General features: G+C 39.5%; 2 protein-coding genes across 3 annotated transcripts; one reads left to right on the top strand and one right to left on the bottom strand.

Annotated features, from left to right (window-relative positions):
- The first annotated feature begins 47,434 nt into the window (after window positions 1-47,434).
- rdgC (retinal degeneration C) lies at window positions 47,435-263,043 on the top strand. Of its 2 annotated transcripts, XM_065233385.1 has the most exons (12): window positions 47,435-48,162; window positions 143,254-144,249; window positions 197,624-197,751; window positions 210,019-210,112; window positions 210,178-210,494; window positions 210,567-210,920; window positions 210,987-211,067; window positions 226,577-226,762; window positions 226,859-227,111; window positions 260,359-260,537; window positions 260,603-260,945; window positions 261,027-263,043. In XM_065233385.1, exons 2-12 carry the CDS (start codon window positions 144,036-144,038, stop codon window positions 261,209-261,211), a joined length of 2,334 nt encoding a protein of 777 aa, XP_065089457.1. In that variant the 5' UTR covers window positions 47,435-48,162; window positions 143,254-144,035; the 3' UTR covers window positions 261,212-263,043. The 2 variants fall into 2 exon arrangements, with proteins under 2 accessions (XP_065089457.1, XP_065089455.1); XM_065233383.1 differs by having other exon boundaries at window positions 260,603-263,043.
- LOC135710680 (uncharacterized) lies at window positions 106,019-135,759 on the bottom strand. The gene is made up of 2 exons (XM_065233329.1): window positions 132,259-135,759; window positions 106,019-106,183 (listed from the first exon to the last, which is right to left on the bottom strand). Exons 1-2 carry the CDS (start codon window positions 135,757-135,759, stop codon window positions 106,019-106,021), a joined length of 3,666 nt encoding a protein of 1,221 aa, XP_065089401.1.
- Window positions 263,044-288,358: the final 25,315 nt, after the last annotated feature.

Genomic DNA, 288,358 nt, shown 5'->3' with positions numbered 1-288,358 from the left:
AGGAAGTTTGGGACGATGGCTATTCTCGATCATCCCTAAGGTTTCGAAGAGTCCTTGGTTCAAGGGGTTGGATGTGGGTCGAGACTTCATTCGTCTGATGTCTAGCCTCATGTCCAATCACTATTCGTTAAACGCTCATTTGTTTCGTGTTGGGCTGGGAGACAGCAATCTCTGTGAATGTGGATAAGGTTACCAAGACGCCGATCACATCCTTTGGTCTTGTGCTGAGAATCGTGGAGTCAGATCTGAGCTGTGCAATTCCCTTCGGGCTCGAGGTAGACAACCTAATGTTCCAGTTCGGGATATTTTGGCTAGACGTGATCTGGAGTTTATGAAACTCATATATGTTTACTTTAAGAATACTAACCTTAGATTGTAAGTTTGATTAACCTTGTGTTTAGTTGGTGTAGTGTGCGTGTAGTTTTTTTTAATGTTTGTTTTCAAGATGAATAGAAATAAGTTCATGTTTAAGGATTAATTAAATATTTGTATAATAAATCATATTTCAAACCTCCTTCTCCCTTTCCCCATCCAAAAAATTGTAAATCTCCACTAACCTCGAGACGACCGCGAGTAATCGGTTCAATTCCTTTAACTCTAGATTTAAGATATTAATCATGTTTAATGAAAATGATAACTCGGCTCTGTAAAGTTTATTCGATTGAGCCTATACAAATAAATTAATATAAAAAAAAAACATTTCTTTCGATGAGTGAGAAAAAAGCACCCCGTCAACGCGAGCGAGAACGCGAGTTGCCAGATCATTGCACACAAAACCAACTTGAATTGATTCAAAATACTAGCGACCCTGGCGGTGAGGGGCGAAAGAAGGACTTCAGATTGACTAGCTAGATGGTTTTCGTCTTCAGCAAAGCTTTTCAGATGGATAAGATCTATTGTATGGTAAACAGTTTAGCTTAGAATTTACTCATCAGTTGCTTCACGTTGTTTCAAGTTTTTTGGTTTCACTTGACAGCTCGCCTAGATAGAAGGTTTCTGTTTTCGGCAAAATGTTTAAGATTGATATATAACAATTAACCGTTTACGAAGTCTTTTTTACGCAGCATTCAATTTACGTCCCTCTTTTTTACGAAGTAAATCCCAAATAACGAGTTTTTTTTTTGCGATTTTGGGAAACTGGGAAATACTGTGAAATAACCCACAATATAGGTATTTTTAGAATCGTATTTTTAAATGACGGGCAGGGACCGAAAATCGATGTCTGACGTCATTTTGAAATCCAAGATGGCAGCTTCCAGATACAGAAAAATGTGAAAATTCTGCCAAATACCCCACAATATGGGAATTTATTAATCGGAGTGATGTGTAGGAACCAGAAATTCATGTCTTTCACCATTTTGATATCCAAGATGGCGGCTTCCGGTTACAGAAAACTTCGAAATTCTATCAAATAACCCACAATATGGGTAATTTTGGAATCGGAGTGACGGGTAGGGACTTGAAATCGATGTCTGGCGCTATTTTGAAATGCATGATGGCGGCAATAAAGTTGATATTTTGAAGTTCAAGATTTCGAAAGATTTCCAAAGTTCCATTAAGACTTAAGACATAAGGTTGTTATGCTGAACGCCATGGGTAAAACGGTTGCATTTTGTAAAGTTCAAGATTGTAGTCAGGGATTTTATTAGAAACCTTGAGCTTTAAGAAAAACTTGGGATCTGTCTTGAACTTGGATGAGTTAAACAGAAAAAAGGCAATGGAACCGCAATTCGAATTGGCTTAATTTAAAGGTTATACCAAAATGAACTCCTAGGGAATCCTGGAACAGAATTCTTAACCCAAGAGCAGTTGTGTCAAAGCACCCTAAAATGAGTAGCTTTTTTGCAAGCAAACGAAATTTCTTTTTAATTGATCCGGGTTTTAATGGTGCCTCAAGAACAACTCTTCCTCTTTCTAGTGATGTATGAACATTTTAAAAATGTCCAAGGAAATTGTTGAGCAAAAATCATGTTTCTATAGTGTGTTTTTTGTGCGTGCACTCAGTGTACTAGCGCGACTGCTGGATGGTTAAGAAATTCCGGGGAGACTAGTAAGGAATTCTGAAAAGAAATTAAAAGGCTTTGTGAGGAAAGCTTCTGTTTTTTTTACGTAGGACTACGTCTTTCATTTCTATACTGGGGCTACATTTTGTAAAAACCGAAAATGAAACATAAAACAATATTATGAAAGATTTTTCTCATTAGTAACTCAGCTGCCCCTGGACCAATTTAAATAATTTTATCACCAATCGATCAGAAATATTTTTACGCATCTCTAGCAATACTTTCGTCTGATGATTTTAAACAAGAAACTATTGGAAAAGTGGAAATGTCAAGCATTGTCCAATGTACAAATAAAAAGTCATAATTGTATCACTGTTTTCATGAAATAAACGTTCTTCCCAAACCCAGTCGTCATAATCGAGCACCACTTGGGTGCGCATCATTCTGTTTTAACCTGAAAAGCGCTGTCTAGCCTCAACTCATTTTCGCTTCGGACAGCGTGGTGAGCAGCAAGCAAGCAGCAAGCAAGCAGCAAGCAAGCAGAAGCAGCAAAAGCAGCAGTAGGAAGGTGGTGGCAGGTTAAGTAGTCCACTCTTGTACCCAACAAGCAACAATTACTAGTCGTGACAAAGGAGGAAAAGGTCTTGGTAAAGGAGGCGCCAAGCGTCATCAGTTCTTCCTGATAACCGCCACCCGTCGAAACATATCTCAGGTCTGATCTACGAGAAAACTCGAGGTGCGTTGAAGGTGTTCCTGGAAAATGTTATCCGTGATGTTGTCACCTACTCTGAACACGCCAAGCGTAAGCGGCCATGGATGTTGTCTACGCATTGAAGCGACAGACGCACTCTGTACGGTTTTGGAGATTAAATCATCACCAACTTTGGCTACAAAACGGCCCTTTTCACGGGCCAACAAGCTTATTACAGTAAAGAGTTGGAATATAATTTATCAGTGCCTCTTTGTCCATATTCAGAACCACACGCCCCCAACGACCGCACAAAATGCTCTTCAGAGTTGTAATCTTGTTACCAAACTTGGAAGCAGGGTGGAAGTGATTTTGATCGATTCTCTTCATCAACTTTCATTTTGGAAAAAAAATAGCTACAAATTTGGTACGCCTGCAATTAAAAAAACGGAAAGAGTTAAGATAGATGATCAATTAAAAGAACTAAATGCTTTTCACATTCGTTTCGTCCACTAGCGGTCCAACGTCAAGCTTCCGTTCGTGCCGCTAGGCACAGACCCTGCTACTTTTTTTTTTTATAATTGAACAAGAATTACATGGTGATTCTGAAGAGAACTCCAGTGGGAGGGTGAGGAAATGCCCAGAAGATTTTCAAATAATCTCTAAGAAGAACTGAAAGAGAATACAGGCAATAATTCCAAATATATTCAAAACTCAACAACTTCAAGTGAATTCTGACAAGTTTTGCAACACTGGCAAGAGCTTCCAAGGAATTCTGACATAATTTTCAAAAAAATCTTATTTAAAATTTGGAAAGAATTTTGAATCTGAAGTTGATTCGATTCCAAAGGAATCCTTGGAAGAGTATAATATGTTTCATAGCTTCAAAAAGAGGTTATTTAGCAGAAGTTTTAAGTTACATTCCATAGAAGTTAAAACTCACAACATCAGAGAATAGTTCTTTTTATAGTTTGTTTATTTGTTAAGACTCATTTGGATGCGAAATTAATTTTTTTACAGCAGGATAGTATCACGGTAGTTTTAAAGAGAATTTAAACGAACTAAAAAAATATTTGTAACGGAATTACGATACAAATTATAACGGCATAATAAGAAAAATTCGAGAAAAATTATTAAAAAATGAGGGTAATCTCAATCTGAAAATAATTCTCAGCGTGAAAAAGGAGAAGATCTGATGAAAATTTCAAGGATATCTCAATCTGATAATTGTTTCAAAGGAATTTTAGGGCGGATTAAAATTTGGAGGATCGAGACATTATGAAGATTCCAAGGAGAATTTCAAAGAACTTCTGTAAACATTCCAGCAAACTTTTGAAACGAAATCCATTGAAAAGGTTAAAAATATCAAAGAAAGTTATAAAAAGCTTTGAATTTAGACAGAATATCTAAGGAATACTAAGGTGAGTTCATAAAAAAAATATCAGGAAGATCTTTGGACAATTCAAAATTAATTCTGGGCATAATGACTATTATGAAATCACAAAACACATGCACCATCTTTGAAGGGTTTAGTCAGTCGGCATACATCCATTGATTGAAAGCATCCCGCGGGCTAAACAAATTCACTCGGTGGGCCACATATGGCCCGCGGGCCGTTGGATGAGCACCACTGTTCTGTCTAATCCATATGTTAAGTTAAGACAGTAATTCAAAATGAATGTCACACTAGCGCTAACTTGTGAGTGAACTCTGAACTGAACTCTTTACCGTAGGATAAGTTTTGTCCATCTGAACAACTTTTCCGAAGAGGAAAATCTTCTATCTAGTCCATATGTTAAGTTAGGGCAAACAATGAAACATGAATTTCACACTAGCGCTACCTGGTGAGTGAATTTTGAACTAAAGTCTTTACCTAAGGATAGATTTTGTCCATTTGAACAACTTAACCGGAGACGGAAATCTCCGGTAGTCCACATGTTAAGTTATGGATATCAATGAAAAATTAATAAAACACTAGTGCATCCTGCTGAACCTAAGGATAAGTCTTGTCCATCTGAACAACTTTGCCAAAGATAGGAACCTTCTATTCAGTCAAGATGTTTAATTAAGGCTAACAATTCAAAGTTAATGCCACACAAGCGCTGCCTGGTGAGTGAAATCTGAATTAAACTATTTTCGTTAGAATAAGTCTTGTCCATCTGAACAACTTTGCTCATAACGGGAGCCATCCATATGACCAGGAACTGTAGATAGCGTTATATAATGTGTTTATAAGATGATGCAACTTGATCATTTTCGTTTTAGCGTCATCTAGTGAGTCAATTCTGTCAATTATCTATAGTTTTTAAGAACTTGTATTCATGAATATCTTTGCAGGAAGAAGCAACATCCTATTTGGTTGGGATCTCGTGATATAAACATCTCTATCATCAAAATATGCCACTTCATGGGTATATTTTTGCAATGTTTTACAATTTAAACTGAAAGTAAATTAAATTTACGTTACAAAACATTTGAAATTTCAAAAATCGTTTGAACCTTCGCTGACCCCAAGGTACGACAACGTAAGCTTTGTTTTGGCACAGACGAAGGGTTAAAGATTTAATGATAGGATGAGGTTAGCCTGGTCAGGGGTACATATGTTGATTTATAGTTTGGGTGGAAATTCGGATTTTGTTCTTTTTATACAGTTTTGAATATTAGATATCTAGAAATGTGTTACTCTTGGAATCTGATAGTCTTTCAGATTCATGATATAGGGTAAATAGCTCGACTGAAAATACACAATGGACTCAACTATACATAGTTTTTTTCCTTGATTGGTTTTCCGTCGATCTTGTTTTCCATGCTGAGCACCAATGCTACCGACGCCAGGGAGGCAGCTCCCACACCCGGACCCTACCTATCGACCCATCATCAACTCATGAACCGGGGACCAACGGATTTACTTCCCTTTCGAAGGAAGGTGTGATCAGAGATGTTATGCCTCAGAACATCCCGGCCGTGCCGACTGGAATTGAACCCAGGCCTGCTGGGGTGAGAGACTTACCACTACACTACCGGCGCCGCTTAACCATACATATGATGCTGCCACCAATATCTTTTGTAAACCTAACAATCCGCCCATGATGAAAATATAAACTTTTGCGACCTACAACGGTCTTGTTCTATCTACGTCACCAACGATTGAACATTTTGCTCGTTATCTAATCTCCTTCATCTTCTAAGCGTATTACGCTTTTGTAGTGAGTTCTAGTTCTAGAAGCACTTCCACAGTTATCAATTGAGAGCTTTCTATGTCATCCAAATGCATGTATATTGCCGAGAAAATTTCGTTACCTAATGGTCTCACTGAAACCACGCCAAAAAAAGTATGAGACAAAGCTGACTATGACTAACGCTTACTAGTATAAACAAATGTGCCCAGGTGCTATCTTTTGGAGGTACATTAGCAGCATTACGAATTGTACATTGTTCGCATTTGTGGGATTTCGCTTGGTTTGCTTTGTTCGTATGCTCATGTCCATTCCAACGTAAAATTAGCTTCAGACTGTAGAAGCACCTTTTCTACTTTTACGCAGCTTGCATAATACCATCCACCTTAACCTAGTCACGGCGTATACCTTCATATTATGAAGCTCCAACTTGACCGGGCAACAGGATTGAACTGGATTAGAGACACGTCCACCTGCTTCGGGGCAAAATTGTTACAGACGACTGCAGCTTCAAGTTCATGGCGAACGTATAATCCAAGGTTATTCGTTTCGCCAAAAATGTGTCGCCCAACTCCTTTATTTTCAGTTCTAAGCGCGTATCCTTTCATCTTACAGTTTCGTCTCCGGCACTGACAAAGAGCACTTCACTCAGTCAAAATGACTGCCAATTAAACTATCTTGACTTTAGTCCCGCTCATGTCATGGTGGAGTCACTTCTGCATAGCCTAGTATGAGCGCTGTCGAAAAATGTCTACCAATTCAACGGCGATTATCATTTATCACTCGGCGTGAGCGGAGTCCTTCGGGGAAAATATGTGCAAACTAGTCGACTATACCTAGTCGAACATCATCATAAACACGAATGATGGAAGGAACGAAGGATGGATAGACAGTTTTCTGGTGGTTTCACGTCTTACGAACAGTCTGCTGGAGAAAGTACAGTAAGCACATGTATGTCATCATTTATCCTGGATGTCTAGCATGACGGAACACTGCTTATATTTTGCACTGCTGCCACATACTGGTGGATGATTTTTTCTCCATGCCCTTGCTAGTTGCATGCCGTGACTATAGAGTAATGGTTCAGAGAAAATTTGTTCATGCAATAATGCAAAAATAATAAAAAGAGTGGCAATGAAACCTGAAAATAAGATGATTTGAAAATCAGATGGTCAGAAAATCACAATTATTAACTGCTACAATTCGAAACAAACTGGTGTAGTTGTTAGAATCACTTTAAACCAAAAATTCGGCATTCTCTAAACCACCTCCATTTGAAAGAGGGACTTTCGCATCATTTAGACACTACTAAGGAAATATTTCGTCGGGCACTTTTCATACAAAATATAGGTCAATTTGGACGTTTATTTCTATTGGTCATTTTGCTCGTAGTTGGAAAATGACGAGAATAGACCATTTGGGGGTAAAACATTTAAGTAATAGTGTCAAAATGAGGAACCTTTCTTAGCTCAGTCGATAAAAAAACAGCAACAAAGCAAGATCATGCTGGAGGAGGTGGCTGGGTTCGACTTCCCTGGCCCAGGACCCTGGGCATAGAGTATGAATGTACTTGCCACACAATTATACTAATGCAAAAATGGTACAGGAATCGAAAGCTCTCAACTAATAACTGTGGAAGTGCATTTAGAACACTAAGTTCAGAACATGTAATTAGCTAATATGCGATAAACAATAAGCTTGAAGTTTCAAGAAGAAAAAGAAGTGTCAAAATAACAGAAAAAAGAAGTGTCAAAATGACGGAAAAAGTTTCCTTTTTTATTGAAGGTTGCGGGAATACCGATTGTTTTGGTTTTAAAGTTATTCCAACAAATGCAGTCAAGATTCCTATAGTGCGGATTCGTTCTTGCCGGATTCCAATAGTACTGATGTCACTAGATTCCTATAGTGCGGCCGATCCGGCATTAACGAATACACGTACCATATGGGATTTGAGCTAATTGGGACCAAACACTGATTGTACGGAAATTTTAAGAGATAACTTCCTGATGTTTATGGAGAAGTCAGGTTCGGGTAGGTCACAAGTCTGGCCTTGTGGAAAATCCGGATCAATCGCAATAGTGGTCAATTCATGAAACTGATTCTAGAGCCCCGCGGTTTTTTCCTAAACCACTCATACACTTCTTATCTGAATGCATTTGGTGTTGTGACCAGAAAATTGACACTGGGGACCACGAGATGGAACACTTAAAGATCCGGAACATCCGTAAAAGTGGTAAATTCACGAAGCACTCATAGGCGTCTTATCTCAATAAATTCGGAGTTGTGACCAAAAATATGCCACTAGGGACCACGGGATGGTTCTCTAATAGATCCGGAACATCCGTAAATGTGGTCAATTAATGAAACTGATCCTATAGCTTCGGGGTTTATTCATAACCACTCGTAGACGTCATATCTCAAGTTCTAACTAGAAAATGGACGCAAAGGACCACGAGACATCTTATCAGAATGAATGCGGAGTTGTTTTCAAAATATATATATGACTCCGGAGGCGACAGGATGGTCCTCCAGAAAATCTGGAACATCTGTAAAAGTGGTGAATTCTTAAAACTGATTTATTTATTTATTTATTTATACGACTGAACATCAACAGGCGTTATTTGCCCCAATGATGTAACTTAAACTAAACATGAAAAGTACTAAAACAAAACATCAATAAGTACATAGATAGTCATCTCGTAAAAAAGGAACATTACTAAACAAACTAAACTGATCTAGAAATAAACCTCCGGCGAAGCAGCTGGCGAGTCAGGTCAAAATCAAACAGTGCGGAGACCCTATTGAACAGTCTCTGTGAACCACCGATTGCGCCGAACATTAGATTGCTATATTAGTTCGCTGTATTGGCAGGCGCAGCATTGAATTATTCCGTAGGGCTCGGGGTTGAACATTGATATCCAGATGGATCAGTTGCAAACGGCTTTCGTAGCTAGGCAATCGGAGGGATCCGTCCACGGCAGTTTACGTAGCGCATATCTCAGGAACCGTCGCTGAACAGACTCAACTCTTTCGACACCGTTGTTGTAGTGAGGAGTCCAGACAACCGAGCAGTATTCTAATATGGAGCGAGACAAGGTATAACAATTTAAGGCAGTAGATATCCGTGAAGTCTTTGGCAATCCTGAAGCTTTGTCGACGGCGTGCGAGATGTGCTGCTTGAAAGAGAGTTTTGTATCCAGAATCACGCCTAGGTCCTTAATTTGGCTGACGCGCTCAATTTCAGTGCCTAACAAAACATACTTGAACATAATAGTCTCTTTCTTGCGCGAAAAAGAGATAACCGAGCATTTGGACGGGTTAACCTCCATAGGATTCAGAATACACCAATCAGCAAAAGCTGACATTGAAGGAAGCAACAGTCTTCAATTGAATGAATTCGGAGGTAGAGTTTAAGGTCAGCTGCGTAAGATAATCGTGGTCCCTCAATTACCAGATTCACGTCGTTGAAATAAATCAGGAAAATCGGCGGTCCCAGGTGACTACCCTGAGGTATGCCGGATGTGGCAGCAAACGTACGGGACTGGTGATCACCAATGACAACAGTAAGATAGCGATCGGTGAGGTATGACTGAAACCATTGCAAAAGGCAGCTGTGGATACCAAGCCTGTCAAGTTTAGCGATTGATATGCGGTGATTAAATTTATCGAAGGCAGCAGATACTGTTAGAGATGTAGGAAGTAAGGCACAGCAAGTTCGTGGCAGTGGAGCGAAGTAATGCCACGGTAGTTGCCAACGTCCTGTTTGTTGCCTTTTTTATGTACTGGAAACATGTGTGCTAGCTTCCAACAGGATGGGAAAACTCCGACGTCCACAGACCGTTGAAAATGTGCAGCAGTGGAGACAACAAACTGTCCAAGTGCGTTTTGAGGAACGCCGATGGAATTCCATCAGGACCTGGATTGTACGACGACTTGAGTTTCGAGGAAGCCCTGGAAAACATCTCGGGATTGATGTCAATTCTGCTCATGGTTTGGCCAGAGAGTGGTACGTAACTGGCAGCCAGTCAGGCATGGTCGTGACTCAGTCTCTCGTCCGTGAAGACACTAACAATTTTTTCAGAGAACAGCTGACAGATATCTTGCGTAGATGAGGCCACGTTACCATTATGTGTCATAGACGACAGCAGACCAGCTTCATGGCGTTGTTCGTTGACAAACTTCCAAAACTGCTTGGGACGTGACTTAAGCTTTCTCTGCAATCCACGTCGATACTGAAGAAAGCACCGTTTCGCAACTCGTGTGTATGCGTGATTGATCCTGACATAGTCACGTTGAAGGGATAGTGTGCGGTGCTTGGTGAACTTCCTAAGAGCGGCTCTCTTTCTGGATTTCAGTCGACGAAATTCGCTCGTATGTCATGGTGGATGGGTCGTATGATGATGAATCTTTTTCGGAACGTGTCTGTCAATGATATATGCCAAGACATTTGAAATAGTTTGAGCGGCGGACTCAATGTCAACGGTGTCCAATAAGTCGTCCCAATCTAAATTGGAGAGTAACTCGGCGATACTACCATGGTCGGCGTTGCGAACATCGTAGGAAACGGTGGCAGGTGAAATATTAAAATCATGCATCAGCTTAGTACTTAACTGATCTTAGAGCTCTGTGTTTTTTTTAGAAACCACTCATAGACATCTTATCAGAATGAATTCGGAGTTGTGTTCGTAATATGGACTCTGAAGACTACGGGATGGTCCAACGGAAGATTCAGAACATCCGCAAAAGTGGTAAATCATGAACACTGGAATATGGAATTTTTAGTAAACCACTTAGTCTAATCTGTTAAGTAACCCAAGTAACATTGAAGGTTTTATCGAGGCTTTAAAGCAATCTTCAAGTCTAAATTATGGTCTCCATGATTTTGGTCTTTTATCTAATGGATATTTTTGGTCGCTATTGAAAATTTAGTCGATTGCTGAATTTATGTGTGTGTGTGTGTGTGTGTGTGTGTGTGTGTGTGTGTGTGTGTGCGTGTGTGTGTGTGTGTATGTGTGTGTATGTGTGTGTGTGTGTGTGTGTGTGTGTGTGTGTGTGTGTGTGTGTGTGTGTGTGTGTGTGTGTGTGTGTGTGTGTGTGTGTGTGTGTGTGTGTGTGTGTGTGTGTGTGTGTGTGTGTGTATGTGTGTGTATGTGTGTGTGTGTGTGTTCGTGAGTGCGTCACCCTCTATCCCTCACCCTGCCGGGGCATTGGACAAGTAGAACTGCGAATAATTTGATCAAATCTCATGCTCCGTAATGGTGCCCTTTATGTTGTGAAGACTAGTACTTCAAAAAGGGTAACTTTTGAGGCAAGACAGGGTGTCCTCAACAAGCTAAGGGAACAGGATGCACTAGATGTCCACAAAAGGTACAGCAAAACATCACATAGACGCCCTTATTAACACTAACTACTCAAGGGGTAGAAGGTCAAGAAGAGCTACCGCCGCCAACTAAAGCTTGAACCGGGTACTTGGGACTCCCACGATATACCTGCGGCAATGGTCAGCAGACGACTTTTAATTTGATTTCATTAATTTGACCACTTTTACGGATGTTCTGGATCTACCGGTGAACCATTCCGTGATTTCCAGGGTTGATATTACGGACGCAACACCGAATGCATTCTGATAAGACGTGTATGAGTGGTTTAAAAAAATCCGTGGAGCTATAGGATCAGTTTAATTAATTTGAGACTTTTACGGATGTTCCGGATCTTTTAGTGGACCATACCGTAGTCCCCAGCGTCCATATTCAGGTCACATCTACGAATCCATTCTAATAAGACGTATATGAGTGGTTTTAAAAAATCCATGGAGCTCTAGGATCAGTCTCATGAATTGACCACTTTTACGGATGTTCCGGGTCTTTCGGAGGACCAGACTTATAACTTTCCGGATGCAAAATTTTCCCAAAAGGTTGTTGTCTATCTTGTTAATAACTTTTCAGAAGATACCAGGAAGTTATCTCTTCAAATTACCCTACAATAAGTGTTTGTCCCCAATTAGCTCTAATCCTATATGCTACGTGTATTCGTTAATGCCGGTTTCCATTGGTGCGGTCCCTATTAACCGTACTATAAGAATCTTGACTGTACACCGTGTGATGCGATTGATTCCGCTGGCGCTGGTGGGTTTTGTACAGTTCTCCTACCTATGTTAATAAAAATGAGAGAAAATAAATATGGCAACCGCTTCAGACAAATGGACTTCGCTTACACGATGAATTGCGTTTAGTGTCTGTCTGGTGGTAGCCCCGTGCAAAGTCGGTTAACAAAATGAAAGCAAATCGATATTAAAGTTTGCAGCTCCTATCATAATGAAAACTCATTTTGATTTCAATTGTCGCGACAGAAGTCTGATATCATATTGTGCTTTCATTATGCAGTCAAGACTTTTTAAATCAAAGCAACTTAACTTGAAGTTCTGCTGTTAATTTCTTGTTTAAAATTTGATTTAAGTTCATCTCTCGTTGAACTAACGATTATTCTTTATTTGTTTTGTTTAACACATTTTAGGCCACATTTATTCGTGACTAGCCCGAGGTGATATTTGAGCTCAAATCTTTCAGCGTGAGAAGCTTGGATGCTAACCATTTACGACAGGCCCGTCAAACATTATGAAAGCGAAATCAGTAATCAAATGAATTTCATTGAAAGCAGAATTAGTTTTCCGTTTCATTCAACAAGATAAAATTTTGCTCTCATTTTTGCTGTGTTAACCGATAAGTCAACCAAAATGAGATCAAATGGAGTATTCAAAATAAGTTGTATCATAACAGCAAATTCTGATTTCAATTTGATCTCTAACTTTGCTCGGGTAGGGTGGTAGTTGGTCGTAATGGTGGTTGGCTCTTTTGGTATTGCTGTTCCTAAGTACAGTAATTCGTCCCTTGATGCGACTACCCATCGCTATTTCTTGGCTATCCTTCAACCAATTGGGCTGATTTTCTGTAGATAACTAGTTTATGGTTGACACTAATCACATACTAAGTATCAGCGTAATTGATTGAAGGACAGCCGAGAAACACTGCTGGGTGGATGGTACCATCCACCGCCTAAATGAAGGGGCTACTGTAGATATGTACATTAGATACTTGCTTACACATTGGTGGTTTTTATGTGTGGGCATGCTCGATTCGAATGGGATTCGCGCTTTTATTGAGCCACAGACTAAGTTTCCAGGAGTAATCAATAAAATGTTTCGCTGGGTAGCTTTTGCTGATTTGATTTGATACATGTGCTGCGGATGAAAATTTCCAGAGGTACCCATCTTTCGCTGTTACTGGTTTTGAGTGCTTTGAGTGTCTATTTTTATGCTACCGTGCAATTTTACCACCCATTTAGTACATTCACTATAGTACCCAGCTAACATTCAGCTTTATAAGCCAACTTTTCCAGCGTTGTGCTGTAAAGTAGCTGAACAAAAGCTGCAGATACAGCTACATGCAGAAGCTAGCTAAATAGTTTCGGAGAACGTTTCCTCAAATTTTTTCACAACCATTATTCAATTTCTCAGTCGCACTGAATAACAGCAGCCAATAACCGCAAACGTCACTTCTATGCACATATTAATCAACTTTGAACTTGTAGCTGCAAAACAAAGCTAATAAAGTGTAAATATTACTCATTTGATGGCAACCAACCACTCTTGCTGAAAAACATAAATATCAAAAGAGTTTTTTCAACAACTAATCAACCTGTACTCAGCTAATAAACTGTATTAGCGCAACTAAGAAAGCATTTTTACAGTCAATTAGGTTTATTTTTATACGTGTGCAGTTTTACAGCTTTACTCTGCTCCTTTACAAAGCTGAAGTAACTAGTCTAGAAAAGTGATTCATGTGCACTATAATAAAGCCTCTAGTCAGCGATATTCTTGCAGAAGGTCATGTAGATTTGTTTACGTTAGTTCAATGTGTTGGCGTAGCGAAGTTGGTAGTATCAAGGTTTGCCAATGCGGTCGTCTTGTGTTCAAGTCCTGGTTCCAGTGCAGGGTAAGAATTTGGCGGTGTGCTTATAACTAATGTCGAGTCATTTGATTAGCAGCTAAAAATCAATAAATTCCTCCATCAAAAATAGTAAACAATATTTAACCTAGCTTCAAGATCAAGCTTGTGTAGTGATTATTGGATGATCGGGAAAAGGTTTAATAAACGATTTTCAAGCTCACACACAACTAAATAGTATGTACAACACTGTAAAGGAAGCCTAAATGGATATGCAATAGGAGCTTGTCCCATCCGTTCCAACAGCCATAAGAAGCTGACTATATTCACCAGATTTGCTGGTATAGAGGTTGAGTAAAGGTTACCTCATACCGTATAGCATTTGAATACAGTTTGAAGCTGTATAAATGAAATAAGCAAACCGTTTACATTATGACAATTGTTAGTTGGGTAGTTCGTCATCGTTCTTCTCATTCATTCAGTTGGGTAGTTCGTCATCGAACTTGGTGAATCGATTAATTTTATTGAAAATAATCGATTCACTGATTTAATTAATCATTTTTAATCGATCTTTTTGAATCGATCTTTTGAATCGATTAATTTTTCAAAATAACACATGTTTCAAATATAACGGATCATAGGAAAGTTGGTGCAGATTAACGCCAAGTTCAGCCTAAAGTTGATATTACATTACATAAGCTATCTTGTTATGACATTTCACTAATAATAGTCATTTAGTGTGATGATTGATATCATTTAGAAATAAATTGTGTAGTACGTACGCAATAATGAAGTTTTTGCTCAGCATACTTGATTAGGTGAGTGATTTAACAGGTTATACTATTCGTTTTATTGGTATTAAATGAACGATTTAAAAAACGAAAGACTAACATAAAGTATAAAACAAAACGATTAGAGTATAAAAGCAGGTAAGTACGGAAAGTACTCAATTCAGATATCCGAAAGGGATCCCAAGAAAGCTAATGGAGCCATGCGTTTTGCATTGAGCCGATATCGATTCTGTGTGGTTTCACCAGTTTTAGAAAATAGCCTCTCTGACCGAGCGAGACGTGGGATATTCTCGTGTGAAAGACAGAAGTGGAAGAGAATGCGAAGTACACTCAAAATAATCGACACGTTGTTGTTACGTGAAAAATTACTTCTTTCCTTTATTTAACGTCGGTCTCTGTTCCGCAATCAAGTGCCAATCACCGACGGACATCGATTGCCATCCATTGACGGCAATCGAATGTGCAGGAAGGCAGCTTCCACACCTGCGTAGGATATCGCACCCATTCAACACGTGAAAAATTACGTAGGGTATCTCTGTTTCCTTTGCTGTCAATTTTACGTGGCCCAAGTAAACTCTACATGTTACCATTTATTTGTGAACCAAAACTCCTTTCGAAATCGTCAGATTTTTTTGTGAAGTTTGCGTGAATTACACATACACAGTGATTTTCACGTCTGAAAAAATAAATGAGTGATTCACTCATAATGCTATACAACATGGCGCTAGTTCCTTGGGCATGTTTAAATGCCATTGAAATCCAGATTGGTTTGGTCTTTACTGATACAATTTCGAGTTGTAAGTATAATTAATATTAAAATTTAATGGAGATTAATTTAGTTTGTTCCTTTTTAGTATGACGACAAGGACCATCATGTATGGACTTCAAGTGGAAGTTGTAAGCCGATGCATTTTTGTTAGTGTTCCTGTTCCCGATCCTTGTCTCTGTCGAATTTTATTTCATTATATGTTTAATGCCAACGTGTTTTTTGTCTATTGATGTCTATTAAGAAATAAAGAATACATTTTATTTAAATCGAATCGGAATTAAATAATCAATTGGAATAACTATGCATTTTATTAGAAGAATCACGTAACTTCTACGTGATAATCCAGTGATATTGAAGCTCACTAAATTGAGCGTCTACATATGAGAATCACGTAAGTCTTACGTGAAAAATGCGATGGAAAAAATCTATGTGTTTTCACGTAGCATTGATGTGAGGATTATTTTGAGTGTACTATACGAGAGCCGTACAAAGAGACAATTATAGAGCTTTCTGGTGTTTAAAAGGCACACACTACTGCACAATTTAAATCGAATGAGCGTGTGCTAGATAGAGAAACACAATTAAACGTCAAAAAGGTCTATAAACGTCTATGGACTCCCAAACTTTCTCTTTCTCCTTCTTGCCAGAGACGTTGATAGAGACGCGCTACGAAAATTTCTGTCGAAACAGCAGCACGGTTTTTGAGGGATATTTTGGCAATGGTACTGGCAACCATGTTTCTTCGAGTGGTTTCAAATAACTTTCATACAGTGCCGCAATGCTGTTAAGAAAATTTAAACGTTCGACCGGAACTGAATTAAAATGAATTGCGGGGCAACATTTTGCAAAAAAATAAAACAAAGAAGAGATATGACAGTCGCTCCATGACAGTATAAATTTTGTCATATTTTACTGTTTTTACTTGCAGCGCAATCATTTGTGTTACCATAAAACTAAATAAAACGTTCCGAAACGATATTGTTTTTTATCAGTAATAAATGTTGTATTTAATTGCATCAACAATAAATAAATAAATAAATAACAGATTTAAAATATTTCGTGAAAATAATTAAACACTTTTATCATCATTGAGAACAATACTCCTTTCTGGTGAATTGAGCGAAGAGTAATGTTTATCTACTTTGCTCGTTTGGTTCACGCTTATTCTGGTCAACTCAAAATTGAGTCGAAGGTACTCATCTCAGCGGCAAGTAGGGCTACTTAAAATTGAGTAGCCTTATGTTGACTCACTTTTGAGTAAACGACGTTCTCACGTAGACTGAGTCAAATCCACTCGCCGGTATTTTCAGTTGCGGGGAGGGTCTTTGTTTTGATTTTTATTGCCTAGTCCTGGATTTTGCTGACTGAGTGGCTTTTACTCAGTGTGACATTTCTCGTTTACTCAATTTTTGACAACTCGATACATCGGACGAAAGTGAGTACGATCGACTCACCTGGTGAGTAAGCAGAAGTTAGTGTGTTCAGCGTTTGACGTATATAGTCGCTTTATTCATAGTCTGGCGGATAGAATTTCTATTTATCAAAAAGCGGAACCAATTCAATATATTGTAGACCAAAAATTGAAAAGGTACTATCAACTTTTAAAAACAAAACGTTGATTATGCTAACCTCACCAATCGAACAAAAATTATCAGCATCATCGGATAGGGCAAACTTTCCCCAACCCAAAGATGGTATTAATTTGCGTAGGAGAGTCTTGAGTCACGAGAAAAGGGGTTCCGAAGTTTTGTTCGCAATAACTGATGTGCTCTTTTCTGTTGTTGTACGTGATTTGCTCGATTGGTTCCGCTATTTGACAGCTCAATTGGTTCCCAAGATTCTATCCGCCAGACTATGAATATAGCGACTATAGTTTGACGGTTCGTTTGGTTCTACAGCCTACACGGTAACCGCAAAATACCCAATAATGATTACAAAATAAGCATTTTCGAGGGAGACTGGGACTACCCATTAAATGAGTAAAAATATCACCCATTTATGAGTATTTGTTATTCAAAAATGAATACTTACTATTTGTTTTTGTACTTGTAATTACTCATAAATGGGTAAAATTTTACTCATTCAATGAGTAGTCCCAGTTTCCATCGAAAATGCTCACTTTGTAGTCATTATTGGATATTTTGCGGTTACCGTGTATGCGCGTCTCTATTTAACGTCTCTGGTTCTTACCTACACGAAACGAAAATCAATTATTTAATTCATGTGTTTCACTTATACATTTTTGCCAAAGCATCAGCCTTATACATTCCATAAGACAAACCACATAGGTCCTATTAGAATGCATAAAAGGTATGTGTGACCGCTTATATATTTCATTTGACACATGATCTTTATTAACTTTTTGCAAGGCGTCTGCTTATTAGTTGACTTATACAATTTATGAATAATCAGCAATGGAAATTTGCCAAAAGGTATAAGGAGATTTCTATCCGTGTAGTTTACAGCATTTTTGAACTCGGTAAGGTGATTTTTTTTTTATCTAGTTCGTTTATTTGGAAGGCTCAATCGCGTTAGCTTTACGGAGCCGATTATTCTTTGTTCACTGTGTGTAACAAAATTCACTTAATTCTATGTCTAGTAGGAGTTGGGCCGATTACTCGCGGCTTACTCGAGGTTAGAAGGGTACATTTTCGAAGGATAGGATCAGGGGAGGAGCTTGGGGTAGGGTAACGTTGTCTCATCAGAGCGTTGTCGCCAGTATGAACGGTAGTGCTGTTCTAGCTTCGTCCGGAGTTCGACCGGCTATGGTGGGTGACCAGTGGGCGACGATGAGATTCATCGAGACGGGGGGACAAGACAAACAAAAACTAATAAAGAGAGACAAAAGACAAAAGGAATTAAATTCTTATACTAGACATTTGAAGAAAAACATAAACGGACTGCATATAGCAGAGATCACGGGTTGCCAACACGTCTCTGATAGGAACATAGGGTTGTCTTCCTTGGGCCTCGAGGGTATTCAAAAGTCGCTCTCTGGCGGCGTCATTATCCGTACATTGCCAAACTGCGTGTTCGATGTCATCGTAACCGTTTCCACACCGACAGATGTTGCTGTCCGCGAGGTTTATTCTATTGAGATGAGCATCTAGCGAGTAGTGGTTGGACATAAGTCTACTCATCACGCGAATGAAGTCACGACTTAAGCCCAAGCCTTTAAACCACGCTCTCGAAGAAACATTAGGAATAATTGAATGTAACCACCGTCCAAGATTTCCAGTGTCCCAATCGGTTTGCCAACTCGAAAGGGTACTCTGACGCACTAAATGGTAAAATTCATCGTGTGAAATTTACCTGTCATAAAATTCGCCTTCCTGAGCACACACCTTTGCGTGAGAGTCCGCCTTCTCATTGCCTGGGATTGAGCAATGTGAGGGGACCCATACAAAGGTAATCATATATGATCTTTCGACCAGCACACACATCTGCTCCCTTACCTTTGAAAGGAAATAAGATGAGTGCCTACCTTGTTTCATCGACCGAATAGCCTCAATCGAACTGAGACTATCCGTGAAGATGAAGTAATGGTCTGCGGGCATGTTGGAAATCATCCCCAATGCGAAGTTGATTGCTGCCAGCTCAGCAACAAAAACGGAACAAGGTTCCTGGAGTTTGCGGAAGGCGCTAGAGTTTTCATTGAAGACACCGAAGCCAGTGGATCCATTGAGACGGGACCCGTCTGTAACATATCTTTTCATGCAATTGACTTGTTGGTACTTTTCAGTAAAAATACGCGGAATAATAATAGGTCGAAGTTGATCGGGAATCCCATGAGTTTCTTGTTTCATGGTCAGATCATATTCAATTGAGGAACTGCGATTGGTGAAGTGAACACGGTCTGGAGTATAACAAGGAAGACACATATCTGATGATATGTAGTGGTGGTAGATTCTCATAAATCGAGATTGTGTGTTCAGCCCAAGAATTTCTTCAAAATTAGCAATTATAAGTGTGTTCGTCACTCCGCATTTGATTAGTATTATGAGAGAGAGCTCCCAGAAACGGTTCTGGAGGGGTGTTACTCCTGCCAGAACCTCGAGACTCATGTTATGCGTTGAGTGCATACAGCCTAGAGCAATACGCAGACAACGATATTGAATTCGTTCCAATTTTATTAGGTGACTTTTTCTTGCCGAGAGAAAGCAGAAAGACCCGTACTCTAGAACAGAGAGAATAGTTGTTTTATAAAGCGTTATGAGGTCTCCCGGATGAGCACCCCACCATGTGCCGCAAATTGAACGGAGAAAGATGATCCTCTGCTGACATTTTTGCTTCAAATACGTAATATGGGTATTCCAAGTGCACTTTGAATCAAACCAGACCCCAAGGTACTTGAAAGGATTGAGTAATGTTTCTGCCCAAAAGATTAAGTTGCATTTGGGCTGGGTACCGCTTTCGAGTAAACACTACCAGTTCAGTTTTCTGCGGCGAGAATTCGATCCCTAGATTCCTAGCCCAAGAAGACAAGTTATCTAAGGAACTTTGCAATGGTCCTTGCAAGTCCACGGCATGTGGACCTCTTACGGAAACCACACCGTCATCAGCAAGTTGTCTAAGCGTGCATTGTTCTGCCAAACAGTTGTCGATATCTTTGACATAAAAGTTATAAAGAAGAGGGCTGAGACATGAGCCTTGGGGCAGGCCCATGTAACTAATTCTGGAAGTTGTCAGTTTTCCAAGAGAAAAGTTCATTTGCTTTTCTGACAACAAATTGTACAAGAAATTATTTAAAATTCCAGAAAGTCCACATCTGTGCAGATTGTCTGACAGAATTTCAATGGAAACTGAATCAAAAGCCCCCTTAATGTCCAAGAATACTGAAGCCAATTGCTCCTTGTGCGCAAAGGCCAGTTGAATATCTGTGGAAAGCAGCGCTAGACAATCGTTTGTTCCTTTGCTCTTGCGGAACCCAAACTGTATATTTGATAGCAAGTTATTTGATTCGACCCAGTGATCGAGTCTCCGAAGGATCATTTTCTCCAACAATTTCTTAATGCACGAAAGCATCGCAATCGGACGGTATGAATTATGGTCAGACGCTGATTTGCCAGGTTTTTTAATGGCTATTACTTTGACCTGTCTCCATTCAGGCGGTACAATGTTGTTTTCTAGCAAGGAATTGAATAAATCTAGCAAGCGTCTTTTAGCGATATCTGGGAGATTTTTCAGAAGATTGAATTTAATCATATCGCTTCCCGGTGAGGAGTTGTTCGATGAAAGAAGAGCCATAGAGAAATCCAGCATTGAGAATGGTCTATCCATCGGTAAGGTGATGATCATTTCCAATGCAAAATCCTACGCTAAATTCAATGCCGTGGTCAGAAAAAAATAAAGTAGAGCTATTTTTGAGATCTACAAAAAATTTGATTTTTTGAATTTTGGACAAAAGTACGATTACTAAAATGTCAATATCTTTGGAACTAGTGCACCAATTTTAAATCTTTTTTTATGAAAATGAAGCTAAATAAATTTGCTATCGTTCACTAGAATATTATGTCTTAATTAAAAATTTAATGTTGAAATCATTTAAAAATTTACAGCATTTTTTTTTTATTTTTCCTGCGAATTTTCCATGAAAATCTTGTTTTAATCAACATTTTTAATGGGATAAAAAGATTCAAAAAATCATTCCATAATTTATTCTTAAAGTCCATTCAAAACTGGAGAAAATGAGCCTTTAATGGATGAAATCGGTTGGAAATTGTCGACGTTATGAGCATTTTTGTTAAACACTTAAGAATGTTGCTGAAATACAACAGCTTTAGAGTTCCTTTTCTAGGTGTCGTTGTAAGCATCCAAATCGCATGTAAAGTTTTCATGGGAGATTATTTTCTCTTCATATCAATTTGATTAAGGCATATCAGGATTTAAAACCGAGTTGATACAAAAGAAATTTATTTAGGTTTTATTAAAAATGATTGAGAATCGAATGACTTTGTCTTCGATGTTTTGAACTTGTTTCTCGAATCAGAAACCAACAATAGTCACCCATCATTGCTTCATCCCAAAACCCTTGGTAACGACGTTCCATCATCTTCATTTGTTGGTGAAAACGTTCGCCGTGCTCATCACTCTCGTCACCAAGATTTTCCGGGAAAAAATCCATGTGAGAATGTAGGAAATGTATCTTCAAAGACATATTCACACCTGTGTTCAGTGAAATAAAAGGATTTGAAATTAATTATATGTAACAAACACAATATTTTTGATTTATACCTATTTTCTCATAATTTTTGAGCAATTCATCGACGGCTTCCTCATAATCTGGGCTTCTGAAATTTCCTAAAAAGGTTGTGACAACACGCTGGAACGATTTCCACGCTTCTTCCTCATCTGGTGTCAAAACTGTATTGAATGCGGAATCATTGAGCAGTTTTTTGATCTGTGGACCAACAAATACACCTTCCTTTATCTTTGCGTCAGATAAATTTGGAAATACTGATTTCAAGTACTGGAATGCCGGCCCTTCTTTTTGCAACGCTTTGACGAAATTTTTGAATAGCCCAAGTTTTATATGTAGTGGTGGAAGTATTATGCGTTCTTTTACCACAAGAGGATCATTTTTAACGTTGTCTTTACCAATTGTGAAATTATCCCGTTTTGGCCAATCTTTTCGGACGTAGTGTTCCTTACGAGCTCGACTGCCCCATTTACACAAAAAACACATATATTTTGTGTATCCCTGTTGCAATCCAGTCAACATGGCAACCACTTTAAGATCGGAACAAATTTTCCAATTGTGTTGATTGTAATTTATCAAATTGAGCAATAGAGCCATTGATTCATACGTTTCCTTCATATTAACGGCATGAGCTAATGGAATAGAAGGTTTCTCATTCCCTTGATGCAGTAAAACGGCTTTCAAGCTCAACTTGCTGCTATTGATGAATAAACGCCATTCAGCTGGATCATATGGCTCACCAAACTCTTCAAACAAGCCGTTTACGTCATGGCAAAAACATGCCTTGTCCTTTGTAGAATAATATTTGTCAAATTTCTTGTGACTATTCCTGTGACAAGAAATTTTGACCTCCTTGCTCAGCATGTTGTGTTCTTTCAAGCGTGATGCCAGCAATTCGGATTTCTCCTTCGATAAGTCGAGATCTCGCACCAAATCATTAAATTCGGATTGTGTAAACAGTTTTGGGTTTCTTTCCAATTCCACCTCGAAGTCTTCCTCGCATTCCTCCTTGAATTCCTCCTCACTTTTTGTAACGGTCGATTCAACAGAGGGCGCTCGTTTCCGCTTTGGATAAACAGGATACGGGACCGAACTTGAATGTGGAACAGGTTTTGTCATAGAAGCCACTTGTGGATACTCAACTGTTTTGTGACGTCCTTGTTGCTTAACTTTTGTCAAGCAGAAATAAGAATCCGTTGCATGACAAAACGGTCGACGCCATATGGTGGGCATGTCAAAGGACAAATAGCGACTGACAGATAACAAATAAGCAACGGCGCCGGTGGTATAGTGGTAAGCGTGATTACCTCTCACCCCAGCCGGCCTGGGTTCAATCCCAGTCGGCGCCGCCGGGATGTTCTGAGGCATAACATCTCTGATCACGCCTTCCTTCGGATGGGAAGTAAAGCCGTTGGTCCCCGGTTCATGAGTTGATGGGTCGATAGGTAGGGTCCAGGTGTGGGAGCTGCCTTCCTGGCACGTCGGTAGCATTGGTGCTCAGCACGGAAAACAAGATCGACGGAAAAAAAAAACAAACCAAAGATAACAAATAAGTGAGTTAGTAAGTAAGACATTAACACTTATCAAAAATAGATGAAGTCAGATAATGTCGATCAGGAAAGAACAAAGCACTACCATGCTGTACATAAATTGTTTATATGAAAGTTATTCAAAAAATCAATTTACCTTGCGCCTGACATCCACCTAGCCAAGCACGTTTTGCACGAACTACATAATACTTTGGGAATCCACGGTTCGTCAAAGTCTCCAGGATCAATTTTAAAATAAAGCCTGTATGCAGTTTGCAACGAAGCAGTGAAATTGACCGATTTGTTAATATATAGTTGCCACACGCGTAACAAAACTTTTGAGGATCATTTTTACACTTGAATTCACGTTTTGTCGTATACATCGTTAAGCAATGTTAAAGAAAGAAAGCTGTCAAATTGAGTTGATTGCGTTAGGTTCTCGCCGAGCGGTCTCACAAACACTAGCGTAAATTATATTGTTGAAAATATCCCATTTAATTTTGCGTGACAGTTGGTAGTGTTAGTGAAATGCACCGTATGCGTACACGTCCGCAGAAAGGCTTACTGGAAGTGGTGCATGAACCTAGGAGCGGGACAACGGCCAATCTTGGAACATTCAATTTCCATGATTTTACAAAAAATTTCATAACTTCGACAATTTCCAACCGATGTCATCCATTAAAGGCTCATTTTCTCCAGTTTTTAATGGACTTTAAGAATAAATTATGGAATGATTTTTTAATATTTTTATCCCATTAAAAATGTTGATTAAAACAAGATTTTTATGGAAAATTCACAGGAAAAATAAAAAAAAATGCTGTAAATTTTTAAATTACTTCAAAATTAAATTTTTAATCAAGACATAGTACTCAAGTGAACGATAGCAAATTTATTTAGCTTCATTTTCATAAAAAAAGATTTAAAATTGGTGCTCAAGTTCCAAAGATATTGACATTTTAGTAATCGTACTTTTGTCCAAAATTCAAAAAATCTAAATTTTTGTATATTTCAAAAATGGCTCTACTTTATTTTTTTCTGACCACGGCATTGAATTCAGCGTAGGATTTTGCATAAGAAACGTTGGTCAACCACTTAAGTTCACACTTTTTATGTTGTTTTGTAAACTAGTGTTATTTAATTCATGTGTTTCACTTATACATTTTTGCCAAAGCATCAGCCTTATACATTCCATAAGACAAACCACATAGGTCCTATTAGAATGCAAAAGAGCTATGTGTGACCGCTTATACATTTCATTAACTTTTTGCAAGGCATCTGCTTATTAGTCGACTTATACAATCTATGAATAATCAGCAATGAAAATTTGCCAAAAGGTATAAGGAGATTTATATCCGTGTACTAAACCGTCACACTGGTTGTTTGCAGAATAAGGCATTTTACGAGATGTTTCGAGTCAGCTGTTTTTTTTTCTGTTTACCTATTTTGACGTTTACCAGCGGGCCGATTTGTTGACATACCACGACCAAAATCAAAACAAAAACATCAGACGTAAACAATAACAATGCCTCGAGCGCGTTCGAGTGGCCCGCCAGGAACTGTCATCAAGACGTCACGTAAAATAGCTTATTCATGTTCAAGGTAAGTGATGTGTTAAGGTGAAGACAAAAAAAAAATCAATATTAAATTGCAAATGCAAATGCACTGAAAATTTTGTTTTGGATTGATACAAAAATCGAATGAAAAGGATCGATCCAATCGATTTTTGTCATGTTTGAAATCGATTAAAAAAATCGATAAATCGAACCAAAAGAATCGATCTTTTGTGTTTCGAACCAAGATCGCCCATTGCTAGTTTGGATACAACATTTGGCACACACAAAAAATTTCACACGTTTGATCGAAGTGTTTAAACACTTGATTTTCTAAATGCACAATCACATTTAGTTTAAGTGTATTTCACCTTGGTTCAATGTGTTATACACGTTAATTTATAGTGTTTCAAACTTTGAAATGTTGAAAATCTTTCACTATCTATTCAAGTGTATTGCACATTGAATCACGCTACTGTTCAAAACAGATGAATTTAAAGTGTTTTGCATTTCAATACGATGTGAATTGCTTGCTCAGAAAGGTTAACATCGATAACAAGAGTTGTGACTTTATCCTATCAACCTGCCTCATATATGAGAACAACCGTGGCACAGTGAGATCGAACGAAGTCTTCGGCAGCAGCATACCCCAACAGTTCATGATCGAATCCCAAATCAGACCCATTAAAAATATATGTGAAAGCTCTGGCCTCTGGCAGTTTTGTTTATATATTTGTCGATTCATTTTTAGAGTCGGTAAAGTAGAATTCGATAAAGTAGAATATTGTAGAATATTGAACTATGGTGTGCAAAGCTATTGATATCACCATATGAGACACATAGAATCCAAGTGTGTCACAATTCAAATCCATAGTGTTCAGGCATGGTTCATAGCATAAGATTCACACATGAAATGGATGTGTTTCACAATATGCGCAAAATTAAGTGTGAGACACATGATGATGACGTGTGGAATTTTTTGAGTGCACATATTCGCACATCCATTACATGCACGGTAACCAGCGTAAACACATAAATGAGTAAAAAAATACACATTTTTTATATATATATGCAGCTGCCAAAAAATGTGTAAATTTGGAGATCCTAAAATGTGTAAAAAATACACATTTTAAGAATGTAGTACCAGTCAAAAAATGTGTATTTTTATACTCATTAATGGGTAAAAAAAAAACTTCATACTTTGCTGCATCCTACTTTGTTGACGCACGCCATTTGCTAAATTTCAGTGAAGAACAGCAGGAAAATTGAGGAACTACGGTCCAAACTACAAATCCAAACAGTGCGCAACGATGGACATGCTAGAGGGTAGGTGATTTATACTTTTTTCATAGCTTTTAGTTTTAGTTTAGTTTATATACTTCATATACTGATTTTTGTTTTTCTTCCCTTGATTTGTTTGCCGTGCTGAGCATCAATGCTACCGACGCCAGGGAGGAATCTCCTATACCTGGACCCTACCTATCGACCCATCAACTCCTGAACCGGAGACCAATGGCTTCACTTCCCTTCCGAAGGAAGGCGTGATCCTCGGCGCGATCAGAGATGTTATGCCTCAGCAGCGTCGACTGGGATTGAGAGGAAATCACGAGGAAATCACGCTTACCAACACCTCTGGCGCCGCTACTTATTTTTGTTGATTACATTTCTGTTTTTAATAAAATATATACAATAATCGAGCAATCTTTATTTTACCATTGACACAAATAAGAAAATTCCGAAGTTAATAAAAAACCATGAGCATTCATTATATTTAAGTTCTAGTAATGATTACTTTTTACACATTTTGCTGTAAAAACCGTTCTTGAAAAATGTGTAAAAAATACACTTCTTTTGACGTTTGCTGGGTTTACACATAAATGTGTAAACGCAGTTTACACATTCTATGAGTAGGCCCCTTTTTTCACGAAATGTGTGAAATTTTACACATTAATGTGTTTACGCTGGTTACCGTGAGAGTATCTATAAGCTGAGTGCCTTGCCCCATAAAGTGGGTACACACCAAAAAATTCTGAATTTTACTGGCGATGTAAACATCCATGCATACAAACATTCATACATGGAAACTTCCTTTTCACGTAAACTAGCAGCTTGCAAGAAATGTTGCAAACAAAAGTGGACAGTTGCATACAATATATAGAATATTGCATGACATGCCTCATAAATTTACACGATCTATAATCTAAACTTGTATGATATATGACGCTCCATTTATGTGCATCATAGTAACGGAAATTTACACTACTATTTTTTAGCTGTGTAGATCACCTTTTCGTGGTACGTTACGGGATGTAAGATCACTACCGATTGCTAGTTCTGACTACTTCAAGCTAAGGGAACAGGATTTTTCAGTAATCCAAGGAGCACATCTTAGTCCTTGTTACTTGTTATGCCTTGTTGACAGTGACAAGACTCGGCGTTGTCCACCGAGGATGATCTTGAAACAATTAAAAATGAGGTAGTTACACGCTACGAAACCGTCAGGGAAATATCGGTGCCCTGACCGACACATGTAAACGGCCCTTTTGACTTAAGAATCAGTTGAAAAAGACGAGAAAGTCAATTCAATCAAACACACTTTTCGTCGTGTTGCTTATGATTCAGTTTTAGGACACTTAATTTTACATGACATTTTTGTTTACGTTCCATGATTTACGGTAAAGATTAATTATGTCACGTGTAAAAATAGTAATTTCTAAGTGTGTAGTCTTCATCTATGTGATTCCTAATCTTCTATTTGTTGTTACATAGTTTTAATGGTTAAGGCTAGGGTTCTGATGCATGGTCATTATCGGTGTCATTCCTTAATTGTGCTGCTAAGGAATCCAATGTTGACTGAAAAAAGGGGCGCGCCTTTGGAGGCTGTTTCAACACTCCGAATGGTATAAATAGTGGGAGCTTTAAATTAGAGTCGGATCCTTGCGATAAATGCAAGAATGATAACTGTAAACCAATCGAATACACAGCAAAAAAATAATTTTGATATCACATCAAAGTGGATGCACTACAATCATGTCGAAAATTTCATGTAATTTTTATGACCACATAAATAAACAAATGCAGTAAAAGCAGCGTAATGTCAGTTCATGCATTGTATTAATGATAATTTTGTCCTTTTTAGCAAGTAATATTACACCATATTTTCGACATGATTGTAGTGCATCCACTTTGACGTGATATCAAAATTATTTTTTTGCTGTGTACTTCATCATTTCTCAATAGTGATGGAGTAATACGACATTCACTAAACTAAGAACACGGGATATACTACAATATATCAAGTTACTGGTCGCAGTGGTGTTAGGTCCCGAACAGAGGAAAAAAAAATTGAGTGCCTTCATCTTGATTGAAGTTACTTTGATCACTATTTCTCCTCAAATAAGTAAGTAAATATCCTCAATCGATTGTAATGGCATTCCAGCGCTCAACAAATCCTACCACCATGTGCCAACATGCGATTTTTCTCTTAACCATGATTGATCTTGATGTAGAATAATCCTTCGAAAATTAATCAATCAATTCTACTGTAACATCTCTATTGAGAACCCAACGCTAACGGGATGCATTCCCATAGCGGAGGAATGCAACAATTCAGACGATCACGTTTGCAATGGCACCAGACATGTCCACATGCTCCGAGCAGCTACAAACGATGAGTTAGGATGACGACGACGAGGACACATACACGACCACACCAGCGCACCGTTACTTACAGCTTCCGCAAATAATCCCTTCCTTGTAGCATGAATGGGTGGGTGTAAACTGCCACTCCAACTATGTATGCAAGCGGATTATAAGCAACTTTCGTACGCCTCTCTCTTTCTCTCTCTCTCTCTCTCTCTGACACAATAATTCATGCTCAACTTCCTGTTCGTCATCGCTTGAGATGGAAATTGCACTACTGGCGCGGAAGTGGGAGCAAGGGGATTCTCTTTGATAAATCTTCTGTAAATACAATGAACGGTACCTACCCTTTCAGGCGTGCAGCAGTTCATCAGGAAAGCTGAGCAACTGATGCTTCAAAAGGTTCCTTGTTTGCGATGAAATATGTGTGTCACTTGTGGTTATTTTGTTTCTTTGCCACTTGAAAGTCGTTTGCCATGCTTAGTGATTTTCCTCAGAAATTGTTATTTGAAGTTCAAGCACTTATTACCAACACCTGATCAATTGCTGCAAGCTAATCACAAATCACACGGATGAACAATCAAGGAAAATGCAAACCAGGATACAACGAACGAGAATGAGGATCCATCCATGGGAAATCCAGATTTTTTTCCGCTCCAATTACGATTGGTCAGAAGCTATTACCTTCAAGTTGAGTGTGTTATTTATCGATTGGTGTGCCTGGCAAGTCCAGCAGCATGGATCAATGGTCTGTAGACGGTACATTTACGACAGATTTCACCCATTGCAACTGCCGAGATTCTGAGGACGAATGTCACTGCTCGATGCAGGGAAATCACTGTGCTGCAGTAAAATTACTGTTTTTGCGTCGTCCTTGTCAACAGCAACGGCGGTCGTCTGTTTGCGAGAGCGATAGAGCAAGGGAAATTTAATTTGCCACATTAGGATAAATGGGATGCAATCCTCTTTATCGGACCGTTGCTGTTTGCAACTGTGCCATGGCAATTATTTTCCAAGCATTCGCATGTATCTTCTGGTAACTGGAGAACAAATGTCACATTCTAGCCTTCTTCGCATTTTTTGAATTTACTACTTTTCTACTTGATCTTAGAGGAATTAAGTGTATAATGAACAGGTTTCGAAATCACGGCCAAATTATTTAAATTCAGTTCCAAATCTACAGCCATCCTATTCGAAGAGTATTTTAAGGCTGTGAACCATTTGCCGAGTTAAATTTAACTCTTGGTTAAAAGTGTCATTTCGAAAGTTATTTCTTATGTTCAAAAATCCCTGTGTTGCCGATCGATCGGATTTCGAGCAGAACTCAGCCACGGTTGTCAAAATTTAACTTCTTGTCTGTCAGAAACGCTCGGATAGAAGGGTTAATCGATAACTTTCCATCTGTCAAATTTTAACCAAAAGTTAAAAAATCCGCCAAATCATTAAGAGCCTAAGCTGCTTGCAACATCTTGGACTACTTAAGAGTTGTTAAATGTGATGAAATGTTAACAAAAACAAATGCACCCGCTTGATTCTGACTGTGATACTTATTTCCACTCGCAATGCATCAGTTTTTTCGAGGTAAAATATCAAAATTCAGTTTTTTTCATAGGATTCATCAAAAATTGTAAGTGTTTTCAATAATTATTTGTTTCAAGAAGCGCTTGAAAACAATTGTTGCTTTGAGGGTAAAATGAACAGTTCATGCAGGGGTTGAAATGAACAGTAAGTACAATGTTCATTTTACCCCTGTAAGGGATTCCGTTGGAATCCGTAATCGTCTCCGGGATCTGGTTCACAATCCGGCCACTCGTTCCACACGTCGTCCTCCCAGGGGTGGAATGTGCAGTCAAATCGGTCTACCCAACAAACATTAAATGTTGAATAAGAGCTTATTCAGGCAAAAACAAGCTTCTTCAACTAGAAAATAGCTTATTAAGCTGTTGATCAACTCAAATTGTTTGTTGGGTACTGAAATGAGATGTTAATGTGTAAGGCTCACTGAGTCTGTCATCTCTTTCGTTCTCCCGCTGTTTAAACGGTTGAAGGAGTGTGACGTCAAACTCTGTCATCCATTTAATCAGTCGGAGAACGAAAGAGACGATAAATTTCCTGGGCCTGAATTTGGTTCCAAATATCAACAAACCATCGTTGCTTATTGCTTTGTTGTCGCTTGGAACCAGTTATGCGAGGTAGGCGATGATTGTTCGTATTTGACAGGCACCTCCCCCCATAATCCTCCAGGCACCTCTGTCCTGTTTCCCACTCATATCTCAGAGAAGAGTACACGGAACCGAACAATTACCCAAAATTAAGTTCTTTTCACTCATCTCCCATGTTCCGTTCAATAAGCTCATTTTCAGTAAACCGTTTATACCGTGCGGGACCGAAATCCGTACACCTAAGCACGAGAGAATCATTAACGGTCAATACTAAATAATGCTATCACATTATGCTCTGTATCACATCTTTTTCCTTTACATTTATCTTTATTTTTCCAATATTTGCAAACACCAGGTCTTAAAATTACCTTTAATTATTAGAAAAAAGGATTTAAATTGCACATATCTTGAATCAAAATCCGTACAGCGTTTTACGATTGAATCAAAATCCGTACAGTTTTGAATCGAAATCCGTACACTGTGTTGAGGATGAATCAAAATCCGTAGTCATGAATCAAAATCCGTACATGAATGTAAATCGATCCAAATCAATGAAATAAAAACGTGTTGCTATCTTGAATAAAGTATTTTTTTGTAGTTGCTTGGCTAAGAGTCCAAAACAGCTATATTCGTTTAAATACACTAGTTTACAGCATATTTGAACTTTGTACGCTGATGGTCATTTCCCATGTAAAATCGTGCGCTGAATCCAAAAATGTAGTCCAAACAAATCTCGGTAGGATAGTTTTGGAGATATAGGGGTAAGAGAGGCATAGTGAACAGGTGGGGCATAGTGAGCATCGCGCGTGCTCCAGCTTGGACTTCCGGCCGTTCAGAACAAATTTGTTGGCTGTAGGATCAATATCTTAATGATATTGATCCTACTACCAGTTGATTTGTTTCATGCAGTTGGAGATCCAGAGCCAAAGTACGGGATGCTCACTATGCCCCGCCTGTTCACTATGCCCCTCCTTCCCCTAGCTAAAAATTGAAATCTCACGTTAAAAAAAACTAAAACACAAATATCTCTGGCTGCAATGAAGTGATATTCATTATTTTAACGCCAAATTAAACGTGATAAAATTTTATTTCGATCGTTAAAACACTATTTTTCCGTGAGAGTAATGGTAGAACCACCATAAACATTTTAATTTACATTGTTTCAAAACTTAGCAGAAATTCAATTTTTCTTAGGAAAACTTAAAAAACAAACTATTAACTAACAACAATACCATCAATCTCACTGACAATTGATGTTCAATTGATCGAACGAAAAAATTTCTTACCTCTAATTTAGCGTTAAAATAATTGATATAATCTCATTACAACCGGAGATATTTGTATTATAGTAATCAAACTTGTTTAAAGTGAATTTTCATTTTTAGCTGTATCTCAAAAACTATCCTACTGACATTTTTTTCGACTACATTGTTGAATTCATTGCACGATTTTACATAAGAATCATTCGTCAAAAGTTCAGGTTCATTTATATTACTTTTACTTTTTTAACTAATGATATCTGCGTTAGATTAATTGATGCTCCAATCGATTCAAAGGAGAGGTAACTGAATTCTTTTTATTTAAGAAGGTAACTGTTCTGGATTTTTATGCTAACTAATATCATGTTTAAGGATTAATTTCTTCCAAATTTTATTCTATACCAGTGCTTTGGGTTAAATATTCTTAATGGAGTTTTCCTCCGATCACAACTTCGAGGTTTTTGAAATTTACATGTGATAACGTGCAAGATGCGCCATACTTTGAAACTCCACCAACCCACTGGCATCAAGCGATAAATTAACCGGTTCCTAAGATGGTAGCCCTATAATGGCGGATAAGTAAAAGAAAAATACAACCATCTTAGAAACCAACAAAAAAAGACAGTGAACTGACATCAAGGATTAGTTTTTCGTTTTGTGCATGAAAATTAAAATTGGTAAAATAACTACTTTAACTTAATTTAATTTAATACGTCAAGAGAGTAATAATCATAAAAATACAGATATTTAATTGCTTCTTTTCCACAGCTTTCTTCTGCTTCTTCTCCATTGTTACCATTGTCTTTTCAAGTTATAATGCTTTCTTGCTTCCAACCCTAATAAAAATAACCATAATAGAGAGTTTAACGACGTGTTCGGGGTATCATCCAAACCATTTGTGGGAAAGTTTACCCATCCGGGATAAAGTTCGTTCATGGTATTTGTTTATTAGGGAACTTTCTTTGCTCTTCTTCCTTTTCTTCCTCCTCTTCCTCTCTCGCTCAACCTTTTTCTTTTGTCGTTCCTCAATCCTTTGTTTCTTTGCGTTCTCTTTATCAATTTTCGCCCGCACTACTTTCATGTGTATTTCCGGTCATTCCTCGCTGGTAGCTACTGCTGGGAATGCTCTCTGTCCCATTTCTGTCTGCTCTCTGTAAGGGAGCATCCAAAAATGACGTAGCATATTTTTGATCAATTTTATACTCCTCCCCCCCCCCTCGTAGCGTATTTGGCTATATTCAATACATGGCCGGTCACAAATTCTGAAACCCTCACCTCCCCCCTCAAATGCTACGTCATTTATGCATGGTCCCTAATTTGTATATGCGTGTTGGTGATATCCTGTAAGAGAGCTGCGTTGTTTTACTTTTTGGCTGGTTCTTGACGCTCTTCATTAAAAGATATTAATAATATAACGTTTACAATACGAATAAAATAAGAGAGTAGCGATTCAATACGGCATCTCTTATGGTGGTGAATTGAACGGCAAAATCCCTGGATGCTTCTTGGTAAGATTTCTCCGCACGCATCATTGCCATAGTCTTCTCCAAATCCTCCGGCGTGTATTTAGTTTCCATGATCTGCTGAAAAACATTGGATAAAGTAGAATCGTCATTAGTGATGCACAAGTGTACGGATTTAGAATCAGCTGTTATATATGGATCGAAATCCGTACAGTACTAATTTTGATAAATAAATACCATATGCACGATCCATTGATTAGAATTGAGATATAAAACGATAAACACTAACCTTTTCGATCGACCTTCAGGAAACTACTTGCAAACATCACTGAAATACGCTTAACAAACTGAAGTAAATCCGAGAGATTTTCTTAGAAAATCGTTAAGAACGCAACCGATTGACATAAATGCCCGACACGTGTTAAGGTTTTTATTTTTCTTATTTTAATTGCATGACATTCTGCTTAATTGTTGACGTAAACATTAAGCTAATGCATGAATGAACATGAATATGTATTCATGTATAATATTTACATTGTTATGATGCATATAAATAAACAAATTCAACAGGGTGTACGGATTTCGGTGCTGTACGGATTTCGGTCCCGCACGGTAGTAGTTTACATTTGACTTCGGCAAAAATAATTACTTATTTTTTAATAATTAAGTTCAATTGACTCAAATGTGAGAATATCTCATATACTCACTAGTAGCTTATTGAACGATAGTCATGAGCAAGTCAAATCTCTCGTTCCGTTTTCGACAACAATAACAAGTGAGAGTGGGATGCAAAACTCAAAATTATCCAATATTTTTGGATTTTTGGCTCCGCAAAGTGTCACACACGACTGAGCCTAGTAAATAAACAAACTAGTAAAGAAAAAACCTTAAATTAGGGTAATTTTTTTTTTTCTGTGTAGACAATACGGGGCAAAAACGAACCACTTTTCTGTCAAACACGAACCAGGTCGTGATTGGCTGTTTTGAAATGCGTAAGATAGAGATAGAGATAGAGATAGATATATGTATAGATAGAGATAGAGATAAAAGAGTAAGAAGCCAGTTCCTCTTAGACTCATATACTCATTCCTGTTGGCTCACCAACGTACACTGCACCAAAACATCATCCTCTGTTCGTATGATTCCTCCGACCCTTCATATTAAAACATCGAAATCCTGTTTCCGAAAGACATCTCCAATCGGATGATGATGCATTCAAAATCGGATGATTTTACTTTTGAATATTGAATAAACCTTGATTCGCAAAGCGAACGGTTTGGCAGTTGAAATATGTAACGCACTGGTTTACATTATTGCTTTCCGGAATGAAAATGCAAATGGTATTGGTGCAGCCCCTTTACGAAAATCATTCAAAATACTAATGCGAACTTTTCAGCCGACTATTAATCGAGGTTGGAAGAAAGTACGCCATTTACAAGTGTAAATGCAGAGGCTGAATTGCTTTACGAGGTGATTTTACTTAGAATTTAACCAACCAAGATTTCATGTATATTTTGAGTGTGGTTGAAAAACTTAACCTCCCAGAAACGAGATCGACGGAAAACAAATCGAGGGAAGAACATTGAGAGGTTGTATTCAAGACACGACCGTAGATTTGACGTAGGATTACGTGCTCGGCAGTGTTTGTTTTTATCTTTAACCATCACACGCAAGGAGTAGCGCTTCAACCCAGTGTAGATTACAGACGGTTTAGTAAACACAGACCGGCGGATAGAAATTCCGTAAAAATGGCAGCACGGTTATTTTTACATTATTTTTCCTATTGTCTAGCAACACTTGCAAATGCTCACACATAGAATGACTCGTATTCAGTGCAGCAAGCTGTTATGTAAACAAGCTTTAATTTTGGTTTGAAAATGAAGTGATTATATAAAGGTTGCATGAATAATTCCCACTATGGCATAAACAATGTTGGGTTTTTTTCCGATTCCCCGCGAAGAATGGCATTCTGAAACAATGAAAACTGTTTTGCGGACTGCCGGTAGATTTTCGAATAGTCGGAAGTAACCGACTTTGTAGCGTAAGTAAACTTATTTTTCACAAGTGAAGACTTAACAACAAAGCTTTTCAAACCGATTTTAGTTGCACTTTGGCGAGGAGCATGTGTATTTAAACTGTGGAGGAAAAATCAGAAAAGTTTCCGGGGCGATTCCCTGCTACTCAGATGTCCAGCAAATTTCTCATCTAAAACGCACTGATCGTAGTATGGAGGATGATGTTGATGATATTGAGAACATACATCCAAGCCCACAAACCTCGACAGTATCAAGTATGCAGTATCAAGATATTGAGTATTTCGACGAAATTTTCCTACACCCGGATGAACATGACGGCGAAAATAGTGCCGATTTTGTTTATTATTCTCAATCCGGTAATGATACAAGTATGCAATCAAATCTTCCGGAGAATCTTGAATGTAACCAATTTGTCTGGAACAAAACCGAGAGCCAACAGTGTCAAAAATAAAATTCTGTGAGATCAAATAGTGATTATTTTGTGTGTTAGATCAATGTGTATCTATTGTGTACTTCACGTCTAACTGGACAAATGATCGCATTTTAAACTTATTAAAAAGTGTGATAAAAGTGCTCGTTTACGTCTCATGTTATTGGTGTCTTCGGTGCGCTTATTTCTTGCATTATAAAGAATAAGTGCACCCAAGACACCAAGAAGATTAAACGTTTTTTTATCATTAAAAACATAATAACGGAAAACCATGTTCGGGATTACAATACTCTCCACACATTATTCGTTTGTCCGTTTGGCTCAACATTTTGACAATTCGTTTGGCTCCGCTAGATTCGTATCCGCCGGTCTGTGTTTACTATACCGTCTGTAGTGTAGATGAATTGCATTTCGACAGTGAGCATGCATAAGGGCCTATACGCGATGATCGATTCTCTTCGTCGATTTTCTCTTTTGTTAATAACTCGCTAGATTTAACGTTTCTCGGTGCGTTTGCTGTTGCTTTTGATAGCCAATACAACCTGTTACTACTCTGCATTGAACAAATTCTAGAAAATTGTTTCGTTTAGCTGTAGCAATGCAAAGAGAAAATCGATGAAGAGAATCGATCATCGCGTATAGGCCCTTATGCATGCTTACTGTCGATTTGTTTTGAACGTCTTCACTGTGAAGTACGAGCAAAACGAACAAATCGACAGTGAGCATGCATAAGGGCGAATACGCGATGATCGATTCTCTTCATTGATTTTCTGTTTGCATTGCTACAGCTAAGCGAAACAATTGTCTAGAATTTGTTCAATTGTATTGGCTATCAAAAGCAACAGCAAACGCACCGAGAAACGTTTAATCTAGCGAGTTATTAACAAAAGAGAAAATAAACGAAGAGAATCGATCATCGCGCATAGCTCACTGTCGAAATGAGTTCATTATAGATCAACGAATACGCGTTTGTTGAAATTCACCACTGCTTGATTATCCAACCCAAAATTGTCAAAATCGGAAGCGATCCTCAATAGCAAAATTAATTTTTGGGCAAAATGATTATTTGGAATATTGTCGACTCCAGAGCCTAAAACCTCGATATTATCATCACTTCAGCATGAGGAAATAATTTTCCATCAATATGTGCATAAAAACCAACACAACACGTTTTACAGCGCTATATACGTGTAATGTAAAAACAATCATTTTGCATTTGATCCTAAAAATCATCCTCACCAAGATGAAGATGAATATTGAGATTGACATCAATTGGCGTTGACGGCGACTCTGTCGCTCGTTACTCCTATGAGATAATCCATAAGCAAACGTCAGACTGTGCGTGAAACATGGCGGACTTTGTACTATCCTTTCACTCCACCGAAAATTCCCATAAGAAACTGTCAATATTTGCTGGAAGAGCACCTTTTTCGACGGTACCGTCAACGCCAATACAGGCGATAATAAACATCCAGTCACGAATGAACAAAAACAAATGTTGACTTCGATACTCAGAGGTTGCCTTGATCCAGAGAATGTGTTTATGTCAAAAATCAAATTCATGCAAGTAGTTGGTCTATCTGTTAAAGTTGTCTTCATTTTCAGCATAGTGTTGAAGAAATGATTTTTATAAGCACTGATGCTCGGTATAAATATTCGGTGATTTTGTTAGGGAAACCACTTTTTACCATCAAGGAAATGCCTCGTTTTCTGATGACAAAACTTGTAACGTTGTTCATCTATTTCGATTAGTTTTCCATATGAATGCGGTTTATTTGTTTAGGACGAGGTTTAGGATAGGCTTCCAATTAAAGGTATATCCATCTCCAATGCAATATATTGAATTTATAGCATGGTTCGTTTATTTAATAAATTGCTATAAAATGGTATAATATTTAAATTTCAATGCCTCTTTTCCAATGCAACTTCAAATGTATATCAACACTAGGTTACCAAATTATAGAATAATGTTGTTTTTCGAACGAAATGTAAGATAGCGTTAGTGCAAAAACGAACATTCTAGAATGTGATAGAAATGTCAAATGTCATTAGCAGTCGACATTGGCCATTTCCTCTAAAAAACGAGGTCTTTAGTAGCATTTAGGATTCTTCTCGTTCAGTTAAAGTTCATAGCGGCTGGTGAGCAGATGTCTTATTGAAAAATTCTTCTCAGTGATCTCCGTTTTAGTTTCAATTAAGGTGTGACTTAAAAATTTAGTAAAGTGGTGAAGTGAAGGTTAATCTTTTATGTTTCTGTTGTAATTTTGTTTAGTTAAAGTTTCGTAGAAACAAAGCCAAGAAGGCACAATTTTCCTGCTCTGTGTGCAGTTTATTGAAAATAACAAAGGTAATTTTAGACATTGAATTCTTTTAAATTATTGGTACTAAAATTAGTGATTCGCGTTGGACAAACAGCGTTCGTCCAACGAGCGCTTTATATACAGGCTTGATTCCTGTCACGACACCACACACTCACGTGTTGACCGCCACCGCTCGTATGCTCGTTTCGGCCCGCCGTGATCGGTAGTTAAACGGAGTGCTGGTTTCCCATCATCTTAAGGTAACGTCCGAGTGCTTGGGAGTCTTGCGGGAAGGTTTCATTTCGTCCCGTAGTGATCGAGTAGTGGTAGTTCGCGAGGGTCACTCGGCGGGGCACGTTGGCCTTCTTGCGGGATTTCTGGGTTGCTCTGGACGGCCTGCTAACCTCGAAATCGAAAGCTTTCGTCCAGCCGCGCCACCTCCGCACCTTTAGCTCGGCCCTCTTTGAATGCATACGAGCCCTCCGAGGTTGGTGAATACCCACCCTACACCACCTTGTCAGCAAAACATCGCCGCGGTTCGATGTACCCCTCGACCGTTCCCGTACCTGCCGAGAAGTCAACGCCAGCATAAACCCTGCGCAGGTACGTCATCAATATGGCCATTACACTAAAACATTTAAACGCCACACACACAAAGTTCAACCCGAATTAGAAAAGATGAATTAAAATGAATTAAAGTTCATTCAAATGAAATTACCTTTTGTTCTGATTTATGCTACGAACCATTCCCTAGGTAAAAGCTTTCCGTTCACTTCGATTCACTTTCGTTTACGTTCACCTCGCTTTTCGTTCTCCTAGTACGTTCACACCTTTAGCGGCGTATGACCGACTGGAAACGTGACTTTTTTGTTAAATTTTAGAAAGCTCTGTCGGCGTAAGAATCAACCGTTCAAAGACTCCCCTGAGAACTCAATATTTGCTCTTTAGAGCATAGTCGGGCAATTCAACACGACCAGTAGCCTCTCGATCTCGAGAGTGGCGCATAAGCTACTGCATTGTAAAAACCTTCTCTTCAAGCGAATTCAACGGACGGTTACAAACTATGCCTTTTCGTGCACAAAACGCACGAAATTTTTGGTTTATTCTTTAGATATTAAGAAAAGCTAAAAATTGATTTGAAGAATTTCTTGCTAAAATTTTCCAATAAAATAAAAATAAAAATATTCGCGATCAATGCTATAAATTCGTGATATTTTTGCTTTTTGATAGCGTCATTTACAAAACCTTACCTGAATTCGAAGTGTTTCGGGTTCGTTGACAAGGTCATGTGGTCCCTAATAAACAAATACCATAAACGAACTGTATCCCGGATGGGTAAACTATCCCACAAATGGTTTGGATGATACCCTGAACACGTCGTTAAGCTCTCGTTTATGGTTATTTTTATTAGGGGTACCACTTCAATACTGTTACACATTTGACCGCAAGTGTTTTACTGCTGGGTACATTATCAAAAGCTTTGAGGGTGATGTGACCTGCAGCTAGGCGAGCGAAGGTTCAATGAAAATTAAAGTTTAAACAACAATAATTTATGGTGGTCCTGAAAAGAACCGTTTATTCGTGATGGTTGAGTAATGCTCAGCTATTAGGGTGTTCAACACGGATGAGGCTGTCGAGCTGTATCCTGTTTGGAACAAGGGTGACGCGCTTGGCATAGATGGCCCACAGTGGCTCACGACGAGCAACTGAATCCGATTTTTCGGTGTATCGAGGACTCTCGAGGGCAGCCTTGATAGCAAGCTGCTTGCAGGGAACCTTTCGTTGTGTACTGGAGAAAAATGTACAACGCCACGCGCCGAAAGCACTGCTGCTGCTTATGATGACCGGACACCAGCACTCACCACACCGTTCGGCGAGACCGGATGGAATTCGATTTTGAAATCTGTGTTAGGGAAAGCGCTTTTCGCAGGCAATTTGTGACCATTTTATAATCATAGCAACACTTGCACATTCGTGCAATTTTCAATAGTGACATTTTGAAAAATGATAAATCATTAATTTTTAAAGATTTGTAGAAACATTTCCTATCGCTTGACCTATTTAGAATTAACATCAATCTTCTTTGGATCAAAATCAGACCACTTGTATGCCGCGACCGACTTTGGGTTTTGAAATTGCACCCCTAATGTTGCCTTAAAAATACATGGTGTGTTAGATTTAAACTTATGGGAACTGACATCCGATTGATGACCTTGACAAATGTCCAGAGAATACTCTTTAACAAATTTATGGTGGTCCTGAAAAGGATCGTTTTGTCGTGATGGTTAAGTAATGCTGAGCTATTAGGGTTTTCAACACAGATGAGGCTGGCGAGCAGTATGTTGTTTGCAATGAGGGTGACGCGCTTGGCATAGATGGCCCGCAGCGACTCACGAAGAACTACTGAATCTGATCAGTAGCGGTGTGGCTTCTTCCTCCTTCTTCGGTGAATGGACGCTCATATGGGCTGCAGCTCGCTGCTTGCGGGTAGCCTTTCCTTGTGTACGGGAGAACAATGTTCAACGCCACGTGCCGAAAGCACTGCTGCTGTTGATGATGACCGACCGGACACCACCACACACGGTGATTAAATAGGCACCGTTCGGCGAGACCGGATGGAATTCAATTTCGAATTCCGTGTTAGAGAAAGCGTTTTTTGCAGGAATTCGATGATATTTTGATCACCATTGCAACAGTTGGACATTTGTGCAATTTTCAATAGTGGCCTATTTAAAATTGATAAATTTTTCCTTCAAGCAGATTTGTAGAAAAATTTCCAATCGATTGGCTTGTTTTTTTTTTAATACGTTTATTTGAAGTTTAGACCATTAACAAATTACACATTTTACACGAGTAAACAGTTTAAAACAAAATCGAATGCTTCTACACATAGTTGGTTATTGGCATCTAAAATGAAATTTACACAACTAATAAACAGCTTAAGAGCCTGATATCTTCTTCTTCTATCAATGTTTGTTAATTCTGGAAAACGAAGATTTGCAAAACTTATTCTCCTACCTAGGATTGTTTCCAACTTAGGTTGAAGATGATTCCAAAGAGCACTGGTGTGTTGGCAATTGGTAAACTTGTGCTCTAGATCCTCTACGATGTTAGGGCAATGTTGACACATAGGACTATCGATTCGGTTCTGTTGATGTAGTAGCGCACCATGTGGAATCTTTCCATTTACTAACAGATAGTATGTAGATTTCTCTTTTGACGAAAGACCTTTAATTCTTATGTTGCTCCACACTCTGGTCCATACGATGGCTGCATTCTCTTCCATGATTTTTTGGTTTCTTCAGCTTCTCACGATTGACATTATGAAGAAATGTAGCAGAAGGATTTTCTCTATGTTGCCCGGGAATATAGGGCAATATTTTGGCAAGGCTCTTCAGGCAGGGGTAAAGAGCTGGAATGGCAGCTAAATTTGGCGGGTTCTGCAAATGTTGGATAAACGAGCTTGCGAATGTCCACCAATGTTCTTTGGCAACGTGAGCTGCTCAATGGGAACAAATGGGTTGGATAGCGTTCCCAAATGAAGCTGCCGATGTATGAAGTCAAACGTGCGATTGCTTGGTTTGGGATACTGATCACCGATGCTAGGAACCAGAGCCCTGATGTAATAAACGTGTTCACTACAATTACCTTCTGATGTTAGGTTTCTCGATTTAATCCACATTAGCCGAGATGTTTTCCTGATAACATCGCACCAGTTGAAGTCAATTGTTTGCTTTTGGGAGTTGAAGAATGTTATCCCCAAAATTTTAATCGACTCTCGAACACTTGGCCAAACAGTATCGTCTCCTGTACGTTGAAACCCAATGTTGACCGCGAACGTTTTGTTGAAATTCAAAAGAGACCCCGAAACACGACCAAAATCCAGGAAAGCTTGCTTGATGATAGGCAGCTTGCGGTCGTCAGTTATGATTATCGAAATGTCATCTGTATATGCCCCCACCAGATCCAGCGGGCTGTTACAGATACTGCGTAGTTTTTCTAGGAGGGGGTGAAGATATAGGACGAATAGGTGCATGCTTAAGGGATCGCCCTGTCCAACAGAGCGTTGTATTGGGAATTTTGGTGTGAGATTTCCATTTATAAGTAAACTAGAACTAGAAGCGGACATAATCTTCCCTAAGAGTTGCACAAAATTAATAGTTTTTACTAACTCGATCGAAAGCGTGATCGAAGTCGAAGGAAATTAATTTTCCTGTCCTACGTTTGCAATTGAATTCTGCAATTCTATCTTTGATTGCATGTACTGCTTCAAAAATAGTTCTATCAGAATTTGAACATTTTTGACTGGAGTTGAGAAGATTATTTTCAATCATAACATTTTTTCAAACGTTGCATGAGTATTCTCGACAGAAGTTTGTAGTCGTAATTAAGGAGACTTATGGGTCTGAATGCTTTGACAGTTTCGTCATTCGTTTTCTTTCTGCCCAAAACAATCACTCCTGCAACAAATTTTTCAGGGATGTTTCCTTGTAACGCTTCGTTAATAATCAAGTTAAGTTGGGGATGAATAATATTGAACGCCTTCATGTAGAATTCCTTAGGAATTCCATCGTTACCTGGAGACTTTCTGGATGCACTGGACCCAATATTAAAAATTATTTCGGATGTTGTAATTTCATCCATCATAGTGTTGTTGGTATTTGAATCAGGTGGAATGCTTCGGTTAGTGGGGAAGCTTTCGTTACTGGATAACTCATCTACAGTATACAAGTTCTTAAAGAATTCATACACATGGTTCTCTATCTCAGATACATCAGTGAGCAAACGCTCTTGGTGACGGTTAGAGTTAATAATAGTTTTCTTACAATAACGATCACCAATCTGAAATGAGGATAATTTTTCTCCACAAACGAATTTGTCGTTTATCCGTTCGTACGCTTTCGCAAAATAACTCTGACGTTGCAGCATTTGGGCTTTTATTTTATTGACTTCAGTCATACCATTTGGGTTTTAATATATCCGGTCATATGCGTCTCTTAGTTGGCGGTATAACAGTTCATTTGCTGAGTGGAATTCACGAAATGAATCGTTAGTCTTCCATCTGAAGAAACTTCGAATTTTTGGCTTTGCGAATTCGATCCACCAAGAAATCCAACTGTTGTAATTTTGTCGTTCACGAAGCCAACGAGGCCACTTTTGTTCAAATTCCTCTAGATTTTCTTCATTTAGAACGTGCGCACGGATAGACCAAAAACCCCGACCATGTGGCTTGCCTAAGCTAGGTAAACAACATCGAATCTTGTACGCTTTGTGGTCTGAAAAGGATGTGACAAGCAGCTCCGAAGTTCGAAGATGCGGAACAAGCGATCTAGAGACATAGATGCGATCTAAACGAGAGGCAGAGTTCGGACGAATAAAACTGTAATCAATCCTATTTTTGTTCAAACAGTCCCATGTATCAGAGAGAATCAGTGTATCCACAAATTGCTTTAGGGATGGACTGAAGTTACCTGTGCCAGTAGTATCTTTGGCTGTGATTACACAATTGAAATCACCACCTAATATAAGGTGTTCAGCAGAACTTTGAAGATAGAAAGACAGTTGTTCTTTGAAAAATTCTTCACGTTTAGAGAAGTTCTGCGTACCAGAATAAGCGTAAAGGTTGCAGATAGTAATATAATCGTTAACTTTAACCGCTAGCCGGCGCCGGTGGTGTAGTGGTAAGCGTGACTGTTTTCTCACCCCAATGGGTCTGGGTTCAATCCCAGCCGAGGTCGGTGGGATTTTTCTGAGGCATAAAAATCTCTGGTCCCGTCTTCCTTCGGAAGGGAAGTAAAGCCGTTGGTCCCGGCCGATGTGTGTTTGAATGGGTGCAATATCCTACGCAGGTGTGGAAGCTGCCTTCCTTGCACATTCGATTGCCGTCAATGGATGACAATCGATGTCCGTTGGTGATTGGCACTAGATTGCGGAACAAAGACCGACGTTAAATAAAGAAAAGAAAAAAAAAAGAACTTTAACCATTAGAATTCTACTATTCAAACTTCGTTGTACTTTTGTGTACGGAATATGCGCTTTAAGAGCGATAGCTGTTGCTCTTTTATCATTATCTACGTTGGTGATAACGTTGTAACCTGGAATACACAAGGTTGCACATTCAACTTCTTGTAAAAGGATGATGTCAAAATCCATCAATCGAATGAACGAGCGGAGAGATGAGATTTTATTCACACTGGAGACAGCATTGGTGTTGATGGAGCCTACATTATAACTAACAGGGTAATGATTCATTTTGATTCGCTACGTGATTGTTAACCGTAATACTCGCGGTATACTCGAGGTTAATATTTGGGATAGGTGTAAGGTAATCATTTTAGTAGAATGGATTAGTAATATCAGGATGATCGGATAGTTTTAAGATTGTCATTAGTAAGGTTAAATCGACTCATTGGCTTTTGAAACAGAGGAATCCATTTTTTGTTTTTTTGAACGTCCTCTTCCACTTTTCACTTTTAGGAACGGGGTACCTTCAGTGGATGACTCGTTACTTTCACTCTCGGAAATCTCTATGGTCAAGGACTTGGAAAGGACTGGGTTAATGGGACTTTTGAATGCTGGCACGTGGCAGGAGCTGATACCATAGTCATCACGTTGGGTCTGCACGACCGAATGGGTGATATGATCACCAGATGGTCCATTCAATATACTAGACGATGCAGTAACAGCAACAGCAGCATCAGCAACAATAGTTACAGCAGCGGCAGCAGCAGCAGCAGAGCCCATGATATTGTCTTCAGTGGAACGTTCTCCAGTCGTCGTCTCTTCTAGTTGTTTTGCTGTTGCAACGTTGGTTGTTGTTTTTCCTATTCCGCTTTATTCCATTTCGTGCTCGATCTAGATTTCGCCCACAGTGCCTACAGTAGTAGCTGTTGCAAGGACTGTGCTACTGGTCGAGAGGGTAGCCGGCGGGCCAGAGATGTTTTTTAGGCTTTGAGTCTGGAACGTATTGTCACGCATAAACGGTGGTGTTGGAACAAGTATAGCTGCAAAACTGATAGCTGCTGAACCAGTCTTTGCTGCTTGAGAGGTTGGACCTGGACCATTGGAAGCTTGTGCTCGCTTCAAACGACTGTCAAGGTCAACCTTCTGTCCAAGTAGTTTTTTATTTTCCACACATGTACTGCCTGGATGCGACAAATTCATACAATGTCAACACGTTTGAGGCTGGTTCCGGTAGGTCACCAGTGATTGCTCGCCTTGGATGTTAATAAATAACTTGATGTGTCGTCGTAAGTTCATTTTGAGGACCCAAACTCCTGAAGGGATCCCTTTGCATGCAAAGCCATCACTCCAGGTTAGCTCCTTTGCACTCACTACACCACCGTACTGCTTCAAGGCAGCAAACATTTCGTCCTTGGTCACATTCTCAGACACGTCATGGATTTTAATTTCCACTCCCCCATCGTCCATCTGAAGTCGCACTTTGTATTTCTTCTTATTCACCTCCAGCTCATGTCGTCCGTCATGTAGAATCACAGTGTCCTGGGCTGTTTTCAGGTCAGGACATTTGACATGCACACAATTTTATGCATGGTTCATCTGGAGTCGCAATATTTGGTCGAGTCGCAACCCGAGAGTGTGATGCACAAACAAGTGCAGGTCTTCGAACGACGGTCGCTTTGGGAAGTTCGAGAGTAGTACCTTGAAGGTATTTTCACGAGGTCGCACAGCGAGATTGTTTGTCGTCAGTACTTGACGCAGAAAATGTATCACACCGAAGTGCGGAAGGGGTGAAACCGAAAACTTTTCACACGCGGAGCCCGATTGTAAAACGTCTGGTCGCTGCGATAGCTTGAACCTAACTGAGTACTGGAGAACAATGTTCAGCGCCACGTGCCAAAAGCACTGCTGCTGTTGATGACGACCGACCGGACACCACCACACACGGTGATTAAATAGGCACCGTTCGGCGAGACCGGATGGAATTCAATTTCGAATTCCGTGTTAGAGAAAGTGTTTTTTGCAGGAATTCGATGATATTTTGATCACCATTGCAACAGTTGGACATTTGTGCAATTTTCAATAGTGGCCTATTGAAAATTGATAAAGTGTTCATTCAAGCAGATTTGTAGTAAAATTTCCAATCGATTGGCTTGTTTAGACATAAAATCCATCTGCTATTGACAGAGTTATATGTGGTCAAAACCTGAACGCGGTCGATTTTGTTTTTTTTAAACCTAAAGACGTAATCCTACGTCAAAAAACTACCACGCGATCACACTGCTGAACGCCGCCTACAAGGTAATCTCCCAGATTCTATGCCGCCGACTGTCACCATTTGCAAGAGAGTTCGTGGGGCAATACCAGGCGGGATACATGGGTGCCCGCGCTACCACGGACCAAATTTTCACGATTCGGCAGATTCTGCAGAAATGCCCACACATCATTTGTTCATCGATTTCAAATCCGCATACGACACAATCTATCGAGATCAGCCTTGGCAGATTATGCACGAGTACGGATTTCCGGATAAACTGACGCGATTGGTCAAGGCGACGATGGATCGAGTGATGTGCGTTGTTCGAGTATCGGGAACACTCTCGAGTCCCTTTGAATCTCGAAGGGGGTTACGGCAAGGTGATGGACTTTCGTGTCTGCTATTCAACATCGCGTTAGAAGGTGTGATCAGAGGAGCTGCACACTTAGAAAAATTCATGTAAATTTAGGTGCTCTAAATTGCTCGTTGCGTTGACGTAAATTTGACAGTTAGACAATAGATTTAGCTGTCACTTTGCCGCAACGCGTCCGATCCGGACATTTTGGAAATATTTTATATCGAAATTGAGTAGTTTATTTTACGTTGGGGGTTTGATAGTTGAAAACACTTATAAGCAGTTACCATACGAAAACAAAGTCTCATTTTTGTTGTGGTAAACACCGTCTATATAAATAATCACTTATCAACGTGTCATGATTTGGATCGCAACGAGCTATCTAGCTGTCGATGACAAGGTGACACGATTTTACGACATTTTGAAACATCCACTGCTAAGATAAGCTTTGCATTCATATGCCAATTAGCAAATCAATACGTTGATTCGACCTCCCGATAGCCGTCAATATCTGTAAACACAACATGCTCAGGCATAGGTAGTTGATGGGCAGTTGAATGAAGAAGGGGAAGTGCTTATTGGACTGTTTAGAACTTGAGACATCCAAAAAACTTTCCGACGTGCGTGGAACGAATCCAACTCGTCTCACAAATGCCAGCAAATCTCTTCGCCCGTCCAAACTGGCTGCATCCATTTCGGGAGAGAACCTGGCTCTTGCTCTTGCTCATTCGAAGCCAGTAGCCAAGTTTGCCGCTTCAGAACGAGCATTTGTTTTGACTGCTCGTCGCCGTCGGCACAGAAGCGGTTTTGAGGGTGGAAAATTCGCTCTCAGCTCTTTTTCTCATTCCACGCTTTTCTTCCCCACGGGGCAGGATTTTCCACGTCAGCTGCTGGCTCAGCCAGTCACTGGACGGAAGCACAGCTGATTGGACGTGCCGATGGGAGCCACATTTCCCCAAGCATATTGATTGAAGAGCGCGCGCGGGAAATTCAAATCGGTCTTGGGTGGTGCTGATAGGCCAAAACGCATCGCTGCCGTAGTCATCTGGAAGCAGTCGCTGTCGAACGGTGGAATCAAACGGACGGAAGTATAGCCCCGAGTGCCGTCTGGTTGTACGGATTATAGTTTCAATAAAGAAACAAAGAAACAGGAAGTGATTGGTTTTCGATAAGTTTGAAATTTGTGGCGGTGGTGGTGGTTGAGAATTGAATTATTTATCTCCGGTGGGAAAACGTTATTTCCCGATTTTTCCACCATTCGATTCGGGAAGTGAATTATTCGTTTCGTACCCGGTACCATACGTTCACGTGGCGAGGAGAACAAAACAATTTCCGGAAATGAAATGAATAAAGTGCTTTTGTGGTGGCGTTTCCCGGGAAATGGAAGCAATTTTTGATGGGTCTTTCGAGGAAAAGCAGCTCATGTGCAAAAAGTGCTAAAGTGCAAAGTTGACGACAAGTGGAATGCCAGATGATAGGAAGTTTAAATTGAATTGAGTGAGAGTGTGCCAAAAAAATAAAGGTTCTGTCGCTGTTGAAGATTTGGGAAAGTGCAAGCGAAATCCAGGACCCAGTTCTCTGTCCCTCATTTGGCATGCAGATGCGGAAATCAGTTCAAACCCAGCCAACCACAGGCGCAGCATAATTGAGTAAGTCAACTTCTGTGGAATTTACTTAAGGATCACGCGTCTCCTTCAATTGGTGAGGAAGCCCATCTCATGATGCGAAAGTTAAAAGTAAGCTAGAAGTAGAATTTTCCTTTCTGATTTTCCCCGTATTTTCGATGCAAGGGTGGGTGGTGGAGCAAATCCTATTACTTCTGCTTTGCTACCTTCACCGGAGTCGAACGAAATTGCGGGTAGGAGAAATACGGGGAATGAAATGGAATGTGAAATGAGCAACGGAGAATGTACGGCGACGACGATGACTGTGGCAAGACAGAAGGAACCGGAAGCGTGTAAGCTTTGTTGTTGTTGCTGTAAATTTGGGTGCGCGGGAGTGGTGGGAGGAGAAACTGTGCGTGGTGTGACGGAGAAAAGATACGGCGAATGGGCGATAAATGTCTTAAATGACATAATTTAAATGCTCTGCTAGGAGGGGGGTGTGAGATTACATTTGGCTAATGGACCGTTACAGGATTGATAAAGTATTTCTCGGAAATGGTAATATTGTACTGAGGATCGTATTAATTATGTGTAAGGCGGAATGCAAAATTGGTGTTGGTGTCTTGTGATGGTGATAATGAGGTTGACATAGATCTCGCACAGCAAAAAATAAATTTGAGTATCACATCCAAGAGGATGCACTTCAATCATGTTGAAAATCTCATGCACAAAAATAGACAAATGTAGCAAAAGCAGCGTAATATCAGTTCTTGCACTGTATTAATGATAATTTTGCTTATTGTCAAGTCATATTACACCTTATTTTTGTCACTTTTGAAGTGCATCCACTTTGATGTGATATTAAAATTAATTTTTGCTGTGCGTGGCTACGAAAATTTGTGATGACAAACTCCTTCCGAACAGAGGTTTTCCACTTAACTGACCTATACAGTGATAAAGGGTTTTTCATTGGATTTTATCCCCAGCCATAGAAAATGCGATACTGAGAATGCGACGAACATTGCCTGAAACATCAAATAGTTGTTGCATAAAACAGCAAAAAGTCTGCTTTATCAGATCATGGAAAAGGTTAATTTTGTTTTTCCTTGATTTGTTTTCCGTCGATCTTGTTTTTCGTGCTAAGCACCAATGCTACCGACGCCAGGGAGCCAGCTCCCACACCTGGACTCTACCTATCGACCCATCAACTCATGAACCGGGAACCAACGGCTTTACTTCCCTTCCGAAGCAAGGCGTGATCAGAGATGTTATACTGGGATTGAACCCAGGCCTGCTGGGGTGAAAGGTAATCACGCTTCCCACTAGACCACCGGGGCCGACAGAAAAGGTTAATTAAAGTGTGTTTTAAAGAAAGATAAAAAAAATGTTAATTATTATTCTACTCCACTGGACTCGGTCACTGAGTCAATCGCTTCCAGTCTGCATGGACGGCCTAATGTCCTCCTCAACTGCGAAAAAGCCAACCTGTATGTATGAAAGAAATTGAAAATGCATATAAAGAGCACAATAGAAGGATTGAAACTAACATTAAGTCAGACCCAAAATCCTTTTTTAACTATATATATTTTTAATCCAAGAGCTTTCCATCAAAAATGCAACTAGACAGTAGGTTGGGCAATACTCCTAGTCAGATTAGTAACTTATTTGCTGACTTCTTTCAGGACGTTTATACAATTCATGATGAGAATGAGCGAGATTTTAAAAAAATTTCGTATCTCGCCGAGCCAATGAAGAACATCGCAGTGGATAATTTAACTCTCAAGGAAATTATACGTGATCTTGAAACCTGGGATGCTTCAAAAGGTGCTGGACCGGATGGTTTACCGCCTTTTTTTAAAGTCACTTTCGAAGGAGCTAGCAAAGCCTTTGCTCTGGCTGTTTAATTTATCCTTGGAGTCGAGTGTACTTCTTACAATTTGGAAAGAAACATTTTTAATTCCAATTTTTAAAAGTGGTAAAAAGTCTGATAAAAAAATGACCGTGGAGTTGCTACATTATCAAGCATTCCTAAATTATTCGAATCCATCATTAATGACAATGTATTCTTACAGATGAGGTCGGTAATTACTAGCAAACAGTACGGATTTGGTAAAGGGCGATCTACAGCTACCAACTTGCTTTTTAAGCTTTCCAAATTAGGCTTCAATCCTAGGCTACTGATATGGATCGAGTCGTACTTATCAAGGCGGACGCAAAAGGTAAGATTTGAAGGAAATCTGTCCACCATAGTTAATGTAACATCTGGTGTGTCACAAGGTTCACATCTTGGTCCATTACTGTTTATTTTATTTGTCAACGATATAGAACATATTTTTAAATTTCTTCATGTTTCTATATATGCTGATGACATGAAACTTTTCATGGAGATATCTAAAGCACCTGGTCTTCAAATATTTCAACATGAAATTGACGTTTTTTACACATGGTGTAAGAAAAATTTGTTAGAACTTAATATTAATAAATGCAATTCTATATCGTTCACAAGAAAGCACGCTGTACACAACACAATTACTCTTGGCCAGAAAACAATCCAAAGATCCTATCAAGTCAGAGACTTAGGTGGACACCAAGTTAACTTTTGCTGATCACTACAATAACATTATCTACAAAGCAAGCAACATGCTTGGGTTCATTAAAAGATTTTGTTTGCACTTCAATGACCCCTACACAATCAAAACACGTTACGTAGCATATGTGAGGCCTCTTCTCGAATATTGTAGCATAGTTTGGGCTCCATATCATGATACACATGTAAACCGCATTGAATCAGTTCAAAAGCAGTTCTTGTTGTTTGCTCTAAGAAAGTTGGGTTCGACGAGTTTTCCACTTCCATCTTATGAATCGCGTTGTATGCTAATTAATTTAGATGAGCTCAAAAAGCGAAGAGAGTACGCAATGATTGCTTTTATAAACGATGTGATTTCGCAAAGAGTTAACAGCCCAGAGATTTTGGAAAATATCAATTTTTATGCTCCCACTCGCTCACTGCGGAATAGAAATTTGTTTAGCATCAACAATTAAAGAACAGACTATACCAAAAACAGAACGGTGTCTTGCTATAATACATAGGGGAATTCGACAGTGAGCATGCATAAGGGCGAATACGCGATGATCGATTCTCTTCATCGATTTTCTCTTTGCATTGCTACAGCTAAGCGAAACAATTATCTAGAATTTGTTCAATGCATAGTAGTAACAGGTTGTATAGGCTATCAAAAACAACAGCAAACGCACCGAGAAACGTTAAATCTAGCAAGTTATTATCAAAAGAGAAAATCGACGAAGAGAATCGATCATTGCGTATAGGCCCTTATGCATGCTCACTGTCGAATTTACGTATTCTCGGCAACCTAAGCAGCGACCATCTTTCTATAGCGTTTTTCTCTCAGGAACGCACACATATGCAGTATTAGTTTGTTTACAATCTTTTGTTGTCAGCTGCTCTAACAATTTCAGTCGAAATAATTGTCAAAAACTGCTTTGAAACGCTTTTACAAAACTCCAAACTTCTCTAGTGAGAGCGACTATTGTGGGCAACCTCTTTTTATTCGGCAACCTTTCTATTTGAGCTGCGTGTTAAACTGCTGTGCTTTCACCGGCAACTTGAAATCAGCAGCATTGTGTAGTGCGTGTGTTTCATTTCAGGAAAACCCTGCTAGATTGCTTTTTCTCAGTGGTAAAAATTTAATCAAATTGAAGCTGAAAGCCTATATAATTGTTTGAATGCATTCAGTGAAGTGTTAACGTGAGAAAATCCAATGAAATTAGCGATTCAATTTGGGTTGCCGAAAATAGTCTGTCATGCCGAAGCCGTCATTTTCCCTACTGTGAATATATCGACATAACAATGAATAAAAGTACGCTTAAAAAAAACTTTCTTCACGAGGTTAGCTAGGCATCAATAATAAAATATAAATTTTATGCAAGTACTTGAAGTAAAATTGTAACAATTAGCGTTTAAGTAAAAATGTAAAACGGTCTACACTGATTGACGACAAATAAATCGGCACTGGAGTGCATGCCCAGCCTACCTAGGTTTGCCATGATTTATAGGTTTCAAAATTCTTCGATATATTATTCGTAAATATTAACGTTATTTGACAAATTCCAGGTAATCATGTCCAGGGGTTGAAACTGTTGACGTTTTTTACTACACTCGCTTTGTTGTCATGCGCGACAGTCTGTTTGTATTCGTATATTCATGCTCTACCGTCGCACTATGGGCAAAAATGGGTCCAAAATTACCCAAAATTCAATATCTCAACAGCACGCTTAATTCCATGAAAAACAACTTTTCCGAAAGGAAATCGTTTGGAGAATCGATTGCACGTGGTCCCATAGACCGGAGCGCCTTGTAGGTATGTGTTTTGGACCATTTAACCCCATTTCCCCCTACTTTTTGGAGGAAATGTTTTTTCACAGCTCTATTTTTCGTAAAACATAAGCACTTTATGCATGGTTTTAGAATACTATGTCTTTAAACAACAGTTCATGAGATATTAGGGGAATACGGGGTACACTTTATAGGGGAGTAAGGGGTAAAAGTGAACCCTCGCTAAATTTATTTTAATTCATAAAAATGTTGAACGATGCGATTGTTTAAATGAACCCAAAGGTTGCCTGCAATAATAAGATTTTTTTTTTAATTTTATGGTTAATTGGGGTTAAATAAGTTTTAATTTACTGCTATCTGTTTTAAAAGAGTTTTCACTTTTTTTTGTCTGTATACAGCAAAACGATATAGTGGTTCTCAGAGTTTTGTAAAAATTGGTAGTTTTGTTCCTAATCGCAACATATTAGACCCTGAGATGATTTAGTTAGTTTGAGTGGGTGTGTTGTCAGTCGTAAGAAACCGACGATCCAAGTCATTGTTTACGTTTTGAGTCAGACCCTTCTGTCATGTTTCGCCTGAATAGCAAAATTACTTATTCGTGCGGACCAGAAATTTGTGGCATCGCGAGTGAAAAATTTTAATTTCAGTTTATTTACGCGGTGATGAGAACGGCGCTTATCTATTGTTAGGGTTTTGCAATGTGCATTGCTTTTGTGCACGGAGTGACTTGAAAAAGAAAAGCGAAGAAAATTGATAGGTTGTTGTGTGGTTGGAGTCGCTGGAGGAGGAATTGTTTAGGGAAGACTAGAGAAAAATATGCGTGGAAGCATCGGGAATGCGCTCCCGGGTGAAGTGATTTGGTGAGTACGTTCCAGTTGAAGATTGTTGACAAGTGTATTTGTGGATATGCAAATTATGGTTTAGATGACGCATGGCTTCAAACATTTTGTGTATCCAATAAAACATATTACATACTAAATACGCACAGGGCATCGTCTGCTGACCATTGCCGCGGGTATATCGTGGGAGTCCCAGGTACCCGGTTCAAGCTTTAGTTGGCGGCGGTGGCTCTTCTTGACCTTCTACCCCCTGAGTAGTTAGTGTGAATAAGGGCGTCTATGTGATGTTTTGCTGTACCTGTTGTGGACATCTAGTGCATCCTGTTCCCTTAACTTGTTGAGGACACCCTGTCTTGCCTCAAAAGTTACCCTTTTTGAAGTAATAGTCTTCACAATATAAAGGGCACCATTACGGAGCATGAGATTTGATCAAATTATTCGCAGTTCTACTAGTCCAACGCCCCCGGCTGGGTGAGAGATTGAAGATGACACACACACACACATAATCGCAACATATTAGACCCTTATTTTTTTATTTTGTCTATTTATATAATAGGGCGGTCAAAAAAAAAAAATTTTTTTTCGATTTTTTTTCGATTTTTTTTTCAAAAAATTTTTACTTTTGAACTGTTTGACCCTATAAAGTGTACCCCGTATTCCCCTAATATCTCATGAACTGTTGTTTAAAGACATAGTATTCTAAAAACATGCATAAAGTGCTTATGTTTTACAAAAAATAGAGCTGTGAAAAAACATTTCCTCCAAAAAGTAGGGGAAAATGGGGTTAAATGGACCAAAACACATACCTACAAGGCTCTCCGGTCTATGGGACTACGTGCAATCGGTTCCCCGGATGATTTCCCTTCGGAAAAGTCATTTTTCAGGGCCGGAATTCAACGTGCTCTTGAGATATTGAATTTTGGGTAATTTTGGACCCATTTTTGCCCATAGTGCGTTGTCTCTCTCACACGACACAAACGGTAGAATAATACACTGGAGTCGCTTTTTACGCGGTTTTTTTTTACGCGGTTTTTTTTTACGCGGTTTTTTTTTACGTGGATTTCGGAATTTACGCGGATTCCGGAATTTACGCGGTTTTTTTTACGCAGATTTTGTTTTTTTTACGCGGATTTCAGAATTGACGCGGTATATCGCTTTTTACGCGGTTTTTTCTTACACGGTCTTTTTTTACGCGGTTTTTTTTACGCGGTTTTTTTTTACGTGGATTTCGGAATTTACGCGGTTTTTTTACGCGGATTCCGGAATTTACGCGGTTTTTTTTACACGGGACGTATCACCCGCGTAAAAAGCGACTCCAGTGTATTGGAGCAAAAAGAAAATTATCAATAACTGTCATGTGACATGTATGATTTCATTTTAATTCCTCAAATTGGTGTGCATTAAACCATATCTGATTGGAAATGTTATTATTAGGACATCATTGCTGGCTATTTTCAGAATTCACGCAAGCACAACGTCAGCAGCTCTTATTATATGAAAAAAAAAAACTAAAATACATACATTCGTGACGGTCTTCGGTGGCAGTGTCGTATGACACAGCCTGTCATATGACATTTTAGTTTGGTACTGTACTATGATAGCCTATTTTGCAAGTGTCGAAATCAAAGGCAGTCCATTATCACAGAAAATGTGTCGACTACCGTGAACGCTTAGTAGACTGATCATGGCATACAATTGACAACAAAACGAATGAAGAAAAGAAAAAGACTGCTGCCGTGATTACTTGGGTTTTGTCGAAAAAACATAAATATTATTGTATTTTCCCATCGTCGCTGAATTTATTCATTTAAGTCGTCAATCATTTTGTAGACCACTTTTACGATACATGGTTTGTCTTAAATTATCCTATATATAACTTACTGTTTGGGCTTTCGTGAATATGTTTTTAAAAAATACAAACTCCTCACTACTATGGTTGACACTAGAATGATTTTATTGGCTCATTTGGGATTTCGATTAACAAAATGCTAAAGAGCTGTACATAATCAAAGGTGCTTACATTCAATTATCAGAATTTCTTATATGCAATGCCTAACACTTGGTACTTGCTCTAAGTGGTATTAAGTTACTGTCGTCGCCAATATTATCGGGTTGGTTCTACTGCTGATTCTGCGTCTTTTGCCAGGTGTTTATGCTATTATGAAACTCGTGCGCAGTGAATGACTTCAGGGTGCTGTTACCTCTGTTGTTGTTGTTGTTGTTGTTGTTGTTGTTGTTGTTGTTGTTGTTGTTGTTGTTGTTGTTGTTGTTGTTGTTGTTGTTGTTGTTGTTGTTGTTGTTGTTGTTGTTGTTGTTGTTGTTGTTGTTGTTGTTGTTGTTGTTGTTGTTGTTGTTGTTGTTGTTGTTGTTGTTGTTGTTGTTGTTGTTGTTGTTGTTGTTGTTGTTGTTGTTGTTGTTGTTGTTGTTGTTGTTGTTGTTGTTGTTGTTGTTGTTGTTGTTGTTGTTGTTGTTGTTGTTGTTGTTGTTGTTGTTGTTGTTGTTGTTGTTGTTGTTGTTGTTGTTGTTGTTGTTGTTGTTGTTGTTGTTGTTGTTGTTGTTGTTGTTGTTGTTGTTGTTGTTGTTGTTGTTGTTGTTGTTGTTGTTGTTGTTGTTGTTGTTGTTGTTGTTGTTGTTGTTGTTGTTGTTGTTGTTGTTGTTGTTGTTGTTGTTGTTGTTGTTGTTGTTGTTGTTGTTGTTGTTGTTGTTGTTGTTGTTGTTGTTGTTGTTGTTGTTGTTGTTGTTGTTGTTGTTGTTGTTGTTGTTGTTGTTGTTGTTGTTGTTGTTGTTGTTGTTGTTGTTGTTGTTGTTGTTGTTGTTGTTGTTGTTGTTGTTGTTGTTGTTGTTGTTGTTGTTGTTGTTGTTGTTGTTGTTGTTGTTGTTGTTGTTGTTGTTGTTGTTGTTGTTGTTGTTGTTGTTGTTGTTGTTGTTGTTGTTGTTGTTGTTGTTGTTGTTGTTGTTGTTGTTGTTGTTGTTGTTGTTGTTGTTGTTGTTGTTGTTGTTGTTGTTGTTGTTGTTGTTGTTGTTGTTGTTGTTGTTGTTGTTGTTGTTGTTGTTGTTGTTGTTGTTGTTGTTGTTGTTGTTGTTGTTGTTGTTGTTGTTGTTGTTGTTGTTGTTGTTGTTGTTGTTGTTGTTGTTGTTGTTGTTGTTGTTGTTGTTGTTGTTGTTGTTGTTGTTGTTGTTGTTGTTGTTGTTGTTGTTGTTGTTGTTGTTGTTGTTGTTGTTGTTGTTGTTGTTGTTGTTGTTGTTGTTGTTGTTGTTGTTGTTGTTGTTGTTGTTGTTGTTGTTGTTGTTGTTGTTGTTGTTGTTGTTGTTGTTGTTGTTGTTGTTGTTGTTGTTGTTGTTGTTGTTGTTGTTGTTGTTGTTGTTGTTGTTGTTGTTGTTGTTGTTGTTGTTGTTGTTGTTGTTGTTGTTGTTGTTGTTGTTGTTGTTGTTGTTGTTGTTGTTGTTGTTGTTGTTGTTGTTGTTGTTGTTGTTGTTGTTGTTGTTGTTGTTGTTGTTGTTGTTGTTGTTGTTGTTGTTGTTGTTGTTGTTGTTGTTGTTGTTGTTGTTGTTGTTGTTGTTGTTGTTGTTGTTGTTGTTGTTGTTGTTGTTGTTGTTGCTGATGTCACTAAGGCTGGTGCTCCACGGCGGCTAATAAGGCTGATAGTTGATTTTGTTGGATATTCTTCACCTGATCCATGAGATTTACTTAGTCGGTAATGGGGGGTGTGTTCAGTCGGTAACTATTCCCCCTAAGCGAGGAACGTCCCGCTCCGGAATCTATGGGCTTGAGATCTGTGCCGAACATTATCTTGTAGAGAAAGACGATGATTCATGCTATGCAGAGAAGTTGCACAAGACTGCATCCTCCTAAAAGGCTCCCAAATGTTATGTCGATATGGTTCTGTTTCAGGTATACATGTTCCAATTTGTTTCTATCGATGATTGTTTCGTTGTTGATTTTCTCCAGGTTGTATATTTTCTGAACCTTCCAGTTGATTTCCAGATTGTGAAAGGTTCGTTAGTTTTGAAGTGTTGTTTTTTTAATGCAATTAATTAGCGAATGAGATTAAGAAATTCCCAACCAGAGTTCGATTATTTGGTCCACAGTTTGATTGAAGAATTTGATTTTTATTAGTACCGTAAAACGGGGTAACATTGTTGCTTAAAGTAGCTATAGTTGCTTAAAGTAGCTATAGTTGCTTAAAGTAGGTATATTCTAATTTTTTTACAACAATGAATGTTTTTCTAATTTCATATTTTTAAAACAAGTACTGAGGATCCAAGAGTTAATTCGTTAGTAATATATTCAACGGAAATAAGCAGTAACACTATTTTTTAAAGTTTTGTGACTAGGATTGGGTGATGTTGGATCGATCTTTGAAAGATCGATCTTTTTCATCCCGATTACCGACTTTTCGGATCGATTCTTTGTTCACGAAAAGATCGAAAAAAATCGAGCTTTTCGATCTTCAAAAAAATATATATATAGGTGTAAAATTTTGTAAGTGTATTTACATCGAAAAAAATGATTTTTTCTCACCCCAGACTGCGTGGTAAATTTAACGAACATAACGTCAACATCAGCATCGCTCCCTATAATGACATCACCTTTCGCGTTTCCGATATTTACGAATACAGCAACATTTGATGATTTGCACTACCTCTCTCCTGTGCTCATTTCTCCTAGCTATCACGACAACATTTAATTATTAAGCAGTCGAGCAGTTTTGAGACGTCGTTCTACAAGCAATTTTAATAAAACAAAGCAATTAAATCCCGAAATATAGTTCCATGGCAAAGTTCGAGTGGTAGGTAACGTCATGTTAAACTGATCGAATGATGTGATCCATTGAATATTACTTACAAAAGAGAGAAAATCTTGGGGTACCAACGTAAACAAGCGTATTAAAATAAAAATAAAAAAGATCGATCTTCCAAAAATCGATGCTTTGGTACCGATTTAATCAGTGGATCGATTCTAGAGTCAAGTCTCTTGATTTACCAGTCTCTGAAGATCGCCCAATCCTATTTGTGACCGAACTTCAGTATTTTGATTTGGGGGTACTTTGATAATGCACGATGAATGTAGAAAAAAATAGTAAAACTCAAACAGTTTAGTTCATTGTAACCGTTTTGTCACAAGTTCATAGGTTTTTGTCATTTATGATATATATTCAGAACATTCACGTTTCTTGTGCAAGAACAGCAGTATACTACATAAGTGATAGGGTTCTGTACCGCTGTGAAAATGTTGTGCCGTTTCGTTATGTCCACCATAGAACAACAAACAACCATACAAAACTAGGATGACGGGATGAAGGAAAATTGGGAGAAAAGAACGGCCATTGTCCAAAATCGGTCTCTTTTCATATCAGGCGTCCGTGTGCTGGTAGCTTAGCCACGCATGCTAACACTACCATCAGATAGAGGAAATTTTCTCCTACCTGATATAGCGGTGTTAGTATGTGGGGCGAGCTATCAGTTATGTCAAACCAACGATAAAATGCGTTGTTTACAAAAGCTGATATGTCCTTTCGAAAAAGTAATCGAGATTTGTAGTTATCATTCAGGCAAGGAGCGCTTGCGCCATCTAGGCGACGCCGCTACCAGCAGCCAGTGATGTCGACGGGAACGACGCGCAAAGTTCGAGGTGCAAAACTCGAACGCTGCGCGCTTGACAGGAACCGCCTTCCTACTGCTGCTGCTGCTATTGCTGCTACCTGCTCACCCACCGTCCGAAGCGAAAACGAGTTGTGGCACATTTGCTGCGATGTTTTATAACTTTTCAGATTCAAGCAGCACGATGTGCAACCAAATGGTACTCGATTAATACAAATGGGCTTGAGAAGAACGTGTATTTCATGAAAACAGCGATAAAATTATCACTTTTTATTTAAACATTTTTAAAACATTTTTTTTTGTGAAAATTGAAAAAGCGTTTATTGTAACAGCTTACACAAGTTATTTTATTTCGACTGGTGTATTTGGATTTCAATTTCATCTATAAATGACCAAGTTATAAGAGTTCAAAATCTTACACATTTTCGTGACGGTCGCAATTTTAGATTTTCGATTTACCCCTAGACGTAGTCTACGTCAAAACTGGCGGGAGAAGATGGAAGAATCATTTGAGCGAAGGCTGAAGAAGCTTCCAAGGGAAGTCGAAATAAGTTTCCGAGAGGAATCGTAAAATAATTTACGATTTAAGGTGAAATAAAATTCCAGGGGAAAGTTGGAAGTAAATTCAGGAAATTAAATAATGTTTAAAAGTATTTCCCGATTCCCGAATTACCAGAAAGAGCCATCGACTGTTTATCGATGGTAGCCAAACACGGTGAGGACATTAATCGAAAGAGTATCCATAAGACATTTTTAGAGATGTTTTTTTTTTAATTTTAAAGGCTCAAACAATTTGAGATATTTAAAAAGATACAAGTCTCTCAAAATTATTTTCTCCGAAATTCGAGCGCGGGCAGGCAATAAACATTTCGATTATTTAAAAAAAAAATCTTAGCGGAATCCTTTTATCAAGAGCTTTGAGTGTGTTGGTTTATTTCCAAGAAAAAAAAGCTACACACTCAAAGCTCTTCATAAGAAAAAATTGGTATAGATCCGTATAAAACCTCAAAAATCGGTATTCTGAGGAACCTTATCTGTATATCGGTATCTAGTTCCGAAATCGGTATAAATACCGATAAATCGGTATATCTGGCAACGCTGGTACACTGGCAACATACTGGAATTGTCAAGTTGCCCCCGAGTTGCAATTTTCAGAACTCATCACGATAGGAAGTTTAACAATTAGAGACCTATTTACTTGATTAAGCAACTAAAAGAATAAACTAATACACTGCGCAAACAATCTTTGAAACCGGAAAACAAACATCAACCACAAACATGGCTTACCAACAAGACTCATCGTGCACCGTCCAGACCCGAAAGCAAGCACATCATATTCCAGCGGAGGAGAACCCGTAAAATTATCACGATTTTTGCAATGGAACGTATCTGATTTTGAACCAATAATTCAAACGTTAATTTGCGAAGCTTTTGGCGCTCCCACGCAAACTAACAGCCTAAGAGTGCTAAGAGTTTTGACAAATTGACGTTTAAATCTTTGCTTACAAAAGTAGATACGTTCGTTTGAAAAAGTAACCGAGAATTGCTTAGCCTACTCTACACTGAACAAACTAGACCAATCACCCGCAATGAATCGCTCCCTACGCAAACATAGCCGTTTTTTGTTGCACTCTGTGTACTCTGCTAACTGGTGGTAGGTACCGGAAAATTCGTTGGCTTCTCGGATGATGTTGTTGTTGTGGTTGTGGAGCAGCATCCCTTTACTACCGCAGGAGCCCTCGAGGGTGCAAAGCGTCCGCAAAATGTACGCTTCCATCATCACCCGCCAACATGTCTCCATCACCATCGGCAGTGACCTTTCTGGTTTAGGGGGAAAAGAATCTCTGCCGGCGTCTGTCGGCGCGGTGCCCGAGGGCGTGGGAATGTTTCACATCGTGCCAAAACAAAGCCAATATAACTCCAAAAATTTCCCATTCCCGAACCCAAAGGGGATTATCCCATTACTGGGCGCGCAGCACTCTGCTTGCCGTATTGCCGCCGATCGACGTGATTGGAATCGGAAATAAGTGTATCAATATTTTTCGGCAATCGCCAGAAAATCAATCCGGTTATCCTCAGCTCTTCGAATGTGACCTTGCCAATAATATATTTGACTTGCCTGTGCTTGGGATGTGACTTTTCTGATAGGGTAGTACGAAAAAGGATTGGTTGCGGGCAGGGAAGGAGCCATACCGATGATAATGCAATCGGGGGTTGATCAATGTGGTGGATTCGTCAGAATAGAAGAGGTTTTGTTTTTGAACTGGAGAAATCAGAGACACGTGGAAGTTGGAGCGGAAAATGTGTTTAGCATAACAAGCAGAGGACCACATGAAAGGGTGAAGTGGTTTAGTTTGAGTTTCTTGTTGGCAGGGATGGATCGCTCTTTTGGGGCATTTTTCATTTATTTTTAGTATAAAATGGTTCCATTGAATCCAATTGAATTTTCAGTTAACCCATCTTAAAAAAGATAGTCCACATGTGTAAAATATTTTGTTTTCTATTCATGCATAGAAAGCTGTCATTTAAATTTATTGATATCCTCATCAAAAGTATATTCTAGACCCACACAGGACCAACACGCAGTGATGGATCGTGGTTTTGGAGATTTAAGATTACTTTTTAGTATAAAATGCTAACGTAAAATCCATTTGACTTTGCAGTTAACTCAGATCGCTCTCAAGTGTGGAAATTCAGCATTTTGATAGGGAGATTAATAGCCTTAAACTATCAATTTTAAGATGCGTAATTGAAAATTTAACTTGGATTATACGTTAGCATTCTATAATAAAAAGTAATGAAAAATCCCCAAACGATCGATCCATTACTGCTTGTTGGTCCGGTGTGGGTCTACGAATGTATTTTTTGATGAGGATATCAAGAAATTTAAATGACAGCCTCCTATGCATGAATAGAAAACAAAAGGTTTTGGACTTCGAGGAATTGTGAAACTTTCCCGGCTGAATGTCAACCACCCGAACTCCTAACCTATATTTGGCATCATAACTGTCAATGGTCTTCTTTGTTCTTCCAGTTTCACCGTTGAAACAAAAATTTATCGCACCGCATAAAACGCCCCACTACTGCTGCTGCTCTACCCATAAAGTGCACCCATTTGTCCAAAGTGAAACGTTTATTATTAATAATTTGCCAGTAACTGTCTGTGATGTACCGCTTCACAGTCTCCCTATGAATCGAGCTATATGTAGATGGAGCTGCTGCATTCATCACAGCGTGGAATTAAATTTAGAAAATTGCCACTAACCGTCGACTATCATTGGAGCAACCGGGGGGCAGAACGGGAGATCCGCACCGTCCAGCACACGAAGGGCGCTAAGAGCACGTGTTTCTGTCACATCGCGTCCAGACGAGGTATCAAATGCAATCCAAAACTGAGATGACGATGTTGGAAACTGGGAGTCGGAAAACATCGGTGCATTATTCATGTGATTTTAATAACTCTGTTGGCCGTCGTTTTGCATTTTTTTTTTTTCAACGACGCCGGTTGGCAGCACAGCACAATCGTAAACCGTGCGAGGATGTGGTGAGTGACACGACGGTGAAAGTCCTTGGCCCTTAGCACATTACTTTCACACAATTTCACTGCACTGCACTCTCCGTCGGGTGTCGTCGGTGTGGTTGATGGGGTGGGTTGTCTGTCAGTTACTCAGTCAGCAGAGCACACAGCACACCGGCCGTGCCGGATGAGTGAAATTACCGAAAGATGGTTGTGAGCGGCAAAGTGCGTGCAGGTGAGGGAAGGGGGGAAATGGTGATTGAAAGCACAAAAAATTGCCTCTGACAAAGGCTGTATATGTGAATATATTTGCTCGGGAGCGAGGGCAACATGCTGACCCGTGTCGCACGCGATTTTACGGAGGATGTGACACGTAAATCGATTTATGTTTTTTTTTCTTATCATGAGGGAAAATTGTCGAAGCTTTTATTTTACTGTTATCGCATTAGTCATGATAAATTGCTACACAGGAAAATTGACGATAATTGCATGACATGCACTAAGATGATCTCGTACATCGTAATGAAAAATGTTAATTTTAAAATTGTATATCCCTTTGATGGTTGGAAACAATGACGATTCATAGAGGTGACGACGAAAGTCATACAGAGGTTTTATAAAATTAAACTAGTTCAAATAGAAAATGAAAACTTAGCTACGCAAATCGTAAAATTAACAGGTAGATTATTATCGCAGTTTAGTCCGACTGAAATACAACACTTTCTTGATGATGATTGAATTCAGTTTTTTTTTAAATGCGTTTATTTTTCCAGGCTCATTTGCCGTAGCTTTACGGAGCCGATATTCATCGTTTGGGTACAAAATTACTTAAAACTAACGTTAGTAAAGCGGGGGCCGATTACTCGCTGCTTTCTCGAGGTTAGGGGTAACAAATTGTAACAAACGGGTGGCAGGGTAGGGATTGAGAACACAAGGTTTTTTAGAGCAATGTGCTCTTGATCTAGAACTAAGCGACATACTGGAGAAAAAGACAAACATGGGGGTACACCGATGGAGACCTAGCGACTTGAGAGAACACAAGATGACACTAACAACTAAATCCTCAGATCGATCCGTTTTAAAAACACATAAATTAAATTAAAATATTCGAGATCTCGGCTCGCCAAGATGTCTCTAACGGGCCGCATAGGTTGTTTTCCTCGGGTCCTGAGGGATACGGATAACTCGGATCTAGGAACACAGTGTAAAGTGCATGACCAAAGCACGTGGTCGATATCGTGATAGCCACTACCACAAGCTCACAAATTGCTGCCTGGGAGCCTGATTCGGAAGAAATGCGAGTCTAACGAGTAGTGATTAGACATGAGCCTTGACATGACACGTATAAAGTCACGGCTCATGTCCAATCCTTTGAACCATGGCTTGTTCGACACCTGTGGGAGAATAGAATGTAACCATCTTCCCAGATCACTCTCATTCCATTTTTGGTGCCAGTTGGTGAGGACGTGCTGACGGGTAATTGAGAAAAATTCCGCAAAGGCGATTTGTCGATCAAAAATATCGCCTTCCATAGCGCCCACTTTAGCTAGCGAGTCCGCTTTCTCATTACCCGGAATTGAGCAATGAGATGGGACCCAAACTAAGGTGATAGTATAGGAGCAGTTAGATAAAGTACTCAATTTAGCTCGGATTTCGGTCAGGAAATACGAGGAGTGCTTCATCGGCCTCATTGATCGAATAGCCTCCAACGAGCTAAGGCTATCAGTAAAAATAAAATAGTGATCAGATGGTAGTGAGCAGTCTTGTAAGCGGTCACGGTAGTCGACACATTTTCTGTGATAATTGACTGCCTTTGCCTCCGACACTTGCAAAACAAGTTATCATAGTACAGTACCAAACTAAAATGTCATATGAAAGGCTCTGTCATACGACACCGTCGCCGAAGACCGTCACGAATGTACATATGTATTTTAGTTTTTCTCATAATAAGAGCTGCTGATGGTGTGCTTGTGTGAATTCTGAAAATAGCAAGCAATGATGTCCTAGTAATAATATTTCTGATCAGAAATGGTTTGATTTACACCAAATTGAGGAATTACAACGAAATCACACATGTCATATGATAGCTATTTTGATAATTTTCTTTTAGCTCGAATGTTATTCTACCGCTCGTGTTGTGTGAGAGAGACGACGGTAGAGCATGAGTGTTCGAATACAAACAGACTGTCGCGCATGACAACGAAGCGAGTGTAGTAAAAAACGTCAACTGTTTCAACCCCTGGTAGTGAGGCAATTTGCTCTACTGCGTAAAATATGGCTGCTAGTTCCGCAACGTATACGGAACAGGGTTTTTGCAGTTGATATGAGGCGCTATGAAATTCGTTGAATACTCCAAATCCAGTGGAAGCGTTTATAGTTGACCCATCTGTGAAAAAACTCTTATTGTTACTGACATGGTGGTACTTGTTTGCATAAATTAAGGGAACAACCATCGACCGATGGTGATATGGTATTCCACGGATTTCTTGCAACATGGTCAGATCAAAATTTACAGAGGAACTATAAAAGTCTTGGAGGCAAACACGAGAGGAATTGAATGAAGAAGGGCCAATATCCAGCGTCATGTACTCGTAATAGAGACGCATGAATCTTGTTTGATGATTTCTGTCGAGCAGCTTCTCAAAGTTTTCTATTACCAATGGGTTCATTACTTCACAACGGATAAGAAACCGGAAGGACAGTTCCGCGAAACGATCTGTCAGTGGAAGAACACCCGCGAGTACTTCGAGGCTCATCGTATGCGTCGAGTGCATACTGCCAAGCGCGATTCGGAGGCACCAGTATTGAACTCGTTGCAGCTTCAAGATATGTGTTTTCGCCGCGGATTGAAAGCAGAAGCTACCGTACTCTAGAACCGACAAGATGGTTGTTCGATACAACCTGATCAAATCTTCTGGGTGTGCTCCCCACCAAGTTCCAGTAATTGTACGAAGAAAATTGATTCTTTGTTGGCATTTTTGTTTCACATACGCAATATGTTTTCCCCACGTGCTTTTGGAATCGAACCAGACACCTAAATACTTGAAAGATATATTTTGAGTGATTGTTCTACCCTTTAGTTGAAGCTGTAACTGTGCAGGATGATGCTTCCTAGAAAAACAACCAACTCAGTTTTCTCCGGAGAGAATTCGATACCCAGCTTCATAGCCCAAGTAGACAAATTGTCTAAGGTATCTTGCAATGGTCCTTGCAGGTCCGGTGCACTTGGCCCTATAACGGACACAACGCCGTCATCTGCAAGCTGCCTTAGCGAGCAATTTTCATCAAGACAACCATCAATGTCTTTTACATAAAAATTATAAAGAAGGGGGCTTAAACATGAACCCTGGGGGAGACCCATGTAACTAATTCGTGAAGTTGTCGAGTTTCCATGAGAAAAAGCTCATATATTTCTCAGACAACAAGTTGCTCAAATAGTTGTTCATAATAGGTGAAAGCCCACTATCGTGGAGTTTATCCGAAAGGACATCGATACAAACAGAATCAAAAGCCCCCTTAATGTCCAAGAAAACTGAACCCATTTGCTGTTTTTGCGCATAGGCCAGTTGAATTTCAGTTGAAAGCAACGCAAGACAGTCGCTCGTTCCTTTGCCTCTCCGAAATCCAAATTGCGTATCTGAAAGTAAACCATTCGACTCGACCCATTTGTCTAGACGAAAAAGAATCATTTTCTCCAACAATTTGGGACGGTACGAGTTATAATCCGAGGCGGGTTTACCGGGTTTTCGAATGGCGATAACTCTTACTTGCCTCCAGTCATCCGGAACAATGTTGCGCTCCAGAAATTGATTGAATAAGTTCAACAAGCGTCTCTTCGCGACGTCTGGGAGATTTTTAAGCAAGTTGAACTTGATTCTATCCATTCCTGGAGCTGAGTTGTTACATGAAAGGAGAGCAAGTGAGAATTCCACCATCGAAAACGGGGAATCTATTTCGTTATTACCCGACGGACGATCACGAACGTTGGTTTGAACCGGTACCGAATCCGGGCAAACTTTCCGCGCGAAGCTAAAAATCCATCTGTCCGAGTACTCCTTGTCTTCATTTATCGGTGATGACGCGTTTCGCATTCTCCTGCCGACATTCCAGAGTGTTCTCATGGAAGTCTCTCGCGACAAACCATCGACGAACCGACGCCAGTAACCGCGTTTTTTGGCTTTAGTCAAGCCCTTAAAGGTTTTCTACCGCTCGAAATCCTCGACCTTACCGTGTTTGCGGAAGCGTTTAAACGCGGCGGACTTCTCGCTGTTCGCGTCGGTGCATTCCTTATCTCACCATGGGGTGAGAGGTCGCTTGCGACCGGAAACACCCGGAACATGTTTCGTTTGTGCTCGCAGCGCACAATCGATGATGAGACGCGCGAGAAAGGAGTACTCGTCCAGCGGAGGAAGTATGTCGACCAATTGACTGGCATCAAGAACCGCGGTCGCGAATTTTCGCCAGTCAATGTTTTTCGTAACGCGATGTCGACCGAGTGAGTAGAAGATGAACCATTGGTAATAGAAATTTTGATTGGCAAATGGTCACTACCGTAGGGATCTTGAATTACTTTCCACAAGCAATCCAACGATAGTGAACTCGAGCAAAGTGAGAGGTCTAATCTGCTTATTTTTGCTGGAGGTTTGGCTACTCGTGTTGCTTCTCCGGTGTTCAGAATTGTCATTTTGAAGAAGTCGCACATGTCGTATATCAAGGTTGAGCGGTTGTCGTCGTACAGATCCCCCCAGCCTGTACCGTGAGAGTTAAAATCTCCCAAGATCAACCGTGGCTCCGGCATAGCCGTGCAGATATCCGCGAAACTTTGACGAGAGATCGCGGTTTTCGGTGGAAGATATACTGAGGCAATACTGAGACATTTACCTCGAATATTAACCTGACATGCAACTACTTCAATGCCTGTCACCGAAGGCAGATCGATTCTATAGAAGAAATGGAGCTTGTTGATCCCCAGAAGCACCCCTCCATACGAATCTGCGCGGTCAAGGCGAATAATGTTGAAATCGTGGAAAGCAAGATCGTTGTCTGAAGAGAGCCATGTTTCACAAAGGGCAAATGCATCAGAAAGTGAGTTGTTAACTAAAAATTTAAATGTGTCAAGTTTTGGCATAAGACTTCTACAGTTCCACTGAAGAACAGAGATCATATCCCCGACCTCATTCGGAAAATTATCCATCAAAGGATATGATCGATGCAAGGAAGGACTAGAAGCTAGTTGCTTCAAAAGTGTTTTCACCATTGGCAGCACTAAATTAATAATGCTCCTCGTTGAGTCAGAGATATTGAATATACTGAAGAAGCTATCCACAATACCAGAAAACGTGAACATGGGAGCATGTTCTTGCTGATTATTCAGCTGATTTTCTGGCCGAAAAACTGGAACATCTGGGGTTTTAGATGATCCTGGAAGTGACGGAAAGTTCTTGTCATAATTACAAGGTTTAAAACCCGGTGGAATGGGTTTCGGTGCATTTCCGTTACCTCTTGATTTTTCCAAGGTGGAAGGGTGGTCCGTACGAGTGGCCTTACGAGGCTTTTCGGTGTTGTGTTGTTTTGCTCGTTTTCTCGTATTGCCTTTAAAGACAAACGGACTACCCTCACCGACCTCTGAGTCAGAGTCTAGATCATCAGCTGGCAAAATGGAGAACGTGTTACTGCTTTTTGGTGAGGTCTGAGAAGATGAAGCGGTATTCTTCAAGAGTTCTGCTAGAGTTCTCTTGGAGCGAGCTTGCAGAGACCGCTTAAGTTTTTCTCCCTGCTGTTTATACCTCGGGCAGTCAGTCAGGGTATGTAGGCTTTCCTTGCAGTACACGCATTTTGGAGGAGCACCGCAAGGGCCCTCTTGATGTTGCTCGCCACACTGATCGCAGCGTGGTTTGTTCGAGCAGTAGTCCGATGTATGACCAAGTTGTTTACATTTCGAGCAGTTCATTACCCGAGGTACAAACAGACGTACAGGCAGCCGAACCTTGCCAATAGCGACGTAGTGAGGTAACGCTGAACCCGAAAAGATCACACGAAACGAGTTCGACAAGGAATAAGTTTTTTTTGGAGCCTACTACGGATACTGACTGCATTTGAAGGCAGTCCAATATCTTCACCTTCGGCAGGGCACGGTTTTTAAAGATTCCGAAGGAATCGGGACCCAAGAAATCATCGCTAGTCAAACTCGCTTCGGTGACCACTACTTCAATTTCTACCTCACTACTGGGTATGTAGACTCGGTATTCCAATGAAAAAAACTCGCACGCAACAATTTGGTTAGCCTGCTTCCGGTCATCAACGGTAACGCGCAGTTTTATTCGTGTTACCTTGAAAATATCGGTAACGGCCGAAAAATGTGTTGTTAGATCCTTAGAGATCCTCGGAATGTTCAAAGGTTTTTGTTTGGGCCGGAAAAAACAACCCATGGGCCTTTCGAGGCTTCTGGGTAAGCCTTTAGGCGGGGGAGCGCAGAGGTTTTCGGAGGCAATGGTGTGGGGGGTGCAGGTGGACGAGGAGGGGATGGTGGGGGAGAGGGTTGTGGGCGATACCTTTTCTTGGGATATGCTCCAGTATTTTTGCTGGAGAGCGAGTCAACTGGAACGTCAAGGGTTTCCATTTCCACAGCTTCCTCGAGACTTTCGTGTGAGGTGGAATTAAGAGTTTCGTCGTCTGAGATGGAAAGCGACCATCCCCCGCCTTTATCATTTTCATCCATTGCGGTTAAATATCGCTGCAATGGTGTTTTTGTTAAATATTTTACAAATAATTACAGTAATTTCAAATAATATCAAAAATAGAAAAAAAGCAAAAAAAAAATTGATATAGTTTTACTCTACTAAAGAGTAATATGAAAGAAACAAAAAAAAAAACCATGAAAAAAAATAGAAAAAAATATATATACAGTATGCAAAAAAAGTTTATCCACCCCCCTATAAATTAATATTTCTTTTTGTTTTTCTGGTGAAAATCAGTTTAATTTTATGAGTGTTCCGCCATGATTTATCAATTTATGTTTATTTATCACATTGCCATTGAAAATACGGTGTTTATATCTTTTCTTGAGATTTCATGGGATAAACTATGAAAAATGGTAAAGAATTACGCAAAAAAAGTTTATCCACCCCCAAACGGATACTATGATTTAAGTGTGTTTTACATAGTTTTAGTGTGTATTCTGCAACTTTATCGAATGTAAACATTGTGTCTATCTGTCATTTAGTGCTCTTGAAGTTTTCGTGCCCAAAATTTCAGTTTTGTGTTCAAAATTGGAAGTTATTTGTTTCAAAATGCCTAAAAAAGATCAAATTTCGATCAGAATCCGAAATTTGATTATTGAACATCACAAAACTGGCAAAAGCTACCGTGATATTGCCGATATTGACCAGATTCACAAAGATACGGTCGCTAGAATTGTGCAGATGTACAAAAAGCGTGGTTCTATCTCACCAGCTAAGCGATCGGGGCGTCCTTCAAAGACAACTGACCGAATTGACAGAGCTATCGTGAAGAAGGCGGAGCTGGACCGGGGACTATGAGCTCCAAAAATTGCGAAACAGATTGAAAGCGAGTTTTCCATTTAACTGACATCACAATCCGTACGAAATCGTCTTCATAAGAAAAGTATTAAGGGCAGAGTAGCTCTTAAGAAGCCATGGTTGTCCGCATAAAATTTTAAAAAAAGATTGAAGTGAGCCCAGGACCACATTTCATGGACTAGTGATGACCGAAATAAGGTGATCTAGTCAGACGAGACGAAATTAATGCTATTTGGGTCACCATTGATACCATCAGACCCAAATAGCATTACTTTCGTCTCGTCATGGTCCATGAAATGTGGTCCTGGGCCCACTTCAATCTTTTTTTAAAATTTTATGCGGACAACCATGGCTTCTTAAGAGCTGTCATAATCGAAAGAGGCGCTGTTTCAGTGATGCGAAGTTTCCTTCGAAATGAGCTCTCTATTATAATTATTTCTCTAAGGTATTACCATAGAGAGTCGGAGTCCCAAGATGGATTTCTTAGATTATTTTAAAGAAATTCTTGAAAAAATCCCATAGAAATCTTGTGAGTGGTTCCAAGATAAATCTGACTTGAAAACATCTTATATGAATAGTAGTTCGGTTTTTCGCGATGCGCGTGCTTAATTTCGATGCTTAGAAGTCTCTTGCTTGGAAGCCATTTTGACAACTGAATAGCATACTTAAGGCATCATTCTGCACACACACAACTACAAAATGAGGAGTGTTTAGGTTTTTTAAATACTGGATTAGTAGACATGCTATAGACAATAGACACGCTACGTGAGACTTCAAAGCTAATCGCTAAGCTCTCGTGAATTCATCACTTTAACGGATGTTTCCGGATCTTGCGATCAGTCATATTAAGTCAAATATTACGATAACAAGTTATTTGAAAATAAATTGCTGAGCTCTAGAATAAGTTTTATGAATTGATCTTCTTCTTCTTTCTTGTATTTCAAGCTTACATGCACTTCCACAGTTATTAATTGAGGGCTTTCGATGACTGTACCATTTTTGTATTAGTATAATTGTGTGACAAGTACAAGCATACTATATGTTCAGGGAAGTCGAAAAATTCCTAGACCGGACCGGGAATCGAACCCAGCCACCTCCAGCATGGTCTTGCTTTGTAGCTGCGCTTTTATTGACTGAGCTAAAGGAGGCCCTACAAATGAATTGATGTCTCTTACGAATGATCGGTATCTTCCGGAGGACCGATCAATGACCTGCAGTGTTTACATTCCGGTCATTCATTTATTTATCATCGCTACATGTGTTTTCAAAAGAAATCGCGGAACATTAGGATTAGTTTCAGCAGTTTTGGCGTGACTTTTTACCAGCGATTTCACAAAACTGGACCAACTAATTTCTATTTTTTTATGAAACGTCATTTTAACTGCCCTTATGAAGTGGTTAATTGACATCTATTGTGGATATTTCTGATCTTCCGAAGCACCGCCTCTTGGGCTTTAGCGTCGATGATTATATCACAGCATCATCAACAAATTGGATTGGTAATACCGTGCTTTTACTGCCTAGGCTATCTCAAGAAACAATTTTGGTCTTATGAAGGTTCTGAAGACCATGATTTAGACTAGTAGCATGCTCTAAAACCTCGATAAAACTTGCAATGTTACTTGGGATCTGAGGGTCCATCAGATTTCCAAGAAACTACAATTGCTCTGACGAACAGATCACCTGGCCTTTAAGGTTTATTTTTCCTTGATTAGTTTTCCGTGCTGAGAACCAATGCTACCGAAGCCAGGGAGGCAACTCCCACACCTGGACCCAGGGATCGGGTGCTACTCAATTTTTTGCGAGTAAAACACACGCTGTTGCGAGACTGCACATTCATTTCCAAAGACACGTGAAAGAGCATTTTAAATCGTGCAGCACATTTCATTCTTCTTGTGTTGGAGAGCTGCCACTCCAACGGTGTTAAGTCTCTTTCTCTCTCTCTTTGTTTCCCAGAAAGTGTACTTTCTCTATAACTGTAGCGTTGTAGGATAGCTAGCATCAGTGCTGTTAATTTTCATATCATTCTATTGAAGATGAACCAATACAATTATTAAATCGATTCTGTGAAAAAAAAAATTCTCTCGTGCCCATCAATTGAAGAGCCCCTTTCTCATTCGAAGCTCATTGTCACTGTAAATTGAGTCACTCACTATCATTTGATATACGACAGTGGAGTGTGGAAGAAACCCAGCAAAATGGTCCCGAACAGACAAGTCAAACCGATGTTGGATCAATGTAAGGCTAATTTAAGGTCGATGTCGACCCAATGTCGGGTTGTTGTCAGGTCAATGGTGTCGGGTTGGATTAGATTTTTCGCCGCAACGCCAGAGCTAACCCCCATTGTGAAGAAAATTACACATCGATCTTAAAAAAATCTCTTTAGGAAAAGCATCAAAATTTACATTTTCCTACGTTTTTGAATACCATACAGTCACTGCAACTTATATTATGTGAATGTCAAAATATTATGCACCCAGCCTAAAATATGCAGCCATTCTTGTAAATCTCTAAGCCACGTCTCTCCCGATTGAAAAGTGCTACTCCCGTCATAACACCTACTCGATTGTGCTATACGCAAGAAGCACCTGAGCTGTCCAACTACTCTCTCCTAAATATGAAATCTCTCTCCTTAGTCTCTTTCTCCTTCCAAATATAAGGGACGCGCTCCCTTATTTTAGAGTAGCACCAGTTTTTTTTTGCACAACTCTGAGTTTTTAGTCGATCCCCACCTGGACCCTACACACATAGAAATTTTCGCCAACTTCGGTAATGTTTACCGTATTCTGAACAGCTGAACTTTTCGGTAAAATTTATGCAATTCAATTCAATTACTTTTCAGTTACTTTGAAACTAAATCTCCACTAAAATGACAAGATTTGATCATTTAAACAAGGTTGAACATGTTTTGATATTATTTTCAAATTCAATAGCCTTTAAAATGAAGGTCAAAGTTTTAGCGAACGTTCAGCTGTTTTGATTTCGGTAAACTTTACCGAACCAACGGCTTTACTTCTCTTCATCAGAGATGTTATGCCTCAGAACATCCCGGCGGCGCCGACTGGAATTGAACCCAGGCCTGCTGGGGTGAGAGGTAGTCACGCTTACAACTACACCACTGGTGCCGCTAACTAGCCTTCAAGATCAACCGGATACTTCTTGCAAACAATCATCCAAGCAGTTTAAGCGCGTCGTTTTGGTTCCACTATCATGGATAAAAGGTGTTTTCAGATCTCCACATTATCCATGAGTGCAGATAATTTGACCTACAGTATTTAACTTTCAAATTCTGGTTCTACGGAACACTCAAATAGCTATTTATTATCAAACTGATACACCCAATGCTACCCCTAGTACCAACGAAATCCAGCCACGCATTCATCGATTAACCTTTCTGCTTCCGAAAAATCAAACGCTTCCCTGCGGATGTCAAATCAAAACCAACGAAACGAGCCGCTCAAACTATTCCCCAGCATCTCGCCGGCTATTAATCTTATCTGCTTTGATTGTGATAAATTTGAAACGTTATGACCTTTGCAAAACTTGGCTTCATAAACTTCTTCCCAAACATGGGGTGATGGAAGAGCCGTTCGTACAATTGGGTCGGATGGGAATCTATCATCCACTTGTCTCCTTCGCTCCTAAAGCCCTACTTCAACCGAACGGGTGTCATCGTTGTTGTCGTCTGTGTTTAGGAACGCGCGTTTTTGTCAACGATGGATCGTTAACGCTCCCCGGACGAGATGAAGAGTTTTATGCATAGAGCTACGCAAGTGGGGCACCATCATCGATTTATGTATTTCGTTTTCGGTTGAGTGACACTTTGGAAGCCCGCATATTCATAAGAACGTGCGTACGTCGGTGCATGTGTGAGCATCAGATTGATGTGCGTGTTTAAAATGTTCGGAACGAGCTGTTAGATATATATTGCTGGTATTAGGGATAGAATTTAGATTGATCGGTGTTGCAAAAAAGGGGCAAGTTATGAATGAGCAATCGATGGAGCAACCAGTTTTTATGGAACAGATGAAAATTCAAATTGAACCATTTAGCTCGGAAGAAGCAAGGCTAATGGGATAATACCCATTCAAATGGATCGATTTTTCCGGAAAATGTAACCTGGATTTGGGTATCATCAATTTTAGCTTTTTCGTCATAGCGATGCCTTCCTTCCACCCTTCATGGGATTAATGCCGAGTATTAAGCTTACCTGCAGGTCTACTTTTTTCTTTGTGCTGATGGAATATATTTCTGGTAACTTTTTCAACGAATTTTCAATTGGTTCGAAAACAAAATCTGTGTGCGATGCGATGTAATCCACTGTTCGGTAAATTGGCTTTTCTCTGAAAACGATCGCTCGGTAGCGCCTGATGAGAGTGGGAAAGTGATTTCTTGCGTTTGATGTCGATGATAGATTTTTTTTTTTGCTTTACTGTCAGAGTATGTCAAGTCAATGAAAAGGTTTACGAAAACGAATTAACTGTGCTCGTGTATGGAGTTTATAGAATTCTCGCACGGAAGTGGACAATTGGGTTGGATGAGGGGATTTAATGAGATACGTTTGGAAATAAGTGAACCCTCAAAATGATCCATGTGCTGCGACATTTCGGAATTTTTTTTCAACCACCTGGTTACTAAGCAAGTTCTAATCCAGGGAAGAACAACCACATACATGTCCGTTTATAGTAAGTCTATTTAAGTATGGAACCAACAGTAGATTTGTGTAGTTACTTCTGTTTCATGTGAACCAGAGATTGGTTCTACCAAAATTTACGTCAAAACCGACATATCTGCAACAAAATTGGTTCGTACTACATATGACATGTGTTTTACGAGTGTATCATAAAATAAATACGAATTATTCGTGACAAGAATTCCAAGCATTGCAAATAGCACGTAGGTCAATAAAACATCATGCAAACATTGTACGAAAATTTCGTAGAAAAATAAAACGGTTTTTCTGGCTTTCGTGTTATAAACGAAACTTGAAACTTGCAACTCCGCGTGGCTCGAGCAAATTGCCTGTCAAAACAATGTTTACAGTAAACACATTCGAAGAACATTTATTCTTGTTAAACACAACAGTTACAATCGAGAATAAGACCGATTTCCTGCTGGACTGATACTGTAAGTGTGCCTCCTTTTTTGACGTAGGACTACGTCTTTGATTTCTATATGGGGGTACACTCTGTGAAAACCGAAAATGGAACATGTAACAAATTAAGAAAGATTTTGATCGTTAATAACTCAGCTGCCCCTGGTCCATTTTCAATAATTTTATCACCAATCGATCAGAAATATGGCTGCGCATCGATAACAATGCTTCCGAATGTTGATTTTCAACAAGAAACTATTGAAAAACTGGTAAATGTCCAGCATTGTCCAAAACCGTCGAATTAACTAACAAATCCACCAATCACCTACATGCATATGCTGCTTCCCCAGCACAGTCGTCAGAGAGTAGTAAGTAGACGAAACAAGTCGAAGTGGCATTCGCCTCCGATCCTCGGGCGCGTGCGAATAGGGAGGATGGAATTGCGTAATATTTTGCACACTCATCGCCATACTCAGAACCACACGCTCTCAATGACCACACCACTGTGTGGTGGTGTTCGGTCGTCGAAATTAGCAGCAGCAGTAGCAGTGCTTTTGGCGTGTGGCGTTGAAAATTGTTCTCCAGTAACAACGAAGCGAGCTGCAGAGCCCACATAAGCAACCATCAAAGCAGCTCTTCGTGAGTCGCTGCGGGTTCATCTATGCCAAGCGTGTCGCCCTCACTCCAAACGACATACAGCTCGACAGCCTCATCCGTGTTGAACACCCATCTCAGAATTACACAACCATCACTACAAAACGGTCCGTTTCAGGGCCACCAAAAATTTGTTAAAGAATATTATTTGGATATTGGTCAAGGTCATCAGTTCCCGCAAGCAGCTAGCTATCAAGGCTCAACCTGTCTATAGAAGGTATGGAATTGTAGGCCTGAATATATTGTTCCTCGGCTTTCATTCCACACGATTCGTTTCTTTCGTTTAATCAATCACCCTTGTAGTGACGTCGAACAGATTGTTTCGATTGGCGCTTACATATGAAATTTAATGTGGATTATAGAATTTTTTGTATGTTACCAAAATTTATGAATTTATTGATTATTGAATTATCACACTGTATACCATGAAAAAGCAGCCTGTTTGTGAGTTTTTGCCTTTTTTCAAGTAAGGAGTTATCATAAAAAACAAATCGCCAGCTGGTATTTCCCGGCGACTTAACAAATAAATAAAATCAAAGAAAATAATCATGCAGAACTAGCTAGGATTTGTTTTACTTCATATTTCACAAAATTGCTTTCGAGTGTTAAGACATCGTCTCCGGCAAAGTTTACATTTTTCCCTCTACCAACACATACATCAGAGCTAGATAGATCTCCACAGGATCTATAGAAGCCACGAAATTTCAAAAAACCAAAATGCACAGCATTACGAAAAGAGGTCAGGTTTCGACCAATAGCAGATAGATTTTAATTCTAAACAAGCCAAACGATTGAACATTTATCTACCAATCTGCTAAAATGAACACTCAGTTAATTTTCAATAGGTCACTATTGAAAAAAACCAAATGGACATTTGTCTAGGTCATCAGTTCCCGCAAGCAGCTAGCTATCAAGGCTCAACCTGGTCTCTATAGAAGGTGTGGAATAGTAGGCCCGAATGTATTGGTGAGATTAATCATCGTCCGACCATTTTCCAGAACACGCTGGTAGGAAGTGTTAAAAATCCATATAGAATTTGAGAGAAGTGGGAATAATTCGCTTTGGGTGCATATTCAGTCCCCAGAAAGCCAATAAAATCAAATTTGTGAGAAAATTAGCTCTCACGAGTTCAATCTCTAGAAGTCCCTCCTCTTTTACAAATTCTGCACAAACGATACTTTTCGCCCCGCCCCATTTATATGATTTGGATTTGGCCCCTAGGCACAGACCCTTCTACTTTTTTCTTTATTTAGGAGTTTTTTAATAATGTTTTTATTTTTCCAGGCTCATTTGCCGTAGCTTTGCGGAGCCGATATTGTTAAGATACAAAATTTCTTAAAACTAATGTTAGTAAAGCGGGGCCCGATTACTCGCAGCTATCTCGAGGTTAGGGGTAACAAATTGTAACAAATCGATGGCAGGGTAGGGATTGTGAACACAAGGTTTGGAGAGCAATGTGCTCTCGATCTCGAACTAAGCGACCAACTGATGAAAAAGACAAACATGGAGGTACACCGATGGGCAGCTAACAACTTGGGGGAACACAAGATGACACAAACTACTTAATCCTCAGATCTATCTGTTAAAAAAAAACATAAATTAAATTGCGGGTCGCATAGGTTGCTAACCTCGGGCCCTGAGGGATGCGGATAACTCGGATCTAGCAACACAATGGAGGGTGCATGACCAATGCACGTGGTCGATATCCTGATAGCCACTACCACAAGCGCACAAATTGTTGCCTGCGAGCCCTATTCGGAAGAAATGCGAGTCAAACGAGTAGTGATTGGACATGAGCCTTGACATGACACGTATAAAGTCCACGGCTTGCTCGATACCTGTTCAGTCACTCACAGCATGGGCTGTACTCCGTTTGGTTTTCGGATGAACCAACATTCATCTCACCGGCGGGCAACCCATCGACGCTAGACCTGTTCATGACAAATATCGGCTTGTCCAAGCCGGTAGCCTTGAACGAACTCAGCTCCGACCACCAACCGGTGGTGGCTGAACTGGGCTGCAACGTGGCTCCTGCTTCAAGTCTGCGCAAGGACTACCATCGCGTTAACTGGGCCCAGTTTGGACGCGTGGTAGACAGGCACATCATCGACAACCCGCCGCTTGACACCGTGGAGGACATCGATCGAGCGTTGGAGGGACTCCATCAAGCCATAACCGTGGCTGACGAGGCGTGCGTCCGACGAGTTCCTGTGAGGGGTAAGTTTATTGCCATTGATTCCCACACCCAACTTTTAATTCGCCTGAGAAATGTTCGTAGACGCCAGTTTCAGAGGACTGGAGATCTGGGCAAAAAACGTGAAACGGCTGATCTGAACAGACAGATTGCTTCCAGAATGGACTCACTCCGAAATGAAAGTTTCGGGCGTGTTGTCCAGAATCTGGACGACCGCTCCAGACCATTCTGGAAGGTAGCCAAGGTCCTGAAAACTCATCCCAAACCCATTCCACCTCTCAGAGTCGAAAATGATGACGATCGGCTTTCAATCACCCCACAGGAGAAAGCAAATGCGATCGGCGAGCATGTCGCTTCATCGCATTTGCTTGGCTCGAATATCCAAAGTCCGCTCGAAGATCAGGTTGCGCAATGCGTTCAAAACCTAGATGCCTCCCCTTGTGTCGTGCCTCCGGCGGATATGATTACAGTACAACAAATTTGCTCAGCGCTGAAATGCACCAAGAACATGAAGGCCCCCGGGTTTGACGGTATATTCAACTTGATCTTGAAGAGACTCAGCATGAAAGTGCAGTCTCTTCTAACCGCTATCTTCAACAGATGTTTGGAACTGCACTACTTTCCAAGTATCTGGAAAGTAGCAAAAATCATACCAATCCGCAAACCCGGTAAGGATCCAACATTGCCTTCAAGCTACAGACCAATCAGCCTCCTTTCAGCGCTGAGCAAATTGTTCGAGAAACTCATTCTCAATCGTTTGCTCAAGTTTGTCGAAGAAAATAACATTCTCCTTCCGGAACAGTTTGGGTTCAGAAAGGGGCACTCCACCAATCATCAGCTAGTACGGGTGATGAATAACATCCGAAGTAACAAAGCTGTATCCAAGTCCACAGCCATGGCCTTGTTAGACGTTGAAAAGGCGTTTGACAATGTTTGGCATGACGGACTTGTGTACAAGCTTTGTAACTTCAACTTCCCATTACATCTGGTTAAAATCACCCGTAACTACCTTCAGCAAAGGTCGTTTAAGGTATCGTTGAATGGTTGTCTTTCCGACACGTTTTCCATCCCAGCAGGAGTGCCGCAAGGCAGTCTACTGGGCCCGTTGCTTTACAGCATTTATACTTCCGACATTCCTCCCCTTGGAGACGGTTGCGTGTTCTTCCTGTTCGCAGATGATACCGCAATAGCCGTCAAAGGAAGGATGCCTCGCGAAATAACGAACAAACTTCAACGATGCCTTAACGCCTTTGCTGATTATGCCACCACGTGGAAAATCAAAATCAATGCCTCCAAAACACAAGCCATCATGTTCCTCCATCGGCAATCGCCCAAACTGAAACCGGCTCCATCTTGTACTGTAATCATGGATGGCAAAAGGGTTGAGTGGTCCGCCGAAGTAACCTATCTCGGGATGTTGATCGATGAAAAGCTCCTCTTCCGTTCGCATGTAGAGAAAACTGTAGTCAAGTGTTCTACCTTGGTTAGGTGTCTTTATCCGCTGATTTGCCGCAGATCCCGCCTCTCAAGGGTGAACAAACTGGCCGTCTACAAACAAATCATAGCACCTGCGATCCTCTACGCAGCTCCGGTGTGGGAATCATGTGCACAGACTCACAGCAACAAAATTCAGGTCGCTCAGAATAGAGTGCTGAGGATGGTTCTTGATCGTCCTTTCGACACTAGAATAACAAATTTACATGAAGAGGCAGGCATTGCCAAAATAGATTCCAAAATTAACGAAATTAAGACTAAATTTGCACAAAAATGTAATTTATCAGAACATGCTTTGATAAGCAATTTGTATATAGTAGGTTAGGTGTATATAGTAGTTGTAGGTTAGTTGTAGTTGTAAATAGTAGTTATAAGTAGACTCCTTTTTCCTATTCAAATCATACCAATCCCACCAAGGTGGTCATTCTCTAAAACAGGCCTGATAGGACTAGGAACTGTAATTAATAATTAAAATCTCACTGTACTAAAGTTGAAAAGACGCATCTGTGTCACTTGAAAAATTCATACATGTAAACCACACAAACACAAGAAATAAAGATCATTTAACCGATACCTGTTCAGCGCTGAAATGCACCAAGAACATGAAGGCTCCCGGGTTTGACGGTATATTTAACTTGATCTTGAAGAGACTCAGCATGAAAGTACAGTCTCTTCTAACCACTATCTTCAACAGATGCTTGGAACTGCACTACTTTCCAAGCATCTGGAAAGTAGCAAAAATCATACCAATCCGCAAGGCCGGGTAGGATCCAACATTGCCTTCAAGCTACAGACCAATCAGCCTCCTTTCAGCGCTGAGCAAATTTTTCGAGAAACTCATTCTCAATCGTTTGTTCAAGTTTGTCAAGGAAAATAACATTCTCCTTCCGGAACAGTTTGGTTTCAGAAAGCGGCACTCCACCAATCACCAGCTAGTGCGGGTGATGAATAACATCCGAAGTAACAAAGCTGTATCCAAGTCCACAGCCATGGCCTTGTTAGACGTTGAGAAAGCGTTTGATAATGTCTGGCACAATGGGCTTGTATACAAGCTTTGTAACTTCAACTTTCCATTACATCTTATTAAAATCACCCGTAACTATCTCCAGCAAAGGTCGTTTAAGGTATCGTTGAATGGTTGTCTTTCAGACACGTTTTCCATCCCAGCAGCAGTCCCGCAAGGCAGTCTGCTGGGCCCTTTGTTTTACAGCATTTATACTTCCGACATTCCTCCCCTCGGTGACGGTTGCGTGTTTTTCCTGTTCGCAGATGATACCGCAATAGCCGTCAAAGGAAGAATGCCTCGCGAAATAACGAACAAACTTCAACGATGCCTTAACGCCTTTGCTGATTATGCCACCACGTGGAAAATCAAAATCAATGCCTCCAAAACACAAGCCATCATGTTCCTCCATCGGCAATCGCCCAAACTGAAACCGGCTCCATCTTGTACTGTAATCATGGATGGCACAAGGGTTGAGTGGTCCGCCGAAGTAACCTATCTCGGGATGTTGTTTGATGAAAAGCTCCTCTTCCGTTCGCATGTAGAGAAAACTGTAGTCAAGTGTTCTGCCTTGGTTAGGTGTCTGTATCCGCTGATTTGCCGCAGATCCCGCCTCTCAAGGGTGAACAAACTGGCTGTCTACAAACCAATCATAGCACCTGCGATCCTCTACGCAGCTCCGGTGTGGGAATCATGTGCACAGACTCACAGGAACAAAATTCAGGTAGCTCAGAATAGAGTGCTGAGGATGGTTCTTGATCGTCCTTTCGACACTAGAATAACAAATTTACATGAAGAGGCACACACTAAGATTTTTTTACAGGAGTCAGTATTTTTTTACTGGGTTTTTGAATTACTGAAAAAGTCGGTAAAAATTCAAATGACCGTTATCCGTAAGCAATCAATGAAACCGACCAATTTTATTTTCAATCATTAAATGGGGTTTACAGAACTAAGTATGTACAAGTTCAGAACAAATTTTCTCATTAATAAATTTTCCACAGATTTTTAAACTTTTACCGAACAGTTCCGCAATTCAAAAACTCGGTAAAACCGTACTGACTCGATTAGTGTGCAAGCATTGCCAAAATAGATTCCAAAATTAACGAAATTAAGACTAAATTTGCACAAAAATGTAATTTATCAGAACATGCTTTGATAGGCAATTTGTATATAGTAAATTAGGTGTATATAGTAGTTGTAGGTTAGTTGTAGTTGTAAATGGTAGTTATAAGTAGTCTCCTTTTTTCATATTTAAAACAAACCAATCCCACCAAGGTGGTCATTCTTAAAACAGGCCTGATAGGACTAGGAACTGTAATTAATAAAAATTGAAATTTCAAAAGAACTTAAGATGAAAAGACGCATCTGTGTCACTTGAAAAGTAATACATGTAACCACACAAATACAAGAAATAAAGATCATTTAAGGTCAAGATACCTGTGGGAGAATAGAATGTAACCATCTTCCCAGATCACTCTCATTCCATTTTTGTTGCCAGTTGGTGAGGACGTGCTGACGGGTAGTTGAAAAAAATTCCGCAAAGGCGATTTGTCGATCAAAAATATCGTCTTTCATAGCGCCCACCTTAGCTAGCGAGTCCGCTTTCTCATTAACCGGAATTGAGCAATGAGATGGGACCCAAACTAAGGTGATAGTATAGGAGCAGTTAGATAAAGTACTCAATTTAGCTCGGATTTCGGTCAGGAAATACGAGGAGTGCTTCATCGGTCTCATTGATCGAATAGCCTCCAACGAGCTAAGGCTATCTGTAAAAATAAAATAGTGATCAGATGGTAGTGCTCTACTGCGTACACAGCAAAAAATAAATTTTAATATTACATCCAAGAGGATGCACTTCAATCATGTCGAAAATCTCATGTAATTTTTATGGCCACAACAATAAACAAATGCAGTGAAAGCAGCGTAATGTCAGTTCATGCTCTGTATTAATGATAGTTTTGTCCTTTTTGGCAAGTAATATTACACCATATTTTTGACACAATTGAAGTGCATTCACTTTGATGTGATATTAAAATTAATTTTTTGCTGTGTAGAATATGGCTGCTAGTACCGCAACGTATACGGAACAGGGTTTTTTACAGTTGATATGAGGCGCTATGAACTTCGTTGAATACTTCAAATCCAGTGGAAGCGTTTATAGTTGACCCATCTGTGAAAAAACTCTTATTGTTACTGACATGGTGGTACTTGTTTGCAAAAATTAAGGGAACAACCATCGACCGATGGTGATCTGGTATTCCACGGATTTCTTGCAACATTGTCAGATCAAAATTTACAGAAGAACTATAAAAGTCTTGGAAGCAAACACGATTCGAAAAAGTGCCAATCTCCAGCGTCATGTACTCGTAATAGAGACTCATGAATCTTGTTTGAGGATTTCTGTCGAGCAGCTTCTCAAAGTTTTCTATTACCAATGGGTTCATTACTTCACAACGGATAAGAAACCGGAAGGACAGTTCCGCGAAACGATCTGTCAGTGGAGGAACACCTGCGAGTACTTCGAGGCTCATCGTATGCATCGAGTGCATACAGCCAAGCGCGATTCGGAGGCAACTGTATTGAACCTTGAACTGAAAGCTTCAGGATGTGTGTTTTTGCCGCGGATTGAAAGCAGAAGCTACCGTACTCTAGAGCCGACAAGATGGTTGTTCGATACAACCTGATTAGATCTTCCGGGTGTGCTCCCAACCAAGTTCGAGTAATTGTACGAAGAAAATTGATTCTTTGTTGGCATTTTTGTTTCACATACGCAATATGTATTCCCCACGTGCTTGAGTGTTCCTCCTTTGAATATACTTTGGTCCGCATAGGGTTCTGAAGGGCCAAACGTCAAGTTTGGTTGCAGTCGATGTGGAATGTTATCAGGCGTTATCCCGTGACCATGTTTGATGGAATAGGTTACCCATCCATTTTTGCCAATGTCCTGATCGAACGCCAATACCTGAGAGAGGAAAGAAGGCAATGAAGTTTGATTAGTGTCAAAGTTGTATGTAGAATATTCGATAAATATCTTGAGAAATTACCGTAATCAGCTTATACGAGTTGATTCCGTTACCAAAGTGTTGGTCTTGAATTCGGGATGTACGCATTACAGTATCCTTGATGTCATCCCACCAGTCGTGGTACATAATTTGAGCCTTCGACATTTCCACTTGGTTGCACTTTTGTGTAACCCGTCAGCCTCAGGACATATTTTGGATTTCCTACTTAGTAAAACTTGGTTAAATTCAGGACCTCATAAAAATGCGAATACATATTCTATTACAATTTGGTTCCTAAATTACAATCAGATATGAGTAAGGCTTTCTTCAGGTGATTCATTGAAGCGTCCAACAATGATCCCTATCACTTCAAGATTTCTAGGACACAAATCTTGGACGGTTGTGACATCACTCATGAAATTGAAACTCCTTGTGTACTGGACTGCAACAAACGTGAAGTTCCAGTTTCTTTGTTATAAGTTTTGTGAGAAATTTTTGAAATTTTTCTATGGTAATGAGATTGATCCTCAGCGATTCAACTTCAAAACGCTAAAAATAAATGCACACACAAAAACGGAGTGCACAATTTTGCATCAATGTTGTGCAACATTTCATAGTTGATCGAGATAATATCAATTAGCCATGAATCCCTCCAATAAGTTCTCGGTACATCTTTTATCTACCGATTGAACAAATAAAAATAATACTAAGGCTGTGTTCCATTTGGAAATTTTTCACTTAGATTTGACACTTCAAAAATAAATTAAGAATATTAATTAAGAGAAATCGGTGATTGACATGTTTGTTTACAAATGCAATTATGCCTAAATCTCAAATCACTCCGGATTTGTGTGGTAGGAGAAATGGCTCTAATGTTGGCCTATGGATCTAAGATTGGGTCCATCGCTAAAAATCAGCTTTTTATGAATGTTATCAAGATGAACGCGTCATTGGGGCGGTACTAATGTATATTTTTGTATTTTTATATTTGATTGCTGAATTTATCTATGGGTCCAAATTAGGGGCATTTAGGCCGAAATTACATCCATTTCTCCTATGTCACACATTATAACTGTTAAATATTTATACAGATAACAAGATATGGAAATATTCAAAAATCCTGGGGTGCTCACCCCTAACACAGCCATCAGAAAAATAATCCCTAACGACACAAGCCGAATTTCAATCCCAGTGAGTTGATGGGTCGATAGGTAGGGTCCAGGTGTGGGAGCTGCCTCCCTGGCGTCGGTAGCATCGGTGGTCAGTATGGAAAACAAGATCGACGAAAAGCAATATCATGGACACACGCCGAAGGTGCACAATCATTCAACGTTGCACGTTGGATGGTTCGACCTCCGACTTGTTCGCTGCAGCGTGGACATCTTAGCATTCCTAGCAGCTCAATACATACACTTCACACCAATGGAAAACAACCAGACACAGACGCAAATCGGTCCAGGGAAGCTGCACTTACTGTCGTGAGGTCCACCACCATGGTCCGTGGGTTATCTTTGCCAAACACGTACCTAAAATTCCGTCGAACATCCGTGATCCGTCGATATCAGAAGAATTTGAACATTGCAATTAGTAGGAATTGTTCAATTTATCAGTCACCCAGTGAAAACAAACGGTGTTTTTTTTAAGGCCAGCAATAAATCTTTACATAAGAGCTCTAGTTTATTGAAAATAAAACTGAACCATCCTCAAAAGTGCCAAACTTGTGCAATAGTGCGTGATTTGCTTGATGTGTTCGGCAAGCAAATATGCTTCGTGCGCCAAAGATACCGATAAACGATTTTGACAGAATTTACACCTACCAGAACGTGCTCCGGTCGGAATCCAATGTGTATCCGTGTGAGCCCACGTCCGGTCTTGTGTGAATGCTCCTCAAAAGCGCAGTTTTACAGTTCACCTCGCTCTGATTTACCATATCATCACACCTAACGGTTCTTCGGAGGAATTTTTTTTGGGTTGTTTGGGATATTTTTTGGGAAGTGTTTTATCCCACAACATTCATGGCGTCTTTTTGGACTAATCTGAACAAATATCAAGTTTTTCTTTTGTCACCGCCCTTCAAAATTTTAGAATATCACCAAGGGGGAAATAAAATAAAACTTTCAGTGTATATTTATTTTTCGCAAATTCATTTGGGCATGGATACTCGCTTTGCTAGATTTTATTATGTTGTTTTATCCCCTTGTTCTTTTAAAGAATTTTCACATAAATTGGTACTTGACCAGTACGGCATGACAGGTCCTTGAAATCGGATCAGCCGGTTTCAGTTGTTGAAAATGGATTTCATCGAACATCATTCCTAATCATGTTTGGAAACTCACTAGGTAAGCCACCTTCAATTAGATCGATCCCTCTTGTTCGTTGCGCACATCTTCGTCTTGTTCCAGTCGGATCACTACCTAGAACCATTTTCATTGGGTCGTGAACGAACCTGGCCGTTTCACCTTCCTTGACCTTCGACAGTAGACGCACTGGAGGCAGTCAGGTCCGACATCGACCAATGGGTTGGAGGAAAATGGGGTCCAATAGGCGACCAATTACCGGTTAAGGATCTCCTTGGTGGAAGCTCGTGGGTTCTGGGACATTATCCAGTAAATGTTCCTTGGAATTCTTCGATTCTTAACACTCGCGAACTATGCACCAGTTACAATAAAAAGCACATTTATTTGCGGAACACAGAAAACTTCATGCAAACTTATACATATATTTCTTCTTAATATTAACAAATTAAAATAGCGTAGGTTCTTGCCGGTTACGACTGTCCTTCGATCTATCGTTTTGTCGCTTCCTAGGGAAGATGATCAGCAGGTTTGGCTCGGCAGGTTAGCCGAGAGATGAAAATTGCTCTCGGCTCCAGAATCCAAGAGAGCGCGGGCGGGCGCTTGTTGCCGTCATCATCCACTATCGACGAAGCACTCACTCTCTTATCGCCGTTATCACTTCGATTGATCGGGTTGATCGGATGCAGGTAGTGATTCTGGTTCATCGTTGCAATCCGGTATAGGCAATATACACATTTTTTTCACCGGGCGAGTTCGAGACGGTTTTATGACAGGTGTGCATAGTGTCTATGTGTTTCATGAAAAGCCGCTTTTATAATATGATAATACGTAGTATAAAGGTCAACTCCGTACGGCAGAAATTTGCATGTGCATGTCAAAGTATTTCTTGAAATCATCAAAGCCCACGGTCAACGATCGTGTAACGTATTGATCTTTTGTCCACAGCATGTCAGCTGCCATAAATCTATGGTCGGGCTCAAAATGATTAAGCACAATCTCCTTTAGTCCTACGTTTATCTTGCTAAGGAGTAGAACAAGATGTTAAGAAGTTTATGTTCTAAATAGTACATTCATCATTAGTTTCTTGAAATGCCCATAACTTTAATGGTTTTATAGAAGTAGCAATGCCAACAAATTTATTGTTGGTATAATTGAATGATGAAAAGCTATACACACTATCCAGGATCTTCCAAAACTTCGTGGAGAATGCAAGCACGGTCATGCAAGCACAAGAGTAAAGACGTCAAACGCAACGTGGCCATCAAAGCAACACTGAAAGTAACAGTTCCTAGTGGGACTAACATGCGTAGAATTTCCTACTTCATTGCAAATTTCTAGGCATAACAGTCCCATTAAATATTATTCGTATAAAAATAGGCTTAACTTATTTCATTGAAGGTAATTTCTGTAGTTTTCACTAAAGCATATTGATTCTGTTGAAATATGAACAATACGGTAACTTATTTTAACGTATATTTCTTCCAATGAGCAGAAATGATTCGAAACATTATTCGCGATTTTCTCAGAAGCAACTTTTGAAACATGGGACTGATATGCGTAGAACGGCAGTGCAGGAACTCACGGTCTCCCAGTGTTGGTGAGTTCTTTGCCGTTAATGTTCACGAAAAGTTCACTATTTTGCTATACAGAAATTTAAAACAAAAATTTTTATATGCGGATTTGAACAGTTTTTGACCTGTTTCATACTACCGGAAGGTGTATGCTGGTCACAAATGCCGTGAAAAACTGATTTCCTACTCAATTAATCAATCTTTGATGTGAAATTCGCTAATAAACACGAGGCGCATTTTTTATAGCAAACATGCCATAACAAAATGGGCATGGTTCAGTTTAGTAAACAAACTAACACTTCTTCCGACTGTGGCACCTATGTATTAGGCGCCGAGGTGGTTGATCATATCCATCTTGGGTCGAGGTATATCTGCTGTAGTTCAGGGATGTAGTCTGGTGTGGGCAAGGCTTGTTGATCACAAACAGGTCGTTATCCGACATTATTACGATGTGCCCAGCCCATCGTAGTCGCCAGATTTTTGCATTCGATCTAAATTTCTTAACTTACACACCTTCTGCAATGATACTTAATGATTCACTTCTTTTCTACAGTGATTCAACAATTTCCGAGCTTCAAAATTGATCATTTTGTCAAGCTTCTGCATTCATGTTCCATCAGATGTCACAGCTGTTGTTTGCGGTGACATCTATCGGAAACTAGACACAATCTGTTTTCCAATAATTGTTCACATAGGACACTGCAGTGCAAAACATGTCTGGTAACTTTATATATGCATTTAGATTATTATTCGAAGCCCCTCCTTTTTTACACATTCTGCACACAAAATAGCTCACCCCTCACAGAATTTCCCGCCGAATTGTATGTATGGGGTGGGGCATAAAGTATCTTTTGCGCAGAATATGTAAAAAAGGAGGGACTTCAAATGTTAAAGCAAATGCATATATAGAGGTACCAGACATGTTTTGTAGTGTCAGGTACTCTATTTTGTAATCTGTGAAAGGGAAATCACAAATCGAGTGTCAACAAAATACATGGCATGTTGAGAGATTGAGCTCGTGACAGCAAATTTCTCTCTCAAATTTGAATTTTTTTGGCTCTCTGGGGACTGGTAGTATAGCAGGTAAAATTGTATGGGGAAATTTTTTTTTAATTAATTGTAGCTTGTTTAACTATAATTTCCGGGAAAAAACTGAACGACAAAGTCCCTAATTAATTTCTTTATGTTGTCGTTCACTTTTTTTCACCTGAATATGCACCGAAAGCGAATTATTCCCACTTCTCTCAATTTCTATATGGGGATTTTTATCGTTTTCTACCAGTGGAACAGCACCATCACTGTGGAAAATGGTCGAATAAAATGATTAATTGGTTTAAAATTTTTAGAAGTGAGACCAAATCAAAGCAGATTCAAACCTGAGTCTGAACTTTTTTGAAGTGAGTTCAAAATTTCGAATAAGTCATCAATATTTTTCTAACTGAGCCTAAACTTTTCTGTTATGTTATGTTATGTATGTTATGTATGTTATGTATGTTATTCAATCCTTTTTTAAGTTGTCAAAGCTTTCCTGAAGAGATTCAACATATACCGAATCCAAGCTTTAAATAATTAGTTTTGCTTTATCTGAAGTGAGGCAACATTAGCTGATTAATCCTTTTCCTAAATGAATCCAAGGTTTCCTGCATTGATTCAACTTTTTCCGAACTGAAACCAAACCTGTCAGAGCGGGTTTGACATTTTCCTAAGTGAGCTCCAGATTTTTGTTAACTGCTTTGGCATTTGGCAATGACACAATCTTGCTTAGTGAAAGTCTAGAAAGTTTTCCGAAGTGAACCGACAATTTTTTTAGCCTAAATTTTCCAAATGGTATCTCACCTTTTCTGAAGTAGTTCAAAACCTTCCTTAGGGAGTCCAAACTTTTCTGTTGAGTGATTGAATTATATTGAATGTTAGTCGGAGCTTTCCTGAAGTGATTTACCTAACTTTTAACGTAGATTCCGTTCCCTTAGATCCCTTCCTCGTTCTTGTGAGATTCACGTCCTTTAAAAATTAGGCTGAGATTTTGAAGAATGGACTTTCGTGTGTTTCGTGTTTCATACCTGATGGTGGAATTTTTTTAAGTAAGCACAATCGTTGAGAAAACTGGGTTTACATCCACAAAAAGCACGTATTTTTATAGAAATTTGGGTTTCTTGATCAGCCAAGTTGGATTTTGGCTCCGGCCTTTGAAAAACAGGCTTGGATGTTATAGAATAGACCTTTGTGAGTTCATACGTGATGGTAGATTTTTTGAAGCCAGGTTGGATTTCGGTTCAATCTTTTGAAATTTGTGCTTGGATTTTATAAAATGGAACTTGCTGAATACTGGAAGAACGCACCTGGTTAATATTCACAAAAGAAGGTTTTTTCATAGAAAATTATTTTTTCTATTTTGTCGAACTGAATTTTGGCTTCTATCTTTGAAAAATAAGCTTGTATTTTAATAGATGTTGCTGAGTTCATACATGAGGGTTGAATTTCTTCAATTTTTTAGAATACCGAGTTTAAATTCACAAAAGTACGTATTTTCACAAAAACTTTAATTTTCTGTTCTGCCAAGTTGAATTTCGGCTCCGATCTTTGAAAATAGACTTGAATTTTATAGAAAAAAAATGCTGAATCAATACGTGATGGTAAATTTTTTGAAGCATGCACTATTTTTTAGAAAACTGAGTTTGAATTCTCAAAAGTACGAATTTTTATAGAAATTTTGGTTTCTTGTTTCGCCAAGTAGAATTTCGGCTCCTTCCTTTGAAAAATAGGAGTGGATTTTACCAAATTGCTGAATCCATACATGTTTTCATAGAAATTTGGTTTTTTGGTTCTGCCAAATTGCATTTTGGCTCATATCTTTGAAAAATAGGCTTGTATTTTTTAGAATGAACCTTGCTGAATCCAAACGTGAAGGTTGAACCGGGTTTGTAATTCGAAAAGGTTTTTTTTTGTTTTCCTTTTCTGCTAAGTTGGATTTTGATACTGTCCTTTGGAAGTTATGCTTAGATTTTATAGAATTGACCTTGCTGAATTCATATGTGATGATTATTTTTTTAAGCACACACAAAGTCAGGTTTAAATTGACAAAACTACGTATTTTTGTTAAAATTTGATTTTTATGTTCAGTTAAGATGGATTTTGGCTCCTTTCTTTGAATATTACGCTTGGATTTTGTTAAATAGACCTTCCGGAATTTATCAATACCTGTTTATCCGGAATTTCTCAATACCCAAAAATCAATTGCTTTGATCCTATTCATCTACATTATTACCAATATTCTTCCTTCAAAGGATACAAAAACTTATACGCGAAATGTCTTGTTGATAACTCGAGTGTTACACATAATAAAGACAACATTTGTGGCATTTGTGTCAAAAATCACGACTTCAAAGAAGTATAAGGCTAAAGCGAAGGCTAAGAAAAAATGTTAACGTTTGAAATATACGGTTTAGATATTTAGATATAATGTAACACGAATTTCAAATGTTTTAATTTTTTTTTGTTTATTTTGTATCCCCCCCCCCCTCCCTCGACTGGTGCGAGCATCAAGTGACAAAAGAAAAAATTGTGATTTGTTTCGGCCTAATGGGGTGCAAATAATTTTATTTTACGAAGTAGTGTCAAGTTTTGAACGCTTATAACATGGTCATTCATTTATGAAATTCAATTTTAATTACACCATTTTATTCAGGTTGAATGTAAGATTTGTTTGGTATAGAGATGCTAGTTAATTATTAATGGTTAATTTTTGAAAATTGATCAATGTGCTTATCCTTAATCAACCAATCACGTACTTGCTTGCTATGATTATCAAGAAAACAAAGAGACGAGCTAGTACCACTCAATACTCAATATCATTTTTCGTCTGCTTTTTCTATTCATTCACCTGCATCGTGTGTTGGGCGATCGATATGAACAAACCCGAAGTTCCAAAGGAAATGCGGCTTCGGATTGTTTCGTTTTGGACCAACTGGGAAAGACACCTTGTGGTCTAAGCATATGTATGGGAAATTTAGATGCTACCAATTTTAGTTAAATTTCTTTGCTGTTTAACTGTTTTAATTATTTGTACTATATGCCACAAAATTTCTGAATGAAACCCCCGTCAAATGGCACATTGCATGACATATTTCACATTAATGCTTTGGAAAAATATGCGCTCAAAACCTGACCACTTTCGTTACATGTTCATTTTTCGTACTCGCAAAGTGTACCCCCATATAGAAAACAAAAACGTAGTCCCTACGTCAAAAATAAATCATCAGCAGAGTGGCAGTAGTTCAGACAGAGGTTTACATGTTACTCTCCGATGAAATATTAAATAGGAGACAAGAAAGTCAACTAGCTCGTTTCTCGATTTTTGTGTAAAATAGGTTGAGAGAGCGAAAACGCTCCTAATTATCTTTCAGAATCGTTTGCTGCGCTGTTTCGCACTTCTCGTTCGGGAACTTTTATTTCCCATTTCGTTAACGATTTTTACACAGTGAAATGATTCTCTGCAGAACAGCGAGAGAACTTTTTTCTGAAACACTGGCATGCTGCCACCAGAGAGTCGTGTTGATCTTTTCCTGTATCCGCTTCAGGAGAACTTTGCACAATACTTAGGGAACAATACACAGCGACATATTACCATGCCCATTGTTACACATAGTCAAATTCATCTTCTTTGTGACCTTTCAATAAGTCGCCCTATTCAGCCATGGGCCAACCACGCCAACATCTATGTACGGTGCTGCTTTCAATGCAACGCCAATATTGTTTATGTCGCATAATGCATTGCATTCGAAATGACAGCCAATCGCTGAACTGCTGAAGTATCAAAAACATATCGCAATGCAAACGTGATGCAAGATCAATTTTGTCACGCACTTGATGCAAATGATGGTTTCACTACTCTCACTACTCTCCCTCGTAGTGCTTGCATTTATACCAATAGCAAAGCATCTACCCTTTCCGCAACTGAAACCGAAGAGAAAATACAACCAATATATTTTCGACAAAATTGCATTTCTTTTTCTCGATCAGAACGTGCATCTGCCAAATCGGATAAAGTAAGAACCTTACAACTGAGACTCATAGTTTATCCGAAAAATTCCATTCTCTATATGGTGTCGTGCCTAGTCAGTTGAGGAACGGGATTACCAAACCGGAGGTGGCGGATTCGATTCCCGGTCTTGATTAGGAAATCTTTCGGGTTGGCCAAAGAGTATCATTGTGCATATTGGCATAGAAGGCTCTCAATTGCTATCTATGGAAATGCTTCAAAGCACGTTTAGTTGAGAACAGGCGAATGCTCGTGTAGGAGCGTCAAAACCAGTAATAAAGAAAGAAGAATATTTGGTCGTAGAAAAACATGTGAAGGAATTTTCTCGCTCACATAGATACAAAGAACGACGTTCCTTTCGAGATGGGGCGGGTTGAGAGGCCGAGTTAGGATTTAGCCGTAAAATCCGTTCTTTACGAGACAATGAATGAGTATTTGAACGGGTTGCCCTGCGTCGAGATGGAATAAGAAAAGCTACGACGGGACAAAGTTTTACGATAATGATGATCGTTTTTCCCCGTTTAGTGTCGTACCACCCTTCGTTGGGCGTACATGTATGTGCAAATCGAGTGAGAGAGTGTTCATACTTGGATACTTGGTATTGGGTGACGAAAACGATTCCAGTTTTAGGAGAATTTTGCCGCAAGATAAGCATTACATTTGGCTTTGGAGGAGGCAAACTATGAGCACGCAGAGGAATGCTTATCTAAATTGTGTGGATAGTGCTTTTGGAGGATCGCTTACAGTTTAGTAATGAATGTCTAGGAGCACTTATACCGACAACCTAACATGTAATCATGTAGTGATTCCTATAAAAAAACATTAACACAACTTTGTTCCATGACAGCAAAACATTATTTCACCAGCGCAATTGCAATATCCTAGAACGCTCCAAAATACAAATCTAATGACGCAACAATCGGAAATCTTGCAGGTATTTGGAGTAAATTTATATCGGTGTGCTCAATTCCATCTAATATCCGTACATTCGCTGCCAGAATGCCAAATTTTTCCTTTCGTTACATTTAAAATTACGCCATCTTTTCGACGCGGTTGTTCATCCTCTTTGACGAAATATTATTTTTATTTTTTGCTGTGTAAATATTACTTTAGGAAATCAGTACCAAGATGTATTTTTAGTTACTTAAATGATGTTAAGTCATTATTTAAGTCGAATCGAGCGTCACGTCTGTCACTGGTCTAGTTCTGTATTACAGAAGTTCAGGTATACCTCGATATAACGTAACTGTCACTTTTGGCTTCCATTATCGATATCTCGAAATTGACAATTCAATCATACAAATCGCTATGATAGACCTGTTTGTCGTTTAATCGTCTGTCTCTATCCAGCACACAGGGAAACATGGATGGTTTGTTTTCCCACTAATCTGTTTCTCTCTTGCTCAAACTCCTTCCGTTCAAATGGTGCATTAGTGTGCGCCGATTAAACGTCAAAAAGCTCTATTGGGCATTGTCCGATGTTGTTTTTCTTTTGCTTGATTGAGTGATCGATTGCGAGAAATCGGCGATGGAAGTAAAAAATGACAGTTACGTTACATCGAGGTATAACCATTGGCGTAGCTAATGGGGGTGCTAATAGGATGAAAGATAGGTGTCTTTCAGGAAGTGCAAAGATGTTCAGAGATCTTCGTAGAATTACGAGAGATGTAAAAAATATGAAATTAGGAATGGATTCAGGGAACTTTGAAGAAGTTGAGGAAGTTTTTTTTTAAATTAAGGGAATTTTGTGGATTTTCAGGAAACGTTGCATAAGTTACAGGATATTCTTCGAGACATCCTTCCTAGACAGCAGGAAATATTCAAAAGATCTCCATATAGACGAAGATATTAGTAAAGTTCTCTGGATATTTTTGCAATACTTCAGGTTGATCAAGCTCTGATGATTTCCAACTTTTTAAACATTCAAATATTCTTTCAAGACTGTAGGATATTCTGGAAAGTTTTCCAGCTAATTGAATCAAATGCTAATGACATCGAAAAATGCTGTAAGTCTAAGTGTAAGTTTCACAAGATCTTGAATTAAGAATGTTGATGACCAGGAGATTCAAAGTTTAAATCAAAACGTTTTCTTAATCCCTAAAATTTATTTTGAAAAAAAAATAGGCGAATTTTGTTTTCAGGCATATTAAGGTTGTGGAGTTTTTATGAAACTTTAAAAAAGGTTAAACATATTATAATAATTGAAATTCTTATGTCATTTGTTTTTAATATTCATGTACTAAAATTTTAATGAAATGAATGCCTCGAAAGGATCTTAATTTTATCTTAGTCTTATAATTCTGACAATAGATCTAATGTCGATGACTTTAATTAACGTTTGTGTTCGAAGAATTTATGCTTACAATCTGTATCAGAGATATCAATTTTTTTAGTTACAAAACCTTGAAAACATATGGGTTTGGGATCTTAAGACTATTTTTATTTTAACATTCAAAATGTTAAGAATTGTGCATGCATATATATAATACAGCTGTGTTCGATAAAATAGCAGCGCATGCCGATTTTCATACAAAATTGGCAACTTTCACATGATGTTGCTTTGTTATCTTATGATCAATTGAGTTGAAACGCTCGCCAAAGAACTACTAATATGTTCAATTTTACGATTACAAACTACCAAATTTTTGGAAGCACCTCCCGGAAAGTGAGACATTAGGTAAAATTGTTCAAAATAATAGCAGTACTAATAACTTTAATTTCAGCTTAATTTTAGATTTTAAATTTCACACTTTTCAAAATTCTAAAAATCCTCACCCAATTAACAAATGTAAATAATGGTTAACCATGTTTAAATATTTGTAGTACATAAAAATTCAAATTCAAATCTGCTCTTATTTTGAACAATTTTAACTGGTGTCTCAATTTCCGGCAGGTGCTTCCAAAAATTTGATATTTTGTAATCGTAAAATTGAACATATTCTTAGTTCTTTGGCGAACGTCTCAGCTCAATTGATCAAAAGTTAACAACGTTACTTGTAAAAGTTGATCGTTTTGTATGAAAATAGGCATGCGCTGCTATTTTATCGAACACAGCTGTATGTACATCTCCCTAAGTCCTTAATGTGTTTAATTTATTCTGTGTGCACTTTGTCATGATATAAAGTCAAAATTATAAAAGATTATAAAATTCAAACTCCTTAAATTTAATTTTGGTTCCTATGTCTGAGATGAACTGTTGATGAAATATTCAAATTCTAAAAAGAAGCTAGTTACAATATTCTTGGAATTACCTTACTCTGAAAATTTTCTAAAGATTAATATGCTTTGTTAAAATTATGAGATCCGGACGCTATGTGATTTCATTTAAAAAACATGAACAGCCGATCATTGCTTGTGCAAAATCAGTAAGCTTTTAAGGCTCCTACAATGGAGGTCCCAATCGTTGTTATTAAATAAACATAATCAAATTTATTGTTTCACTATTAACATAATAGTAAGCCTCAATGTCATATTATAGGTCACAGAAAAAATACCCTTAAACAAGTTAATTTTACCCCCTCCAGATAATTTTACCGGTAATACCAAATTAGACGTCAATGAAGTTATCCAGTACCATACCATCCAGCATGTACTAATTTCTAGTACACGAAGCTATCCAGTACCATGTCATCTAGAATGCACCATAATTCAACTATTGCATACTTCACGGCGTGAATTGAGCAATTGTACTAAATAAACATTCAATACAAAACTTTCAATCATTAATGATAGGGGAATTTACGTATTCTCGTCAATCTAAGCAGCGTCCGCACTTCTATTAGCATTTTCACAGCGTCACGCACATATATGACGTGTCTGTTTGTTTCAATTCATCTGCTGCTTGCTTCTCTATCCATTCCAATCGACAGAATTATTCAAAACTGTTTGAAAGCGTTTTTACAACGCTCTAAACTTCTCAGGTGAGTGTGACTATTGTCGTCAGCCACTTTTTCTTCGGCAACCTTCCCATTAAAACTGCGTGTTAACCAGCTGTTCTATTATCGGCAACTAGAAATCAGCCCCATTTTGTAGTACGTATGCTTCATTTGAATAAAAATCTGGCATAACAGGATTGCTCGGTCCTACAAATATAATCAGATTGAAGCTGAAAGACTAAAGAATCGTTTGGATACATTCAGGGAAGTGGGTTGATGGTAAAACATAGTGAAATTAACGTTTAAATTTTGGTTGCCGAAAACAGTCAATGGGTGCCGAAGCCGACATTTACCCTATTACATATAATTTAACCATATATGACGGGATAACCAAGTGAAATGCCATTCTAGCTCTTTACTAAGAATATTCTTGAATATATAAACATTAAGACATCATAACTTATTGTTTTAAAATTGCCTGATTGATTTTTTTTTACTTCAGAGAGGAGTTCTTTAAATATTTTTTTGCTATTCTTTTACAAATACTTGCTGGATGGGAATACTTGATTGATGATCCAGAGTATTCAGTTTTATCTTTAGAAAACATATGCATATTTAATCATCATGGCTAATTATTTAGGCATCAAGTTTTTTTTAAAAGAATACTAAAAATTTCTTTGAAGAACTCCTCTCTGAAGATAAAAAAAAATATAAGGGTTGTGTCCAAAGCACGACCGCATTATTGACGTAGAACTACGAGATTATTTTTGCTGCTCCATTCACTAATATATTAAAAACCAAATAAATGGTTAAAAAACTTAACTCCAAATGAACAATTCATTATTAAAAAAGGAGCGGTTATTGAATAAATCGTAAGAGTAAGATTCAATTTTTGAAATTAGAAAATCAGTTTCGTTATTATTTATAATTATTTTCCACACATGTTTACCGAACCTTCGGAAACATAATAATGTTTAGATAGTATGCTCAACTACAAAAATCAGTCTTAAAGTGTCAATTTTATACGATAGATGAGGAGATGGAAGTATAGAGTTGATAGTTCCGTTAAAGTACGGCAGTGTGTTCTACATATAGAGAGTAGAAAGCCAGCAAAGGTCAATATTGAGAAAGGCACCAATCGGGTTAATCATCTTCTTTACCAAACTCCCCTGTTGGGAAGGGTTGGTGAGGGTATCGGGGAGAGGAGGGGGGGGGGTTGGTTGTAAACAAATAATTTTTCGCGTTTCGTGATATTTGAAGGAGGAATAATATGTCTCACTTGGTCAATACCGCCGATGATTTATCCCAGGAATATAACTCTTTCTGTAAAAATTTGTGGTTCTGAGAAGGCTGGTTGTTTGATCTTCAACACGTTGACCGATGCAAAAATGCACACTTGACCGGTATCATCCGGTCGCAGTGCCTGCGAGAATGTTCAGCACGACGGCAGAGAAAGAGAGAGGGAGAAAATCTACCTTTTGATCCTGCTTGGTGCTTGCCCCACGAAGTCCGAAGCGGAAATGAACAGAAGCATTACGGCAGCGCTGTTTTATAACTTTTAAGATTCTAGCAGAACCATGTGCAACCAAGTTGTACTCGATTATGACGACTGGGTTTGGAAAAATACGTTTATTTCAGGAGAACAGCGATAAAATTAACAATTGTACATTTTTCAATAGTATTTTTACGGAAAATTGGAAAAGTATTTATTTCAGCAGATTCGTATAGCTATTTCCTATCGATTGGAGTATTTGAATTTCAAATTCTATTATAAATGACAAAGTTACAAGCGTTCAAAACCTAACACTATTTTGCCATCATTTTTTGACGTAGGACTACGTCTTTGATTTCTATATGGGGGTACACTTTGTGAAAACCGAAAATGGAACATGTAACAAATTAAGAAAGATTTTGAACGTTAATAACTCAGCTGCCCCTGGTCCAATTTCAATAATTTTATCACCAATCGATCAGAAACATGGTTACGCATCGATAACAATGCTTCCAAATGTAGATTTTCAACAAGAAACTATTGAAAAACTGGTAAATGTCCAGCATTGTCCAAAAACATCGAATTAACTAACAAATCCACCAATTACCTACATGCATATGCTGCTTCCCCAGCACAGTCGTCAGAGAGTAGTAAGTAGACGAAACAAGTCGAAGTGGCATTCGCCTCCGATCCTCGGGCGCGTGCGAATAGTGAGGATGGAAATGCGTAATATTTTGCACACTCATCGCCATATTCAGAACCAAACGCAAATTCTTCGAGATAACTACCATCCGTCGTCTGGCTTGCCGTGGCGGTGTCTGACGTATCCCCAGTCTGATTTACGAGGTGTGCTGAAGGTGTTCCTGAAAAATGAGATCCGTGATGCTGTCACCTACACTAAACACGCCAAGCGTAAGCGGCCATGGATGTCATCTACGTTTTGAAGTGACAGAGACGCACTCTGTTTGGTTTCGGAGGTTAAATCATCACCAACTTTGGCAACAAAACGGCTCTTTTCAGAGCCACCAAGCTTATAACAGTAAAGAGTAGGAATAGAATTCATCTGCCTGTTTGTCCATATTCAGAACCAACGACCACACAAAATGCTCATGTAATCAAACTGGAAGTAGGGGTACAAATTCTTTGATCAACCTTGATCAACTTTGAATCGCGACGGCCGGATATTTTCGATGGAAGAAGCAACAACCTAGCATCTAATCCGACGAAGACGGCAGGAAACATTTGTGAAGCCGAGTTATTTACGAAAGATAGTGTCGATGAAGAGAATCGATCAATGTAGATAGGACCTATTGAGTTATTGAGTTATTTACGAAAGAGAGTGTCGATGAAGAGAATCGATCAATGTAGATAGGACCTATTGAAAAGTGACGCGAGATTTGTTTTCCGTACTGAGCTCCAATGCTACCGACGCCAGGGAGGCAGCTCCCAGAGATGTTATGCCTTAGAACATGCCGGTGGCGCCGACTGAGATTGGATTGGACCCAGCCCTGCTGGGGTGAGAGGTAATCACGCTAACCACCGGCGCCGATATCTATCACGGCGAATGAGAACGACCCAAATTTGAGTTAAGTTATCTCAGAAATAAGAAATAAAGTGCAGGAACTCAGCGATGAGTAAATTTGCCTCATGTTTTCCCAGGTTTTTCCAGGATTTTCCAGGGACAAATTCCCGAATTTGAGAAAAGTAAAGATTGGATTCACTCAGTCTATTGGTACTTCTCGGAGACTGAATTTAAATTTTCGTCAATTTCCTCATTTTCTGGCTGATTTTTTAGGTTTTCCACAGGAAACCTTGAGACAAATTTACTCATCGCTGAGTTCCTGCACTTTATTTCTTATTTCTGAGATAACTAAACTCAAATTTGGGTCGTTCTTATTCGCCGTGTACGCAAAAAGAAAAGAGCCAGTGTCGCTACTTGATAGCAAACTACTCATAATGGGAGGAGTCTTTGTAGCTTTTCTACCACTTGGTTGCACATCATTCTGCTTTAACCTAAAAAGGTATAAAGCAGCGCTGCTGTCTGGTATCAGCTCATTTTCGCTTCGGACGGCGTGGTCAGCAATAACAGCAGTAGGAAGGTGGTTAGTCCACTTTTCTATAACCCAACAAGCAACAATTGACTGGTCGTGGCAAAGGAGGTACCAATCGTCATCGCAAATTCTTCGAGATAACCACCATCCGTCGTCTGGCTCGCCGTGGCGGTGTCTGACGTATCTCCGGTCTGATCTACGAGGTGTGCTGAAGGTGTTCCTGGAAAATGAGGTCCGTGATGCTGTCACCTACACTAAACATGTAAGTAAGCGTAAGTGGCCATGGATGTCCTCTTCAATAAAACGGTCCTTTTCAGGGCCATCAAGCTTACATCAGTAAAGAATTTATCTGTGCTTGTTCATATTCAGAACCACAAGCCCCCAACGACCACACAAACTTAGAAGCAGGGGTGCAAGTTATTTTGATTGATTCTCGTAATCAACCTTCTCTTTGAAAAAGATTACTACAAATTTGTACGCCTACAATTCAAAAACGGAAAGAAATGAGATAATAGATAATTGATCAATTGAAAGAACTTAATGAAATTCACATTTATTCCGTCCACTAGCGGTCCTACGTCAAGCTTCCGTTCGTGCCCCTAGACACAGACCCTTCTACTTTTTTTTTTTATTTGCACCCCAATATAGTCCACAAAGACGTAGTTCTACGTCAAAAATCTATCAGACAATTTTAATACAATTAGCCATGATGCTTAAGTATACCTTAACCTTCCTAAGATCCTACTGAATACTTTGGATAACTCACTTTAATGATATTTGGATCAGTACTCGCATCCAGCAAGAATTCGTAAAACAATATTAAAATTTATTTGAAGAACTCCTCTCTGAATTAAAAAAAAAACCACAATTTTAAAACAATAAGCCATGATGTCTAAATGTTTAAGTGTCTTGTTTTCATATTCTAAAATATTCTTAGTGAAGAACTCGAATGGTATTTCACTTGGTTATCCCCATATATGGTTAAATTATATGTAATATCATTAATGGTTGAAAGTTTTGATTTGAATGTTTATTTAGCACAATTGCTAGATTTACGCCATGAAGTATGCAAAAGTTGATTTATAATGCATGCTGGATGGTATGGTACTGGATGGCTTCCTGTACTAGAAATTAGTACATGCTGGATGGTATGGTACTGGATAACTTCATTGACAACCAAATGACCAGTGATGTTCGATTCGACTGACATGATACAGGTTCTTAAAGAAGGAATTCATTATTTTTGTTTAGAACTGATTAGAAAGTTTTACAGTCTCTCACATTTCAGAATCTGAATAAGCGGTGCTTTATTTCTCATGCTGCATATCTTTTGTACACATCTGTATTAGAATCAGTGCTGATAAAAATCATTTCTTCTACACTCAACCTAAATAGCTGAAAATGAAAACAACCTTAACAGATAGACCAACTACCTGCACGAATTTGAATTTTAACATAACAGCATTCTCTTGAACAAGGCAACCTCCAAGTATCGAAGTCAACATTTCTCGATTAATTTTTCAAAGGGACGTATCAGCTTTTGTAAAAAAAGGAATTGGATCGTCGATTTGGCGTAACTGGTAGCTCGCACACGCTTACTAACACCACTAGCAGGTAGGGGAAATTTCCCCTATCTGATGGTAGTGTTAGTATGCGTGTGCGAGCTACCAGTAAAAAGTAATCGAGCTTTGTTTTTCTTCATTCGTGGCTGGATCAGCGTAGCCAGTTTTTTTTTTCAAGTTTATCGGTATCAAATAAATTTTATATTTTTTTTTGTTAAGCATGGAGGGACCAGTTGAGAAAGTAAAGGTCTGATAATCGCAACGTTCGTGGTTCGGTACTTTTGAAATCATCATTGAACGCCAAATGTCTGCACATTTTTGAACATGTGGTGGAACATTACTGTAATTCATATATATTAAAACATTATATATTATACTGGGTCTCTGGTCGTTTTGTCTTCCAAAGGTCTTCAATGAAGCTGATGCACCCTGCTGCAACAAACCATCAGGCAGAATTTTACAACCGGTAAAGTATCTGCAGACATTGGTAATCCTTACACTGACGGTGTGTTCCATTCACATCACATCACATCACATCACATCATCAAATAAATTTTATATTTTTGCCGATGGCGAAAATTTATACGTTTGGACTAAGAAGTTAGGGGTATGACTTTAAGATTTTCGGGGGTAAAAAATCCAGTGCTAACCAATCCAAGACGAAATACATATCCATTTTCTAAGCATACGAATCCCTCACAATCGCTCATAAATCTTTGCAAGATCTTGCAAAAGCTTGTGGCGCTTGTGAAGGATACATACACTTTGTAAAGGGATATTTCGTATTGGAGTGGCTTAGACTGTTTTTTTTGCTTGTAAAATCTTAGAGTCATACAACTATTTACGACCGATTTTTCCAGGAAATTTGAAATAATCTACCGGGAGGAATTGGAAAATAGCTTACGGACTAAGATGGAAGAAAATTCCAGGGGATAGTTTAAAGAAACTTCTAAGGATAGATTAAATAAACTCCAGAAAGTTTATAATATAGCATTCTGATGGGCTTTTTTTTTTACATAAAAGACAAAAGTATTTCCCGACTCCCAGCAATTATCGAGATGAGCTAATAGCTGTTTCGCGAATTATGGGTAGCCAAACACGGCAAGGAAATGGAACCATACTCGAAGGAGTATCAAACATAAGCTAGCATGCATTAAGAACGTCACGTCATTTTAGAGAAACTCAACCCCTCCCCCTCCCCCCTTTAATCACGTTTTTCCTATACCTAATTCCCAACTAACAATTTGAGCTAATTAAAAGCTGAATTAGATATTTCTTAGCTGAAGCCGCATATATTTGCCTGAAGAAGTCCCTATTCAGCTTTCAATGTTAGTTGGGTTGCTTGTCACTCCTCGCCCCTTAGAGCGGACGGACTTAATAAATGCTCTTTAAGACATTTTTTTGTAGATGAATTATTTTTGAGCATATTCAGAACGATAAAAGTCTCTCACACTAGTTTTCTCCCACATTTGAGCGTAGGCAGGCATTATTAAAAATCAGTATAAATCGGTATAAAATCTAAAAAATCGGTATTCTGATGAGCCTTATCTGTACATCGGTATCAAGTTTGAAAATCGGTACAAATACCGATAAATCTGGCAACGCTGGGCTGGATGTTCATTATCGCCTCTGTTGTTGTCAATATCAATATTCGTCTTCATCTTGGTGGGGATGATTTAGAAACTATCTATTTTAAATTGGCTTACTACTTGACTAGCCTATTGGTCCCAAGCAAATCGACTAACGTACCCCATTCTTTTCGAGATTCTAGTACTGCACTATGTTTGTTTTGATTCGCTATGAAAGTTCGACAGATAAAATGAGGGGTTCATCGATTTTCCTGTGTTTCGAGGGGTGCATTGATTAGCTTGGGACCGAAGATAGTGCTAGAGCTGTCCCAAAAAGTCGAGCACGTTTCTTCGGGACTTTCTGGTCTTAGAGTTACCTCTATGGGTGAAGCGCTACACCTTGCTTGTGATGGTAAATAATAAAAACAGACATAATCATAAATTTCCCAGGAGAGTATAGTTTTGAAGACACTTACATATGATCTACGTTTTCTCCAACCCACTGTGTTTAGAAAACACTGTTTTTATTTAGCCTAATGTCACTCAATTTCGACACAGATCTATGTCTATCATTTAGAAAAATATTACATTTAAAATTTATTCCAAACAGACGGAACGGCATACCGTTCTGATCTATGCCATTTTCGTTCATAACCTCCCATCAGGAGAGTAATCGCTCTCGCCTGCCTCTGCCGAGGGAAAATATGTGGAAAATCATCTGTGAATGAGTGCGAGACGCTTGTCGGTAGTTTAAAATTCCTCATCCATCCGTGTTGACGCGTGAAGAGACGAGTTGGGGGGCTGGATGGGAGGTGAGCGAACAGCTGTTCGATGGAAATGTTTATGTTTGCTCTGCCGGTGGGATTTTCTGCTGCAGTTAGCGTGCGTCATGAGATCGAGGAATCGCAGTTTGATGGTAGCGAGCTTAAGCGAAAATAAACAGGTTGTCATGTGTAGTAAATTTGGAACGCAAGTATGTCCAAACAGCTCATTAGTCACGGGAAGCTGCAGTGTGGAAGTGAGATGTGGTGATAGCTGTGGGATTTTGAAAAAAGTGCGTTGGGGAATGATTTACGCTAGTAGCACATGCAAAGGTTTTTCTCACTTTAGGAGATTTTATAGGTTGGCGAGAGGTGATTCTATTTTAAGGCAATAACCCCATCAAGCTTCTTATTATATACAACAGAGAATTGGTTGCATGATCTTACATAAAAATCTAATTATAAACCGACTAATATCGCAGATCATACATTGTGGTGGAAAAATCTGTAAGTTTAGGGAACTTTTGCCCTCTCCACAGCAAACAACTGGTTAATATTCCCACTGGGTAGGAACATTCTGGCCTTTGGAGAGATTCTGAGATGTCTTTCTTCTTCTTCTTCTTCTTCTTCTTCTTCTTCTTCTTCTTCTTCTTCTTCTTCTTCTTCGCATTTCAAACTTATTGCATACGCATATTAGCTTATTGCGTGCTCTCAACTTAGTGTTCTAGATACACATCCACAGTTATTAATTGAGAGCTTTCGATGCCTGTACCGTTTTTGCATTAGTATAATTGTGTGGCAAGTACAATTATGCCCTATGCTCAGGGAAGTTGAGAAATTTTCCAACCCGAAAAATTCCTACACCAGACCAGGAATCGAACCCAGCCACCTCCAGCATGGTCTTGCTTTGTAGCTGCGCCTTTATCGACTGAGCTAAGGGAGGTCTCACTGGGTAGGCTCATTCTAGCTTTTGAAGATTTCTGAAATGTCTTTACTGCCCTGAAATTTCTGAAACTTTTTTAAGTTCCTTAAATGTTGCTGGAATCAAAATGAAATAATTAATATAGATCTAAAATTTTCAAGCGATTACCATGTTCCACTCGCCTTCTGCAATGTGCCCTGTGTACTTGAGACTTGAACTTCATTAAACCCCCCTCTGGCTTGCAAAATAAAATAATATCAAAGAGTTTCACTGAAGTTCTCGAGATATTACTGAAGCAGAAGGAACTGCCCTTAAATTATCGACATTAATTCATAACTTATCCAATGACCTAGACTTTCCTGATGTTATTAAGGCTGTCCAAAAGATTTCTGAATTTCCTTTAATTTCTCCAGACTGCCCTAAATTTGTCAGTAGAATTTTCTCATTAAAACAACCATAATGTTAATTCTAGCAGTATATGTTCCGTTGATATTGCTAAAAGAAAGTAGTGCTTCTAGAAAAAAACGAAAAACAGAAAATGCTGGACGGAGAGGTGCCTTGATCGACTAAAACATTTGGATTCTTAAAAGTTAGACTATAATGAACATCTCCTCTAAATTTGGTCCAAATCAGCAGAGGTCAATTTCAATTTTGTATTGTTTCTCGGTCACTTGGTGTGGAATGACCCATACACAAATATCGGTATCAAAATATTGAGCAACATCTGTTTGAAAATGTGTGGCATCACTGCCTGTGGGTTTGAAGAAATACTTCAAGTCTCCTCACCCATTCATGTATGAGTTAGGTAAAGAAGTGTGCGTTTGACTAGTACCAACCAGTGGAAACTAATGATTTTAAATTGGCTCACTACTTGACTTGCCTATTGGTCTCAAGCACATCTATAAGCGTACCCCATTATAGTCTAAATTCTAGTACTACACTATGTTTGTTTTTATTCACTATGAAAGTTTGACAGATAAAATAAGGGGTCCGTGATTTTTTCTATGTTTCGTGGGGTGCATCGATTAGCTTGGGACCGAAGATAGTACCAGAGCTGAGCCAAAAAGTTGAGCACGTTTCATCGGGACCGTCTGGTCTTAGATTTACCTCTATGCTAGTACTGTCGCATTAATGGCCCTTCGCTCATTTTCAACTTCTATTAAATTTTCCCACTGCTGTACTCTAGCGAACTATCAACCTACCCTCTTCAGACCTTTCTCTAGCTAATAAATTATAACACTAAAGCTTCAAGTTAAATACCATTTCCAACCAACTCTTAAAATCGTAAACTTCACGTATGAAGTAACAAAAACACTTTAATGTAACAATGGAGTAGTTTGATGGCGACAAGTTATGGGATCAGGCGGGGGCTTACTGACAGTTTATAAACTGTATTTCTTCTGATTTCGTGCTCCTCCTTCAGCATAACAGTTTCTACTCGCTCTTTCGAGTTGTTCGCTATGTTAGTTTCTATACTGTTCGCTGTCCTTTTTTGGTGGTGTTTGGTGAAGCATCGCCCGACTCCAGCATGGGGAAACCGAGGCGTGTTGCTGGGAAATGATCCCGATCGTACACCGCATGCTCGATGCTCAAATGGCATCGAAGAAGCTGTTGGATAACAATCGTTAGGCCATCCTGGAAAACAGAAGGTGGAAAACAAGGAGAAGTTCCACCGTTCTTTGTAAAAGGATTCCCGGAAGGCTTGCGGTAGAAAGTTGACTTTCACATTGGTAAAGGTCTCATGCGCATGTGTACCGAAGGCATCAAGCTGATGGTTCTAGAGATGAATAACTACAAGGCCGTCGTAGCTGAAACAGTAAAAGGTGGAGTATTTCTCCCACGATAATGAAGCGACCAAGTCGCTGAAGGTGGTCTTGCACGGCCTTCCCGACATGGAAACAGACACACTGTCGGATAAATAGAAGCAACATGGACTCAAGCCGATCCAAATCTTCAAGATGAATCGTCATGACGCTTCACGTAAGTACCGTAACCAGTTGTATTTATATCTTGAAGGACCTTCAGAGCATTTGGGCCCTTTTCCACATCGTGCTGATTTGGAAACAGTACAAGCCAAATCACCGTGATGTCACCCAATGCGCAAACTGCATGCTGTTCGGGCATGGAACGAAAAACTGACACATGGCTTTCCGCTGTATCAATTGTGGCAAGCAACACGCACCTGATGCCTGCGAACTATTAGAGGAAGCAGACCCTAAATCAAAATACATACATGAAATACCTTTACATGGCCGTGGGGATACAAAGAGAAAGTCGACGAAGAGAATCTTTCAATGTGAAGAGCTTTGAGTGGGTTGTTGAGTACTTGACACTGATGAAGTCTGCAAGTAGTAGACGAAATACGCGTATCTGTCAAAAGATAAGCAATTACAACGGAATTTAAAGGAAATAAACCAACCCACTCAAAGCTCTTCATAAAGGGATTCCGTTAAGAGGTTCGACAAATTTAAAGGATTAATCTGTCAATTTTACTGAGGACCTAATGCAATGTTCAGCTTGAAATGTGCCAATTGTACACACTTAGAACAATTTATGTAAATTTGAGTGCTCTGAGACTGACATATACGAGCGTCAATTTTGACATAAAATTGATTCATAACAGACGTGAAATTTAGCTCAATCAAACGTACTTTCGAACTTTTCAGTCTCGGAGCACTTAATTTTACATGAAATGTTTGTTTACGTCTCATCCTTTATGTTAAAGATGGATTCCGTCACGTGTAAGATTAGGTATTTATAAGTGTGTAGTGTAGCACATCGGGCAACGAGCAAGACATGCCCGAAGCGAGCGGAATTTATTGCTATCCACATTACCTATGAAGAATCAACCTGGCCGCAGAAGAGTGTCAGAAAATAACGGGCAGAAATTTCCAGCCATCCTGCAACGGCGCTAAATTCTGGTGCATCCACAACTTCCACTCAACAACCGTTTCACGGGTGCTGCATTGGTCCCACCAACAGCTGGGGTGGATAATACTCCAGTAAACTCAAGTCGTCAGCTATATGCGGCAACCGCTGCATCCCAAAGCACCTCTCCCCCTCCGAGGCTATCGTGGCAGTATGAAGGTACTCTCACTTCACCAGCGATCGCGAATGCAGACACACATCGGCGGAACTTGTTACACTCGTGACAAAAGTAATCATGATTCAGAACAGCTTTATGCTGCGATATTCTTCATCAATAAGTATGGACCTTGAAGCCATCAAAATTGCCGCTCAGGAGCAAGAGTTCGTTGAATTCTTCGATATCGCCATCATCACCGAAACACACTCGAAGCCAGAGATTAACATCTTCCTTCCCAATTTTGGGCTCGTGAGGCTGGATCGAACCAGCTCCAGGGGAGGAAGAGTGTCCACCGCTCTAAGGAGGAACATCATCTGTCGGTTGCCGCCGAGCTGCCAGCTGAAGATAATCGAACCCGAGGGGATGGAAGTCTCTACTCATGTCAGTCGATTCACCATCGTTGCGGCATACAGCCCCAAACAAGTCAACATCTGAGATGGGTCGGTAGCAGACCTGCGAAGAGATATTGTCAAGTGAACACGACGGCGGGAAAACTTCATCATTGCTGGGGACCTGAACGCCAAACGTCAAGCTTGGGCCAACAATCGTCACCATCCTGAACAACGGCCTACAGGATGCGCAGGTTCCTGTCGGTTGAGTCGGTCCGGTGTTCACGCTACCATCGATATCTTCATCAGCAACATGGGTAAAAACATCGCTCAACCTATCACCTAGCAAGAACTCAGCTCGGACCACTATCCGGTGGTGGCCGAAGTTGGTTCCTCGTTGAACCGATTCGAAGCTTCACGGTGCAACTACCATCGTGTCAACTAGGATCAATGACAACACTGCGTCGACACAACCATCGCCTATGATGTCCCACCGAAGTCGTCCGAAAACGTTGACCGGTGTCTGTAATCCATCGAGGAGGCAATATCCCGGGCCAGGGAACTGTGGTGGATGCACCCCTAGCTACGCCTATGTGTTGCAACAAGCGAACGAATCGAGCTCAGACGATAGTTGTTTATGCTTAGTAGGCATAAGCATACTGTGCGGTTGGAGTGCGATAAACTGCAAGTTGCATACTCAGCGTAAAGTGTGTATCGGCCACCACAGTAGATCCATAAGAAAGAACAAATAAAATTCATTCCACATTGTATCCTAACCGAGTTAAGTCATTGTTTTGAGAGATCTGTTACCTCACGGGGCTGGGACTGAATCCGTACTACTCTAAAACAGTTCAGAACAACACGTTCCAGTATCCAGACAGGTGATCAATACTCTGAACCTTGACAGATCTACCAAAGATCTTAAAAGACTCCGTAACACCATCCGAAGGCAATACCAACGTTCTGGTCTGCCCGTCCATAAGATCAATTGCAATTGCCTTACTAAAATTATCCAAGCCAGGATGGTGGATCTCAGAAATAAAGACTTTGCTAGTAAGATCCGCTCTCTCCCAGATTGTGCTAAGCCGTTCTGGAAACAAATTTTTAGGATCAAGCCTAGGCCCATTCCACCACTGATACCGCTGAATCGTTCCGAGGATTCAGTGGTTCATCTGATAACCCCTGTAAAGAAGGCTGTAGTAATAGGTCAACACTTGATCAGCTCCCACAATATCGGACAGAACAGCATTTCTTTCACGTTTTCAGTAACCGAAGCCAACCTCCATCAGATTCCCAAAAAATTTCCTGAGGAATTCAAGATCACAGCTGACGAACTGTTGGCCTATATCAAGTCATCCAAAAATATGAAGGCGCTTCCCCTCGGGATGGAAGTCAGCTAAAGTCATACCCATACGGCAACTTGGGAAGGATCCTTCCTCTCCTTCGAGTTACCGACCCATCAGCCTTCTCTCAGGGTTATCCAAGCTGTTCGAAAGGGCAGTTTACAGCCGGCTTCTGACATCTGCCGAAGGAAACAACATCTTACTCGAGGAGCAGTTTGGTTTTCGAAAAGGTCAATCGACCGTCCACCAACTGACCCGAGTATCAATTACAATTCTTACATTGAAAAAACGTTCGACAATGTCTGGCATGATGGCCTGGTGTACAAGTTGCAACGATATGGTCTTCAGATCTTCCTCGTGAATATCAAACAAAATTATCGATCGGACAGGTCTCTCTGAACCGCATCACATCGGATGCCTTCAACTTCGGTGGAGGTGTGCCCCAAGAAAATATCCTTGGGCCCATCCTGTTCAATCTATTAACCTACGATAATCCGGATGTCCCTGGTGGTTGATCGTTTTCTCTGTTCGCAGACGTCACATCCATCGTCTACCAGGATAGGGTTATCGGAACTCTGACTACCAAACTCCAGAGAGGCTTGGATGTCCTGTCTGAGAATTTCAACAGCTGGAAGATCCTTATCAACGTGGCGAAGGCCTAGGTCATATTTTTCCACACTTAAAATCCCCCAGATTTGTTCCATCTGAGAATAACAAAATCAGTCTAAACGGCACAGTGGTAGAATGGTCCAAAGACTGACTCTGACAGTGGGCTGCTTTTAAGGGAGCACGTTGACAAAACACAAACCAAGTGCAACAGCTTGATAAGAGCATTGTATCCACTTATCAACAGGGAGTCCATCCTGTCCCAGAAAAATAAGCTTGCTGTCTATAAGCAAATCATCCTTTCCGTAATCGAGTACGGTATGCCAATCTGGGGGAGCTGCATCAAATGCCATTATTTTAAGCTCCAAAGGATCCAGAACAAAATCCTTAGGATGATCCTAAACAGTCCTCCACAAACGCAAAATTGTGAGGTCCACCGCCTGGCTGGTCTTCAGTCTCTAAAAGAGCGACGAATGGTCTTCTTCGAAAGGTTGAGACTGTCTGAGATCAGATCATCAAATCTAGCACGTTACGCTAAGATATACTCGTAGTTAAATAGGTTATCACATTTTTCTATTAAAACGAAACACACCCCCAAGGGGTATTCTGTAAACTGGATGAAAATCGCAAATATTAAATTATAATATCCAATCAAACCAGATGAAGAGCCAGGTAGGCTAATCAATTGAAATGTTAAATCACTACTGAGTATGAGCATGAGCATGAGCATGATTGACCGCCAACGGTTGCTACTCTGTTATTGCCAGATCAGCTGTAATTACACAGAGAATCAAAAGACGATGCTTGGGACTAGCAATCATCCTCAATGTGTAAAAACTGGTGATCTCAAACTAGGCAATACTAGCGCAGGCCACGCCCAAACACAGGTCAAGAAAGGGAGGGGTAGGAGTGTGTTGACGTGACACTCGCTTTGATGGAAGCCGATAACACCTCTGCACTTCCACGAGGAATCACTGGGATTATTGGGTAATAGGGTTGAGTTTGCAGCAGGGTTCGTTTTGGTAAAAGATAAGCTGAATTGATGTCTTAACGATTATATAACGCGGATGAGCTTGGGATTGAACCCACGGTCTTCTGCTCAGTAAGCAAAAACGTTTACCACTAGGCAGGTGAAGTGTGTTAATGTAGTCATGTTAACAAATAAAACGATTGACGAATCTTGAGTGTGGATGGGTTTGAGATTAGACTCATTATGTTCTGCTCAGTAAGCAAAAAAGGTTGCTCTAAGGCCAGCGAGCCCCTCATATCACATTATACCGTTACTCAAGTTGTTATAACTATTCAAACTCGGCACCGACGAAAACGAAAAGTTTTCCAAAATATACGATAAATAAGCGATCATACCATACATTTTCAATATGCAAGGACCTGGGACCGCAATTTTTCTGTTCAGTTAGCAAGCCACTGCAACCAACAATTTTTCAAATCCTAAAACTAAAAGCTACGAAAGAGTAGTTAGGCCATCATTAAGTTTCAATTTCACGCGAAGTTCAATGTTTCGATTTGCTCTTTACGCGTGGTTCAGGCAATCATAACAAGCTATAAACGACGTGACGATTGTTTAAGCCCTGGTTAAACAAGCTATTCAAATTAAATTAAATGTAATGAACTACAGAAATAAGCGATAATTCCTATAATTTTTGCGGTTGATGGTTCATTTTAAATATACTAACGGTACTGCCTACGGCGACTACGACGGTGAATACGACAGTGCTTACGACAACGAAAATATCGAATTTGTAACTTACCATTTGTCTAAGATATAACACCTTTGGCCGGCACCTCCAATTGAGCTTCATAGATGCTATCTGTAACTGTTTGCAAGCATATCTTATAGAAAATACCTTTGTTGTAATACTTCCTGCATTGCCATGGTAGTCTGGAAGGAGGTTCGCGTCTAGTGCTTTCCCCAGGAACCGTTCACGGATACCAGCTACCACCCGTCCAGTCTTGGGCGTATCCAGCGAGACTTCGGTCAGCTTGCTCACAATCTCCGACACTGGCGATATACCAGCAAACGAGCACTTTTTCAAGCCGTAAACTCGCAGATTTACGACAACGTCGGCCACCGAATCCCCACCAAAACTTGCGGCGGACACATAATCAGCACTTTCCCCAGCTAATTTACCAACTGGACCGTGTTCAAACTCGTACACGGTGACGAGCCTCTCGATAGAACTACTCGCCAAAAGCGTAATATCCGAACAAGGTGAACTGGCCTCCCGAGAGGCAATGAAAATCATAAGCACACTTACACACCGCTGGTTTAAAAAAAACACACTCTTGAATGAAAAAGATCCAATAAACGTCACTCTCGCAAAAGCAAAACCGTCGTCTTCGAACGGCAAGAAAAAAGGAGCTCAGTGAGCAATTTTGTGATACGGAATTTCCACTGAAAATCAACCCGGAATGCACGAATTTCACCACACTCAACTGCGAAATACGTTCAGAAACATTTTTGATACACTTTCGGTCAAAAACACTTCAAAATAAACGTAATTTTATTACAAAAAAAAACTCTTTCAGTGGCTGACCTAAACGGACTAAGGTATCTTCTGGACGAACATCATAGGAGAGATACTCTGGAGACACTCTGATCTAGCTTTGGACTAATTTCAATCAGTGTTTTCAGTGACATCTGGGCCATTGAAGCCTACTGGATTTTCACACAAGCACTCACAGTGGCGTCTATTCTACTTCAATTTCGCTTCCCCGTTCGATTTTCCGAATTACTTTAATATCGTCTTGAATATTCCGCAGCAGAATCATTAGCAAATTGATCGCATGTCTTACCTCCCGTACAAATTTATCGCCATCATTGTCGGTTTTTGTGGTACACCAAACGGAGTTCATCTCCGACCCACTCGTTCGAGAAATTAATCTATCGCATTCTGCTCAAGTAGGAAAAAGAGCATCACCAACCATACCTTACACGTGTGCGGTAGTCTTCGTCTGTCGTAAAAGCCACACGTGGGTGTATGGCGTGAATACTTATCGGGAAGCTGCTGATCCACAAAGCGGATTTCTCCGCTCTCATCTCATCTCTAGGGTTGTGAATAATTGAAATCATTCCCGGAAGACGGAGCGACATTTTTGCGGAAAGGCTAACCGAGCTCTTCTTCGTGGTCTGATGGTGCGTAACTTCTTCTTCGGAAGAATTTACCAGTTATGGAATGCGTTTATTGTTATTACCATGAAATGATATGCTATTGAGGAACCGGTGAAAAGCTTTTTCTTCGAATTAGGATTGCTTTCTTAAGATGTGACCCACAAGACAATGACACGCTTTTATTGCGTTACTCGGGCAAACGGAGAGCATTTCATTGGATTCAACGAAACGTTATGCCAACACATTGTGACAACAACGCAATCGCTGTTACGTGAGACGGCTGTTTCATCGAAATCCTGTCCTCGCCACTACATTCTTTTCCATTTTTTGTTAGTGTGAGCGCGTAAATATCCAACTGTGAAAATGTCGTCAGCAGCAGCCAGCAGCGCCTGCGGGTACGACCAAATCCCCTTGGGGCTTCCCTCAACCCAATTGACATTGTAGCGGCAGCGTTATCGGAGCAGAACGACTACGACGACGACGACCGAGTGGAATTTGGCACCAGGGACTGGGAGTGAAATATGTTTGCTACTTTGGATTCCGGCTCGAGGCTTCCCTCCTCCACACTCGTTGTGTTTTGCTAGTGTGGAACTTTTCATTTGGTCAAACCAAGCACAATCTGATGGAATCAACCAAATCTGTTGAGGACTCCCTTAGCTCAGTCGGTAAAGGCGCAGTTATTATGCAAGACCGTGCTGGAGGTGGCTGGGTTCGATTCCCGGTCCGGTCTAGGGCATAGAATATGGAACTACTAATGGAAAGAATTGTATAGGCTTAGAGAGCTCTCAATTAACAACTGTGGAAGTTTTAAGGTTGAGGGCCGACGTCAAATTCCAGTAGGGTCGTAAAAAAGCCAAAGAAGATGAAATCTGTTGAGGCAGGCAAGTGGCAACAATCGTCATCAGATCTTTCTGTAAGCAAATCGGAGCTGATTTTTCCTCATTCTTCTGTTTTGGGTGGCACACAAACTACCGACTTCCCACAGTTGATGGCAGGATTCTCTTCGTCATCGGTTTTTTTTCTGACTAAATGTGATGACGATGCTGCGGTGTAGAGAAGAAAGAAGCCGGAGAAATGGCGCTTTCATCTTGCCAGAGCCAGAGCCGGAAGGCAAGATTTTTCCCACGGGGATTCCAGGGATGCTCGATAACTTAGCTTTGTACGCGTGTGTGTGTGTGAGATAAGTGGAATGAGGAAAATTGAAAAAGTCAACAGAGGAAGCGTTCCATCGATTGGATGGTTTTATTGATCATTTCATTATCGTTTTGTTTCCTTTGGAATGCTGATGAAAGCGTGAAAGGTTTGTGGATGGTCGATTCGCAGAGCTCCTTTTGCGATTGGATTCAGTGGCGGCGTTGTGAAGGTTTCACACATAAGAAAAATTTCATTGCAAGTATTTATATTTTTTTTTTGCATTTCTGAGATGAATTCAATTGCAATCCACCGATATAGTTGTGGGAAGATACTTAGATGATACTGAGAACTAGGCCTAAATTCAGATTTAAAGAGTGTATTGATTAGAGAGGGTCTAGTATAAGAGAGGAGCAGATTCAAAACAAACTGCTTTGGCAACCTAGGCCTAGATGTTTTCTAGCAACACTGCCAATGCAATCAAGATAAGCGCTGCTCGATTGGCTTTGGCGTTGACAGTTAGTTTGGCTGAAAACCAGCTAGTCCGACCCTCTCTTATACTAGACCCTCACTAGTATTATTCAAAAGCTTTAAATGAATTGATCTCCGCAAATTAGACCTGACCGGTAAAGCACTTCTCGTGTTTTCTCATGAAAATACGAGTGCTTCTAAGTGCTTTATCTTTAAGATCTTTTGTCATCACCTTTGCATGGGTCTCATCTCATTGTTCGATTCCGGGCAATGAGAAGGCGAACTCACTTGCAAAGGTGGGCGTTATTGAAGGCGATATTTACGATCGACAAATCGCCTACAACGAATTCCCTGCGCTTTGATCGAGAACGTATACCAAGGGCATCGTTGTGCCAGATTGGTCGAGGCACATTTCGAGTATGAGAAGGTGGTTACAGTTTGCTCAAAAGTGCCTGAGCAAGATGCAAGTACCGTAAAACGGGGTATCTTTGAGAATGCGGGTAACTTTGATAGTATAATATAAAGATTAAATTTTCTCGCTGTGCTTTTCCCAAATTAGAATCATTGGTTCCATATTGAAGCTTGGGGTATTTCCGTTGATATCGTACATAGTTTTTATATAGTAACTCCCGGAAATGGCGGAATCATGTTAGAACCAACCAAGGACGATCTACGGAAGGAAATTGCCGGTGAAGAACGGAATGAAATACGATGCGTTAGAGAATAAAGTGCAAGGGATTCTAAAGGAAGCAATTAACGGCGGTGGAATATGGTGAGAGCTGTCCAAATTATTGTTTACAAATTAAATGTCAAAATTAAACTAAATACAAGCCAGGCTTGAAAAAAAAATTTCGATCCTCGGAATGGGCGTGACTCTCCAGACATTCTGAAATGGGTTATTGGATCTGAAATAGAGCTATCACCTTCTAACTCTCGGACTAAAGCTGTCTACAATGACCATTAATGCGACATTGTAGAGAGAGTTTCATTTATCGTCAACAGTCACTCGCCAGCTGGCAAAATAAATGGAGTGAAGGGTGTTTGGGACGATGGCTATATTCGATCATCCCTAAGGTGTCACGATCTGGAGTTTATGCAACTCATATATGGGTCATTCCATCTCAAGTGACCGAGTCAGTTGCATCAACCCTCTCCGATTTGAACCAATCTTGGTGGAACGACTTATTTTAGGCCAACAATCACCCCCCGGCCCGTCGACTCACCCCTCGGTTCTAGAGACAACCCTCACTTTTTTTCCGATCTTCAAGAAACACCATTTTTCTTTAGAACATATCTCTGGACCAAATTATGCTACAGACAGCACTTATGCACTTATTTTGAAGGATTTTTAACGTACAATCAAATGGCGTATTTGTTGTTAACTTGATTAAAACTTAAAATGCAAATATCTCAAAATGCCCCCACTTTTTTTTTCTAATTTTGATAGCACCAAAATGTTTGGCAGACATTTTTACATAAGAATCACCTAAACACCAAAAACATCTCTTTTCGTTTGGGAGATATGGATTTTTAAAGATTTAATGTTTTAAAAAGTTCCATCACTGTACTCAGCAAATATTATCAAATATATCATATTAACAATATGATCCATTCGTGCCTTTTCCAAATATCGCAATGGAGGCATTCAACGAAGGTTCGCAAATCGATCCTGACCGATCATTTCCAATTACGCTGAAACTTTGCACAGTTATTCCTTTTTAGTAAAGGCGCCATTTTGTGCTCTCAGTTTTTCATATTGAATCACGACTACTATTTGAAAAGGGCCTGTGTAATAATAGTACTAATGAGTTTAAAAATATATATTGTCGAAACGCTTTGTTCTATTGATTTGGTGTCTTAAGCAAAGTTGTAGATATTATTTTGGCAATTGTGTAAAAAATATACACTGTAAAAAATTTCGTTTGTAGCAATGAAAAAAATTATATTTATTATTAAAAAAGTTAATTTCTCAAAAAGTACATTTTTGAAAATTTTCGTTTTAAGCCTCATTGAAGCTCATAATGTTTGCTACTAACTGGCAAAGTTTGGTGATAGTAAACTCAAAAACAAAAAAGTTATGGTTTTTTTTTTCACGATTTTTACATTTTCATTAAAAACACATGTTTTTTAACCATGTATATTTTTTTAAGAATCGCATTTTAATTTTGCACAACTTTCCCCAATACACTATAGCAATCAAGCAAGCCGTTTTTGCAATGTATTAAAATGTTTATTTTATAAGCGCTTTTCTACACAGGCCCTATTGGAAAAGTAGTCAGGGTTCGCTATTACAATTTGTAATAGCGAATCCCTACTACTTTTTTATTTTCAAATTTCAACTTAAATCCACAAAATACATTTTTCTACTCTTTTTTACTTTTTTTTTATTCGGAAACCTTATGGACAGATGATACATAATTTATTTTCATTGTAATACACTTACTTTTTATTTTTATTTACATCACTTCTTAAATACATCCAATATTTTGGCATCATTATCATTACAGTTTGAGTAACGTTTGGCTTTAATTTTATTTTCTGAAACAGGAATGAAAGAATGAAACTTTTGAGTTCCTTGAATTATTTTTACATTATTATATTGCTCGTTGAGGTGTGAAGCCATACTTTCGTATTCCTCTGTTGTGGCAAAACTAAATGATAATTTTGTTAATTCTTCTTCTTTTCGATTATTTGCCCAATTATAAAGCTCTCTTGCATTTTTTATTGGATGTTCACGTTCTTTGGCCAAACTTGCTCTAGTATCCATGCGTTTTATTGTACCTCCAATAGCGTCACAAGGACCTTTCCCATGTGATGTTGCAAAGAAATGCCATGCGGCTTCAATTCCATACTTTGATTTAAATTTACAAAGGCTAGCAAAATTTTTCCGGTTCTTGTACTGTGACGCGGCTCTATCGGACATAAAATAAATCTTGTTGATATTTTTACTTTGGTTAATGCGTAAAAAACTTATCATTTTAGAAATAAATAAGTTAACAGCCACTGAGTCATGCCTTAACTCTTCAGAAATTATAATAAAACTTAAATGTTTAACTTGCATATTTTCTCTAAAATATATAACAAATGGATGAATGGTAGCCTGATAAAACATGCTCGTTCACTCATGTTGCTTCCTGTATTAAAAAAAAATTAAAAATAATAATCTTTAAAAATGATTTCATTGAAATACAGCTGAAGGTTATGCTTACCTGTTAACTAAATGGTGTTACACTTATTTCCTATGATAACTTTTTAACTTACTGCTTGTTTTCACCATTCAAACTCATTTAAGTATCAGATCGATGGGTACAATTTCTACATTAGGTACAGACAGATGTTTTTGGTGTTCACTACTACAGTGTTGAGTATTTGACTTATTACCGTTAAGATCACTGATACAACTATGCAAAATTGAAGACAATGAATAAAAAAGAAAATTAAAAAATCGTTAATTTGAATGGAATTGCTCCTTCAGTAAGGGTCGCTAGTTTGAACATCATATCACTTTTATTTAGTTCTAGCTCAATATTCATCAAATGAATTTTTTAGTTTTGTTAGTAACGATACCTTTTCATGGTATCAGATGCAGGACGTCACAATATCAGCTTCAATCGACCAAATCGATGCGACGAAGAAACTGCTGGCTTTCTTTTTCTGTTAAAGTCGAACAGCTTCGCAGCATTCTAGAACCTCAGTCGGCGTGCACAAACAAATGTTCAAGCGCTTGGCTCTCTTTCTCCCGTCGCTCTATTGGTCTTCCTTTCAAGCTTCGGTGAAACGGATGAGCGAAAGAGCGCTCGACTTTGATAGTTTTCTCTTTCATGAAACACATCAACAGAGGTTTCATGACGTATATGACGAAAAATGAAATAACACGTTTAAAGCATTTCTCACGTGAAAACACGTGAAGAGTACACGTAATATTTTTAATTTATCTTCCATCCATATATTTATCTAAAAAAAATTATCAAAAACGGGACATAACGCATTTTAAACAAATTGAAAGATCGGTGATAGAGTATTCGTGAAAGGGGATTGAAAGCCATAATGAGGTTCGTTTAACTAAAAAATCGACGTTAGTTACATTGAAAGCGATGAGCAAAGCAACGACGAGAAGTTCCACAGCCAGCGTTTCCTTCTAAGCGTGCTTCTTTTTCACTATCATTTCTTGCTGATAGTCTAGCTAGGCGTTATAGAAATGAAGCGTCGAACACGTATGTATGAGAAAAAAAAACACGAGTTTATTTTAGAGCTTCGAAAATGTAGAGCCCTGATCAGATGTAATGAATCCTAACTTTTCAATATGGCCTGTGTAGAAAACACTAATGAAATAAACATGCCTATATTGCAAAGAACGGCTTGCTTGATTGCTATGGTGTCTTCGGGAAAGTTGTGCAAAATTAAAATGCGATTCTTGAAAAAATATACACGCTTGAAAATCATGTGTTTTTAATGAAAATGTAAAAATCGTGAAATTTTCAAAAAATCATAACTTTTTCACCAAACTTTGCCAGTTTGTAGCAAACATTATGAGCTTCAATGAGGCTTAAAACGAACATTTTCAAAAATGCACTTTTTGAGAAATTAACTTTTTTAATAACAAATATAATTTTTTCATTGAAACAAACGAATTTTTTTACAGTGTATATTTTTAGCATTATTGCCAAAATAATATCTACAACTTTGCTGAAGACACCAAATCAATCCAACAGGCCGTTTCAGCAATATATATTTTTAACTCATTAGTACTATTTTTACACAGGCCCTGTTAGAAAAGTAGTCGTGATTCAATTTGAAGAGCTGATAACACAAATTGGCATCTTTACTAAAAAAGAACAACTGTGCAAATTTTCATCAAAATCGGAGCCGACAAATTAAAAAAAAAATTAAAAAATCGTCAATCTGTAGAGAATTGCTCAATGGCGACCCGCAAAATATCGCTTCACGCACCATCTAGCGTTGAAAAAGGTCAGCAACAATCATCCAATTACAGTCGAGGGGTGCGAATATAGCACTTATTACAAACAGTAAGAGTCACATTATTTTCATTAATTACATTGTGTATACAGTGGTGACCCGATTTTGTCAGCCCCCGATTTTGTTAGCTTTTTGACCCGATTTTGTCAGCCTATATGATTCAATTAGTTTTGGTTGAGGTGAACTGTTTTTTACAGTCGTATTCGTATTTTATTGATTGTCTAGCTCAATAATGACATTTTTCGAGAATTAAATGTGCAGTGGTGGCAAAATCAAAGCAGGGGAAGCAGGGGTTGAGGGGCTAGTTGAAAATGATGTACGTTATGCATGTGTTTTTTTTTCTTTTTTTTTTATAGTAAGGTTTAGGAAAGCTTCAAGAAGCCTAGCCTGTAGTGAAGTTGGCACGGTGTGGTATCCACTAGTTGCCTAGTACAGCTTCACTAAAATCCATTCCTTACTCTCTCCTCTGCCTGGATCCCCACGGGAACACTGTAAAGCGACTACTTCGAGGGGTGGCTGTGCTCATGCACTTGTCGTACTCTCAGCGCTAGCTGACGTTGCTAGATCGCTGCTCTTCTCTCCATTTAGGCTGCAGCTCCGACATAATCTGCGTGACTGCCCTGCTGACCGTTCTCCGTCGTGTTCCACTCCTGTTGCCACTTAGCCAATGACTCCACTCTCACAACTTTCCGTACTCTTCCGGCTTCTCTCCGCCTGTAGCACTCGCTGTCCTCCGCCAGGGTGATGCCGATTGGGATCATACCGGCGATAACGCATACTGCTTCCGACGAGATGGTTCTGTACGCACTCACGACTCGCATGGCCATGAGCCGGAACGTACTGCTCAATTTCCTTTGGTTCTGCTTCGTTTCCAGCGCTGGAACCCAGGCTGGACCTCCATATCTCAGTATCGATGATGACACGCTGGCCAGAAGACGCCTCTTGCTGCTGCTGGGACCAGCGTTGTTTGGCATGATTCTAGCTATCGCGTTGATGGCCTTTGAAGCCTTCTCACTGGCATATCCGACGTGGCTGTTGAAGTTTAGCCGGTCATCGATCATCACTCCCAGGTATTTTAACACACGCTTCGAGGCTATGGTGTGCTCCCCGACGGTGATTTCTGCCCCCTGTACCGCTTTACAGTTACTGACCAATAACACTTCCGTTTTGTGGTGGGCTATCTGCAGCTTCGCTCCTTGCATCCAGTTACCAATCATGTCGATTGCCTCGGTTGACAACACTTCCACCTCTTCCAGCGTCTCGCCTGTTACCGTCAAGACGACGTCGTCCGCAAAGCCAACGATCTCAACTCGTTTGGGCAGTTTCAGCGTTAGCACGCCGTTGTACATCCCATTCCAGAGCGTTGGACCAAGGATGGAGCCTTGTGGAACTCCCGCTGTGATCCTAATCGATCTCAGTCCCATGTCTGTCTCGTAGACCAGATCCCGGTTCTGGAAATAACTCCTCAGGATCCTGCACAGGTAGTCAGGGACCCTCATTCTATGCAGTGCTTCGGCGATGGTCTCCCAGCTGGCGCTGTTGAACGCATTCTTGACGTCGATCGTTATCATGGCGCAATATCGATCTCCTCTCCGCTTATGTTTAGACGCCTTCTCAGCTCTCTCGACCACTATCCGAATTGCATCCACCGTCGATCTCCCTTTCCGGAATCCGAACTGCCTCTCCGACAATCCGTGCTCACTGTCCGTGTATTTCGTCAGCCTGTTTAGGATGATCCTCTCCAAGAGTTTTCCGAGTGTATCCAGCAGGCATATAGGCCTGAAATTCTGAGCACTTGTGTTTTTGTATGGGACGGATTTTGAAAAATTTTCTTTTAGGATGTCCATATTACGATAAGTCGTGAGTTTAAATACATTCTGAGCGGATCAGCAATATTTTAGGTAAAAAAGGTGTTTTTCAAAGGATGATTTTAACGCACTGTTCGGAATTTGAATCAATACGGTAAATCGCGCGATGATCGAGACGTTTCCGTCGGATAAGATTATTTTGCGGCCGAGTGTCTAGGAAGCTATGGAAACCGAAATGGCTCTTGATTTTGTTTTATGCCCTTATAGTATAAACCACCATCGCACTTCGTGAGTTGCCCCAATAGAACCCTTGCTTTTGGTTTGAATCAGTACAAATTCGTTCTATTATATAAAAAAAAAAGAAGTATACATATTCATTTTCTTCCGAACTAAATAAACCACCATCACACTTTGTGAGTGGCCCCAACAGTATCCTTGCTGTTGGTCTAAATCGGGTCAAATCGGTTCTAATAATTATTTTATATTCAATCAAGTAAACCACCATCACACTTTGTGAGTGGCCCCAACAGCATCCTTGCTGTTGGTTTAAATCGGTTCAAACCGCTTATAATTAATTATTTTGGTCATTGATAAAATAAAATAAACCATCATCACACTTTGTGAGTGGCCCCAACAGTATCCTTATTGTTGGTTTAAATCGGTATACACACATCTAATAATGATCTACATCTCTAGACAGCCGGCTGTTTAGAGCATAAATCGAAAACACTTATAAATAACTACACAAAACAAAAGATCGCATCACTTATCAAGGTGAATCCTGATCCAACGAACCTAACCCACTAACAAAACCTCCTTCCTGTGACTTTTGTGGGATGCAGAGGTAAACACGGTCCCAAAACAACAAAAGTCACACACTAACATTCCTTCCCTCTCCCACCTGATTGCAAGGACGTGGCCGGTGACGTTATTGATCTTTAAAGGTAGGAGTCACTGGAACATGTACACTGAGAATGGCAGGTTACTCCCAAGCCCCATTCAGTTGATTCTTTGTACAATTTCACTGGTTCAGATCAATCACGGAGTGCAACTATCGATACGTGCAGTCAGACTAAGCTAAGCTAAGCTAAGCTTAAAAAGTTCCATCACTGTACAACCCTTCAATATGAAACGTTGGACAATCCTGAAAGTTGATAGAAACGATGAAACCTGTAAGTTTGATGAGGATCTAATCCTTTTTTTCATTTTATACAATCAAATGCTCAGATAATATTAAACCAGATTTGTTTCGACAGTGTTGCCATCTAGAAAATAGCACAGTGTAGTATCACTTTTTTCAAATGTGCATCAGCGGCTGCACAGATTTATACGCATCTGGCAGACAAACGCCGCTTTAATTTTCAAATTTCAACAAGTTTGTCAAGGCCTACTTGATACTAAAAACAAACTGTATTTACGGACTGGGACGGGACCCGACAATCGGGTGGCTATTTGGAGCCAATTTGCTGTCAAACTGGAGCCAGTTGCTGATTGGTCGATTAGGCAGTATCAACCGTAGCAGCCAGTGAATAAAATGGAACCCACCAATATGATTACCAGTGATGCCGAAATCAACGAAGTGTCAAATGTATTGATGTTGATCCCGGATATTGGTTGCTGTAAAGTTGTTATCTGGTTTTAATATTTAAAAAAAATATTAATGAACATTGCATTTTGTGTTTTAAAATTTAGTGGAATTGTTACAATCAAATAAGAACTGGTTTCGGCTGCATGTATTAATTTGTTGATCCAAATCATAAATCTTCATAACAATTTAAATAACTTTCTGCAATCTTGGCAACACGAAACGACACCGTCAATCCTCATGAAAAATTTGCAATGAGGTATGCATAACAAATATCAATAACAACAATATTCTCGATTGTCGTGTCCCGTCCCAGTTTACGGATAGTGTCTGAGAAGTGTCACTTGCAGTCGTTACTATCTGGTTAAAAATGGCGTGTTCGATTGGATTGTACTTAAAAAGAAAATGTACTATCGCAAAACAGCATTGGTCCTCCCGTCAGTTCTCATCTCGGGAATGGAATCTTTTCAAACTTCGATCCGGTGTTCTCAGTTTGAAAACTGTGTATGAAAGCCACGCGAATCAGTTCGGACGGTTTTATGCAGCTAAGCAGAAGCAATGCTGTAACCCGTTAAAACTGCATTCAAATATTCGCCGAAGAAATTTGAAAACAATTTCCGAACAATTTTACGACGATTTTAATCATCACGTAAAGGATGTGATTGAGGGTCGCAAAATCTGCGTTCAATGCGATAAGGCAGTAAGGGAAAATGCTTTGCAAGAGGAATCGTATAAGGGACCTCATGCTGAAAATGGTACGTTTGCGAATGGTAGTAAAATAATACGTTTCCTGTGCAAAAAATTACATTAAGCTTGAGCTTGCTTGCTTGAGCTTGATTGACCGCCCACGGTTGCTACTCTGTTATTGCCAGATCAGCTGTAATTACACAGAGAACCAATAGACGATGCTTGGGACTAGCAATCATCCTCAATGTGTAAAAACTGGTGATCTTAAATTAGGCAATACCAGCGCCGGCCGCGCCCGAATACAGGTCAAGAAAGGAATGGGAAGGATTGTGTTGACATGACACTCGTTTTGATGGAAGCCGAGAACACCTCTGCACTTCCACGAGGAATCACTGGGATGTTGGATAAGAGGGTTGGGTTTGCAGCAGGGTTCATTTTGGTAAACGATAAGCTGAATTGATGACCTAACGATCATATAACGCGAAGGAGCTTGGGACTAAACCCACGGTCTTCTGCTCAGTAAGCAAAAACGTTTGCCACTAGGCAGACGAGCACCTTTTTAATCACCGAGTTGCTGTTATTACCATGTAGTCATATTAACAAATAAAACGATTGACGAATCTTGAATGTGGATGGGCCTGAGATTAGACTCATGATGTTCTGCTCAGTAAGCAAAAACGGTTGCTCTAAGGCCACCGAGCCCCTCATATCACATAATACCGTTGCTCAAATTTTTGTATCCATTCAAACCCGGAACCAACGGCAACAACGAGTTTCGCAAAATACACGATACACAAGCGATTTTACCATAATCTCTTTGATATGTAAGGACCTGGGACCGCGTTTTTCTGCTCAGTAAGCAGGACACTGTAACCGACGATCTTTCAAATCCGAAAACTAAAAACTACGAAAAAGTACTTAGGCCTTCATTAAGTTCCACTTTCACGCGACGTTCAATGTTTCAATTTGCTCTTTACGTATTGTTCAGGCTATAAATAGGCTCTTTTCAAAAGTTACGCGAAAAATACGCACAATCGTCGCCTACCTCGCAAAACTGGTTCTAAACGACAACAAAGGCATAAGCAACGATGGATTGTTGAACTTTGCTGGCTGGTGTAGTGCTGCTGAAAAAAGATAAGTCTATTATTTTGGTTAGTGATCGTTTGGATTTGGGTCACCCCACGTTGTGTTCAGGTTAGTATAAATAAATATTACTATTTAGTCATATAAATCACCACAGCTCATTACCTTCAGCGTTATCGGTTTTCGTTTCTGGATCTTTAGTTGCCTCTGTGATATACTTACTTGCGGAATACTATTTTGGGAGTGTATATGAGCGTGTACCATGTACGGTAGCTCATCTCTCATCTTGATGGTGGGACATAGTAGACAAATTAGAGAGAAAACAAGGAGGTATTAGTATTAGTTATATGTAAACAAACAAAACAAAAGAAAAGAAGAGGAAAGAAGAGCAGACAAATTAAAAAGGGATGAAGTAGATAACAAATAAAAGAAACGTAGGCAGATTATTAGAAAAGGCATTATCCGAGACTCGGCAATCAAATGTCACTCCCGCCGAGATCTCAGCGAAACCACCTCCCCGCCGAGACCCACACAGCCGAGCTCGGTAGAAAAAACTAAGTGTGTAGATAGATAAGTAGGAAAATAAATAAAACTACTTAATGACTCAAAGTGCAATGAATGAGCGTTAGTTTCGGGATCATTTCAGTGTTAGAGTTATGTTAGTTTTGATCCGTAATTAGCCCTGCTGACCCCTCCAACATTAGTTGCAGGCAGTGGTAGTTAGATAATGCGGCACTGTAACTACTACTATTTTAGAAGTTGAGGTTACTAGTGTATTAAATAATCTAGGTCCTATTTAGGATTATATCTGAAAAATCCAAATCTGGCCAACGCCCACCCTAAACCTAAACCTGTTCTAATCCACCTGAAATGACTAACGTATGGAAGACTTTGACTACCCTGCCATGCAATAGTCTCATTCCGTGCCTTATGGCAACTTGATGATTCTATTGCGCTCATCTTCTTGCACCACCCAGGGGAGACCTGATCCTGTACCCAATGCTTAACTTATCTCCTTTCCACTCAGCTACTCGCAATTTCTTGTGATATAGTGGGCGGAATATTATTATATGAGACAATTCAATGCAGACGTCTTTCCAAATTTGGCAGATCGACAGGTAATCGGTGAGTTACCACGATAGTTGCTATTCAACAACTCGACAACGTCCCATCGTCAACGCCTGCTATGAGAATTTCCCATTGCAGACGCCAACGAAATGACGTCATCGAGCTATCGATCAACTACCCTGGTTATCGCCTGGTACCTTATAGCACGATGCTAGGAGGCGAACCGGAAGAATCGATGAGCTACCTCCCCCCCTGTGCAAAAAATTACATTAAATTACAAAAGACTATTTTTCGGCAGATCAGCCGATGCGTGGGTCTTAAATTGTATAATTTGTTTTTCAAGCTGTTACTTATTTAACACAGAGGTTAAAGATGACAGCGATGATGTCGAAGATCCCGCTAGAAATGAATTGACATTTTCAAGTTTGGACACCACGCTGGAGTCGCTTGGTCAATCACCGATTCGTAGACATAAGGTGAACCGATCGATGAAATATCTCACAGGAAAGTACTCCATTGCTTCAAAAGCGTTGGAAACTGCATTTGCCGCAGCTCTCGGCGAAGATTGCTTTATGGAAGAAGACAAAAATCACAGACTGGACAATATGAGGCAGATGGAGAGGAGATAATCAAGCAGCTGAAAGAAAAGTTTCGGATTTGTACGAAAGATAGCGATAAAATCCAAGTCTTGTCAGTTTTGCCCAAATCCTGGACTGTGCGCAAAATTCAGAAAAAGCTTAATTAATTTAGAACAGAGTTTAGAATTAATTGATTGTATTTGGTGATCTACAGGCGAGTTCGAGTGTTCCGAAAGATTAGTTCGAAATATGAAGAGTGCGTTGAACAGAAAGGTGTTCTCTGTTCACCTAATCCAAGAAAAGGTCACCCTATTTCAGAAGACGTCGTGCATACGGTTTTATCATTTTACCGTGAAGCTGATGTAAGCAAAGAGTTAGCCGGAAAGAAGGAATTCAAGAGTGTTCGAGAAGGAAACTCTCGTGTTCTGAAGCAAAAGCGGTTTGTGCTGACAAATCTCAGGGAAACTTTCTCTTTCTTTAAAGAGAAGTTTCCCAAAATCGACATTGGGTTTTCAAAATTTGCTGAGCTACGGCCACCAGAGTGTGTGCTGGCTGGAGCTGCAGGAACACACACAGTTTGCGTATGCGTGGTTCACGAAAATTTTAAACTCAAATTTTTGAGTGCTAAGTTCAACGAAATTCAAGGGCAAGTAGAAGGTACGAAAGCATTCTCTTCGTACAGAGACGTACTGAAGCAGAACCTCTGTGATCCACCATCGGAGCCATGCTTTTTGAATAAGTGTGCCAATACAGTTTGTGGCGATTTGGATTCGATTAGAAAAACGATTTGGTCATATTTGGACGATAAATCTATCGAGGAAATAACGTGCAAGCAATGGACTCAGCAAGATCGGTGCAGTTTGTCAGCGTTTGGTGCAGCGTTCAAATTCACTTCCCAAATCTAAGGCAAAACGGAAGAAGTAATTACTCATGCTACTCAATGTATTAGATGATATTTGTTCAATAATTGATAGCAATAAGTAGGATAGAAACACGGCTGCTTTAATTTAGAATCAAATTAGTTTTTGAATATTTCAAAAGTTTATTTAAAATAATCAATAAATAAAGAAACGCAAAACGAGTGGATCTGCCTAAAATACCATGTAATATGAAATACATTTCCGAACGCAAAAAAATAAAGTGTTGGAAATAAGAAAAATTATCAATCTAAATTTAAGTTTGCAACGCTGGCAACACTGTCGAAACAAATCTGGTTTAATATTATCTGAGCATTTGCTTGTATAAAATGAAAGAAGGATTCGATCCTCATCAAACTTACAGGTTTCATCGTTTCTATCAACTTTCAGGATTGTCCAACGTTTCATATTGAAGGGTTGTACAGTAATGGAACTTTTTAAAAACGTTAAATCTTTAAAAATCCATATCTCCCAAAAAAAAAAGATTTTTTTTTTTGGTTAGGTAATTCTTATGTAAAAATGTCTGCCGAACATTTTGGTGCTATCAAAATTAGAAAAAAAAGTGGGGGCATTTTGAGATATTTGCATTTTAAGTTTTAAATTGCAAAAATCGACAAGTTGACATCATTGCATAAAAATTACGTACGTTAAAAATCCTTCAAAATGAGTGCCCAATCCTGTATGTAGCATAATTTGGTCCAGAGATATGTTCAAAAGAAAAATGGTGTTTCTTGAAGATCGGAAAAAGTGGGGGCAGTCTCCAGAACCGGGGGGTGAGTCGATGGGTACAAAACGTTGGATTTTTGATTGTTGGCCTAAAATAAGTCGTTCCACCAAGTTTGGTTCAAATCGGAGAGGGTCGATGCAACTGACTCGGTCACGTTTTATTTAACAGCTACAAAATGGTGAGTCGACAACCTGGAAGGAGAGTGATTCCTAGCTCCGGTTCTCACGCCTCCACGAGTCATATGATTACAAACGACTACCAGCTGAACTATGGACATAGCTGGGTGGCGTAGCCTGGGCAATGTTGTCAATCCGAAAATAGCAAAGTGAGGAGGTGCGAAGCGAACACTGGCGCAGTAACCATAACACGGCGGTAGAGGAAATGATTCGTCTCCGAGCGTCTGTCCACCACGGAGATGCGGCTCAAAAAGAGTCTGACTGGCATCCAGCGGCTGAATAAGAAATGCTCTTCCCTGGAAGCTACACCTAAGCTGACAGTCCCATCAGAGAATAGGAGACCTTAGGTCAACCACCTACAAGAAGGCCAACAAAAGACAAGAAGGCCAACAAAAGACAAGAAGGAAGATGGTTATCAGTTAGGTAAGTTACTTCAGCATCAAAGGTAAGTCATCTTATATACTTTCACAAAAAGATAGCATATGCATATAATGCACATTATATTATTATATGAACCGATAAATGATGGGAAAGACCACCAGGGCACCCAATTGAAGCGATTTGGATGGGGAGAGTGAAATTGTCAACTCCAACTCCCTGTTGTTAACATCTCGTGGAAAAAGGAAGGGCTCTTCTCCACACTCATTGGGATATCCTTCTGTCGGACAGCTTGTTTTTTACCAATTGTATGATCATGTGGCTGGAAGGAGATTCTCTATCATCCCGTGGAAGCGTATAGGTGAATTACCTATAGATCCATCAAAACCGTTTTTGGCCCTTCATATAGTGACATGTTGAGGACAATCCGAGGTTATTAAGCTTGATCAAATCAAACAGTGAGGAGCGCCCACTGCTATCGGACTTAGGTCCCGTGCTACAATGAGTGGTAGGCAATTATCATACATCATCAAATATGTTTGCTTCGAGAATATTAACTTTAGATTGTAAGTTTGATTAACCTTGTGTTTAGTTTGTATTGTTTATATTTGTTTCTAAAATAATTGTATAATTAAAGAGTTGATAGGATTAAGTACATGTTTTAGAAATCTCCTTCTCCCTCTCCTGATCCATACAATTGCCATCCTCTAACCTCGAGAAGACCGCGAGTAATCGGTTCAAAGTCTGTAATTTTAGATTTAAGACATTCATTGTATAACCAAAATGATAACTTGGCTCTGTAAAGTTTACTTGATTGAGCGAGTACAAATAAAGTAATAAAACAAATAAAAAATTAAAAATAAATAAATGGGCACGAATCGCAACATGGTTGGAGATGAACTATCCTTGAGCACAGAGCAGAAATGGAACTTCGCATCCATAAGTGGCTCCTTTTATTTCTGTGAACACTAGCGCATCTAGCGGTAGCAGGCAAGCTTTACCTGCACTGCCGCAAGATGACAATGTGACGTAAATCAATTTAGTGTATTGTTCAGAAAACAAATATTTTTGAATATCCTCGAAATGATTACGAAAATTTGCAAATAATATTACTGGATCTGTTCAATTTCATCTAAACGAAGATAATAATATGATCCTTGATGTTTAATAAAAGCCTTTAAAAAGTCAGTATGGCGGACGTCACTTATGTGTAGAAACAGAGAAAAAATTGCACTGTTTCACCGAAAATGTATGGTTGACGTCACTTTATGTATCTGCATGCTTCAAAATCAAATTTTGTACAAATTTGAAGTGTCTTTTAGGATGCAGAATTCGAATATGGTGAAAAGTGAAAATTTACCTTGGTGGCGCTTAAGTCTATTTGTCATCTCACGGCAATGCAGTTTACATAGGCATGTGAACCACATCCACAAGCATCGCTTCTACACTTTTTGATACACTGATTCGTTCACACTTCCACTTCTGTTGTTAGGTTTAACACTACCGGAATCCTCAAAATGAGTCAACATGTCTGATATTATAGTACAATCGTAAAGCTGAACGGCACTATCGAAGGGAACATCAAACTGGAACACTAACCTCCAATCAAGTTGACGTGGGACCAGATTCAAAGAAACCACACCGACACGACATCTGTAATTGATATCCGACCTGTACATGACAAAATCAACCTACCTCCTATTGCTTTAAGTTCTCAACATTCAGTGAAAATGTGAATATTTATCTGTTGGTGACTTGTGCTGTAGCAGGCCCAGTACAACATCAACAACAGCACTTCAATTGCTACAATTCCGCCCATCATCGCCCTCCATCCCAGTCAGGACCTATCTAATACAATTAACGACAAATTGACAAATGTCACTCAACGTGAGCTGGCACTTCAATGTTACCGTCATCATCCCTCGCAATCCTTTTGCTAGTAGGAAGGAAGAGCTCAACTACTACAGCACAATCAAATTGCGACCCGTCCTCTGTTGATCGATGGGGTCATTGCTGAAAGTTGTAAATTGTTCGGAATTTATGGTGAACTTGGTCGTTGACGAGCGATGTAATCACGAGTCGTGGTGACAAATTTCAACTCCTGTCAAGAAAGTCTTAAGAACCACCCTAGCAGGGAGTCATTCGGAACAACACATGTTGTGAAGGTAAAGGTCACTGCCACCGCTCGAAGACGGACAGGAAAACAATTATTGTGAAAGGTAAAAGTTCAATCCGATACGGGGACGATTGCAGAAGATATCCTGTGCCATTTTCGTTCACAGTCTACATCTGGCCATATATCCTGTTAAAACAGTTCAGCATGAGCACAATGAGCATGAGCTCCTTTTTTTAGTATGTACTGATGGCTTTAAGGATTACCCAAGTTGGAAAGTGTGGGATACGTGTTTAAAAACTAATCAAGAAGATTGCTGCACAGATGGTTGGGAAAAACTTTTCCCGCTTGAATTTTGCGGATTTATAACTTACTCGGTGAAGATTTCTCCATCTCTCCCTTGCGCTTTGAGGTGGAAGATGTTTGGAGAAAAGCTGTGTCTTAGCATGAAAAGTGAGGCAACGCTCGGACTCGAGTCAATATGCAAGTATTCAAACTTTAGCTACTCGGTTGAGATTTGGAATGCTGACAGCAAAGTTATGTTTATTCATAAATATACTTTTACAGCATATCCATCATGTAAATTTACGTGGAGCGTTGCTGTTCAAAGTTTTTCACTTATCATTACAATGCTTTTTATTAAGGTAGGGTAGATGTAAAAGTATTGGCTGCTCATTGGCTGTTGACGCCACTTATGCGAGCTTATTGTCGGTGTTGCTGACGGCAATGTAAACTTCGGTGAATTTTCGGATCTTCCGTTAGCAAACTCAAGTTTTGAATGAGAATGCTTTTAGCTGTAGGTTTTATTTAATGATTAGATTAATTTTAGAAAACTAAATATATAAACTTACAAATTTTAATCCACTTCACCTGTTGAAGTTCACTGTGTCAACAAACTGTTTTTAATGTGTTGTGCTATCTGTATGTAAATTTTAATTTAATAATTGCTAGTATTTTAATTCATGTAAACTTACGAAAAAAAAAAGAATTCACTATATATTATACCACTAGCAAACACTTTTAAAATGCGAAAGAAAGTAAGTACTTAATAGTTTTTAATCTGTCTTCCTTTTTCTATTTATTTGTTCTCTTATAACTCTCCTTATCTGTCCTGTCACCTGTTCTGTCATCCATGATGTCAATTGTCCTGTCAAGCGTAGCGTTACGCCCAGTCAGCTGCCCTGCTGCAATTTGGCTCGCTTCAAGACCGGTATGCAACTGGCTGTCTCCAACATTCCCCGGCCCGTATTGCTGGAACTTCCTTCCAGCTGTACCGCTGCTTTGAACCTCAAGTACAGCCAGACTTGTTACTGGCCTCTGAAGCACTCTGCTACTAGTTTGGACGTCAGCGATGCGGATTCTGCCATCCTTTCCGGGGTAAATTCTGACGACCTTTCCGCGAATCCAGCTGTTCCGTATTCCACCATCCGCCAACATCACCAAATCTCCTGGTTGAATTGGTATAGAGTCATCGAACCACTTGGTGCGTGTTCTGATAGTCGGGAGGTATTCCCTTACCCATCTGGCCCAGCAGAGGTCTAAAAGACTCTGCGCGTGGCCCCAGTTGGTTTTGAGAACAGCGCCAGTATCAACAGGCGACTTGGTTGGCTGCACAACACCACTGGAGCTCAACATCAAAAAATGATTGGGGGTAAGCGCTTCGTCATCTTCCAAATCAAGTGGCACGTGCGTTAGCGGCCTAGAGTTCACGATGGCTTCAACCTCGACCAGAACGGTTCCAAAGGTCTCTTCGTCCGGATTCCTGCTGGTAGAGAGCGTGTTTAAACCTATTTTGACCGAACGGACCAGTCGTTCCCACGAGCCACCCATGTGTGGGGCAGCTGGTGGATTCAAAATCCACTGAGTGTTGCAGTTGGTAAAGGTGTCAGCCAGTTTCTGGTTGATGCCTGCAATCTCCTGTTTCAACTCCTTCCTAGCGCCATGAAAATTGGTTCCTTGATCACTGAAGATCTGCTGCGGAGCACCTCTTCTTGCGATGAACCGTCGCACAGCCATTTTGCAGGATTCACTTGACAGACTGCTTGCGACCTCTAAATGGATGGCTCTCACGGTTTGGCACACAAAGAGCGCTACCCATCTCTTCACACTACTACGACCGATCCGGATGTAGAAAGGTCCGCAATAGTCCACTCCGGTAAAGGAGAAAGGACGTACGTATGAAGACATCCTGGCCTCTGGAAGGGGCGCCATTCTCGGAGCCCGTGGGGTAGCCTTGTAGACGATACACCAGTTGCACTTTCGTATCTGTTTGCGCACTGCCGTGCGCAAGTTAGAAATGTGGAATTTTTGCCGAACCTCATTAACAATAGTCTCCACGTTGCAGTGTGCGTATTTACGGTGATACCAATCCAAAACGAGTCCAGTCACGTAATGGTTCCGTGGAAGCACTATTGGGAACCTAGCGTCATAGGAAGCGTAGTTGGCAGCACCAATTCGCCCTTCCTGTTTAATTACTCCCGTCTCATCGACGAAAGGTGATAATTTGTGAAGCGGGCTTGTTTTTTCCAACCTTGCTGCACTCGATTGTTGCTGCTGTCTTCCGAGCACGATGATTTCATCAGGATATGCCTCCATCTGCACGGCACGCCAAAGAAACTCCTCGGCATTCTTCAGCTCCCGTTGAGACAAAATGGGGTTGAGTTCGACAGGATCTCCGTTGATTTTGCTTCTGCAGTTATTCACACACCGCAGAAGGAATGCTGTGGCTCTCAATAATCTTTCCCACTTGGAATACCTGCTGTAGTTTATCAGAGGTTCAGGAATTTTCCGATGATGGGCATGTATCGGGCGCATCTCCTCAGCAGTGTCCTTCGTTGGCAGAATCCTTTTTGGCCACGCCGACTCCTCCTGGTACAAAAACTCAGGTCCGACAAACCACCTACAATCCGCATGGAAGCTGGGTTCTTTCACCCACTTCGTTGCTTCATCCGCTACGTTAAGGCGCGTTGGCACCCAACGCCATTCCTCTATATTGGTCACATCTAGGATTTCGCTGATTCTAACCGCCACAAACTGACGGTATTTGCGCTGGTCCGACTGTATCCACGATAACACCGTGCTTGAATCGCTCCAGATTACTCTACGACGAATCGGCAGCGTGTGGTTTTCCTCAATTGACTTCACCAATCTGCTTCCTATGACCGCTGCCTGCAGTTCCAACCGCGGAATTGACAGTGGTTTTAGTGGAGCGACCTTCGATTTTGCAGATACAAGTGCACAGCGGACCTGACCACGATCGATGATGCGAAAGTAAGCAACGCAGGCGTACGCTTCCTCACTTGCATCAACAAACACATGCAATTCAAGTGTGTCCAAGCTGTTTGGTGAATAGTTTGGGAAGTAGCAGCGAGGGATAGTGACTTGATCCAGCTCTTTCAGTACTTCCACCCAGCGACGCCATCGGTTGAAGATCTCTTCCGGAATTTGCTCGTCCCAGCTCACATTGGACCTCCAGATGTCCTGGATGATACACTTTCCGTGTACTACGAAAGCGGCCACTAAGCCAAGAGGATCAAAAAGACTCATTACAAGCCTCAAGACTTCGCGCTTCGTTGGAACAACCCTGTCGTTCAATATCTGGGATATCCCATCACGGAAGCGTATGGAAAACGTGAAAACGTCACTGGAAGGCTGCCACAACATTCCCAGAACTCTTTCCGTGCCATTGTTTTTGTCTACTGCAAAGCTCTTGGCAAGATCTGCAACGCTGTCGTGCCCGACCCGTCGCACAACCTCATCCGAGTTCGATAGCCAATTACGGATTTCAAATCCGTCTTTCGCATGGACCTCTTTTACTGCTGTTGCAATACTCGTCGCTTCCTCCACAGAATCCCTGCTGTCGAGATAATCGTCCACGTAGTGGTTATGTACGATAGCATCTACAGCTTCCGGGAACTCGCACCTCCATTCTTCTGCATTCAGATTCTTGACGTATTGGGAAGAGCACGGTGAGCATGTCGACCCAAACGTCGCTACGTCCATGACATAGACGTGTATTTCGCCAGACGGACTGTCGTACCACAGGAAAAGCTGACTTTGACGATCTTCGGAGCGAATCAGGAGCTGGTGAAACATTTCTCTGATATCACCCGTTACTGCTATCTGCCGTTGACGAAAACGCTGTAGAACCGCAGGAAGAGACGCGAGCAGGTCCGGTCCCTTCAGAAGCATAGAGTTATACGAGACTCCATCCACCTTCGCCGCAGCATCCCAAACCACTCGAATTTTTCCCGGCTTGTTTGGATTAATAACCACTCCGAGGGGAAGATACCAAGTTCTTCGAGGGTCAAATTTGGCCAACTCTTCCGCCGATGCTCGATGAGCGTATCCTTTGGACTCGTAAGAAGCAATCTGCTGCCTGACGTTTTCGTAGAGTTCAGGTGTTTTCTCTAGTCTTCGCACTAGGCACTTAAGACGCCGCTCTGCCATCGGTCTACTGTTCGGAAATTCGATATAATCATAGCACCACAGCAAGCCCGTCTCAAACCTTCCGGAAGCTGTGCGAACCGTGGTCCGTTGCATGATCTCCCGTGCCCGCCGGACATCTTCTGCTTCTACCGCTGGCGCAGCCACTACACCAGTGTTTTCGATCGAGAAAAACACCTTGACAACGTCATGTAGTTCCCGATCATTGGAACCAGAACAGATGTGCAGAAGACGGTGTTCAAATGGTTCGTTCAGGCCTTCCACCGTTCCGTATACTGTCCAACCAAGTTTAGTTTTCGTTGCGACTGGTTCAGAAGGTCTACCTGCTCGTTTCTTCAACGTTACTAGTAGCTCCGTGTCCTCTAAACCAATTAGGATGCGAGGGGTGGCTCCGTTATAACTTTTCACCGGAAGACCCCGAAGGTAAGGAAACTGTTGAACCAGTTGATTGAATTGCAAGGACTGCGGAGGAAGATCCAAACGATCAACCGTACGTACGCACTCGAGAGTATGACGCTTGCTACTATCCGTCCCAGATATGCCGAGTTGGATGACCCTTGATTCCGACTCCATTCTCGTTACGTTTCCTGTCCATTGTAGACAAAGTGGCTCCAGTTCCCCTTCCATACCAAGCTGGTCCGCAACTTCCTTCTCTATCAAAGTGAGCGACGACCCGTCATCTAGAAAGGCTAATACTTCGACTGATGAATCCTTGCCGTATAAAGTCTAACAATTCGTATAGAATACAAATAAATGGCTTTGTCGGAGACGAACCAGCCCAGGGCTGAAAGTCTTCTTAATAAAGATATAAAAAAAAAATAAATAAAATAAATGGCTTGTACGTACAAAAGTGGAGACCATATACGTGCATAGTTTAATTTAATTTTAAACAAGTTGATTTATCATCATATACGATTTAATCTGTAATAACAAATTCATTTGGAAAAGTCTTACGATGTAATCCTATTTAATTTGTTATACAGTACGACGGAAAAATGAGTCATCGCATATAGGGCGGAAATTTGCATTCTATACGATTTAACTTAAACAAGGTATGCCATTCTTATATGCGATTTTGACTTAAACTGTTGAAATTTACGATACTGTCTGGTTATTATTATACGACATCTGGTTGTCTGGGTGTTGGCTAAAATCAAGATCTGAAAATCAAAATCAGCAGTCTTTCAAGATTTCGGGGCCTCCCTTAGTTCAGTCGGTAAAGGCGCAGCTACAAAGCAAGACCATACTGGAGGTGGCTGGGTTCGATTCCCGGTCTGGTCTAGGAATTTTTCGGGTTGGTAAATTTCTCGACTTCCCTGGGCATAGAAGAATTATTGGAAATATTATTGCCACACAATTATACTAATGCAAAAATGGTACAGGCATCGAAAGCTCTTAATTAATAACTGTGAAAGTGCATCTAGAACACTAAGTTGAGAGCACGCAATAAGCTAATATGCGATATGCAATAAGCTTGAAATGCGAATAAGAAGAAAGAATCTTTCAAGATCAATATCAATCAAAATCACAGGCACCAATATCACAAGCCATCATCGCCACGAAAATCACACGTGATTTTCGACCAATGTCAGCCGTGATTTTCGATTCCCAAAATCAACCAGCATCAATATCAACCAAGATAAAAATCATCGAAAATTATAGGATTAGAAGATATGTTAAATTCTTGAGTTTGGGGCATTCCGAAATTCAAGTCAACATTCCAGATGAAATTAAAATGGTGGATTTCAACCCAAGATGGCTTCCACAAATCCAAAACGGCAGACCAAAATCCAATATGGCGTAAACCTATGCAATATGGGTATTAGACTAATGCAAAATTAGAAATTTTCGCTCCACAGTGCTTAAACGGTTCCAAATTGGGTCCTGCTTAGCCTTCCAAAATTTGAACTACTTTAGTAAGAAACTGACGTGGCACAAACCTTTTCAAGTTTTTATCGGAATTACTATGGGAAAACATTTTTTTTTGTTCATATCTATCTAACAATTCACCACATCACTATTCTTTTAAAAATAATAGCAGTGATTGTAGCAAATTTTCTCAGCTACAACTTTGTTGAAAACTATTTTTCAATCAAATGTAAAAAACAAAAGTTATTAATGATTCAAGTCACTGATGTCTTATGATTATGCTCATTCAACTATTCAGTAGGCAACATTGGTGTTTCTGGTGCGAAAAATAGAGCTCAAATATCATGGCTACTATGTCACTGCAGAATACAGTGTTGCCCTCAGAACAGCTGCTTGATCATGCCATAAGATTATCATTCTCTTAAACAATTAATAACAATTCAATTTGACATTTGGCTGAAAAACAATATTCCGCAAAGTTGTAGCTTAGAAAATTTCCCGTAAGAATAATTATAATTTTTTTTTCAAAAAAGCAATATGGAAGATGGGTAAACGACAATGAACAAAAAGTTTGGTTTTTCCATAGTAATTTCCATACAAACTTCGAATAGTTTGTGCCAAGTCAGTTTCTTACCAAATGAGTTTAAATTTTGGGAAACTAATCAGGACCTGATTTGAAACCATTTGAGCACTGTGGAGCGAAAATTTCAAATTTTGCATCAGTCTAATGGGTATCTGCGGAATAGGCTCGATGAGTGTAAGTGGAAAATTGACATCCGCTGCCATTTTGGAATTCAAGATGGTGGATCAAAATCCAATACGGCGGCCTCTGGACGGGGAATATGCATCTAAACCCATGCAATATGGGTATCTACGGAATGGGCTCGAGTCAGTGTAAGTGGAAAATTGACATCCACCGCCATTTTGGAACCCAAGATGGTGGACCAAAATCCAATATGGTGACCCCTGGATAGGAAATATGCATCTAAGCTAATTTTGGGTTTAGATGCACATTCCCTGTCCGGGGGCCACCATATTGGATTTTGGTCCGCATCTTGGATTCCAAAATGGTGGTGGATGTCGGTTTTTTACTTTGACTGTAATACCAAGCTATTGATTTTCCTTTTTGTTTTTTTTTGTTACTTCAAAATCAGCTAAGGTTAAAATCTGCCATGATTTTCTGTTTGTGATTTTGCTGATCTCAAGATCAGCAGTTATTTTCGGTCGTTCCTGATTTGGGATTTTTTTTGATTTTTTCCATCTCTGCACTATGGTCCGAATCGACAATTTAGCAGGAAACAATTGTTTTTTTTTTCGTTCTTGTTCATTTTAGATGCTAAGTGTCGTGAGAGAAGTTGTTTGTTATCATACCATGCTTCTATTGAGCAAAAAGCCGGTTAGGGTGGTCCTCGTTTAAATCCAAAATCAAATTCTAACTTTTTCGTTTCATGTTATAGGTAGTTACATTGCTGAGCAAAGTTGTAGAAAATATCATTTTAGACTACTTTACTCAGTACACCATTTATCTATCTCTTCAGTTGACTGTTTTAAAGCATTTATTAAGTATTTAGTTAGGGTGTCCCTAAACAGTTCTTTTATTCTATCTTTTTTGAACCATTTTCTTTTAGAAAATGGTCTTGGATAAACTTGTAGAACAAAATTTGGTTAACGTTTTTGTTGAACAAAGCATGTTGATAAGTCTTAACGATTAAAAGTTATAGACTATTTTGCCCAAAAAACCAAGTGGTGTTAAAATGCTTATATCACATGGAGTTGGATTGCTAAAACTTTTCTTGTGGTATCATCTGAAAAGCCATACTTAAAGAAATATTTGAGGAAAAAACGAGGACAACTTTAATTAAATTTGAATAAATTAGTTAAAAAAACTTATTTTTCCCTAAAAAAAACTTGAAATTTAACTGTAACTCAAAAATTTCTAAACATAACAACATACTGTCTTCATCAAAATTTAAGGTTTTGAATATATCTAAAAGTCTTCTTCGCACAAATTTTTTGTAGCATGTAAAATGAAAAAAGATAGAATTAATTGTATGTGTTTTTTTTTGTGAGGCACCCTATATCAATTATAAATTATCATGTGGAACAACCTTTTAGTAAACTGTCATTGTACGCATTGACGGAAAACTTTAAATGGAACGAAGCATATATATTTACGAAACAAACATTATATTCTTCGGGCATATTTCACCAAACTTAAGAAACTTGTTCTTTTGTTAGTCAAGAATACCACCGAGTTGAAGGTGATCAACAGTCTTTTAAAAACGTCCTCGATGTTAGATACTCTGTTAAATTTTCGGGCATGATGTTCTCGGAGCTTACGGATACTCTTGTTCCGTGTGTCTTGCGCATCTTCGCTTGCGCCTCTTGCCTATCGGTAAAATTACATGTCTGCTTATGGTCGTTCCGTGTACCAGTAATTTATGGGTGGTTGGCGAAAATGGGTTCCACCTATACAGTTCGACATAAAGAGCCCGTGTTTCTTAGGCATAGCTTTGAAATGCCTCAATGTTGATGTCAGATCTACTGTTAATATTGTGAGAAGCACATACAATCGCTCCAGCAACCTTTCGTAAAGGCCAGTGATTTCTGGCGATTTTCCATTCCTTAAAAATTTTTCGGGCAGTGTTGCCGTCATTAGAGTTTTCTCCAGACGGCATTGGTTCACTCATGCGCAAACACAACTGTTCCCTGAATGCAATTTTATGATCAAAAAACATAATTTTATCAACTTTTGTGAGAAGTGGCCTGCGGAAGGTATTTGGGATTAAATCCATGATTTCCTGCTCAGTAAGTAAAATCGGTCACCACAAGGCAACCGAGCTCCTTATTTCAGAAAACAATTACAAACACATTCCTTTTCAACTTGCTATTACTACGATAACAGCTACTCTTGAGAAGGATTTGTAAAAGATTTCCAATCACCACGTCTTTCCTTAGACTCAAATATTATTATTTTTTCACGTCCTTCTACAGATTTTATATATAATGTATTATAAAGAGTTTTATATAAATAAGTATTAGACCTGTTCATTTTAAACGAAATGTTCGGAATGTAACGGGTCAACCGTGATTACTGTTCGTCATGTTAATTTGAACTTCTGTGCAAATTTTCAGCAAAATCGGTGATGATTTAGAGGTGCTTCAAGTTAATTTTATGTTTTTAAGGTAATTTACGGCTTACAATATTTGTATCTCGAGACTGAAACAACGAATGCTGCTGTAACAACTTTCATAGCAAAGTTTAATGTGTTATGTATCAACTTTGTAACCAAAGGTTGACTATTCGAAGTGATTTTATTGAAGTTTGACTTAGTTTCATGCTCGAAGATATCTTAAAAAGTGAAGAATTTTAAAGTATTTGTTCTACGAATTTTCCACCCATATGATATAAAAATGTGTAGTGTACGGCATAATGTTCCTCATATTGTTCTAGAAGTTTTGTTCCAACATAGTTTTCGTGTATATTTCATAGATTGAGAGATAAAAATCAGAAAAGAGGCCGTTTTAGCTAAAATTCACAAGACAACAGAACCAATAAAAGTCAATTAGATTGACAGAACATGGTTGCATTGCTTTTCAACGACGACCGATGACTGTTTCATTGATATATGATTTTTTCATAAATATGAATCCTCAGTAGACGTGTTTTTTATCAAAGGCAAGTGTCACTCGAACCATAACAGCAATTTATAAAATAACGAACATTTGAATGGTTCGAGTGACACTTGCATTTGATAAAAAAAACACGTCTACTGAGGATTCATATTTATGAAAAAATCATATATCAATGAAACAGTCATCGGTCGTCATTGAAAAGCAATGCAACTATGTTCTGTCAATCTAATTGACTTTTATTGGTTCTGTTGTCTTGTGAATTTTAGCTAAAACGGCCTCTTTTCTGATTTTTATCTCTCAATCTATGAAATATACACGAAAACTATGTTGGAACGAAACTTCTAGAACAATATGAGAAACATTATGCCGTACACTACACATTTTTATATCATATGGGTGGAAAATTCGTAGAACAAATACTTTAAAATTCTTCACTTTTTAAGATATCTTCGAGCATGAAACTAAGTCAAACTTCAATAAAATCACTTCGAATAGTCAACCTTTGGTTACAAAGTTGATACATAACACATTAAACTTTGCTATGAAAGTTGTTACAGCAGCTTTCGTTGTTTCAGTCTCGAGATACAAATATTGTAAGCCGTAAATTACCTTAAAAACATAAAATTAACTTGAAGCACCTCTAAATCATCACCGATTTTGCTGAAAATTTGCACAGAAGTTCAAATTAACATGACGAACAGTAATCACGGTTGACCCGTTACATTCCGAACATTTCGTTTAAAATGAACAGGTCTAATAAGTATGGTAAATTTTGAGGTATGTACGTTAAAAATGAACCTCAGATTAGGAAGGTACGCTATTGGTACACTATATTGGTGAATGTTTTGAAAGGTTTAATGAAGATTTTCGAAATATCACCCGTCTATTCAGCAGGACACTCTAAAACAAGGAATTTGCGAAGTAAGTTCAAAATTCTTGAAGGTACGCTATGGTACGCTGTTGGTACACAACGGAAAACATAATTTTATCAACTTTTGTGAAAAGTGGCCTGCTGGATAGATTGCCATTAGTTGAGCCAAACGAACTGTCAAATCAAGAACAAATCGAGAAGGGCCTATCTCGATTGAATTGGCAGTGTTGCAAGAAATCACCTAGGCATAGGTTGCTAAGGTAGTTTGTTTTGAATCCGCTCCTCTCTTATACTAGACCCTCTCTAGTATGGATGAGCCTGAAATAAGAGGTAAAATACCAAAAAAGAATACCAAAAAAATAAAATGTTCCTACAATACTATTCCAATACTTAATTATGGTAATGCAATACCAAAATAATACCACACAGGTATTATATTGGTATCCAAATATCATTTTTTGTTATTTACAAAGTATTTGCGAGTATTTTTTGTCGGTATTATTCTTTGGTATTTTATCTCTTATGTCGTGCTGGTCAGTACTAAATTTTGTTATCAGGTCTGAATTAACTGATGAATACAGTTATTTTCTCCTGCTCGGAAAAGGTTACTTAGGTTGAAACCATGACCTCCAAATTTCAGGAATAGCTTTGAACCTTGCTACGATTTTTTTTTCTAAATATCTGAGCGAAACAAAGTTTCCAAGCCTCTATGAAATTCCTTGCAATCATCAGCATTTCCTGGAGTTTCTTTGTAATTCGCTAAAATTCTACGAAGTTCTCAAGATTATTATGCAGTTATCTGAATTTCTTCAAAGTGTCTTGAACTTCTCTAACATTTCTAGATTTTCTACGGAATTTACAAATTATATCTTAAGTTCATTAAATTTTTCATAACCCAGAAGCTAAATGAATTTAACGAAATTTCCCAAACTTTTAGAAGGTTCCCAGTTTTCAGAAAACTTTTCCGAATTTCATCACAACCCCCCAATTGCTTCGATTATCTCTGCATTTGTGCTCTACTAAGGTCTCCGATTTAAGCATAAATTTCCTGAATTCTGAAGATAAACTCTGATCATCTCTAATGACATTAAAGAAATGTCACCAAACATCAGCATGGTTCCTTTATTTTTACAAAATTCGCTAATTTCGCTAATTTTTCACAATATTTGTTCGCTTATTTTTCACAATATTTGATGAAGATCTAAAAAAATTCTGAACTTCTTCAAAAATTGCTGAGTTCTACAAAATTATCCGAAGTTCCATGTTCAACTGAATTTCACTGAACTTCAACAAATTTTGCTTGGACTTGAAAACTTAACAGAATTTTCTGAATTGCTGTACATCTAGAATATTTTCAGAACTTGAACGCAGTTCAACGAATGTCTACGAAGTTTTCATAAGTTCTACGATGCTTTTTGAAGGTCTCTGAAGAATTTGAAACAAAGATTTCATGCATGGATTCCTCGGCATTATAATGGATTACCATATATATTTAAGTTACAGAACTCGTTCGCACAAAATTGTAAGCATAGTGTCCTGCCTCACTAAATTCGCTTCCGATCCGATCAAGTCTCTGGAAACGCATGGTTTGCAACCTTCGAATCTGAATAATTTACCTCATTTCACTATCGTACTTCCAACCATTAACTAATTGAAACCACATCCACCCCTTTCTTTCTGTTCTATTTCAGAGAACCCGTCACATGTTTATCCTCATCGCCGTAGAAGACAACATCCTTGACAAGCATCCTACCGACCCCGTATTAACTAAGGATTAGAAGAGAAAGCACAGACGCCACGACACCCGTATCCAGGTGGATCATCCTCCAGTCACTGTCAGGCTGTATCATCCCGCGTACTCATCAGCAGAGCAGACCACCAGCAGGGTGGAAGAATGTGGAAAGTTAATTAAAAGATTGCCGCCTAGCCTGGAAACTTTCCTCCAACGACGAGCACCCAGACGACACCAGCGGAGCGGATCGATTTCTCCCGCCTTACCTGTCGTTGTCATTCTTGCAGTACCCATAGGTGATGGCCGATGGGCGACCACGTAATGAAGTAACAAGGGTGACAAATTAAAAAGCTTCCCACGAGCAAAAAATAAACCGAAGAGTGAAACAAAGCCCTTCAGAAGGGTGGAAAATTCCAATTTATTGAAAAGCAAGAGCCCCATGGAAGTGAGCTACTGAATGTGCCGAAGGATGTGTGGCTTTGTGGTGTAGCACGTTGGAAATGTGAGTGCCGGTAGAAGAATTCATAGCATCAAGTAAGGGTGATTAAATCAAGGGAAATATCCTAGAAGAGGTTTGAAGTTCGGGTGTTTTCTACCACAGGAAGAGTGCCCCCTAGCTGTAGTGTAGTGCGTAGTTGTAACAACGGCAGTAGTAGGATAGGACGAGTGTGGAAAAAGTGTGTGTGTTCGTGCGGTTAGCCTCATCGTTCTGTGGCAGGCGGGCAATTGTCAAACGAAACGATGACTGACATACTGCGGAGCTGTGGCTGTTTCCAGCGAACTCGACGTGGTTCGAGTTTTGAGGATTCCTCGTCCTGCCGGTCGTCGGAGATCGAACGGGGCGGGGAAATCACACCGCACAGTGGCAGCCTGCTCAAGTTGTTCACCTCTAAGGGATGGTGCCGGCAGTGGAGGAAAACCGGCCGCGGCATGAGCATGACAAAGATTGAACGGAGTAAGTACCTACCGAGATTTGTGTAGCGGTTCCCGACAAATTTATTCGAAATTGATGGGCAGCTGCTTTTGGCAGACTCAGTGCTGTGCGGTTTTTCGGTTTCGGTCTGTCTGGTCGGCTGGGACTGGGAAGACATGTGATTTATTGCAGTGCACAGTGGATGGTGGTCTGGTAACAAGCTTGATTGGGCTTCAACCGTAATGATCTCGTTTTCAAGTGGGGTGTCAATTATGGCGGATGCACTGCACGAGTTATCAGTTGAAAGGTCAGCAATTAGCCTAACGATGTTTGTGAAGCACAGTGGTTAAATCAATTTATAGTCCAATTTGTTACTGTTTCTACCTAGTCTAGGACTCCTCATAAATCGTGCCTAGCAGAGATGTGATTTGGATGCTGCAAAAACTTCCCTGCCTTATTTTGTTTAACCTTATATTCATAAAATTATCGATTTCTATTTTCCAACTAAAATTTCACAACCCCCCGAACGAATGATATCGAGCATTTGTAAAAACGGCGTTGTCAAAATTCCCACCGTCAGCTGATGTCTTATGGCATCTACTTTTGGTCTTCTTCTGGATTAGCACGAAAATGAAGACCTTAAAAAACAAAACAACTGCAAACATTACGCAGAAATGGACGCACAACCGGAGATGGGGAGACTCACGTAAATGTCGAGTCGTAAAAATAGCCATCACACGGGGATAAATTTAGACCATCCGCAGCTGGTTGGCTGACCTCTGCCTGCGAAAGCCAGTTCGGGAGAGGAGGAGAGGGAATTTTCTTCGGACTTGTGTGTTTTGCAAACATCATCAGGTTGAACGTTGAAGGCGAGGGTAGTAAACACAGACCCACCCGGAGGGAGGGAGTATCGATTGTCGAGTGGAATTTCACGGTTCCATTCATTTACATTTACTCGCTCATTCATAATTTTTTTTTTGCTCGTTCCACAGCATGAAGTTTCACTTTCACTTTCAATCAACGGTGACTGAGGGGTAAATCAGGGTAAGGCACGAGGATGAATTGGAAAAGGGCAGTATCTGTGCGTGACCGTTCTCTTCTTTGCTCCCTACTAGACAAACGACGAAGACGAACCAATGGTGCTTATAATATATCAGAGCGGTCGCAAAGTTGTGCCAAATCGGGCATCTTTATTGCTGAGTTGTGGGGTGAGAGAGAATTTTGCTGCCAACCAGCAGTATTTGCGATGGTGGTGGTCTTCTTTCTGGAAAATGGCTTTCTTCTGTCGTTTTCCAGAAATGGTAATTTTAAAAGGCTGCCCTCGAATACTGCAGCAAAACAAATAGAGACAGACATGCTGGCGGAAACTCGAATCATGGGACTTCTGTTTGGTGAGGATGGCTTAATTTCCTTTCGCATTTTGTTGGGTTGCTGGTTGAGAAATATCTATATACGCGTTTCGTATTCATGGACGTGGAATTGGGGCAGAGTACAGGTGATTTGAAAATGTAAGTAGAAATAAAAAATGCAAGACGAAGTAATAAAAACCAAGAAACAAGAAACAAGAAACAAGGAACAAGAAACAAGAAACAAGAATAAAGAAACAATACAATAAACAATAAGCAAGAAACAATTAACAATAAACAATAAACAATAAACAATAAACAATAAACAATAAACAATAAACAATAAACAATAAACAATAAACAATAAACAATAAACAATAAACAATAAACAATAAACAATAAACAATAAACAATAAACAATAAACAATAAACAATAAACAATAAACAATAAACAATAAACAATAAACAATAAACAATAAACAATAAACAATAAACAATAAACAATAAACAATAAACAATAAACAATAAACAATAAACAATAAACAATAAACAATTAACAATAAACAATAAACAATAAACAATTAACAATAAACAATAAACAATAAACAATAAACAATAAACAATAAACAATGAACAATAAACAATAAACAATAAACAATAAACAATAAACAATAAACAATAAACAATAAACAATAAACAATAAACAATAAACAATAAACAATAAACAATAAACAATAAACAATAAACAATAAACAATAAACAATAAACAATTAACAATTAACAATTAACAATTAACAATTAACAATTAACAATTAACAATTAACAATTAACAATTAACAATTAACAATAAACAATAAACAATTAACAATTAACAATTAACAATTAACAATTAACAATTAACAATTAACAATAAACAATAAACAATAAACAATAAACAATAAACAATAAACAATAAACAATAAACAATAAACAATAAACAATAAACAATAAACAATTAACAATTAACAATTAACAATTAACAATAAACAATAAACAATAAACAATAAACAATAAACAATAAACAATAAACAATAAACAATAAACAATAAACAATAAACAATAAACAATAAACAATAAACAATAAACAATAAACAATAAACAATAAACAATAAACAATAAACAATAAATAATAAACAATAAACAATAAACAATTAACAATAAACAATAAACAATAAACAATAAACAATAAACAATAAACAATAAACAATAAACAATAAACAATAAACAATAAACAATAAACAATTAACAATTAACAATTAACAATTAACAATTTACAATTAGCAATTAACAATTAACAATTATTAATTAACAATTAACAATTAACAATTAACAATTAACAATTAACAATTAACAATTAACAATTAACAATTAACAATTAACAATTAACAATTAACAATTAACAATTAACAATTAACAATTAACAATTAACAATTAACAATTAACAATTAACAATTAACAATTAACAATTAACAATTAACAATTACCAATAACCAATTAACAATTAACAATTAACAATTAACAATTAACAATTAATAATTAACAATTAACAATTAATAATTAACAATTAACAATTAACAATTAACAATTAACAATTAACAATTAACAATTAACAATTAACAATTAACAATTAACAATTAACAATTAACAATTAACAATTAACAATTAACAATTAACAATTAACAATTAACAATTAACCATTAACAATTAACAATTAACAATTAACAATTAACAATTAACAATTAACAATTAACAATTAACAATTAAAAATAAACAATTTACAATTTACAATTAACAATTAACAATAAACAATTAACAATTAACAATAAACAATTAACAAATAACAATTAACAATTAACAATTAACAATCAACAATTAACAATTTTAAATTAACAATTAAAAATTAACAATTAACAATTAAAAATAACAATTAACAATTAACAATTAACAATTATCAATTAACAATTAAAAATTAACAATTAACAATTAACAATTAACAATTATCAATTAACAATTAACAATGAACAAAGAATCATGAACCAAGCAACAAACAAGAAACAAATATGTAACAAACAAGAAACCTGAAACGAGAAGCAAGAATCAAGAAACATGAAACAAGAAACAATAAACGAAAGGTTGAAATGGACAAATGGTCGAAAGGGATAAAAGGTCTAATGGACATAAATTCATATGGGACAAAAGGTCGAATGGACAAAAGTTTGAATGGACAAATGGCGGTAAAATAACGTATGGACACAAGCTCAAATTTACTTTCGAGCGTTTAAAGATGGGTTGTCAGTAGCTTTTATCTTTCAAAAAACTGCTCATGTTACAAAAAGGAAATTCTTTCATAGCTTGCGAGCATTTTAAGCATGAGTGTTAAATAGTTTTTTTTGGGGCCTCCATTAGCTCAGTCAGTAAAGGCGCAGCTACAAAGCAAGACCATGCTGGAGGCGGCTGGGTTTGATTCCCGGTCTGGTCTAGGTATTTAGCTTGAAATGCGTTAAAGAAGAAGAAGAAGCATAATTTAAATAGCTTTTATTTGACAAAGAACTGCTAATGTAACAAAGAAGGACTCAACATTAAGATTATTATTATTATGTATCTTTATTAGGGAGGCTTTCAGCCTGGGGCTGGTTCGCCTCCAAGACTCAACATTAAGATTGAGAAATATGTTTCGATGTTGGATTGTTTTAAAACTTTTATTTATAAAAGAACTGCTCATATTTTAGAGAAAGTGTTATCACCAAGCGAGAGTTATAACGAGTATTTCAGTTACGTAGCTTAAAGCCTAAGCTTGATTTACGTGCTTTACATGTCATATTGCCTTGATGATGTTTTTAAGTATATTTTTTGTGATTAACTTGAAGTAATTCTACTTCTTATTTATTTTCAAAACATTTTCCATAATTTCCATTCGACTTTTTGTCCCATGCAAATTTTTGTCCCATTCGATCGTTTGTCCCATTCGGCCATTTGTCCATTCAACCTTTTGCATATTCGATCTTTTTTTCCATTCAAAATTTTGTCCCATTCGACCATTTGTCTATTCAGCATTTTGTCCCATTCGGCCTTATGTCCCATTTGACCTTTTGTCTCATTTGACCTTTTGTGCAATTCGACAGGTTGTCCCATTCGGCTGTTTGTTTGAACTAGCCTATGGCTAAAAATCTCTTAAATAAAGAAAAAAAATGTTTTGTCCATTTTAGACTTTTGTCGGCTTCGATCTTTTATCCATTCGACCTTTTGTCTTTTTAACTCTTTTTCGGCCTTATGTACATTCAACCTTTTGTCAATTTGATTTTTTGTAAATTCTACCTTTCATCCAGATTAAAAGGGATGTGGTACAAATGGTCTAAAGAAAAAACTTCGAATGACAAAAGGTTGGAAGGACAAAAAGTCGAAGATATTAAAGGTCTAATGGACAAAAGGTTGAATAATGAGAAGGGTGTCAAAAGGTCAAATGATGCAAAAGGGTACACAAGGTCGAATGGACAAATGTACAAATGGTTCAAAGATGGACAAAAGATCGAATGGACACAAGTTCGAATGGCTGAAAGAGATACAAAAGGTTGAATGGCCCAAAAGAAACAAATAGTCGAATGCACTAATCGTAAAATGTTCCAAAGAGCTACAGAAGGTCGATGAAAAGAAGGAACAATAATGATAGTGTGATCTTAGTACCCAGTGTCATAAACTACAAAAATAATATTATTCGGAAGAACTGTGCTTTTTTGTAAGATATATGTTTTTTCTTTCTTTCTTCGGTGCTTCTCTTCTATTTTATTACTTTCTTTATTTTTATTCTTCTTCCTTTTCTTCTATTTTTTTGTTTTTCTTCTTTTTTCTTCTCTTTATTTCCCTAACATAGCTGTGTGCATTATTATATTGTTTTCCCTTTTTCTACCATTCGACTTTTTGTGCCAAGTAACTTCGATTTTACCATAATTTTACGTTATTATTACAAGCACTCTTTCTTTTTGATCTTTGGCATCACCTTTGGCATCACAAGAACTTTTTCTATTTGATCTTTGGCATCACCATCAGTCATATCTGATTTTTGAAAAAACTTGGATGAAAAAAAAACTTTTTTCGTGTCGCGATCTGAAGTTATCACTTGAATAACATTTTTGCTCTTTAGTGTTAGCTAGCGAGTAGGGTAGAAAACTACTTCAGCCTAATCGCCCATTTTGGGCCTATCGAGCAGAAAACTTCAAATAAATCCATGATTTCGACGTTAACAAGTAAATTATGCCTTTGATACGATACTTTAGTTAATAAGCTACCGAACAAAATCGATGAGAACGCGTGACATGAAGGTTTGCACCCATTATTCCCAAAAACAAAAGCAGCGCTCCGACCTAATCAATTTATCTTCATCCGATTGGCCGAAGTGAATTCATTGGCGTTTCAATGCGTTAGGCCGAATTTAGAATCCGTAGGCCGAGTTTGGCGTCAAGAAGCAGTGTTAGACTTTTGACAATATCTCAACGAGTGGTTTCTGATAATCAAAAGCATAGTTTTTTTTTTTAATCTAGGCAAACATGGTTTAACCAGGATAGATCAGACACGAATCAGCTCATAATTTCGCACACGTGTCCGTGGCTTAGCTAAACGTTTTCCATGAAAATGAAGACAGTTGTCAGAAGTGTGCTCTGAGCACCAATGTCATGGTAACTTCTAAAGTCGGTGAGGAAGCTTCTATCTTGTCCAGAGCATACAATTATTGACTGCATAGGCTGTCTTGCCTTCGCTCACACAGCATGTAATTGAGGCATTTTACCATAGAAAATATACGCTTAGTCATTCGAAACAAGGATGAGTGCTCTGCTGTCAGTAACTCGTTTGCTTCCCAATCATTCAGACTCTCACGAGGCAGTGAATGATGAGGCTGTTCATATTCATATGAAAATGACTCATTGAACCTGATTTTGTCTGATCAAATGTATGACGAAGTCTAAAATTGCATTGTTATTAATTTCTCATCCAAAATGCTCACTATTTAACGGGTCCCGTTTATTTTAACAACTTTGCTGAAGACAGGAAACTTTTATGTGGCCTAGATCCTGAGTTATCGCTAAAAAAAAACTTGATTTGCACTCTGGAGCCACTCGGTCTTGTCCATTTGAACAACTTGATGTGACTGCTGGTAGGTAATCTTCACTAAATGAAAGTCACCCACAGCTACAGTGTGTTGTTTGTTTGTAAATAGCAACATAATAATATGTTCAAACATATTGGATTTTGGCTGGTCGTGTTGCCGGTTTATCCAAAAGAGAAAATATTGAAATTTTGTTATAAGTGTTGCTTCTTTCACTGTTCGAATTCATGTTACTGAATTTTATTTAATATTTTCTTGAAACTATTTTGGCAACACTGGATTGCTGCTAGGATACAAAATATGATACATAGCTTTACACATACTTCCATACAGTGACCGTCCTTTGATCATCGGCAAACGGCGAATAAATAAGCAGATTTTCAGTTATATTCGGGATAAACTACGAGTTAAACTAATTTCATTGTTAAAGAAAATTTATGTGCTGATGTAGTGAGAACAGTTAAGGTGATTTCTTGTAGAGTCCACAAATGGCCGCTACATAGGCTTCCACTTCCACTTCGAATTTTTAAATACACAAATTTTAAATACACAATGCCTCATTTCATTTGAAATTGCTACTTCATGTATGCTGCAGTGCAGCAAACGTGGAGTAACAATTTGAATGTTGCACGTTTCATAGAAGCTGATATTTGTGCACTTAAAGTTTCGAAGTGGTTACGAGAATAAGGATGTCACAACCAGTCACCTTAAATGATTTTTGACGTAGGGCTACGTCTTTCGAGAAGGGTGCCAAGCCAGGGAAATGCAACCAAAATTTGTCAGATTTTAAATGATAATAACTTGGCCAATAATCAATGGATTTTGATTATTTGTAGGTCGTTCGATTCGGCAGTTTTATTAGATTTGTGTTGTATGTCGCACATTATAAATGTTAAATATTTAAATAGCTAAAAATTCAGCAGTTTTGAAACTTTCAAATTTCTCATACATTTTTGTCGATCGCAAGGTGGTCACCCTTAACACAGCCATCAGAAAGTTGGTCCCTAACAACACAAGCCGAAGCCGCATAATCGTTCAGCGTTGAACGTTGGACGGACAACTTGTTCACTGCAGCGTAGACATCGTAGGATTTTTTTCTATTCATTCACCTACATCAGCTAAATACAGAAAAAGGAGGGGCATAGAATGATAATCCAAATGCTTAAGTAAGCGAAACGTAGAAAGTTTGACTGCGGTTACGTTTGGCTGCCAAGTGATAAACAGAAGTGTTCGTTGCGTTGCACTCTGAAAACGAAACTAACTCACGAGAGTGAATAACTTTTACACAGTTGTGAGTCACTTTTACTCATTCGTGTGGATTTTTTTTTAAGCATAGATTATTCAACGCATGAGTAACCTACGATTTAATTAAAATTTGCCTTACGAATCAGTAAAAGAGACTCATTCTCTGAGTAATATTCGTTTAATTCTCGGCTAGAAATTGGATATTGTATAGTAAAGCTCAGTGTGCAATTTGCATCAACTTTCATGTCTTAACTTGACAGCACGGCCAGAAAGCAGGCTTCTGTATTCAGTGAAGTTATTCGGATGGACAATACCTATCGCATGACTGGGTTCATTCAGCGCTGCTAACATTTGATTCAAAAGGCTTGTTTAGCAGTCTACATTCACTGAAAATTAATCTTATTCAGACAGTGAGTCACTTTTACGTAGGTTATTTATGCGCTGAGTGATGAACGCTTTTAGAAATGAACCCTTACGAATGAGCAATAGTTACTCACTTTCTGCGTTAGTTTCGTTTTCTGTGTTTCGACTAGATAGGAGATATTGCTATCTCTAGTAATGTTAATCAGATGGATAAGATCTATTGTTAACTGGCCACTGGGTGAACCGGGAAATCGGGAAAAAGCCGGATATTTTAAATCACCGGGAGAATTCCGTGAATTTCGATTATGAACCGGAAAAATAATATACATACTTCGTCCTCTCTTTGGTAAATAATAATTTCTTAACAACTAGATTTTCCGCCTACAATCACTTTGAAGAACTTACAAGAGTTTTGACTACAACGCCAAGTCAATTGTTTAAGTTCAAAGTAGAATAAGTAGGTGGTTCTGTGTGAAATTACATGACAGGTTAATTTCAAATGAATGTTCTAAATAAATTCCAATGAGAATGTAGAGAGAGTTCTTATGACAACTTCAAAGAAATTCCGGGAGTATTGAATTCTGAGGGACTAAGAAAGATAATTTCAAGTGAATTCGAATGAAAGTTCCAAGGGACAGCCGTGAAAAATATAAAGGGTTTCGATTTTTTTATAAAATTAATCAACCATTTCTTTTGTCATTTATATATTATTGAATGGAACAGCAAAATAATCTCGTAATTCCACGTCAACAATGCGGTCGTGCTTTGGGCACAACCCTCAACTTTTTATGTATCTTAGTGCTAAGCCGAAATAAAATACTATGTTTTTTTTTTAAAATAGTTTTGTGTACAATCCATCGCCCACTAACCGGCAGTGTTTTTATGGAAGAAACCTGTCTGCATCTATCCTGTATCATAGGTGCAAACATTTTTAGCCCTGGAGCTGGAAGGTGACAGCTCTATTGTACATCCAGTGACCCATTTCAAGAATGCCTGTTCCTACACGTACATTCTGAGGTCTCCTTCATATACAATAAGCCCCGCATAAACACATCGATGTATCAATTGGATACATGTAATGCATTCACACTTTCAGAATAAAAAAAAACTTTTTTTTATTCTGACGCGTATTTAGTTGTAACAATTTGAAAGTGGTGAGTTCATAAAGATAGTTTATGGGAAAATGAAATACTCATTTTTTATGTATTTCTTGTGTCAATGCTGGAAAAAGCATCGAAACTGTCTGGTGGATATTTTCACTATCACAATCCCACTTTTTTGATGATCATCATTAATGACACCTTCTGAAGCTAATGATAAAAGGGTAAAGGGTGATACGGTCAAAATTTGGTCAATATCAACTTGACGTTTTTCTTTCAATTTTGCATTTAAAAAACCTGAACACCCCTCATTTTGAAGGTGTGTGTGTGTAGAATGTTGCTCCTATTTTGATTTTGGAATTCACTCTTCAGTTGTCAAAATGCCGTCCAAGCAAGAAGAGCAGCATATCAAAATTTTGCTCGCGCATCGCGAAAATCCGAGCTACTCGCACGCAAAGTTGGCAAAATCGCTAAAAGTTGCCAAATCAACCGTTACAAATGTAATTAAAGTGTTTGGGGAACGTTTGTCGACAGCCAGGAAGTCTGGATCGGGGGAAATCGAAAACCGGAAGCCGCTGAGACGACAAAGAGAGTTGCCGGTAGTTTCAAGCGAAACCCTAACCTCTCTCTCCGAGATGCCGCAAATGAGCTGGGTGTATCGTCTACAACCGTGCATCGAGCCAAAAAACGAGCCGGACTATCGACTTACAAGAAGGTAGTGACTCCAAATCGCGATGATAAACAAAATACGACGGCCAAAGCGCGATCCCGGAGGCTGTACACGACGATGCTGACGAAGTTTGACTGCGTGGTAATGGACGACGAAACCTACGTCAAAGCCGACTACAAGCAGCTTCCGGGACAGGAGTTTTATACGGCAAAAGGAAGGGGAAAGGTAGTAGATGTTTTCAAGCACATGAAACTGTCAAAGTTCGCAAAGAAATATCTGGTTTGGCAAGCCATCTGTACCTGTGGCTTGAAAAGCAGCATTTTCATAGCTTCCGGGACTGTCAACCAAGAAATTTACGTGAAAGAGTGTTTGAATAAACGTCTGCTGCCTTTCCTGAAGAAACACGGTTGTTCCGTACTGTTTTGGCCGGATTTGGCATCTTGCCATTACGGTAAAAAGGCCATGGAGTGGTACGCCCCAACAACGTGCAGGTGGTTCCCAAGGACAAGAACCCTCCCAACACGCCAGAGCTCCGCCCAATTGAGAAATACTGGGCTATTGTCAAGCGGAACCTAAAGAAGACCAAAAAAACTGCTAAGGGCGAGCAGCAGTTCAAGGCAAACTGGCTTTCTGCGGCGAAGAAGGTGGACAAGTTGGCTGTACAAAATCTGATGGCAGGGGTCAAGCGTAAGGCCCGGCAATTCGGATTTGGAAAAGCGGAAGCCTAACTGAATATTTTTCCTGAATTTTATACTAATTGAACTTGAAAAAGAAATTTAATTTGATTTTTTAAATAAACGATTTCACCGATTTACACGCGTTTTCCCTTGACCAAATTTTGACCGTATCACCCTTTAAGTTGCCTCTTATATGAGATTATTTACTGCGTATTTTGCAAGAAGTCTTCTGCTGTCAAAATAAACCCTAAGATTTGTTTTTGTTCAGTTTAGCAAAAATAAAAATTCACGATTTGAATGCAACAAAGTGCTACATTTTACAATATAATACCATATGGGCATAGGGTTTTTGATCTAATTTTCGTCCTATAAAGCACAACCCGCACTTAACCTCTCTTTTTCGAACGGATATGAACCCAAAAATGGATTGATTCTACAAAAGATGACTTCCAAATTTATTTACCTTTCTATACGTACCGTTGGATTTGATAAAGAGTCACATATTGTTGAAATATTGTTAGGAATCTAACACTCCTTCTTGATTTCAAATTCGTTCTACGAGTTTCAATTCCGTCCTAACGTATTAAAACGCTATTGGTTTTTTCTAGGTTTTTCTTCGTTCTACGAATGAAGACATATAAAATGGATTCTCTAGGAGTTCTTTTGTTTTGAGAACAATGAGTGTAAATGTTCATACAACGCGCTAGCTTATGAGCTAACGCATCGAAACAAACGTATTATTGATTTGTTCACGGTGAAATCATTGATAATATTGATGTTCCTTGCTCGATAGAACGGAAATGGGCGATTACGACGAAGTAGCGTTCTACCCTACTAGTGGTGATAGAACTTTGATTTTTTTAAACTTTTGTTTGCATGAGCAAAAATTTTATAGACGGACTATTTTTAGCGCAACTTTGGTAAAAAAGGAAAATATTCAATCTGGACAATAAAAGGGAAGCCGAGTGAGTTAACGTTACGTTATTTTAGGGGGCGGAGTCTTGTCAAACGTTACTTATTGGTAAAAAGAGGGGAGGGGGGTTCACAATCTAGATTTTTTGCATTATGTAATTTGTGTACCACGTCAAATGAACAACATATAGTTTTATTGCGTGTACGTGGCGACAAGATCGAAGGAAAACAAATCAAGAAAAAAAAAAGTTTTATTGCGTATTCCTCCAATCATAGATGCACTTTTCATATGCCTGTAATTTTGGCAATACACCAAAATTTCTGTTAACATAAAATTTCAAAACAATAATTTTCTGCGTGCCTGTACAAATTTCATGCAAAAATATTGCCATTCTCCCTCTCTTCTACATCCAATCTTTTTTTCCGAGCATCGTCCTCTGCATCTCACCGGATGACTCCATTTTCGCAATGAATGAAACCGCTCTCAATGTTTGCCTATTTATTTTTATGGCCCTACCTACCACCCAGCTTCCATCCCTACACCAAGACTCGCCACCGTAATGATGAAAATCGATTCCCATAAATCACATGAACCTACGCTACGCACCAACAACAAAATCGCAAAGGATGGAGGAGAAGAGCAACCAAAGGAGACGTTCTTTAATTCCATGCGATGGATGGTGGCAGTAATGAGTCGTTCAGCTAGAATCGAATTCATTGTGATCGAGAAACGACTGGTTTCCTTTGTAGCTATCTGGAGGAGCCATTCTGACGCGGCGGTAAATGGCAGTAAATCTGACTGGAAATCGCAGCAATTCGGGTTTATTAAATGGTAATTAAATTAACACTTGTACTACAGTGTAGTGAGGTGGTGTATTAGACAAAATAAGATTGTTGGAGGATAAGTATCAGCGCTAATAGGATGGTCCTGGAATTCTGGATAGAATTTTTGGGGAATTCTTGAGCGGGTCAGAATCATTGACGAAAATCTCTCAGAAAAATGCACAAGGTTCATGCTCTCTGAATGAAATACAGTGAGTGAAATTCCTATCGGTAAGCGCATGGATGTTATTCAAAATAATTTCTTCACTAAGGTTCATATCAATGTTGATGTTTCACATGATTTTTGTCTACGTCGTTTTGTCTTTTTAAATTTGTATTTGATTCTTGGTTTTATATTTGTCACGAAATTTCTGTACTTTTGGAGCAAACTTTAGTGAAGCTCAGAGAGCATCAGGACCAGTGTTGTAAGCGGTCACGGTAGTCGACACATTTTCTGTGACAATCGACTGCCTTTTCCTCCGATACTTGCAAAACAAGCTATCATAGTACAGTACTAAATTAAAATGTCATATGACAGGCTCTGTTATACAACACTGTCGCCGAAGACCGTCACGAATGTATGTATTTTAGTTTTTCGCATAATAAGAGCTGCTGATGTTGTGCTTGCCTGAATTCTGAAAATAGCAAGCAATGATGCCCTAGTAATATCATTGCTGTTCAGAAATGGTTCAGTTTACACCAAATTATGGAAATACAACGAAATCACATGTCATATGATAGTTATTTGATAATTTTCTTTTAGCTCGAATGTTATTCTTCCGTTCTTGTTGTGCGAGAGAGACGACGGTAGAACATGTGTATACGAATACAAACAAACTGTCGCGCACGACAAAGAAGTAAAAAACGTCAACTGTTTCAACCCCTGATCAGGACAGATCAATTAATTTCAATGAAATTGCTGAAATTTTAAAGGAGTTCCACGAAACTCATGCCATTTCCGAAAACTTCAGTAATGTCCATTCAAATTTAAGAAACGTAAGGGAAGTTACATGAACATAAGATCATTTTGAGGACATTTTATGGGAAATACTATGCTTTATAATGGTAGTGTCGATAACTTTTAAAAAATAAAAAATAAATCGGGAAGATCAGAGAACTTCAACACAGCAAAACATTAATTTTAATATCACATCAAAGTGGATGCACTTCAATCGTGTCGAAAATATGGTGTAATATTACTTGCCAAAATAGGAAAAAATATCATTAGTACAGGGCATAGACTGACATTACGTTGCTTTAACTGCATTTATTTATTTGTGTGGCCATAACAATTACATGAGATTTTCGACATGATTGAAGTGCATCCTCTTGGATGTAATATTAAAATTAATTTTTTGCTGTGAATGATGATGTTACAATAAGTTCAAGAAATTTGTGAGAGATTTCGTAATCTTCAAAAAAGTCCAGAGACTTTCTAAGATGTTTAGAGATATTCCGGTAGTCTTATTATAATCAGGGAAGTTCCGAGCGCTTTGAGGATGACCAGGGAACTCCTAAACAACCCCTAAGTTCAGGAGAATTACAAGAACTTTTAAGGAATTTCGAGGAATTACGGAATATTCCTAAGTGCATTTCAGGAATGTTCCGAAAACGTCAGGCAAGTTTCGGAGTCTTCAGGGATGTTTTTTTGAATATCAGGGAAAATTTCTGGATTATTTGAACATCCCTCAGGAATTTTCTTTCTTCCGGAATTATGTCCTTGTTTCTGTCGACTGTTCCGTAAGCGCTCTGGCTTCCGACTTTGTTCAAATGTTTCTTCCAATCTAACATAGGAAGTTTCTGCCAGCGTCTCCAGGAAGTTTATTTCGTCTTCTCAAGGAAGTTCAATCAATTTTCCCAGAAATTTCTTTCGTCTTCTTCTGGAAGTTTGACCATAAGCCAAAGGTTTTTTTGTTCGACTTCTATTGGTAGGTTTTTCCGAGCTTCTTCTGGTTTTCCCTGGAAATGGCTCCTTCTGGAAATTTACTTCCGGTTTTCGAAACTTTTCTAGCTTCCTTTGCATGTAACATCCGATTTTTTATCCGATAGTTCATTTATATTTTCGCCACAAGTTTCTCAATTCGTGTCTTAGAAATTTCCGGAGGTTTTTCCAGCTTTTCTCGAACTTCATCCAGGAGAGCTTCTTTCGTCTTTCTCTGGATGTTTTTCCAGCTCCATTCAGAAGCTAATTCAAACATTCCCCGGATTTTTCTCCCGGAATTTTGCGATCATAGTTCAAAAGCTAAAATTTTGCTTTGATTAATGGCTTTCTCAGTCTTAAAACAATGCAACGACTACGATGTAATCTGCCCGAAATTTCGACCATAGATTGTGGCATTTTTCAATTTCATAGTAAATACCGATAAAAACCGATCTACCTATCCTCTTCTAAAGATCATTCTCTAGCTAATAAATTATCACACTAAAGCTTCATGTTAGCATTTCCAACCGACTCTGAAAATCGCTAACTTCGCGTATGAAGTAACATAAAAACACTTTGAATGTAACAACTCAAGGCGGGAGTAGCCGTCAACAATGCTGATGATGGTACAGCACGCAACAACCACCCTGATGCTTTCTCTCTGAGATGACCACGTTGGTCATGACGAGAGGAGCAACACAATAGTAGAGTAAAGAAGAATTACATTATAACACACCATCGACTGGAAATGCTTTCGGCAACTTGGGGCTTTAGGTAGTGATGAAAACGTCGCTAGAACTATTCCACAGCCGCAGACAGTATTTGAGCAGACTCAAGCGCACACTTCTTGCATGCAGATTTGAAGACATACTTCAAATCTCCGCGTACATCGTATGAGTTAGGCAAAAGGTGTGCGTTTGACTTTGTACTGTCGCATTAATGGCCCTTAGCTCATTTTCAACTTCTATTCAATTTTCATACTGCCGTACTCTAACGGAACTATCCACCTACTCTCTTCTAAAGATCATTCTCCAGCTAATACATTATCACACTAAAGCTTCATGTTAGCATTCCAAACCAACTCTGAAAATCGCTAACTTCGCGTATGAAGTAACATAAAAACACTTTGAATGTACCCGATTTTTTAATACCTTTGATACCGATAAGCTTTAATACAATCTGGCAACGCTGGTTATGGCTCAGAACAGCCCAGCGGTGCCGACTGGGATTAAACCCAGGCCTGCAGGGGTGAGAGGTAACCACGCTTACCACTACACCACCGGCGCCTCGGATACACTTGCATGGCAATCTATGAACATGAGCATTATTTGTACAATAAATTATGAGCAAATCCAAAAACTATGCAAGTGTGACCATGGATGGCTCATAATTTATTATACAAATAATACTCATACTCATTGTTGGTCATAAAAGTTTATCCGCGGGAATAGCAACATGCATTTACACAACTACTACAATCAATGCTCATGCTTTTAAGGGCTGATACTGTAGCCGTAGAAACTAGTACTGGATTCTAATAGAGTCCTAGACAGGCTTCTCGCAGATTCATAAAATAACCTTGTCATAATGATCCTTGCTTTCTTCAGAACGCTTGACTCTCCCAAAAGTAATCCACCGATCCAAGTGCGTCATGGACTTCCGATTTGCGAATGTAATTGTACCCATTCAATACACACAAACAGTGTCAGTGACGTGTTTTCCGCATCTTCCAATTAATTGCACCATCAATGTCCGGTTCATCCGGCAAGTGCTGGTTGCCCTCTCTCGATCGAAACTAACCAACCAAACCTCGATGGGAAACCACAGCTCGATAGAGACCAGTGACAGACCATCGCCACGCATTCGCTTACGCCGCCAGTCCCGAAATGTTCTGAACGGTAAGTACCCCGTACCGTTCCAAACCAACCGTCATCGGTCGTCGGTCGTAATTTAATTTGGGCGATTGTATATATTGTAGTCCATTCCGATTCAAACTTTGGGTAAACGAATTCATGGGAGGCTAATTTTCGGTGTCCATGGGCGAAAACATCACGCCATGTCCATTAGCATTAGCAAACTGCCGACCGGAAAGTGTCCTGCGGTAGTGCGGGACCGATTTGGAATTTTGACACCCTCCAGAATGATATTAGCGGGGCAGATAACCGTGGATGAAGGGCAACCGGCGAAAATTTCGTCACGTCATCCAAATGGCGTTCCGCAGCACCCGGTGGCAGTCTGTGACAGCGCATGCAATTCCTCCGAGGTTCGTTTCGGCAATGTAAATAGCAAAACTTTTCCCATCAGGGAGAGTCGTCGTCGTCGTCGTCGGTATATTCATTTGCGTATCATTTTGTCTGCCTATCACCTCTCTCTACCTCTAGTAGTACCTTACCAACGGTCATTACACGCTGCCGGGTACTGTTCATTTTTCCCTGCTACTAGTACTACTATTATTTCAAAATGCTAGTGGCCAGTGGGCACGCGATGAGAAGTTTATTTATTCATGGCCGGCTTTCCGTGGTCCTATGTTCCACTTGTTTACCTATGGGAGTAGATCGCCTTTGTGTATGGATCTTTGCCACAGGCGAAACTTTGAGGGGCTATTGTCCTTTTCTAAAATTTGAAATGATTTCAGCTTTTCAAATTTTCACAAATTATCAAAATATATAATGTTTTTCGTTTATTCATTAACCACGTCGATCTTCTTCGCAAAAAAACACAACAAATGTTTCATTTAGCATCACAACGAAAACATTATTTCACCTATAGACGACTGTACGGATGGATTTGTGTTCACTCACTCGAGAAAAATTGGCACAAGTTGCGATTTTTATTTACATGATTTTTACTAATCATGTTCATGAATAATGAATAACAAACATTTAGGGTTCATGATTAGTAAACATTGCCCGCAGCTTGTGTACCTTTTTCTCAAGTGAGTGAACTCAAACCCATCCGTGCACTTGTCTATAATGATTTCATTTTTGTTCGATTTAACTATCGTCACGATTTAAATACGTCCACCTCCTTAGTCGATAAATAAGAGAGTAATGCTCGATTGGCTTCCGCAAATAACAGTTCAAATTGTTTTCCATCATTGTCTTCGCCAGGCTATATATAAAGTGACTATAGTTTACACGGGCGACAATTATCGCCGATAAATCTATCCTACAATAAACAAATCGCTTGTGCCGCTCGTAAAATATTCACGATGAATATTTTGAAGAGATTTTTTTATATGTGTGGTGTGTCAACAGTGCAATGAATCAGCAAAGACGATGTTTTAAGAGACGCACGGATAGAACAGAAGTAAATCTGGTTGCCAACTAAGCTATTTTGTCGGCAAGGTTTGGCAACCCGCAATTTTGTGTTTACCTCGATTGACGTTTAATTTGAGCGACAGTTGTCTACTTCAGCGTCACGGCAAAACGAATACTTATTTGACCGTATCGGTCAAGGGGTAATAAACTCTGTACAGTGTGCCGAAACACAGCATAGCACACTGTTTGGCACGCTGGGGCACACGTTGACATGCAGGACACAAACAATATATGTTATAAAACGGCATCACTGTCGAGTGTTGATGTTTTGCCACTCGTTGCTACGGTTGACTACTTTAAATACTCCATTGGGCTCACAATTAGCTCGAAAAATTCCAAGGAAAAATCTGTAAGAAATTTTCTTGTTTTTCCTCAGATATTCTTGCTTTGGTACACACTTAATCACGGCTTCCCTGTTCGGTAATCTTTTTTACAGCTTTCGAACTTTAAATCACAAAAAATACCGAACATTCAGCTATTTTCAATAAAACTAGCTTTTGTAACAAACCACTGAATACGGTTATAGCAAGTACTGAATTTTCCGTAAAATAACAACTTCACGGTGAATGACTAAAATTTAGTAAAATAGAGTTTTCAGTTTTCGTCATATTTTACTGAGCAGTGATCAATCAAAAATCCAAAATTGCTTATCTCATCAGTATTTCATCTTACTTGCGTCATTATCCTTCGTTCTACCTCGCACACTTGCCCTCGAAAATCTCTGTGTGATAATAGAAAACCTTTGTGAAAATAAATTAAACTACTGGAAGCCAACGCAGAAGTGCCGAAACTACCACGAAATTGGGCAGTTTAAGCACTCCTGCATCGATTTGAAGATGCCTGTTGTAGATCTCCAGACATCACGCAATCCACACACCAAGAGAGCCTCCGGCCGAACTACCAGGAAGCGATAAACATGTCCCCAACATGTCCTCAGTCCCCAAATAAAAATTGTAAAAATAGAATCATTTTAAACATATAGCCATCGTATCGAAACCGAAAAAAAAAAAATCATGAACTACCGGAAATCAACTCTTCTGATTAATTTTTTGATTTATTTATTTAGCAAAATGCTGAAATAACAATAATGAAAACTCAGTAATGTAAACATATAAATAACTGATATTTAAGCAATCTCTTTACTGACTTAAACGGTATTTTTTACAGTTCCGAGATTCTGCGATTTACGGAGTTTTCAGTAAAAATAAAAAAACTACTGATTTGATAACTGAAAACTCAGCTTACCGACTTTGGTAATCTAAACTCTGTGTCTACACACTAATCCAGCATTTAGTTGTTCGGTAATGTTTAACTGGGCTTGAACCGTAAAACAAATCTTTTACTGAATATTCAGTTCAAATTAGCGGAATTACTGACATTCAGCAAATACAAACCGAACTTCGGTAACGTTTATTGTAAAATACTGACCACAGATTTGCATTTACTGAGAAAGCAGCGGCGCCGGTGGTGTAGTTGGAAGCGTGATTAACTCTCACCCCAGCAGGCACCGCCCGGATGTTCTGAGGCTTAACATCTCTGATCACGCCTTCCTTCGGAAGGGAAGTAAAGCCGTTGGTCTCCGGTTCATGGTTGATGGGTCGATAGGTAGGGTCCGGGTGTGGAAGCTGGTGCTCAGCACGGAAAACAAGATCGACGGAAAACAAGATCGACGGAAAACAAATCAAGGAAAAAAAATACTGCTGAGAACGCCAGAAAATTCTAAATGCTCTGTATTGTCGAAAAGTCAGTAATTATTACCACTGTACACAAAGTAATCATAGATTTTTTTCTGGACGTTTGTCAAAATACTCAACGTATTTTACTGCGTATTTTACTAACCATGAATTGTAAAATTCTTAGCTGTCATTTTTTGCAATCGTCATTTTAGCTCTAGTGAAAATCCAGATGCAAGTATTTTTTTTTTCCACGGCAGTGGACTTGAGTCTGAGTCAGAGGCATTTACGAGGTATCTGATTTTGATTTAGACCAAAGGTATTCTTTATATTATACCGATAAAACACCATTGATAGTGACTCCGAGCCCGGAACCTACCAACAATGTTCCGACCCAACCCCGCAGCCCAGGTTTTTTTCTCGTATTTTTTTTTCAGTAAATATTGGAGGAAGGTGCTTTTTATCATCACGGATTGAAGTAAGCTCAACGTTGATATTGAATAACTTTCTATAATTACTTATAATCCTTTTTCATGGTTACGATCCCAACAGTAAACATTGAAACCCCAGCCCTTTTCGTGCGTGGGAAATTATACGAAGACAATACTGATGGTGATTATTTCCTGGAAGAATATCACTATCCATCAGGGCAAATCCTTAACTGCTGAAAAATATAATTCAACAAACGTGTTTTCTTCTGTGAAATTAATAAATATTGAACTGAAATGAGTATTTCTATCCCAACACTACACGCAAACCAAAAATCTATTACAATGAATGTTAGTTCCGTTTCCTATCATCCTCTGTTCATGAACATCGCAACGAATGTTAGAAATTGACCATGTAGGCGATGTAATGGTTTTTTTTCTTTTTTATTTCGTGTTCCATCTACGCTTTCGACTATACCAGTAAGCTTGTAGAACGACGCACATTGTAGAACATTGTAGAACGACGCACACACTTGTCTCGAATCTCTCCAGCAGAAAAAGCATACGAAGTCGAGCATGCGAGAAAATGAGCGCTTCATGTTTGCTTTTAGGCTATCCATATTTAGAAGCATGGAGAGAGCAGTGGAGAAAGCATAGGTCTGATAGTCGCAACGTCCGTGGTTCGATTCCAGTCGGCAAACTTTTTTCTATTTTTTTCGACATAATTAATTTCACTCACTAATACACTCTACATTTTCCGGTCTCCAATTTTCTTACATCGGACCGCAGCTAGGTATATCGCATCCTCGGTTCATGCGGTATCCACTAACATCCTCTGATGATGAATCACATGATGGCACTGATGAAGTCTGCATGCAGTAAAAGAAATACCCGTATCCGCTTAAAGATAAGCAATTTTTACGAAATTAAAATGCTCATCACACCTAAAGTGTTTGAGAGAATACGAGAATATCTTAAAGACGTGACTTTAATTCTGACTTCAAAACTATCCAAAGAACTTAATGGAGATCTTTGATTAACTGAAGATCTTATGAATAATTCCCGATGAAGCTGATATCTTGAGAGATATCCGGGAGACATGATTTAAAATGTTGGACAGTTTGAGATCTTCAGAATAATACCTGATCATCATCATATCTTGTAAAAATACCCAAAGATCTTTATGAAGATCTTTGATCAACTAATAATCTTTGGATTAATTTTTGATCAACCTGCTATCTTGAGAGAAACTTTGTGACATATGATATGAATTATGGGACACATTGAGATCTTCAGAATTATACGTGATCAACTGGAAGTCCTGAAAAAATATCCAGAAGATCTTTGATCAACTGAAAGTTTTTGGAATAACTCTTGATCACCCTGATATCTTCTGATTTGAATTGTTGAACATTTGGAGGTCTTCAGAGCAATACCTGATCAATCTGAAGTCTTAAAAAATATCCATAGGATATGATGAAAACCTTTGATGAACTGAAGATATTTGGAATAGCTTGTGATGAACTTAATATTTGGAGAGAAAATCTGGGAGACATGATTTGAATTGTTGGACAGCTGGAGAAATCTAGCATAATTACTGATCAACCTGTAGTCTTGAAAACAAATACCCAAAGGACTTTAAGGAAATCTTTGATCATCTAAATGTCTACGAAATAATTTTTGATGAGCCTGAAATCTTGAGATAAACGGGAAACATAATTTGTAGTGATAGATTGTTAGAGATTTTCCAGAATACATGAGCAACCTGAAGTCTTGAAAACATAGTTCTTTGATCAACTCAAGGTCTTTCGAATCATCCCTGGTTAACATAATATCGTTAGCGGTTCCAGTAGGATAGTGGTAAGCGTGGCTGCCTCTCACTCCAAACGGGCTGGATTCAATTTCAGTCGGCGCCGTCGGGATTTTCTGAGGCATAACATCTCTGATCATGGGAAGTAAAGCCGTTGGTTCCCGGTCCATGAGTTGATGGGTTGATAGGTAGGGTCCAGATGTAGGAGCTGCATCCCTGCCGTCGATACCCGAGCAGGAATCGATAGCTAATCGATAACAAATGAATATATTAATGTGGTATGATACCAGATTTTTGTATGCCTCACTCAGTACCAGAACAACGGTCCCAAGCAGTCCCAAGCTATTTCACTCACCCCTGCATGTTCTGCATGAATCCACACACCCCTGATGTTATCTATCAAACTTTCATAGCGAATCAAAACAAACATAGTGTAGTAATAGAATTTCAACTAGAATAGGGTACGTTAATCGTTTGCTTGGGACCAATAGGCTACTAAAGTGGTGAGCCAATTTAAAATCGTTAGTTTCGTATTGATTGTTGATAAAACCTTGTTTTGATATTATTCAGTTATAGAAAGATTTTGAAAAATATCAAATGAATACCAAAATAACAAAATGGGATTTTTCAGTTTTTAAACAATAACACCTAAAAGAGTTATTGAATTGGTATTAGAAGACCTTCAAAATAACAAACTATGGTGTTCTGGCATCTTGAAAAGCGTATGTTATCGGTTTGTTATTGTAGAAACTAAATTATATATTAGTTCGTTATTCGTAGAATATTTTTGGTATTTTACCTCTTATGTCAGCCTCACTGATACCATATATAGGTTGCCAGTTATGCTATTTTCATACCTGAATTTGGTATTAATAAGTTATTTTTTTATGCTCGGGTAGCAATGGTACTCAATACGGGAATCAAGATCGACGGAAAATAAATCAAGGAAAAAAAAACATATCTTGGAAACGTGACTTGAATGGTTAAACTTTTCAAGATCTTCAGAACATTTCTGACCATCCTCAAGTTTTGAAAAATATCCAAAGGATTTAATGCAGTTTTTTGATCAACTGAAGATCTTTGGTATTATTTCTTATCAACCTCATTTCTTTAAAAAATATCTGATAGTCGTGACATGAATAGTTGGACTATTGAAGATATTCAAAACAATACCTGATTAACCTCAAGACTTGAAAACTATCCAAAGGACTTCATGGATATACTTGATCAATTGTAGGCCATTGGAATAACTCATGAGCAACTTGAGATCTTTAAAACAAATATCTAAGAATCGTGACTTGATTTTTTGGTCAGATGAAGAACTTCAGAACAATACTTGCTCAACCTGAAGTCTTGAACAAATATGCAAAGGAATTTATGTAGTTCTTTGATCAACTCAAGGTCTTTGGAATAGTCCCTGATCAACCCAATATCTTTAAAAACATATCTCGCAGACGTAACTTGAATTGTTGTACTGTTGACGATCTTCAGAACAATATGTGTCCAGAGAAATTCACGCAACAGCCACTTATGCGAGCGTATTGACGGTCCTCAACTTAGTGTTATTGGGCCTCCCTTAGCTCAGTCGGTAAAGGTGCAGCTACAAAGCAAGACCATGCTGGAGAAGGCTGAGTTCGATTCCCGGTCCTGCCTAGGAATTTGTCGGGTTGGAAAATTTCTCGACTTCCCTGGGCTTAGCGTAAGATTGTACTTGCTACACAATTATACTAATTCAAATATAGTACAGGCATTGAAATCGCTCAATTAATAACTGTGGAAGTGCATCTAGAACACTAAGTTGAGAGCACGCAATAACTAAATTACGATAAGCAATATGCTTGAAATGCGAAATTAAAATAATAATAATAATAATAATAATAATAATAATAATAAGAAAAAGTTCACGGAAGTTCAGAAAATTAACTACAATTCATCAGAACCTCCAACAATGTTCACAGAAGTCCATCGCAGCCAAATCAGCTTAAATTTAATGAGAATGATAAGAATCTGATTTGGAATCGATTGAGCAGGGTGGAGCAGACTAGATATTTTGAACCACCCTTCCTTTTGCAATAGTCCTGTAGCCGCCTGTGAAAAGAGGTGCTGGTTCACAACAACGGCAGCATGAGGGAGTGATAAACTCTCCGTCCCTTCCTGGCCCTTCTCGCATCCTGGCCTGATGGCGAGCACGAGTGGTGATGCAAAAGCGGAGAATATTGACATAAGCCAAATGACCAAATTGGTGTGACATTTTCCGGAAGATGACTGCCAATCTAAATTGGCGGGAAATTGCTACTGCGGAAGTGAAGGTTCGTTTGTACACGGCAATGGGTTTATCGGTACAGTTCATCGTTAAATATTTATCAAAGCTGATAAGAATCGCAATATGGTCACGTTGTGCTTTTTACAGCCAGCATAAGTACTCTTAATTGCCTTGAATTTTAATCATCTCTTTCTATCTGCCTTTTGTTGTTTTGCTCTCTGTAGAATCGAACGACAAAAGCTTCTTGAAGACAATCCTTCCTCTTGGATAATCTTCGCCAAGAGCAATTGAAAATTTAATTCAACGGCAGCTAATTAAAAATTACTTTCCCCTTGCTGAAAAAGAAAAAAAAACTGCGCTGTCTTATTGAATTTCTCACGAAGGTTTACCGGTGGCGCTCAGGGTTCAGTTCAATCATTTTCATCGATCTATTCGTTCAGCCCCACACCTACTTGTTTCCTGTATATATATTTCTTAACGTTGTGAATGGGGCCTCAGATAGCCTAGTCAGGTAAGGCAGCGAGTTCGATTCCTGGTCCGGTCAAGAAAATCTGTAATGCTATAGTTGAGAGCAGGCACATGCTCGTATAAGCGCGTGGAAAGTCAGAAAGAAGATGAACAACCTTGTGTTGTTTGCTCTACTATACTGCCAACAGGAGACTCATCGGTCTTATCGGGCTTACCCGAGTGCTGCTATCTAGATTGGGTGGGGAAACTAAAATTGTTATCTACTAACGGAGATCGAAGGCGACGAGTGCTGCAATTAATTTAATTAAAATTGAGTGCTTCCACTAGCGCTGACAATGAATCGAATTCAGTTGGATCAGACAGAGGACATTCTGTGAAATGCAACTTTCGTGTTTACCAGCGAGCAGAAACAACAGCTGACAGTCGAATGAAGTGTTAATTAGGAGAGTTTTATTGCACTATATTGCAGTCGTGATTGGCAGAAAATCGAATCAGACAATGAACAGAGGGTTTGGTGAGATTGATTGTCGATTCAAACAGTTTTCGCACAGTACACTGCTTGATTTTCTTCATTTTAGTTGTTAATATTGATGGTTTTTGGAGAACTTCCATAGCATGCTTGTGAAGGTTCTAGGAGAAGATTTGAAAACTTCCAGGGAACGTTTGAAGATGCTCCAAGGGAAGCTTGAGAGTTTGGAAATCATTTAGGGACGTAAATATATCTTCCTGCGGACGTATTGAGAAGCTTCCACGAAAGTTTGTAGAGCTTTCAGGGAATATTTGGACAACTTCCGGGGGAAGTTTGGAAAATTTCCGATGAATCTTGTAGAACTTTCATGGGAATTGTCACGTGAAGTGTGGATAACTTTTTGGGAAAGCGTAGTAAACATTCTATGGAAGTTTGTATAACTTCCGAAAAAAGTTAAGAAAACTTAAAAAAATGTTTGTAAAACTTACTTTGAAATTTGAAGAACTTACAGAAGAAGTTCGGAGAACTTCCAGAGGAAATTTGGAGAATTGTCAGGGGAAGTGTTGGTATCTTTCTGGGATATTGTGGATAACGTCCTTGAAATATATAAAGACCTTCCAGGGGAACATTGGAGACTTTCAAAATATGAATGTTTGAGAGCTTGTGACAGGTGTGTTGCAGGGATTGATTAAAGTGTTTTACGGCTCTTTTAGTCTTTTTAGTGCAGTAAAAACGTTATATTGCTTCTAAGAGTTGAAGCAATATAACGTTTTTGCTGCACTAAAAAGTCTAAAAGAGCCGTGAAACCCTTTAATCAATCCTCTCAAAATATGTTTAAGGTCCTTCCAGGAAATTAATGGAGTTTTTTCATAAGAAGATTGGAATTTTGAAAAATATCCAGGATAAGTTTGGAGAACTTTTAAAAAAAGTTTGAAGAGCTTCACGGAAATGTCTGCAGTACTTCCAGGGGAATATTGACGACCTTACAGGGATGATTTGAAAAATGTCCAATGGAAGTGTGATTAATTTTCATTGGAGTTTGGAGGCCTTCCAGGTTGGAAAGCCTGTTTTCCAGAAACATTCTGGGAAAATATATTATATCTTCTGCGGAAGTATCGCGAAATTCCATGAAAAGATTTAAAATCTACCAGGAGAAGTTTGTAGAACTTCGAGGGGATGATTGAAGAACTTCTGGAAGAAAATTAAAAATTCCTAGAAAGATGGGAGAAATTCCTTGGGAAAGCTGTTAAGCTTTATGAGGAAGTTTGGAGACTTCCAGAAAAAAGTTTGCAGAGCTTCCAGGGAAAATTAACGTAACTTTCTGAGGAAGATTTAAGAACTTTCATGGGAGCGAAAGAGAGAAGGATTAATAATTTGTATTTAACCTTATTCAATACAATGTACAGGCATCCTCAGTATCTTATAATTATACCCTTCGAAGTATCTGCAATTGATAAGCTATTATGGTAGTTGAATTATATGGAAATTACTAATCATTCTCTTCTTCTTCATACATTCCTCTATAGATGCCATCATTCTTCCTGGGATAGTTTGAAGTAATTTCTAGTTAAGTTTGTAGAAGTTCCAGGGGAACTTTGGAGATATTCCTAGTAAACTTTGGAGATCACCCTATTCTTATTCTTCTTCGCATTTCAAGCTTATTGATTATCTCATATTACCCTAGTAGCACGCTTGTCACAAATCAATTGTAGATACTTATATACGACTTATTTCAGTCATAAACAAGTTGCTGTAACTTATTGTGATGAAAGTGTGCTACTCGGGTAGCTTATTGCGTGCTCTCAACTTAGTGTTCTAAGATGCACTTATTAATTATTATTGAGAGCTTTCGATGCCTGTACCATTTTTGCATTAGTATAACTCTGTGGCAAGTACAAGCATATTCCCTATGCCCAGAGAAGTCGAGAAATTTTCCAACCCGAAAAATTCCAAGACCGGGCCGGTAATTGAACCCAGCTCAGAGTTGAGGGAGGCCCCATATTATGTTTGATTATCATATAGGTGATATTTGCAAAACTTGTTACGATAACTTAACGAACCTCCTGAGGTAGTTTGGAGTCTTCCATGAGATGTTGACAGAACTTCCAGGAAAGCTTGCTTAATTTTCTGGAGATGCTTGGAAAACTTTCAGGAGATCATCCAGGAGATGGTTGAAGATCTTTCAGAGGAAACTTGGAGATCGCAGGGAAGTATGAACAATTTTCTGAGGAAGATTTCAAAACTTCCTGGAGTATTGCCAAACATCCGGTAAAAGTTTGGAGATCTTCCTGGAAAATTTTGGAGAACTTCCAAGGGAAGTATACAGTTCTTCTAGGGGTCGTTTACAGAACGTTCTGGGAAAGTTGTTTGTACTTCCTAGGTAAGTTTATCAAACTACCAATGGAAGCTTAATGAACTTCCTGCAGAAGAATGTGTTTTTCCATGGGACGTTTGGAAAATTTCCAGTGAGTTAGCAGAGCATCTAGAGAAAAGATCAAAATTTTCAGAACTTAATAAAAAAAGTTTGCAGAACATCGTGGGGTAGTAGTAGTAGTTTGCTGAACTTCTTGGAGACTTTAGGAGAACTTTCAATATACAATTGCTGAACTTCCTCAAGTAGATTGAAGAATTTCCTTGAGGAGTTTGGAGCACTTGCTGGGATTTTTTTCACTTACTGGGAGTGCTTGAGAAAGTTCCTGGGGGAGTTTGGAGAACTTCTTAACATAACTTCTTGAGGATGTTTGGAGATCATTCTTGTAAAGTGTTTTTGATCATCCTGGGGATTTTAAAGAGTCTCGTAGGGATGTTTAAAGACCTCTGGAAAAGATTGGAGAACTTCCAGGGGAATATCGATAAACTGTTGGGAGAAGTTTGGACAAGTTTCAAAGGAAGTTACCCTAGTAGCATGCTTGTCACAAATCGGTTATGGCAACTTCTATGCAACTAATATCAGTCATAAACAAGTTGCTGCAACTTATTTTGACGGAAATGTGCTACTCGGGAGGACAACTTCCTGGAGAATTTATGATAATTTCTTGGGGAAGAATTCTCATGGATCGTTTAGAGAAGTACCAAAGATGTCCTTCGGGAACTTCCTTTTGAAGTTTGTGGAATCTCAAAACGAAATTTAGTTAACTACCATTGGAAGTTTGAAAAGCTACCCAGAGAAGCCGTAGTTAGGAAAACATACTGTGGAAGAAAGGTGAACTTCCAGGAGAAGTTTGAAGAACTTCCAGATGAAGTTTGGAGAACTTCCAGGGGAAGTTTGGAGAATTCCAGGGGAAGTTTTGATAACTTCCAGGGGAAGTTTGGACAAATTCCAGGGGAACTTCGGGAAACTTTCAAGAGCAACTTCTTGGGGAAGTTAGGAAAACTTACTGGATAAGTTAGGACAATTTCTTGGGGAAGTTAGGACAACTTCCTGGGAAGTTAGAACAACTTCTTTGGGAAGTTAGTACAACTTTTTGGGAAAGTTAGGAAAACTTCCTGGGGAAGTTAGGACAACTTCCTGGGCAAGTTAGGAGAACTTCCTGGGGAAGCTACGAGAGCTTCCTGGGGAAGTTAAAAGAACTTCCTGAGGAAGTTAGAAGAACTTTCTTGGGAAGATAGGAGAACTTCCTGATTATTTTAGGAGAAGTTCCTGAGGAAGTTAAGAGAATTTTCAGAGGAAGTTTGTAGAACTTCCAGGGAAAATAAGGAGGAGATTTTCAAGAAGCAGTTTGAAAATCTTCCTGAGGAACTATGGAGATCTTTAATGCAAAGCATGAACAACTTTCTGAAGAAGTTTGCAGTACTTCCTGGGGTGCTGCCAAATATCCTGTAAAAATTTGGATATCTTCCTGGAAAAGTTTGAACAACTTCCAAGGGAATTATACAGTTCTTCTAGGGGTCGTTTACAGAACTTTTTGGGAAAGTGTAAGTTTAGGAGAACTTCCAAGGAAAGTTTGGAGAACTACCATGGGAAGTTTTGACAACTTCCAAGGGAAGTTAGGATAACTTCCTGGGGAAGTTAGGATAACTTCCAGGAGAAGTTTGGATAACTTCCTGGAGAAGTTGGACAATTTCCAGGGGAAGTCACGAGAGCTTCCTGTGAAAGTTAGAAGAACTTCCTAGGTAAGTTAGAAGAATTTCATATGGAAGTAAGGAGAACTTTCTGGGGAAGTTAGGAGAACCAATAACGCTTGTTCTTCAACAAAATTAAAAACAAACAAATCACATAAATTTACATTCAATTCGTCTAAAACTATGCATATTTGTTTCTCGTGACACGTTGAAATTGTGTACATATTTACACCGGTTGAATAACCGGGACATGCTTTGCAATTGTTCGGGTAAGCCATAGTTAGTTCTTACAAAAGGGATGTTGAGAAGTGAATGCAACCGAAGACCGAAAAAGTTAGGAGAACTTCCAGGAGAAGTTTGAAAAACTTCCTGGGGAAGTTTGGAGAACTTCCAGGGGGATATTGGAGAACTTTCTGGGGAAGATTGGAGAACTTATAGGGGAAGTTTGGTGAACTTCCAGGGGAAGTTAGGAGAACTTCCCGGGGAAGTTAAAACAATTTCCTGGGGAAGTTAAGACAACTTCCTGGAGAAGTTAAGACAACTTCCAGGGGACGTTTGGATAACTTCCAGTGGAAGTTAAGACAACTTCCAAGGGAAGTTCGTATAACTTCCAGGGGAAGTTTGGATAACTTCCAGGGGAAGTTTAGAAAACTTCCAGGGGAAGTTTGGATAACTTCCAGGGGAAGTTTGAATAACTTCCAAGGGAAGTTTGGAGAACTTCCAGTTGAAGTGTGAATAACTTCCAGGGGAAGTTTGAATAACTTCCAGGGGAATGAAGTAATGAAATTGGGTTGTTAGCGGAATGCTAAATAAAACAGCAAAAAAGGTTATCTTCCATTTAATTCCACTTAATTAATTTTGGTATCCATGACAGATACGTATTTCGACTACAATGTGCAGTCTTTATCAGTGTCATTCCCACTAAAGAACTTATCAAAATCTAACCCCCTTAAGTACTCATCCCCTAGGTAAATTTTTTTTCCTTTTTAGAGAGTTTTATAGATTTTTCTCCTTTAGCTTACTTAAATCTTTGGTTTTTATTAGTTAGGTAGGTTCCGATGGGGATGAGTACTTAAGGGGGTTAGATTTTGATAAGTTCTTTAGTGGGAATGACACTGATAAAGACTGCACATTGTAGTCGAAATACGTATCTGTCATGGATACCAAAATTAATTAAGTGGAATTAAATGGAAGATATCCTTTTTTGCTGTTTTATTCCAGGGGAAGTTTGGAAAACTTCCAGGGGAAGTATGAATAACTTCCTGAGAAAATTAGAAGCACTTTCGGGGGATGTTTTGAGAATTTCCAGGGGAAGTTTGGAGATTTTCCAAGGGAAATGTGGAGAACTTCCAGGGGAAGTTGGATAACATCCAGGAGATGCTTGGAGAACTTCCCGGGGATGTTTGGAGAACTTCCCGGGGATGTTTGGAGAACTTCCAGGAGATGCTTGGAAAACTTCCAGGAGAAGTTTGGAGAACTTCCAGGGGATGTTTGGAGAACTTGCAGGGGATGCTTGGATAAGTTCTAGGGGAAGTTTGGAGAACTTCCAGAGGAATTTCGGATAATTTCCAGAATAAGTGTGGAGAACTTCTAGAGCATGTTTGGAGAACTTCCAAAGGAAGTTTGGAGAACTTCCAAAGGAAGTTTGGAGAACTTCTAGGGGATGTTTCCAGAACTTCCAGGAAAATGTTTGGAAAACATCCCGAAGAAGTTTGTAGAACTTTCAGATGATGTTTGGAAAACTTCCAGGGGATGTTTGGAAAACTTTAAGGAGATTTTTCGAAAACTTCCAGGGAAAGTTTGAGGGACTTCCAAGGGAAGTTTGGGGCACTTCCAGGAGAAGTTTAGAGAATTTTCAGGGGAAGTTTGGATAACTTCCAGGTAAAGTTTGGATAACTTCCAGAACAAGTGTGGAGAACTTCCAGGGAATGTTTGGAGAACTTCCAATGGATGTTTGGAGACCTTCCAAGGGAAGTTTGTAAAACTACCAGGAGATGTTTGGAAAAAATTTAAGGGGAAGTTGGTTAAACTTCCAGGGTTATGTTTGGAAAACTTTAAGGGGATGTTTGGAAAACTTTAAGGGGATGTTTGGAAAACTTTAAGGGGATGTTTGGGAAACTTTAAGGGGATGTTTGAAAAACTTTCAGGGGACGTTTGGAAAACTTCCAGGGGATGTTTGGAAAACTTTAAGGGAAAGTTTCAGGGGATGTTTGGAAAACATCCAGGGGAATTTTGGTGAACTTCTAGGGGAAGTTTGGATAACTTCCAGGAGAAGTATGAAGAACTTTCAGGGAAAGTTTGGAGAAATTCCAGGGGAAGTTTGGAGAACTTACAAGAGAACCTTTTAAAACTTCCAGGGGCAGTTTGGAAAACACCTAGGGGATGTTTGGAGAACTTCCAAGAGAATTTTGGAGAACTTCCAGTTGAAGTGTGGATAACTTCCTGGGGAAGTTTGAAAAACTTCCAGGGGAAGTTTGGAAAACTTCCAGGGGAAGTTTGGAAAACTTCCAGAGGAAGTATGAATAACTTCCTGAGGAAATTAGAAGCACTTCCGGGGGATGTTTTGAGAACTTCCAGGGGAAGTTTGGAGATCTTCCAGGGGAAATTTGGAGAACTTCTAGGGGAAGCTTGGATAACATCCAGGAGATGTTTGGAGAACTTCCCGGGGATGTTTGGAGAACTTCCCGGGGATGTTTGGAGAACTTCCCGGGGATGTTTGGAGAACTTCCAGGGGATGCTTGGAGAACTTCCAGAAAAGTTTGGAGAACTTCCAGGGGAAGTTTGGAGAACTTCCACGTAACGTTTGGATAACTTTCAGAATAAGTTTGGAGAACTTCCAGGGAATTAATGTTTTGAGAACTTCCAGTGGATGTTTGGAGACCTTCCAAGGGATGTATTTAAAACTACCAGGAGATGTTTGGAGAAAGTCAGGGGAAGTTTGTAAAACTTCCAGGGGATGTTTGGAAAACTTTAAGGGGATGTTTGGAAAACTTTCAGGGGATGTTTGGAAAACTTCCAGGGAAAGTTTGTGGACTTCCAGGGGAAGTTTGGGGCACTTCCTGGAGAAGTTTGGGGCACTTCCAGGAGAAGTTTGAATTACTTTCAGAGGAAGTTTGCAGTACTTCCAGGGGAAGTTTGGAGAACTTCCAGGGGAAGTTTGGATAACTTCCAGGTAAAGTTTGGATAACTTCCAGAGAATGTTTGGAGAACTTCCAGTGGATGTTTAGAGACCTTCCAAGCGAAGTTTGTAAAACTACCAGGATATGTTTGGAAAAAATCCAGGGGATGTTTGGAAAACTTTAAGGGGATGTTTGGAAAACTTTCAGGGGTTGTTTGGAAAATTGTCAGGGGATGTTTGGAAAACTTTCAGGGGATGTTTGGAAAACTTTCAGGGGATGTTTGGAAAACTTTCAGGGGATGTTTGGAAAACTTCCAGGGGAAGTTTGAGGGACTTTCAGGGGAAGTTTGAGGGACTTCTTGGGGAAGTTTAGATAAATTTCAGGGGAAGTTTTCAGTATTTTCAGGGGAAGTTTGGTGAATTTCTAGGGGAAGTATGGATTACTTCCAGGAGAAGATTTGAGAACTTTCAGGAAAAGTTTGGAGAACTTCCAGGGGAAGTTTGGAGAACTTACAAGGGAAGTTTGTAAAACTTCCAGGGGAAGTTTGAAAAAAAAAACACCTAGGGGATGTTTGGAAAACTTTCAAGGGAAGTTTGAGGAACTTCTTGGAGAAGTTTGTAGAACTTCTAGGGGAAGTTTAAGGGACTTCTTGGGTAAGTTAGGATAACTTTCTGTGGAAGTTTGAAGAACTTGCAGAGGATGTTTGCTGAATTTCTTTGGGGCGTTAAGTAAAATTCCAAAGAACGTTTAAAGAACTTCCTAGGGAATTTTAGGAATTTCAAAATGAAATTTAGTAAACCACCCTTTGAAGTTTGAAACCCTATTCAAAAAATCCATGGTGTGGTGATATGTTAGTTTTTTGAGTAGTTCAGCTGTGCTGTCTTGCCAGTTAAAGCAGTAGTATTTTAACTTCCAACACAAGTTAATTCAAAATCTAAATAAGACAACTGAGCATTGCAAATCAATGTGCTAACGTAACCGGTAGAAATAAGTAGGTGATAATGGTATGTGGTATAATGAAAACAATGTTAGTTGATAAGAAACCCATTAATTTTTTCCTGAAGAAAGCTGCCTAAAACAGTTGGGTAGTTACCAAAATATGTTATAGCCAATCTGCAAAGCCGAAACATCACTGAGGAGTTTGAAGAATATTCTGGAAATGTTTTAAAAACTTACTGTGAATGTGTGAAGATCTTCTTAGGTATGCTTGCAAAGCTTTTAGAGAGGAGAACTTCCTTTGGGAAATTTGGAGAACAACTTGAGAATTTTATAGAACTTTCAACCGATGATTGCAAAACTAATTGGTGAAGTTTGCAGATCTTACGAGGATTTGATTAGATGTAAATAGACAGTTGAGATGACTGTGTCCATTATCCAATCCTAAATAACATTTTAAAAACAACCGGGAGGGGAATGATGTGTAGATATAACTTAATTGAAGTTGATGGATTTCATTGGCAAACAAATCAGATTTGCGTTCTCACTGTATCTTTCTCTCTCTCTCTCTTTTAAAAATTAATTCAACGATGAACGATTTTTAATCATTTCATAATAAGCTGGGAAAACTTTTCTCCCAAAAAGCAAGCACAGAGTTCCACTTCGATGCTTGATTAACACCGATATCCCTCCCGATACCGAACCGGTGAAGGTCTTTTGTTGAACATCCCTAATTGAATTACTCCGAACCGTGATGGAAAGTTTCATCATTACGGCGGCCAACTTTTCCCATCATTTGGTTGTCCCTTTCCAACAACTGGCCCTGTTTAGAGAGATAAAATTGGCAAATTCGATCATCACCGACCGAGCGGCATCTTCATTAGCATCAGCTGCTGCCGGTTTCTCACAAATGAACCTTGAATTTATTATCTACTGATGAAAACGTGCAACCGCCAGCTAAGCAAAGAAATCGAAACAAGATGTTGAAAGAACACTTTTTCTACGGACTTTTCGTGGGAATTTTCCAAGCCGAAAATGATCTGCTTCCAGCAGCGGAAAAATGTTCATTCAACACCACAGTCACGTTTCACAGGGAAAGAAAGAGCAGAATGTGTAATCTTTGATCTGACGATGCTTTGTTTCCGCCATCGTTCGTTGTTACGATCGGTGCCATAATTTTACGAACAGAAAAATGGACTTTAATTAAAGAATTATGCAAATCTCGTTAAACTCTGCCAAAATTGTCTAATTTATGATTTTTTGTGACAATTCAATAAATTATTCAAATGCCTAGCAAATGCAAATTGTTTCGTTGAATAAGTTTGTTCTGAGTGCAAATTTTTATGTTTATTCAGGAGAAAATTGGAAATCGACCCCCCCCGCTGACGATGGAGACCCTTTTTGCCGCTCTGTAGCTGAAAGGAAACAGCAATAAGTGCGGTCCTTTTGTAAATGTGTGACCTTTCTTTCTCATTTTTTTTAAAGGCTGGGCATCGAATCAACGGATTTGAAAGGACTGAAAAATGAGCACGATCAAAATGAAAGATTGTTATCGGCTTATTATACATTTATGCCCATATTTGCCGGGGGGGCTTAAAACAAACACACAAAATCCGGGTGTGAAGTAACGGAAATAACCGGGTGGAAAATGGTTACCGTTTACATGATGACGGAAGCGGAAAATCAGAGGAAACCGTGCTGCACACCTGCTTTTTATTTGATTTTCTCTTAAGCACGTGCTAAATCACTTCACGTTCGTTGTTTTGCTGTGGGGAAAAGTTGTGTAAGTGTAATACGAGACATTTGAAGAATGAGCGTTACACAGTATTGTTGAAATCTTTTCGGGATGAGCACATTTTTATTCAAAGCACAGAGTGATAATATGTGCTTCTTAAGAAAGTGACGTGAAATATGCGAGAATAGTTTGCTTGCTTAGGTCGTTTTAAATTTCTAGTTGAATTTAGAATATACTAAATAGTTGATTCCTGTGGTTTTATTGCTTTTAAATATGAAATGATCCACATTTAGAAGATATAAGCTGAATTATGTTGAACTATCACAAGTGATGACTGAAAAGCGATTTCAAATATATTTTTGTGCATTAAATTTGAATGCAAACTTTTCCTCTGGTATTTGGTTTTGTATTACAGTAACTTTAACAAATTTTAGGCATTCGTGACTTTTCCACACTCAACCGGGAAATGTAAGATTTTTTTAAAGATTTGCATGAATAGTATGCAGAATTTTCAATGTTGCGCCGGAAGGTTTTTTAAATAATTTTGTAATTTTTATGTAAGCTTATTTTTCGAACAAAGTGTGTTTTCTCAAATGCATTGTGTTTTTTTTTTCCTTTGGTTTGTTTTTTCCGTCGATCTTGTTTTCCGTGCTGAGCACCAATGCTACCGACGTGCCAGGAAGGCAGCTCCTACACCTGGACCCTACCTATCGACCCATCAACTCATGAACCGGGGACCAACGGCTTTACTTCCCATTCGAAGGAAGGCGTGATCAGAGATGTTATGCCTCAGAACATCCCGGCGGCGCCGACTGGGATTGAACCCAGGCCTGCTGGGGTGAGAGGTAATCACGCTTACCACTACACCACCGGCGCCGTTAAATGCATTGTGTTCGCGTCCGTCTAACACGCAACGCTCGAACTGGAAGATGCTTTGCATGCGTTGGTCAGGCTCTCCCAACAAGAAAGCTTCTCACTGGAGTTAGCTGCTTTGACAAACGGTAGAGTAGTTCGAGAGTCGTCGAAGATTTGGTCACTACACCAGGAGCTCAAAGACGGAATACTCTGCGTTGGCGGCCGACTTCACCACGCATCGATTGCAACCCGTCGCAAGCATCCGTATATTCTGGATCACCGTCATCCATCGTTCACTACCATCGAAAGATGTTGCATGGTGGACAACAGCTCATGGTTTTGTCCGTTAGAGAGCGGTTCTGGCCAACGCATGCAAAGCATCTTCCAGTTCGAGCGTTGTGAGAGGACCACACTGTCGATTGTCACTGAGACTGAACATATCGTTTGGAGTTACCACTGGAAGTGCTGTCGCCATGCTCTTGGCTACGAGATCCATGGGATCGAAGTCTTCTTCGTGTATCTGATGAGTAGATGGCCAGTTGTGCTCGTCTAACATTAGCCATTGAACCAGAGCGATTCATATTGTTGTTGCGCTAAGATCATTCCACGGGAAATTATGTCGGCTGGATTCTCTAGTTCAGCTCGGTGGTTCCAAAAGCCTTGCTTCGTGATGTGCTGAATCTCCGAGACCCTATTTGCTACGAACTGCTTCCATCTTGACGGCGACGAAGAAATCCAACATTTGACAATCGTGGAGTCCGTCCAGAAAAAGCCTTTCGCTTCGATGACGAGCCTGCTTGTGACCTTCTCGTAAAGGTGTGCTAACAACAAGGCTGACAACAGTTCTAGGCGTGGAGTGGAGAGCCGCTTGTTTCCTTTCTTCAAGTTGTCAAGCGGTGCAACGCGTGACTTCGCTGTTAAAATCCTCACACATACCTCCCCCGTTTCGGAGATTGTTCGTACGTAGAAACAGGCGCTGTATGCCTTATTCGATGCGTCGCAGAAACCGTGAAACTCCGTGGTGACGATGTGACTTCCGGTTCCTACCCATTGAGGAACGGTTAGGTTTTCTAGTGCTGCTAGATTCCGCCGATATTTCTTCCACTGTGCATGAAGTTCTTGGCTAAGTGGTTCATCCCAACCGCAGTTTTGCTTCCACAGTTTCTGGATGAAGATCTATGCCTGGATGGTAACTGGGCTAACCAGGCCATGCGGGTCAAACAACCGCGAAACATCGGAGACGACCAATCGTTTCGTAATCGTTGCCGACCAGTTAAACGATGGGAACGTGAAACGGAAAACGTCTGAACTAGGTTCCCACACTAAACCCAATGTCTTGATGGAAGTTTCAGATGAATCGAGATCCAGGATGGAGTGTTCATCCCTCAAGTTTTTCGGAACGAATTCGAGAAGCTCCTTGTTGTTTGAGTTCCATTTTCGAAGCGTGAAACCCGCTGAATCCAACAGCTCGATGGCTTCGTGAACTAACTGTTTACCTTCTTCTACGGTGTCTACTCCTGAGAGCATACCGTCAACGCAGAAGTCCTTCTTAACTACCTTGGACGCTACAGGATGCACTAGCGGTCCGTCATCTGCTAATCGCAAAACGCTGCAGGTATTTAATAGCAAGATATGGTGCGGATGAAGTACCGTACGTGACAGTGGTCAATTCGTGCTTACAGTATGGATCAGAAGGGGCAAATCTCCACTTGATGCTCAGCAACGGATGATCACGACGTTGAACTTTAACCATGCGGTAAATTTTGGCGATATCAGCGTTGATTGCGATACGGTACATGCTGAAACGTAGCGAGATACTAGGCAGATCATCCAGTGTTACTGGACCAACCATGAAGGCAATATTCAGCGAAACTCCGGTAGACGTTTGACAGGAAGCGTCGAAAACTACGCGGAGCTTCGTAGTCGTGCTGTGCTCAAGCGCAAAATATTCGCGAATGAATTCGTCGTACATCGTCTTCAGCTCTGGATTTGCAGCCAAACGGCGTTCCATGCCCATTAACCGTTTTATCGCTGCGGTATCCGAATGACCTAACCGATTAATTACGGATTCCTTCTTCGGCATCGGCACAATAAATCTGCCGTTCTCGTCTCTGATCGTTGTTCGGGCGAAATGTTCTTCACACGCTGACTCCTCTAAAGAATGCGTACTAAGGTTTCGGCATGTCTCTAGGTTCCAGAACCTTGCGAGTTGATCCTGGAGCTCGGTGGTAGAACACACGAAAGTCAGAGAATGACATCCACTGGGTGAATGCTAACTATCCAGCCGAAATGTGTGTTATGCAGTATGGGTCCGTCTTCAGCCGCTTTTTGCTGTTCGCTCCTCAGGTGGTCCATGTAGTATTCCGCCCCGACGATGACGTCTACTGGACCAGGTTCAGGCAATGCTGGGAACACGAGCCTAGCAGCGCTCGTGCCAGCATGGAATTGCCGTGACGGTCCTCAACTTTGACTAGAGCTGTTGATAACAGGATGTTCTGTGTAGGTGTGATTGGGAGTGCGATGTGTGTCTGACTTGTGGAGGGTGTGGCTGTGTTTGTGGCTAGTGGTAGAGTGGCTGTTGATTGAGTGCTTTGTCTTTGCAATGTGGTGGATGTATTGGTACTAGCATTGTCTGTCTGTTGGTTCGAGTTTGTTGGCTTGGATTGTGGCTGCCGTCTGGTTTGTGTCGGAGGATTTCGCTGCGACTGTGGAACGGAGGATCTAGCTGATGCACCATGCAGCAGGGAGTGGTACTTCTGTTGGCAGTGACGACAGACACCCTTCTCGCAGTTTCGTGCGATGTGGCCAGGACTCAAACAATTCAGGCACAACCTTGCTTTGAACGCAGCTTCACTGCGCTCGGGAACTTGAATATGTTGGGATTTGCCGCAGACGAATGCAGAATGCCACGATCCACTGCATAATGAGCACTTGCTTGAAGATCTCACGGTAGTGTAACACACGGAATGCATCAGCTTCTCAATGGAGTTCGTTGGGGCGATGGATTACAGCACTGCACAATGATTTCGAAGGAAACCGATTAGGTTGTCGTACGCCGGTACACCCTTTGAGTTGTGATGTGTTTCCCACTTTCGTACACACTTAGATTATTTTACCAAAATCTGTGAAATTTTACCGAAATCTCAACAGCTGAACGTTCGGTAAACAGTTCGGTGATTTTTCACAGATTTCGAACGTTCAGCTGTTGAGATTTCGGTAAAATTTCACAGATTTCGGTGAAATAATCTTAGTGTGTAGAGTGCCAGGATCCAGCCGAGAATCATACTCCATGCAGCAGTTTCTTCGCCGCATTTACAGGTTCTTCTCGAAAGCGCTGATGAGATTGCTCAGTCTGTCGTAGTTTTCTCGCTTCAAGCCTTCCACGGCAAAAAGGAAATCCAGATGTGCCTTCACAATCAGCTTCTTGTTCTCGTAGCGGGACTCAAGCGCCTTCCACGCTACGCTGTAATTCACTGCTCCACCGACTCGATCTCCTGCAGGGCCTCTCCTGACAGGGCTGACTTCAGATAGCTGAACCTGTCCATATCGGTTAGCTGCTTGTTTTCGTGGATCAGGCTGCGGAAACTATCCCGGAACGTAACTCACAGAACGAAGAAAGGCGAATTTCTGGAAGTTTCACCTTCGAGAATGATGCTTCGGATCGGTCACCAAGTTGACCATTTCCGACAGACATCGATGTAGATGATAGTGGTGTCTGCTTTCACAACAAACTGGCCTTCACGGAGTAATATCGCTCCTCGAAACTACTCAAAGCTAGCAGATTTTCCTTCTCCTGCGTTTCCTCGTCAGCATCAGCATCATCAACATCCGTCCATCAACAGTTCAATTCGTTCCGGAACCTCGAAGAACTCCTTGCTGACTGACGCTAGCGTTTCAAGTCGTACGCTGTCCAGTCCAGTCCAGCCAACGTATTCAGAACGCGCCACTCACGCTTACTAAGGGTCCTCAAATCAGCCATTGATAGTAATTTACAGCACTACACTGCACTTTGACTAACTACGAAAGGCGTAGTTAATCAGTATAGTGTACACTACACAGCTTTTTCACCAAAACACTCCCGATCGACTCGGCGTTCCACATAATCGCGACCTCAAGAGACAAATTGACTTCTCAAATGACAGTAGCGAGGGGAAATCGACCAGAGAGGACAAACAAGCCGACAAATCCAGCAGACCAAAACAAACTAGCGAACACCACAGGGCTATGTACCAAAAGCAAAAAAGGGACTCGCATGCACTATCAACCAATTAATTATTTATTAATTGCCACGGGTAGTCGCATGCAACAAGCCACCGTACAACGTGCACTTCTTCCCAAATAATGCTGCAACAGGTATGTATGTCCGCCGTTGCTCCTGGCTGTTTTCGTCTCGTTCCTGGCGCGTCGAGATTCTCCAAATGGCCGCAGCTTCCCGCCGTACGTGATCGCGATCTCTATCGCGATGGTGCCGGGAAACGCACTTTTTAGATCGCCAAACAAAGAATTTCACAAGTCGTTTTGCTTTGGTGCCGAGAGTTTCACTTCACACTGTGACGTATTGTCCACATAATATTGCGTTTTAGTGGGGAAATTTCACAATTTTCCGAGCCGATTTCGTGCAATTAAATTGCCGTCGGCTTTCGCGCACTAATATTTCTTTTGACGTAGGACTACGTCTGTAATTTCTATATGGTGGTACACTTTGTGAAAACCGAAAATGGAACATGTAACAAAATTATGAAATGTGTTCAACGTTAATAACTCAGCTGCCCCTGCACCAATTTCAGTAATTTTATCACCAATCGATCCGAAATATGTCTACGCATCTGTTAATTTTAAGATTTTATCATTTTTCAAAATGTCACTATTGAAAATTGCACGAATGTGCAACTGTTGCTATGATAACTAAAATGATCACCGATTGCCTACGAAAAGCGATTTCCCTAACACAGGTTTCAAAGTTGAATTCCATCCGGTCTCACCAAACAGTGTTTATTCAATCACCACGTGGTGAGTGGTGCTGTTCTCCAGTACACAACGAAAGGCTTCCCGCTAGCAGCTAGCTACCAAGGCTGGCCTCAACCGCTGATCGGATTCAGCTCCAATCACCGTGTGTGGTGGTGTCCGGTCGTTGGCATCACCTGTGCTTTCGGCGCGTGGCGTTCAATATTGTTCTTCAGTACACAACGAAAGGCTGCCTGCAAGCAGCGAGCTGCAGCTCACTTACATATAAGGAGAAAGACCCTCACGCTCATGCCAAACAACACACAGCTCACCAGCCTTATATGTGGTTAACACCCTACTAGCTCAGAATTACTCAACCATCACGACAAAACGGTCCTTAACTGCAGCAGGAGCTTGTGTTTTGTGTAGGGATAGGAATTAGAGCGTATTGTATGATGCGCTTGACATAGATGGCCAACAGCGGTTCACGAAGAGCTACTGATTCCGATCAATACCGGTGCGGCTTCTTCCTCCTTCAATGGATGCTCATGTGGGCTGTAGCTCGCTGCTTGCAGGCAGCCTTTCGTTGCGTACTGGAGAACAATGTTCAACGCCTCGCGCCGAAGACACTGCTGCTACTACTGATGATGCCGACGACCGAACACCATGGTGATTGGAACTGAATCCGATCAGTGGTTGTGGGCAGCCTTGATAGCTAGCTGCTTGCGGGGAGCCTTTCGTTGTGTACTGGAGAACACCACCACTCACCACGCGGTGATTGAATAAACACCGTATGGTGAGACCGGATGAAATTGAACTTTGAAATCTGTGCTAGGGAAATCCTGTTTCGCAGGCCATCGGTGATAATTTTAACTATCATAGCAACAGTTGCTGATTCGTTCAATTTTAAATAGTGACATTTTGAAAAATTATAAAGTCTTGATTTTAACGATTTAACGTAGAAATATTTCTAATCGATTCATGATAAAATTATTGAAATTGGTTCAGGGGCAGCTGAGTTATTAACGTTCAAAATCTTTCATAATTTTGTTACATGTTCCATTTTCAGTTTTTACAAAGTGTACCCCCATATAGAAATCACAGACGTATTCCTACGTCAAAATCCAAGCCAAATAGATACATTTTGTAACTTCGATCATTGCATGTGTTGAATTAATCCACCTATGGTGAGCTCTGACCCTTCTGATTTATTCAAATCCTGACAAAATGGTGTAATTTTATTGCTCTTCGGGGGCATCTGGTACAATTGCGTTGTGACCAATGCAATGTGATCCAGACACTCAGAATGACAGCCCTGTGTTAGAATTCTTATATTCATGGATGTCCCGAATGGTGGATTGAGGATTATTTTTGATTCTGGTTCCTTCCTTGGGGGCATCTGGATTGTATCCAGAAGTAGCCGTTTTGGTCTTAAGCACTCAATAATATCACCAGTATTTTTTAATCTCTTGTGATTTGATGTGCCAAATGGGTATTGATCCAAGATGATTTTAGGGTATCCGGAACAGCTGTGGTCAATGTTGCCTGTAACGCTCACAATGACTCCTATTGGTCTTATTTTAGAACTCTCATGTAATTTGACGTGCTGCATGATGAGTATAACACAACTTAATGGTACCATTGTCTTACAAATCACTGCTGAATATTTATGGAAACGGTCAAGTGATTCCGAAGATATGGCCGGAGCATGTTCCGGTGAGTATGCGTTACGAGAGTTGAGGTTACCTAACACCTGGGACACCTCAAACCACATGAAAATGCAACGACAAATTAATTTGTAGTCATACCAAGTACAGCACCCGGTCATGAGTTGGCAGGGCAGGTAGCGAGTCACTTTTTAGTGACTTTGTCACTTTTTTTAAGCCAGTCACTAAAAAGTATCTTTTTTTTAAGGCCAAGTCACTTAAGCACTTTTTCTTGTAATCACTCACTATTTTAAACTTTTATAGCGTGAATTTATTTCAAGACTGATCATTCTTTGCTTTGTGGCGTTTAATCGTCTTTCTCTGTCTGCAGGGTGTCCACTAATTTTTTTAAATAAAATTACCTGAGTTTTCCAGGTTTTTTTTTCAGTACTTTAACGGATAAATTCCAGGTTTATATATTTTTTTTTTAAATGCGTTAGAAATATGTTTTTTTGTGGATCAAAAACAACAGAAATTTACCGAAACGTTTTAAAGATATGGCAATCAGTTTTAAAGAAACAGCTTTACAATAAAATCGCTTGAATGTTGAAGTTTTACACTTACTTAATTTCTCACTTAATACAGTTAAAAAAAACTTACGGATTTTTGAGTAAGTCCAGGATCAAAAATTATTTTTTATCTTGTAGTTTTATTTTCCATGTACAAGTTCGTATTCCATGTACAAGTCAAAATCAAGGAAAAAATAAATGATTTATTTCAAGTTTGTAATAGAAGGAACTTTGAAGAAGTTCTGAGTAGTGAAACAAAATGCTGATAATTTAAGTGAAGCTCCATAAACAAACTGTGGGAACATAAGGGCAGTTAATACGCTGAAAATATGGGGAACTCTCTGGAAGCTTTAAGAATCTCAAAACGGTTCTTTTAGCATCTAAAAATTTTCGGAAACTTTTATGAAGTTCCTAGAATTTCACAGAACTTCACAGGTGTCAAGCGAACTTGAGAAATATAGAAAACATGAGAGGTATTGTGCAAATTTTTATGAAGTTCTAAGTACTTCAGAAAAGCTAGATCTAAAGATTTTTGGGAAATTTCAGCTCTTAAGAACAGTTTCCGTAGCTTTAGTCCAGACTTTTGGAGCAGTTTAAAGATCTATTATGGGTAAATTTAGAGAAAATCAGGATCAGTGAAGTACAGAGTCCTTCAGAGAATTTATGAAATCTTTAGAAATATTTCAGAAACTTCACAGAAGTCCAGAGAATTTCAACGAAATTTATAGGTGTTTACGGGAATTCCATTTATTTCTGAGCAGCAGAACCGAGATCTTCAATAGAATTGAGAGTTTTAGGGAAGCTTTGAGAACATCAAGCTAGAGCATAGAATCAAAGGGCAGTTAAAATAATTTCAAGGAAATCGTAGAAACCTTAAGGAAGTTGCGAGAAACTCAGAGAATTTCCGGAAACTTCAGCAAAGCTCCTAGAGAATTTATGGAACGTGATAAAAATTATATGAACATCCGGAAAACGTGAGAGTATTTTAATTGTGTAATATCATGGAGATTTCAAGAACTAAAAAAAAAACGCGAAAATTCAACTTAATTGATTAGAGAAAATCAAAAAAGTTCCATTAATTAAAAAAAAAATACGACAACTTTTAGCAAGCAGTGAAATCAGATAACTTCTAATACATTTTGATACTTTTAGATAGTGTCATGATAATCAGCGAAGTTCCGAGTACTTCAAGGACGATCAGATAGCTTCAGAATAATCCCTTTAACTTAAGCAAATTTTCAGATACTTACAAGGAGTTCCGTGGAATGATGAGGTATTCCATGAATTCTATGATTGATCCGAAAACGTCAGAAGCGTCAGATTATTAAACAAGTTTAGAGAACTTCAGGTAACCATAGATAAGTTCAGGAAAAATTAGTGAGCGTTTATAATGGTTATAATACTGAAGGGAAATTGTCGAAACTTCAAGGCAGATCATTTAATTGCAGAAAAGTTGCGCATTCTTAAAAAATACTGAAAACTCAGAGCAGTCTAGAGAACTTTAAAGAAATTCAATAATCGTTAAGGCAGGAAAGTCTAGACTATTGAAGAAGTTTTAAATTAGTGTCGATGACTTAAGGGACGTTTCATGAACTTCAAAACAATCTTGAGAACTTCAGTGAAAATCATTGAATTATATTAATTATTTCGTTCTAATTCCATAAACATTGCGGGAGCAAAAAGTTTCAAAAATTTAGAAAAACTTCGAAAACCTCACAGAAGGACAGTGGTCTTCAGAAACATTTCGAGAACTTCAAATAAATCTATGGAGCTTAAGGAGAGACCCGCAAACTTCAGGAATTTTTATGAACATTAGCAAAATTCGGGAGTTTTGAAATAAGTTTAGTAATCTTCAAAAATTGGGGAGGCCAGTTCCATTAGTTTCAGAAAATTAGTGGAAAATTTAAAGCACTTTCCAGATTTTCAGATAACTTCAGAGACGTTAAACAGTTAATTGAGGTCTTCGTTTACGTTTAAAAGCACAGTGAAGCTTAAACATTTTTAGGGTGGTTCAATTGAATTCAGCGCAGTACAACAAGGTTCACAATACTTTGAGCGGTATACGGAGCTAGAGGAAAAGTTTAAAAGCTTGGTCAGGGCCAAAAAACGCGGTTACTGGCGTCGGTTCGTCGATGAACTATCGCGAGAGACTTCCATGCAAACGCTCTGGAATGTCGGCAGAAGTATGCGTAACGCGGCATCGTCGGTCAATGAGGACAAGGAGTACTTTAACAAGCGTTTTCGATGGTAGAATTCTCAATTACTCTTCTTTCATGCAATAACTCGGCTCCGGGAATTGATCGAATCAAGTTCAACCTGCTCAAGAACCTCCCAGACGTCACAAAGAGGCGATTGTTGAACTTGTTCAATCGATTCCTTGAGCTCAACGTTGTTCCGGATGATTGGAGACAAGTGAGAGCTATCGCCATCCAGAAGCCCGGTAAACCCGCGTCGGATCATAATTCGTACCGTCCCATCGCGATGCTGTCTGGACAAGAGGGTCGAGGCGAATGGCTTACTCTCAGATACGCAATTTGGATTCCGTAGGGGCAAAGGGACGAACGACTGCCTTGCGTTGCTTTGAACTGAAATCCAATTAGCCTATGCTGAAAAACAGCAGATGGGTTCAGTTTTCTTGGACATTAAAGGGGCGTTTGATTCTGTTTGCATCGACATCCTTTCGGACAAACTCCATGCGAGTGGGCTTTCTCCGATTATCAACAATTTCTTGTTTAATTTGTTGTCCGAGAAACGGCAACTTGGGAAATTGCAAGAATCAGCTACATGGGTCTTCCACAAGGCTCATGTTTAAGTCCCTTCCTGTACAATTTCTATGTCAAAGACATTGATGAATGTCTGGCCGAAAATTGCACGCTAAGGCAGCTTGCAGATGACGGCGTGGTTTCCATGGTTGGACCAACAGCACCGGACCTGCAAGAACCATTGCAAGATACCTTGGATAATTTGTCTACTTGGGCAATGAATCTGGGTGTCGAATTCTCTCCGGAGAAAACAGAGATGGTTGTTTTTTCTAGGAAGCTTTATCCAGCACAGTTTCAGCTTCAACTTATGGGTAGAACAATCACTCACAGCATGTCGTTTAAGTATTTAGGTGTCTGGTTCGATTCCAAGTGCACTTGAGGAAAACACATAGCGTATCTGAGGCAGAGATGCCAACAGCGAATCAATTTCCTTCGTTCCATTACCGGCACTTCATGGGGAGCCCATCCGGAAGATCTGATAAGACTCTACAAGACCACCATTCTCTCGATTTTGGAGTACGGTAGCTTTTGCTTTCAATCGGCGGCGGGGACGCACATATTGAAGCTCGAAAGGATTCAATATCGTTGCATTCGAATCGCGCTAGGTTGTATGCAATCGACGCATACCATGAGTCTTGAAGTTCTTGCGGGCGTCCTCCCCTTAACAAATCGTTTTGCGGATTTATCGTTCCGGTTCCTCATCCGCTGTGAAATCATGAACCCGCTGGTGATCGAAAACTTTGAGAAACTGCTAGAGTGGAATCCTCAAACACGATTCATGAGCTTGTACTACGAGTACATGACTCTGGACATCGGCCCCTCCTCGTTCAACCCCAATCGCGCTGTCTCCCATCATTTCAGTGGTTCTTCCGTGAGATTCGATCTCACAATGAGGCAGGAGATTCAAGGAATTCCAGAGCCTCACCGTGCCCTGATTGTCCCAACTATTTTTGCAAACAAATACCGCCACGTCCCCACCGAGAAGAGATTTTTCACAGATGGGTCGGTGATAAATGCGTCCACTGGTTTTGGAGTATTCCACGATCTTCATAGCGCCTCATACAAGCTTCAAAAGCCGTGTTCGGTATACGTTGCTGAACTAGCAGCTATATCGTACACGTTAGAGCGTATTGCCTCACTTCCACCTGACCATTATTTTATTTTTACGGATAGCCTAAGCTCCCTGGAGGCTATGCGTTCAATGAGGCCGATGAAGCACTCGGCGTATTTCCTCCATCCGGCGATCGTCATTGAGTGCTTTATCAAACAGCTCGCATATCATCACCTTGGTATGGGTCCCTTCTCATTGCTCTATCCCGGGCAATGAGAAAGCGGACTCACTGGCCAAGGTGGGCGCTATGGAAGGCGATATTTACGAGCGACAAATCGCCTACCACGAATTTTTCACGATTTCTCGTCAGCAAGGCCTCGCCAACTGGCAACAAAAGTGGAATGATGGTGATCTGGGAAGATGGCTACATTCTATTGTCCCACAGGTGTCGATCAAACCTTGGTTGAAAGGGTTGGATATGAGTCGTGATTTTATTCGTGCAATGTCCAGGCTCATGTCCAATCACTGTTCATTAAACGCCCACCTCTTCCGTATTACGCTTGCCGACAGCAACTTGTATACCTGTGGAAACGGTTATCACGACATCGAGCATGTTGTTTGGTCCTGCTCCTTGCATCATGAGGCGAGATCCGTTCTGTGTGATTCCCTTAGGGTCCGAGGAAAACAACCCTTTAAGCCAATTAGAGACGTCTTGGCTTGCCGTGATATCGTCTTTATGAAGCTTATTTATGACTTTCTTAAAGCTGTTGATGTATGTGTTTAATGTTTTGTGTTTTAGTCATCCTTTACGTTTAAGTTTCAAATTAGTTCAAACACTGTGGTGAATGTAAAAGCAAGGTCTATTATGTTTTCTGGTGCATAATTTGCATCGTTCTGATGAATGCAAGCTTCATTGAAAATTTATGGTGGAAAATTTGCACCATTCTGCATGAAGAGGCAAAGCCTGAAAATTGCACCACAAAGGTGCATGGTGAAACAAAATTCACCGACAATTTTTGGTGCACCGTTCTGGTGAATGGAGGAGCATGTTCTATTAATAAAATGTATGGAAATTTCTGGTGCAAAACTTGCACTAGTCTGGAAAATGAAGGCACAAGCTTTATTTAAAATTAAACTAAATTTAAAATTTCTGGTGGAAAATCTGTGCACCATTCTGATGATTGGAGGGAAGCTGCTTTACTGAAAATTTATGATGAAAAATATGGAAATAGGGGCAAGCTTTATTTGAAAATGTCTGGTGGAAAATAGAAGAAGAAAATCGGCACCAATCAGAAGATTTAATTGAACATTAACGGTGGGAAATTTGCATCGTTCTGGTGAATTGAAATTTTCTGATGGCAAGTTTGTATTGAAAATTTCTGGTGTATGATTTGCAACATTCTGCTGCATGGAGGGGCAAGCTGAATTCAAAATTCCTGAGCTAAAAATTGCACACTTCTGGTGAATGGAGGAGCAAGCTTTATTGAACATTTCTGGTAGAAGAACTACAACGTTTTGGTGACACGGACGGACAAATTAAACTTGATTTCCGAGAACAACCTAAAGGGTATTGAATTCTGAGGACTGTTCCAAAAGAAAAAAAATCCGGGGATGATTTCATGAAAATTCTGCGAATAATTTCTAGTGAATCCTGCAGATAGTTCCAAGAATACCGAGAGAATCAAATTTTGAATGAAATTCCAGAGGGATGTTGAGGAAAATTTCAAGGGAAATCCGAGGATAATTTCAAGCTTATTGTGGGAAGAATTTATGGAGAATACAGAGAAAAGAATACCGAGAAAATCAAATTTTGAGTGAAATTCCAAAGGGATTTAAAAAAAAATTCAAGCTAATTCCGAGGATAATTTCTAGCTCATTCCGGGAAAACATTCTGAAACTCTAAAGGAATTTGAGTTACAAGGTGTTTTGAAAAAAATCATGAAGAGTTCTAAGCATAATTCCAGTGTACTTCTGAGAAGAATATCAAAAGATTTCTAAGGAGAGTTCTAAAAAAATCCGCGAAGAACCTCACGGATATTGAATTCTGAGGACAGTTCCAAAGGATTTCTGGGGATTATTCCAAGAAAACTCTGCGAATAATTTCTAGTGCCACTTAACGTGAGTTTGCTGTCCGTCCTGTTGAAGAAATTAAAGTGAGTGAACTACCTGTGCATCTCCTGTGCTGCTTCCTGCCAGTTTCGTCTGCTGTAAGTGGCGGCTATCCACTGTCGCTGCCCACCACCAAGTGAAAGTATAAAAACACAACGTAGGATAACTATTTTCGTGGTAAGCGCCTACATAAATTTGGTTCCAACATAATTCCGAAAAGAATACCGAGAAAATTAAATTTTGAGTGAAATTCTAAAGGGATTTTGAGGAAAATTTCAAGAGAGTACCGATAATTTCTAGTTCATTCCGAGAATAATCTCTGGATAATACTGAAGAAATTCTTCTGAAACTCCAATGGAATTTTAGTTCCAAGGTGTTTTGAGTAAAAGAAGAGTTCTAAAAATAATTCCAGAGGACTTCTGAGAAGAATTTCAAAAAAGCTCATAGAGTTTTAAAAATTTCGAAAAGAACCTCAAGGAATTATGAGAATGGACTTTTTCAAAACTGTACAAAGTTTAAAGACAGCTTTTGGATTCCCTAATTGAAAAGTGGGTATTAGCATAGAGGTAACTCTAAGACTAGCAGGTCGCGAAGAAACGTGCTCAACTTTTTGGCTCAGCTCTGGTACTCTCTTCGGTCCCAAGCTAATCGATTCACCCCTCGAAACATACGAAAATCCACTAACCCCTCATTGTAGCTGTCAAACTTTCATAGCTAATCAAAACAAACATGGTGTAGTACTAGAATTTCGACTATAATGGGGTACTTTAATCGTTTGCTTGGGACCAATAGGCTAGTCAAGTAGTGAGCCAATTTAAAATCGTTAGTTTCGTATTGACGAAGAACTGGACCACCAAAAAAAGAGGTATGATTGCTGCTAGTAAGGCAAAGCGGCTACAAAATCGCTATATAATGGAACGTTTCATCGGTATTATGCGCATACTTTGCAAAGGTTGCCGACCACTTCGTGAACATTCGGAAAGTGTGCCACCCAATTGGTGGCTAACTACGATCCTGTGCTGGAAAAACACTTGGCGGAAGGTGCCAAAAATTGCCAGTACACAAGCAACCGTATTCAAAATGACATATGTAATGTTGCGGAATATTGCGAAATCCTTGCGAGGAGAGCCAGTGGTAATCATTGCAGATGAGACGAGCGATTGTGGGCACCACGAGCAGTTGGCGATTGTCATCAGGTATATTGATAATGATCGACCGACGGAAACATTCGTGGGTGTGAGACGGGTGTTGAAAACAGACGCGACGACCATCTTCAATGCTATTGCTGAGGTCCTGACAGCGATGCAGATTTCTTAGGAGCAGGTGTTGGCAGTATATTTAGACGGTGCCAGCCCAATGGCTGGCAGCACTGCTGGAGTAAAAGCCAAGTGCAAGGACGAAAACAGCAATATACTTTTATGAAGAGCTTTGAGTGTGTTGGTTTATTTTCTTTTGACAGATACGCGTATTTCGTCTACTACTTGCAGACTTCATCAGTGCCAAGTACTGATCAAGATTGTATTGATCAAGAGCAATATACTGTTTGTCCACTGCTATGCGGACTGTTTGAACCATGTACTTGTCGACGCAGTGTGCATACGAAAGAAGAATGCGATTCTTATTGGTCATTCATGTCGGTTTGTCGGTGCTATCACCACCATCTGACGTGACTTCAGCTGAATCCAACCACCAAGGCAACAACATTGCAGCAAATGTATCATTTCGGTTAAAGCCCTACTATTGCAACCATTTGACGAACTGATCATCATCGACATTGTCGATGGGATTAAATTGCCAATTCCATTGGCTGTCTGAAAGCAGTTTCCATTGAAGAAGATGAACCACCACCGGAGTAAAAAATAAATAAAATTAGCTAAATTGAACAGTAGAGAAACAGTGGTGGGTGGACATCACCATCTCCCACGCACTTTGGAGTACTCCCCATCCCCAGATTAAATGCACCATAGAAAAACAATTGCCCCTCCTTCACAAGATTCCTGTGCACGCTAGTGAAAGAACTTCAAGGCAGTTTCATTAACTTCAGGAAAAGTTTGAAACTTTCAAGTAGTTCTGAAGACTTCAGAATAGTCCATTCTGATTTCCTTTGAAATATTCCTCAACATTTTAATAAAGCTATCCTCCGAATTCAATTTTCTTTTAGTTTTTCTCGGAATTACCTTGAAATTCTCTCCATTGAGAAACCCTTTGGAAAAATTCTCTGAATATTCATTGAATTCATTTCAGATTTTCTTATGACTCTCACTCTTTCCATTGGAATTCTACTCACATTGTAAGTCTCCTTCGAATTTATTGATATTTCTCCTCACAAATTCCTTAGATTTCTTCTCATAATTCGTTTGGCGATTCCGTCTGAATTTATTTTCCGAATCCCTTTGAAGATGTTTTGGAGTTATTCTCAGATTTAATTGTAATCCTCCGTATAGCATTTTTAAAAAGATTCCAATGACTTATGCTCCAGATTTTTTTTCTCCCACAAACACAAAATTATTCTCAGAAGGCCCTTGGATTTTTTCCCTGAAGGAGTTGTGCTCCTCAGAAATTTTCAGAGTTTTCATTAAATTTTGCTTTTAATTCAATTCAGGGTTTCTTGAAGTTCTACTCAGAACTATCAGGCTTCACAAGAAATCTCAAATTCCTCAGGACTACCTTAAAAGCAGATTGCATTTGATGTTTTTTCTGAAAGATTTTTTTCCCAGAACTTCCTTGAAATGAGGTCTTTAGAAATTATATTAAAATTCCATGTGCTTTTAAAACTGTGCATGGATATTATAGCTTTTAAGTCCAAAACTAGTTCAAATCTAAAATTTATAGAAAATATGCATGTTAAAAAAAACAGTTCGAGTCTCTGTTTTTTTTTAATTTATTTGTTACTGAAGATTACTCTACTGTGGATCTTTAAAGTTCAAAGTGTGAATGAAAATAACGAGAAAAATTAAATGCTTGTATTTTAAAATTCATTCATTTCTTTAAAATATTTAGTAAAAAAAATATTAAATTCTCTGAGCCTTACAGGTAGTTTGAGGAAATATTAAACTTCATGAGGATTCCCGGTTTTCCAGGTTTCTGCAGTTAGTAGACACTCTGACTATTACCGTGTTTTTTTTTATTTAACTAGTTCGTTTATTAGGAAGGCTCAATCGCATTAGCTTTACGGAGCCGATAGTTCATTGTTCTTTGTTTGTAACAAAATTCACTTAATTCTATGTCTAGTAGGAGTTGGGCCGAATACTCGCGGCTTACTCGAGGTTAGAGAGGTACATTGTCGAAGGATAGGATCAGAGGAGGTGCTAGAGGGTAAGGTTTCGCTATCTCATCAGAGCGTGGTCGCCAGTATGAACGGTAGGTTCTAGTTTCGTCTGGAGTTTGACAGGCTATGGTGACCAGTGGGCGACGATGAGACTCATCGAGATGGGAGGACAAGACAAACAAAAACTAATAAAGAGAGACAAAAGACAAAGGAGTTAAATTCTTAAACTAGACATTTTAAGAAACACATAAACCGACTGCATATAGTAGATATCGCGAGTTCCCAACATGTCTCTGATAGGAACATAGGGTTGTCTTCCTTGGGCCTCAAGCCTCAAGGGTATTCAACAGTCGCTCTCTGGTGGCGTAATTATCCGTACATTGCCAAACTGCGTGATCGATGTCATCGTAACCTTTTCCACACCGACAGATGTTGCTGTCCACGAGGTTTATTCTTTTGAGATGAGCATGTTGCGAGTAGTGGTTGGAAGTCTACTCATCACGCGAATGAAGTCACGACTCAAGTCCATGCCTTTAAACCACGCTTTCGAAGAAACATTAGGAATAATTGAATGTAACCACCGTGGGTTTGGCCATAAACTTTCTATTGAATCCTTCGCTTTAAAGGTTCATATCATATATAACTGTTTATGAGTCTAAAACATCAAACATTTATTTTCTCTTAGGTCACTTTTTAGTCACTTTTTAGTCACTATTTTTACAACTAAAAGTCACTATTTAGTTACTTATTTCTCTTACATGGTCACTAAAATCACTATTTTTGTCAGCAGTGATCGCTACCAGCCCTGTGAGTTGGGGACCCAAAATTCATTACGCGACATATCAAATTATATCAGAATTCAAAAACAAGATTTTTATCTATGCATACCATGACTAGTTCCCCTGATTCAAAATAATTCCTCGGGATATTTTCCAAACATCCCGGAACACCTTCAATATATTATCGCTCGATGCCTTAAGCTTAATGAACAGTGGCAATCCACGTAAGTTTTACGGCATCACTCACATCGCCAAACAACTCTATTTCCTAACAAATAAATTGTTCTGAATTGCACCACTTGAACCTTGTTCGGAAATGTGTTGTTCAAATATTCAGCAAGACATAAACCCACGTCATACCTTCAATATTCCAATGTTCGCTCCTGCGAAGCGTGGCCAAACGAGATACATCTTTAATCAAATTGGAAATATTTTATGCGATCATCATCTTCCCCCTCATCTAGATTATATAGCAGAAAACTTATTCCATCTTGAATCGAACAACTCGTCCAAATGGTGAACACAGTTGTTTAGTGTAGGCCAGTTCAAAATGTACCCCTGGGGTAAAATGACCCAGCGTGGTTTCTCGTTGCTTTTCCATTATCATTTCGTGAATTTAAGATGCAACGTTGCTAGTTCAGTACTTGAACTAGCATTTCGGCACATAACATCCCAGAACTGCACGGGGCCATTTTTCCCCATTGGTGCACGATGGACCGTTCTCCCCTGCATCTGTTCAGCCCCAGTCACGCTCTGCTGATGGCCACCTACCTACGAGGTACCGAACCGCTATAATTCCAGCATCGAATTCGTGTTGTCCAATAAACTTCATCCTTACTTTTCCGCTCATCCTTCCAGCCTTCGTCTCAGCGAGATGCAAAGACACTCGGAAAAACTTTTCATCCGACCCTCGAAGTTGGTCTTGAATATTCACGGTGTCTTTTTTTTTTCTTGCAGCGATGAAGGCCGCTATCCTGATCCAGCGCTGGTACCGGCGGTTTCTGGCGCGAATTGAAATCCGCCGCCGCTACACGTGGACCATCTTCCAGAGCATCGAGTACGCCGGAGAGCAGGACCAAGTTCGGGTAAGTTTGTTTGCAGTTGTTATTTTTTTTTTCGTGTCTGTGTGGATGATTTAGCACTGGGTTGGGTTCACTTTGGGATCATAAATTTTTGGTTAGGTAGGGTTGGACGGCTCAAAAATGCTCCCTGGGGTAAAATGGTTTCAAATGATTTTTCAAAGCTTTCCCATTCTAAATTTGGGTATTTCTAGCTTTTCTGCACATTTGATCCCAGAAACAGAAATGGGAAAGCAACGAAAAAATCGCCTCGGGTTAGAATTACCCCATGGGTGCATTTTGTACCTTTTGGTCTTATATATCAGCTTCTGCTGGAGTTTCTATTGGTCATAACCATATCAGATCGGACGGAGAAATGGTGATTAGTTGGTGGTTGAATTAGTTGGAATTGGTTGTGTTGTCCAATGTTTGTTTAATAAGACCGTACATTGCGTAGTTGCTCCTCCGTGATTGATCCGAACTAATGCACTTGCACAGATAACCAAGTAGATGGTGCATGGGATTAGCTTTCCATTTTCAATGTACAAGCACACCAATTCCATCTATTTATAGATCAATCACAGCGCCGGCCACGTCCTCACGGTCTTTGGGGAAGGATGATTAGTTCGACGTCCGTTATTACTATAGACCAAATACACATCTGAATTTCCACGGCTTAAAGCAGAATTTGTTTTTCATTTAAATCTAGTGAGGATAGAATAAGGCAAAGTGAGAAATTGCAAAAGGAAGGGGATGGGCCTGGTAATAAACTATCGACCTTCTGCTCAGTAAGAAGAAACAGTAACCACTGAGTTACCAAGCCTCGTCTTTGGTTGTGTTGTCCGATGGTAAGGAGCTATTTCTGTTTGTTTATTTATTTATTGTTTTGATAATGCTCAATCGAATTACCTTTACAGAGCCAAGGATTCTTGTTCACAATACAAAACATCTTTAAACTATAGTCAAAAGGTACAACACAATACACACTTTATCTTCCGCTATCCAATAAGCCTCCTTCATCAGAACGGGATCCGCTTCCAGTGGTTTCATTGTATGGCAGTATCGCCAACGGAGGGCAGCGCACTTCCATTGCAGCAATGAACGCAAAACGTGGTAAGCACACACACTCATCACGAAACGGTCGCGAAACAACTGCTGATGAAGAACAATGGATGAGGACCACACAATGGTTACTGTAGAGTAAACAGACGATCGTGTGACACACATCAAGAGTAGTCTGCTTCAGTCAACAGCCGAGTGAACTCTCAATAAGCAGCTATGTTGCATACCTAGGGCTTAGATCTAATTTTGGGCCTACTATTTAAGCACAACCCGCCCGTTGCCGCTGTTTTTCGAGAGGATTTTTTCTTTACAAAATTGAATGTTTTTACTGCAGATGACTTCTAAATTTATTTACCTCTCCGTAGGTACTAAAGATTTGCTAAAGAGAAACAGATTGTTGAGATATTGTTAAAAATCTAACACTGCATCATGACCCCAAACTCGGCCTACGGATTCTAAATTCGGCCTAATGCATTGAAACGCCTTTCAAACGCCATTCAAACGCCATTGAATTCACATCGGCCTATCGTATAAAGATTGTTTAAGATAAAGATAAAAAATGATTCGGTTGCAGCCAGGGGTTGAAACAGTTGACGTTTTTTACTACACTCGCTTCGTTGTCATGCGCGACAGTCTTTTTGTATTCGTACACTCATGCTCTACCGTCATCTCTCTCACACAACACAACCGGTAGAATAACATTCGAGCAAAAAGAAAATTATCAAATAACTATCATATGACATTGAGTGACTTTCTTTTAATTCCTCAATTTGGTGTAAATTAAGCCATTTCTTATTAGAAATGTTATTCCTAGGACATCATTACTTGCTATTTTCAGAATTTACACCAGCACAACATCAGCAGCTCTTATTATGAGAAAAAAACTAAAATACATACATTTGTGACGGTCTTCGGCGACAGTGTCGTATGACAGAGTCTGTGATATGACATTTCAGTTTGGTACTGTACTATGATAGCTTGTTTTGTAAGTGCCGGAGACAAAGGCAGTCGATTATCATAGAACATGTGTCGACTACCGGGATCGCTTACAAGACTGGTTGCAGCACTTCTTTTGATTTTGGAGAATAATGGGTGCAAACATTCATTTCACTCATTCGGTAGCATTTGAACTAAAGTATCGTACCAAATACATAATTGACTTGTTAACTCTGAAACAATGGATTTATTTGATGTTTTCTGCTCGATACGCCCAAAATAGGCGATTAGGCCGAAGTAGTGCTCTAACCTTTTAAACCGATGCAAAAAATTGAAATTTTCGCTACAAAGTGGTCAAATGGTTCCAAATCGGGTCCTTATTATGCTCCAAATATTTGAACTTATTTAGTAAGAAACTGAGTTGGCACAAACCATTTGTAGTTTATATGGAAATTACTATGGGAACCAATTTTTTTTTGTGCATACCTTTATAAAAATTCACCATATCACTCTACTTTAAAAACTGATAGCTGTGCTTGTAGGAAACTTTCTCAGCTACGAATTTTTAAAAGACCACTTTTCGATAAAATGTAATAAACGAAAACGATTAATGATTCAAGTCACTGGTGTCGTATGATTATGCTCAATCAATTAATTAATTAATTTATCTTTATTAGGGAGGCTTTCAGCCTGTGGCTGGTTCGCCTCCATGCTCAATCAACTGTTCAGCAGCGTACAATAGAGCACAACAATCATGACCACTGTGTCACACTGCAGTGTTGCGAACAAAACAGCTGCAAGATCATGGCATAAGATTTGTCTAAAACAAAGGTTTGGCTGAAAAATGATCTTCTGAAAAGGTAGCTGAGAAATTTTCCCATAATAATAGCTATAGAACTTTTCAACGGGGTAATATGGAAAAAGGCTAGACGACTATGAAAAATAAAGGAAGGATTTCCCATACAAATTTCTATATAAACTTCAAATGGTTTGTGCCAAGTTTCTTACCAAATGAGTTCAAATTTTGTGAGGCTAACAAGGACCTAAGGTGATCATACATTTTATGCCTCAGAAAATCCCGATGGTGCCGACTGGGATTGAAGTCAACATAACATGAAACTTACGAAGAGAAAATTTCAAATTTCGCATTAGTCTAGTACTTATCCAGAAGCTTCCCAAATAAGTGCTTATGTTAACAATAACATGCATATTATGGTTCAGATCTTTCTAGAATAATCTAAGATAGATCCCGGTATTGATATTTGTATACCTTACACACTTAGAAAAAATTACCGACTTCGGTAATTCATTTACCGAATTCTCAATAGCTGACCGGTCGGTAATGTGTTCGGTAATCGAGAACATTACCGAAAAATCTGTAAACTGAATCAGCAAAATAAGCTGTCAAATTTACCGAACAATCGGTAACGTTTACCGAAAAAACAAACTTGATTTGTAATTTATTTCACCGGAGAACTGTAATTTTGGAGTCGATATGGAAAATGAAAATTACCAAAAGATCTGTAATTTATTAAAAAGTCTACCGACTTAAATTTAATGCGCTGGGTGTTTTTCGGATTTTATCAATTATAAAAATTAAATACAAATATTCAGATGAATATTTTTTTTGAGCTCATTCAATGATGTCTCTGATTCACGGGTAGAACTTGCTTCATCGCATTGAGTAGGCATTTCATAACCGATGAAAAGGGTTTCCCCGAGTGGATCGTTTCCCTTCGTGGTACTTCCGGCTGGAACAAAGCTCTCAAGTGGATGCTTTTCAATGATATGGCGTTTAGAAGAATAGAAATTTCTATATCTTGCATCACATTTCTGATATGTACAATCAAAAATTGTGTTTGCCGGTATAAAATCTTTCTTTTTTATGTGGTCATTGATGAAAAAACAAGCAACAGCATCGGCCATCTGTAACAATGGGTATTTATTTAGATAACGAAATATCATTACTTACGGAAAATATCTACGATTCGCTCATCTTGGTGTTGCAGCTGGTCCATAACAGCCTCCATAATTGAACTTTTTATTTTTTCACAGGTTTCCACTTACAATTTTTTTTAAGAAGGTCGAAAATCACAATATGGTGAATTTGACGTTTCTCACTGTGAAAACTACCGAACTCGGTAATGGAACGGTTTGTTTACCGAAACTTCAGTAAAATATTTCACCGAAGTCAGTGATGAAGCTGATTTACAGATCTGCCGGTATTTTTTTTTACCGTTTTCGTTGAATTGAAATCAAATCACCGAAATTCGGTCATTTTATTTACAGTTTTCAGCAATAGAGCGAGAAAATACCGAAACATCTGTAATTTTTAGGATTACCGATCTAAGAAGGTGATTTTTTTTACCGAACTCAGGGTCTCTGTTTAAGTGTGTATGAAATTTCCAACAATATGTTTAAACATTTTTGGAGAACCAAGGTTCGATATTGGCGTCACGTCTCGAATGTTTTCATTTACGAAGACAGTAGGCTCTGCCGCGGTCGGTTAGCATTTTAAGGAGCTGTCACGATGTTTCGGGTTTTTTTTTCCGCGTAAAGGATTTTTCGGTATTTAAAAGCCTTATTAGAAGTGGTTTTGGTACGTTTATTCGGATGATGTAGTGTTTTGGTGTTCTTTGACTATATGTTTAGTATTACTTCTGAGTGAAGTCAACGATTTACATAGTTGAAGATGCTCATTTAAAATAACAGACTAAAGTGGTAATGTTTATACGAAAGATGAGGAGAAAGTATAGAATTGATAGTTCCGTTTAGAGTACGACAGTGTGAAAATTGCAAATAGAAGTAGAAAGCGAGCTAGACAACTTTTAGGAAGATACAAATCAGTTTTATCATCTCTCTTTACCAAACTCCCTCTTTGGAGAGGGATGGTGAAGGGTGTCCCCCCCCCCCCCCGCCACCACTGTCGGTATTGTTGGTGTTGTTGATTCGGTCGTTTGTTTGTTTAATAGGAAATTGATTTTTTTTCCCCGTCGATCTTGTTTTCAGTACTGAGTACCAATGGTACCGGCGCCAGAGAGGCAGCTCCCACACCTGGATCCTACCTATCGACCCATCAACTCATGAACCGGTTTTACTTCCCTGGCGGCGCCGACTGGGATTGAACCATACTTCTTACCTTACCTTACCAATCAGGCTAAGGCCTTGTTGTCCTCTGCTGTTCAAAGAAGTCGTTTCCGCTCTACTCGATCCATGGCCACAGTTCACCAGCCTCGTAGTCTGCGAAGGGTCCGCAGGTCACCTTCTACTTAGTCGATCCACCTTGCCCGCTGCGCGCCTCTTCTTCTTGTTCCTGTTGGGTCGCTTTCCAGAACCATTTTCACTGGGTCGTCGTGCGCCATTCTTACGACGTGCCCAGCCTACCGTAGTCGCCCAATTTTTGCAATGTGGACGATGGATTGTTCTCCCAGAAGCTGGTGCAATTCGTGGTTCATTCGCCTCCTCCACGTTCCGTCATCCATCTGCACTCCACCGTAGGTGGTACGCAACACCTTCCGTTCGAAAACACCAAGGGTGCTTTGGTCCTCCATGAGCATAGTCTAGGTCTCGTGGCCGTAGAGGACCACTGGTCTAATCAGCGTCTTGTAGACAGTGAACTTCGTGCGGTGGCGAATTTTATTCGAGCGGAGCGTCCTCCGGAGTCCAAAGTAGGCACGATTCCCTGCCATAATGCGTCTTTGAATATCTCTGCTGGTATCATTTTCGGCGGTCACCAGTGAGCCCAAATACATGAGCTCATCGACCACCTCGATTTCGTTACCGTCAATCTGAACTCGGGGTGAGAGGCTAACATTGTCTTCCCTAGAACCTCTTCCTTTCATGTGTTTTGTCTTTGATGCGTTGATGGCAAGTCCAATCCTCCTAGCTTCAGCCTTCAGTCTGATGTACGTTTCTGCCATCATCTCAAAGTTCCGTGCCATAATTTCAATGTCATCGGCGAAGCCAAGAAGCTGGATGGACTTCCTGAATATCGTGCCACTCGTGTCTATCCCAGCTCTTCTGATCACACCTTCTAACGCGATGTTGAACAGCAGACACGAAAGTCCATCACCCTGCCGTAACCCCCTTCGAGATTCAAAGGGACTCGAGAGTGTCCCCGATAGTCGAACAACGCACGTCACTCGATCCATCGTCGCCTTGACCAATCGCGTCAGTTTATCCGGAAATCCGTACTCGTGCATAATCTGCCATAGCTGATCTCGATCGATTGTGTCGTATGCGGATTTGAAATCGATGAACAAATGATGTGTGGGCACGTTGTATTCGCGGCATTTCTGCAGAACCTGCCGAATCGCGAAAATTTGGTCCGTGGTAGCGCGGGCACCCATGAATCCCGCCTGGTATTGCCCCGCGAACTCTCTTGCAAATGGTGACAGGCGGCGGAATAGAATTTGGGAGAGTACCTTGTAGGCATAGTTGCAGCAATCCAACTTGTCGCCCTTTTTGTAGATTGGGCATACGACACCTTCCATCCACTCCTCCGGTAATATCTCCTCCTCCCAAATCTTGGCAAGTACCCAGTGAAGCGCTCTAGTCAGTGTTTTACCACCGTATTTTAATAGTTCACTTGGTAGTTGATCTTCACCAGTTGCTTTAATGTTCTTCAGCCAACCGATCTCCTTTTCTTGAAGATCAGGAGCCGGTAGCCTGTCGTCTTCTGCTTGTCCTCCAAGGTCTGTTGCCGTGCCACCTTCGTTTTCTGCTGCTGTTGAGGTGCTCGTCATAGTACTGCTTCCACCTCTCAATCGCCTCACACTCGTTCGTGAGAAGGTTACCGTCCAAGTCCTTGCACATATCGGCTTGCGGCACGTAGTCTTTGCACGAACTATTTAGTTTATTGTAGAACTTCCGTGTATCGTTTACGCGGTACAGATTATCCATCGCCTCGCTATCTCGGTCTTCCTGCTGACGTTTCTTCCTTCGGAAAACCGAGTTTTGTCTGTTCCGCGCTTGTCTGTATCGCTCCACATTTAATCTCGTGCGGTATTGTAGCATTCTCGCCCGTGCTGCATTCTTCTTCTCTACTAACAGTTTGCATTCGCCGTCAAACCAATCATTTCTTCGGTCCGGGATTGCAGTACCTAGTGCCACTGCAGCAGTACTACCTATGGCGGAACGGATGTCCCTCCAGCCATCTTCAAGAGAAGCTGCGCCAAGCTACTCTTCCGTGGGTAGTGCAATTTCCAGCTGCTGCGCGTAGTCCTGGGCAACTCCGGCGTCCCATTGGGTCGCGGCGTTCGACTTCGACGGTTGTTATACACCGTCGAGAGTTTTGAGCGCATGCATACTGCAAGTAGGTAGTGGTTCGAATCTATGTTCGCACTGCGGTACGTGCGGACGTTGATAATGTCGGAGAAGAATTTCCCGTCGATTAGAACGTGATCGATTTGGTTATCTGTGTGTTGGTGAGGTGATCTCCAGGTGGCTTTGTGGATATCCTTGCGGGGGAAAAAGGTACTTCGAACTAACATACCCCGAGAGGGCAAAGTTCACGCATCGTTAGCCGTTGTCGTTCGATGCGGCATGCAGGCTGTTTGGGCCCGATCGCCGGTCTATACATTGCCTCCCGTCCTACCTGTGCGTTCATGTCGTCGATGACGATTTTGACGTCCCGTTGCGAACAGCCGTCGTACACCTGCTCCAGCTGCGCATAGAATGCTTCTTTCTCGTCGTCGGGTCTCCCTTCGTGTGGGCAGTGCACGTTGATGATGCTGTAGTTGAAGAAACGGCCCTTAATCCTCAACTTGCACATCCTCGCGTTGATCGGCTGCCAACCAATCACGCGTTGGCGCATCTTACCCAGCACTACAAAGCCGGTTCCAAGCTCGTTGGTGGTGCCACAGCTCTGGTAGAAAGTAGCCGCTCGATGCCTGCTTTTCCATACCTTTTGTCCCGTCCAGCAAAGTTCCTGCAGTGTTACGACTTCGAAGTTGCGTGGTTGAAGTTCGTCATAGATTAACCTATCGCAGCCCGGAAAGCCAAGCGATTTGCATTTCCATGTTCCGAGTTTCCAATCGTAGTCCTTATTTCGTCGCGTAGGTCTGTGCCGATTGTTCCGATCCGTATTTCTTTCTTCGGTATTTGCAACTTTGTTTTTTTCCAGGGCGGCTTGTTGGGCCTGCCCCAACCCCCTGTCTCGCCGGGGGACCATCGTGCACAGCTCTGTTTAGAGTCCCACGCTGGCACTAGGACGGTGATCAGCCGCTCCTAACATGGAGAACAGACGCCGTTTCGAGCCGCACCTCCATGGTGAGCAGACGCTCAGGTTTGTTGAAGCATTTCCTCTATCGCCGTACTATGGTTAGTTCGCGTCGCACCTCTTCACTTTGCTATTGCCAGACTGGCAACATTGCCCAGGCTACGTCACCCAGCTGTGTCCATTAGACTGATGCAAAATTTGAAATTTTCGCTCCACAGTGCTCAAACGGTTCCAAATCGGGCCCTGATTAGCCTCCCGAAATTTGAACTCATTTAGTGAGAAATTTACTTCGCACAAACCATCTTAAGTTTATATGGGAATTACTATGGAGAAACGGTAATTTCGGTTCATATCTATCTCAAAATTAGCTGAACTTGTTGAAAATTTTGTCAGAGCTGAGCAGAGCTCTACAACTTTATTCAAGACCACTTTTTGATCAAATGTAAGGAACAAAAATTATTATTGATTCAAGTCACTGATGTCTTATGATTATGCTCAATCAACTGTTCAGCAGGCAACATTGGTGTTTATGGCGAGTAGAATAGAGGACAAAAGTCATGGCTACTATGTCACACTGCAGAATACAATGTTGCTCACAGTACAGTTGCTTAATCTTGCCATAAGATTATCAATCTCTTAAACAATTAATAACTATTTAATTTGACGTTTGGCTGAAAAACGATTTTCTGCAAAGTTGTAGCTGATAAAAATTCCCAAAGAATAGCAATATAATTTATTAACAGAACAATATGTAAAAAGGCTAGAAGACAATGAACAAACAGTTTTGTTTTCCCATAGTAATTTTCATATAAACTTCAAATGGTGTGTGCCAAGTCAGTTTCTTATCAAATGAGTTTAAACTTTCTGAGGCTTATCAGGACCCGATTTGAAACCGTTTGAGCACTGTGGAGCAAAAATTTCAAATTTTGCATCAGTCTAGTGTTCATGTTTCAGCTGGTAGTCTTTTGTTATCATGTGACTCGAGGAGGCGTGAAGTAGGAACTTGTGAGGACCAGGACTAGGTATTCCACTCCTTTCAGGTTGACAACTCACCATCACCATTTTGTAGCCCATGGGATTGAACCAAGGCCTTTTGAAGTGAGAGGCAATCACACTTACCACTACACCACCGGCGCCGCTTTGTGGACAATTAAGTAGCGTTTTTTTTTGTTTAGGAGAGGCATAGTGTTGCCGTTCTGTCGACGACAGTAAGAGGAAGAGGAAGAAGGGGTCAAGGAAAGGTTTGATAGTTGTGAAGGGTTTATGAAGTACGGTATCGCAGTTGAAGAATAACAGTGGGAGCAAGAGAAACGCTATACACGCTTTTTCAAAATAACCCAAATTTGAGTAACATCCACCCAGATTCGTCAAAACTGAACCTGGTAGTGACAAGTTGTGAATCCGATCGATGTTGTTCTTTTGCCAACTTGTCCCTCCCAACTTAACAGTCGAGTATTAGTACAAGACACTGAAGATGTTTGCACATTGTAGACGAAATACGTGTATCTGTCAAGGATAAGCAAATAAGGTAGTGGAATTAAATGGAAATTACTAATCCTTCTCTCTCTCTTTATACTCCCAACTTATTTTACCCATTTTTGGGTAGGTTCAGTTTTTACCTACCTGTGTGGTTTCTACTCAAATTTGGGTAGTTTTGAAGTAGCGTGTACTGTTGGGACGAGGGAAGTTGAAAGATGAAGGATGGCGTCAGAAGTCAAGAGTTCAAAAAGGGAGAAAAAAGCAAAGATCAGGATGGTGGTGGATTTTGGATATGGAATCGGTATTGGAAATGGAATAAGTGCATATAAAGAGGTGTGGTGAAAGTGGGCGGTCAGTATAACATTACATTTTTAAATTACAAGTTCTCGCTGTTTTATTGATTAAACTTGATGTAACTTTATTGTGAAAAAATGGAATAGTTACAAATAAATGATTTAAAGTATTGCCCATTGCTAGCAACAACTTTTTCCCATCTTTCTGGCAGAACTCGAATACCGTGACGGTAGAAGTGTTCGTCTTTTGAGGCTATCCGCGAATCAAGCCATTTTGTGATATGAGCGGAACTGGATCAGCCAGACCATGTGCCATCAAACGGAACAAATAATACTCCAACGGCACAATATCTGGGGAATATTACGGGTGGGGTAGGACAGATCTGTCAATCGCAACGTTCGTGGTTCGAGTCCAGTCGGCAACCTTTTTTTCGTCATAGGTATATGGCCAAAGAGAATAACTCAGAGGGAGAGTCACTTCTACTCAGAGGCATGGAGAAATTTTCTAAAAACTGCAGGAACTTAGTGTTGAGTACCTGTAGTTTTTTTTTATAAATTTCTCATACAACTGTGTAGAATATTCTCATTGGCCATGTAATAATTTACACTTCCCATTTTCCGGTCTCCAATTTTGTTGCATTGGACCGCATCTCGGTATATCTCATGCGGTCTCCGCTAACATCCTGCGATCATTGATAATTTTAAGCAAATCTCCCGGTTAGGTGAACTAATACTTGACTCTTTATCGCATACTTTATTTTGTTAACAACCGATTTATCCGTCGATAAATCACAAATTAAAACTCACCCCTCCAAATGAACAATGCTTAATGGTGGAAGAAACATTTATCTGCTTACTGGTGGCATACATTTTCATGAATGAGCTTTTATTGTTTACGAATGAAATTACGCCCCTTTTAAATGTTGACATTGAATGGATCTTACTTCGTTGCTATGTGGCTAATCATATTTTCCCTTTATTCATACTAAAATTCAGAGTAAACTAACAATAGCGACAAACCATACTATGGGATGACTCCAATCTTTTGATTTATGACTTGAATAACTATTTTTAAACAATATTCTAAATGTGTCAACTTGACTTTCGCAAACGTATCTCGGTAGGTATATAATAATAATATATAATACTTCCACTTTCATTTCAAAATTTGGTCGACCTAATTCTGAGAAAATCAGTCATGAATGTTCAGTGTGAGTTTTGTAAAATGTAATTTTAAGGGAAGTTTTGGTATATTTTTTTTAAATATACTAAGCCAGTTTCTTACAAACTAAATGTATGCCAATACTATTCAAATGACCTATGAGATATGAACAAAACACATTTAACTTAATCTTTTAATTTTTGTCGAAGCTCTTAACGGAATCCCTTTAAGAACCGGAACACCACTTGTGACAAGTACTTGGCACTAATGAAGTCTGCAAGTAGTAGACGAAATACGCGTATCTGTAACAGCAATTATAACGGAATTAAATGGAAATAAATCAACACACTCTCAAAAGCTCTTCATTAACATTTTTGTTAAAGGGTGACGCCAAATTTATGATTGGTAGTGAACAATAATGTAAAAATGGCACAGGCTTAGAAAGCTCTCAATTAACAACTGTGGAAATGCTCAAAGACACTAAGTTAAGAGCCAGCGTGATGTCCCACGTAATAAAGTCAAATAAGAAGCACTCTGACCAGCACACAAGTCCGAAGATCATCGAATCTAATGTCTTAGATAAGCATCCATCTCATCCTGAAATTTTAAATCTGATTTGATGCTGATGCCTCTAGAGATGAACCAGCCTAAGGCTGAAAGTCTCGTTAATAAAGGAAAAAAAAAAAAAAAAAAGATGCTGATGCATCAGCTTTGTGACAGAATTTCTCTTATTTCATCACGCTTGTCTTTTGCATGCAATTGAAAACCGATAAAGGCATTGCCACTTTATTCCTGCGATCATTGTATCAAATGTAAACATAAAATTTTCACATCTCGTGTTGACAATCAAACATTTCAAATCGATACAAAAACGTGTTGATTTAATCGATTCATGGGAAATCTATTAACTACACTCAACTCCTCACAATTTCCGTACACAGCAAGCATTTCCAATTAACCGTTCTACCATGTTCAATTAGCATTGAATGTACGCCTACCCGCGTCCCATTTTGAGACAATTTTTTCCCGACGCATGTTTAATTAACACCAGGTGCACGGAATAATTGGAAAACGACAGACATTAAATCGAATTCACCGTATTGTCACGAGTGATTAAATATTTACCGCTTGTTTCGTTTCAGTTATACAACTTTTTCAACGCACTGCTAACGCACATTCCCGACACTGCCGGACGTCCCACCGGTTCGCAGGAAACCTCCCGGTCGTCATCGATTGGTAACTGTTTGAATATATGCCTAAATATGCCATCCATAACTCTCAAATCCTCTCCCAACGCACAGAGGCCCTTGACATGAAGTTCTCCGACGAATCGGACGACTTGGCAGACGAGGGAATCTGTGGCCCGGAGCGAAGCTATCAGGGACCGCACATCAAGTTCCCGCTGGACAAGAAGGAGCTGGATGTGATCATCGATCTGTTCCGGAAGAAGAAGAACCGACTGCACGCCAAGTATGTGGCCGGAATCCTGCGGGAAGCCACGTCGAAGCTTAAACGACTGCCAAACCTGAACCAAGCATCGACGGCCATTTCGAAACAGGTGACCATCTGTGGAGATCTGCACGGAAAGCTGGACGATCTGCTGGTGGTGTTCCATAAGGTTCGATTATAATCGCAGGTTTTTTTTATCTTGAATGCTTATAAAATAAAAAATACGTTTTCTCAATTACAGAATGGTCTCCCATCGCCGGAGAACCCGTACGTTTTCAACGGTGACTTCGTGGACCGAGGCAAGAAGGGTTTGGAGGTGTTCTTGTTGCTGCTCTGTACGTTCCTAGTGTTTCCCGGCGGTGTCTTTCTGAACCGCGGAAACCACGAGGACACCGTCATGAACGTTCGATACGGTTTCGTGCGAGAGGTTCACCAAAAGTACAAACACAACGCCGAAAGACTGCTTAAGCTCATCGACGAAGTCTACCGATGGCTTCCGCTGGGTACGATAGTTAACAACCGTGTGCTGGTGGTGCACGGCGGTATATCCGACTCCACCGATCTCGATCTCATCCGTAGTCTAGACCGCGGAAAGGTGGGTGATGTTCTGTTTTTGTTAAATGATTGGGGATTATATTGATTAGATTTTCTTCGGTAACAGTACATTTCACTTCTGCGACCACCGATCACCGAAAGTTCTGCCCCGGGAGCGGAAATCATCGACAAAGTAGAATGGAAGCAGGTGAGAAATTGTCATATTAATAAGGTAGATATTGAAGCGGTTTGCTGGGATGATTGAACTCAGTGTGTACTAACGGTGGAATTTACATATGCGGACGATGAGATCGACTCAAAATTGATTCGAATTCGACTCAATTTTGCATAAAGTAGGTTTGCTCATAAAATGTGAAATTTTCCGCGCTTTTCCTGTAAAAACATCTCACTCTGAGTGAACGCTCGTGAATCATAAAATCGCTGATTGTGACTTTTTGAAAGCGTAATTGACAGGTTTGATATGCCAAATACATACTTTTCAACCTCTTCTTGTAGCTTATAAGTACAAAACATCATTATAGCAGCCAATGATTCCATAATTTCGAGAAACAATTTTTATAGCGAAGTGAGAGGATGCAACCCTGCCAGTCAGTATCTAAAATTGTTACACCTTTTATAAGTACATCCATGACTTGTCGATAATCATTTGCACACTGGAACATATCACCAACGCAAGTCACGTAAATATTCATCGAAACTGCAATCCCATTACTTGCTACTGAATAAAATCGTTTAATCATTCATCTATGTGACTCACCTGGGAGCTAAGTGACATCGAAACGTAGAACGTGCTTGGAATTATCTTCCACCTCGCCAAGAATGTTTTCCATACCTCATACGACGGTAGAAGGGAGCTAAAAATGCTACAAAATTGCAAAATCCACACACATCCGGTGTGACTGGATGCTATGTAAACAACGCTGGAATCAAGCGAGCAGAACGGGTCCTTACCCGGACTGCTAGAGAGACAAACTGGAGGAAAATGGCACGTTCCTGTTTGGACGCAGGAAATCGCTTTTATCCTTCCTGCTGCTGTTGCTTCTCTTCAACACAGCAAAGCAACATAATGGAAGGATGATGACATGCGGGACATTTTGTGTTGCTTTGCAACTGCACTAGGTGAAACTCGAACGATGATGATAATCATGATGGCGGTGGGAAAATTGCTTCCCGTATTGTAAGGAAACTTACTATGGTGCACTGCACAGAAGAAGCAACCATATTGTGTGTACATGTGTGCGTGATCTAAGCCGGATGGAAAACAAAACATGCTTCGTTACTGAAACTCGTTTCGCCCGGTCGTAGGTGGATGACAAAGTGACATGTTTACGGGGAAAGAGGGGATCAACCGGTACTCAGACGCACAGTATCTAAGGGAAAGTTTTCACCCTGCAACGGTTGGCAAAAAGTTGAATTAATTTGGATTGGAGCAATAGGTACCTATGTGCACGTTGAGCCAGACAGAGACGGGCTTACGTCATTGAAAAGTTTGGACTCTTTTGGCTCGTGCGACCTACTTACAGTGTTCTCAGGAATGAGTGAAATTTATAAATTGCAACATTCAAAGTGATTTTTGTTACTTCATAGGTGAAGCTTACGATTTTCAGAGTTCGTTGGAAATGCTATACTAATATCAACGTGAAGCTTTAGTGTGTTAATTTATTACCTGGGGAAAGTTCTGAAGAGGATAGGTTGATAGTTCCGTGGAGTGCGGTAGGGTGGACATTGAATAGAAGTTGAAATTGAGTGAACGGCCATTAATGCGACAGTACTACCAAACAAACAATTCAAAGTCACAAATAAGCATACACATTGAATAAATGCTGTATAACAGTGTACAATGCTGAATAAAACAGGATGTCGAATTATGTGCTGAAAAAAGCCGTTTACTCAGATATGATTAATTTACTTATTAAAAACTTTATAGACGTTGACTATCTTCCTGATTCAGAACCAGAGGTTTGATCTAATAACAAACTGAATAAGTGTAATTTGCACATACATTGTCGCTTTAATTCGACTGTTTTCAATTGATTTAATAAAATGCTTTATTAGACGTCTTATAAATGTTTTCTTGTTCCATTATTAGTTTCCATTGCATTGCTTTACAATATTGCTGTATAAAGGTGAATACAGTCAGCAAAATAGCTCTTATACCACTATGCGTGCATGTTTTAAATTCATGCTTTGTAAATGCTTTACAAACGGCGTATTCATTTATTATTCCACAACACTGCTTAAAGTTAACAACAAAACGAAATTGGTAGCATAGTGGTTACCGTTTCCGCTTTCAAAGTAGAAGGTCACGAGTTCAATCCCAACCTCAACACTTTTTTTTTTAATTTATTTTCTACGCCTTATTAATTTAAATCGTAATCACCCAACAAACATTGAATGTTTAATAAGAGCTTATTCAGGAAAAAATAAGCTTCTTCAGCTTAAAAATGGCTTATTCAGCTGTTAATCAACTCAAATTGTTTGTTGGGCATAGATCGTATCACTCACGACAACCAATTCATAGATCTATTGAAAAGAATAGCATCCTTTCCATCGAAATAAGAGAGATGGAGAGGTAACGTTAGTCTCATGCTAAACAACTATGAATGAATTGATCATTCTCACATCTCCTTGAATTAGCTAGAGTTACGGCTGGGAGTGCAGATAGGTTTTCAGATTCAAGCTTTTATTACTTATTTAGCTACCCATTTGATGTATTCTAGGATAGCTCAGATGGCAAGGCAAGAGGCTGGTGATCGGAAGGTGATGGTTTGAAACCCATTCAATGACATGTGTGTATGTAGTAAATTTTCTAGGATCTATGTGCGTGCTTGGACAGAAATAAATGACACATCAATCACTAACGAGAGAGAACAACCCTGCTTTGTCCCGTCTTATTTTTGGATTAATTACACTAGTTTACAAAACAACATAAAAAGTGTGAACTTTAGTGGTTGACCAACGTTTCTAATTCAAAATCATACGCTGAATTCAATGCCGTGGTCAGAAAAAATTAAAGTAGAGCCATTTTTGAGATATACAAAATTTTTGATTTTTTGAATTTTGGACAAAAGTACGATTACTAAAATGTCAATATCTTTGGAACTAGTGCACCAATTTCAAATCTTTTTTTATGAAAGTGAATAAATTTGCTATCGTTCACTTGAATATTATGTCTTAATTAAAAATTTAATTTTGAAGTCATTTAAAAATTTACAGCATTTTTTTTATTTTTCCTGCGGATTTTCCATAAAAATCTTGTTTTAATCAATATTTTTAATGGGATTAAAAGATTCAAAAAATCATTCCATAATTTATTCTTAAAGTCCATTAAAAACTGGAGAAAATGAGCCTTTAATGGATGAAATCGGTTGGAAATTGTCGAAGTTATGAGCATTTTTGTAAAACACTTAAACATGTTGCTGAAATACAACAGCTTTAGAGTTCCTTTTCTAGGTGTCGTTGTAAGCATCCAAATCGCATGTAAAGTTTTCATGGGAGATTCTTTTCTCTACATATCAATTTGATTAAGGCATATCAGGATTTAAAACCGAGTTGATACAAAAGAAATTTATTTAGGTATTATTAAAAATGATTGAGAATCGAATGACTTTGTTTTCGATGTTTTGAACTTGTTTCTCGAATCAGAAACCAACAATAGTCACCCATCATTGCTTCATCCCAAAACCCTTGGTAACGACGTTCCATCATCTTTATTTGTTGGTGAAAACGTTCGCCGTGCTCATCACTCTCGTCAACAAGATTTTCCGGGAAAAAATCCATGTGAGAATGTAGGAAATGTATCTTCAAATTAGTGCAAAATTCAAAAAATCAAAATTTTTGTATATCTCAAAAATGGATCTACTTTAATTTTTTCTGACCACGGCATTGAATTCAGCGTAGGATTTTGCATTGGAAATGATCATCACCTTACCGAGTTCAAAAATGCTGTAAACTAGTGTTATCCCATAGTTGAATAATCGTTTAATAAATGTATAATAATGTATAACTAAACATTATTTCACATGAGAATCAAGCGTCTATATACACCTTTATACCATCGCTGTTTAAGGAAGTCATGATGTCTAATAAACGCCGAATAATCATATATTTGATCGAATAAGCTCTGTTACAACTTTTGTAGTCGAATAAAAGCTTCTCGACATACCTGATTCAACACCAAATAGTTCGATGTTGAGGTTGAATAAATTCTCCAGATTTGTGTGAACAAAGCCTGAACAGAAGCTGTTATTAAAAATTGTAAACGCAAACCAAAAATCTATTACAATGAATGTTAGTTCCATTTCCTATCATCCTCTGTTCATGATCATCGCAGCGAATGTTAGAAGTTGACCTTGCAGGCGATGTAATGGTTTTTTGCCTTTTTTTTATTTCGTGTTCTGTCTGTGCTTTCACCTACACAAGCAAGCATTTGCCTTGATTTTTATGTATAACATGGTAGAACGACGCACACCCTTGCCTCGAATCTCTCCAGCAGAAAAAGCATACGAAGTCGAGTGTGAGAGGAAATGAGCGCTTCTTATTTGCTTTTAGGCTTCCCTTATTCAGAAGCATGGAGAGAGCAGTGGAGAAAGCACAGGTCTGATAATCGCAACGTTCGTTGTTCGAGTCCAGTCGGCAACCTTTTTACTAATTTTTTTTCGACATTATTAATTTACCTCACTAATACATGTAGTAGATAGAGTTAGTGTTGAATAAATAATGAGTAGAATCAAGTGAGCGTGAAGCGTGATCGTTCGTATGTAAACAGAATCTCATTGGTTAGAGAATTTTGATAGGTTAGCAGGTATAAATATGAAGTACCTAAGCTCGTTGAAGTCATTCTTGTAACGAATTTTGGAGGTGACGGACCACCAGCAGCAGCAGAAACAGCAGCAACAGAAACCTCAGCAGCAGAAACAGCAGCAGCAGCAATAGAAGCGGCCGCACTCGTGGGAGCTGCATCGCTAATTCGTGTTGCCGTGGCCGAGGCTGGAAACCTCGGTCCGGTCACGACAATGGCGCAGTTGGTACGATAGTGTAAGTATAGTGGAATGACTAAAGAACTGATGGTAGAAAGAATTACCATGAACTGATGGATGGTAGATAGAATTACCATGACCTGATGGATGGTAGAAAGAATTACCATGAACTGATGGATGGTAGGTAGAATTACCATGACCTGATGGATGGTAGATAGAATTACTATGACCTGATGGATGGTAGATAGAATTACCATGACCTGATGGATGGTAGAAAGAATTACCATGAACTTATAGATGGTAGATAGAATTACCATGACCTGATGGATGGTAGATAGAATTACTATGACCTGATGGATGGTAGATAGAATTACCATGACCTGATGGATGGTAGATTGAATTACCATGACCTGATGGATGGTAAATAGAATTACTATGACCTGGTAATTCCGGAACGGATGGTAGATAAGAATTTCTATTACCTGATGGATGGACTGAAGAAATTTAGAAATAGTTAAAATTGCCATGACTTGATGGATGCACTGAGGAAATTTTTTAAATAGTTGGAATTGCCATGACCTCATGGATGAAATATCTCTGAGATGGTAGATGAAAGTCCTCCGAGAGGGTAGATAAAATTCCCCCAAATGGGTGGACATAATGTCACCCTTCCTCAATTAAGGAGAGTAGAAGAGGGGAAGAATGTAGTAGATAAAGTTAGTGTTGAATAAATAATGAGTAGAATCAAGTGAGCGTGAAGCGTGATAGTTCGTATGTAAACAGAATCTCATTGGTTAGAGAATTTTGATAGGTTAGCAGGAATAAATATGAAGTACCTAAGCTCGTTGAAGTCATTCTTGTAACGAATTTTGGAGGTGACGGACCACCAGCAGCAGCAGAAACAGCAGCAACAGAAACCTCAGCAGCAGAAACCTCAGCAGCAGAAACCTCAGCAGCAGAAACCTCAGCAGCAGAAACAGCAGCAGCAGCAGCAATAGAAGCAGCCGCACCCGTGGGAGCTGCATCGCTATTTCGTGTTGCCGTGGCCGAGGCTGGAAACCTCGGTCCGGTCACGACAATACACTCTACATTTTTCGGTCTCCAATTTTCTTGCATTGGACCGCAGCTAGGTATATCGCATCCTCGGTTCATGCGGTCTCCACTTACATCCTCTGATGATGAATCCCACATAATTGTAAGCGAATCTTACATCCACCCGTTGGGTGTACAAGTATTATTAAGCATGAAGTGGAATAAAATCGTCAAGATGTCGTTTCTTCAATAGGCAATTGTTTGTTTGGTAGTCAAACGCACACTCCTTTACCCATACGGTAATTAATAAAGAGACTTGAAAAATAAATCAATGATATATATTCCTCTAAAGTTGGATCCCGAGATGAGAGATTGTTTGATGTTAAATTCTCCCAACAAGTTCTGCGGTGTGGTGCAGTGCGATAAGTCCGATCTGTGGGCCCATTATTCTTGTGCTGGAGTTACGGACGATGCAGGACTGAGCTGCATCAAATGCAACAATGCTCTGCAGGTTCCGAAAACCCGAAAAACCAACAAGGCTGAAGTCAAAAAGACGACTGGGTAAAAATCAAGAGCGATGGTGGATCTTCCATCGGATCCGTTTCAGAAAGCGAAAAAAACCTAGAAGGGAATCCTGAAAAAGTAGGAAGACGACAAACACGCTCCAGGAAAGGCCTTGGAAGACGAAATAATGTTGCGTGAGACACGGCGTCAAATGGAGAAAGCATTTCACGAAAAACAACTGCAACAAGACAGGGAGCTGAAGGAGAGCCAGTTGCAGGAAGAGTACCAAATGCTTGAGGAAGAGTTGACCGAGGAAGCATCTTTTCAAGACAGGCGCAAGAAGATGTACGAAGACTTTTTCCAAGCGAAATGGGCTGTCGCTGAGCCGGTTGCTGGTAGCATTGCGAAGGAGTAAAATGAACCGTCCTTTAAGCAGCACCGGTGTTGTAGTGGTAAACGTGATTGCCTCTCACCCCAGCAGGCCTGAGTTCAATCCCAGTCGGCGCCGCAGGGAATGTTCTAAGGCATATAACATCTCTGATACACGCCTTCCTTCGGAAGGGAAGTTAAAGCCGTTGATCCCCGGTTCATGAGTTTGATGATGGGTCGATAGGTGGTAGGGTCCAGGTGTGGGAGCTGCCACCCTGGTGTCAGTAACATTGGTGCTCAGCACGGAAAAACAAGATCAACGGAAAACAAATCAAGGAAAAAAAAACGTCCTTTGCAAAAAAGGTGACGTTCTGACTGAAAAAGCAAACAGGTAGGTGGAAAGAACTCTCCGTTGTCCACAGCGAAGCAGGTTGAGCCAGTTGCAGGTTCATCGAAACAGCAGCAGATGGTGAAAATAAACCAGTTACGCTGGAAGCAGAAGAAGGATCGGACGAAGATGAGGGTGAAGGATGGGAAGAAAGCCAGGTTTGACGGGCCGGGGGAAGTGCGAAGATGACGCTAAGAAAGGTGATGAAGAAACAAAGGATACAGATGAGGAGTTCTAGTAATCCCGACAGGAATGCGCATCAACGGGTAAAAAGTGCCAGCCGTCTACAAAAAAGCAGTCGCAACAGGCAGCTGCCAACGAGGAAGAAGCAGATGATTTATCCGCAAAATAGTTTGCAGCATTCAGGCCAACGTGAAGTTGTCTAAAGAACAGATAGCTGCTCGACAAGCCCTCTCCAAAATCCTGCCAACGTTCAAGGGTGAACCGGAGTTCTGGCCTACATTTATAAGCAGCTACGAGTATACCACGTTGGCGTGTGGTTACTCAAATTTGGAAAACCTGAAGCGGTTGCAGTACAGTCTGCAAGGGAGCGCACTCGAAGGCAGTGAGGAGCCGACTTATTCTTCCGAAATCCATCTAGGATGTTATCGATGACCTCCAACGTCTCTTTAGGAAACCTGAAAATCTTGAAATCATTCATCCAGTTCGGTATCACGGTGAAACATCTTTGTGACCACCTCGAGGCGGCCCACTTGTCAGATCATCTCAACAATCCGATGTTGGCTTAACGAGTTGGTCGATAAACTTCCGGAAAACTACAAGTTGGACTGGTTCCGATTTAAAAGGGAGAAAAAAAATATTCACCGACTTCACGAACGATATTGTTTTCGATGTGTCGGAAGTAGCCGAGTTTTCTGCTCTCGGTCTGAACGAAGCCACTCGTCCCGGAAAAGGAAAACCAAAGAAAAAAGAGTCAATTCATGTCCACGGTTCTGCTCCGAACAAGCTTGAAATCCAGAAGGAGGCAAAAGGAATCAATCCGTGCTGGTTTTGCAAGCGCACAGACCACAAGCGGTAAAGACCTACATTTACAATGTTGTGATGATTTCAAGAAGCTCAGCATCACGGATCGACTGAAGACGGTGGAGCAAAACAAACTCTGCTCGCTATGCCTTAATAACCACGGCAAAAGTCGATGCTTCTTTAAAATCCGCTGCAACGTTGTTGGATGTCATCTGCTGCATCGGGCGGAAGTAGCTATACAGCTGCTAAATGTCGAGTGCCTCGCTCTCGGACGGTTGAGGCGCGCCATCATATGCCGTATGGTACCGATTACTCTATATTTCCGGAATAACGCAATGTTCTGGCCTTTTTGGACGAAGGGTTATCCACTACGTTGGTGGAGGAATTCGTTATTAACGAGCTGAACGTGGAGAGTACTACGAGAATGAATAGAAAAAGGTAACTCTCAAACTGTCGGCTAGAGGATCTCACGAGATACTACGGATGAAGAACGCACGTACGTTAGCTGAGTTGAAGCTGCCGTGTCTAGCCATGCAGTTCAAGGAGATCGCGGATCGCTACTCTCACCTGAAGGATTTGCCAGTAGTAAGTTACGCTGCAGAGGAACCTTGCATCTTAATTGGTTTGGACAACCTGCACCTGTATTCGCACCAGTAGAAACTCGAGTGGGTGAGGTTGATGGTCAAAACTTTGGTGGACTATCTACGGACCAAGACATCCTGCTGCTGTTGATACTGCAGAATGTTACGTGAACGTTCATTCTGTCGAACCAATCCGGAATGAGGATCTACGGGTGGCTGATAAGCAAGCTCTGAGGTTCCTGTTCCGATCGAATCCGACTGATGTACCGACAATGTACGTCATGGACGTAGCTACGTTCAGGGCCACCTACCGAGTTGCGAACGAGTTTCCACGAGTTTGTCAGCAGTGATTGAAAAACATTACGAGACGATTATTACGATAGCGTGGATTTCGTCGATGAAGCGGTAGAGTTGGCGAACCAGGTGAAATTCATTCATTCCCGAGGAGGTTTCCATATCATTAACTGGGTTTACAACTCCATGCAGCTTCTGGAGGCAATGGGCGAACAGAAGTCGAATCCTGCTGACCATTTCAGCCAGGACAAAACCACGAATACCGAGCGAGTTCTGGGAATCATATGGGACCCAAAAAGAGGACTTTTCCCTGACGGACGAGAAGAGTACCAACCAGTTCTACAAGGGGTTTAACGACCAATAAAAAGGATTGTGTTGTGTTGTGTCATGGCTATGTTTGATTATCAAGGCTTGTTTTCTCCGTTTACCGTTTTCGGTCGCCTGTTGGTACAAGATTTGTGGAGGACTGGCTGCGGCTGGGATGAAGAAATCGACAATGAATCATTCTGAGAGTGGCCTCGTTTGACGAAAGTTTTACCGATGATCAAGGCAATCAGGATTCCCCGGAGTTACTTCGGAGACGCTATAATGGACCAGATTGAGGATCTACAACTGCACGATGCTAGCAAAGGTGCTTATGAGTGTGTGACCTATTTTCAAGCTTTGGTGGGCGGAACGAGTCGGGTGAAGGTGGCTCCATTGAAGCCACTATCAGTTACAAGGCTTGAGTTGCATGTGGCAGTGCTGGGGGCCAGGCTGGGGCAGTGCGAGATGGCCTTTCGTTGGAGAACAAGCAACAATTCTTTTGAACGAACTCTACCACTGTTGTAACGATCAGGAATTTTGTATAAATTTGTATATAATTTGATAATTTTAAATTGTTTGAATTAAATTCCTTAGGTTAGGCAGTAAGAAGACACAAGCATTTTGCTGAAATCTTTCCTAAGACGGGTCCATTCATTTTATGGATAAGGTAGGAAAGGGACAGTCGCGCAATTAAACGAGCCAAGTTATCTTTCGTGTTTTTAGATTCACGATAGGACACGAAGCGTTTCGGGAAATGATGGACTTCCGGTTCGTCCGAGTTTTACTTTCTTTTATCTGAGGATTCACGGTCTCGATCATTTCGTCCGTGACTTCCCAACGTTCTTGAAGTGTGCGCGTTTGTTCGTGGTCGTTTTCCCTAGTTAAAGTATGTAATTTAAAGTGATGTCTAGTGTTTAAAATTAATTAAAGATTTTTGTTCGTTCCTTTAGCTAGTAGAATAAGTGTGCGTTTAGAGAATTGTGTGCGATCAGGAGAAAGACTAGATACATCTACAGGTAATTTTTGATGTGCTCAATATGTGCTGTCCATGTCCGTGCTCGTGCTTGTGCTCACTGTTCTGGTGTAGTCGTGTTAAATCGTTCGCAGCAATTCACCGTGCCCAAACGCAGCAACTTCTCCCCAACGGACGGAATTTCCCGGCAATCGCCAACCGGCCGGAAGCGGACGGATCCGTCACGTAATCGGTCCGAGGAGACTCAGGGGATCTCCACGTGGACACGGTCCACCCGCCGGTTCGTCAACCTACCGGCACGGCAGAGTAACCGCCATCGACATCGGCGTGTGAAACGCCATTGTCAGCGAAGCACCTCCATTCATCGGATCACCATCGACGATCCCTAAAGAGTGCGTCGAACCCGTCGATAGGTCATCGACTGTGACCATCACGTAAACCAACATCATCTGGTGAGTCAAGCCTTTTTTTATTTTTGGAGTGTGGCGTCCGGCGAGAGCGCCACGGAGTGATTTTTTGCCAGTCTAAGACTGATGAGCGAGTAGCGCCGAGTTTCCGTGACACGCTTTTCCGGAACTCGTGATGTGGCATTCCCACCTTTGAAAAGTAACGTTTTTCAACGCCAACGTCGTTGTCACCAGGAGCGCAGACTCGTTTGGAGCTGAGTGCCGATAAAATGATGTCACACACATGATTAAGTAGAGCACATGAGCACATTAGTTAGGGAGAGAGAAATCGCACACACATAGGAGATAGGAGCGAACACACACAAGTAAACCAAAATCGATTGGAACATGTAAAGAAATATACGTAGGATAAATAATGTTATGCACTAAATATACCGCCTGAATAGTTCCGTGATAATAAATGTTTTCGTAAAATGTCCATCTCCCTAGCTTTAATTAATTGAATGTATTCGACATGACTTCGCGTTCTCCGTTGTAGTTTTCGTGTCCCGTCCTCATGTTGAGAGTTTGAATGTTCGGGAGAGTAGTCCACTTCCAGATCGGGGCGACGTCTAGTGGCAAGTGACGAGACTGCCGATGATGATAAATTCTCTTTTGTAGAGGTTTTTAGGTATGGGTGAACTCTCACCGACTCTCTGAGTGACTATCATGTTTGTGGTTTCATGGAGATAATAGGGTTTTCCCGTTTTGGACGTTTAGTTGAAAGCCGGCTTGACTGATCCGTAAATCCTTTCTAGGAAATTTAATGGACTCGCCCTTAGGAGAGTCTCAACCGGGCAAATTTACATTGGGCGTGTGGTCTCCCTTGTGGAGTGGCGCTTAAGCCACACGTTTTTAGAGACGGATCGCCCGGGCTGGCTACACTGTGCTATCGTGGATCAGGTCGGATCAGCGTAAGTACAAAGTGTTCGTAGGTCTTCGTATTGGTGAAATACTAACTCGTACGAACCTGTCAGAGTGGCGATGGGTTCCAACTAGGATAAACGTATCGGACCAGCTGACTAATAGCGAATTTGTTTTTGATTGAGTTCCAACCTGGATTGGGTATGAAGATTGAGTCTGTTTGTTTTCTGTTCAACATCAGTGAGAACGTTTGTGTTAGTAACCTGGCTCGGGTTGAAGTTCGCTCCTAAGCTGTCTAAGAAAGCTGAAGGGATCGCCGCTCGAAACGCTGAAACCAACGGAAATGTAAGCGCAAATCATTTTCCCGATCGCTTATCCGGTGTTGCGAACGCCACTGAATCAGAAGGAGTATGAGCAAAGAAGAATACTAAGATGAAACAGTCGGAAGAAAAACTTTCTATTTTAGTGTCCTGTGCTGTCATTTTTCCACCAAAGAGAGTGCAGCATATGTTTGAAACGATGGGTGATGATCCTTTGGAGAAGTTTATGCTTATATCAGCATGATAATAACCGATTACAAATATTTTACTTTTCGGTTCGTTAATCGATTAATCGATTATTCGAATGAAAATCGGCCATCACTAGATGAATGTAAAACGTCATTCCAAATTTAAGGCCGTACATAAATAATGATACAATTTGAAAGGGACCGGGGCTAATCACAAATTACGTCCCCATTGTAACTGAAATAAACACGAGTGCGGACCGGACACAGACTCTTTAACCCACATCAGTTCTTACGAGAGAAGTGAAGGTGACGTCAACAATGAGTTTACGTATGAATTATAAGGGGTGAAAAAGAAGCGTGATTTCACACGCTGAACACACATTTATAGACCCAATTTGAGTACAGAAGACCGACATTACATCCACGTACCTAGAAAGTATTCATGTTAAAATGGTGAGGTTAAACAATGTTTAGTCATGCCTAATCAATATCCAAATAATAATAATATCTAAGCATACATGTTGACAGTGAAATATCGACTGCAGCTAAATTATTACATAAGATACGGTATAGAGATTAGTGACGTTTAACGCACGCACACTAGTGGGAGCAACGCCGTGTAATGTTGTTTATTATTTTCCACTGGCTAGCCTAAAAAATGTATGAAAGTAGATCTGTCAAAATGAGTTTGACATCGATTTGTTATGTATTTTCCTCGGATATTCACTAACACGCACTCATATATCGCACCAATACAACCGGACGTGAAAATCTCTATAGAGATCTTCAAGCGTAATCTCACGAACTCTAAAATCCACCATCCATATATATAAATGAATAAGAAAAAGAAGAAGAACCAAAAAGGTATCGCGATATCACATCTACTTAAAAAGGTAGCGCGCGGTTTCACGCACACTTTTGTGCATCTGGAGAGCTCTATAAAATGTAATTGAAGGTGTCATATTAGACCGAGTTTAGGGACATATACCCTACTTTCGTTTCTTGATGAATATGAAAAACCGGAAATGGTTTCCGGTTTTCACCGGGATTTTCTAAATGAAATATTACCGGCCACCCTAAGCCTAAATATTAGAGCATTTCCAATCTGAATGCAACTTTCAACATGTTTTCAGCATTGGAGATTATGATTTTTCCACAGATTGCGAGACCATTTTTACTCAATACTAATTTCTGAAAGGGCGTATGAGTTTTCCCATATGAATTTTTCAAAAAATTCTAACCCTAAAACCGTTTATTGTTTAAAATTTATGACTGAGAAAAAATTGTAGAACATTTATTGGACTTTAAAAGAAAGAAATACACACTGAAAAAAATGGTTAAATTTAAGAAAAAAATAAATATATAAAATGTGAATTTATTTTCATTGTAAGGTACGATTTTTTTTTGTTGTGACCTTATGTCATAAAACAGTTTATAAAGGTTAATCCAAGATGGAGCAATTTAAAAAAAAAAGTTCCTGGTAGAAAAACGTTTCATGATTTTTTTTAACTTGATGAATTATAATGCATCATAATGTAACAATTATTGAATATGATTCTTAAGCTCATAACAAATCAAAATGATAACATCTTAAACGTAGCCGTTTTTGTTTTGCTGTTTTGAAAATTTGTATTTTCTCGAAAATAAGCCCTTTTCATAAGTTTCTCGTGATTTTCCGTCTACAGCGGTACAATGTCGAATATGTGCATAAAATTACCTGCAGGTCACTTTTTGACACCAAAAAGATGGACGAACTGTTCTTATGCAAAGGATGAGAAAATATTTTTTTTTTTCAGTTTATATTTTTTCCTTTAAAGTCCAATGGACAGTTAGTCTCAGACACAGTTATTTTTTTTTAATTCGTATGTGGAAACACGTACGCCCTTTTCAAAAATTAGTCTTGAGTCAAAATGGTCTTGTGACCTGTGGAATAATCATTATCTCCCAAATTGAAGGCATGTTGAAAGTGTTATCAAAATCGGAGAGGCTTGTGCCAAGTCGCTTGCTCATTTGACAAAGAATTGAGCCGTAAGTATTCTATTCCATCCCCACTACGTCTCTAAAGACGAAGATTTAAATAAATAAAAAATAAATAGATTAAAATTTAAACAAAAAAAAACGTTAAGTAGATCTCCCGTAAGTCCATAAATTAATAATATTGTTGATAATGAGCCTTTACGGTGAAAGGACAAGCACTACGCTGTCCATAGAAGCATATCAGTCCCATCTGAAAAAAGAGCAAGCCGAGCGGTCGTTTATTTCTCCGTAGACTCTCATGGATGGGACAACCTAGCATTGGTATTTTTCACGATATTTTCTGAACAGAACATGTAACTTTTAGTGCATAGTGTAAAATGCTGATAATTTACTATCGATTTGAATGGATAACTCATCTTTGATCCACATGGGACTATAATGCTTTTATAGGTAGTACGGGTTTCTGAAAATAAATAGATTTCTGTGAGTAATATTCCGCAGCAATAATTATTTCAATTCATTTCCCTTCATTCCCCGTCAATAAAGGGAAAGCTTACTATGCCTTCAATAATAGAAAACGAAACCCCCGGTCAATTACACTTTACATCACTTCGATCGACACAATGCACTAGATTTCGATTAACTCTCAGGCTCTCAATTACTTCCTCACTGACACAACGGATACCCTACTTACGATGAGAGGCCCGTCTAGAACCCCGATCCGTATACTGAATGGGCTAGGGGGGACGGACTTCGAGAACCTAACTGTATCCTGCCACGTATAAGCGGCGCAATTTACTACAGTATATGCTCAACTCGAAGCGCAAAACCAGTTCCTGCTGCCTTCAAATTCGCAATTGGCCGCCGTTGTCGGCCGAGAGCCGTCGATTGCAATTTCCAGTTCCGGTGTTGTTTTTCCCTCCTCTGCACTTATCCTTTATTGTGTTCATGCAGCTGTCCGAAGCTGAGAGCTGCTTGGGAAAATTGTAGGACGCTGTTTGCGAATGCTCTTTGTTACCCATTTTGCACGAGTGCATTTGCAAACATAAGTGAATAAACAGTCCGGTGCAGCTGGCTGGTCTACAACTTGTTTGAAGAGTGTAACACGGCTATGTATGGTCTATTGAACTACATACGTAGCTACCTGGATGCAAGTATGATTATACGTCCCATTGAATATGTATAGCTAATTCCATTTTCTCCTCGTCGTCTATTTGCATACACATTCTATGCGGGTCAACTTTTAGCATCAACAACATGCCGGTTTGACACCGATTGGTGAATTTTCCGCCTGTTCATTGAGTTCGTCCCTGGATCAAAACTACCGCGCGTCGTGAGCCATCAATCAAGCATGTAACAGTAGGATTATGATGCCCCATTAGGTTCTGAACTTTAAAGTAACCTTCCAATTTACATGCATCTAGATTTAAACAGAGCCCATTTCCCCCTACCTGGCAACACTGACACCACGTCTTGCTTTCCCGTTCCCAGGTATTCGACATCCTCTGGAGCGACCCGCAACACAATGAAGGCTGCCGGCCCAACTCGCTGCGAGGTGCCGGCACCTATTTCGGTCCGGATGTGACCAACAAGTTCCTACAACGATACAAGCTGCAGTATCTGGTTCGGTCGCACGAGTGCAAACCCGATGGGCACGAAATCATGCACGGTGGCAAGGTACAGCTTTAAAACTCGTGCTGCAAGGCTGCGTCCTCAACGTAAACCGGCGGTGGAATTATGCAACGCTAATAAACCTTTCTGTTTTACATTTAGGTCATCACGATATTTTCCGCCTCAAACTATTACGAAATTGGCTCAAACAAGGGAGCGTACCTCAAGCTGGACCCGCAGCTGGATACTCACTTTGTGATGTACACGGCGGCGGCATCGAAGACACGCAAACTGACCTTCCGGCAGCGCGTTGGACTGGTGGAAAGCTCGGCACTGCGGGAGCTGGCAGCACGGTTGCGTGAGCGGCGCATGGAACTGGAGCGGGAGTTCACCTCCCGGGATCCTCAGAAAACGGGTGAGTCACGTTATGAATGGATGGTGGGTGCATGTGGGCGCCGCCCATGGCACAGTATTAGAAAGTCGAAGGCGGTGCGTTCTATTCCCGGGGTGGTTTAGGAAATCTTTCGGGTAGGAAATGGTTTCCACTTTCCTGGGCAATAGAGTATCATTATGTAAACGATATAGTGGTTATCTCCGTAAAAGTTGGTTTTTTTGATCCTTAAGGACTGTGCATTGATGAAAGTAACGGGTGTTCAATAAAAAATAAGATTTTTTTCAGTCATAGCTAGTAAAAAAATTTTTTTTTTTTCAATGAATTCAGTATTTTTTATTAAAAACATAATGTTTATTCTTCAAAAAAACGTCAATGAATATTGGAGAAGGGACCCTGGTGAGCCGTACGACGCAACTTAGTCGCGATGCTCTCACAAGAGCGTTGGACGGTATTGAATTCATTCTCATTTTTTATTGAACACCCGTTAGACACTCTTTTCTCCAAGGAAAATATGTATTATCGAAAAAAAATCATAAGTTAACTTTATATAAATGAAAATCAACATACATATGACCGATTTCACGTGAGTTTGAATGTTTACTTCTCATTTCTGAAGAACGCTCGGACTTTTCTCTTCATATCGCCTATTAGATTCTGCACAACTTTCTTCTTAACTTTTCGTTGTGCTGCAGACCAACTTTTCTTGAAGCATCCAACAGAGCTTGCTTCTCTTCCATCTTTCTTAGGATGCAGTTCAGGGCAGTTTGGGGGATTTTGGAATTTTTCGACAAAATCGACTTTTTTCTTCTTGAGTTTCTACAACATAGCAGTAATTTTCGACTTTGATTGTGCCCGTTGTGAAATACGAAGAACTCTTCAATCCACAGAAGCAAATGGCTTGCCACACCAAAACCTTTTGGAGACGACGTGTAGCAGCTGAAAATCAATATTAATTTGTAGGGTATTTGACGATACTTCTGAAATCAGAAGCCACCATCTTGAATTTCAAGATGGCGTTGAATATCGATTAGATGTCACCCCGATTCCAAAAACATCCACATTGATGAAATTTGACAGTATTTCACACTTTTTTTCTGAACCAAACCCGTCATGTTAGATTTTTAAATGGCATCAAACATTGGTGTCTGGCCTCTAGACGGTACTGGGATATCGAAAATATCCTCATTGATGGTTTTTTTTTACAGAATTTCCCACTTTTTCTGAAACCAGAAGTCTCGATCTACGATTCCAAAATAGCGTCGTCTTTCGATCATCCTTCTCTAGACATCATCCCGATTCCAAAAATACCTATATTGATGGGTATTTGATAGTATTTCCCACTTTTTTTAAGCAGGAAGCCGCCATCTTGGATTTCAAAATGACTTAGGATAACGACTTTCAGCCTCCAGAAGTCACCCATATTTTAATAAAGTACCCCTATTGATGTGTCGGCATCAGAATTTTCCATTTTTTCTTAAACCGGCTTAAACGACGTAGGATATCAATTTTTAGCCTCCAGACGTCACCCGACTAAAAAAATTTATTATATATATGGGTATTTGACCCACTTTTTTTTCTGAAATTGGAAGCCACCATCTTGGATTTCAAAATGCTGACGGATACTGATTTTTATTCTCTAGACGTCATCCCGATTTCAAAAATACCCATATCGATGGGTATTTGACAGTGTTTTCCTTATTTTCTTGAACCGGAAGCCACCATCTTGGATTATTTTTTTAACTCTTTATTTATTCCAAATTCAAAATAAATTACATTTCAATTTCACCTAGTTGCTCCAGCTACTACAGTAACTTACCAGCCTTAATTGTTATGATATATATCTAAGTTTTTTACATTGTTCCTGCCTTGGCAATTCAGTATTTTAAACAGGTTTTGTTTTTAAACCAGCATGTCTGTATAAGAATTGCCATCATCTTGGATTTAAAAATGGTTTCGCATATATAATTCCAATCTCTAGACGACATGCCGATTCCAAAAATACAAAGTAAAAAATCGGTTCCAAAAATACATTTACTTAGGATTACGTCTTTTGGCAACATATTGGGGGTGCGATTTCAAAAAAAAAAAACCAAAACCGACCACGTTACGAAAAGTGATCAGGTTTTCACCACTTATAACTCTGTCAATAAAGGATAGATTTTTATTCTAAATGAGTCAATCGATTGGCAATTTTTCTACAAATCCGCAAAAATGAACACTTTGTCAATTTTCAATGAGTCACTATTGAAAATTATACAAATGTCCAACAGTTTCAAAGATGATCAGAATTATCACCGATTGCCTGCTTAAAGCGCTTTCTCTTACAAAGATTTCAAAATCAAATTCCATCCGGTCTCGCCGAACGGTGCTTATTCAATGACCGTGTATGGTGGTGTGGGGTCGGTCGTCATCAGCAGCATTGTTCTCCAGTACACAACGAAAGACTGCCCGCAAGCAGCGAGCTGCAACGCACATGAGCGTCCATTCATCGAAGAAGGAGGAAGAAGCCGCATCGCTACTGATCGGATTCAGTAGCTTTCCGTGAGTCGTTGTGGGTCATCTATGCCAAGCGCGTCACCCTCGTTTCAAACAACATATAGCTCGCCAGCCTCATCCGTATTGAACACCCTAATAGCTCATCATTGCTCAACCATCACGACAAAACGGTCCTTTTCAGAACCACCATAAGTTTGTTAGTTTTAATCTAACATACGATGTATTTTTAAGGCAACATTGGGGGTGCACTTTCAAAAACCAAAGTCGGTTGTGGCATGAAAGTGGACTGATGTTGATCCATAGATGATGGATTTTAATTCTTAATACGCCAATCGCCCCCAAAGCTCTTGTAACTAGCAACCAATGACCGAATACCACATGACTTTGTCAATTAATCAGAAACACTTTGAATTAAGGTAAAGTTTTCTCCAGGATGCTAGAAAAACGCATAAAAATCTCGAATTTATATGATTTATCACTTTGAAGTATTGTTTTGTTAAACCATCATTTAAAAATATTCCGTTTCTTCATTTCGGAAATGAATCGTTTTCTTAATCCAAATGTCTATGTACAGGCTAGTATCGGTCACAATCGTTATTGACACAAACGACTTAGACAGTTTTTGATTGATTTTTGACACTGTGAGGCCAAGCATCCACTTTTTTTTTTAATAAAGTGGCCCTAATCTTTCTACGTGGCATATGGGCAGTCACTTAATTTTTTACGTTAAGAAATCTGAATGAAAGATTTCAATTTCATCAATTTTAAATTAATTGGGGTAGCACCGTTTAAGCAAAGTCGTCATTTGCTGGCATATGGAAGCTAAAATCATGGAGAAAGTACTACGACTCTTCTTAGAGGAAAAATATAAATGAGAATAGTGATTGAATGTGGGTCACACCTGTTACATGTTCCGAGAAACAGTATCATATAGATAATGTCACAGCGTAGGTACCTACATCAAACATGTTTGAGTGCGTACAGTGGATACAAAACGAAAGGGAATACACATCAACAACAACGACATCATCAACAGCAGCTACAATTTGATTGCTCCGTCAATCGGTTTACTGCTCTGACTGGGTTCCGACCTTCAACTGTACAAGCGCATGAGAATATGGGATATTGCCAACAAATAGAGTAATCGATTCCTTGCACGAAGAAGGGAAGGGATCCGTCGTATACGAGCGATAGCTTGATTTTCTGTGATTCGTGGTTTCCGGTTGATGGTACATATTTCACTATCATCCAGACACCCAGCAATTTCTTCACGTATTTATTCCACGATTACCATCCTACTGGATTTTACCTTTTTAAAGTGTGCGACTATCACGGATACGAGCGTTTGCCTGCTCTCAACTTGTTCTTGAAGAACATCCACTGTTATGGATTGAGAGTAAGGGGAAACGGCCTAAATACCCCTAATTTGGGCCCATACATAAATTCAGCAATCGACTAAATTTTCAATAGCGACCAAAAATATCCATTGAAAACGTCCAAATGACGCGTTCATCTAGATAAAATTGATTAATAGCAGTCTTATAGCAAATAGCAATCTAAGATTCATAGGCCAACATAAGAGCCATTTCCTCTATCTATGTCAACCAAAAATTAGCCAAACTGCGCCCATTGGATATCTCAGCCTGGTAGCGGTTTCAGAAAACATGTTATAGGTAAGTGCCAGTAAGTAGGGTGACGACATGTAGAAATTGGAACAGTTACATCTGTGCTCAGCTTAGAAAATGTCATTACAGTCGACCATCAGACCTATAAAATGGCTGAGATGTCGTCACTCTTCTTTTTTTTTATTGGTTATAAGGACGAAAGGTTGGTTTATTAATTTATTTCTTCATCTCGATTTTCAATACAAATTGAAAGAACGGTGGAAACATGGGGTTTATATCCATCATACAATTGATTTGACACTCATCAATAAATAGGATTTGCGTGTGTTGTTTGTAAGAACGACCATCATTCACTTAGCATAAGACGATTTTTCAAAAAATGATGCTATCAGCTATCAAAACCGATGATCCAAAACAGTACAACATGCGTCCATTAATTGTGATTAAAAAATAACGACGGCAGTTAACAAAACTAATGCTCTAAACCAATGAGAGTTTCCACCAAAAAGCAAAAGTCCAATGATGTCCAGAAATAATTCAAAATGACGCCAACAATCAAAAGGATCGATCCTCCCAACCTGACGAAAACTTCTTATGAGTCCAATGCTCCAAAAATCCAAAATTTACTTCGGCGCTAATAGTTCATTTGACCAATTAAAAAAATATATAGGCACCAACAGCTATCAAGACCGGTGTTCGAGAGACGCCAGTGCTCAAAAGGACTTGACCTAAAGTAATATCATAACCGTTTTTCTGAAACTATTCGAGTATATTTCGAGAAGTTATATTTCTCAATATATTGATTTCATCCTAACGTTACCTCAATGTTATATCACAGACAAGCAGACACAACACATTGAACATTTATCATTGTAAGCCCTACCACCATCTGTCGTATATACTTTGATGGGCAATACACTCAACAGACGGTTGTAGTGTGTAATCATCAAACGCTAAGGATTGATTATGTGCACCACAAGTGGCGGTACTACCAACTAAGAAACATTTAAATAGACTATTAAAACAATTCAATGAACGTTTTAAGAGTGTTCTGTCTGCTTGTCTGTGAGAAGACCTTCACTATCGCAACTTCGAGTAATCTGCGAAAGTACTTGCACTTTTCTCAGGCACTTTTGATCTAACTGCAATTACTCTCTCATACTCGAAATGTGCCACGACCAAATTGGCACAACGACGCCCTATACGCTCTCTGACCGAAGCGCAGGGTTCTACATATTCGAGAAGTTTTTCCGGAAAAATTTACTCATTTTGTGAACGCAAAAAAAACCGTTCTGATATTCGTGAACAAAAAATCACGATAGGCTGAACTACTAGTTCTTTTGAATTCATAACTTAGTTGATCGATTAAACCAATTTTTCATTAACTTGCTTCGTTCACGCCTGTTCAGCGCGACTAGCGTTTTCGTAACGCTAAGTGGAATAAAAAATATTGCATTGGGGAAATGCAGGTAATGTCAGCCTAAGAATCCCTAGTTTGGGCCCATACATAAATTCAGCAATCGACTAAATTTTCAATAGCAACCATAAATATCCATTAGTAACGTCCCAATAACGCATTCATCTAGATAAAATTGATAAATAGCAGATTTTTAACGATGGTCCCAATCTTAGATCCATAGGCCAACATTAGAAACATTTCCCCTATTTTGCCTCCAATTAGATTCCCAGCACACAAAATATTCACACCGTTTTCAGCAAACATTGGTTCATTTCGATGCTACAGTTTCATGTAGCGAGGGCGCATTCTAGGGTGGTGTATCGAATAATCGGTTTGTTTACCTGCTATTCCCTTTTATTCCCTTTGGACTTTGATGTGTGAACATATGTTTTCAACTATCAAATATTTTCACATTAGTCTAAAAACCAAAGCAATCCGCAATGTAATCATGATTTCATGATACCATAAACCCATTATTGTGATTTTCGTTCCTGTAATCAGGGTTCTGCATTTTCTAAACGAAGAAAAGATAATTAAATCTCCGCAGAATCGTTTAATTTCGGGCAAAATATTGATAGGTATTTGACATTTTTTCCACCATTTTTTCTGAAATTGGAAGCCAACACATTGGATTTCAAATGCCGACGGATATCGATTTTTATTCTCTAGACGTCATACCGATTTCAAAAATATCCATATTGTTGGGTATTCGACAGTGTTTTCCGCATTTTCTCGAACCAGAAGCCAACATCTTGGATAATACCAATATTGATGGGTATTTGCCAGTATTTCCCACTTTTCTTTAACTGCAAGCCGCCATCTTGAATTTCAAAACGGCGCATATCAACTTTCGATCTCTTGACTTCACCCCGATTCCACAAATACCCATATTGATTGGTCGGCATCAGTATTTCTCACTTTTTCTGAAATCGGAAGCCGTCATCTTGAATTTCAAAATGACCTTCGGATGTCGATTTTCAACCTCCAGACTTTCCTTTGGTTTGTTTTTTTCCGTCGATCTTGTTTTCCGTGCTGAGCACCAATGCTACCGACGTGCCAGGAAGGCAGCTCCCACACCTGGACCCTACCTATCGACCCATCAACTCATGAACCGGGGACCAACGGCTTTACTTCCCATCCGAAGGAAGGCGTGATCAGAGATGTTATGCCTCAGAACATCCCGGCGGCGCCGACTGGGATTGAACCCAGGCCTGCTGGGGTGAGAGGTAATCACGCTTACCACTACACCACCGGCGCCGTTAACCTCCAGATTTCATCGCTGATTAAAACATACTTATATTAATGGGTATTTGACAGCATTTTCCACTTTTTTTTCCGAAATTGGAAGCTGCTTCTTTGGATTTCAAAATGACGACGGAAATCGATTTTATTCTCTAGACGTCATCCCGATTCCAAAAATACCCATATTCATGGGTATTTGACTGTGTCTTCCGCATTTTCTCGAACCGGAAGCCACCATCTTAGATTTCAAAATGATGTGGCATATCTAATTCCAATCTCTAGACGACATGCAAATTCCAAAAATACCTATATTGATACGTATCTGAAATTGGAAGCCACACACTTAGTTTTTTTTTTTCTACCGAGCTCGGCTGTGCAAATCTCGGTAGCAATAAGTTTCACTGAGATCTCAGCAAAAGTGACATTTAATTGCTGAGTCTCGGATAATGCTTAGCTGAATGTCAGCAAACAAATGAAATGTTTGCTTAGATCTCAGTAAAACTTTTTTTGCCGAGATTTGTACATCCGAGCTCGGTAGAAAAAATTTAGTGTGCACCATTTTGGATTTCAAATTGGCGGCGGAATTAAATTTTCATTCAGCATTTCCCACTTTGTTTTAACTGGAAGCCGCCATATTTAACTTTAAAATGGCATCACATATCGTTTTCCAAACTCTAGACGTCACCCCAATTCCAAAAATACCCAAATTGATGGGTAATCAAACCACCCGTCAATGATAAATTTGACATCCACGTGCACAGATCTATGCGCATGCGCTTAAATGAACCGAGTGAACAAAACAGAAGTCAGAAAACCAGCGCGAATTTGATTCGAACAGCTTCGCTTCAATGCGAAAGTAAGCTCATTTGACCATGGAAGACGAAATGAACAAAAGTCAAGCCAAAACAAACAGCATGAAAACTGATCGAAAGTGGTTCTGTTGATGTTGAAGGGGATATGCTCGAAGAGAAGACAGAATGACTTTCAATTGAAAAAGATGGTTGACAGTAACGTCGTCGCTTGACGATTCTCAAATGTAAGTGACTTGCAGTCGTGAACTTGGATTTAATGCAAAGCTGCAGCTGCAGCTGTCATTTACAGGTTGTTGTCAAACTTTTCTCTACTGAATGCACGGATTCGCCGAGAATAGCGTATTGCTTAGTAATGCATTCAGCTGAGCTGTATCGTCAGAATGGTGGTGGAGTTCATCATGCTGGCCGAAGTCCTCGAAAGAAAGGGTGAGCATTGAACGTCCTATTCCAAAGCGGCACCAGTTGTAGAGAAAACTTTAAGAACCCAGAGGCGGTGGGTATGTTTTCTGCTAGGACCCTACAAATAGCATGGGTGGGAATGTGACCAAACACCGGTGTGGCGAGCATCGGTACACCCAACCGAGGGATGTAAGATTCGCTTACAATTATGTGGGATTCATCATCAGAGGATGTTAGTGGAGACCGCATGAACCGAGGATGCGATATACCTAGCTGCGGTCCAATGCAAGAAAAGTGGATACCGAAAAATGTAGAGTGTATTAAAAATTTAAAATTAAAGGTAAATTAGTTATGTACTTTGACTATATGTTTTTAGTATTACTTCTACGTGAAGTCAACGATTTACATAGTTGAAGATGCTAATTTCAAATAACAGACTGTAGTGGTAATTTTTATACGATAGATGGAGTAGATGAAAGCATACACACTTAGATTTTTTCGCCGAGATGGGCACCACCGAGCAGCTCGGCATTTTATTTTGCTGGATCTCAGTGAAAAACTTGCCGAGATTCAGCTAACAAACGGGAATTTTGCCGAGATCTCAGCTAACAAACATATTTTTTGCTGAATTTCCAGCAAAATAAAATGCCTAGCTGCTCGGTGGTGCCCATCTCGGCGAAAAAATCTAATGGCGGTAAGCTCCAACTCGGATTAACTTTTAATACCGTCCCTGTTTGGATGATCTGCGAATTGTTTGCATAGCATCGTGTTGAATAACTCTGATGTCGACATCAAAGCAGCCGGACATTCTTGATTGGGATTTAATCCGAGGATAATACCGATTGGAGCTTACCGCCATAAGTGTGTAGAGTTGATAGTTCCGTTAGAGTACGGCAGTGTGAAGATTGTATATAGATATTAGAAAAGCGAGCTAGGACAACTTTTAAGGAAGGTACGTCGAGATTTGGTGTTATCTCGAAAAAAAATTTTTTTTTCCAAAAATCGACTTTCTGGGACTGAATTTTTTCATGAGTTCTATATGGAATATAGAAGATTGATGAGTCGGCTTCTAAAACTGTTCACAATTGTCTCCAACCTGCTTGTATATCGAATTAAACCACCAATTAGGATCTAATACGAAATAATTCACTAGGGTGGTCCAATTATTCTTCATTAGGGTGGTCCAAAAATATATGAAAAACCACAACTTACCATCAGAAATTTCTAAGATATCTTGAATTGCGTTAATCTGTTTTTTTTTGGAATCATGAGTTTTACACAAGAGGATCATTTGCCTGAAAAAATGAAAAAAATACTTGTTTTATACTTTGCCATATATTTCCTTATTAGCTACACCAAATCAGATTTCCTGGTACTCTTATAACCATTTTTTACAAACTGTCGTACTATTCTCTACCAGTTCTCTGCTTGTTGTCTTCTTCAAACGCACTACTGATTGATCATACATCCTCAGATCGCATCCTTTTTTATACTAAAGCATAGGTAGAAAAAGCCAAGGTAGAAAAGTTTACGTAGAAATAAGTACTTGAGACCGTTGCTTGCCTGTAGGAGAACACTCTTAGTGTGTGTTTTTTTTTAATTAATACCCAAAAGGAAGCCAGATAAACAATATGCTTTATGCGGGTACTTTTTTGGCACCTCTATAGGGTAGGAATTTAAAAGAAACGCATATAAGGGTTGTCCCGTATTAGGTGGATATGTTAAAAAGTCATTGTACTTTCGTCAGATTGTACTGTTAACTAAACAGCACTAACGGTTGTCCTGTACAATTTTCGGAATTATTCTACGATTTATGTCTGTCTATGCTTCTATTTTACGTGGTCTCAGATACTAAAAAGTAATATCATCAAACGTTTTGAAGTTTGGATTCTTAAAAATTCCAAAACACAACATGATGATATTTTCAGATACATGCGTTTGGTAAAAAGTAATGGTTTTTACATACCTATTTTGATTTTTGGACCACCCTAATGAAGAATAATTGGACCACCCTAGTGAATTATTTCGTATAAGATCCTAAATGGTGGTTTAATTTGATATATAAGCAGGTTGGAGACAATTGTGAACAATTTTAGAAGCCGACTCATCAATCTTCTATATTCCATATAGAACTCATGAAAAAAATTCAGTCCCTGAAAGTCGACTTTTGAAAAAAAAAAAAAAATCAAGATAACACCAAATCTCGACGTTTCATGCATTTTTAAGACATTTGGCATCAAAAAAAAATTCGATTTCCGAAATTTCATGTACCCCCCCCCCCCCCCCTTGGGAGATTTTTGAGAGTGAAAAAAGTCAAACTTTGACGCGTTTGCGTCACTTCTAAATCATGTCCGATTTAGCTCAAATTTTTTTTTTTATAATTCGTTTATTTTGCCAGGCTCATTTGCTGTAGCTTTGCGGAACCGATGAGCTCAAATTTTGCATAGGGTCATTTTTTGAGGCAATAAACATTTTGTATATGGTTTGTTAGCGAAATTTGATGGTCAATTTTTTCCCATAAATTCATTGGCAGTCTAATAGGCATGATACCGGCGGCACCGACTGGGATTGAACCCAGGCCTGCTGGGGTGAGAGGTAATCACGCTTACCACTACACCACCGCACAGTGGTTGAAAAGTCCATTTTGACGCTCTTAATTAATAGCACCATGGAGAGTGGATTTAGAGTAATGACGTCTTAAGCAAAGTTGATGAGTATGACATACTACATCTTTTGAAGGCATGGGTTTTGTAATTAATCCCCGTGCTGGTTGACGTATGCTGGCGGTCGGACGTACGTTGGTGTCTCTGTTAGAGTGTCGTGTATTTAACCGTATAGTGCTTAATTGTTTGGAAATTATTTTGGTCAGCGTATGTTCCTGGCAAGCATGAAAACCGTGGAAAGTGATTGGAATCCAAAATCCGGGATTGTTGATAGCATTAGAGGTCAATTTAGTTGCGATTTTGAGTGCTTATCGGCGTGGCTCGAACATGGAAGCTTTCCGCCTGATGATAGTGTTAGTGTGTTTATTTAAAAGTTTTAACCTGATGTACTACGATACAATCGGTTTTCTCCTCCTTGCTGTGTGCGTTTGTGTTGCAAAACAAAGCAACGGTCTTCGGTGTGATTGTGTTCGTATAAGAAAAAGTTATTAGTGAGTGTGTAATGCTGCCGTACAAATCTTGAAGAGCGGCCGATAGTTAGCTGGCGAGATTATCATCTCATGCGTGTTGTGACATATGCTGACAGCAACGTTCAACTTCATGTGCGATATTATAAAGCATCACGATGGCGATAAGTGGCATGCTGTGTTTACCATGATGGAGAACTTGGTGAGAATGTTCCATTACAACCATTTTGATTTGCTGTTTTTTTTTAATATTAGGTATTGACGTTTCCCTTCTAGTTCCCGATTTTTTTGTTCAACCTCTTGTTTGATCGCTTTACATACCATGCTACTTTATTGTTCCCAGCATCCATAAATTACGTCATGAGTTGCTTATTATAAATAAATTATCCCTTCTTATTTTCACTACGCTTTGCCTATAACATGGGCTGTTTGCCACAGATTTCTAATATCTCCATCGACTCTTCTTAAAGCATGACGTACTGAATGGATGGCCCCTTTTGATGCTGCTCGGCCTACTATTTTTTTCTGTTTGTGTATGTTTTTCCCCAAGACGATGTAAATGTAGTTGTTTCGTGTTGCTTTTGACTCATGACTAGTAGAGGAGAACGAGCGGTGTGAAACTGGTCGTCCCTTTCTTTTGCTCGTGTTTGTAAGGCAGAACGTGGTGGACGAACTACTCAGTTTTGAAACGAATTAGATTCTTCCTCTTAAGCTGGGTTTAAACAGGGCAAGTGAATTGATCAAGTCAGTTGAATTCAACTGACTTGAACGCGAATTGAACGTGTAAACCATGCCATTCAACTGACTTGATCAACTCACTTGAATTGAAAAAAGTTGAACCAGGCTCCACTTTGCAAGCCAATTGAATTCAACTGAGTTGATCATTTGACTTGCCTAGTCTAAACCCAGCATTATTGACCTGAGTTTCGCATAGCATAAACTTTTATGTGCGTGGTGCTCCAGAGCTGCAGTGTACGGGAGCTTTTTAACAAGTGTTAGCAGAATGACCGACGGTGATTGTAAGAGCTAGATTAATGATTTTCCATTTCCCTAATAATTATTTCACATCACTTCTGACCAGATATTATTTTCATAGGGTGTCGATAAGGTTTTTGTTTTAGTACTTGATATTGTAATTAAATGGAATACATGATTATTTAACATTAATAATTCTCATTATGTTCCAGTCAAATTAGAAATCCGTTAGCCAACGATGCCAATTTATTGAATTATTATTTTACAACATACTGAACAATACTACACAAAAAGCATTATTTTCTATTGGCCTGGCTTAGCTGTAAATATTTTGATTTCTTGAATACAATTTTTCAGTTCAACAAACCTGCATATATTTGTCAAATTAAGTTTATTTGTCATTTCCTTGATTTTTCGTTCAAATATTAATTTGAATTTTAATAGGTAGTCGCCAGGGACGTCAAGTGATCTAATGCCCGCCTTAATTGAAGACACTAACGTGTACGAGGTATACCCCGGATTCCATGGCCGCTACAAGGTTGTCTGTTGAAAATTATACTTATGCATCAAATTGTTCAAAATCAATGTTTCTCTAAAGTTGCAGGCAACAAATTATTGTTACGAAAATTAATTCTTTAACAACAAATGTTATTTTTTTTTTTGGTTGAAATGTTTATTTTTTTAATTTTTTATTTTTTACATAATTTTTAAGTCAACAAACCTGGATGCGGTTGAAGAATAGATTTTTTATTTTGATGTTTTATTTTTCTCATTTTTAGAGTAAAGGTAATGATTCGGTATTTTAAAACATTAATACTTTGCTTTCAATATGAAAACATTTCAAACAAATACTAATCAAAACGCTATTGTGTCATAATTATATTAATAAATCTTCTCACGGTAGTAGCACATTGGACCCCTAGTGGCTTTAGATGGGATTGATTACAATACTTCAGAAGTAAGTGCCGATCTTGATCCCATATTGAAATGTGGGTAAATAGAGAATATTTTTAATTATTTCATTCTTCTTTTTCAATCGTTGCTATAATGTCATCTTTTATTTTTTTTTTATTTCTAATTATATGATATTAGCTTTTTATATTCAATTCATGGTAAAGCATTTTAGATCATCCAGGGCAGCTGTAGGAGGGATTCCGTTTCCTAGTTATCGGATTCCAATAATTAAAATATTGATAATCAATGACAGCGGAATGATTTTATTTTTTTTTTTTATTTTCAGAATTATGTTTATATGTTAATGTTTATACATTAAATAGTATCCTTAGTAAATATAATGTCCCATATACAAATAACCTCATTTTGCGATCTATTGATACATTACTTTAGTATTATCATCATGAAATCATATTGAATGTTTCTTTATCGTATCCCATTCTGTTGTTTATTATCATTATATATATTGCACATGAACATACAGATTAATGAGTCCCCTTATATGTGGATCTTGAATATTATTACATACGTTATATTGTTTTACAACCTGTAATATTTCTGGAGCGCGCTAGGCGTTGATTTATCTAAATATAGCTTGATAACAATGCATTTACAGGATGAGATAAGGAAGGCATCATTTTATTGTTCACTTTATTGTATTTTATTGTATTGTATTACTCATAGAAATTAAAACTAAGCAGATGAAGCAGAGGAAGCAACAACAATACTTAATATTATATGCATATAATTATTATACAGTTACCCTTTTTAGACAAGATGCTACCAACGACCAATGATTTATAAATAACAAAACTTGTTTATTTTTTTTATATTTTGCATTTCACTGCATATATTATATAAATTATACATTGCATGATATACTATTAGTATTAGTTTAATATTTCAGTTTACCCAAGCAAGTCATCGAAATGAATATGAAGTTGAAGAAGCAGAGGAAATAAAAACATTAGATAATATTATATGTTTATAATTATTAAACATGTTATTTCTCGTCATGTTAGTTATTCATCACAATTTTGAGCATTATTGTTAGTATCATTCGAGCAAAATATATTTAATTGGTTAATATATCCTATACATTTCAGTGTTGCATCCACCTGCCATTGTGAGCTGAGGAGGTATAGAGCTGCATCTTATTATATGTAAAATACTTCTTCATTGCAGTAGCAACTATATTATCCATATAAATGTATTTGATTATGTCATATATTAATGCTCTGATATATTTCATTTCTCCATTGCATATAATTTCATTATATAAATAAATACTGGGTTGGGAGGGAGCATCAGGGTATCATTCAAACTGAAACTGGACGATGGTATGATTGACAGCCGGAGTCTAGGAGGGAATAAACACTATCATTTTCTTTATCCTACCGATTTGATTGTGGTGGTGTGAATTCTACTCCAACAGATTCAGGGCGATTGACGCGCCCTTCTCAACAAACCATCCAGTAGGAAGCTTAATAAGTATTGCGAATTGTGTTATTCGATTTGTTGGAGCGTATCGTTGGAAGGAGATTCTTAAATTCCCGTGGATTTCGCGTAAGTGTCTCTGCTTACGGGTCCGCCCTTCCGTTTTTGGCCCTTCATACAGCGATATAGTGAATTCAGATCGGTAGCTCAGATTGATCTTGCTATTAAGTGGAGCTGCATACAAGACAAGTCTTGAAAGGATGGTGGCTACCTTACATACATACATACATGGGTTTTGTAATTAATCCCCCTAAAAGTGAAATGGAAAATTTTTGTTTTCACAATGTCGAGATAAATGGTTGATGTCTTCAGCAAAGTTGTAGAAAAAATGGTTACAAACAACTTTGCTGAAGACTTAAATGTCGTAATTCCACTCAAATTGAGATAGAGAGCGTTGTTTGATGACGGACCCCCAAAAACACGTTTTTCATAAAAACATATATTTTCTTTAATTTTAGGTCTTCACTATGTTCAACAAAGTTGATTGATATACTAAAATAAACATCGAGCATCTCAAAACCATAATGCTTCGCGACAATACAGGACTACTTTTTCGCATAATATGGAAATAGTTTCCGAGGTTAATGTTCAATATCAAATATACAAATGATGGTGGCGATTTATTGTGCTGTGGAAGAGCTTGGGGTAAATCCATGATTTATTAGTAGTACCGCCATCTGTGGCGCACATAGTTAATTCTCTTGCGTTTGACGTTTTCACACTACCGCCATCTGTTTAGCGTACTACCCGAGCAAAGTCTGAAGCGAACCCCACACAGTAAGAAATATTGTCAATACTTACAAGTATTGACAATAATATTGATGATGTGAATACAGAAATATTGTCAATACCGATGTATTGACGTCAATATAAAATGTATTGACAATACGATTATTGTCAATAAAAGCCATCGTGTACGGTCCACATTTGATTTTGCGTCAATATGCCCATCAATATTTGCATCGATATGATTGTCAATATTTTTGTCCGTGTGGTGCTTGCTTGAGATCAAATGGAAATCTAAATTTCTTTTGTGATTTCGCTGATAATGACTACTCACGTTGCTGTCGTTTTGGTCATTTTACCGGTTAAATCAAAACTGAGAGCAAAAATCTTCCTGTTCATCAAATTGAAACCTATTTCTGCTATCAGTGAGAGCAAACTGAAAACTAAATTTGATAAAAAAAATTTCCTGTTGATAACAAAACAAGTATTCAATTTGATGTTATGCTAAGGCAATGAAAACAAACCCGCAACAACATTTTTTTGAAGAGCAAATGTTCAGCAAAATGAAAACAAAATTTGGTATCAAATTTGTGAATTGCGAAACTGAAATCAAATTATGATTTCAGTTTGACGTTGATATCAAAATTTGATTTTAATTTGCTGTCATTTTGATGCTGGACTGTGCTCGGGTACCCACCACAGTGTACTCAACAGATGGCGGTTATGATTTATCGACTGTAAAACAGAGAAGTATTCAATAAGTTATGTCTGTTTGTCTGTGCTATATCGCTAAACACCAACCCTAGGATAGAGCTGGAGGTACACATCTCTGGGGTATAAATTTGGATCAAGTTGCTAATTGGTTGATGTTCAATGTTTGTATGGATTTAGCACAGAGACTGCACGAGCGAATGATGAACTTGCGAAAAATAAAAAAATAAACAGATGTCCTATCTTGTCTTAGAGGAATAGCTGCAGTATTGCGTGGGCCACCAAAAGCATTCAAAATCCTATAGTAGAGCAAAAGAGAGTGGCTTAATTCTACCCACTATCAAATCTACAAATCTCGATTACCCCCTCAAAGGGACGCAGCAACCCCTGCAAACAATGAATCCGACCGCCTATCTGGCACAACCGGTAGCCCACCCTCGCACGCCAACACCACCATCAGATAGGGGAAATTTCTCCCTACCCGATAGCGGCACTAGCATGCGTGGGCGAGCCACCAGCCACGCCAAACCGAAGATCCAACAGCCTCGTTCCCTCGAAAAATCAATCAAGAATTGACCCTAGCTGGACACAAAAACATATATTTTCGTCAATTCAAATAAATTAACTAAAGATCGGAAATTAAAAAAAAATTCAAGCATAACTATTCAAATCGACGCATCCGCCCCCCTAAAACATCACCTCAATCGACGATTAAATCTTAAATATCCCCTACTAGCTGGTGCCGTCAGCTACCGTAAGTGAGCCAGTAGTTGCCACAATTCGTCGATTGAAGCAACCGAACACAAGATCAGACACGTCGACTGAAACAGTCACGATGGAGTGATGGAAAAATGCGGGAAAATTCAGCTTTACCATGGAGAAGAGAGGATGTGGGGGTGCAAAACATGGGGATCCATTAATCGTTTCGACTGCCCTCCGACACAACAAGCATACACGCGTGAATCATTTTATTTTTTTTTATTTTAATGTTGATGTTTTACAGTCCATGAACCATGTTTCCATTTTCGAGAACAGGTTCACGATATGAAGCACAACACTCATGAACTTTAATCACGTTTACCAGAACAAGATCATGATTTTCAGAACAGTGTTCACGTTTCTATAACATTTGTTGCCTTTGCTGGTGCCCGGTGCAACAATGTTCACGATTTCATGATTTTTATTAATGGTGTACTTTCCTAAACGAAACATTGACTTGTTCCGAAAACCGTGACTTAAGGATGATTTTTTTTCCCGTGCGAGCATATCCACCTTCACTAAATTGATTCGAATTTAACTCACATTTGAGTCGGTTTCATCGTCCGTGTATCGGTTGGGAAACATTTGCATTAAAGCACTTACGATCATTACCACGTTTAATAAGGTGCTGCTAACAGGTGCCATAAATTAGAATTTCGCCTGTAAAAACCTGTTCTCCCAGAAATGGAAAAACTTAGTACATATATTTCATCCCACTCAATGTTGCCGACGGGAATCAGTTACAAGTTCCCAAGATAGACCAAAGGAAATAATGTGAAACCAATAAAAACGGTGTAAAGTCGTTAGGACCAGATGGAACAGAGTAATTAAAACTAAAACTCTCAACAACAACAAAGTCATGCAAAGCTAAGTTGTTAAGCACCGCTGCGAGAAGGACAAAGCGAAAATTATGATTCAATTTTTTTGATTTTGGGGCTTAAAAAGGAGATTTCACCGGTTCGTCCTGAACTTTGAAGCAAATGTCACGTTCCATCAGCACATTTTCCACCGTGAAAATTTCCAAAACGGTGTGGCATTACGTTTCATGACTGCTGAATTTTAAAATAGCTTTTTTTTTTTTCCTTTACGAAGCACAACCGCACACAATACCTACCTAGCAACTCACACAAAGAACCCGCACATTTACGAGTGCAGTGGAGCTTAACCGAGTTTCCGCCTTCTGACGTTGTTTTTCGGTCCCTTAGGTCGTCTTCATCGTCCTTTTTAATGGCGAGCAAGACGATGCTGCTGGTTGCTATATTTTGTCGCTACTTTAGTGAGCTCACGACTTCCTCAAAATCCGCTCTTTTTTGCAGCTCCTTTCCGAAGCGAGCGTCAGAAAATTATGAAATAGGAAGCTATAAAACCGGAATGCTGTCGACACAGTCCTAGTGGCGTTCATTAAAATCCTCATAAAACAAAAACCGGAATAAGTCACTCCGCAGATTGATGTGTTGTTCATACAACAGTTTTCACGCTACACAACCCTTTTGGGCAAGGCGTACATATTGAGGAAGTAGCTTTGTTTCAACCATCCGGAAAGGACAGTCCAATTTTTACGCCGCATGGTCGACGGTCGTAAATTTTGCAGGACCCGGATACATGAGACGAACGAGAAGAGCAAGAATAAGATGTGATGATTTCTGATCCAAGCTTACTCCGGTCTTATAAACAAGGCACTCTTTGAAAAGCCCTCTTGGGATGATAACAAATGGTTCCAGAATGGATGGGTATGTTTCGTACTTCCCAGGGCTGCCGCCGATGTTGGAGTCAGTGGGGAAAGGGGAAAGGGGAAAGGGGAAAGGCATTTATTTTCTGCTAGTCTGTGACAATTTAATTCCGCACGCCCCTGGAGTAAAATAGTTTTATCACTCCTTTGACTGCTGATTTGGGAGGACAAAAGTGTAGCTGGGTTAATCGTTAGATTGCAAAGTTGAACCATGGGAACAGTTCAAATGAGTTCGTCTTATAATATTAAATATTTGCAGCATGTGACGAAATCTACACCCAACCGGGAAATGTAAGATTCTGTTACGGATTTGCATAAAAAGTATGCAGATTTGCAATGTTTCGTGACATTATCAGATTCTGAAATGTGGTCTCCGGAAGATTTTTAAAATATTTTTTTTTAATTTTAATGCTAGCGTAATTTTTTTCGAAAGTTTATTTCCATTGGCGTAGCTAGAAAATTTATCGGCAGGGGCTTAGGGGAGCCTGTTGATTTTTTTTTAATTTTGCTAAACTACGGTTAAATAAAAACTTGCGAAGATGCTTATTTTTGGGCAATTCTTTTCTGTGAAAAATAATATGAAATTGAGGCTTACTTTTACTTTAATGGTGAAGCAATAAATTTGATTATATTTATTTCATAGAAATGATTTGGACCTCGATTGAGGAGCCTTACAAACTTATTGAATTTGAACAAGCAATGATCCTTGCTTCAAGCTTTTTGTAATGAAATCACATAGCTTCCGGATGTCATAAATGTAATCATCTCAAACTTAAGAAAATGCTCAGAGTTAGGTAATTCCATGAGTTTTGTAACTAGCTTTTTTTTAGATTCCTAAATCATCATCAGTTATCTCAGACATAGGAACTAAAATTAAATTTTAGGAGTTTGAATTTTAAACATGGTAAAGTTCACACAGAATAAATTTCATACATTTAGGACGTAAACATGACAAGATTAAGATTTAAAAATTTCGAAAAATATTGAAAAGTATGATTATAATGTCATGACTCTGATATTTGAAGAGAATAGAAAGTAATAGAGCATTTATTCAGAACAATTTTTTATTCGATACATCGGACTAACTAACATTCGGAGTCAATCAAGATTAAACTTTAATTCTAATCGAAAGGAATGAACTTGAAACTTGAATGATTATGTCCCGGTTTGTAACTTCTTCTTCTTCTTCTTCTTCTTCGCATTTCAAGCTTATTGCGTATCGCATAGCTTATAGCGTGCTCTCAACTTAGTGTTCTAGATGCACTTCCACAGTTATTAATTGAGAGCTTTCGATGCCTGTACCATTTTTGCATTGATATGATTGTGTGGTAAGTCCAATCATACTTCTATGCCCAGGGAAGTCGAGAAATTTTCCAACCCGAAAAATTCCTAGACCGATCCGGGAATCGAACCCAGCCACCTCCAGCATGGTCTTGCTTTGTAGCGGCGCCTTTACCGACTGAACTAAGGGAGGCCCCCGGTTTGTAACTAGATAATAATTGATATTATTTTTACAAAAGCATTATGACTTTTTAATTTTAAATGAATTTAGTTTTGGTTATTTTCGTTAAGTGTTGGCCATTTGGAACCAATTAATTTTTTACACGAGATTTTTCAGTGTTCGAGATTTATTTAATAAAAAATATAAACACGGATTTTTTTATGTGCTAAGGCATTAAAAGTATCCTGTAGCTGATTTCCGGGCATACATTTCATCGAAAAGAAATAAATTTATACATATAAGATACATGTTTAAATTTCCATCTCATCGTTAAAATTGATGCTGGGAATTCAGCTGCTGGAGTGCTAGTTTTTCACAATATAGCTAAATCACCAAGACACGGGTCTTCCCTATGGAGAATCTACAAACATGTCCATAAAATCTAGATTCATGGTTCAAGATTCCATTAGATACAATTAGCTGGAAAACTTTTGAATACCGTAATCCGTAAATAAACTAATTTCTACAATAAACTAAATTGAAAAAAAAAACTAAGGTATTTAAATCAGAAGCTATGAGGGCTGCATTGTCCTGCATAATTTCTTAAAGGGTGTCCACGATGAAATTGCCACACACAAAATTGATTCGCAAAATTCGAGTTTTCATCCGATTGCCATCAAATTTTCAGGGATTGAGAAATAACTATTAAACTTCATTTTACCATTTTACTCGTATTTTATGTACAGTCCATACGCAAATGCCCGCACCTTGGCCTTAACCCCGGCCATAAGATTCTGCACAACCTGTGAATCAACCGATTTTTGCATGTAAACCCATACTTTCTTCAGTTCCTCGACTGTCTTCACTACCTTAGGTCGTTTAAGAAGGTGCTGCTTCATAATCGCCCAGTACTTCTCGATGGGGCGGAGCTCCGGAGTGTTGGGAGGGTTGAACATTTTCGGCACGAAATTGACCTTATTGTCCGCATACCACTTCAGCACGTCCTTGGAGTAGTGGCATGAGGCCAAATCCGGCCAGAAGATTGTTGGGACGTTGTGGGCCTTCAGGAGAGGAAGCAGCCGCTTCTGGAGGCACTCTTTTATGTACACCTGTCCGTTCATCGTGTCCTGGGTCACAAAAGGTGCACTCTGCTTCCCGCACGTTGCCGGGGATCTGTTTGAAGTCGGCCTTCACATATGTTTCGTCGTCCATGATGCAGCATTCAACTTTCGTCAGCATGTTGAGGTACAACTTCCTGGCACGGGTTTTGGTGGACTTGTTCTGCTTCTCGTCGCGATTAGGGGCCTTTTGTACCTTGAACGTTCGAAGCCCAGCCTTAGTTTTGGCCTTCTGGACAAAACTTCGGCTTAGGTGCAGCTTCTTAGCCACATCCCTAACGGAGGCGTTCGGATTTCGGTTGAAGGCCCCAACTACGCGGTTGTGATTTTTGGTGTTGTACGGAATACTTTTTCCTTCACTTCTGGGCTTCCGATCGGTGGTCAACCGTTCCTCGAACCGCTTAATCACTCGCGACACCGTGGAATTCGCGATTCCCAACGTTTTAGCGATGGAACGATGCGAGAGATCCTTGTTCTCGTGATGAATGCGCAAGATTTTATCACGCACGAGCTGTTCTTTCGACTCCATTTCCGCGAGTTTTGATCACAGGACTTTAAAACTTGCAGGATGTAAATAATGCACTATGAACTAAATCCACCCAAATTTTCATTAAATTCTACCCAACGGTTAAAAAGTTAGGGCAATTTCATAGTGTGGCAATTTCATCGTGGACACCCTTTATAGTATTGGATGTTTTGTAAATTTTTGGGAATTCTTTTTTTTTCAAATCTTAAATTTGAATACATCGATATGGTGAAATTGATCAACCCCTCAAATGGTTTCCCAGTGCATTTTCAGTAATTGTTCTTATTAAATGTGGGTTCCCTGAATCCGATTCAGATGCTAAAACTCTTATGTGAATTTTTTTTTAGTGATGTCTGTTTTCAACAGGATGGTCATGCTTATATACAAACGTAGGTACCATTTGGATATTCAGGTATAAATATTGTTTTGGTATTGAAGCTACTCTAACAGAGAAGCTCTTTTTTTTTCATGAAAAATACCATGGAAGACATTATAATGTACCTAAAATAATAAGGTGGATAGGTACATCAATATTAACAACTTAAATAGGATGAAACTACGCTTGATAATGAAAATAAGTGCAACTTAACTTGTGTTGGTTTCTATATTTAAAATAATAGTGTTTTCATTTCCCCTGTAAATTCTAAACGGGTTGTCTGATCGTTCAATCGTCAAAAGGCAAATTGAAGGTAAATATATGTGTATCTTGCTAAACTTATCAATGTTGATGGAGAATCACGAATAACTTATGAAAATGGCTTATTTTCTACAAAAAATTGATTTTTATGAAAGTAAATTTGAAATATCTCGAAAACGGTTATATTTAGGAAGTTTATCGATATGGGCACTATCGTTTGAAATGATTTTTATAATCATATTCTAACATCAAACTGAACATTTTGCCGTAAATAATGAAATTTTCAAAAATGCCTCAAAAGTTGCTCTTAGAAAAACTTTTTTATTGAAAGTTTGTCCATCCTAGAGTTGTTTTCAAAACTTCTGCTTTATGTTCAAGTTTTTATAAAAAAAAAATATAAAAAAAAAATCAAATTTACGTTATTTTTGCTATTTGATTTTTTTTTTATAAAGCCTTATTAGTTTCCTACAACTCCTTCTTAGTAAATTTTTTTCTACAACCAACTGTTTTCGAACTACATTTTTTTTAAAGTATGTGTGCAAAAACACATAGGCCCTTTTCAAAAATTACCCTTGAGTCAAAAGGGTCTCCTCTCCTGCGGAAAATACTTGGTCTATCATACTGAAAATATGTGCCAAGTATCACCCAAATCGAAGATGGTCGAGCACGATTTCAGGTTTTTTCAGCTCATTCTGGATGGAATACCTCAAAAGTGTTTTCAGCAGAAACGCCATAAAAGATGTAAATGCACAGTTGCACCTAAATGTAGGCAACTTGATTCAAAATAACTGGTAAATTTGCGAAAAACTCTGGATTTCTTGATATTTGAAACATTCTAGCGCAATTTATTAAATAACTCGGATTCATTGACAATTAGTTTAGTAAAACATGATACTTGAATGGAGTAACATCAATCGTTGGAGTCCTATGATCGTTTGGATGTTGATATTGAATACTACTTAACGTCAGATCTATAAAATTTACATTCATGCAATTTTTTTTTGCTGGCAAAAACACATCAAGGCATTCATTGGAGTCTCATGATGATATACTTTTAAGATTTCTCCAGATATCTCTCACTGAGCATGTTATACGTGACAATTAAAAGTGCAACGCATTATGATTAATTTAACCCTGGTGATTAATTTTCCCCCGGATTACGGTAATTCCTGAACAACCGACAGTTTTCAAAGAACATTGTATTTTTAAACAGTTGGAGATCCTCAGAAGTCATGGAAAAATATCCAGAGAACTTTACTAATATCATTGTCTTTATGGAGATCTTTTGAATATTTCCTGCTCTCTAGGAAGGATATCTGAAAGAATATCCTGTAACTTATGCAAAGTTTCCTGAACATCTACAAAACTCCCTTAAGTTTAACTACATTTCCTCAACTTCTCCGAAGTTCGCTGAATTCGCATATTTTGTCAATCTTTTTTAATTCCACAAAGATCTCTGAATATCTTTGCACTTTTAGAAAGGCACCTATCATCTACAAATATTCTTAAACATCCGGAAAGTTCCTTGAATTTAACGAAGTTCTCAAAACCCCCAAGAAGTTCATATAGTTTTTTTTGAATTAGGATCTCTGATAAACTGCAACGAAGTTCCCTATAGACGCATTTCGCGCCAATTAATAATAAAAATACCTAATTTTAGCTAAGAATGCTAAGTTTGCTATAGAAATATCGGATTTTGACTTTGTAGTAGACAATATAATCAATTATATTATTTTCTAATTATATAAGCCCTTTTCATATGGAAGTCTTGATTAATCCAAGTGATTAGTTGCTGATTAGACTAAATTGAATCACAAATTGAGCTTCATTGGATTCTGAGATGATTTTGAGCTTCACTGGTTTTGTTTTGAGTGAAAGTGCCAAATTAAAAAAAAAATCAGTTCAGACACGAAAAAGTTTTTGTTAGAAATTTTTTTTTCCTTAAAAGTGCCCATCTCGCGATGTATGAACGGATGGTAGTAAACATAATTACCTATCTTGAGGCAAAGTTTCATCCAAATCAATCATGGCCATTTTTTTAAATCGACTTCAAATTTTAAAAATCGATTTTTTTTTTTCAATACTGTATGAATTTTTTTTTGAGTATTTTTTTTTCGATAATTTGGACAATTTCCTAAAAGTCATCTATACAACATATTTTTGTAGGAGTTGTCATTTTTCCATTATTTTTTTTGAAAAAAATCAGCAGAAAAAGTTTGGCCCTTCTCAAATGTTAGTCTAGATAAATTTCGGAAAAACTAAGTATGGAAAAGTGCTTATTTAGTCAAAGTCTACACATCCAGAAAATTTCATTGAAATCTGAGAGGGTGTTGCCAGCTTCGATTCGATTTGGCGTGAAATGCGTCTATACTGAAGCAAGGATCCCTGAAGTTCCTAGAAGTTTATTGAACTATCTTTAGATCTTCTACAAAATTCCCTTAACTTTTTCAACATTCCTAACACTGATGTGAAGGTTTACGCAGCTCTTCAAAATGTTACGAAATTCGCAAAACTTCTACAAAGTTTGCTGTACTTTTACGTTTCTCAATGATTTTCCGTGAAGTTCCACGAACGAAATTTCTTGCATTTGTACGTAATTTCCACAACTATTCCAAGAACATGAGGCTTTAAAAAAGTGCCCTGAAATTATATTGAGGTCCCCGATCAACAATGAGCTTCTCTGGAATAAAATAATGTTCCCTTAGCTTCTACGAAGCTTCTCAAACTCAAATAAAGTTTACACTTGTACGCAGTTTTCAAAACTTTTCCAAGTTCTTTGTTTCTACGAATTTGTCTGTAGATCTATGAAGTCCCAAAAATTTCTAATAAATTTCCTCAATTCATACGATGTTCCCTGAACTTCTTAGAAGTCCTTGAAGTTTTACGAAGTTCCCTGAAGTTAAAGAAAAAATCCTGAGCTCATTACCAATTTGTAGAGCCTGTGGACGTCTTATCATGTCATCGATTAAATATCAATATTTTATAATTGATCAAAATTGCTTCTTCTAGTCCAGAACGTAAGAAAAGTAATCAACAAAAAGGACTTTAAAAAAAGATTAGTAACATCGAACTTGACAACCTTGACAAAATACCGGTGAAAGAAACCAAAAGTTCTGGGAGGGGGGGGGGGGGGGCTAAGTAATTCTTGAGGGAGCCTGGTCCCCTTGGCACCCCCAGTAGCTACACCAATGTTTGTTTCCCAGCAATACATGTCTAGAAAGTCATCTCCTGCAGTTTTCTACAAAAACATGCATTCTGGAAATACTTTCCTGTACGGTGTTAGTCCATTGCAAGAACTTCCATTACATTTGTTATATGAAGCATATGTAGAGGCTGTAAGAAATCTGTTCTCTGTTCAGATTCCAAAGAAAATTAACGTGTAAAACATTTTTTTCACAGGCATCTATTGAAAACAGGATTTTCAATACGTCACAAGGCAAGCTTCACTGATTAACATGAGTTGCCTCCGTAATGGTCCTACCTGAAGCTGATTAATATTTTCCGGAGAGGCCACAAAAATTCGTTCGGAAACCAATCCACGTCTATTATTAAGATTGAAAACTTGCTTCGTCGCTCGGCATATTTTGGTGATAAAATGGAAGATCTCAAAACAATTGCAGACGTTGCCGACTGACAAATCAGTTCACACGGAAACCAATTTGCCACCATTGTCTTCGACTTTTCTTATCACGGCATGTTTTGGAATTATTCATTTTACCATGCTTCTGCGTAATTTTCCTTCAGATGTCACTGTTGTTCTTAATGGTGACATCTATCTGAAATTACGCATATACGTAGTTCCGTTAATTGTTAACAGAGGGCATTTCAGTCAAAACATGTATGGTACATCTATATATTCAATAAGATTTAAATCCGAAGTCCCTCATTTTTTAAATATTCTGCACAAAACATGTTTTCTAAGCCCCGTCCCTGACAGGATTTCCCGCCGTTTTCTATTAATAGGGTGGAGCAGAAAGTATATTTTGTGCAGAATATGTAAAAAAGGAGGGACTTTGGATGTTAATCGAAATGCATACCTAGAGGTACCAGACATGTTTTGCAGAGGCAGGTACTTATTTTGTAGTCTTTGAGAGGGAAATCACAGATAGAGCGTCTTAAAAATACATGGCATGTTGAGAGAATGAGCTCGTGAGAGCGAATTTTCTCTCTCAAATTTGTTTTTTTTTTGCTATCTGGGGCTGATAGTAAAGCCGGTAAAACCATAGAGGTAACTCTAAGACTAGTAGGTCCCGAAGAAACGAGCTCAACTTTTTGGCTCAGCTCTGGTACTATCTTCGATCCCAAGCTAATCGATGCATCCCTCGAAACAGAAAAATCCACGAACCCATCATTTTATCTGTCAAACTTTCATAGCGAATCAAAACAAACGTAGTGTAGTACTAGAATATTGACTAGGATGGGGTACGTTAATCTATTTGCTTGGGACCAATAGGCTAGTCAAGTAGTGAGCCAATTTTAAATCGTTAGTTTCGACCGGTTGGTAAAACTGTATCGGGAAAAATCATTTTGAATGATTTCTTTAGGCTGTCGTCTATATGGAGATTTTTAATACTTTTTACCTGTGGAACAGTGCCATCTCTATGGAAAATGCTCTGACTATATGATTAATTAAAAATTTAAGTTTCACCATAATGGCTCTGCCGGAATTTACTCCAGATGATCAATATGTCCTGGAGTCGCTTCATTATTTGATACGGAAATCAATCTATCCAAATGAGAAAATGGTTTTTGTAATATTAAAGCGATGAAATACTTCTCAATGTGGTGTGTACATTATACTGGTTCAGCACTGCCGACTAGCTCAACCAGTTCACCCAACTAGCACGAATTTCAGTTGCTCTTGAATTTTCATACTGGTAGATGCTGACCCGCTCTTTTTCAATATGATGACTACTTTTTAGTACAGTTTTGGTACAGTAGCGCTAGCACATCAGGACTGCTGATGTGCTAGCGCTAGTGTACTAGAACTGTTAGCATTAGTATATAGCCTTTAATTACTAGCATTAGTAGTTGGGGCGGACAAGGGTGGAAGCACCTATTCCCCTATGGATATGGAAAACAAAGTATTACCAACAATCAATACGAAACTAACGATTTTAAATTGGCTCACTACTTGACTAGCCTATTGGTCCCAAGCAAACGATTAACGTATCCCATTCTAGTCGAAATTCTAGTACTACGCACTGTTTGTTTTGATTTGCTATGAAAGTTTGACAGATAAAATGAGGGGTTATTGGTTTTTCCTATGTTTCGAGGGGTGAATCGATTAGCTTGGGACCGAAGAGAGTACCAGAGCTGAGCCAAAAAGTAGAGAACGTTATTTCGGGAGCTCCTAGTCTTAGAGTTACCTCTATGGTATTACCATAGAGGTAACTCTAAGACTAGAAGGTCCCGAAATAACGTGCTCAACTTTTTGGCTCAGCTCTGGTACTCTATTCGGTCCCAAGCTAATCGATTCACCCCTCGAAACATAAGGAAAACCAATAACCCCTCATTTTATCTGTCAAACTTTCATAGCGAATCAAAACAAACATTGCGTAGTACTAGAATTTCGACTAGAATAGGGTACGTTAATCGTTTGCTTGGGACAAATAGGCTACTAAAGTGGTGAGCCAATTTAAAATCGTTAGTTTCGTATTGATTGTTGGTATTACACTTGCGCAACCTATTTGCATTTCTTCCTCCGTTGCTGGGTCATCCCTGCCTTGGATGGGTGGAACACCTCCACCTGTCCATGGTGGGGCTCCGTCTCATCCAACACCGAATTCGTACACCTTACCGAGGCCAAGCAGCATCGCCCACACGCAAAACACCATCTTTGATCACACCGCCGTTGGGACATCCCTGCCCTGGGTGGGCGGAACCCCTCAGCCTGCTCCTGGTGGGGCCCTCTCTTTTTCTGGACACAGCGAACTGTCAAGCAGCAACTCTAGTCAGACGCAAGCCTCCCACTTGTTTTATATCAGCGAGTTGGAAAACTTAAGCTGTCCCTCCGAGGACTTTACCACCAGCAGACACCCCGTTCCTGCTCTTCCAGCACCCATCAACTTTATCTTCCAGTGGAACGTGAACAGTTTCCTGAACCACCTCGGTGACTTTGAGATGCCACCCTGGGTGATAGCTCTCCAAGAAGTTAACAAGGTGACGGTAGACCAGATGGATCGTTCGCTTACCGGAAAATACACCTGGACCCTCATAAAAGGTAGCAATTTTTGCCACTCCGTAGCCATCGGTGTTCTAAGGAGCATACCTTTTAACGAGATTGACCTGGGAACTGATCTTTCCATAGTTGCCCGTTGAATTGTCAAATAAAATCACCGGCGTTTTCAGCAAGCTACCCAAGTCACGGATGTTTGTCGGAGGCCTCAATGGGCATCATCCAACTTGGGGCTGTCCTCGTCCGGATCCTAGAGGAAGCATCCTAATGGACTTACTCGATCAGGAAGACATGGCGGCGCTCAACTATGGAAACCCAACGTTCTTCAACGGAAGTCACGCCACGGCTATCGGCGTCTCTTCAATCAGCCGTTCCATAGCAGGAAAAGTCACGTGGTGTAAATTTGTACGGAATGGATCACTACTCCATAAAAATGCAGTTTTCGTCAGCCACGGCCCCAGAAGTCACTAAAAAACCTCGCTGGCGGTACGACGAGGCTGACTGGGATGGGTATCAGGGGACAATTGTGTCCCTGATCCTCGAACGCAATCCGTTAACCATCCTGGATTTTTCTAGGTTGGTGTTAGATGCTGCATCCGCTACCATACCAAAGACCAGTAGCCTACCTGGACGAAAAGCCCTCCGTTGGTGGAGCGAAGACACCAACAAAAGCCGTTAAAGCCCGCCGGAAAGCTCTACGGAAACTCAGGCGAACCAAGAGAGATGACCCAAACAGTGAAGAGCTACTAACCCGGTACCGTGCACTGCATATTCAATGCAGAAAATAAGTGAGAAGTGCGAAGCTAAGCAGTTGGTCTGGTTTCCTTGAATGCAGCAACGGTTCCCAGTTCTCTACCGACCACTGGAGCAGGGTTAATGCTCTCAGCGGTAAACGGCTTTCGTCGCCATTACATGTACAAGCTAACGGAGTTACCATCTCCGAACCGGCAGCCGTCGCTGAAGAATTCGGAGGGTATTTCGCCAAAATTTCGGCCATCTCCGGTTACCATAGCCACTTTCCTCGAGATTAACGAGCCTTTCTCCTGGGAGGAACTTCAGCGCGCACTAAGCCGCAGCAACGGCAAATCTGCGGGACCCGACGATCTCGGGTATCCACTTTTAAAAAAGCTGCCTCTTGAGGGCAAGTGCTGCATGCTTGAAATGTTCAACCAACTCTCGGTCTTGGATACCTACCCGACGCTGTGGAAGGAGAGTCTCGTCGTGCCCATCCCGAAGGCAAACGAAAAAGACAGGGGCACATCTAAGTTCCAGCCAATCGCTCTCACATCCTGCATGGCCAAGGTATTCGAACGGATGGTGAATCGTCGATTCAAGATGTTCCTTGAGACCAACAGCTTGCTCGACCACCGACAACATGCCTTTGGAAGAGGGTTCGGTACGTCCACGTACTTTGCCACTTTGGGAGACGTCCTCAAGGAAGCTTACAACCAGGAACACCACTCATTGGACATCTCCAAGGCCTTCAACCGGACGTCGACGCCAGCCGTCCTGGAAAAACTTACAAATTGGGGCTTGAAGGGGCATATGATGTATTTCATACGAAACTTCCTAACCGACCGGTCATTCCGTGTATTGGTGGGGAACACGCGGTCGAAAAGTTTCAAGCGTGGAAACCGGAGTCCCTCAAGGCTCCGTTATCGCAGTCACGTTGTTTCTGGTGGCAATGAACGGGACTGCCGCAGTAGAATCAACCTCGTTAAAACGATTTCTCAGCCTCACTGATCCAACAACCGTGGTCTACAACAGCTACATCCGCATCATATCTGGTCTCCTGATATGATCCACTCCAGCAGACGCCACATGCATCGAAGCGGGTCTTCTTCCTTTCCGGTTCTGCTTAAACGCAAATATTGCCACAAAACCCGCCGCCTTTTCCGCCAAGACCTCCGGAAACAATAGGATCTTTCTCCTCGACGAGGGGAACAGAGTCCTCTGCACGGCCACCGACATCGACCTCCCCCCAGTGGCCAAAGTCCATTGGCATGGAGAGAAAAGTTGGCACTCTTCACGAATCCAATTGGACAATCGGATCAAGAACCGCTTCAAAGCAGGGGATGCATCCGTGATTCTGCACAGATCGGTCGCCGAGCTACTTGTGTCCAACTATGCCGACCACGTACACCGGTACACCGACGGCTCTCGATCGAAAACCGAGTAGGTATTGGGATTTTTGGAGACGGTACTGCTGAAAGCAGCAATCTTCCTCCACAGTGCTCGGTTTTCTAGGCCAAGGCTGCAGTGATCTTCCGTGCCGCTATGACGCCAGCCAACAAACCGATACTTATCTTAACCGACTCACACAGCGTCGTTCAAGCGATCACCTCGGAAGCACCAAAACACCCATGGCGATTATCAAGCACGCCCCACCGAACACCGTATATACATGGATTCCCGGACACTGCGGAGAGCCTGCCAAAGAGTCTGCTGATCACCTTGCCTCTACCAGGACATCGGGTCCCAGACTCACCGACAAGGTACCCCTACAGGACGTCAGACGGTGGATCATGCGGACCATTCGAGCGTCATGGGAGGCCTAGTGATTCCGCAACAGAACTGCCTTCCTCCACAAAGTCAAAGGGTCATCTGAAGCATGGAGCGAACAGGGCAACCTGAGGGATCAACGCGTGATTTTGCGGCTTCGGACCGGGCACACCAAACTCTACTGTAACAATGGTGGCCTGCCGTTCCGCAGAAGCTGCATCATCTGCGGGGTACCCTACACCGTCGAACACATCCTGTGCAACTGGTATAGTGTGCACTTGGTATAGTAGGAATTTCTTTCGGCCGTCGGGACATCTCAGTTGGATGGATTTCCCCTATAGCACCCATGCCAGCTGAGCACTGTTTTGTTTGGATAATTCGTTTGTAGATTGTTTTAAATCATTTTGTTTTCTGTTGTTCCTCTGTTTCACTATTTTATATATTTTTTTTTCCATATAAGTTCAAGAGCCAACAACCCAAGTTATTTACAAAATGTTAATATACCATGTATTTAGAGGTTACTCACTCTGAGGCCTCTCCTTTGTCTGGAGATGAACTAGCCTTAGACTAAAAATCTCCTTAATAAAGAATTAAAAAAAACGGCATTACTACACAGCAAAAAAAAATGTAATATCAATCAACGTAATTCAAGCTGATGTATGAAATAATGATGTAATAGCAAAAAGCAGATACAATATTACATCAATTGATGTAATTTTGTTCGCAAAGTCGATGTACATCGTATAACGTAATATTACACAACCGGCGGAATGACCTCTGTGCAGCTGTTTGGATGTAATATTCAACAACTTTTTTTTCTGTGTAGTGATAAAAATAGCTTGGACACCACTGCTAATGCTGACAAGCCTTTAATCAGCATTTCTAATGCTATATGCCATCAATCAGCACTTCTAATGCTTCATGCACATAATCCACATTATATGAGCACTAGCAGTGCTTCATAATATTTTGACAGGAAAACCACGTAGTCAGCATTTGTGAGTTGTAGTGTATTGTATCTATCGAACATTTTCACAAACACCAACATAGAACATTTACAAAAATGATAGAGTAAACGTTTGATGCATGCCTTTTGTAGAGATTTGTTTAGCCACTTCGTATATTTTCATGCTTAAATCTCTCGATCTACATAACCCAACAAACATTGAAAGAATAATAAGAGCTTGTTCAGGCAAATATATGCTTCTTCAGCTAAAAATGGCTTGTTCAGCCTTTAATCAGCACAAATTGTTTGTTGGGAATGTATGAATTTGAAAATAAAACTCATTGCAGCAGGAAAGTGCGCATAGAATTAAATATTTGTGATGATTCTTGAGGGACTGATTTGGACAAAGTGAGATCTATAACTAAAAAGTTCCAAAATATGAAAGCTCCAGGTGTTGATGGAATTTGATATGAGGATGTTGAAAAAAGGAGTACTTTTCTATGTAAAATTATTTATCAGATGTTTCCATTAGGTTTTTTTTCCATATATATGGAAAAAATGCTAATGTTATTCCAATTTTAAAGTCGAATAAAAATCCAACTGAAACTTCTACCTACAGTCCAATAAGTTTGCTGTCTTCAATAAGTAAACTTTTTGAAAAGATAATTTTGAATAGAATGGTGCTCCACATTAATACGAACTCCATTTTTGCAGATAAGCAGTTTGGATTTCTCCATGGGCATTCAACTACTCATCAACTCTTAAGAGCTCCAATTTAATTCGTCCAAACAAATCTGAATGCTTCTCAACTGGAGTTGTTCATCTAGACATAGAAAACAGCGTATTCTACAGCGTTTTGCATCCACTCTACATTATGAAACTTTTTTTTTTTCGATTTCCACTATTTCATGGGAAATTTTCGATACTGAAAAAGGTCAACATTTGACCACTTTGCGTAACCCCTAAATCAAGTCCGATTGAGCTCAAATTTCGAGGCAAAAATCATTTTGTAGAGCATATCTTTTTTTAAATTTGAGATGACCATTTCTATTGGCACCCTAAGGCACATGTTCTAGTTGAAACGTCAACTGACTACATGGCAAGACAATAAACTAACGAACTACCACTTGTATGTGCAGCACTTCCTGGGATCCACTCGACCAAAATACTTCTATTCCGCCATCCATCGTTATGGAATGGAATGTCTGCTTTGCAATTGTAATGCAGTTCATACCAGCAATTTTCCATATCAAAGGAGGAAATGAAATAAGAGCACAGAAGTCGCAGCGCGTCGCTTCCTTCTGCTACGAAGGATTCCATATTTTTCCACCACCTTTTGACTCCCATTTACACGCAGCAGCAATTTCCATTCGGCGTCAATCTAACGTTCTCCTCCCATTTTCCAGGTATGCTCACCATAACCAAGTGGTGCGAAGCATTGGAAGCTGCCACCAACTTGGGTCTGCCGTGGCGAATGCTGCGCGACAAGCTGGCCCCGGTAGATAACCCAACCGCTTCCAGCACCACTGCCGTGTCGGAAGTCAGCTACCGCAAGACGCTGCACCTGCTGGATACGGATTCATTTGTAAGTGTACCTGTGGTGATTTTTCCTCGACGGGATTGATTGACTTTTTAAATCGTGTTTCGTAGAAATGCGCCCAGAATGGAACGATGTCGGTGGCGGAATCGCTTTACAAGAACAAAAGCAGCCTGGAAGCGATTTTCCGAATTTTGGACAAGGACAACAGCGGGCAGATTTCGCTGGAAGAGTTTGGCGAAGCGTGTGATCTGCTGGAGAAGCACTTTCCACACAACACGCACGAACAGCTGCTGGATATGTGTCGGATGATGGACATCAACAAGGACGGGTTGGTTGACTTGAATGAGTTCTTGGAAACGTTCCGGTTGTGCGAGAATGCCAAGGAACAACTGCTGGAGCATCTGCAGGAGACGGCGCTGGCCAAGGAGGCAAATGGCGAACAGACCGATAAGGGTAAGAAGAATGGGGATGCCAAGCGTAAGGGGAATAAGAAGAGAAGTAGTGGTAAAAAGATTCTTGATTCTTCTAAAATAGCTGAAGATTCGGAAGATTATGAAGATTATGAGGCGAATGAGGAGAATAAGGAGCAGAAGAAGTGTAGGGCAGCTGCGGCAGCGGCAGCAGCTTCAGCGAGTTCAGCGGCATCGGCGGCCAGTGCCAATGGTATGGTAACTAGTGTTAGTGCCAATAGCAATGGGAACGTGGCAGAGGGAACCTAGGGAAGCTTGATGGCAGTAGCGGTGGCCGATCCGAGGGGCTTGGTGGTGGAGTAAGGGGAGCGAAGCTGAATATTATGTGCTCACTGGTATCAATTTTGAAGTTCACAGATGCGTGAAATCGAATCTCCCAAATTATCACCAAAGTTCCACCCCCATCGTCCAACTTTCCCACCCCACATTGCCCACATTTTCAGCTAATGTAATTTATTATTTAGAAATCACTTTCCCGCCCTCGCGTTTTTTCCACCAACTGGGACAATATTGCGCTGAGCTGCCGCCATCAAACTTCCCGTTCACTGCGACAACCATTATCTACCCATTCGCAAGATAAGAATCGCAAGGAAATTCCATTTTCCTTCCACTCTAGAGCTTCCTTCTTTCAAGCGATCTCCCAAAGCATAATAGTGAAAATATTATTACACGCTGCCTTGTGACGCACGATGACTATAATTGGCTTTTCGACAATTCCAGCGATGGCCACTCGTCGGTTCTAATTTTGCTAATTAATTGAATCTAGCGTTTATTCGTTTGATATTGTTTCACTTCTTATGTTCTCGAGCCGTAAGAACTAGACCTTATTGAAGTTTATTGCCAGATTCTGAGCAACTTGCTCGCTTGGTTTCTTTTCAATATCAAATTACAAATTTAATTTCATTTAGAAGGAAAATGTGATGAAACGTTACCCTCTCCATTCGATTAGGTCGAAGTCACAGATTCAAGATGAGATGACTCGTAAGAGGGCGGAACATTTTGAAACGAAGAAAATACCGGGATCAATGACTGTTTCAGATTGTTCAAATATCTTCTTCCCAGTTTGATAACACAACTAATCACAAAGAACAGAAGCAGAGCAATATCATATTACGAATCATAAGAAAATTTATATAACCTTACAAAATGTTGATAGCATCCATTTTAAACGCAAATTACCTAATACGAATCAATGAAACCAAAGAAATTTGTTCGCCAGGCGACAAGCAAAATATAATCGAAATTCAGCTTTAACTTATAAAAACAAATGTAGTCTTGAAAAGATCACCAAACAAATCCCATACAGAGACGTTTTAAACATGTTAAAAAATTATGAAAACCGATAAACAAATTCAAACATCATCTACGTGTACCAAGCAAACCGATGGTTTCCCGAAGCAAACCTACAAAGAAGAAGAAAAAAAAACTGTTTTTGATGTAAAATTTAACTGAGATCCACTTATTGCTAAGCAAATCAAGGCCAATTTCTATACCACTATTTGTATATCAAAAAAAAATCACCCCTTTCCTTCCTCTCGTGCACCCTCGTTTTCAATCTCTTTGTCAAATCCTGCTATCGTAAAAATTAAGAAACCCATTAAAATGAATGTTTGTTATTCGACAACAAAACAAATAAAGTCACATAAATTGCCAAAGTAATCGTAAACATTTAGCTAAATCGTGAAACTATGTCAAAAGAACCAAAAGTATGAAATACTCACCGTTTGATGTTTGCCGTTGAACGAAACGAAAATCATTAAAAAAAAACACATTTAAAGATATTGTTTCTCTCTTGAGTTACGTCACACACACACCCATAAATTAAATCGTTAAGTATTGTTGTTAAGCCTGATTGAATAAAAGACTTTAAAGCGATCGCTGCTAGGGATGCTGAGACTAGTGAAAAATTAAAATTATCAATCTGTTGTACATAACCTATATAGTTTAATGCTTCTTCGAAAGAGTTTTTGTTGAATGGGTGAGCGAGCGTTTGTTTTTGCTGGATATTTTTCCATTGCCGATATTGTGAGATTACATAAAGACAAGATTCGTTAACCATGCGCTTTAAATGCAGAAAATAAGGAACGATGCTGCGAAGGCAGATCAACCAAGAAGCATGATTTTTACGTAGGATGGCGAACGTTTTCTATTGATATAATGATAATGAATAAAAAATTTCCTATTTAGTGTTTTTCGATCTTTGAATATATTATACATACTAGAAAAGTAAACATACAAGAACATAAACAACCTAAAAGCAACTGTCATCGTTTTGTGAAAGATGTTAAGAAATAAATAAAAAAGACATAAAAATTTAACAAAAAATTGTCATTATGTGAAATTTATGCATACGTCTTCAATCATTCGAAAGCCTCTCAGTTTTCATGTTTCAAATCTTCGAAATATGTGTCATATACACGCTAAGATGCACATTAGAGTGTTTCAAAATAGGTCAAATCTGGGATTTCAAACGCTACCCTCTGTAATGGTAGTTTGGGGGGTCAGAAACACCCTGCCAAAATTTGAAGTCATTTGGTTCACGGGAACCCCTCACTCAAACGGCTTGAAATTTGTATGGGGAAAATCGACAAAATGTATGGGGGAGCTAGCCACTTTCACATTCGCGACTCTAGGTGGTGCTGTAGTGGGTCGATTTTCTTCGTGTACAAAATGTAGCACCTTTGGAGTATTGGGAACATCTTGGCTGAAGACCGGATGTGAATCCGAGTTACCCCCGAAAAGTTATTAGCGTTTCAAACGAACACCACCTGCTTTACTTCTGGCGAGGGCCTAACGCGCTTGTGCAGTTTTTATTTTTACGAACAGGTATACGAATAGCAATGTTTGCATAGGTATAACTTTTTTGTTTAACCATGAAATTGGTTGAAATTTACACAGTGAGTAGAAAAATGTTCGAAATTATGGTCTACTAAAAATTGGAACAGATTGGCCAAGTGGTTCGGTTTTATTCCGGGTTTCCGAGAGGCCATCGGGGGGAGAAAAGGTACCAGTCGTCTACAACAAGGTGGTGCTGAAAATCCACAGCAACAGGCATCTATGGGTAGTGCTGATTAATATTTTAACAAAATCAACCCATAACCTGGTTCTAAATACTGAGCGTCCACCGGAAGGCCTTCCGATGACCCGGATCAACCTTAATCTGGATTATTATGTATTTTTTTTTTATTAAAGCAGGCCTTGATTATTCTCTGCAACTATATGAAATGTAGTAGATTAATGTTTTAGATATATAAGCGTTTCAATGGCTTCAAGTGGTCACCAGATGACCTACCGGAAGATCCAGAACATCCGTAAAATTGATTGCTGTGTAAATTTGATCAAAGTAGGCCTTGTAAAATGTAGTAAAACGATGCTGTACCCACGATTCAGACTACGAAATATCCATCATCTTAGAGCAACCGTAACGGTCGTTGTCATTTGCGCGACTATTTTAACAGCGCACAGTGCTCTTATTTTAGTTTAGTCACTCTTCTCCACACCGGTCGCTGCTATCGCGGTTATCAATTTACTCGCCGTAGTCCGTACCGGTAGTGAGCATTTTGACATTTCTACGAATAGCAACCTTTCTCTCGCGCAGTCAAACTTTCATAGCGAATCAAAACAAACATTGTGTAGTACTAGAAGTTTGACTAGAATGGGGTACGTTAATCGATTTGCTTGGGGCTAATAGCAAATATTATAAATTAACAATATGGTTCACTTCCAGAATTCCCATATACAGGGTGTTTGGTTCCGGGTTTTACATATTTTCAGCGTAGATAGGGCTCCTAAAGTTATGAAAAAATTCCCATGAAACATAGGGTCGGAAATGACGGCTAAGTGAGTTATTCAACATTTATGTTTTTTTTTTGTATTGCCAACTTCGGTTAGCTATATTTTTTTAATCTTAATGTGGTTTTCTGATTTCAACATACCAAATGAAAGATTGAAGTCTAAGCTATCAGTGCTCTTTGAAAAAGAACTTGATTAAAGTTAATTATCATACATTAAAATTGAAAAGTATGTTGAAAGTACCAAAAAAACTGGTAAAATTTCATACATTTTGGTGTTTTTAAGTTGAAAATTTTCATTTCTGTTTATTTAGTTGTTCTACAAAACATTTTCCATGCAGTTCCCTAGATTTGTGCCTTTGGTAGTAACCTTGTAGGCTTTATGGTTTCTTCGTAATTATTGATTTAAAACAGCCATAAAAACTTGTGACGTTTTCTTAAAGTGTGCTATAGTCACCCTATTCATTCGTACGTTCGGCTGTTGCAGTGGACTACGCACATGAAAATTTGGTAGAATTTTATTTTAAATGTTTAGCTACATTCTTAACTTTTGAATACCGCACATCTCCTGCGCCGAAAGAAAACATAACTGCGGAGATGTTTCGCGGTATCGAATATTGCTCAGTCTCAGCAGAAAACACAACGAGAGACACCGAATCGGCGAATTCTGAGAGCGGAAGGGAGAAAAGTAGGTACACACAAAATCACGGCCTCCCTGTTCGGTAATTTTGACGTAGGACTACGTCTTTGATTTCTATATGGGGGTACACTTTGTGAAAACTGAAAATGGAACATGTAACAAATTAAGAAAGATTTTGAACGTTAATAACTTAGCTGCCCCTGGTTCAATTTAAATAATTTTATCACCAATCGATCAGAAATATGGCTACGTATCGATAACAATGCTTTCGAATGTTGATTTTCAACAAGAAACTATTGAAAAATTGGTAAATGTCTAGCATTGTCCAAAAGCGTCGAATTAACTAACAAATCCACCAATTACCTACATGCATATGCTGCTTCCCCAGCACAGTCGTCAGAGAGTAGTAAGTAGACGAAACAAGCCGAAGTGGCATTCGCCTTCGATCCTCGGGGGCGTGCGAATAGGGAGGATGGAATCGCGTAATATTTTGCACACTCGCCGTGTACGCAAAAGGAAAAGAGCCAGTGTCGCTACTTGATAGCAAACTACTCATAATGGGAGGAGTCTTTGTAGCTTTTATATCACTTGGTTGCACATAATTCTGTTTTAACCTGAAAAGATATAAAAGAGCGCTGCTGTATGGCATTAGCTCCACCAGATTAGCCAAGCCGGTTGCCGTCAACGACCTGAGTTCGGACCACCAACCGGTGCTGACCGAGCTGGGCTACAACGTGGCCCCTGCACCGTGCCAGCGGAAGGACTACCATCGAGTCAACTGGGTCCAGTTTCGACGCGTGGTCGACCGCCACATCGACGACAACCCACCGCTCGACACAGTGGAGGACATCGACCGGGCCCTGGAGGGTCTCCATCAAGCCATATCCGTGGCTGACGAAGAGTGCGTTCGACGAGTTCCTGTGAGGGGTAAGTTTCAAGCAATTGATTCCCACACCAAACTCTTGATTCGGCTCAGAAATGTTCGTAGACGCCAGTTTCAGCGGACTGGGGATCTGCAGCGTAAATACGAAATGGTCGATCTGAATCGGCAGATCGCTTCCAGAATGGTCTCAATCCGGAACGAGAGTTTCGGGCGGCTCGTTCAGAACCTGGACGACCGTTCCAGACCATTCTGGAAGGTTGCCAAGGTGCTGAAGTCTCACCCCAAGCCCATTCCACCACTTAGAGTCAATGACGAACGGCTTATCACCAACGAAGAGAAGGCCAATGCGATTGGGGAGCACATTGCCCAGTCGCATTTGCTTGGCTCTAAAATCCCAAGTCCACTCGAGAACCAGGTTGCGCAGTGCGTCCTGACGTTAGATGCCTCCCCTTGTGCCGTCCCTCCAGAAGAACGGATTACAGAGGAACAAATTTGCTCAGCGCTGAAATACAGTAAGAACATGAAGGCTCCCGGGTTTGACGGAATATTCAACCTAGCGTTGAAAAATCTCAGCCCGAGGGTGCACTCGCTGCTAGCTGCCACCTTCAACAGATGCTTGGAGCTGCACTACTTTCCAAGCATCTGGAAGGTGGCAAAAATCATCCCGATCCGCAAACCTGGGAAAGACCCTTCACTACCGTCAAGCTACAGACCGATTAGCCTGCTCTCAGCGCTGAGCAAGCTGTTCGAAAAATTGATCCTCAGCCGACTAAACAAGTTTGTGGAGGAACATGACATTCTTCTTCCGGAACAGTTCGGGTTCCGTAAGGGGCATTCCACCAATCATCAGCTAGTGCGGGTGATGAATAACATCCGGAGTAACAAAGCTGTATCCAAGTCCACAGCCATGGCCTTGTTAGACGTCGAAAAGGCGTTTGACAATGTCTGGCACGACGGACTTATATACAAGCTTTGTAACTCCAACTTTCCACCATACCTTGTGAAAATCACCCGTAACTATCTCCAGCAAAGGTCGTTCAGGGTGTCGTTGAATAGTTCCCTTTCGGGACAATTTCCGATCCCAGCAGGTGTTCCGCAAGGGAGTCTGCTGGGACCACTGCTTTACAGCATCTACACGTCGGACATCCCTCCTCTAGGAGACGGTTGCGTGTTCTTTCTGTTTGCAGATGACACCGCGATAGCCGTCAAGGGTAGGATGCCTCGTGAAATTACGAACAAGCTCCAACGATGCCTTGACACCTTTACTGATTATGCCACCACGTGGAAAATCAAAATCAACGCCTCGAAAACCCAAGCGATCATGTTCCTTCACAGACAATCATTAAAACTTAAACCGTCTCCCTCCTGTACCGTAATAATGGATGGTACAAGGGTCGAGTGGTCCACTGATGTTACTTATCTCGGGATGTTGTTCGATGAGAAGCTCCTGTTCCGCTCGCACATAGAGAAAACCCTAGTTAAGTGCTCCGCCTTGGTTAGGTGTTTGTATCCGCTCATTTGCCGCAGATCCCGCCTCTCAAGGCAAAACAAACTGGCTGTTTACAAACAGATCATAGCCCCCGCGATCTTATATGCCGCCCCGGTGTGGGAATCGTGCGCTCAGACCCACAGGAACAAAATCCAGGTTGCACAGAATAGAGTGTTGAGGATGATCCTAGATCGTCCATTCGACACAAGAATAGCAGACCTCCATCAAGAGGCAGAAATTCCCAAAGTAGATTCCAAAATTGATGATATGACAACTAAATTTATTCAAAAATGCAATCTTTCTGAACATGCTTTAATAAGCAATTTGTACATAGTAGGTTAAGTGTATATAGTAGAGTAGGTTTTAAGCTGTAAATAGTAGTATTAAGTAGTTTCTCTTCAAATTCTAAAAACAAAACAAACCAATCCCACCAAGGTGGTCGACCGTGTACTAAGTCTAGGACTAATTCTGTAAAACAAATTTTGAATTTTGCCCATACCTAAAGATGAAGAAAGCAATTGAATCACTTAGTAAAAAATTTATATGGTAATCGTCCAAGTTAAACTAAAATAAAGATCATTTAAACTAAAATGGCATTAGCTCATTTTCGCTTCAGACGGCGTGGTGAACAGCAACAGCAGTAGTGGTGGCTAGTCCACTCCTTCACACCTAACAAGCAACAATTGACTGGTCGTGGCAAAGGAGGAAAAGGTCTAGTAAAGGAGGCGCCAAGCGTCATCGCAAAGTTCTTCGAGATAACCGCCATCGGTCGTCTGGCTCGCCGTGGTGGTATCAAACGTATCTCCGGTCTGATCTACGAGGTGTGCTCAAGGTGTTCCTGGAAAATGAGGTCCGTGATACACTAAACACGCCAAGCGTAAGTGGCTATGGATGTCCTCTTCAATAAAACGGTCCTTTTCAGGGCCATCAAACTTACATCAGTAAAGAGTTGGAATAGAATTTATCTGTGCTTGTTTGTCCATATTCAGAACCACAAGCCCCCAACGACCACACAATGCTCTCCAGAGTTGTAATCTTGTAACCAAACTTGGAAGCAGGGGTGCAAGTGATTTTGATTGATTCTCTTAATCAACTTTCCCTTTGAAAAAAAAAATACTACAAATTTGGTACGACTACAATTCAAAAACGGAAAGAGTTGAGATAATAGATAATTGATCAATAAAAGAACTAAATGCTCTTCACATTTGTTCCGTCCACTAGCGGTCCTACGTCAAGCTTCCGTTCGTGCCCCTAGGCACAGACCCTTCTACTTTTTTACTGGGTTTTTGAACAGCTGAAAAAGTCAGTAAACTTAAAAAATTGTAAAAAATTGTATAAAAGTGATTTTTTCTTGAAATTTATACAGACTGTGTTCTTATTACATTTATTTGATGATAAAAATAAAATATGTTAAAATTGTTCGTTGCATTACGTGTGACCGTTATTTTCAGTTTACTGACTTTTTCAGCTGTTTGAAAACCCAGTAAAAAATTACTGACCCCAGTAAAATAATCTCTGTGAGTAGTGGTAATTGGCAAATCAAAGTTGCGACTCGTGCAGAATAGACGAACTATGAAAGTGATGATGGTTTCAAAATTTTCCACGAAGAGGTATACGAGTGCAATCTTAAAATGGTTTTATTTTGAAAATGGAGCATTGTATTTAAATCTGGTTGTTGCTACAGTTGTAGAAAAGCAAAAATCTATGCATACACCTAAAAATCTGTAAAGAAATTATTTTTTCTATATTATATATTAGACCTGTTCATTTTAAACGAAATGTTCGGATTGTAACGGGTCAACCGTGATTACTGTTCGTCATGTTAATTTGTACTTCTGTGTAAATTTTCAGCAAAATCAGTGTTGATTTAGAGGTGCTTCTAGTTAATTTTATGTTTTCAAGGTAATTTACGGCTTATAATATTTGTATCTCGAGACTGAAACAACGAAAGCTGCTGTAACAACTTTCATAGCAAAGTTTAATGTGTCATGTATCAACTTTGTAACCAAAGGTTGACTATTCGAAGTGATTTTATTGAAGTTTGACTTAGTTTCATGCTCGAAGATATCTTAAAATGTGAAGAATTTTAAAGTATTTGTTCTACGAATTTTCCACCCATATGATATATAAAAATATCCAGCGGCGCCGGTGGTGTAGTGGTAAGCGTGATTACCTCTCACCCCAGCAGGCCTGGGTTCAATCCCAGTCGGCGCGCCGGGATGTTCTGAGGCATAACATCTCTGATCACGCCTTCCTTCGGATGGGAAGTAAAGCCGTTGGTCCCCGGTTCATGAGTTGATGGGTCGATAGGTAGGGTCCAGGTGTGGGAGCTGCCTTCCTGGCGTCGGTAGCATTGGTGCTCAGCACGGAAAACAAGATCGACGGAAAACAAACCAAAGGAAAAAAAAAAAGATATAAAAATGTGTAGTGTACGGCATAATGTTCCTCATATTGTTCTAAAAGTTTCGTTCCAACATAGTTTTCGTGTATATTTCATAGATTGAGAGATAAAAATCAGAAAAGAGGCCGTTTAGCTTAAATTCACAAGACAACAGAACCAATAAAAGTCAATTAGATTGACAGAACATAGTTGCATTGCTTTTCAATGACGACCGATGACTGTTTCATTGATATATGATTTTTTCATAAATATGAATCCTCAGTAGACGTGTTTTTTTTTTATCAAAGACAAGTGTCACTCGAGCCATTCAAAATTTTCGTTATTTTATAAATTGCTGTTATGGTTCGAGTGACACTTGCCTTTGATAAAAAAAACACGTCTACTGAGGATTCATATTTATGAAAAAATCATATATCAATGAAACAGTCATCGGTCGTCATTGAAAAGCAATGCAACTATGTTCTGTCAATCTAATTGACTTTTATTGGTTCTGTTGTCTTGTGAATTTAAGCTAAACGGCCTCTTTTCTGATTTTTATCTCTCAATCTATGAAATATACACGAAAACTATGTTGGAACGAAACTTCTAGAACAATATGAGGAACATTATGCCGTACACTACACATTTTTATATCATATGGGTGGAAAATTCGTAGAACAAATACTTTAAAATTCTTCACATTTTAAGATATCTTCGAGCATGAAACTAAGTGAAAATTCAATAAAATCACTTCGAATAGTCAACCTTTGACCACAAAGTTGGTAGATAACACATTAAGCTTTGCTATGAAAGTTGTTACAGCAGCTTTCGTTGTTTCAGTCTCGAGATATAAATATTATAAGCCGTAAATTACCTTGAAAACATAAAATTAACTAGAAGCACCTCTAAATCAACACCGATTTTGCTGAAAATTTGCACAAAAATTCAAATTAACATGACGAACAGTAATCACGGTTGACCCGTTACATTCCGAACATTTCGTTTAAAATGAACAGGTCTATTATATATCTATTGAGTAGTCCTTAAGTTTTCTACTAACGTAGCATTAACCAGATTTAAATAAAATACTCCATTTGCAAAATAAAGGCATTTTAAGATTGAACTCGTATACCTCACCGTGTAAAATTTTGAAACCATCACTTTCATAGTTCATCTATTCTCCACGAGTGCCAGCTTTGATTTGCCAATAAGTCGATGTCCTTTTTATTTCATAGCACTCGCAGCCCAGCTGCGGTGCTGTTTTGATGAAGGAGTGTGGAGCTCCGCTGCTTCTGAATGCACACTTAGATTTTTTTTACAGGAGTTAGTATTTTTACTGGATTTTTGGATTACTGACTCGGTTAAAATTCAAATAACTGTTATTCGTAAAGATTGGATAAAATCGAATTTTATCCATTCTTTACGAATTTTTTTTATTTTTCATCATTACACGGGGTTAACAGAAGTTAGTATGTAAATTTTCGTAGCACATTTTCTCAACTTTGAATTTTTCACAGATTTTTTAAATTTTACCGAAGAGTTCCGCAATTCAAAAACTCGGTAAAAATTACTGACTCGATAAGTGTGTACGGTTGGTGAAGAGGCTAGCATGTGGAGGGTATTCTCAGGCTAGTGAATGCCACCCTTCTTTCTTTCTTTGTTCTTCTTCGCATTTCAAGCTTATTGCATATCGCATAGCGTTGTAGATGCACTCCCACAGTTATTAATTGAGAGCTTTCGATGCCTGTACCATTTTTGTATTGGTATAATTGTGTGGCAAGTCCGGCGAGAAAGGTGACTAAAAACATTCGTGGCCTTATTATTTAAGCGTGTAATCAATTCATACGCTTAGTCAAATAAAAGGTGTGGCAAACAGTATTAGCTTTCTCATGCATTTTACACGCCTACCCTGACGTCATGACATTGTGCTGCGTTCAGACTATAGTTGATATTAATAACGTAATATAATATGATATCAAAAGTGCCTCAATAACGTGATATCTGCTTTAGTTTGAATGTACAATAAGCTTAGAGGTAATCCAAACAAATAAAAGAAAATGCAGATTATATCTGCCATCCCTCTTTACATACCACGTTGGCAACTGATAGGAGGAAAACTTTCAACACGCTTATAATCGTTAACCCAATTTTGGGCAATACACTCACAAAATTTCACACGTTTGATCGAAGTGTTTAAACACTTGAATTTCTAAATGCACAATCACATTTACTTTAAGTGTATTTCACCTTGGTTCAATGTGTTATACACGTTAATTTATAGTGTTTCAAACTTTGAAATGTTGAAAATCTTTCACTATCTATTCAAGTGTATTGCACATTGAATCACGCTACTGTTCAAAACAGATGGATTTAAAGTGTTTTGCATTTCAATACGATGTGAATTGCTTGCTCAGAAAGGTAAACATCGATAACAAGAGTTGTGACTTTATGCTATCAACCTGCCTCATATATGAGAACAACCGTGGCACAGTGGGATCGAACGAAGATTCCGGCAGCAGCACACCCCAACAGTCCATGATCGAATCCCAAATCAGACCCATTAAAAATACATGTGAAAGCTCTGGCCTCTGGCAGTTTTGTTTATATATTTGTCGATTCATTTTTAGAGTCGGTAAAGTAGAATTCGATAAAGGAGAATATTGTAGAATATTGAACTATGGTGTGCAAAGCTATTGATATCACCATATGAGGCACATAGAATCCAAGTGTGTAACAATTCAAATCCATAGTGTTCAGGCATGGTTCATGGCATAAGATTCACACATGAAATGGATGTGTTTCACAATATGCGTAAAATTAAGTGTGAGACACATGATGATGACGTGTGGAATTTTTTGAGTGTAGATTTACAAACACGGTAAGAAAAAAAACACTCAAAAACACTTGAGTTTAAAAAACTCAAAAACAAAAAAAAAAACAAAAATGAATTCGATTTTAAGCTAAAAGTACTCAACCGTCATGTTTTCACCATTGTGAAATTTTAACTTATTTTTGCATGAAAATCATAGCAACCTGCGCTGCCTTCGATACTATAATTTTTGTGTGCTTCATCGCCTTCGTTCGTGCTCCATTATTGGCGTTGACGGCACCGTCGAAAAATGGTCTCTTCTACGAATGATTGACAGTTTCTTATGGGATTTTTCGGTGAAGTGAAAGGATAGTACCATAGATCACACATGATTTTTTGCAATGTGATAAACAAATGATATATATGTGTCGTGACATGTATGACGTGTATGTGACATACTATTCATTTGACTCATTAATTTCATGTGTACTTCTGAGTGGATTTTGTTTATGTGTGGACACATGAAAATCATGTGGAATTTTAAATGGATATTCGCCAATAAAAATGTGTCGAATTTTATGAGTGTAGGTCCCGAAGAAATGTGCTCAACTTTTTGGCTAAGCTCTGGTACTATCTTCGGTCCCAAGCTCATCGATGCACCCCTCGAAACATGGAAAATCCACGAACCCCTCATTTTATCTGTCAAACTTTCATAGCGAATCAAAACCAACATAGTGTAGTACTAGAATTTCAACTAGAATGGGGTAAGTTAGTCGATTTGCTTGGGACCAATAGACTAGTCAAGTAGTGAGCCAATTTCAAATCGATAGTTTCGTATTGATTTTGATAGTACCATAGAGGTAACTCTAAGACCAGTAGATCCCGAAAAAATGTGCTCAAGTTTTTGGCTCAGTTCTGGTACTATCTTTGATCCCAAGCTAATCGAAGCACCCCTCGAAACATAGGAAAATCCACGAACCCCTCATTTTATCTGTCAAACTTCCATACAGAATCAAAACAAACATAGTGTAGCACTAGAATTTCGACTAGAATAGGGTACGTTAATCGATTTGCTTGGGACCAATAGGCTATTCAAGTAGTGAATCAATTAAAAATCACTATGGCCTAAACGCAATGTGGGCGGAAGCGGAACGGAAATGGAAAGTTTGACAATTGTCACAAATGACATCAAGATACCTAACCGAAGTCGATTTGGTTCTAACTAGTTTTCAACCCGACAAGTAGGCTTACTCAGATCGGGCTTTTCCGCTGCCGCTGTCATTGCACTTGGGCCTTTAGCTTCCACAGGTTGATAGTACGAAGTCCCCCATGTTTCACGCACAGTCTGAAGTTTACTTATGGATTTTAACATAGAAGTAAATAGCTACAGAGTCGCTGTTAACGCCAATTGCATTCAATTGATGGTTAGGTAGTTTTCACTCAGTGGATTATTGATGAGGATTTCTCAAAATTTGGTTTACATAATTTATTTAATTTTACCTACTGTGTTACCTGACTTATAACGAATATACGTTGTATACGAGTACCCCGAATACAACGTATAGTTTGTCTAATTTTACATTGCAAATGCTATGCAAAATTAGACGAGTCATACGTTGTATTCGGGGTACTCGTATATAGCGTATATTCGTTATAAGTTAGGTAACACTGTAGCCTCATGGAAGCCACATGATGAGTGAAAGTGAACTCAATTTTTAACTAACTTTAAAGTGCCCATTATTGGGTAAAAAAACGAGATAGAGTTTCCACCGCGCAGATGGAGTCAATTCCAGCGTGGATTAGTGGAGCGTCAACGTAAATGAAGTAATTGTTGCCGTTGAAAATCAGATGGGGCGCCACATCAACGTTAGCATCGACATTCCAGGCAACATACTTCATCAATTCAGTGCCAACATTTCAAAGGGGCGTAATTGCTTTTGTAAACAATGACTTTAGCCGTCAATTTCCCGCGAATGAAATCTTACCTCTCCAAAATTACAATGCTAGCTGGTAGAGGAAACATTCTTCTACCTGCTGGTGTCATTATTTTTTATGAGTAAGCTTTTATTCGCAAGAAATCGACGGCTAAAGCCATTGTTTACAAATGCAATTACGCCCCTTTGAAAAGTTGGCACTGAATTGTTCTTGTGAAGCTGTTTCAGCATACTGCAAAAAAATGAACGTCTTTTTAACAACAGCAAAATCTAGCGTAATGGATTACCGTGATACATCGAATTATCGGAGCCGCTACCCTAATAAAAAATTACCATAAACGAACGATAACCCAAATGTGTGAACTATACCACAAATGGTTTGGATGATACCCAGAACACGTCGTTAAGCAAATTAACCATAACATTTTTATTAGGGTAGTTCTGCTTCGATGTCTGTAGACTCCTCCAAGAAAGATTTTCACAAGGGGGCAACCCCGGCGTAGTGGTTAACATCTTTACCTCTCACGCCAAAGTCACGAGTTCAAATCTCACCCCCGGACAAGTCACGAATGACCCAAGAGTGTTAAAGTGAGTATAATAAAAAAAAAAAAAAAGATTTTCTCATATTTATCACTTTTTGTACTTTTAAAAACAAAGGCACTCGGCAAGGCACACCAAGTATGCCAGCAACGTTACGGTACAAGAAAGATATTTTTAACCCAATAATGGGTAAAAATGTATCCATTTTTGATCCCTGAACAGGCATCGGGAATGCGTGAAAAAGTACCCACTATTTGAAATTTTCATTTTTTGACAGCTCCATACACTACCACAAAATGGGTACTTTTTCACCGATTAATGGGTACTCACCAGTTACAGTGTATGCCAATGAGTAAAAGCTAATCACTGTCTGAGTGAGTTTCGTTTTCAGTGCATGCTATCCAAAGTGAAGATGCAAACCATAACGCCACTTCCAACACAGCCGTTGGAAATTAACCATTATTGGTTTACATTTAATCATTTCCTTAAGAGAAAGGGCTAGTCACCATCCAGTCAAAGTTTTAAGCTGTGTTCCATTTCAGTGTCAACATTTCAAAGGGGCGTAATTGCTTTTGTAAACAATGACTTTAGCCGTCAATTTCTCGCGAATGATATCTTACCTCTCCAAAATTACAATGCTAGCTGGTAGAGGAAACATTCCTCTACCTGGTGGTGTTATTCTTTTTCATGAGTGAGCTTTTATTTGCGAGAAATCTATGGCTAAAGCCATTGTTTACAAATGCAATTACGCCCCTTTGAAATGTTGGCACTGATTTAGTGATTTTTTCCTTAAATTTGACATTTCGAAAATAAATTAATATGTTTGAAAATCCCTCTGTTGTTGATCGGCTGATTTTCGAGAACGTGTCTGTCAATATTGATTTCTTGTATGTCAGAAATAAGTTTGTTATTTTGGCAGGTTGATTTGAAAATTATCCATCTGACAAATTCAAGTGAAAATTCACCAAATGGAACACAGCCTTCATTAATTTACATTTTTTCAATCATTATTGGTTGAAAACCAATGCAATAATGATTAACAGATGAATAATGCCTCTTTCCCTACAATAATTATCAACACTTAACCATTAATAGATAGTTTTCAATAGCCGTGCTACTGACGTGAACACTGAAAACGAATCTACCTCAGAGAGGGAGTCAGTTTTACTCATTCGTATTGTGAAATTTCTTAAAGCATAGCGTCAAAAATATTACTCAGTCTAGAGGCAGTATCAATTGGGTTCTTTAAGGGTATTGAGGTAAATGCATATTCGTAATCTGCATTAAAAATGGAACCCAAACCCAAAATTTCATCAATGTTGGTACAGTGGAACTATTTTAAATAAGTACGATTACATTTGCAAAAATCACCTTATTAGCACCCCTCGGTGTCACTTTATATGAGAGCGAGCTGTCAGTTTGTTAGTTTAGTGTCAAACAGTGAAGTTATTATTTTGCTTTAAATCTTGATTTAAAAATCGAGATGTAAGTGTGTGAGTTCGAAAAAAATATCGCTGTGCTCCGAAAACGAAGCTCTTTCAGATGATGTATAAAAAACGATACATTTTTCAAAATTAAAGAACCCAATTGACTCAGAAAATCCAATCTTTACTTTTCTCATTTTCGGGAATTTTTTCCTGGAAAAAACATGAGACAAATTTACTCATCGCTGAGTTCCTGCAGTTTTTCGATTTATGAGTAAGCTGAACTCAAATTACGGTTTATCTCATTGGCATATTAGAGAAGTTTCTCTTGGAAAAGCTTAGAAAATTTTACTCAAAGACCCACGTTTTTGCGAATTTGAGTAGAATTATTTTACAGTGTAAGGCGTTTGGTTAGTGAAGATACAAACCAGTGAGTTGTTTGAAATGTTTCAACGCAAGGTAAGGTGCACGGTCGAGGAGAGTAACTCAAAATTAGGTTTTTTTTTCTAACTATTTCGTTTATTACTAGGCTCAGTCGTGTGTGATACATTGCGGAACCAAACATCCGTTATTGTTTAATCAACGTTTTAAACAGCAGTAAATCTAGGTTAGTATTGGGTACCAATTACTCCTGGCAAACTCGAAGTTGATAACAATTTCGATTTAAAGGAGGTAGGTAGGAAACAGGTTTCTGAAACCGCCTGGGGAGGGGAAAGTAGCACAGAAACAGGTAGATATGCTCAAAATTATGTTGTTTTTCACTCAAAATTTTCCACGCTTTTCCTCAAAGATCTGCTTGAATATGAGCAAAATCAACGAAAATTTTACACAGTCTAGAAGCAGCCTAAATGGACTAATATGCATCCTCGGGGCAAAACGACTTTTTGGCGTTTAAAATTCCCTTTGTACCTCTTTTTCGAGGAACTGTTAAGGAACATTGTTTATTCAATACCTGCACTAGCAATGCACAGTGGTCCAGAATGCAGATTTAGATGGAAGGACATGTTTTGAGCCTGAAATTTGAACTGAGCTTTTTTTTTGTTGGAATATCGAGTTCCAAGTTTTACGGTATAGCCACGAAAATAATACTGGTCACCGGATACCGGAGATATTCCGGAGGGCTTCCGCACAAAACTTGGTCATAATCTTTAGCAGTGATCTTTCCTTTCATGGCAATGTTTGGTCCAACTGAGTGCCACGATATGGCACTCCATACTATAACTGAGCCATACAATCGCTAGCGAGTGCTGGCGAACATCTCCAGAGCTGACGTCGACAGTCATTTTATTCATTAAAGAGTTGTTGTTGTGCTCTTGCTACACCTTGCATTAATTCAAGAGAGAGACTTTTATTGGTCTACAACCAGAGTCTAAAGACCTAACCTCCCCATCCACTGCTAGTAGTTAATGGTCCATTTCAAGACTTCAGATAATTCGAGCTGATGAACGACATTGTGAAGTGAAAATACAATTTTTCTTTTACATGTTATCCTAGGGCATCTGCTGGTTCCAGAATGAGCTCCACAATGACATTGTTTTGTGCAAAAATTTGATTGCAGCCTACTACAAGAAACCCCCGGGGGATGCCAATGACTCCGGAAATGTTTCCCTTTAAGTCTATAGAAAGGATATTCATTAGGGTGTCCCAAAATTTCTGGGGGCTCAACCTCCAAATGATAGCTAAGGGTGTTGTGTTACAAACAAACTTTTGTATGGCGGCAACTCTGGGAAATGTTGTCTAGAGGTCACCCCGAAGAGATTTTTTTAAAAAGTTCATTTTTCATAGCTATTATCCAATAAATATTTTTATTTCTTTAAATTTCAATGACATCTCACCCTTTTATATTTTTCACAGATTTTCAAGGGTCAAAACTATAAGAGAAAAAATGTTACGGCATGTTCTGTGTCCAATGTTAGTTACAATTTTTCAAATTCTCTAAAATTATGTTTTTTGATTAATTTTTTTTCATCAAAAGTGGGTATCAAACATTGCGCTATTATCATTCAAATGCAGCAAATCAAACTATCATTGAAATCGGTAAATACAAATCACCTACTTTGTTGCAAATCAATTGATAACATTTTTTTCGAAGTTTCTAGAATTCAACTGGAGGATATATAAGCAGAGAGGGGTCACACAAATCATTAGTTTCCATTTGATTGCCGTAGCAAGCAGAACCAAAAAAGAAAATCATGTCACCAAAAACCAAGCTCAAGTCGGATCTCATCACCGGTATTGCGAGGAAGCATTTGCCCAGAAACCGTTTGTCGTCGGAGTTGCACATCATCAGGTACTTTCGATTCAAGCATGAAACCCAACAACTTTCAATCGGACAAAGCATTCAAGTTGTGGCTACCGAAGCTGTGGAGATTTGGAATCAAGCCTGAATTTCACACCAGCTCAAGCGGAACGTTGTTAGGAGGGTTGTCAAACTCGTTGTGACATGGCAACGCCAAAGTAAGGCCTTCAAGAAGAAAATCAGAGCTATTGCCAGCTTTGAAGAGGTGTAGGATGCGGTTGAGTTACTTCTTCAACATAAGCGTGAACCACCTCGGTGAAGAGCTACGAAACGATACTGTCCGTGCAGAATTCTGGAGCCAGCAGGTGACTAACAAATTTTCGGTTGAGTTTCCGAAAAGCTTCTCAAGCAGTGTACCGGTAGCCAAAACTTGAATGCTTTTTCCGATTGAAAGTTGTTGGGTTTCATGCTTGAATTGAAAGTACCTGATGACGGCCAACTCCGACGGCAAACGGTTAACTGGGCAAATGCTTACTCGCAATACCGGTGATGAGATCCGACTTAAGCTTGGTTTTTAGTGACATGATTTTCTTTTTTGGTTCAGCTTGCTACGGCAATCAAATGAAACTAATGAATTGTGTGATCCCTCTCCGCTCATATAGCCTCCTATTGAATTCTAGAAACTTCGAAACAAATGTTATCAAGTGATTTCCAACAAAGTAGGTGATTTGTATTTATCGATTTCAATGATAGTTTGATTTGCTGGTGGACATACTGCAAGTATTGAAATTCTGAACTTTTATTTCCACAGTAAATCACGAATAAGTTTTTAACGGTTAAAAATGAAGTTAAAGTGTCTTGGGCAAAGTTGTTGCTTATAAAATTTACCATATTTCTGTTGCATTTGAATGATAATATCGCAATGTTTGATACCCACTTTTGATGATTGAATGCAATGATGTACAACAAAAAACATCATTTTAGAGAATTTGAAAAATTGTAACTAACAAATTGGACACAGAACATGCCGTAGCAATTTTTTCTCTTATAGTTTTGACCCTTGGAAATCTGTGAAAAATATAAAAGGGTGAGATTTCACTGAAATTTAAAGAAATAAAAATATTTATTGGATAATAGCTATGAAAAAAGGGAATTTTTTTCAAAAATCTCGTCGGGCGACCTCCAAACAACATTTCCTAGAGTTGCCGCCATACAAAAGTTTGTTTGTAACACAACACCCTTAGCTATCATTTGGAGGTTGAGCCCCCAGATTTCCAGACATATTCCAATTTTGGGACACCCTAAGATTCATGAAAATCCATGAAGAAAGAGCTGCCGCACGGCATGTGTTTGAGTAAAAACGCAATTTTGCTCTGCTACAGGTTCCCCCGGGGGTATCCAGTGGTTGCGACAGCGGCCAATGCGGTCAATGATTCACTTAAAGTCTATGGAAAGCATATTGATGAAAATCCATGAAGAAAAAGCTGTCGCACGGCATGTTTTTGAGTAAAAATGCAATTGACCCCTGCTACAAGTTCCCTCGGGGGTATCCCGTGATTCCAAGGCTAATGTGGTCACTGATCCATTTGAAGTTTAATGAATGCCATTCATGAAAAACTATGAAGAATGAGCTGTCGCACGGCATGTTTTGGTGTAAAAATGCAATTGTCCCCTGCTCCAGGTTCCCCCGGGGGCATACCGGAAGTTCCGAGAGTAGTCAATGTGATCAATGATGCATTTAAAGTTTATCGAAAGTCTATTGACGAGAAACCATGCAGAAAGAGCTGTCGCACGGTATGTTTTGAGTGATTAAATGATCTTCCCGCATTCAGAACCCTCCACCAGAACCGATTCCAGGGAAATGGCCATATCTCGGTTGAGTATCAGCCGATTTAAGTTCTTGGCACATGATTCGCTTTAGAAATGGTTCCTTTTTTGTATTTACTAAAAGTGTATATTTTTAACCAGCATCATATATAAAATCTCATCAATTAGCAACTTAGACAAGACTTCCGAAAACCCAGAATATCTCCGGTATCCGGTGACCAGTATTATTTTCGTGGCTACAACGTAAAACGATATTAGTTTTCCAGTCAAATGCTTTTAAAATCGGAAAATATTTGACGAAGTTACAACACTCCAAAATTGACCAAAAATTTGCCTATCCTAGTTATTTTGAGTAACCCCTGTATGTATGTTACACTCACAACTTTTACTGCGTACGTAACTAAACAATTTATTTCTAAATGATATCAATCATCACACTAAATAACTATTATAAGTAAAATGTCATAACAATATAGCTTATGTTACATAATATCACAGACAAACAGACATTACACATTGAATATTTCTCACTGTAAAGGGTGATACGGTCAAAATTTGGTCAAGGGAAAACGCGTGTAAATCGGTGAAATCGTTTATTTAAAAAATCAAATTAAATTTCTTTTTCAAGTTCAATTAGTATAAAATTCAGGAAAAATATTCAGTTAGGCTTCCGCTTTTCCAAATCCGAATTGCCGGGCCTTACGCTTGACCCCTGCCATCAGAAAGCCAGTTTGCCTTGAACTGCTGCTCGCCCTTAGCAGTTTTTTTGGTCTTCTTTAGGTTCCGCTTGACAATAGCCCAGTATTTCTCAATTGGGCGGAGCTCTGGCGTGTTGGGAGGGTTCTTGTCCTTGGGAACCACCTGCACGTTGTTGGCGGCGTACCACTCCATGGCCTTTTTACCGTAATGGCAAGATGCCAAATCCGGCCAAAACAGTACGGAACAACCGTGTTTCTTCAGGAAAGGCAGCAGACGTTTATTCAAACACTCTTTCACGTAAAATTCTTGGTTGACAGTCCCGGAAGCTATGAAAATGCTGCTTTTCAAGCCACAGGTACAGATGGCTTGCCAAACCAGATATTTCTTTGCGAACTTTGACAGTTTCATGTGCTTGAAAACATCTGCTACCTTTCCCCTTCCTTTTGTCGTATAAAACTCCTGTCCCGGAAGCTGCTTGTAGTCGGCTTTGACGTAGGTTTCGTCGTCCATTACCACGCAGTCAAACTTCGTCAGCATCGTCGTGTACAGCCTCCGGGATCGCGCTTTGGCCGTCGTATTTTGTTTATCATCGCAATTTGGAGTCACTACCTTCTTGTAAGTCGATAGTCCGGCTCGTTTTTTGGCTCGATGCACGGTTGTAGACGATACACCCAGCTTATTTGCGGCATCTCGGAGAGAGAGGTTAGGGTTTCGCTTGAAACTACCGGCAACTCTCTTTGTCGTCTCAGCGGCTTCCGGTTTTCGATTTCCCCCCGATCCAGACTTCCTGACTGTCGACAAACGTTCCCCAAACACTTTAATTACATTTGTAACGGTTGATTTGGCAACTTTTAGCGATTTTGCCAACTTTGCGTGCGAGTAGCTCGGATTTTCGCGATGCGCGAGCAAAATTTTGATACGCTGCTCTTCTTGCTTGGACGGCATTTTGACAACTGAAGAGTGAATTCCAAAATCAAAATAAGAGCAACATTCTACACACACATACCTTCAAAATGAGGGGTGTTCAGGTTTTTTAAATGCAAAATTGAAAGAAATACGTCAAGTTGATATTGACCAAATTTTGACCGTATCACCCTTTAAAACATCTTCGCTAAAACATTACCGCCATCTGTTGAGTACACTGTGGTCCACAGTACGCTGAACAGATGGCGGTAGTGTGTAAATGTCAAACGCAAGAGACTTTACTATGCGCGCCACAGGTGGCGGTACTACACACTTAGTTTTTTCTACCGAGCTTGCCTGTGCAAATCTCGGCTAAAATTAGTTTCACTGAGATCTCAGCAAAATTGACATTTGATTACTGAGTCTCGGATAATGCTTAGCTGAATCTCAGCAAACAAATGAAATGCTTGCTGAGATCTCAGTAAAACTTTTTTTGCCGAGATTTGCACAGTCGAACTCGATAGAAAAAACTTAGTGTGTACCAACTACGATACTAATATTAAATTTAGACTGAACTTGGCGTTAACATGCACCTACTTTCCTATGATCCGATATATTTGAAACATTTTTGTGCCATTTTGAAAAATGAATCGATTCAAAAGATCGATTCAAAAAGATCGATTCAACATGATTGATTAAATCGGTGAATCGATTATTTAAAAAAAAATGAATCAATTCACTAAGATCGATTATTGCTTCAAGATCGCCAAATGATAGACAGTACTACCAGATTGCAGATTACGGGATGATCCGAATACCTGTTCGCTTGTTTTTACCAAAGGTAATGAACTGCACACAATGTAAGCGACTAGGCCACACTGCGGCTTTCGTTGGTAACAAGCCACGCTGTGATCAATGTGAGGAGAAACATACGGAGGGCTCTTGTCGGGCCTCCCCAAAATGTCCGTATTGTTTGGAAATTCCGCATGCTCTCGCTGATTGTCTAAAGTACAAACAGCAGCGAGAAAAAAATCCAGCGGTCTTTGAAGGCTCGCGCGCAGCTCAATCTTCCCGAGTTCCCCCGCGTAGTAATTCCTTCCGACTAGGAAGTAACGGTAATGTTCCGAAAGCCCCTCCACCGGGTTTCAAGCTATTTGATAGGGACTTTCCGTGGCGTCCAGCTTCTTCAAAGTCTCCGGATATTCCAGTTCCACAGCCAGCGCAACATGCAGCCATGTGCACGTTTTCTGGAATTGTAGATGGCATTCTCGAAATATTGAATATGTCTGACTCCATGAGGAACATTTTTGTATTGATAATTCCAATGTTGAATACTCTTTTGAAGCAGCTAGCTTCTAAATGACCATTGCTTTCGTCGATCATCAACTTTGACGTTTACATTTACTAACGTTTGAGAGTGTGGCAGAGCTTTGTGTGTTCGTGTTTAAATTTTAGACTCTGTTCTGCCATCGTTGTCCCTTCCCAAGCCTCTCTTTTTATGTTTTGTTACAGTTTTAAACAACCACCAGTCATCACGAGAGAGATCAAGAGCACTTTCCCATCACCGCACTGCATCTCCCATGGTAAAATCGTCGAAAAACAGCCATTAAACGGCGGTGGAGATAAATATATCTATCACATCCTTGTGTACCTTTTCCTCGATCCATTCCCTACCTGTTAATAGATTGTAGCCCGTAGCCTCGATGTAACGGTTAAAGGGTTACGAGGCCAGAACTATACACAACTCAGTCCACTTATGCGCCAAGCAAGCCAATTAATCTGCTTGCATGTGGACCAGCAAGTTCCTTCCCGGCGAGACTCCTCAAGGCGAGTCTTCTTAGTATATTAGTCGAATCCCGACCCACTCGCTTCGCAATTCACCGTTCAAATCGCACCAACGAAAAATAACCAATGAGGGGAAAATATCAACGAAACCGAACAAAGCTAGTGATCCACCTCTATCTTTCCCTTTCGGTGTGTTTATGGTGGTGCTACCTGCACTAATTAGTTAAGTTCTGCGTATGTAGGTTTGCAAATTTATTCCGGTAAAAAAAAATTAATCTTAATCGAAGGTTAAAAAAAACACAATTCTTCCTTTTTTCTCTCTCGAGGTCTCGCTCTCTACCACTATCTCTTTCTCTAACCCGTGGTCGACCACTTCAATCTTTGCGAACTATTTTTGCTAGTTTTTTTTTAATTTTGTTTGTTGAGATCCCTTGCGAACGTTCTTTGCATATATGTATCGATATAAAGGAAGGATCTGACCTGTATGCAAATGGTGATGGGTCCTTTCACACAAGAAGACTCCTTGCGCCACCGACGGTGAAAGGTACTGTCGTCCTAAGCGGCGAGTCCACAGAACAGGCGACCGTGCGTGGCTGCAGTATCGACACTTGCTTGCAGCGGCGGGATAGCAGAGGCACCAATGCTGTCGGTCTGTGAAGAAGGTTTGTGTCTGTGGTAACCGACCGTTGAACTTCACACCGATTTTTCTTCGGGGTGCGTAATTGTAGTACCGATGGCACCACCTCACTCCGCTTCCCTTCGAGACCGAAAGAGAATCAGTTCGGCAGTTGGCTTCCGAAACGTCCTCGTAAGGTAGGGATGACCTTCGGATGGCCCTAAGGTACGTGCGGTTCGAATACTGGCGCGACGACGAGGGCAAGCCTACAAGCCGCCGGGCTTCGGATTCGTCCCTAGGAATAGCGTGGCTGTCGCTACTCCCTACGCCCTATGGTGACACCTTCACTTGAAGGAAGGTTATGTCCTTCAAGGATAAACGGAGAAATAAACGTTCGCATTACAATTTTTGGCTTGACCTGCTGAATTGACCATCCTCTACCATTTGTGAGGAATATATATTTACCTTAGTCTCGAGGGAATATTGCACGTGCTGTATATCCGTACGGCACAGTTTATTTTAGTGTAGATCAATTGTGGCGGTTTTACTATAATTTAATTTGGTTTAGACTAACTAATAGAATTAAACTTTCGGGTTTACTCACAATTGCCGATTAACACTAACGCGCAGGGCCTATTTTTTTTAATTATTATTTCCACTTAATCTTCTCACTAAAAGAATGAAAAAAACTAGTAATAAGGTATAATAGTTCTACTAGGGCTATAAACTCACATTAACTTTTTTTAATCTACTATCTATGCACTATCGTTTTATATTTTTTTTAACTTTTGTTCTTTAGCGTCTGAACAGTACACCGATCGAACGAGAAGAGGCAGATCAACGTCCCGAGGTATCGCATTACCCTCCAAGCTAACCCGACGCGTTTTCCCATTTCTTTTGTTCCATGTAGAACAATATAGAAGTTCATATCAGTTGGTCCTCGAACTGATATGGCTATAGGTTCATTTTTAGGTGATGAGAAGAAAACAAACAAATATACTGAGCGAGCGAGTGATCTGTTTTCAAATTTTGGTGATTTAATCTCCCACCACCAGGGGCGCTCAGATAACTAGAAAAGTGCACGAATAACCCTTGCTGATCCCATGCTCAAATTTTATATTTTGCCTGAATTGAGGCAAGTGAAGTAACTTATATATACTTATGGCCTAGTATTTCTTGTAACATCGTTACATCGAGTAAGACACCTCTTGTACTAAATCTTTCGCATTTGAGCCTTGTTAAATAAATGAATTTACAAAAAAAAAAAAAACGGTTGAAACTCTCCGACATAGGAAACTTTCCTAGATTTCTGACTAAGAAAATTCCAGCTACAAAATTCCGACCTCAGGGGAATTTAGAATCCCAAAATTGAAGAAATATTCAAGATTCTGTGACCACATCTGTTACGTATTTTGGGATCTCCGAAGTAGAGACGACAACCACGAATACCTTTTAAAAACTTTTATTGTCTGGTTTAATAGTCGAACCGACTAAAATGAATAAAACGATTACCGACAAAAAGGCGATACTATCTTTTAGTTTTTACATTTGATAACGGAACGGCAGTGTTGTCAGAATGAATATAGTTCGATCGTAACTAATTTTACATGCACAACATTTCTTCCCTCCTTTCGAATTGAAACGTCTACGGTGAGTACATATTTGCGGGGAGGGCGACGTTCTCTTGTCGAACGACGCACTATGAAGGGAGAAGAATTTGCATCTTGATGAACTGGGCTACCAGATGGCGTATGAAACTCTGGGGTAACTGGTTTGGCAGGAGCACCTCGAAGATTCCTTGGATTCAGCGGAGTTGATGGTGCTCTCGGAACTGTAACACCATTATCGGAGAACTGAACAGTTACACGTCGTGGCACATCCTGCTGGCTTGACTTCTTTTCTGCTTCGGGTGCTTCAACCATGAGATGACCGTTTGCACCGAGCCTCGAACGAATTTGATCGATGTGACGCTTGAACCGTTTTCCAGCGTAGTCGATTTCGTAGTGGAGATCTCCTAGTCGATCTGCAATTACACCAGGAATCCACGTGTCCATACGGGAATTACCGGAAAGAAAATAGATAGGTTGACCCGAGCTGAATTCACGAAAAGTTCGGTCAAAATTGGTTTGCTGCTTTGTCGTGACCCTCAGGTGAACATCTTCAGGCTTGAGGAGATCTAAACGCGTTCTGAGGTTTCGCCCAAGGAACAATTTGGACGGTGATTCTCCGGTGGTTGCATGTGGAGCTAAACGATACTTCTGTAAGAAAACGTTCAGGTTTGAATGCAACGTCGACGCTGTGGTTCCCATTGCCTTCAGTGCATCCTTCGTCGTCTGAACGTAACGTTCGGCCTGACCATTCGTTGCGGGGTGGTAGGGGGCCGACAACTTGTGGTACTTGACTCCACTTTTCTGCAGAAACTCCTTGAATTCCGCGGCCGTAAATTGCGGACCGTTGTCTGAAACAACAGTGACTGGCGCTCCATAACGGGAAAATAGCTCGTCCATAATCCCAATCGTTGCTGCTGTTGTTGTAGAGGCGGTGACCTTGACCTCCAACCATTTACTGTACGCATCGACTACAATCAGCAGCATTGAACCTGCCACTGGATTTGGGTGGAGCGTGCGCTTGACGAGCACACTCACAGCAAGATTTCACCGTTCTTTCGATGTCCGCATCGATTCTTGGCCAGTAAACAAACGAACGTGCAAGTCCTTTCAATTTCACAATACCAATGTGTGCTACGTGAAGATCGTTTAACACTGACGTACGGAGAACGGACGGTACTACTACTCGATGCTCAAATAGCAAACAATTTGCAGCAAGTGAGTATTTTGCCTCGTGACAGATCGTGACAGATCGGTGCCTGCTTCCAACAGTTGAACGATCTTACCAAGGCTAGGATCTTTGCGCGTTTCACGAGCGATGTGTTCAGCGCGAATTGGTAGTTGTGCGATTTGGTGAAGGGCAAACAGATCGAACTCGTCGTCACCAATATCTCTTCCCTCACAGAAAGATAGTTTGTTTACTTCGTTGGTAGCTGGTTTTTCGTTGAATTCGAGAGCAGTAGTCTGCATTGACGTTCTCTTTCGTTGATTTGTACACGACATCGTAATTAAAGTGTGCCAAATAATCAGCATAATTGGCCATTCTGCTGATACACAGGATTGGAAGCGATTTCGTCGGGTGCAGATTTGACTCAATGGCTTATTATCGGTGATCAGCGTGAATCTCCGAGCGTATAGGTAGTAGAAAAACTTCTTGACTGCCCATACGATTGCGAGAGCCTCCTTATCAATCTGCGGGTAACGTTGTTCCGTGGGAGACATGGAACAGCTAGCGTATGCTATCGGGCGTTCCAGTCCATTTCCCAGTCGGTGTGAAAGAACAGCTCCCAAGCCGGTTTTGCTTGCGTCCGTGGCCAAAATCAAAGGACG

Source organism: Ochlerotatus camptorhynchus, unplaced genomic scaffold, assembly GCF_037179485.1.
Source record: "Ochlerotatus camptorhynchus isolate MF236.1 unplaced genomic scaffold, CSIRO-AGI_Acam_v1.1 ptg000401l, whole genome shotgun sequence".
NCBI lineage: Eukaryota > Metazoa > Arthropoda > Insecta > Diptera > Culicidae > Ochlerotatus > Ochlerotatus camptorhynchus.
Note: the sequence above shows the minus strand (reverse complement) of the source record. Positions and strands in the feature narration are given on the sequence as shown.

Bases quoted from the DNA above. Each gene is read 5' to 3' on its own strand.
- rdgC (XM_065233383.1), top strand. From the start codon at position 144,036: ATGACTGACATACTGCGGAGCTGTGGCTGTTTCCAGCGAACTCGACGT. The intron at 210,921-210,986 runs GTGGGTGATGTT...CTTCGGTAACAG, and splicing joins GTAGTCTAGACCGCGGAAAG to TACATTTCACTTCTGCGACC. The intron at 260,538-260,602 runs GTAAGTGTACCT...CGTGTTTCGTAG, and splicing joins TGCTGGATACGGATTCATTT to AAATGCGCCCAGAATGGAAC.
- LOC135710680 (XM_065233329.1), bottom strand. From the start codon at position 135,759: ATGGAGTCGGAATCAAGGGTCATCCAACTCGGCATATCTGGGACGGAT. The intron at 106,184-132,258 runs GTAAGGGAATAC...TCTGTTTTCCAG, and splicing joins ACCTCTGCTGGGCCAGATGG to GATGGCCTAACGATTGTTAT.